This window comes from Kogia breviceps, chromosome 8 (genome assembly GCF_026419965.1).
Source record: "Kogia breviceps isolate mKogBre1 chromosome 8, mKogBre1 haplotype 1, whole genome shotgun sequence".
Classification (NCBI taxonomy): domain Eukaryota; kingdom Metazoa; phylum Chordata; class Mammalia; order Artiodactyla; family Physeteridae; genus Kogia; species Kogia breviceps.
In genome coordinates this window covers 13,218,147-13,467,495 of record NC_081317.1, presented here as the reverse complement: position 1 = coordinate 13,467,495, position 249,349 = coordinate 13,218,147, and the positions used below count along the sequence as shown (strand labels likewise).

General features: G+C 42.9%; 3 protein-coding genes and 1 long non-coding RNA gene across 30 annotated transcripts; 3 read left to right on the top strand and 1 right to left on the bottom strand.

Moving 5' to 3' along the window:
• The first annotated feature begins 17,210 nt into the window (after positions 1 to 17,210).
• Positions 17,211 to 105,861, top strand: CNTRL (centriolin). 24 transcript variants are annotated; one of them, XM_059072977.2, is made up of 45 exons: positions 17,433 to 17,558; positions 24,489 to 24,736; positions 27,303 to 27,433; positions 31,081 to 31,211; positions 32,571 to 32,712; positions 35,143 to 35,329; positions 41,603 to 41,796; positions 45,951 to 46,007; positions 48,132 to 48,251; positions 49,221 to 49,449; positions 50,800 to 50,909; positions 52,911 to 53,105; positions 57,677 to 57,830; positions 59,037 to 59,257; positions 63,093 to 63,269; positions 66,368 to 66,502; positions 69,904 to 70,049; positions 70,651 to 70,858; positions 71,546 to 71,725; positions 73,340 to 73,519; positions 74,288 to 74,404; positions 74,691 to 74,835; positions 75,302 to 75,450; positions 77,149 to 77,329; positions 78,736 to 79,049; positions 80,515 to 80,720; positions 82,838 to 83,030; positions 85,671 to 85,801; positions 85,941 to 86,081; positions 86,185 to 86,311; positions 87,085 to 87,249; positions 88,030 to 88,189; positions 89,596 to 89,711; positions 89,790 to 90,007; positions 92,424 to 92,581; positions 93,755 to 93,828; positions 95,688 to 95,876; positions 96,316 to 96,541; positions 97,861 to 98,066; positions 99,052 to 99,192; positions 101,745 to 102,014; positions 102,189 to 102,251; positions 103,209 to 103,415; positions 105,095 to 105,178; positions 105,447 to 105,861. In XM_059072977.2, exons 2-44 carry the CDS (start codon positions 24,499 to 24,501, stop codon positions 105,149 to 105,151), a joined length of 7,089 nt encoding a protein of 2,362 aa, XP_058928960.1. In that variant the 5' UTR covers positions 17,433 to 17,558; positions 24,489 to 24,498; the 3' UTR covers positions 105,152 to 105,178; positions 105,447 to 105,861. The 24 variants fall into 24 exon arrangements, 20 of the variants coding, with proteins under 20 accessions (XP_058928963.1, XP_066896938.1, XP_058928960.1 ...); XM_059072978.2 differs by having other exon boundaries at positions 17,452 to 17,610; XR_010841875.1 differs by having other exon boundaries at positions 17,475 to 17,558; positions 41,600 to 41,796; positions 96,316 to 96,503.
• A 1,359-nt stretch (positions 105,862 to 107,220) lies between these two features.
• RAB14 (RAB14, member RAS oncogene family) lies at positions 107,221 to 132,607 on the bottom strand. The gene is made up of 8 exons (XM_059073164.2): positions 132,185 to 132,607; positions 123,052 to 123,110; positions 121,882 to 121,935; positions 120,218 to 120,395; positions 114,992 to 115,058; positions 111,484 to 111,571; positions 111,111 to 111,141; positions 107,221 to 110,112 (listed from the first exon to the last, which is right to left on the bottom strand). Exons 2-8 carry the CDS (start codon positions 123,101 to 123,103, stop codon positions 109,935 to 109,937), a joined length of 648 nt encoding a protein of 215 aa, XP_058929147.1. The 5' UTR covers positions 123,104 to 123,110; positions 132,185 to 132,607; the 3' UTR covers positions 107,221 to 109,934.
• A 22-nt stretch (positions 132,608 to 132,629) lies between these two features.
• On the top strand, positions 132,630 to 188,193 carry LOC136794724 (uncharacterized). The gene is made up of 7 exons (XR_010841871.1): positions 132,630 to 132,702; positions 150,225 to 150,430; positions 171,090 to 171,303; positions 172,619 to 173,012; positions 174,506 to 174,706; positions 184,469 to 184,553; positions 187,895 to 188,193. It is a non-coding gene; the product is annotated as an uncharacterized lncRNA (long non-coding RNA).
• A 606-nt stretch (positions 188,194 to 188,799) lies between these two features.
• On the top strand, positions 188,800 to 246,366 carry GSN (gelsolin). Of its 4 annotated transcripts, XM_067040829.1 has the most exons (19): positions 188,975 to 189,115; positions 200,976 to 201,065; positions 218,275 to 218,345; positions 219,693 to 219,897; positions 220,587 to 220,741; positions 226,163 to 226,324; positions 228,148 to 228,297; positions 229,463 to 229,552; positions 232,282 to 232,414; positions 232,904 to 232,992; positions 233,162 to 233,377; positions 235,197 to 235,330; positions 239,143 to 239,233; positions 241,077 to 241,247; positions 241,862 to 242,036; positions 243,315 to 243,439; positions 243,688 to 243,765; positions 245,261 to 245,321; positions 245,912 to 246,366. In XM_067040829.1, exons 3-19 carry the CDS (start codon positions 218,322 to 218,324, stop codon positions 246,079 to 246,081), a joined length of 2,229 nt encoding a protein of 742 aa, XP_066896930.1. In that variant the 5' UTR covers positions 188,975 to 189,115; positions 200,976 to 201,065; positions 218,275 to 218,321; the 3' UTR covers positions 246,082 to 246,366. The 4 variants fall into 4 exon arrangements, with proteins under 4 accessions (XP_066896931.1, XP_058929041.1, XP_066896930.1 ...); XM_059073058.2 differs by lacking the exon at positions 218,275 to 218,345 and having other exon boundaries at positions 188,912 to 189,115; XM_067040830.1 differs by lacking the exons at positions 200,976 to 201,065; positions 218,275 to 218,345 and having other exon boundaries at positions 188,800 to 189,115.
• Positions 246,367 to 249,349: the final 2,983 nt, after the last annotated feature.

The following is a 249,349-nucleotide window of genomic DNA, read 5'->3' as shown; positions in this document are numbered from 1 at the left end:
AAAGCTTCCTATGACAAGTGAGTCTAGTAATTAATTTAGAATGAAATAAAAATTTTATCTTTAAGATTTTTATGATACTTTATGCTTACTAGGAAGTTTTTATTTACTACCTTCCTTTTACTAGCACTTATTTCTAGCCTAGTATATAATAAGTACTCTATTTTAAAATAGTAAAACAGATTTCTGTAAACATTTTACTATAATTCAGATGTCTTATGGTCACATTGGCAATCTTTCTGAATTAATAAGGTTCTATTTTACCAACACTTTCGTATTGAGTTTATTGGGAAAAAAGGCACACAAAGGAAAATTTGATATACAAGTTTCACTAACGGTGTCTCTACATATGTTATTGAAATGGCAAAAATCTGCCACTATTGTCTGACCTAGTTGTTTCAGAAGGAAATTTGTAAAATAATTAAACTGGGTTACGAAAGATGGGTCAAGTTAAAACAAACAAAGTACTTTTGCCATCATTTTCGGGAAAAGATACTTAGGAGAAAGCGAGAACACTGATAATACCTGAAGTGAAGGACACTTATTTGCTTGTATTATGGAGTCAATACTGATAAGTGATATCAATCACTAACCATCGGCATGTTTCTCTGATAGAAAACATTTAAAAAACGATGGATCTCAAAGGTTCTCAATAGAACTGAAGTTCAACAACTTACAGGTTCTCAATTGTCTTTAACTAAACTTTTAAAATCTGCCTTCTAAACATAGCTCAAAGATGGATTCTTCTTTACATTTTAAAATGTTGACCTTTGGAGGCGTCTGGTTTTTATACAGATACTCCATCTCTAAAAGAGGAGAATCCAGGTCTGGCAGCAACTTTGGTGGTCATCCGACTTTCCTCCTAATGCTACCTCAATTCAACCCTCAGGATCGAGCCTACATGACTTCACTTAGTTCACAAGGCCCCTCCTGATCTGGGTCCTGCTTGATTCTCCAGCCTCAAATGCTTCTCTTCTTCACTGCAGCCAATTAGCTGAATTACTTATTATTCTCTGAAGTCACCATGACATGAAAGTGCTCCTAGCAGGGTAACAAACAGTCAGCCCAATACTATTACTATTATTCTTAACCTATTTATACCTTCAATTCTGTGTGTCTTTGGAAACATGGGTTATATATGGTTACTGCTACTGGCACTGCAGAATGCAACTCACTCAGAATCTACTTAAGTGCTCGCCCATAGCACCAGTGAGAAAGGGAATCTTGGGGTATAAACTACATCCAGCTGTGGAACCCAACGCAGCCAAAAAAAAAAACATATACAGCAATGTCATTATCTATAGACATTTATACCAGTAGTAATGATGTAAACATATGATTGTGAAAGGTAAATACTAAATCAGAATAGTAGTTATGTCTGCAAAGGGAAGGAGAAATTTGGGATAGGAAAGAGGTATATGCTTCTACTGTATCTATTACCTTTTGTTTTAAAGGAACATCTGAAGCCAGTATAGCAATATCTTACAAATAATTCAGTAAAGTTTAGTGGTAATTATATGGGTGTTTGATAGGTTAGTCGCTGTAGCTTCCTAAAAGTTTGAAATATTTCATTGAAAAGAAAGTATGGTCTGCCGGTGAGGCAGGCTTGAATTCAAATCCTGTCTCTGTCTAAATAGCTATGTGATTTGGGGCAACTTAAAACTCAAAACCTGAGCATCAGTTTTGTCATCTATAAAATCAAAACAATAATACCTCATGGCACTGATGGGCGGATGAAATGACATATGTATAAAGCTCTTGGCACATAGCATGAACCTGGAAATTGTCGCTATTATTTACTACTGGTTTAAGACATAGTCATGATCTTCTACTTTAAAAATACATGTATATGTGCATAGGATCATACCAATCTGTATTTGATATAGTTCTACCCTCCTGGCAGCAGCCAGGCAGAACACAACACTAACAGTCTCAGGACTCTCAGGATGAAAGAATCTCTTTATCATTGAGCCCAGCAGAATTTTGCCCCTACTTCCTTTCTGGTTTGTTTGTTTGTTTGCTGTCAATTAAGGGTCAGAGATTAGATCACTGACCTGTTAAGAGGCTAATTGCTACCTCCTGAGAGTATGACATTCTAACTTAGAGAGTGAAAGAGCACAAAAAGGCTCCCATGGGCCGGAATCCTTTCTAGAAGGCACTCAATTTTTTTTCCCTCGTCTATGGCATTGATTGCCATTAGCAGATTATGTGTACCCTCCTACTTTTATCTCACAAGCTATAAAAAGGTCTACACTCAAAAAGATCCTCCTCTCTCTGTAACAAAGATATTGCTTGAAGCATTTTTCTTACTTCCAGGAATAAGGCTAGTGATTAAGAAGAAAGGCCATAAATGTTAATTCACCATCTCAACAAGACCTACAAACTCCATGGCATTTGCCAGGTGCCATATGAGATTCAGACGTGAAGAACATGTTCTGAAACTTTAAAGAGCTCATCCAAATAATGACAACACAATAGCTACCAATTATTAGCTCCATGTCATAGGTATTGCAATGATTAACTTACATAAACTGTCCCTAATCTTCACAACCACTCTAAAAGTTGTTATGGCCTCAGGTGACCAATGAATAAACTGAGGTTCAGAGAAATATAGTGATTTGCCTCAGGAAACACATCTAGTAACTTGCAGAGATGGGGATTTGATTGTGTTGGGATCAGTAGGAAAAAGAAGAGAGAGATACCAAGCCCTGCTGAAGTCTTACTTTCTCTTTGACACATCTCCAGCTCTTTTGTCTGTGATTGATTCTCTGTTTTGTAAACTCTTTAAGAATTTATAGCCTGGTCCACACATTTTGATTCTTATTTAGATACCACTGTACATTCTAGGTGAAGGTTCAAAGGTACAAGTTGGGAATAGGTGTGACATAAGTGAAGCACTACTCTGACTTATATCTGGGTCTCCCTTCCTCAAAGGGTGTAGGGTTGAGAATGACTGGAGAGGCAAGCAGGCAGATGGCAGATTGAGGAGACTACCTGAAAAGGGCTAGAGGAGGGAAGAGCCAAGAAAAACTGGATAAGCCATGTCATGGGGAACACAGTAGTTCAGATCCAAGGGCGGATGATTTTATGTTTAAGTTCCAAATGATAACTGAAGAAAGATAAAGAAGAAAGTTGTTGCTCAAACTATTCTTGGAAGTCACCAGAGTAGTGGGTTGGAATAGCACGTCCTAAAAGGCCACTGCAGGTTCCTAACTCAGTAATGGAATAGGGGAGGATTTCTGAGGAGAGAATGTGGAGGAAGTGGAAAATAATAAGGTCCAAAGAGAAAATCAAGTGTTTGATGGAATGCACTTAGGCACATTTCTTCAGAAGAAACAAAAAGAGACAAAATAAAAGAAGGTGCCCACTGTCCCATTAACCCCCTCTTTGGCTTCACTGTCCCACACTTTTTCAGACAATCTTACTTGTTGTTCAGCACAAACTCTCTGATTTAATTCTAATACCTCTAACGCATCCATGTTCATCCACTCATCCAATGGCTGGATGTGGCAGCTAGCCTCCATGGTGGCCCCCAATGTCCCGATATTCATGGCCTTGTGTGGTCCCCTCCCACACTGTATCAGTGTTGGCCCATTTGACCAATAGAATACAACAAATGCAGAGGTGTGTGACCTCAGAGGGTAGGTCATACAAGGCATTGCCCTTCCTACCTTTCTCTCTCTTGGACTTCCTGCTCTGGGGGAGGTCAGCCACCATGCTGTAAGGACACACAAGTAGCCTATGGAGAGGCCCATGTGGAAGGGAACTGAGGTCTCCTTCTCAGAGCCATGTGAGTGGGCCACCGTAGAGGTAAATCCCCTAGCCCCAGTCATGCCTTTCGGTGACTACAGCCCCAGCTAACGACTTGATTGCAAACTCTTGAGAGAACCCGAACCCAAGCCAAAATTACCCAGCTAAGCCATTCCTAATGGGCAATTGCCCATTAGTGGTGGCAGTGACTGCAGGAGCTTTCATGAGAGCTGCATTTTTATTTTTATTTTTTATTTTTTATTTTTATTTTTTTTTTATTTTATTTATTTTTTTTTTTTGCGGTACGCGGGCCTCTCACTGTTGTGGCCTTTCCCGTTGCGGAGCACAGGCTCCGGACGCGCAGGCTCAGTGGCCATGGCTCACGGGCCCAGCCACTCCGCGGCATGTGGGATCTTCCCGGACCGGGGCACGAACCCGTGTCCCCTGCATCGGCAGGCGGATTCTCAACCACTGCGCCACCAGGGAAGCCCGAGAGCTGCATTTTTAGAAAAACAGCTATTCTACTGTACAAGTTAACTATTGCTATGTAATCAATTACCCCAAAACCTAAGGACTTAAAATAAACAATTATCTTCACAGTTTTATTGAAATGACAAGAATTCAGAAATGGCTTAGCTGGGTAATTTTTTTTTTAACATCTTTATTGGAGTATAATTGCTTTACAATGGTGTGTTAGTTTCTGCTTTACAACAAAGTGAATTAGTTATACATATAAGCTGGGTAATTTTGATTTAGCTTATCTCATGAGTTTGCAACCAAGTTGTTAGCTGAGGCGGCACAGTCACCTAAAGGCTTGACTGGGGATGGAGGATTTACCTCTGTGGTGGCTCGCTCACATGGCTCTAAGCAGGAAGCCTCAGTTCCTTTCCATATGGGGCCTAAACTACTACATATAAAATAAATAAGCAACAAGGATATACTGTATAACGCAAGGAATTATATCCTTTATCCTGTAATACCTTTAATGGAGTATAATCTGCAAAAATACTGAATCACTATGCTGTATACCTGAAACTAACACACTATTGTAAATCAACTATACTTCAATAAAAACAAACAAACTTTAATTTGCAAGTGCACTTTAAGTTCTTAAAGAACCGTGGGCTCAGAGGCCTGCTTGAAGCGCCACCTGCTGGTAGTAACTTAATAGCATCCCAAGAAGGCTGGAATAATTGGTGCTGATGGCCTGTGCTAACCTGTAACAAATTTCCAAGGTAAACCCCCGCTTCCCATCTTATGTCTCTTCTGAGAACTAGGCTTCTTCAATTCCTGGGGATAGCAACACCTGCCTTGGATTCTTCATGGGAATGCTTAAATGTGATATACCCTGAGCACTGAAAATCATATAAACATATAAGGAGTTCATATGATCATCCTTTCTAGCATCTTATCTCTCCTGCTTTACCAACTCCTTTCTTTCTGCCTGCAAACATGCAAAAGTCTCCATTAATAGAAAAAAAGGCAAATACCAAAAAACCGTTCAATGGATTTCCCCCCCAAATAACTGCCAAAGGCTTAGCCTGCCCCCCAACTTTATATAATTTTCTTTTCCCCCATTTATCCCTAGACCCCTCCAGAATGCTTTCTGGATCTCTCCATGGAAGTTAGATACGAAATGAATAAAATGATTGCCCATCAGCAGAGGCCACTTGATAATGGTTGGCATGATTTGGCATTACCTCCATTTTACAGACAAACTGATGATCAGAGAGCATTAAAAGGATGGAAGGAAGGAAGGAAATAAGGAAGGGAGGGAGGGAGGAAGGAAGTGCTGCCCAGAATCACACAGAAAGAAGTAGCCAGGGCCATCTATAAAATTTGAGGGTCCCAGTGCAAGATGAAAATGTAGAACTACTTACTCATAAAGCAAGAAAAAAGTGCTGTTAAAGGTATTAAAATATAAAGCCTTTTCTTTTCTTCTGCGTCTCTCACTTAACTTGCCATGGTGTTTTTTAATTTGCTATTTAATATCATTCTAAGTAAAGAAAAATTAAAATTTTAAATTAATGGCATGAATTTTGCCATTCATCTTTATATCGTGCAATGCAAGTTTTAAATGCAAATATGAGCATTTAATTCATATGTAGAATCAGCAGAATTACATAGTTCGTATTTCATAGCTCATGCATACATCTAATATTTTGTTCTCACCGGAATGGTGGAAATGCTGCACAAAGCTAACTCAACTGTTTTTATTTTACTTCTTGATACGTGTGTATTCTAATAATACTCTCTACCTTTGCTTACTGATAAATAGGAAAAGCCCGAAAGGAAAAAGAACTATGGGTTACCCTATCTTTCCCTTTCCTTCTATATCCTCATATTTAGTGTACGTGGTTGGCTAGTACAGGGTAGCAACAGGAGCAAGGAAAAATATGATGAGGTTCCTCGGTCATCTGTTTTACTTTGAATGCCATTGTCATCTTTCTGCATTCAAAACAAGTTCTGGTTCCAGTGGAAAATATGGCCTCTAGGGGCTGTCAGGACCCGTGCTTGCTCAGTCATAGACATGACACACTCACTTTGTACTTACTTTGAGTTTCATTAAACTTCTGCACGTTGTGGGTCCACTGGAATCCTGTGTTCATGGAGTGTTGTGAATGCTCTGTGGGAAGGGGGCGGCAAGGGACGGTGGGCACATGAATCACACACATCTCCTCTAATTCACATGCATGCTCCATTGTCCGGTCAGACTTTGCTTACAAAATACAAGTTCAAATATAAAATTATTAATAATTTTAAGACAGCAACAACAGAGCACCTAACTAAGCGGGGGGCCCTTCAGAGCGCCAGGCACTGTGCCTCTGCATCGGCTGCATGCCCACAAAGCTGGTTAGAGAAGTTCCTGATGATACCGAAGGACTGAGGACTAGGATAATGGGAAGGGGTAAAGGGATTAAACTCTGGAGAAGGATGAGGAGTTAGAAGTGTTCGGAAGGAGATGGTTATCAGAAGGATAGAACAGCCTAGTTACTTTCAGCAGACGTACAGATTGTCAGGGGGTAGGACCTAAATGTAGGTCAGTTCCCAAGGGTGGGACAGACAATGTCCTAATCTCTAGTTGCTTACAAAGCATTCACTTTGGCAGCCGGTATCTATAGGGTACTTTCAAAAAGGGACAAGACCAGAGAGGCAGCCAGTTATCAGGAGTCCAATAAGACAATGCTACAAGAGTTAGGGCAATCCTGGGATGTACTCCTCAGAAGGTCAGGCAGGAGGTCAAATCAAGGAGGCATATTTGCAAACAGGTGGGATCTAGCTACAAGGCTGAGGCCAGGGGACAGCCAAGTGGAGACAGGGTCCCTGATCAAGAAACAGACCAGGAGTGAGAGACATTGCCTATGGGTACAGGGTTTTTGTTGTGGATGATGAGCAAGTTTTGGGTGTAAATCGTGGTGATGGTTACACAACACAGTGAATATATTGTGAATGTTAATGCCACTGAGTTGTACACTTGTGAATAATTAAAATGATAAATATTATGTTATGTGTATTATCTAAATTGAATAAACAGACTAGCATGGTGCTCACAGCTGGCAGAATTATATCAGTTCCCCCATCTCAATGCAGAAGAGCCCCAGCAGGTGCCATCTTCCTTTAGGCAGGCAGGACACTCACTGGGCATGAGAAGATTAGCCAGAACCGAACTTTCTTTACATCAGCACCTTTCGGTCAGATGTTGATGACTCCATCAGATTGTTCAATAACCCCAGTTACCTCCAGTGCTTTTAAGTGAAACAACTGTACCAACAAATCATTTAAAATACTTAGGATTAGATGGAACCTTAAAGTCAGGAAAACTGATAATTCTGGGAAAATTTTTTTCCTATCATGGCAACTTCTGATCCTTCTGGATCCTTTAAGTGAAAAGAAAAGCAAGTTTCATTTTTAAAAATAATCTATAAGTACAGAAGTCATACCTAAGCATAATATGTAATTGATAGTTCTTACAGAAATATTCACTAAGCTCTGAGAAACTTTATTGAAACTAAGCACATGGGATGATGTAGATTTGAGGCAATGACTGTCAACTGGTCAGGCTTGTTAACAAATACTTATTTCTAAGGCACAAAGGCACATTTTCAACAGGCATAAGTAGTATGGTAAATATTTAGAATATGTTAAATAAACTCCCAACAGGCTCTTCTCCACCTGGCTTCTTCCTGAACAGGACCTCCAGGATAATCTTCTTCAAACACTGTTTACATGACGTCATGCCATGCCCAAAAGACGTCCTTGGCTCCCTATATCTTCAAGATCAAACCTGAACACCTTGGGACATGCCACAGCAATGGCCTCTGATATGTTCAATGTTTACTGTCCATGGGGAACGCTAACAAGGGAACAATGGGGCCCGTGGAGCCATTCACCGCTATGACAGGTTCACCTGAACATGCCGTCCCCCCAGGAACTCCCCCAATGTAAAATAATCCACCAAAGCTGGTACTTATCCTCCCGGAAGTGTTTCCAGGCCAGCTGCTGCAGCGGGTCACTGTCATGGTCATCTCCACACCTTGCTTCTTCCTGGCTCCAGACCTCTGCTGCATGTCACCCAAGACATGGTCCAGCTTCTCTCTGTCAAACCACGTCCATGGTTTCCTTTAAGACCAAGTTCAAGGGACTTCCCTGGTGGCGCAGTGGTTAAGAATCTGCCTGCCAAGGTAGGGGACACAGGTTCAAGCTCTAGTCCGGGAAGATCCCACATGCCGCGGAGCAACTAAGCCTGGGCGCCACAACTACTGAGCCTGCACTCTAAAGCCTGCAAGCCACAACTACTGAGCCCGCGTGCCACAGCTACTGAAGCCCATGTGCCTAGAGCCCATGCTCTGCAGCAAGAGAAGCCACCGAAATGAGAAGCCCGCACACGGCAGTGAAGTGTAGCACCAACTCGCCACAACTAGAGAAAGTCTGTGAGCAGCGACAAAGACCCAACACAGTAAAAAATAAATAAATAAATAACAAAATAAATAAATAAATAGATAGGGAGATAAATAAAGACCAAGTTCAGGACCTGCCCTCATCCTTTCATGATTTCCTCCAGATTAACTTAATAATCATCTCCAGTGCTGCCTTCCCTTCAAGCTGGTCTGCTATTGGTCCTACTTCATCCCCTACTTGGCTTACTGTATTATGTGTGCTTGTTTGCTTTTCTGAACTCAAATGCTTATGAAGGACACACACCATAATCCCTCAAACAAATCAGGGGAGGCTAAGTGAGGAAGCTCTGGAGAAAGACAGACCTGGGTTTGAAACCTGATTCAGCTAATAATTATCAGTATGAGCTCAGTGGTTACTTAGTTTCTCTAACCTTCTGTATTTTCATCTATAAAAAGGAGATAATAATTATATTGATCCTATAAGGTTGTCATGATGATATAATGCATGCCATGCACTTCTCACTGGTACCACAATTATACTTCTACAACCTTCACCACATCTGTCCACACTTCACAAAGAGCAAGAGGATATGAATTAATATGACCCACTTTAGAGATGGACCCACCAAAAGATGTTCTTTAATGGGGCCATTGAAATGTATTTCAACTAACATTAAATTTACACACAAAAAATGTCAGTCAGAATAACAGAAGTATAAAATTACCAGGTTGTACCCACAATAGATGCTAAATAAATACTTGTGGCTATTTAGTAATGAATAATGTAATGCCACATTTGACTAGTGTTATAATAATGAAAACTCTTTATTCATATAATGAAAATGCCATGGTCCATGGTTAAATTTTGATTTAAATTAGTTGCATACTCACTATAAAAGTTAAGGTAACTTCTCTTTGCAATGGCTTTAGGTTTTCATCCAATGAATAAACTCTAACTTTTACTGTAAGGAAAAAATTGTCATTATTAGAAACTCTGTTGAACTCTAAATGATCTGACAATATTATTAATAACCCTATAATATGAGGGCCGTGAAATTAAACATAAAGTTAAGAAAGCCCAAAACATTAAATCTAAGTTTAAAGGGAAAGATGAGCTAGGATGTTGGAATGTGAACTTGATATTAAAGTAGAAAAAAATATTCTTTTCACTAAAGATTTCCTGAATGGGATTCTTTTAAATGTTTCTCTTTATGCGTTTAAAATATAATTCAACTTATTAAGAAGTATTTTTACACAGCCTTTTGTATTTTTAAACCACTAATAGATAAAAAAGACTGGTATCTGAATTTATTATGGAGTCGAGGAGGAAGAACATAAGCAGTAAGTTATGTCAACAGAACCCAGTGAAGCATTCTCTAATAGAAGGAAGATGCAGGCAAAAATCTGCATGTCTCAGGGTATAATTAAGTACTGGAGTGCATAGAAGGGTGGACGCCTCACAGGCACCACAGCTCTCCTTCGACACACAGTCATCTTCTGATCAGGTGCCCAAGAAACAGTTCTGTCTACGGCCAGGTTAATGTGTACTGGTGGGGACCTTGACCTGTTGCTAAAATTATGGCAGTGATTCCATCTTATTTTATTAGATGATGCTTACCTAATTAGCATCACCACCATCACCATCATCTTCAGTGATGATTCGCAAAGTGCAGCTGTATTCAGTACACCCCCATTAGCTCAACCTTCCTTCCCACTCGAGGTAACTTGTAAGATGGAAATTCCTGAAAGAAGACTGAAACCATTTCCAACTGGAAACATAAGGAGGCAGATGTAGGTAGGTGAACTTTGCAATTCAGTTCACAATTTTCAATGTTAATATGAAATTGAAATATTTTTTATAAAAGGAGATGATACTGAGAATTAAAAGTTAGATTTTTTAAAGTTAAAATTCAGCCTCTACGTTAAGTTCTATAATACATCACTTCAAGGGTTTTTTTTTTAAAACCATTTTGAAAGGAGCCTTGGCATCATTCTACGATAGGTCTTTCTATCTCCAAATTACACTTGTATTTTTCTGATTCTTTGTGTTTATAATTTACAATTTAACCTTTAGTTTGTCAGCTCTTTACTTTTGTGTATGGTGTAAAGTTAGGAATTAAGTTCATTTTCCTCCCAAAATAAACCACTTGTCCCAATACCATTAATCAGGCCATCCCACTTTTCCCCCAGAAATTACAATTCCCTCTTTATTATACCTGGCTGATCTGAATTGTAAATAGATTTGTCTGTCTGAATGAAGAGAAATCCATTGTCATAGCATAGTGGAATTTTTGTTGCTTTTGAAAAATGAGCAGATACCACTTCTAAATACGCATGTGAAACTGCATTTGGCCCTCCAGATAAATCTTTTCATTGTATCTGTTTAAAAAAATTAATGGATGAATATTGTATAATTAAGATATTCAAATAATATAATTTTATTATATTAATTATGATATATGATTATATTGATTAATTATATATTATTAACTAATTATATCTTAATATAAATACATTAATATAATGAAAGCATTTGTCTTTTAGGTATCTATGAAAATGATTTGAATAATTGTTTACATGCAACAAATATAAAAATTCTGGGGCTTCCCTGGTGGCACAGTGGTTAAGAATCTGCCTGCTAATGCTGGGGACACGCGTTTGCGCCCTGGTCCGGGAAGATCCCACATGCCATGGAGCAACTGAGCCTGTGTACCACAACTACTGAGCCTGCGCTCTAGAGCCCACGAGCCACAACTTCTGAGCCCGCGCTCCGCAAAAGAGAAGTCACCGCGATGAGAAGCCCACGCACCACAACGAAGAGTAGCCCCCACTCGCCGCAGCTAGAGATAGCCCACACGCAGCAACAAAGACCCAACACAGCCAAAAAGAAAAAAGAAAAAATTTGTAAAATAAAATAGTAAATATGTTTTTTCCAGGAACACCTCTGTACAATTACTTTTAAAAAGTTGATCTAGAGTATATGTCTATTAAAAATGACAATCAGGGGCTTCCCTGGTGGTGCAGTGGTTGAGAGTCCACCTGCCCATGCAGGGGACACGGGTTCGTGCCTCGGTCCGGGAAGATCCTACATGCCGCGGAGTGGCTGGGCCCGTGATTCATGGCCACTGAGCCTGCACGTCCGGAGCCTGTGCTCTGCCACGGGAGAGACCACAACTGTGGGAGGCCCGCGTACCGGAAAAACAAAACAAAAACAAACAAACAAAACAAACAAAAAACAACAACAAAAAATGACAATCATTGAAAAAATTCAATTTTTAGTAAACAAAATAACCAAAAGTCATTAAGAAAGATAAAAAGCTCAAAAGCTTATCAGTAATAGAGGGATGGGAGAATGGGGGGGATTCAGATGTCAGGTGGAGAAGGGACTAAATGACTTATCACATGGTAGTATAAAATATCTCTTATATTTATTTATATTTAGACTTACACTGAAAGTTAAAACTTTTATTTTGCTAATGTTTTTCATGTCTATTGGTCATTATATAATTAGTATGTAGCCATCTTCAAATATATTGCATATGGTCAGTATATTTTATAGTAATAGAATTTGTGGATACATCTCTAATTTACCTTGACATTTTTCACAAATTTGTTTGAAAGAAAATTTGTTTGATTCAAGTCCAAACAGAAAGTACCAAAAGCCTATGATAGATACACACTTTAGGGAAAAAATTAATTTTTCTAGAAAACCATGGGATTAGAATGTTGAATATAGTCTAGGAAAACAAATGTTCAAAATGTTCTCCATTCACTTCTCTGAATTTTTTAAATCAACAGAGTCAAACCTATTTTTATGTCTCTCTATATTATTTCTGTTCCTCCTAATAAATAAAATTTAAGTATCAAAATTGTCTCTTTCTAGTATTCATCATGTTAATTCTTAAACACGTGCATGTGTTGGTTAATTTAGTTTTCAACTCATGTCACCAAGTCTTTTCACCTTAAAAACCTTTATCTGCTTCATTCAAAAGTTTACATTTCCTGACATTGTCCCCAAATCAGGAACAGATTCTCTACTAAACATTTCCCACTTACTTACATGTATAAATATATGCCAGTTATCTCTCACCACCAGTACACATTAACTCACTTAATAGTGTGATGTATCACGTTTTATCCACGTATGTAAAAAGGATCAATGTACCATCTACAGGTATGTTTTACAAAGACACATTGGCATACAAAAGAAACTGTAAGATGAATACGTACAGTTAAGTTTGAAAAGCTTTGGAATTTATTTTCTGGAGATAAATTAATCTGATCAGAAGAATATGTAAAACTTTTGTCAGGATAACTTTTTTTTTTTTTTTTTTTGCGGTACACGGGCCTCTCACTGTTGTGGCCTCTCCAGTTGTGGAGCACAGGCTCCGGACGCGCAGGCCCAGCGGCCATGAATCGCGGTCCCAGCCGCTCCGCGGCATGTGGGATCTTCCCGGACCGGGGCACGAACCCGTGTCTCCTGCATCGGCAGGCGGACTCTCAACCACTGCGCCACCAGGGAAGCCCCAGGATAACTTTTAATAGCAATGGTCACTGGAAGTGATTCTGTGTATCCATGAACTCGGATGACTACATTTTCAGAGGCTCCAACATAGAATACTTCAGGTGCTGAGACAACATATCTGTTGAAATAGTGAAATTATAGAATGATTCTCTAATACAACATAATTTTTAATGTTTTTCACTTAGTTCAAATTAGCAATTTTTCTTACATTTAGCAATACATGTCTTATTTCTCAAAAATTTATTATCTATGATAAAGCCAGGATAGTGTCCTGAACAGCATCCTAAGGATGAAATTTCAGAGACAGATCGAAATGATTTTGATCAGTTGTAGCCAGGGCAATGTTTAATAGAGTCCTCTATAAGAAGTGCAAATAGGGATCATGCTGCAGTCTTTTGAATTTATAATCAACATTCCAGTCAGTAAATTACTCTTCCCCATGGCAGGGAAAACAGCCTGGGAAAATACGGAGTATTTGAATATAAGTCATGATAGCTCACAAAGTACTCATATCAAAAAATGGAAATGGCATTAGACGAGAGAGAAAAGAGGAAATTCACTTGGAGTTTTCAGAACTAGAAAGTTAATTTCATGTGGCATTGATTGAATTCTGCTTTCTATAAAACTACAACCAAAATACATTGCAAATGAAAATGGGATCCTTCACTTACATTTGCTCCTGTCCCCAACTTCTTCCCAAGTAGAAAAAAATACACACTATGCTTAAAATGTCCATGGCTGGGTTCGGATTAAACTATTGATACAACCTTTCTTGAAACTGCCCTTCTTTTTTGTGAACTCAGCTTGAATAATTTGGTTAAATAAGTCTTCAGGTTAATTATTAATGTCAGATAGTGGGATCACTGAGAAGGAAACCTAAAAATTTAAATGATAACCTTTTAACGTCCAAAGATAATTTTGGGATTCAAAGCAGAGAAACTTGATTTTGATGACGAAAGCAGAAAACACACCCAAATGGGAGTCTCCAGGAAAATGGTTCAAAGCTGGACACAGATACAAAATATTTGGAGGCTGCTCTGGTCTTGAACATTTTCCGGGTGTAGTAGATGCGGCTGATGCCCAGACCAGATCCTCTTTTCTGGGCCCGCTATGCCCATCCTACAGATGCTGTGAGTGTTGGCTGCTAAAGTTTCCTAATTGCTCCCTTCTCCAGGTAACTCACCTCAGCCACAGGAGAGAGCTTGCCCAGAAATGCCTGGGAAGTTATATCCTCTCCTTGGGATTGGTCCACAGTCAATAATTGACTGATTCTGGGGGTACAACAGACTAGCTCCCTTGCCTCAAGGTGGGACAACCTTCTGGTACCATCCATGCTACAGAGCACCCCACCCCCCGGGATCAGGTTGAGGCTAGACCTTGGTTGAAACCAACATCTTTGCTTATCTTCTCTCCTGCCCTGTCCTGCTTCCCTCGCTGCTTATAAAATTCTCTTAAGAAAAGTCTCACAACAAACCACTTGCATGAGAGTCTCCCAGTCTCAGGCTCTGCTTCTAGGAAGCCATTCTAAATTTAAGGAGCATGAGAGGGGACTATCATCCTGGACTCTCTGTAGAATGTCTCAGATATGGAAATGGTTCTGAGGTTTCCCTGGAATGAGTCTGGTTTGAATTGTGCCCATGAGGCCTATACTGATCCACTTTGGAGCAGATCTGAAATCCCAAGGCATACTCCCAAATGGTGAATTATTCCCAGGAACTCTGGGATTAAAAATGACCCATCAATGACCGGGACATGGGCAAGGAAACTATAAAACTATTGTTGTCATAGTTTCCTCAAGTCTGCATTCAATTGTATGCACAGACCCATCCTGAACTACAAGTCTCTAGGTATAGTCAGGATTGCTGGTGGTTGGGATGATGGGTTGTTTAATTGCCTCTTCACTTGTCTGTTTTCCCCTCTTGACTACAGTTCCATGAGGATGGGTACTGGGTCTAACGTATACAATGGGGATACACACGGAACTTATCACCTAAAAGGCACTTAGACAGTTAACAAACTGTTGCTAAATGAATGAATAAATGAATGCATCATCAGGTGGACCAAGGAAGATGTTGTTGAAAGGTAGGTTGAGGGCCAGATTATATATGGCCTTGAATGCCATGCTAAGGAGTCTAGGAGGGAAATTAAGGACAGTTTGACCTTGCTGCTCTGACCCTGAGGATGTTACCATCTATTTATGACACACTAGTATTCTTCATTCCATGAAAAGAATAGACAGGTAGTACATGCTATCCAAAGAATTAAGAAAATTGTTCTCTAAGGCAAAATTCAAGCAGAAATTGTTGAAAGTCTGAGATGTCAAACATTCATTCACAACGGCAACTTTAAAAAATGATCTACCATAAAAGCATTAGATTTTGATAGTGTTTGTTAAGCAGGAGTCTCATAATTGCAAATCTAGATTTCATCATTTTGTTGGGACTAATGGAATTGTCCCACATGCTACCTACAGTAAATACAGTTTTGGTTCAAAGATAAAAACAGGTTGAAAGTAAAAGGATGGGAAAAGATATATCATGCAAACAGCAACTACAAGAAAACTGGAGTGGCTATACTATGTTAAACAAAACAGACTTTGAAATTAAAAATGTTACTAGAGATAAAGAGGGATTTTTACAATAACAGATGGGTCAACCCATCAGGAAGATATAACAATTATAAACACACATATACCTACCACCAGAGCCCCAAAATATGTGAAGCAAAAACGGACAGTTGAAGGGAGAAACAGAAAATTCATCAATAATAGTTTCAATTATGGATAGAACAACTCTGCAGAAGATCAACAAGGAAACTGAAGACTAGAACAACAACATAAAACAACTAGACCTAGTAGACTTCTGTAGAACATTCTACCCAACAAGAGCAGAATACACATTTTTCTCAAGTGCACATGAAACATTCTCTAGGATAGATCATATGCTAGGCTATAAAACAAGCCTCAGTTAGTTTAAAAGGATTGAAATCACATATTTCTCTGATCACAATGGAGCAAAATTAAACATTAATGACAAAAGAAATTTGGGATCTGGGAATTTCCAGATCTGTGGAAATTAAACCACACATTCCTAAATATCCAATGGGTCAAAGAAGAAATCACAGGACTTAGGATGAGGCATCACTTCTTCTGGGAAACCTTTGCCTAATGCTAAAATAACTACAACACATTGAGAACACATTATAGGGCATGTGAGAGAACTTGGAACTGTTCTAAGTTCTTTCACATACATTAACATTTATAATTATCAGGATAACTGTGGGAAGTAGGTAGGATTATCCCATTTCACAGATGAGGAAACTGAGGCACAGAGGAAATTCCTAAAATAGTGTTACACAGATGGGCCATGAACTGTGAGAAAACGGTAAGAACAAGGGATTGGAGGTCACAGTGAAGTGAACTGTGCTAGGACGGGGGTCTTCCGAGCAAGCAAGCTGTTACGATTGGAGAACTACGATAAGGGAGAGGTGTTGCCTGCATCGGTGATTTCTGGAGATGGTGCAACCTCTGATGGTGACACTGTCCAGGGTACCAACTTGGAAATGGGAGGCTGGAGTGGAGGAATGGTGTCCTCGGCGACAACGTTTTTTAAAAGAATTCACTGTTATTTCCCTGGCATCCAGCACAGTATGTTCTAAATTCTCTTAAACTATCTGCTGAATGAATATACATGGTGAAATGCAGCCCTTTCAGGCAAGCCCCAACCCAAGTTTCTTCAACCGCTTCTGGCTTTGGCTTCCCTCTCACAACCAGAGCACTAGTCTCTGCCAGAACTCCCAGGCTGCTCTCACTGCCTTAACCTCGGATGCAGCTGGAGCCCAAGTTGCGTTCCCTCAGCGGTTTATCCACGTCTGGCCCCTGAAGAAGAGAATTCGCCTCAGAAATGGGCCTCGAGAAGGAGCGTGGGGCGAGGCACACTAGTTCAAGCCCAGACGGCCGGCACTGGAAGTGCGGGAGCTTGAGGGCAGAGCCACATCAGTCCCTTAGGCCGTCCTCAGGCCCAGCCCCCCCTCAGGCCCAGCCCCCACACAGCGAGTCGAGGCCTGGCCGTGGGGAGGCCGCTTCGACTCAGAGAAAAGCGCTAGGCCTCTAGCCAGCTGCCACAGGGAACCTCCCCTCCCGCCGACTCCCGCGCGCCTTTGCGCGCCCGCGGTCCTGGCGTCCTAGGCGGCGGGAAGCCCGGCCCCGTCCCCATGCCCCGGGGAGGGGCGCGACCGCAGCAGGCCCCGCCCACGCCGCACGCACTGCCCCTCGGCAACCGGCACAACACAACAAAATGGCCGCCGCGCCGCTGAGCGCCTGAAGGGAGCGACCAGCGCCTCTCCGCCCGGCGTCGGCCCGCGAGCTCGCCCGGCCCGGCTCCTCCGTGGTGAGTGGCCCTGGTTGACGCCGTTCTCCGGCATGCAGATGGAGCGGTGCGGGTGAGCGGCGAAGGCGGGAAGGCCTGAACCGAGCGTGGGATGGATTCGGGGCGGGGGCGTGTGCCTGGGAATTGGGATTGGATGGGAAGGAGGGGAGGGCCCGGAACGGGCGTGGGGAGGAGGAGGATGGAGGGAGGTTTGGATGGGAAATGAGGAGGTCATGGGTGGGGTGCGGCGTGGAGAAAGATGGGGTCCCGCCACCGAGCGGAGGAGAGAGGAGGTGTGCCAAGTGTATGCGGGGAATGACAGGGGTACAGGATGGTTTGGGTATCCTGACGGGCGTCCTGGGATCGGGCGGAATACAGTACATGGAGAAAAATGAGAGTATATTGGGAAGAAATATTTGAAGGAGGGGAAGAGCAAATACTTTGTTGTATAACGGTTAAGGGACAGGTACGTTTTGAAGTCAAAACTTGGCTTCACGTCTTGATTCGGCCACCTGTGTTACCGGCTCTGAGATTTGGGCGTGGTCCTTAACCTTCCCGAGCAAATGTTTTCTTGTTTGTAAAAAATAATCGCTAATTACTTTCGAGTGTACACTGTGTGCCAGATTCAGTTCTGAGTCCTTTAGTCCTTTGCGTTAACTGATTTAGAATTTAAAATAACTTGTATGAGGTTTTCATCCCCATTTCAAAAGCGATGAAACTGTGGATCAGAGAGGTTAAATAATTTGCCTTATGCCCCACAGAAAGTGGAAAATTAACATTTGAACTCAGGTTGCTTAGTTCCAGAATCCAAGCTCTTAATTCTTAATGATAACCCTGTCGCTTATCAATGAGGTTAATAATTTTGACCTTACACACCATCTGTGAGAACTTAAATTTGGTAATGTCTTTAGAGTGCTTCACTCATTCAACAAATATTTGTTGTGCACCAAACAGTAAACAGAGTCCCTACTGTCTTGTAGCATAAACTCTAGAAGGAGAAACAAGCAATAATCACGTCGTTTCGCAAATAATCATTTAATTCTAATTATAAGGTGTTGTAAAGGATGCTCTTTGGTGCAGAGACCTAATCCTGTTGTGCGTCTTGAGTGTAGAAACCCTGCCTTCTCAGCGCTGTATTCTTAGAGCCTAACAGTTCTTGGTGCATAAAAGTTGCCGAATAAAATTGGATGACTGAATAAATAAAATACTGGAAAGGGATGGGGAGCTTGGTTTTTTGGGTACCCGAGTAGAATGGAGAGAGCATGTGAGAGGAGAGTTCGGGATGTTAATAGGATGCAGAGGGACACAGATGTCAGGGTGTTGGAAGGGAAAGGCAAGTAGATAGGCAGTTGAAATGAAGAGGAATGGGTGGAGGTTTGATTATTTTGTTTGAAGAGGGGTTAATTAGAGTATTGGAATGGATTAGGATGTTAGAATATTTGCTGTGACGAGCAGTTTTGGAAATCAAGATGGATATAGAAGTGTTGAGTCAGGGTACGGGAAAGAACTATAGAGAAATGGAGGAGACTAATACAGTGTTAGGGAATTGGAACAGAATTCGTGGGAGAACTTGGCAATCAGAATAGGATGAAGGACGGGAGGTAGAGGTTGATGAGCACAGGATGGAGAGTTGCCATTGGAGAGGAAGAGGAGTCAAGATATTTGAAAGGACTAGTTAGTAATAGTGTTTAAAGGGGTGAGGGTATGGGATGAAGTCGAATTGTAGGGAAAGTACTGAGATGTGATTAAAGGGCTAAGGGATGCAGTGGAGAGGATATGGAGGTCAAGAAATGGGGATGGATATTTGCACATTGGAGTGGCTGGGAAGTGAGAAGGAAGGTTTGAGGATTATTGAGGTCTGCCTCATTGGAAAAGATCAGAAAAGAAGGTGGAAAGTTAGGAATGTTAGGAAAGGCTGGATAGAGGTGGAGGTGTGGTCTCTACTAAGCTGTGATGGAGGGGGTTGTTAGATCAAGGCAAGTATCTGAGTCTGAGAATGACGGGATGCCCGGTCCTATGATTCTGATGATCACATCATCCAACAGCTTTCCTTTCTCTGCCGACTACCTTCTCGGCCTTCAAAATGTGTCTCCAGCTCTGGACTTGTTTTGCTTGTTTTGTTTCCTCTTTATCCTGCCCTTCACACACTCTAGCCCTACGTCTCAGCTCTATCTTCTCTTTTCTATTGCTTAGTCTTTGTTTATATTATTGCAAACTACAGCCTAGGTCAAACAACATCCATATCTGTCTCTTTAAATTGTGGTTCAAGGTGTTACTACCCCCAGGTGATAGTCTCTGAGATAATGCCGGCCTTTCTCAAGCACAGTAAATCCCTAACCTCATTTCACTGAGTTAGCTGTTCTATGGGATTCTACGTCCAGGCTTTCCAGGAGCTATGGCGACCAAGGGAGGGGGTCTGGCAATGCACTGTGACTTTGGAACCATCATTTAATCTTTCAGGTTACAATTCATTAAAGGAAAGAGTTTGATTTCAATTTCTGGAATCCATTCTAATATATTTCTTTAACTCTATAAATGAGTAAGGCAGACTTTTTCTAATTAGGTGAGGTAACAAAGGACTGCATGATATTCTAGTGAGGCCCAGAGTCTTGGTCATTAGGATGTTCTGAGAGGAATTCAGGATGGTTCAATATTTTAAGAATTTAGAGATAAGACTAAGGTGCAGGATACAAAATAATTGCATTGCATAAAAATATAGGATGTGCATTTTTTAAACCAAGAAACTAAAAAAAATATATAAGCCATATCTCTGTAACATGTAGCATACTATCATCTAATTTTATAATTTTCTATCATGCTATGGGATAGAGAAAGACATATACAAGTGGGAACTGGGCCCTGTGCCTCTCCTCTTTTATCTTTTAAATCTCTTGCCTTTATGAAAACTATATTTAATTCAGGAATGAATAAAATTATACTATTAAAGCACATGCCTCTTAGCTCTTCTCAAGCTTGAGTATATTAGTATTTAGAAAGAGAGCACCAGTGCAGCTTAACACAGAATGAGGCGTATCACTAAGAGACTTTGGGCCTTGGCAGAATGGTGAGACAAAAATTGTTTACCACGCTTGTGAAATTAAGACCCCAAACCTTGTGGCTATGGCATAAATGGCAGTTACGTGAATTGGGGGAAAGCTTTTCGAACCTATGTGGTTGATATGACATGAAAAAAGGAAAGAGAAAGTAAAGACACAGATGTGCAGTTTAAAATGACCTAGACTATTGGAACAAGGTAGTTGGCCATGTTGTACTGTATACCTGTGAAATAATAATCACTTTTTTAAAATTTCGCAGGTTTTTGTTACCTTCAAACTAGTCACCTTAAGAAGCTAGATCATGAGTTCAGTGATGCTATTCTTGTATTAAATTTTCTGTTTTTCCTTCAGGAATAGTTTTTATAGTGTATGTCGTCCATTAATCAAGGTTGTTTAGTGGCACTTGTTTATGATCTGTTTCGTCTAAGGCACTATCCTAGGCCCTACAGAGTGAATCAAACATGATCTGGCCTCCAAAAAACTCAGTCAGCAGTATGACATGGTAATGAAGTCATGGGCTTTGGAATCAGACCAAGATTCAAGTCTTGGCTTAACCAGTTAGTTATGGGACTTTGAACAAATTATTTAACCTCTTAATCTTTAAAATGGGAGATAATAACACCTATTTCATAGAGTTGTTGTGTTTAATCCTTCTAATGTGATGATACATACAAGAGCTTATCACAGTATTTGGCACATGGTAAAGTTAATAATCAAACTGGGAAAATAAAAACAAAATGTAGTTGAAGTGATGGATCTAGTTTTCTTGTGAGACTTATAAATTAATTCTGAAAGCAGGACCCAAAGAGGAATTCCAGAAATGTTTTGGGCAAGATCAGCATTCCTAGAATGACTGTATAGTCATTGAAAGGTATTAACATCTGTTAAATGTTGGTTAATTGATTTGATATATTAATGGCAGCTCTCCTTTACATATATTGTATGTGTTCTAACCATTTAAAAAATAAGTTTCTTTAAAATCCCAGCCTGTGTAATAATACCCATGTACATACCTGTGAAGGTGTATTTATTATATGTGAAGATGTTCACACATCAAACCACTATAATATCTCTTTCTAATACCAATTTATATGGCATTAAGATTTTTTTTTAGACTTTCGTGGAGGTCCAGTGGTTAAGACTCCACGCTTCCAATGCAGCGGGTGCGGGTTCGATCCCTGGTTGGGGAACTAAGATCCACACGCTGCCACGCCGCGCGGCACAGCCAAAACAAACAAAAAAAATTAGGGCTTCCCTGGTTGCGCAGTGGTTGAGAATCTGCCTGCCGATGCAGGGGACGTGGGTTCGTGCCCCGGTCCGGGAAGATCCCACATGCTGCGGAGCAGCTGGGCTTGTGAGCCATGGCCGCTGAGCCTGTGCGTCCGGAGCCTGTGCTCCGCAATGGGAGAGGCCGCAACAGTGAGAGGCTCGCGTACCACAAAAAAAACAAAACAAATATTAAAATAAGATTTTTTTTTAAAGGTACAATTTATTATTATTATTTCTTTTTTTTTTTTTTGCCATGCTGTACACAACATGTGGGATCTTAGTTCCCCAATCAGGGATCAAACCCGCGGCCCCTGCAGTGGAAGCATGGAGTCTTAATCACTGGACCACCACGGAAGTCCCTGGCATTAAGATTGGAGCTCTCCAAAAACTTTGGGCTGCAAACTACTTTTCTAAAACAGAATTTGTTTTATCTTCACATTTTAAGTAGTGAGAGTAGGGGAGATTGTGGATATTGAGCAAAAATAGAATCATTGTTAATGCAGCCTTGTTCAAGACCTATGCTTCTTATAAGATTTTTTGGTCTAAAAGTTTGTCAAATTTATAATTTATGCAGTGTACTTATAAGAGCAATTGTATAACATGAAAATCTTGTTTTGCATAAACCTAACTTGTAAGTTAGGGCTCTTGGTATTGAGAACTAATACTACTCATGAAGATATCCTATGGCTGAAGTACTAAATAGCATTTTATTGGTTCCAGGTTCTTTATGAATAATTCATTCCATAAGTAGTAATTATCTACTATCTTTTAGGCTCTGTCCTAGGCCTGGAATACATCAGTGAACAATATCCCTACTTTCATGGAACTTATATTCTACTAGATTAATTATGTGATTTGACTTACAAATTAATTTGAGAGGAGAACTGATTCTTATCATTACTCCAGCTAGCATTGTGTCTGACCAAGTCATTTACCATTCTGGGCCTTAATTTTCTTACATAAAAAGTAAAGGAATTTGGTCAAATGATTTTTGACGAGGGTACCAAGATCATTCAATGGGGAAAGGGAAGTCTTCAAAAATCGTGCTGGGAAAACTGGATATCCACATGCAAAAGAATGAATTTGGACCTTTACCTAATACCATATATAAAAATTAACTCAAAATGGATCAAAGACCTAAATGTAAGAGCTAAAATTATAAATCTCTTAGAAGAAAACATAGGGCAACAGCGTCATGGCATTGGATTTGGCAGTGATTTCTTAGATATGACACCAAAGGCACAGGCAACAAAAGAAAACATAGACAAATTGGACTTCTTAAAAAATTTTAAATGAGCATCCAAAGATAATATCACAGAGTAAAAAGGAAACCACAGAATGGGAGAAAATTTTTGCAAGTCATATGTCTGATTAGGGTTAATATCCAAATTATATGGAGAGAATTTCTGAAAAGTTTTTAAAAAAGAAAAGACAAGACTGAGGACAAGCATTTACAGCAGAGGAAATCAGATGTAGAGGTCCGTGTGGCTGGAGCCACAGAGTTGAGGGAACCAGTGACAGATGTGAGGCTAGAGACAAGGCTGTATCATGGGGGACCTCATAGGTCATGGTAAATATTTCATTTATTACAGACAGATTAACTTTTAAAATAGATCAGTCTGGCTGCAATGTAGTGATGGAGGAGGAAGGCAAGAGAGCTTGTAGACAGATCAGTTAGAAGCTATTATAGTAGTTTGATGAGGGTGTGGATTAGAGTAGACGACAGTGGAGATGGAAAGAATGGACTATTTTGAGAGATATTTAGGAGGTAGAATTGACAAAACTTGGTGATTGTTTGGTTATGGGAAAAAGGGAAAAGGAAGCATCAAGAATGACTCCCAGGTTTCTGTCTTATTCCCAAGAGCATTGTTCATAGTTAGGGAACACTGGAAGAGGAACAGGAAGGGAGGAAAATGAGGGAGGAATGAGAGAAATGATAAACTCAATTTGGACATGTTGATTCAGGATGCCAATGAGATATCAGGTAGCAGTTGGGAATAGGTGTCTGGAACTCAGAGAAAGGTTGGATTGAAAATATAAATATTAGTATACAGGTGGCATTGGGAACCACGGGTGTGCATTAGATTGTCTAAATTAAGATTAGAAAGACCAGAAGAGACTTGAGGAGCTCTGACATTTAAAGATTGAATAGGAGAGCCTTGGCCAGCAAAGGAGGCCAAGGAGTGGCCAGGGCGACGGGAGGATACCAGGAGAGTATGGTGACCCAGAAGCCAAAGGAAGAAACTGTTTCAGGAAGGAGAGACCGCTTATCAGTATGAAATACTGCTGGTTGCCAAATATTTCCACCTTCCTGCAATCTAAGACCCCTTATGGGTAGAAGAGACATTGTGACCAGTTTGGTCCAATAAATTGAGAACCGTAATGACAGGTAAGGCTTCTGGCTGGAGTACGTGTCAGTACAGGACCCTCTAGAGGTCTCTTTTCCCTCCGGTAAAGTAATCAGCAATGTCTGAAATAGTGTCTGCACCCATCAGCTTGGAGTAGTTTGGGTTCTAGCATCTATAACTTCTGAGTTTATAACTTTGTAGTCTTGAAAATTCTAGAAATAAATAGTTTTGATAGCTCTAAAAATTAACCTTGTTAAATATACTGGAAACTCTTACAGGTTTTGATGGATGCCTGGCTTTATTCTTGCAATGAAGAAAGGTCCTCAGCAAAAAATTTCCAAAGCAAAGATGCCACCATCATCTCACTTTCCTAGTCCATCATCTCTTACGTCCAATATGAGATCTAGGTCACTTTCACCTTTAAGTGGATCCGAGACTCTACCTTTTCATTCTGGAAGACAGTGGTATGAGCAAGTTGAGATTATAGGTGAAAACACTATGCTTTTGGACTACCAAGACCATCAAGGTATTGCTTTTAATCTAAGAATTTCGCCAAATACGCTTAAGTACAGATGGAAAATATTCAACTTACATTTTTGGTCCAATTGTAACATATACCCAACTACTAACTTGAACCATTGTTTTTATTGACAGAAATTGTGTAGGGACAGTGGAGGATGGAGGCTTCTGGGTGAGGGTGAAGGTGTCTGAAAGGGTTAGGATAAGGAAGTTTCCTGAAAAGAGGAAGCTTTATTTCCTGTGGTGGGAGAGTGCCTTAAAGCTCATATGCCAAATTTATCATAATCCTTGGCTGGGGGGAGGGCATATCTGTTCACTTTAGGATGGAGTGCCTTAATTCAATATAAAAATGCTATCCACCCTGGGCTATTCCAGTCTGCTTATTAGCATCTTGCTTATTAGCAATCTGTGAATGGACTGATTTCCACATAAGGGACATATAAATGTTCCACCAAGGTTTTTATTTTTTCTTAAAAGCATTCTTTTAGTCTGGGAATCTATAATGTGATTAAGTGTGAAAGAAAACTTTGTGATTTCTTTGCTAAGTCATGAAATCACAGTCATCAAACTCTGTTGACCTGAATATTGATCAGTGTTTATTAATAAACATTATCAGCCTTGAGTTGACTGTACCCTTGCTGCCCATTGGTACATTGTTATTTCTAATTTGATTAATATTTTAGAATATGTTCTTTCCTAGAATGGCCCAAATTTTAAAAATTATTTTATTTTGAACCAAAATAAATGTAATATTAACTTATTATGAGTAATCATAGGGAAACTTTGGCCCACAGCCTGGATCTGAACCCAGGATTAATTATCTTTGATTCATAAAGAAAGAACCAAGAGGTAATTTTCTTTTTTCGGGTGCTTTTGCAGAATTTAACATAGCTTTTTTAAAAATAATTTTTTAAATTGGAGTATAGTTGATTTACAATGTTGTGTTAGTTTCACGTGTACAGCAAAATGAATCAGTTATTCATATACATATGTCCACTCTTTTTTAGACTCTTTTCCCAGATAGGCCATTACAGAGTACTGAGTAGAGTTCCCTGTGCTATATACTAACATGGCTTTAACAAGCTGTGGTTGCAATATCCAGGAAAGTCTTAAGAAAGGGTGTGCTATCCATCAAGTTAGTACTTTATCTCTATAAAATATATTATGATCCTCTATATTTAAAAGAGCAACAAATTTGAGTTTCCAACCATAAAAAAGAAATAGGAAAAGAGGTGTCGTGGTCTGAACATGGGTTGGAAAAGAATTTCCAGACTCAAGGCAGATGTAAAGAAGATAGAATTTATTAGAGGGAAGGGTTGCTGCCAGAACAGCGGCCGACTTCCTAGTAGTCTGGGAGAGTGAGCCCAAACATGTGCTATTGATCAGCTTTCATAGCCAGAAAACAAAGGAATGGTCCGAGGTGAAAATTTCATTTACTTATTGGTCGAGGCACATATACCTTCCTTCTATAGGGTGGAAGTGGGAAAGGGCAGATGCCTTTCCTTATTTGGGACAGGCCGGGAAGCCCAGGTGGGCGTCGTCGCCCAGGTGGGCTCAGGAATTTCGTAACCATGGCAGCATGGTGGGGAAGGCAATTAAGAGTGGGTAGGGGGTATAATGCTGAAACTTTTTGAAGGAGGGTCATTCTTTGTCCTTGAGCACCATTGTCCTTGGAGCACCACAAGAGGATTTTTAAGAATTCCAGTGTTTTTGAACTTTAGATTAGAATTTTAAAAAACAAACAACTAAATAATGCCTATATATATATATATATTTAAATAGCTAACATTAAAATACTGCTATAAACTTCAGTGCTGCATATAATTAAAAGTATAAGTTTTAGATTCATCTGCTTAGGTTCAAGTCCTAGATTTGCACTTTTCTAGCTACAATAAATTATTATAATTTATTTTATAAAGGGGAACAGTAATTTCTATCCCAAAAGTTTGTTGTACAAATTAAATTTTTTAAATTAATTAATTTTATTTTTGGCTGCATTGGGTCTTCATTGCTGCGTGCGGGCTTTCTCTAGTTGTGGCGAGCCGGGGCTACTCTTCGTTGCGGTACGTGGGCTTCTCATTGTGGTGGCTTCTCTTGTTGCAGAGCACGGGCTCTAGGCACGCGGGCCTCAGTAGTTGCAGCACGCGGGCTCAGTAGCTGTGGCGTGTGCGCTCTAGAGCGCAGGCTCAGTTGTTGTGGCGCATGGGCTTAGTTGCTCCCCAGCATGTGGGATCTTCCCGGACCAGGGCTCAAACCCGTGTTCCCTACATTGGCAGGCGGATTCTTAACCAGTGCGCCACCAGGGAAGTCCCCAGATTAAATTTTTAAATATAAAGTATTTAGCACAATGCTTGCACACAATTAATATTTATAGAGTATAACTGTTATTGTCATTATTATGAAATGCTACATAAAGTAAAATACTATTATTAAAACATTGCAGTTAGAACTAGCCAGCTATTTTTACATTTGCAGGCTTAAAAATTTTTTTTGTTATATAACATCAAGACAGTTTGTTTTTCAAAGTATTTGTGTCTTCCTCTACTGATAATGATCTGTTTGTGTAATTTCAGAAGCTGATTCACATGAAGGAGTTCGATATATTACAGAGGCCCTGGTTAAAAAACTTACTAAACAGGACAATTTGGCCTTGGTAAAATCTCTGAACCTTTCACTTTCTAAAGATGGTGGCAAGAAATTTAGGGTAGGTTACCAACATTTCTGAATACAAACATTGCTTTTAATTTTTATGTGCTTTAAAATTTTTTTGAAAAGAGTATATTAGATTTACAGCACCCTCATGTCACCGAATTTGTTGCAGATCTTTTATTGTTTCTAGTGAAAGTTCTCCATCAGAAGTGTGACATCTTCAAATTCATAAGCTCCTATTATTCTACACATTATTGATTCTCTATAGAATGAGTCAGCAAACTACAGCCTGTAGGCCACATTGGGCCTACTGCCTATTTTTGTTAATAAAGTTTTATTGGAGCAGAGCTACACTCATTTGTTTACATATTGTCTGTGGCTATTTTTGCACTACAATGGCAGAGGTAAGTGGTTGTCAAAGAGACTGTTTCACAAAGCCAAAAATATTTACTATTTGGCCTTTTACAGAAGTTTGCTGATCCCTGCTCTAGACTGTTTACTACTTTATTCATAAACTATACAACATGAGCACATTGTAATAGACAACTTAATTTTTTAATTGGAAATAATATAAACTTAGATGCCTACTACATTAGTCACAAAAATTAATTCCAGAAGATTGAAAATCTTAATGAAAATGGAACAAAAATCAACCAACCAAAGTGCTATAAAATTATTAGGAAAGAATATAGGAGAATATATATATATATATTTGTGTGTGTGTGTGTGTGTGTGGTACGCGGGCCTCTCACTGTTGTGCTGTTGTGGCCTCTCCGGTTGCGGAGCACAGGCTCTAGACGCACTGGCTCAGTGGCCATGGCTCACGGTCCCAGCCGCTCCGCGCCACGTGGGATCTTCCCGGACCGGGGCACGAATCCGCGTCCCCCGCATCGGCAGGCGGATTCTCAACCACTGCGCCACCAGGGAAGCCCAGGAGAATGTATTTTTAAATCTTAGAGTTGGGAAGGCCTTTCTAAGCAAACACCAACCCTAATACCACAAAGAAAAATATTGGCAGATTTAGCTTACTTTAAAAACTTAGAAAGTTGTGTTTAATGAATGATATCTTTTAAAAAGTTAAAGCAAAACAACAAGCTGGCAGGTAGTGTTTCCAGCATATGTAACAATATCCACATAATATATAGAGCACCTACAGTTCAGTAGAAAGAGACAGCTAAATGGAAAATGTGCAAAGGATATGAACAGTTTGTTCACAAAAATATTATAAATGGCTAATGTTAACAGGAAAATATGTTCAATTTCATTAATGTCAAAGAGATGTGAAATAGAACAATAGTTTGATGCCATTTTCCATCTTGTATGTCTGATGGACAAGAATTAAAAACATTATTTCAGTGTTCAGAAACGTGTGAGAAATGGTATGGTCTTAGTGGATGTATAGATTGGTACAACATTTTAGGAAAACACTTTGATAGTATTTATCAAAATTTCAAATGAATTTGTTTGATCCAGCAATTGAGTTTATATTTACTGAGTTTATACTCACCAACACAGCAGTTCTACTCCTTGATATCTATTAATATTTGTGCACGTATCCAAAAGTGTCTGAATAGTCATGTTTATTAAGCATTATTTAAGATGGAAAAATTGGAAATAACCAAGTGTCTGTCAATAGGGTATTGCTTAAAAGAATTATGGTGCAATATACTATGAAATACTATCAAGTTTCTTAAAAGACAAGAACAAAACCCCCAAAACCCCAGAACTCTATGTATTAATGTGGGGAAATGTTCCAGTATATTTAAATGCAACAAACAAATTCTAAAATATTTTGTATAGTAAGGTCTCGAAATATATTTTTTTAAATTCTGTTTTTCTATATATGTATATATAGATGTAAATGAATAGAAAAGCCTATATGTATATACACCAGCCTCTTAACAATGGTTACTTGTGAGCAGTGAGATTTTTTATGGGGGCCTGGAGACCTGATGAAGAGAGCTTTTTATGTTTTGTTTGAAATTTTTATTAGAATATATTTATGTCTTGTGTAATTAAAAAGGAAAAAAAGGAGACATCTTGGAGTTTAAAGGGTGTGAAAATGAAATATCAAGTTAGTAAATCTTTACTGTGTGGTTATTATATGCCAGGCATTATGTTAGGCTGTAGGAATAGATACAGAAGTCAATAAGCTTAGTTTCTGATCTCCGGGAATTTAGAGCTTAATGTGAAGAATGCCTAGGATTAAGAGGAGAAATACTGAGAGGGAATCAGAGAAAGAGAGTGAGCACGTAGGAGAGACAGACCCAGTGAAGAAGTCCGAAGGGGCTGTTGGAATAGAAGATCCAAGAGTATGATGAACAGGGGCCAAAGTTGAGAGAACGTCAGGCAGAAAGGATATGCTATAAAATGTCACCGAATCAGCAAATAGGATGAAAACTTGGAAGAAGTTATTTGATTTGGCAGTTAAAAAAGCCCTTCCTTCTATTTTTCAAACCAACCAGGTTCATTCTTTTAGGGTCTTTGCATTTTTTTCTCTGCCTGGTATTCTCTGTCCCCAGATGTTCACACAACTGGCTTATTATTAGGGTCTCAACTCCATGCACTTCCTCTCTCTGTGAAGCCTTCTCTTACCAACCCAGTTGCAGTTAGCCACCTTCTCCTCAGTCACTCCCTCTCATTCTTTCACTCAATAGATATTTATTTAGCACCTACCGTGTGCCAGGCACTAGTACTATAGTAGTGAACGCAGCAGACAAAATCTGCCCTCTTGGTGCCTTGCACTCTGTCACATCACGTTACCTTTATTTTCTTGTTAGTATGCTTCAGTGCCTGAAAATTTTGTTTCTGTATTTGTTTCTTGGCTTTCCCTGTGAATGAAATCAAGAACCTTGTTTTCCTTATTCACCACTGTTTTTCCATATTTCTAGTACCTAGAACAGCTCCTGACACATAATCAATCCATGTTTGATAAGTATTTGTTGCAATGGATGAATGGATGGTGATCTTGGAGAGAACGTTTTGAATACATAGTAAGGGTGGAAGATATATTGCCTTGCCAATAGAATAATAGTGAATGGAAAGCCTCAGAGTGAGCAAATATTCACAACTTTTATGAGAACATGGTGGCAAATAAGGGTGATAAAATGAAAGCTTGGTAGGAAACAAGTTGGGTGTGAGGTGATTTGTACTATATAGAGGAGACTGAGCATGGTGAACATAGGCTCCTGCAGCAGGGAAATTGTCTGGTTCACCGGTATATCACTGTTGCCCGATGCCACATCTGACATGTAGTGAGTGGGAAATGAATATCTGTTGAAAAGTGACTGTTTTTAAACTTGAGGGGAAGATCCAGGAGAGAGAAAGAGATTGGAGATACGGGAACACAAGGAGAAGAGATGGGTAAGGTTATGCAAGAGCGTAAGTACCTAGTTGAACTTTGAAGAGGGGAGAAAGGGAGAGGCATAGAAAAGTCGAGGTGGAGAAAAGGATTGATGGGGAAATTCTCATTGGATAGTCTTCAGTTTCTTAGTGCATAGGAAGTGTTGTCCACTGACGGGCAAGGAGAGTTTGGCGACCCGGGGAGAGTGGCCACTCCTGGCCGAGGAGAGCCACACCAGGGGATTTTCCAGGGAAGCAGTAAAGGCTTAGTCTCCGGTGACTGATCAGCACATGCTTATATGTCGTGCTTATGTCGAGGCATCTGTTATATAAAGTATTTATTCATTTGTTTCCAATTAGTATATCGAAAATTTGGAAAAATGTGTTAAACTTGAAATACTGAATCTCAGCCATAATCTAATAGGGAAGATTGAGAAGGTAGACAAGCTGTTGAAATTACGTGAGCTCAACTTATCATATAACAAAATCTGGTAAGTAAATACTTCTTTGGGTGGCACTGCAGGGTCGTCATCTTTGTTAAAGAGGTAGATTAATGCTGCCGTGTTACTGAAAGAATCCTTTGAAAGAGCAGCCACTTTGATCCTTATTCATTTGTAGTCTAGCCCTTCACATATGATAGCTGTCATATTTTGGCATTACTAAAGTACAGAATAATGTCTGTCATTATCAAAGAAGGAGATACATTTTTTGAGTACCAAATTTTATCTTAATTCCATTTTCGACGGGAAGTTTTCCCAGATATAGTCTGACTGCCTTATTACATTAAAAAAGGTGGCATGAAGCAGAATGCTTTAACCCTGTCATTTTGATCCTAAAGATATTTCAACCTGTTTTGAGACTGTGTATTTATCCTAATGTTCTTTGCTCATTGCTGTAATACATACACACTATCTTGTTTCCACTTCATAATATATATTACTCTGAGAAGTAAACATAATAAAACTGACAGTTGCTAAAAATGCATATAGAAAACTTGTTATAGGCAAAATGATACAATTATCAAATCTTGAAAATCTTTATATCTATGTATTTTTCCTCCACATAAGACTTGGTATATATAATGGCCAGAGAACAAAACAACTAACAGTAGCAGAACCTCTAATATGGCAAAAATGAAATGGGAAAAACAGTGATTAATGAATCAAATCCTTGATGTAAAGTATGTATAAAAAATTGATCCTGATGAAAATAATTTCAACAAAATAAAACTGGAAATAAAGAAGCTTGGAAATATTTGCCCAGTATAGAGAATTGACCAAGGAATTAAATTGGAATCAACTTGGGAGAATATTTTATCAATGAAAATTCAATATGGGTGATAATGTTTATTTAAATATTCTGATTAAAATATTTTGTTCATAAATACAGTATCATTCTGGGGGTACACCAGCTCAAAATGGCAGCCATATCCTGCTGGCATAGCTAATCTTTTGGTGATGATTTAAGGTAATAATTAAGGACATCTTGTTCTTATGCAGGGCTGTAGCACATAGCACAGTGTGTGCTGTTGAACTTTCTAGCTCTCCCCTTGTGTCCACTAGTAGTCTTCACAGTGGTTAGCGAGAATGCCATGGACAGACTCTTCTGTGTTGTGGGATCGTAAAGTCTGATAGTAAGATAGGTAGGATTCCTGGGCACAGACTGTAATGAAGAGTTTACCAGAGCTGTTCTGGTAAATTTGTTTTTAGCCACTCTTTTTAAATTCTCATTTATAAATTATAATTATGGAAAGTAACTCCACATAAAACCAAGCCTGTTTATTTTTAAAATACAATGGAGGGGCACTATCATTGTACTTACTAAGTTTGATTTTACCCTTTGGTTTCCAGCAAAATTGAAGGTATAGAAAATATGCATAATCTGCAAAAGCTGAACCTTGCGGGAAATGAAATTGAACATATTCCAGTATGGTTAGGGAAGAAGTTAAAATGTTTGCGAGCCCTCAATCTGAAAGGCAACAAGATATCATCGGTAAGTTATTCAAAGTAGAAGAATATTTTTAAAATTTTTGGACTTGTTGAAGCAAAAAGATTAAAATCTAAGTTTTTTTTAAAAATGGGACTTCTTCTTCTAATGTCCTTGGTCCTTTGACCAAACATCAAATTCAGACATAACCTAGTATTCTCTATGGTAATTAAATATAGGCAGTCCTGGTTTTGCATGGTTGCATGGTAACTAAAAGTTGACCTCTTAGCATTTTCCCATCTTTCATTTCATTTGAGCCTCAAAATACTCTTGTTAAGGAGACAGTGCAGGGATTATTATTTTTTTTTTTTGGTGGTACGTGGGCCTCTCACTGCTGTGGCCTCTCCCTTTGCGGAGCACAGGCTCCGGACGCTCAGGCTCAGCGGCCATGGCTCACGGGCCCAGCCGCTCCGTGGCATGTGGGATCTTCCCGGACCGGGGCATGAACCCATGTCCCCTGCATCCGCAGGTGGATTCTCAACCAGGGAAGCCCAGGGATTATTTTTATAATTCTGTGAGTTAGGTACCATTGTCTTATTCCCATTTTCAAGTAAAGTCTCAGAGAGGTTAACTCTCTTACCCAAAGTCATTCAACTTGTGCCAGAAGCCATGTCACTGAATGGCTAGAACAGAGTTCTTTTTTTTCAAACTTGTGAATTAATATGAATTAATCTTGATTATAGTGTTAGGTGTTACAAGAAGTGTTAATCACTAGCTTTTTATAGTAAGGCAACTTTGTTTTCATGGTTCACATAAGCTAATAATGATGTGTATTTTCCTTTGGAGTATATTTTATGATTTCCTTGTGATACAGTTAGATATTCAATAAGCATTGAAAAGTAAAAACATTAATTTACTTAAATCTGTATTAAAATTGGTACAATCCTGCTATAATTTAAAGAACTTAAGTCTTTAAAGTCTTTAAGTCTTTAAGTCTTTAAGAAAATAAAAGATGTGACTTCCAATATGGGTCTAGACTTTGTTTCTGTGACCTTTGGAGAATCTTTTATCTCTCTAAAACTCTAAGTTAGAGAACTCTTTCTCTAAATTAGAGAAAACAGTCCCTGCCCTGCCTTCTTTACAGAAGTGGTATGGGGCTCAGATGAAATGATAGATGTGAAAATACTTTAAAAACTGTAAAGAATACAACATTAGAGTTATTTAGTATTTTAAACTTTCACCAGTAGAAGCCAATAATAATAAATAACATTTGTTTAATGCTGCGCAATGTTTATGCTTTCTCATTTCATCTTTATAAAGATCTGGTAAGGTGACTCTACCATTTCACTGTGACAGCCCAAGAGCCTCAGAGCCCAAGCCCCACGCCGTGTTACACAGCATCACCTTGGAGCTCTTGGAGCTTATGGGGTGATGGGAGGAGGTAGCCATGAATTTATTTAAAATTTGCCACACATGTTCCAAAAGTAGTTGATCCCTAGATAGGACTGTTAACAGGAAAATCATTTAATAAATATTTATTATTATTTCTAATTTTGTAAGACGTTCTCATCCCAGTTCATATTTGACATTGGCTTCAGTAAGAGTGCACATCCACTTGGGAGAGATTTATTATACTAGCTATTGGTAGTGTAGTGTTTCTCAACCTTTAAAAACCCCTCTTTGGGTAAATGTAAAAATCTTACTTCAGAACCGTGAGTGTCTCTACATATCCTTATTTCTTTTAACTATCAAGTATAACTTTTATCTGAAGATTTACCAAACTCCTTTTTTTTTTTTTTTTTTTTTTTCATTACGTGGGCCTCTCACTGCCGTGGCCTCTCCCGTTGCGGAGCACAGGCTCCAGATGCACAGGCCCAGCGGCCATGGCCCATGGGCCCAGCTGCTCCGCGGCATGTGGGATCCTCCCAGACCGGGGCACGAACCCGTGTCCCCTGCATCGGCAGGCGGACTCTCAACCACTGCACCACCAGGGAAGCAAGCACCCAAACTCCTTTTTTATAGCCATTTATATTTTTGATTTGTTCAATCAGCATACTGAAAAGATAATAAGATTAGAGTTTCACAGTCTTGAATTCAAATCCTATTTCTTTCACATATAACCTCTGAGCTTTGAGCAAGTCACCTAAATTCTTCAAACCTCGGTTTCATCATCTAGAAAATTAAGATGGTTCTTATATCATAGGTTTTTGTGAAGAGTCACAGATAAAATGGTATATGGAAAATGCCTAATATTGCCCTTGATACATTTTAGATTCTCAGTACTCCTTTATTTTCTGCCCTTCAAACAACTACTTTTGGATAATAGGTTTCATGAATAGGTTCTTTGCCATGTTATAGCAATTTCCTTGATTTATTACTTCCCTTAGGTATGTTTATGATTTTTATTTTATTTATTTATTTTTATTTTTTTAACATCTTGATGTTTATTATTTTTAAATTCATTTATACCAATTATAATGTTACCTATTATTTCAGCTCCAAGATGTAAGCAAATTGAAACCACTTCAAGATTTGACTTCTGTGATCCTAGCTGAAAATCCAGTTGTGACCCTTCCTCATTACCTCCAGTTCACAATTTTTCACCTCCGTTCACTGGAAAGTTTGGAAGGTCAGCCAGTAACCACTCAGGACAGACAGGAAGCTTTTGAGAGATTCAGTTTAGGTGAGGTGATATATTTTTAAAAAACTAAATTTGGGTGGGAGAGGAATTTATTTTCAGAAATTATCCAGAAAAAATATATTTATTATGAACTTTATAATGCTATTAAAATTTGCGTAGACAATGGCACCATAAATCAATGAACTCAGCAAATATTCATTAGGCATGTACTGTGAACTAGGCTCTGTATCTGGCACTAAAGATATAATGGTGATCAAGACATAAGGTACTGGCCTTCATGCAGCTTGTGTTTTAGTGGAGAAGATAGACAAAAAAACAAGTAAACCCAGATACAGTAACAGAGGAGAACCCCCTTTTTGGAAAGTGGTATAAAGGAATGGCTCTCTGAGGAAGTGACATATAAGCTGAAGGCAAAGGCAGGAGAGGATTAGTCATGTGAAGAAAGGCCTGAGGGAGAGGGAGCAACTTGTACTTTGAGATTGGAAAAACCCTGGTGAGTTAAGAGACAGAAAGAAGATCAGTATGGCTGGAGGATAGCTCAGGTAAAAGTTTGGAGAGATGGGGAGGGGAGAGATGGCACAGGGCCTTGGGGTTTGGATTTTATTCCAGGTGCAGTGGAAAGCCACTGACAACTTTTAAGCGGGGGTTTATATATTAAGATTATTTTTGATGCTGGATGGAGAATGATTTGAAGCAGGGCAAAATAGAGATAAAGGGACATGTTAGAAGGCTATTGCCTTAGAAATGTTGGTGGCCTGTATTTAGGTAGTAGATGTGGAATAGATGGATCAGCTTTGGGAGTAGAATCAGCAGCACTTTCTAATGGATTGGATAGTCCCCAAGCTTCTGGCTTGAGTAAGTGGTTGGATGGTAGTATTGTTTTGGAAAATGGGAGAACTCAGAATGCTGAGTTTGAATGTCTGTGAGACAACCAAGAAGAGAATCAGAAATATGAGTCTGGAGTTCAAGAGATCTGTCCTAGAGATATAAATTTGGGATTCATCAACATAAAAATAATATTTAATTCTACCGGAATCAACTAGCTCACTCAGGCAGGGGTTTGAAAGAGCATGAAGAGGAGCCAGTTAAGAAAACTAAGAAAGAGAGGTTAGCAAGGTAGGTGAAAACCAGGAAATAGTGGGTTGCAGAAGCCCAGAGAAGATTTCAAAAGAGAAAGTGGTCAGCTATGCTGAATGTTGCTGAGACATGAAGAAGAAAGATGAGCACAGAGAAGTGCTTTAGATTGACAACATGATGATGAGCTTGACAAGAGCAGTTAAGGAGTGGCTGGGACAAATGCTAGATTACAGATTGAAGACTGAATGGGAGGGAGACATTTGGGTAAAGATTTGAAATTGCCTCCCACAGTTTCCTCCCCTAGTACCTAATAAATGAATTTTTTAAAAGTTAAAAAAAAAATTTCACCAGTAGCTTCCAGGAAATGGAGAAGCAAGTACAATAAACCTCAAAGTTAGTAATCAAGGCAACAGAAAATATTCAGGAGCAGAGTGGAGAGACAAATCATGGCTTAGTTCTTTTGGTCCTTGAGAAGACAAGGAGATGAGATTAGAAAAAAAGAGGAAAGATTGTCTGTTAATAAGAGGGATGGGACACTTTCTCTGTTAGAATGGAGAGAAGATGCATGTAGGTTTGGGTAGTTTTATTGCCTTGGTGGTAGAAAGATGAGGAAGTTCCCACTGGTGGAGTCTGTTTTTTCAATAAAATAAGAGGTCATCAGCTGAGAAAGAAAATAGAAGGAGTACAACATTGCAAAGCAACTATACTCCAATAAAAATTAATTTTTAAAAAAGATCGGGGGCTTCCCTGGTGGTGCAGTGGTTAAGGGGACACAGGTTCGAGCCCTGGTCTGGGAAGATCCCACATGCTGCAGAGCACCTAGGCCCGTGAACCACACCTACTGAGCCTGCGCGTCTGGAGTCTGTGTTCCGCAACAAGAGAGGCCGCAATAGTGAGAGGTCTGCGCACCATGATGAAGAGTGGCCCCTGCTCACCGCAACTAGAGAAGCCCTTGCACAGAAACGAAGACCCAACACAGCCAAAAATAAATAAATTAATTAATTGATTTTAAAAAAACGATTGGAAAAAAAAGAAAATAGAAGGAGTATGGGAGGTTTGAAGGGAAGAGGAAGGTATGAAATAGCCTAACATGATAATGTTAGGGCATGAGCCTGTATGTTCAACCATTTGAAATTGATGTTAGTCCATTTTGACTTATAAAAACAGCAGTTTCATACGGTTTGATCCAATACTTGAGAAATGTGGTAGATTTTTATTTGTTTCAGATCCTCCTAACTCAACGTTTGTTACCCAGAAGTTTGGAATCATTAAAAAATATAAATAATGCAAAGGGAAGTCATTATATAAATATACTGTTGGGGGAAATGTTTAAAGTACTTATAATCCATTCACAACTTTGAATGTTAATTAAGAGCTTTTAATGATGCTGAGCTCTTGGGATCCAGTGGTAATACAGATAGATGCAGTTTCTTCTTTCACAGAACTTTAGTGGGGAAGGCAGGCAGCCAAGCTATTTGACCACATTTTCCAACTCCCTCTGTGATGAGGACTGCGGCAGAGGTGCAGGGTGGCATCGTAGCATCCCTGAGAAGTGTCCAACCTGGGGAGGGTAGAGTCAGGGCAGGCTTCTCAGAATGATTTTTAAAACTAAGACCTGGAGGATGCAAAATAGGCCAGTAGGAGATAGAGGAAGACAGTTCCAGGGAGAAGGTGTGAATAAAAGCCTGCAGGTGGAAGAAGTTTTCGACAAAATTCAACACCCATTTATGATAAAAACCCTCTAGAAAGTAGGCATAGAGGGAGCTTACCTCAACATAATAAAGGCCATATATGACAAACCCACAGCCAACATCATTCTCAATGGTGAAAAACTGAAACCATTTCCTCTAAGATCAGGAACAAGACAAGGTTGTCCACTCTCACCACTGTTATTCAACATAGTTTGGGAAGTTTAGCCACAGCAATCAGAGAAGAAAAAGAAATAAAAGGAATCCAAATTGGAAAAGTTGAAGTAAAGCTGTCACTGTTTGCAGATGACATGATACTACTATACATAGAGAATCCTTAAGATGCTACCAGAAAACTATTAGAGCTAATCAATGAATTTAATAAAGTAGCAGGATACAAAACTAATGCACAGAAATCTCTTGCATTACTATACACTAATGATGAAAAATCTGAAAGAGAAATTAAGGAAACACTCCCATTTACCACTGCAACAAAAAGAATAAAATGCCTAGGAATAAACCTACCTAAGGAGGCAAAAGACCTGTATGCAGAAAACTATAAGACACTGATGAAAGAAATTAAAGATGATACAAACAGATGGAGAGATATACCATGTTCTTGGATTGGAAGAATCAACATTGTGAAAATGACTATACTACCCAAAACAATCTACAGGTTCAATGCAATCCCTATCAAACTACCAATGGCATTTTTCACAGAACTAGAACAAAAAATTTCACAATTGTATGGAAACACAAAAGACCCCAATTAGCCAAACCAATCTTTTTTTAAATTTTAAATGTATTTTTTATTATTTATTTATGGCTGCATTGGGTCCTTGTTGCTGTGCGCGGCCTTTCTCTAGTTGCAGCGAGCGGGGGCTACCCTTCTTTGTGGTGCACAGGCTTCTCATTGCAGTGGCTTCTATTGTTGCGGAGCATGGGCTCTAGGTGTGCAGGCTTCAGTAGTTGTGGCACGCAGACTCAGTAGTTGTGGCTCATGGGCTCTAGAGTGCAGGCTCAGTAGTTGTGGTACACAGGCTTAGTTGGTCCATGGCATATGGCATCTTCCCGGGCCAGGGCTCAAACTTGTGTCACCTCCATTGGCAGGTGGATTCTTAACCACTGTGCCACCGGGGAAGCGCCAAAGCAATCTTGAGAAAGAAAAATGGAGCTGGAGGAATCAGGCTCCTGGACTTCAGACTATACTACAAAGCTACAGTAATCAAGACAGTATGGTACTGGCACAAAAACAGAAATATAGATCAACAGAACAGGATAGAAAGCCCAGAGATAAACCCACACACCTATAGTCACCTTTTTTTTTTTTTTTTTTTTTTTTTTTTTTTGCTGTCCGCGGGCCTCTCATTGCTGTGGCCTTTCCCGTTGCGGAGCACAGGCTCTGGACGTGCAGACCCAGCAGCCATGGCTCACGGGCCCAGCCGCTCCGCGGCACATGAGATCCTCCCGGACCGGGGCACGAACCCACGTCTCCTGCATCGGCAGGCAGACTCTCAACCACTGCGCCACCAGGGAAGCCTAGTCACCTTATTTTTGATAAAGGAGGCAAGAATATACAATGGAGAAAAGACAGTCTCTTCAATAAGTGGTGCTGGGAAAACTGGACAGCTACATGTAAAAGAATGAAAGTAGAACACTTCCTGACACCATATACAAAAATAAACTCAAAATAGATTAAAGACCTAAAGGTAAGACCAGACACGATCAAACTCTTAGAGGAAAACATAGGCAGAACACTCTATGACATAAATCACAGCAAGATCCTTTTTGACCCACCTCCTAGAGAAATGGAAATAAAACCAAAAATAAACAAATGGGACCTAATGAAACTTAAAAGCTTTTGCACAGCAAAGGAAACCATAAATAAGACGAAAAGGCAACCCTCAGAATGGGAGAAAATATTTGCAAATAAAGCAACTGATAAAGGATTAATCTCCAAAATATACAAGCAGCTCATGCAGGTCAATATCAAAAAAACACAACCCAATCCAAATTGGACAGAAGACCTACATGAACATTTCTCCAAAGAAGATACACAGATTGCCAACAAACACATGAAAGGATGCTCAACATCACTAATCATTAGAGAAATGCAAATCAAAACTACAATGAGGTATCACCTTACACCAGTCAGAATGGCCATCATCAAAAAATCTACAAACAATAAATGCTGGAGAGGGTGTGGAGAAAAAGGAACCCTCTTGCACTGTTGGTGGGAATGTAAATTGATACAGCCACTATGGAGAGCAGTATGGAGCTTCCTTAAAAAACTAAAAATAGAGCTATCATACGACCCAGCAATCCCACTACTGGGCATATACCCTGAGAAAACCATAATTCAAAAAGAGTCATGTACCACAATGTTCATTGCAGGTCTGTTTACAATAGGCAGCACATGGAAGCAACCTAAGTGTCTGTCCATTGACAGATGAATGGTTAAAGAAGATGTGGCACATATATACAATGGAATATTACTCAGCCATAAAAAGAAACTTAATTGAATTATTTGTAGTGAGATGGATGGATCTAGAGTCTGTCATACAGAGTGAAGTAAGTCAGAAAGAGAAAAATACCATATGCTAACATATATATATATGGAATCTTAAAAAAATTGTTTTGAAGAACCTAGGGGCAGGGCAGGAATAAAGAAGTAGAGAATGGGCTTGAGGACATGGGGAGAGGGAAGGGTAAGCTAGGACGAAGTGGGAGTGGCATGGACACATATACACTACCAAATGTAAAAGAAATAGCTAGTGGTTAGCAGCCACATAGCACAGGGAAATCAGCTTGGTGCTTTCTGACCATCTAGAGGGGTGGGATAGGGAGGGTGGGAAAGAGACGCAAGAGGGAGGAGATATGGGGCTATATGTATATGTATAGCTAATTCACTTTGTTATAATACAGCAGAAACTAACACAACATTGTAAAGCAATTATACTCCAATAAAGATGTTAAAATAATTTTTTAAAAAGCCTGCAGGTGAGAATAGGCATCACAGATCTGAAGAAATGGAATCGTTTCAGAAATGTATGCTTGAAAATGAGACTGGAGAGGGAGTTTGGAACCAAACGATGAAAAGTCTTGTCAGTTCTTTATGTAAGGTTTTTGGATTCTATCCTAAGCGTCATAGGAAGCCTTTGAAGGATTTTTAAGATAACATAGTATTTTATTTGCAAACATGCTTGCAGCATCCTTTAAAGTGTAATTACTAATATCACATAAAATATTGCATGTTTTTTGTAGGAGACCTGGAAAAAACATCATTTATCAACACAATAATTGAATTAAATACTTGGAATTAAAGTGTTGTCTTTTAAAATTGTTATCCACATGGTAATACCTTCTTACCTCTTAACAGAAATCACTTTCTAGCTCAAAATAATCTTTTTTTCCAAAACCATAGTGAATAATTTTAAAAGTATAATTGTATATATTCTAAGACTTCTTTTGATATAATTCGAGAAATAGTCTTATGTTTCTTCAAATAGAAAATATAATGATCAATAAACTATTAAATTTGTACTAGCAGAAGAGGTAGAAAGACTGGAAAGAGACCTGGAGAAGAAGGTGATGGAAACTGAAGAGCTTAAAAGCAAACAAACAAGGTTCCTCGAGGAAATTAAAAATCAAGATAAGTTGAACAGATCATTAAAAGAGGAGGCCATGTTACAAAAACAGAGCTGTGAGGAGCTGGAGAGTAACCTAAACACGAAAAATGAACTGGTAAGTCCGTATTTTACATTGCCTTGACTATATTCTCTTGAAATAGAAAATTCTTTGTTCTTAGGTCTGAAAACACAACTTCCTGACTATAAAATGGGGAAGATGTGGTTTAACAGAAATATGTGCAACAGGTTTGACAGGTTGTAGTTGACTGCACACTGTATGGTACGGCTGCCCAAAAGATGCATACTGTCTTGAGCCGTGTTATGTGAAAGTATGATGTCCAGAGCAAACGAGGAAGATGAAGCCCCACGCTGTGGGGAGTTGGTCAGACTGCCCTTAGGTGTCTGTGTTTTTTTAAACGACAAAACTGTTGGTGAGACTGCACGTTGGCAAAAACTTTTAGAAAGCAATTTGGCAAAATTATCCAAATTTAAATGGATGTACCCTGTGTCCTGTATATTGCAAATATTGTATATAATATTTATATTATTTATTGGTTATTATGTAATAGTTATAATATATATTTCTAATAATATAGTCTGTAGAAATGGTAGCAAGAATGTATAAAGATATTATATATGTAGATACATGCGTATATGTATATAAATATACATATACACATATATATACAAGGACATTGACTACATTATTGTCTATATTAGCAAAATATTGAGAATAACTAAAATGTCCCTCAGTGGATATCCATGTGGTAGAATAATAATGTTCTTATCAAAGGAAGGTAGAGCTGTATATCCTCATATGGAAAGATGTCTAACATATATTGCTATATGAAAAAAAGCAAGCTGTATATCAAGTATGGTCCTATATATAAAGGAAGTATATAATAGTATAAGTATGTGTAAGTCAAATGGTAGAATGTATACCAAATTCTTGACAGCAGTTATTTTAGGGGAGTAGAATTATAGAGCACTTTCAAATTGCTATATATGCATATCTTTAATGTTTAAGTTTTAAATAATTTGGCTTTACGGTTGAAATAGGTGGAAAAGATATCTTAAAAGAGAAAGGGCTTCCCTGGTGGTGCAGTGGTTGAGAGTCCGCCTGCCGATGCAGGGGACACGGGTTCTTGCCCCAGTCCGGGAAGATCCCACAGGCCGCGGAGAGGCTGGGCCCGTGAGCCATGGCCGCTGAGCCTGCGCATCCGGAGCCTGTCCTCCGCAAAGGGAGAGGCCACAACGGTGAGAGGGCCAGGTACCGCAAAAAAAAAAAAAAAAAAAGGAGAGAGAAAATTTAGACAGACTAGATAGCATATCTTCAGAAGGTACCTGACCCAGAGGCTTCAAAGGTCTTGAGACCATGTCTGAGGAGTGGCTAAAGCAACAGGGGTGTCCAGGCTGGAGAAGAGGAGACCTAGCAAGCTGTGACGATTGCCTTCAGATAGTCAAAGGACTGTTTCATGGAAGAGGGACTGGAGTTATTGATGAAGGTACCAAGAGATAAAATTAAGAAATGGCAAATAGAATTATAGGAAAACAGTTTTTCATTTAGTAATGAAGAAGAAATCTATATAATAGCTGTCTTGAGATAAAATGTGATAACTCTGGAATGTGTTTGCTATCACTGAAACAGGCCATGTGCTCAGGGTTTAGGGAAAAGATGAAAAAAAAACATTGGTCAGGGAGATGGACTAAATCACCTTAACAGCCCTTTTCAACCTAGATAATTTGATTCTGTAAAATTATTAGTCTACTTTCCTTGAAGAAAAAAATAGCTATTGGTACTCTCTTCTTTTTCTTTTGACAGTTCTTTTTCTGATCTGTGCATAACTTAGAGAATTGTATTTCTCATATAATTAATAGAATCCTTGATACAGTTATCTTTTTTTTTTTTGTATCCCCCTTTCAAGATTGGCATTCTGGCTTAATTACTTGATTTGTTAACAAGAATTCTGCCTAAGCACTTACATTTTTAAGCAAGAAAAAAAAGTGTTCCCTCCTCTGTATAGAGAGGGAAATTGTTACTTGAAATCCAAATACTACTTAATCACCTCTTTCTTGAGCTCTTCTTGGTCAGGGGGACATGCTAAAAGACAGGGCAGCTTTCCCAGCTCTGTTAGTCAAACATTCGGAGCATTTGTGGCTTCCTTCATATGCCTCTTATTTGAAGGTAGTTTTCAAATATGTCTGCTGTATTCTGAAGGCATATTATATTTGATGTTAATAATCCAGTGATTATCAATGGTCTTATAATATGCATAGATCTGTTGCACTCCATTCCATAATAGAGTAGATTGATGAGTAATTAAATCACTGAAGACATATTACATTCAGTTTTATTTTAGCAGTGAACTCTTTGTGCCATCACTTAACAGTTGTATTTAAAATACAAAAATAAAACAGCACTTAAAATAAACACAGTACTTACTTTGGTATCACTTGATATTTGTGAACATTTAATAAATTTTCCTGAGTTATTGATCTTTTTTGTAGTGTAGAAATCATCTTGTATTATTAAGACAAAAAAAATTATGATTTCCATATGCTGACTCCCTGGTGCACGTTAAGTCAAACCATTGAAAATCATGGCAAAATATTTTATTTTATATTTGTGTGTGCTATCCCCAAATTATGGATTATTATAGTTGCCTAGTTTTTTCTTTTGTTCATTTATTATGTTGATATGTTTATGCTATAAATAAATGTTTTGTAAATTTTCAACAGTTTTTGTTCATTTTTTTTCCTGTAACTGTTTACAGTTAGAAGACAGACTGTGCTTTTTGAGTCATTATATTACTTTTATCATTAACTATTTAAAAACACTTTATATACAAAGTTACTATATGTTTATTATAACAAATTCAGACAACACAAATGTATACAGTAGAAAATGAAGGTTTCACTCTTCCCCTGCCCCATTCCTTGGAGGTTAATATGTATCCTTTTTGTTTTCTATGCTTATACAATATATATGTAATTACATAGTGTATATGTAATTAAATATATATATATTTGAATGTTTTGTGATTAAAAAAAAATTCACTATATATTTTTTAAAATTCTGCCATCTTATTTTTTACAAAACAGTATATCATTGGACAGCTGTCCAAGTTAAAAAAATAACATACACGTGTATATGTGTGCACACATATATACACACATATAAATTCTTTTCAAAGTCTATATTGTGTTCCACTATACGGATTTTCCATGATTTATTTAACCTTCTCTTATTGATGAATATTTAAATTGCTTCCACTTTTTTGTTATTAGAAACAATACTGTAGAGAAAATCTTTATATATATATACCTTATGCATTCATACTAGTAATTCCTTAGCATAAGCACTATAAGTTTTAAATTTTTAAATTTTGATAGCTATAGCTATTAATGTTACCCCTCAAAAAGCTTATAACTGCTTCACACTTCTATAGCAGTGGGTGAAAGAGCCCAACCCCCACTTGATAGTATTATTTTGAACTTGTAAATAGGAAAGAAAAAAATGGAATCTCATTGCTTTAATTTCGCATTTCTTTAGGTATTGGAGAGCTGAGTACTGCATATGTATTTCTTAGCTATTTTGTATTTCTTCTTCAAATTCATATTGTTTTGCCAGTTCTTTTATTATTCCAAAGGACTATTCTGTGTTAAAAAAAAAAAAAAAGAATTCTGTGTCTTATTCTAAGAGCCTACATTTGAAAAACATTTTCCATTATCTTATCGAATATCTGGTGATAATATCACCTATAGTTGTATAATGTTTTTTAGTTTCATATAATAATTCCTCATGTAGTAAGTCAATTAACTTATAAATGAAGTATAGTAACATTGAAGGAAAACTTCTGGTGGCCATTTAACCTGTAGTAGTCCCCCTCTCCTGCCACCAACAAATGGTAATTTTAATATTAATGTTACTCATTGTCTTTTTGCAAGTTATTTAAGCTCCTGTTCTTGTTTCCTCATTTTAAAAATGAGGATGATTTACCTGTCCTGCCAGCCCCACAGACTTGTGAGGACCAAGTGAGGTTATGAATGTGAAAATGATTTGAAATGAATCAAGCTAAGTAATGGAAGGTGGTAAATATGAAACTCCTTTAGAATGATGATAAAATGTGTCCATGTAAGAATAATGCAGGTATTAATAACCATATCTTCCTAAGGTAAGTTGTCAGTAAAGAGCAGCTTATGTTGTTATAGCCTCACTCTCTAGAATTCTCCAGGTGATGGTATCTGTTTGCTTCTTTCTCCTTTTAGCCCTTGTTTTGGTTTCTTGCAGACCCTTTTCTGCTGACTCTTTATTCTTCCTTAAAGGTAGTTTGTTCAGGACTGAATTGTATACTATGTTTTTCATGGTTTGCATGAAAACTTGTATTACTATGCTTATGTACATTTTAAGTTTTGAAACTAGCTTGCCTTTTGAGAAATGTGCTTGTGTGTATGTATAATTTTTTTATTGATTGTTTACATAGGAGAGTGAATTTGAATGTGGGGGAAAGAATTTGTATTATTTTTCCTATTGGTAAATATGTTAACTGCAGTCAGCTCTTGATTATCCACAGCTAATACTGTAACTAGCCTACTTTCCCGGGCTTTGACTCCCAATTTGCTCCCATTTATGCATTTCTTCAAAGGACATTTATTGAATGCTTATATTTATTGAATACTATATGCTAAGCCTACTGCTGTAAAAGACACAAAGGTACTTTAAGATGCACAGAGTATTCATCATTAAAGTTGAGCCTTGAACAACACAGGGGTTAGTCCACGTATAACTTATAGTTGGTCCTCAATATCCTTAGTTCCTCGGCATCCACAGATTCAAACAACCACCGACTGTCTAGTACTATAGTATTTGCTATTGAAAAGTATGTGTAAGTGGACCTGCTCAGTTCGAACCCACATTGTTCAAGGGTCAACTGTATTTGCCTGCAGAGACCAGTCCCTATAGCCTCCACGGTTCAGTCACATTTGCCTTTGTTTGTCCCCACTGCCACTGATCTTTAGGGAGAGAAGCGCAAGATTAGTTGACACTGTTGGTTGTGAGTTGCCTTCTAGAGACTCAGGGACTTGTGAGCATTCAGTGAAAGCACTAATGCAGATAATGTGCTTGACACCCTGCAGCAGGACATCGAAGGCAGGGTAGTATAATATAGTGTCGGATTTGAAATCGGGAAACTTGGGACTGAACTCTGCCTCTTCCACTACCAGCTGTGCAATTGGACAAGTTATTTAACCTCTCTGTACAGCTTTTATCATCTCATAGGGTAGTTGTGAAGATTCAGTGAGATAGCATATGTCAAATGCTTAGCATGGTGTCTGGCATACAGTGAGCACTCAGTCAGAATTACCTGTTATCCAGGTTAGCCTTACTTCCACTCGGATGGATAATCAGGAGGTGACTGAAAGCTAAATCATGCACGAATTTGATTTCACGGGCCTTGTAAAATGTTCATGTTTGTTTATGTTTTATTTTCTTCAGCTTGCATTTTTATATTAAAGAATTTTTCTGCATGCCTTTTTTTGTCTGGTATCTACTGTCAGACGCTGGGGGGAATGAAAAAGCAGAAATCACTTAGTGGACCTTTGAAATGAACTCAAGGATTCTTTAGTAGAAAGGGAACTGTACTGGTAGTTAATAAAATATTTAACTTCTGTCACTAATCTAATTATGTAACTTTTGACAAGTCAGTTCACCAATCTGGGACTCAGTTTCTTTATTTATAAATTTAGAGGGTTAGATTCGATGATTTTTCTTCTAGCTCCTAAAATTTCGAAGAGTAACTAAAAAGTTGTAATTACAGTAGGATTACTTTATCAAAAATTTAATATCCCATATTTGGATCTGATTGAGCTTATTCACATCCCTTATCCTCCATTACAAAGAATAATGTTCTGAACACTTAAAACTGAGATGCCATTAGCCAAAATACTACAGCAACATCAGTACAACAATTAAAACCAATTTCCTATTTTCATGCTTCTCACTCCTTCTAATTTCTTAGTAATAAATGTCAAATATCATTTCTATCCATGACTTGAAACTATCATGAGTCAGTTAAATAAATTAGTACCAGTTATTGGGAAATCAGGAAGCAGGTACTTAGTAGACTAGTTACTTAAAAATAATTGATACAGAGTTATTTTCATGTTTGGATAAAGCAAATTTAAATGATTTTTAAAACTTTTATTCATTGTGTCCTGAAATAACATATAAACTTCAAAGGTCTTTTATGTGATCTCTTATGAAATGATAATTTTGTATTTCATTCTTTGTAATACTTTAGAATTAAGATTAAATGCTCTTAATGTTATTCTATTTGCTGTGGGATTTTTAAAAATCTAATTATCAGTTATGATTAGAGCTTGCCACACCACTGTACCTTTATACTAACTTACTGAATCTATGTGTTGTTTCATATCAAATTGGGCCGATAGCTAAGACAGAAGACCATGGAACTAACTCGAGCATGTCAGAAACAGTATGAACTGGAACAGGAATTGGCTTTTTATAAAATTGATGCTAAATTTGAACCACTGAATTATTATCCATCAGAGGTGAGTTATTTTGATTTTGTAGTAATCCACAGTTAAAGCCAGCATAGAATGAGGGCAGGGTGGTGGAGATGTTCAAATGACTCTATCAATAACCACTCCATGTTTTTCTTATGAAGATACCAGCAGAGTATTTTGGTTGAATCTGTGAATCATCTGGCTCAGTGAGGTAGAGCAGCGTCCACAAGAGGTTAAAAGGCCCAAGAGGATACTTGTCCACATCCATATTCGTAACCATAAGCAGCCCTTCTAATCCTCAGTTACTTCACTCAAGAGTGTGGTCGATTAGCTTCCTTAAATCCAAACCTCCAGGAAAAGTGCACTGCCTGCTTCAATGACCATGGAATAGACATCTCCCTACATTGTTTTTTCAATAATCAGTGGGTTCACTATTAGTCAACCATTATTTGTACAAATACCATAAATGCCACTGCAACAGGGAACTGTTTAACTTCCAAGCTCCAGTCAATATCATATAAAATAATATATGATAATAAAATATATCAAATATGATTTATTAAAACTTTAGTATTTAGTAAATACTAAACACTAAAATTTTACAAAAAATTATTTTAGTAAAAATTCAACATTTAAAATTTATTAGACTGAGATTTTACTTATATATCAGCCAAGAAACCAAAATAAAACATGTAGATTTCTGATCTGAGAGATACAGCAGTGCTAAAAACAACAGCAACAAAAAACACATAACTGTAGGCACTTCCTTAGTCAATCCAGCTCGCTGTTCCGGGATAGGAGGAGTAATCCTTTTGAGACCATTTTTTGTTCTAGTTCCATTTTAGTATATTAAGAATAAGATAAAAGAATTATATATATTTTTTAACTTCTATGTATGTAGGATTACTATTTAGGCAATTCTGTGATATATTCTTCATTAATAAAATGAATAATGTCACTCGACTGCATAGCAGTTACTTATTAAGTCATAAGATTTATTTATTTTGTTTTTAGTATGTTGACATTGATAAAGCCCCAGACGAAAGCCCTTACATTGGCAAATCCAGATACAAGAGAAATATGTTTGCCACAGAGAGTTATATTACCGATAATGCCCAGCTAGTAGAGATCAAGAGGATGGATCCTGATGAAGGGGAACAACTTAGAAATGAACATGTGAACTTGAGAGCCCATACGCCACTGGACACACAACTGGAAGACAAAGAAAACAAAATAAGTGCAGGTTAAAAAAAGTTACTTTAAATTCTTTAAAAATACAAAAGAATTGAATATATAAGCAAATTTTGTTTTTTAATTCTTCTAAACATGCTGAAGTTATTTATTATATTGTTGTTTACATGAGACGTCTAAAACAAAAGCAGTGATTCATTGAGCAGATTATTTTTTAATGATTCCTGTTATGAAGAATGGGGTTTTTGACTTTTATTTGATAGCAGCATGTCCAGGGGCTCCAAGAATGCTTAAATTTCATCCTGCCAACAGGTGCTTCTCACCATTGGACTTACACATTCAAAGGCATAATTAGTAATAATTGAAGCAAGTAAAGTTATTGATTCCTATACATGTTGCCAAAACCTAAAGCAGTGCTTTGGATAAACTGGATCAGTGCACTCTCCTTAGGCTTAGGCCTGAGGCTGGCCTCTGACTCTTCTTGACCTGTCCCACACTCCACCTTGTCAACCGTACCCCGCCCCCAGTCATCTAATTCAAGGAATCTTACCACTTCCTGGCAAGTCACAAAGAGGAAGAAATCAATCCAAGGGGACACTTATAGAGACCTTCCAAATGGCAAACTTTGGACACACTTCCCCACTTAGCTGTATGCATATGGTGGAAGGAGAAAGCAGACCTGAGTTCATTCATCTCACTAGTAATCATGGCCCATTGTGGGGATCTCAGGCAATGAGATTAGTAGCCCATCTTCCCTTGGTTGGCAGCTAAATGGAATACACGGAAGGCCAATAGAGGTTGACTTGGAGAGCGGAGAAAAGAGGCCGAGTTGTCTGTGCCTGCGTATACTATGTGCAAGGCTCTGGAAGGGGAAAGGGAAACTAAATCACACCAGCCTCAGGGGGCTCATGATTTTATAGAAGGCAGGGAGGGAGAGAGAAATCAGGAATTTGAGGTGGAAAGTCACTGATTTGGGATTACCAAATCAGTAGTGAATTTCTTGATATTGAATCCCATCATAAAGCATTTGCCTCTAACACAGGTTTTTGTTTAATACTCTAAACCTAATTATAACTTAGTGACATGTAAGCACATATTTACAAATAAAATCCTTATTCTTTCAGAAGAGTTCTTTAATGTTGGGAGTATCAAGTAGAGCCCCTTTTATGTTAGGAATCTTACAAATAAATGGATCAAGTATAGCTCTATGGTATATCATGAAACTATTCTAGAGATTAACTAATAGAGAGGAAAACAATCATAAGAAATTACTTTTTTTTATTCCTGTGTTGTATAATTGCAGAATTTAATTGGAGGAAGTTATTGCTAAGAAAAAGGTAGAAATTTGAGAATTCAGGATTTTTCTTGTGTGTGTCTATGTGCATGGTTTTTAAATTTGCAGCACAAGCTCGACTATCAGAACTGCATGATGAAATTGAAAAGGCAGAACAACAAATTTTAAGAGCTACTGAAGAATTTAAACAACTGGAAGAAGCTATACAACTTAAAAAAGTAAGTAAAAGTAAAGCTGCATTGCTAAGAGAAAATGCCAAAAATGAAATGTGTTTCTCTCTTCATAACCGTGTAAAACAATCTTTAAATCAGTGCTGCCTAATTAATTATGGAATAACAAATTTCAGAGTCAGATATGGTTCTAGCATTTTCCAATTTCATTTCCTTCCATTCAGGATGACATCCTATTAGCATTTAATAGAGTGTATAGATACATGTTACTTAACCATTTATGTAAAAAGATATATTAGGTCTATTCTATTATGAAAGTGTCCAATTTACCCAGGGAAGCTGCTTCCTAATATATCTCTCCTAATTTAATTAAGCACTCACCACCTTTAAGATCCTGGAACCTAGATTAAGAGACAGAAAACACCTCTACAATGAACATTATTAAACATGAGCAGCAAAAATATAAATGATATAAAATATGGTATACAAAAAGATGATGTCATGAAGAAGCAAGCAACTCAAACCCATGATGTAGTTGCATAGGGAGAAAGTTCAAAAAAGGATGTATTTTGACATTTTAGTTTTTAAGTAAGTAAAAGGTTTTAGTTATTTGCAACTTTTAAAAATCAGTATTTCAAACTTGTGATGGTAATGTATTCATACCATAGTAGGAAGAAAAGAAGGTGAAGTCCAAATTATATATTCTTTTAAAAAGGTAAGACTGTGTCATTAGTTTCAAATTATTTAGTAACTAGAAATTGATTCACGTTTATGTGGCAGTTGCTGACTGAGCTGGGCCCTGAGTAATGAAAAAAACAGATGTGTTCCTCTCTCGTGGGCAGGAAACAGACAAAAAATAAGTAAAAATAAGTTTAAAAGAAATGTATAGTTAAACAACATAAGTTCTGGGGGGTGGGGAAGAGAAAATTAGGAGAGACAGTAAAGAGGATGTAGATTGCCACAACCCACAAAGGCCTCACTAAGGAAGTGACATTTAGGCTGAGACCCAAAAGATGAAAAGGAGCCAGTGAGGCAGAATTAAGGGCAAGTATATTCCAGGCAGAGGTGAGACAGTGTGTGCAAAGACTTCAGACGAAAGATTCCTCTGCAGGGTGAGGGAGAGTATAGTGGAAGAAGAAGTACAGTGGAAGATGAGGTTAAAGCTCATGCCAGGCATCATAGGCCATTTTAAGGGGTTTGAATTTTATTCTGAATGTAATGGGAAACCTTTGAAGGACTTTAGGTGGTAGCATGGCTGATCCTACTTGTATTTTTATAAGGTCACTCTGGCTACTTGATGAGAGTGAAATGGGTTGAGAGAGATGGAAAAAATGGAGGTGTGTACATCGGTTAGGAGGCTGTTGTTTAGTACAGGCAAGACAGATAATGGCTCGGACTACAAAGGTGATGGTGGGCATGGGGAGAAAGAAGACTAGGTAAAATCTGGCAGTAGAATTGACAGGACTTAAAGATGGATTGGAAATGGGAGATGGGGTGGATGGAGCTATTAAGAATGATTTTAATAATTAAATAAGAATGTTTTATAACAGTACTGGCAAAAGCTTTATACAGATAAATTGGTAGAAGTAAATAATGTACATAATTTTAAAGTAAATGGATGCTTACAAAATGTGCTTGGAAAAAATAGTTATTTTAAATGAGTAAGTATAATATAGCCTAAATTTTTCATTACATTATCAGTTGGCTTGATATTCTAATACAAGGGTAAGTGCTATATAAAGTCAGCTACCATTAATATTATGGCTATTATTATTAATAATTTATAAATTATTTATACTAATATGACTTCATTTCTACCTGCTATTATTTTCATAAGCTTTTAGAAAATAAAATTTTCTTCATATAATAAGAATAAAAGTATAAGATATGAATGGAGTGCCTAAGTATCTCCTGCATTTTACTTTTATTATTAAAAAAACTGATAGAACATGGAATACCTTTTTAAATTGTACTAGTTGTTTTCTGTAAATTTGTAAATCAGTGTTGCTGTCCTCTGTTAATTGTGTGTTGGGGTGTGGGGGGAATTAGATTTCAGAAGCGGAGAAAGACTTTCTTTTCAAGCAGTTGAGTAGTAGGATACAACTTCTAAATAAATTACGCCAAGAAGCTCTGGATCTAGAAATGCAGATGGAAAAGCAAAGAGGAGAAATTGCTGAAAAGCAGAAGGAGATCAAGGACCTGCAAATAGGTATTGATGGTCTGGATTCCAAAGACCCAAAACATGTAAGTAAATGAAGAGATCTTTGGCTTGTTCTATGGGGATGAGCATATCATTCTTTCTAGGTATTATGTCTCATCGTTTTTAGCCTCAGAGTCCTTTCTCAAAATCTCTTTTAGTTTGATGCACAAATTTGAGCGATACATATGTTTATATGTGTGTGTATATATATAATATGAGTGTATGTATGTGTATTATATATATACATATGTGTGTATATACATACACACACACACACATATATATAAAGTGTGTGTGTGTTTAAAACAAAACAACCTAGGGCTTGATGGAGGTAGCTTTCAGTAGAACAATTGATGAATGATATACTTATTTTTTTTAAGTAATTGAATTTCATTATATTTCAAATCAAGAGAAGCCTGCTCTAAGGTGCTCTCCAAACCTCTTACTCTTTCTCTCTCCTTGTTTTATTTTCTTCTTTCTTAACAGCAAGGTGGCAAGATGGGAGAGCTGAGGGGGTTCAGAGTCCTTTTTCTACCTCTTCTTTAATCCTTTATGCAAATATTCCACTAAAGCTATTTGTTGTTTCATATTGTTTTGTTTTGTCCTTAAAAAGAAAACATTTCTCTAGAGTATGTCTTCCTAAAATGTGGCCAGAGGTGGTCAGGTGGCTGGATGATGGAGTTAGGTTCTTGTCTCTTTCTGTCTCTACTCTGAAAAGTCTTACTAATGGTTTAAATTTTAGCCAATATTTGTAAAATAGAAGTAAGAATATTTTCTGCATATTTTAATGGTATACTTTGAATAATAAGGTTACTTAAAAAAAACTTTAAAATCTCTGGATTATGAGAAACCATAGAATTTAACATGGTAAAGACAATGCACTATAATTGCTTTACATACTTGACAAGTTATTTAGTTATCCCTTTAAACATTTTAGTAAAATATCGTAGATATTTTTTGGAGGCCAGCTAATTTTGACAAAGCGTGACCGTATCATCACAGACATAAGGTCTTTTCTAACAAAAGCCTAATAAGACTTAGTATTAAAATTGAAACCAAAAGTTGTCTTGATTATCTTGAAGAATTTTCATTACATGAAAAATTAGAGATTTTAAATAATATATAATATGGTCTATGATATCTTCCCATATCATATTTATTTGTTCAGAAGTCTACCACCCCATGTAAGGCCTCTGAGGACAGGAACTGAATCCCCAGGGGCCAGTGCTATGTTTATGAATGCTTGCGTTAAGGAAAGTAGGGCAGAACTGGCCTATAGGCACTACACAAAGCTCCTTTACTCCCTCTTGTAGTTCTGTGATCTATGAGTGTAGTCGGAACCTAGATTGTCTGTTTGCTTTCAACTTAGTACTGTGATAGTCTTGGCATACAGGGAGTCTAATACACACTGGATTTCTGTAAAGAATTACATATAGAAAGGAGTTAAATGAGAAGTAGGAAAGGCATCCAAGTTGTAAAGGTAGTCAAAATCAATCTGTAATAGTGGAGATGAAACATACAAGCCAGATTTTGAAGTTCCTTTTTGGTATTGTTAAAACTCTGAAGGTTACTTCTTAGGGTTACAGTTTTAGTCTGAGCACCAGAGGATGTCTCTTTTTAATTTGTTCACCTGGAAGGAGCATCTTTTTCTAATTTGAACAAAGTCACCTTAATGCCTGGTGTTAGGCACCCCATTTTAGGCTGCAAAATGTGAACATTTTAGCAAGAGGGAAAGAATCAAGAACGGTATTCTGCATATTTTTCTGCAGATACAGGCTTTTACTTAACTTTTATTATCTAATCAGATGAAGTATCTTTCTGAATAGCAAATAGAATTTAAAAGTAAAAGCTTGAGAGATTAGGAAACAGTAAATGACTGAGATATGATGGAAAACAAGTATGTTAAGTACCAGTGATGTGTCTTGCATTGCACTTGGTTTTAGGCACATATGGTGAGGAACTTTATTTTATTACAGCATCCAAATGAGATTGGTGACTTTTAAAATTTGCATAAAATGAAAATACGATTTAGAAAGATTAAATGATTTCCCAAAGTACCCCTTTTAGGAAGAGGCAGAGCCTCACAAAGGAGTTACAGGTCTAAAGAGATTAATTATTTTTAAAATTAGCTCAGAGCCAAGCCTACTCAAGTTTTCAACAGACATAAGCATTTAACTAGTTTTCAAAAGGAAAAGGTACTATATAAAAATCAAATCCCATTTTAGTTCTAGAAAACATTCACAGTTAGAAGCAGAAATACCACAGGAGCAAACATAATAAAGGAAGATTTGTATCCCTGTTCCCTATCTAGCAATGCTCTATGGGAGCAAACTGTATGCTAAAGGCAATTAATCTGTAGTAATCTGTTGCAAAGATTGTGCGTGATTGGCCTGTGGGAGCTTCCTGTGTTGTGATTTAAAGAGCGGAGGGTGTGGCCTGCCTGCAGAGGCTGCTTGTGACTGGACGGGCTGGGCTGCCGCTCAATCTCTGCCAGGAATGTGGTTTGAAGCGCTGGGAGGTTAGAGGCTCAGAGGCGTTTACAAAAATGTGGCTGTCAGAGAGGGAAGTGCACATGAATTTCAAGACAGCATTAGAAAGCGTTCCACCCACAGTTCCTCTGTTCTCAACGGCTCAGTTTTAACAGGACAAATTCTAAATTAAGGTATGATCATTTTCTCTCTCTGTGTACAAAGGATTTAAAAAGGAGGAGGAGTGAGAGATGTAAGTTCCTGTTTTTACAATACCTCTATTGTGAGCTCCATGGTAGTGAAAATCGCTGAATCTACTTTTGCTCCCATGTGTTTAATGCAGATCATTGGTGTATTGAACTAATTTTTTGTCCTTCATGTATAGATTTCAGTGGAAGTTTTAATGGTGAATTTTTAGATTTATTGATACAGATATGAGTGTAGAACTTTTTGAAAATTCTTTCTTGAGCCATAAAAATCCTAAATTTACTTAGAATTTAAGGTTTTATCTGCAGTTACCTTTTCAGAAAGACTTCAGATGGGTATTTTGGGAGAGTAGGAGAAGAGTTTTGAACATCCATCACGTTTTACCAGTAGTAAAATAAAAACCTTCCAATCAAGCTGCCTCTCATTTATTCTTCAGAAATGAAGAGACTTTCTTTCTTGTCTTTGGAGGCAACAGACTTGTAAAATTGAGAAATGTTCTTTTATAATCAAATTATAGTCTTAGACTTGAGACACGTGAAGTTCGTTGTTCAGACTAATATAGTTCTTTCTCCTGGTAACTTTCTCTTGATTTATTATTGTTCTGTTCCTCTGATCCTGTGGAGGCAAACTAGAGCTGCGAGGGTGTGATGTGAGTGGGAGGGCACAGGTTCTCTGGGGAATTATTTTGTCTCTATATGAACAGTTGCTTAAGGAGACCTGGGCAAGTCATTTGATGGATCTGAGATTCAGTTTTCTCACGTGTAAAAGGAAGAGTTAGACTAGGTCATCAGTTTTCAGTTTTTTCCCCCAGCACACCTGAGAAATACAATCCAGTCCTTTCAGTTAACAGTAGCTCCCTAAAGCGATGACTGTCAGAATGTGTGTGGGTGTGTGAGAGCTCTTTTCCACCGGGGGCATATGTAGTGGTTGCAGGTGTATGTAGTGGTTGCAAGGGTGTGCCTCCATAGGGCCCTCCATCTTGAGAATCACTGGGCTAAATGGTCTTCGAGGTCCCTCTCAGCTCCCAGTTTATGAAACTTAAAAGCAAAATGTTTCTTTGCATAAGGAATTGAAAATAAACTCGTTGAGGACACGGGGGAAGGGTAAGCTGGGACAAAGTGAGAGAGTGGCATGGACACATATACACTACCAAATGTAAAATAGATAGCTAGTGGGAAGCAGCCGCATAGCACAAGGAGATCAGCTCGGTGTTTTGTGACCACCTACAGGGGTAGTATAGGGAGGGTGGGAGGGAGGGAGATGCAAGAGGGTGGAGATATGGGGATATATGTATGTGTATAGCTGATTCACTTTGTTATAAAGCAGAAACTAACACACCATTGTAAAGCAATTATACTCCAATAATAAAGATGTTAAGAAAAACTTGAATTATAAGGAAGTATTTATTTCATGTCTCTATTTCCACCATAAAACCTTTTTAAAAATTATACTTAATGTTTTTTAATAAAAAGTTATTACTTGTCTATTATAAAATTTTTTAGCTAAAAACCTTATTAAAAATCTCCTGTAATCTTTCCACCCAGATATAACCTTTGTTAACATTTTGGAATATAGCCTTTTCCTATGGATATATGTATATATAATCAATTAACTTTTTGGAAACCTTTTTGGAAAGATACATTTTAGTGCAGTGCAAAGAAAACTGAAATTGGCTACATTACCTAGTGGCTGTTACCTGGGAAAAATCATTTAACCTTCCTGAGCCTCAGTTTGCTCATCTGTAAAATGGAGATGATTTCCACATCAAGTTATCATGAGGTTTAAATGAAAACTACTCATGTGAAAACAGCAGTGTCTGACACAAAACAGATACAAATTGTTACATTTTCTTTTCCATTCTTCCCTAGAAATGCTATTAAGGATTATTATTTTTATAAGAGTTTAAAGAATTTGGGATTTTAATTTTTTTTTCAATTCAGTGCCATATGAAGGCTCAGAAAAGGGGTAAAGAACAACAGCTTGACATTATGAACAAGCAGTACAAACAACTTGAAAGCCGTTTGGATGAGATACTTTCTAGAATTGCTAAAGAAACTGAAGAGATTAAGGACCTTGAACAACAGCTTACTGAAGGTGAGAATTTAAGTATGATTTAAGGTAAATCAGATTCAGTGTTAATAAAAGACAAATAACAGGCATTAATCCAGATATTAGCTGAATATGCTTCAGCTGTTAGTACTAGTATTTGATAGGGAAATATTTGCAGAGTACTCAAAAATGTTTAATAAAATTTAAAATTTTTATTATAGTTTTCTTGGGTTGATGTCCTAGTGAGTCCGGTCACTATGGCAAGAAGACCATACATGATCATGATAAACTCTGGCATGTGATTGTCTTCTTCTAAGGCCTAAAATCTTTTCAGGAGCGAAGAGTCCATTGATATCAGGCATTTGGTGTCTGGTTATAAGGAGATTGTAGAAAGAATTTTAGGATCTATTTTTGCAGTGCAAATTTAAATTGTGACATTGCTGGGAATTCCCTGGCGGTCCAGTGGTTAGGACTCTTTTGCTTTTACTGCCGTGGGCCCAGGTTCAATCCCTGGTTGGAGAACTAAGATCCCACAAGCTGCACAGTGTGGCCAAAAAAGAAAAATTTTTAAATAAACAATAAAAATAGATCTTCCACCCATTTAAAAAAATAACTTTAAAAAATGTGACATTGCCATAATAGTAGAAGAGGAAGATAATAGACTGTAGTGATGAGAGCCTTGGCTTGTGGTAAAAAAGACCCCAGTCCTTGTTTTGCTATTATGAGCTGTGTTACCTGGGACAAATTATTTCTGTCATGATCATTAGTTTGGGGGAAGATTAAATGAAATAGTGTTCATAAAGTGCCTGGACATAGTAAGTACCCAATATATGGTTTGTTTGTTTTTTTAAGTCTTCAGGTTACAGGTTAATGCTGCTAGCCTAGGATTTGACTTGGTTTTGTTTTGTGTGTCTAGCAGCAAGAACTGTTTTGTTGCACATTTTTCGTTATTTTATTTGGAAATCACTGCTTTAAACTTTTTATAGCATGTATTAAGCATTTCATAAGCAATGCCAATGAATATACTATTTTTATTGTGTACCTGCTTAATACTCCTGTACCATGGATAATAGGGGGGAAAGCTATTACTATATCTTGAAAATGAAAACTAAGATAGTAGGAAATAATTGGAAGCTTAGAATTTCATTCTTAGCTAGTAACAATAGCTAAGGAGGCTAAATGCAGTAATTATGTATCTTGAAAGCATTTTCATATATATATTATCGCCTTCCCTTTCTTCATCTTGCTTAGGCCAGATAGCAGCAAATGAAGCCCTGAAGAAGGACTTAGAAGGTGTCATCAGTGGGCTGCAAGAATACCTGGGGACCGTCAAAGGCCAGGCTACTCAGGCCCAGAATGAGTGCAGAAGGCTACAGGATGAGAAAGAGACATTGCTGCAGAGATTGACTGAGGTCAAGCAGGAAAGGGACCAACTGGAAATAGTTGCCTTAGATGCAGAAAATATGAGGAAGGTATGATTTGCTTCTTCTTGTCTATTTTCCTTACCTTCAGAAGTAGATGATGTCCAAATTAAGTTAGTTAAGGAAGTTAGCAACAGTGCAATTGTAAGTGGCAAAAGTGTTGGGGCGGGCTTCCCTGGTGGCGCAGTGGTTGAGAGTTCGCCTGCCGACACAGGGGACGCGGGTTCGTGCCCCGGTCCGGGAGGATCCCACATGCCGCTGAGCGGCTGGGCCCGTGAGCCGTGGCCGCTGAGCCTGTGCGTCCGGAGCCGGTGCTCCGCAACGGGTGAGGCCACAACAGTGAGCGGCCCGCGGACCGCCAAAATAAAAAAAAAAAAAGTTAAACCTTAACATCACAGTATTATTTGAGACATCTGATATTAATCAATAAATCTAAGAATCTTGTAAAAAAAAAAAGTGTTAGGGGTTCTTTAGTGTTTGGGGGTTTTTTTCCCTTTAGTTGTGATACACTTGGAAGTGTTATTTTTTCCCTTACTAAGAAAAGGAGGATTATTTTAGCTGAATTTCTATCCCTGAAAAGTATTGTGATCAAATAACTCTAAAGAATAAGAAATTATAGCTATTACAAATACTGTATTAGATGTTCATATTTTGTTATTTGTGTAGCAAAATTAAGCATAACAATTTTTCTTATTCTTGTTGCTGTTACTTCATAATTGTAGTATTATTTTACAGATAATAAGACAGACACAGCATTGTAAATTATACCCTTCCATGCTTGATTTGTCGACATTCATTTGGAGATTTCACTTGCTCTGTTTTAGTTGTTTGGTAAAACTTTACATTGCAGGAGAACCTAGATTCCCAAACCTCATCCTCAGTAGGGCTGGCTTTGGAAATTTGAATTAATTTGTTTTAATGTTATGAAATTTATCAGACATATAAGAATATCAAAAATATTTAATACCATATACTCACAGCTTAAAAACTAAAACATACAGATATTTGAAACCCTCTGTGTACCCCCTCCCAGAGGTAGCAAAATCCTGAATATGGTTATTATTTCCCTCCATCTCTCTTCTTTTATTTTTTATTTTTTATTTTATTTATTTTTTTTTTTTTGCGGTACGCGGGCCTTTCACTGTGTGGCCTCTCCTGTTGCGGAGCACAGGCTCCGGACGCGCAGGCCCAGCGGCCATGGCTCACGGGCCTAGCCGCTCCGCGGCACGTGGGATCCTCCCGGACCAGGGCACGAACCCGTGTCTCCTGCATCGGCAGGCGGACTCTCAACCACTGCGCCACCAGGGAAGCCCTCTCTTCTTTTATTATATGTGTATATCCATCTATAAACAATATGTATTATAGTTTTGCATAATTTTACAATTTATATAAAAAGTATATAGTGTATTCTTTGGCTCCTTCCTTTCTTCCTTCATGTTTATGTTTTTGAGAATTATGCAAGTTGATACATGTAGCTCTATTTTTATTGATGTATATAACATCCCATTGTATGTGCCTACCACAAATTTATTGCTTATTCATTCTCCTCTTGGGGGATATTGAGGTGGTTTCCATTCTTTTGCTATTACAATATTGAGAGTGACATTCTTACACACATCCTGAGCATGGGGACTGTGTTCACAGTGGAACTGTGAGTCAGAGGGTACGTGCCTTCTCAGCTTCACTAGATATTGTCAAATTACTGTCCATAGTGATTTTGTGAATTTCTGTTCCCCCCCAGCAGTGTGAAGGGCTACCATTACACCACATCCTTGACATCACCTTAATGTTATCTAACTTTTATTTTGTAATTCTTAATTTCAAGCTTACAGGAGAGCTGCAAGAATAGCTCACTATACCCTCTATTCAGAGTCACCAATTAATATTTTGCCACATTTGCTTTATCTCTCTCAAATAATTTTACATGATTTTATATACATTTTTATATAAAATTTTTTCCTAATCATTTTAGAATTAGTGGTAGACATCATGCTGTTTAGCTTCTAAGTATTTCAGTATGTGTTTCCTAAGAACAAGGACATTTTCTAAGATAAACACAGAATAAAGATCAAATTCAGGAAATTTAACATTTTGTCAGACTTAGTGTTTGCCAATGTGCTGAGTTTGAAATGATGTCTTTTTATTATGAAAATTTTTACATTTACAGGAAAGTTGAAAGAATAATTCATTGAGCATCTATGTGCTCTCTTAGATTCAACAAATATTTTTCTATATATGTTTTTTTTGCTGGGTCATTTAAAAATTGCAGATGTTATGGCATCATCCCTTCAGTACATATCTCTAAAAATGAGGACATTTTCCCACATCAGTGCAATACCATTATTATACCTAGGAAAATTAACAGCAGTTCCCTAATATCATCTAATATCTAAGCCATATTCACATTTTTCCAGTTGTGCCAAGAATGTCTTTTATGGCGTGTGTGTGTGTGTGTGTGTGTGTGTGTGTGTGTGTGTGTGTGTGTGTAGAATCCAGCTGGTAGTTCTGTAGAGTGTCCCACGTTCTGGATTTATCTGATTGTTTGTTTAACTTATTTCTCTATGCTCTGTGCAAAATTGTGTCTTGTTTTAACTGCATTTTCACTTGATTACTGGAGAGGTTAAGTACTTTTCATCTGTTTATTTGCCATTCAGTTTTTCTCTTCAGTGAAATCCCTATTCACATTCTTTGCGCATTTTTTCTATTGGATTGTCTGTCTTTTTCTTAATGATTTGTAGGAACTTTTTTATATATTCTGGATGTTAATCCTCTGTTGGTTATATGTAGCGTCTGCATTTTGGACAAGCAACCCATATGATTCAGATGCCAGGTGGTCTTTTGATCACTTACGGAGAAACTCTTCTATAGAAGTTCTTATCACAGGATTCTCCTCTTTAATCAGAATAGTTTAATCGAATTCTTCAAGATCCCAAATAAACAGATGAAAGCTATAATGTTTAATCATTAAAAAAAAAGACAGGCTAAAATAAATCAGAACTGTGTTATGATAATCAATAGGTACTTATATTCTTGTTAACACTCGTTTAAGTTTCTCTATCATCCTTAATATTAGAGAGTGCTAGTCCCATTTTGTTCTTCTGATAAGTGAACATACTATGGTTTAATAGGAAGAGTGTGGGCTTTGGAGTCAGAAATCTCAGTTCATATTCTGACTCTGTCCTTTTTTTAGCTGTACAGCTCTGTGCTGTTTACTTAGATCTTCATTCTCCATTTCCTCATCTATAAAACGGGGATAATACCTTGCCTTACACAGTTACTGTGAGGATGTAATTAAATAATGAATATGGGGCTTCCCTGGTGGCGCAGTGGTTGAGAATCCGCCTGACGATGCAGGGGACACGGGTTCGTGCCCCGGTCCGGGAAGATCCCACATGCCGTGGAGCAGCTGGGCCCATGAGCCATGGCCGCTGAGCCTGTGCATCCAGAGCCTGTGCTCCGCAACGGGAGAGGCCACAACAGTGAGAGGCCTGCGTACCACACACACACACACACACAAATAATAATAATAATGAATGTGAAAACATTTATTCCAGTGTCTGAAGGAAAATAGGCCTCAAATTTTATCCTCCTCTCTTTTTTTCTTCTTATGAATACATAAGACTCGTTTAAAGTATCACACAACTGGTTACTTTGGAAAACATGTTGTAGCTTACTGATTTTTCTGATTACATTTAGTCAGTGTTTTGTTTTCCAGCCTGGATTCACACAGCCTGCAGCTTCATCGTATTGCCATTCAATACTCTCTGTGCCTGGCCAGCACTGGCTGGCCAGCATTTGCTTTAAGTGCTCAAGTTACTTATAATGACTTGCAGATGCTTAAGCAGCACAGTGAGGGTTCTGTACTTAAAACACTGAATCCTTGTAGGAGCTGGCAGAGCTAGAAAGCGCCCTTCAGGAGCAGCATGAGGTGAATGCATCCCTGCAGCAGACCCAAGGAGACCTCAGTGCCTACGAGGCTGAGCTAGAGGCTCAGTTAAAAATAAAGGATGCCGAAGCCACCCAGCTCAAAGAAGAGTTGGAAAAACTAACAAGGCTCAGCCAGGTAAGTAAGAGCACAAAGCCATCTAGAAACCAAGTAGACTGGGCCTTAACATAACAGCTTTCTTTTAATTTAATTAAACACTTTTTAATATTAAACACTTTTTAATATAATGTGTGTGAAGTGATGGGAAGAGCACATTTTTGGAGTCAGACATTCTGAGCTTAAATATGACCCCTGTGCGAACATGGGCAAGTCACTTCATGGCTCTGAGCCTCTGACAAATGCCTCATCATCTGTAAAGCGGGTGATGGTGAGGTTAAGTGAGACAATGGGCCTGAAAGCACCTAGCAGTTGGTAATCAATAAATTCTAGTTGTTCTTTCTCAAAACAGCTTTAAGAGACCTCTTTTAAGTTGACATTAAATTTTACTTTGCTACTTCCTGTTCTGGTTGGATGAAATACCCACTAGTTTAATTATACTTGCAAATTAGTGAAATAGTTATTCATCCAATAAATACTTATCGATTGGCCATTAAGGGCCAGGTGCCATGGATGCTGTAGGGAATAGCACAGACATTGTTGTGTCCTTGTGAAGCTGACAATCTGGTAGGTGAAACAGGTGTCAGACAAAGAAAACAATAGGGTTCTGTGCTAGGGGAGTGGTAGTCAGGGAAGACTGCTCTGTGGAAATGGTATGTCAGCCGAGACTTCAAGGGGAACTAGGATTTAGCTGTGCAGAGGGAGCAGAGGTGAAAGGGTAGAGGTAAGGGATGTGTTCTAGGCAGAGAGGCAAGGAGAGAGAGCTTAATGCATTTGAAGTGCTGAAAGTATGCCTCCAATATGCCAGGAGGGAGAAGAGGAGTAGGGAATGAGAGTGAGAGATAAGGGCAGAGAGGAAGACAGAGGCCAGTTATAATATATTCTTGATCACATTAAAATAGAGTCTTGTTTAGCTATTAGCCAAATGGGTTGCATCTTCCTCCAGGAAGCCCTCCCTCACCATCTGTTATGCCTACTGAAAGTCTGGATTCAGGACTCTACTTTGATTTTCCTTTAACCTGTGATCAGTCAAAGCATTTTAGCCTGTGTATGAAATCATCTGTTTAGATTGTTTGTCTCTCCTGCTAGACTCAGAGCACAGTGAATGCCCAGATTGTAGGTGCCTGTTTCAGTGCCTGGCACATGAGGAGTGTCATTAGGTTCTAACTGGATGAAAGTTAAATAAAATAAGATAGTTTGAAACAGGCTCATGAAAAGATGCTCAACATCCCTAATTATTAGAGAAATGCAAATCAAAACTACAATGAGGTACCACTTCACACTGGTCAGAATGGCCATCATCTACAAATAATAAATGCTGGAGAGGGTGTGGAGAAAAGGAAACCCTCCTACGCTGTTGGAGGGAATGTAAATTGGTGCAGCCACTATGGAGAAGGGGAGGTTCCTTAAGAAACTGAAAGTAGAGTTACCATATCATCCAGCAATCCCACTCCTGGGCATATATCTGGAAAAGATGAAAACTAATTCGAAAAGATACATGGACCCCAATGTTCATAGCAGCACTATTTACAATAGCCAAGACAGGGGAGCAACCTAAATGTCCATCAACACATGTATGGATAAAGAAGATGTGGTATTTATACACAATGGAATATTACTCAGCTGTAAAAAAAAAATGAAATAATGCCATTTGCAGCAACATAGATGGGCCCAGAGATTATCATACTAAGTGAAGTAAATCAGACAGAGAAAGACAAATATTATATGATATCACTTATATGTGGAATCTAAAATGAACTTATTTACAAAAAAGAAATAGACTCACAGACATAGAAAACAAACTTATGGTTACCAGAGGGGAAAGGGGGGAGGAGGGATAAATTGGGAATTGGGGATTAACATATACACACTACTGTATGTAAAATCGGGAAACACAGGGAACTATATGCAATATCTTGTATTGATAATAACCTATAATGGAAAAGAATCTGAAAAAGAATAGATATATATTTGTATAACTGAATCACTTTGCTGTATACTGAAACATTGTAAATCAACTATAATTTAAATTTAATTATTTTTTAAAAATAAGATAGTTTGAATCCCAGGAATTCATGTAAAATGGCATTCATATGATTAGAAAAGGATATAAAAATAGGCTTTTTATAGTAATTGTATTACTTTGTGTTCCTTTATTTATTAGATATCAAATGACCATTTGACAGTTGTCAGTGTTATATTTCTTAAGAGTACCAAGTTTTATAAAACTATAGTTGACCTGATGAGAGTGTGGAAAACAAGAGGTTGGGAAGGAAACAATTAAAATAACAATAAATACATACTTTTAAATAATAGTAAATTCAATTTCTGGATAGCATCTTCTTTGAAATAAATTTTCTTCTTTCAAAAGTTTTTAAGCCAGCCCTTACTGGCTTAAAATCCATTGTCTTTTGTACTTCCATTATCCTTTATTTTTTTTTCTCATAAGTCTTGACAAAAATATTACAGCAGTCTGACCTTTTCACAAATTCATATGGTAATGAAGGGACATTCCTTTCCTTGAATCAGGATTACCAGGATTGGTCTTCAAAGCACACATCGAGATTGTGAAGCATAACAGATCTTCTCTCTCTGATTTACAGATCTATGATTGGTACCCTTTAGTTATATGAAATCACTTGTGATGCTTGTTAAATGCAGATTCCTGGGCCTTGCCCTAGAAATTCTGGCCCATCAAGTCTGAGAGGGAGTCCAGGCATCTGTATTTTTAACAGGTGCAGCAAGTGATTTTGATGCAGGTATTTGAGGACCATAGTGTGAGAAATATTGGTATACGGGAGAAGAGAGCAGTAACTGTTGAATCACTCACAGAGCTTTTAAAAGTAGGTATTTAGGCTCAGTCCTGGAGATTCTGAATTGATGTATCTGGGCTGAGCTGATTCTGATGCTTCCTCTTCCTTATGTATTAATAGTTTAAGGAGGCATGTGAAAAACTTACCTTGGGCTTTTAAACTTGGGGGTACAAATGTAAAACTGAGTTGTTATAAAAACCAAAGCTCCCAAGGGATTGCATGTGTATGTAAATTTATTTGTGCCTTATTAGATCATAAATTATTGCTATTTTACATTTTTTATATCATTGCTTCCTGTGGCAATAGTTAGAACAATCAGCTGTTCAAACAGAACTTGAGAAAGAAAAGCAAGCCCTCAAGAATGCACTCGGAAAAGCCCAGCTCTCAGAAGAAAAGGAACAAGAAAATAGTGAGCTCCGCACGCAACTTAAACAGCTGCAGGTAGAGACTTATTGGCTCCCAATACATTCTTATATGGGACACCCAAAGATGTTGCCATCTTTATGTCAGACACTTCACAACCTGCTCTTACATGTAGTAAGCTACTTGAGTTATTAGAAAAATTGAATTCTGGATGGGATAGTACCGTAGCCTCTGTTGCGATCATTTTAAGATTATTAATATGCATATCCTTTATGTTGTTGTTATGGTACTAAGAGATAGAGGCAGTGTCGATAGTAAACAGAGAACACTAGGTAAACTCACGGGGGACAGCAGTACCTTGCATTTCCGCTAGAAACGACTTTGTTACCAGACTGAGCTTAAATTATCAGATTGATGCGTTCTTCTTCCACTGAAATATCTTTGTAATTATCCAGGAATTTAACTAGAATGAGTTGCAGTAGAACTTCTCAACTGTAAAGTTTTCAGTCTCCTTCTCAGAAGGAATGTCATTAAAAATGCAGTCATCTTAACATTTATGAGAGTTTTCTTTGGCAGACGATTTTTATAGCTATTGTCACAGTAATCTGCCCAAAAAACTGCCCGAGAAGCAGGTGGACAGGATTTTCCAGGTAATTAAACGCTCTCAAAGAGGACACATGTCTGAACAAACAAGTACCTGGATCAACACGCAGATTTCCAGATCTGTGAGGTCAGGGGTGACTTAGCTGACCGAGGTGGCAGCTGTTACACTTCACCAGAAATCCAGGGGCAGAGTTATGTGGTTTGGGGGAAGGCTCCAAAAATTCATCTAGGGGGGTTTGTGACAAATAAGACTAAACTCACCCAAATTATCTCTCTCTCTTCTTCCAATGCCTTGAATATTTTTTTCTCAAAGTTTAAGAAAATCTAGTTACCTAGAATTTAATTTTTACTGCTATCATTTCAGCTTCTGAAGTAAATATCATAAAAGATATACATGTTTTCCATTCTTGTGTGTGTTGTGTGTATGTATTGGGTGTTCACTGGATTATTATTTTTTATTTTTACCTTGGAAATTTTCAAATAATCACAAAATCAGAGAGAAGATAGCCTTATGCCCTTTCGTTTACTCAGCTTAAACAGTTGTCAATATTCTGCTGTTATTTCAGTTAATCCACATTTCTGGGGGGGGCTGGAATATTTTAAAGAAAATCTCATACATCTTTATTTCAACCATAAATACTTCAGTACACATCTATTAAAGAAAAGGACTTCAGGGGTCTCTCTCCAAGGTAGAAATTGAGGTCAGCTTTCCGGAATGCTGGTCCATGCTGTAAGACTCTCTTAGTTGGAACTAGGTCCTTTGGTTACTTGACCTACTGACCTCCTGATGCGGAGTACAAGTTAAACTCACTCTACATTTATCTTTGTCAGAAATCATTTAGTTGCAGTGAACCAAAACCTACTAACACTAGCTCAAGGAAGGAGATAGGCAGCTTGCTGGTGACCAAGAGCTGCTCTGTGAACCTTCCAGGGCCTCTGCGGCTCTCATTTCTCCTTCTCTGTCTCCCTGGGCATTGCATTTGGCCCAGCATCAACCGCAGCCCCGAGCTGACATAACTTTACAGGTCTATCTCTCATGCAGACTTGCTGGACTGGATCTTGGTTCACATTTGGAGAGGGAGAGAACTTGTTTTCTGGCTACTCAGTGGATTGGCTGTCCTTGCGTCAGATCACCTGTGGCCAGGATTAGAAAGTAGTGCAAATATGTGTGCCTCAGGGCAAAGGGCAAGGACGGTTTATGGATAAGAGACTGCAGGTGGACAGGCACGTTCATTGCAATGCTAATTCTCCGATTTAGTTAACAGTGTTAAAAAAAAATGAAAAACCTAATGTCATACCGAGTTTGAAGAAAATCACTTAAGTAGAATATAGGTATTCAGGGGAATATAGTCAATAGCTTAGGACATAGAACTATTTTTCTGTACAATTTAGGGAAATTTTAGCAGTTTCTTTTTACTTGAAAGAGGTACTGTCTGGATTTAATTCTGAGGTCTAGTTATGTTCATTAGTTTCTTAGTGAAAATATCCTAGCATATAACAAATACTCCCACAGAGAATTGTAAGCTATTAGAGAACTTCAGTATTAGATGTTCCATTTTTCAGTTGATTGGCAGATAAGGCTGAGTATTATGGGAAGGTGTTTTTTGTTTTTGTTTTTTCTAAGTTTGAATTATGTATATTCTCAAGCATATACAAAATAGAATACTAAATGAATCCTTATGTATATATCACTCATCTTCAACAGTTTCAACACACGGACTCTTTTTTTTTTTTTTTTTGCGGTACATGGGCCTCTCACTGCTGTGGCCTCTCCCGTTGCGGAGCACAGGCTCTGGACGCGCAGGCCCAGCGGCCACGGCTCACAGGCCCAGCCGCTCCGCGACACGCGGGATCCTCCCGGACCAGGGCACGAACCTGTGTCCCCCGCATCGGCAGGTGGACTCTCAACCACTGCGCCACCAGGGAAGCCCAACACATGGACTCTCTTACTTCATTATAACACATGGCCAGTCTTATTTCATCTATAGTACCCTCCACACATCACCCCTCACACTTGTTCACACACTGAATTATTTTGAAGTAAATCCAAAACATCTGATTTTATCTGTAAATACTGTACTATTGTATGTATCTCTAAAAAATAAGGCTTTACAAAAGAAGCGTAGGGTAGTTCCCTGATGGCCTAGTGGTTATTAGGATTCCGAGCTTTCACTGCTATGGCTCGGCTTCAATCTCTGGTCAGGGAACTGTGATCCCGCAAGCCACTCAGCATGGCCAGAAAAAAAAAAAAAGGCATAAACAAGGATACTGTCGTTACACCTTAAAATTACAATAACTCCCTAATATCGTCAAATACCTTAATTATACAAAATGTTCAAATTATAAATTTTTTAGAAGTGTTATGTTGGAATCAGCATCCAAATAAGGTGCACACATTGCATTTGGATGACTTGACTCTTGTCTCCTGTAATCTATAGTTTTGCTCTTTTTTTTCTCTTTGTTACATACGAAAGAAAACCAGGTCTTTGTCCTGTAGAGTTTCCCATAGTCTAGATTTTGGTGGTTGCATCCCCATGGCCTTGATTAACATGTTCTTATGCACATATGGAGGCTTATTTAGATTCACGTTATTTACTCTTTGGCAAGAAGACAGTCTTAGGTAGTGTTCATACGTACTTCTTTTTTGCATCACATCAGGACACATCGTAATGCCTGTTTGTGTCTTTTGTGACTTTGGATTAACCAATAGATTCAGATATTGTCTGCCATAGTGAAAAGGGTTTTTAAAAAATTGGTAAAGGGAGTTGACTGGAACTGTTATATGGTAAATAATATGGGCTGTGTGTGTGTATTGGGGTGTATTTTTTATTTTGTTTTGGTAATTTTTACCCCTCTCCATTTCACCCCCTCCACAGGATGACAATAATCTGTTAAAACAGCAACTTAAAGATTTCCAGAATCACCTTAACCATGTAGTTGATGGTTTGATTCGTCCAGAAGAAGTGGCAGCTCGTGTAGATGAGCTGAGGAGAAAACTGAAATCAGGAGCTGGGGAGATGAGGTAATGGAAAATCAAGACCTCCAGGTAGAGAGTGGGCTGAGTTGTGAATGTGGGGTTCAAGGATGAAATCACCTTTCCAACTACTGTCAATGGCTGAGTTCTTTCGTAAGGTTTCCCTTTTCCTGTATCATATTACCATGAGTGAGACACAGATTGCTTAATTCAAGTTGTCTGTCACTGATTTTTATAATCTTTTATACTTTTCGGTATTATTTAATTTAAAAAACACAAAGATTTTATGAGTAACTCATTCTTGAAAGCTTACTGCAGATGGTCAGGAAGTAGAGTCACATTATGTATTTTAAATAGAAAATGAATATCAAAAGAAAACTGAGGCTAATGTGAATCTATGAAACGGACATTTATTCTCTGGATGCACATTGTTAGCCTGACAGGAGCCTGTGCTTTCAGAGTGGCAACAGTCACTTAATAAAACAATGGTTTGCGCTCAGGAGGTGCACAGTAATTTGCTACGGATTGACACCAGTCCCATTCCTCACAACTCTTTTTACTTCTGCACTAATGTTACTGGCATGTTTGCACCAGCATCAAAACTAAAATGTCACACTTATACCTTCTTTTTTTCTCCCCCCCTTACCAGAATCCATAGCCCTTCAGATGTCTTAGGGAAAAGTCTCGCTGATTTGCAGAAACAGTTCAGTGAAATCCTTACACGTTCCCAGTGGGAAAAAGAGGAAGCTCAAGTGAGAGAGAGAAAACTCCAAGAAGAAGTGGCTCTGCATCAGGAGAAGCTGGCCAGCGGACAAGAAGAGTTCAGACAGGCCTGTGAGAGAGCCCTTGAAGCAAGAGTAAGAGAAGGGCAAGAGGCAGCTAGAGGGAAGTGTTTAGAAAACATTCATATTTTTCAGCAAATTACAGTGCTTCCTTTCTCATGTAAATACAGTGTAGGGAATTCCCGGGTGATCCATTGTTTACGATTCCTTGCTTTCACTGCCCAGGGCCAGGGTTCGATCCCCGGTTGGGGAACTAAGATCCCACAAGCCGCCGGCACAGCCAAAAAAAAGAAGAAAGAAAATAGTGTCTGTTATGTAGATTATACCTTAATAAAGGTATACTTTTTAAAAATACAGTGTAATTGTTGTTAGTTTCACTCCTAATAAGTCAAACTAGGTGTGACTAAAATTCAACTAAATGTGATTACTGATGTCAAAGTCAGGCTTCTTTGTGACGCTGTGTTTTCCTTGTTTTGGAAGCAAGTGAGAGATGTTTCTTAACATGCAAGTAGTTAATATAACATCGCTAGAGTGTAGTAAAGTGCCAGAATCTGAGTTTTTGATGTAATTATTTTAATGATGAGGCAAACATTAAAATGGATCCTAGAGAACAGTGGTGATAAAGCCATCCCCCAGTAACTCATTAGCACAGCATTTCATTTTACTCTTTAGTAAAATGAAATATAATTTTCTAGAAGGTTTTTATTTTGCTCAAAACATATTTTGCTAAAAAATCATCTTTGAAACTTGATTTCCTCACAGATTGATTTTGACAAGAGGCAACACAAAGCAAGAATTCAGCAGTTAGAGAATGAAATTCACTATTTACAAGAAAATCTAAAAAGTATGGAGGAAATCCAAGGCCTTACAGATCTCCAACTTCAGGAAGCTGATGAAGAGAAGGAGAGAATTCTGGCCCAACTCCAAGAGTTAGAGAAGAAGGTGGGCAAGACTAGGAAAGAGACATATGAGTCCCCACTGCCAGGGTCCTGCTCCCAGCAATGGGGCAGCTGAGAGGGGTGTGATCCATGGTCACCTCTGGCTGCCTTGCTGGCCCAGAGGTGGACCTGACCTAGAGAGACCTACATGCATGTCATCAAATCAAGAGCCTGAGACAAGGGTGCCATGCTAGATGGAAGTAAGGGAATTGGGATGTAAGGAGTGACTTGAGAGTCAGTTAGGTGGGGCTTAAATGCTATTGGGATGAGTCATGCTGACAGGTTTTCAACCTTCTTGATAATCCCAGTGCATTACCCCCACCTTTTCTGTGTGTTAGGCTTTCCTGTCTTTACTTTCTTCCTTGTCCAACTTAAATTCCATGGCCTCCCACTATCGCTATTTTTTGCAAATATCCTCAAATCCCTTGCTCTTTTCTCCTATCTTCTATGACAAAACTGCAACTATCTGCTTTCTTTAGCCCTGTACCCATGGCTAAGCATTCCTGAAGAAAAAAGTCACCCATCCAGGCATAGCAGTAACACTATAAATGTTTGCCAGCCTCAAATGGGCAGCATTACCCTTTTCTGTGGTAAGCTCCCTCCCTTGCTGCACTGTTTCGTACCTTCTCACGTCTCGCATCTACCCTCTCCCTTCTCCCAGCCCCAGTGAATGACTTGCTTCATGCTTCACTGAGAACCCAGCAGTTCCCAAGTATTCTTGAGTCTGCCTCCAAAATCTCTCTGGAATATTTGCACTTTGTCCTTCTCCAGTGCCACCACCCTCATCCAGCCATCATCTCACTTCTGGACAACTGCTGTGGCCGCCTGACAGTCCTCCACTTCCACTCATGACCTGCTCCACAGAGCAGCTAACACGCTCTTCCAAAAACATGAATAGGCTCTTGTCAGCCCCTCCCCATCTCCCCTTCTCTCCAGCAGCTTCTGTTGTCTTTAGGATAAAGACAAAAATTCTTCAGCCTCTGAGCCCTTGTATGATTCGCCTCTGTTGAGCTCTCTCCTTTTCTTACCATGCTGCTTCTTTCAGTTCCTGAGACTTACCAAGTTCTGTCTTCCCTCCTGGCCATTCCTTCTCCTGGACCATGTCCCTCCACCGTTCTTCTTCCTGAAAGCCCTCCCCCCACCAATCTGGGTCTCCCCTGCTGGCCTCTCACATAGTACCTTGTTCTGTCCTTCGAGAGCAGTGATCACAGTGTTAGTTACACATTCATCTGAGTGTTTGTTTAATACATGTCTCTTATAAGCTCCTTGAGGGCAGCAGCCAAGTCTGTTTTGTTTACCACCATATGCCCAGTGCCTGACTCCATGATCACAAGGGGCGGGCCCATCGCTTGGTGATGGTGCCAAGAAATGTTTCTATAACAAATGAATGGATTTATGATCACGAAGATTCTTGACTAAGTATACTGATTTCATTCTAAGTTATCATACAGCTTTGAGGTGTTGTTATTTATTTATTCACTCAGGAGCACCTGCTGAGTACCAGGTATGATTCTAGGCATGGGGTGTGTGAACAGAGTCCCTGCCCTCGTGGGGCTTATGTCTTAATTCATTGCTACCAAATGATTCATCTCTTTAATTAGTGTTTCTTTTATTTTAGAAGAAACTTGAAGATGCCAAATCTCAGGCACAGTTTCTTGGTTTAGATAAAGAACTGAAGAAACTAAAGAAAGCTGTGGCCGCCTCTGATAAGCTGGCCACAGCTGAGCTCACCACTGCCAAAGACCAGCTCAAGTCCCTTCATGGAACCGTTATGAAAATTAACCAGGAGCGCACAGAGGTGAGTCCCCACGTACAGAACAAGTTTCCACCAGGGCTGCCCCTGTCAAAAAACATAGCAACTTGGATTATTGATCTCTTGTTATAGACTTTGGCTCTCTTATAAACCACCATAAAGTTGTCTGTTCCTCTTCAGACCTGAAGATTGTATTTCCCCCGTCACAACCCTGCCATGGGTCCTGTCCTCTATTGAGTCCCAAAGGAGCCATCAAATGAAACATACTGTCCTTATCTCAAAGTGTAGGGGTCTGCTTAGGGAGGTACCTATCAATACACATCCGAACAGAGGTCTTCAAGGCTTGCTGTATAATCCTTCTGAACCTCAACTTTTTGTCTTCGTCATCTTGTGCAGTCTGACGATAATATGTCACTTCACAGGGTAATTGTGACTCCTGACTGAGATAAGTCTGTTACAGTCTTTATCAGATGCAAATGCTTATGAGATTAAGACAGTAAATCATACGAGGGAAAATCTAACCATGGGGGTCCACAGAGACACCAGTCATGGAAGACTGTAGAACAGAGAAGAAAAAATTAGTCCTTGCTCTTTCTGATGGCAGAGCCCTGCCCACTTGGCCCCCAGAGAGTGCCAGGGTGAGCTGCCCAATCATAGGAACAGCACAGATAAGGTGGGACTTGGCACCACGTGTGCATGGGGTAGCCAGGCGGGCGATCTGATGAAAGCAGAGGACTCGTTCAGAGGAAGAAAGAAAGAAAGAGGGAAGCCTGCAATAGCAGTGGTGCCTTTCTCACACCTCCGTCCCAGTAGGAGCTGCAGGAAACAGAGAGGTTCAGCAGAAAGGCAGCACAAGCCGCCAGGGATCTGACACGAGCAGAAGCGGAGATCGAACTCCTGCAGAATCTCCTCAGGGATAAAGAGGAGCAGGTCAGTGCTGGTACCCCCATGAGACCGCCTCCTTGTTGGGTACTTATCAGTTCCTAAAAGATTGAATTACTGTAGGCGACATCTCAAAGAATTTTGAGGTATAGTCAATCAGTACTTGATTCTCTGCTGTGTGCCAGGCATTGCATGGTTTAAATGTAAGGAGTAATGCAGTTCCTCATTAGTAAAGTATAAGTAAAAAATTATAGAATTATAATCTTACTGCAAGGAGACATGCATCTGGGAAAGAATATTCATTGGCAACTTTCTATATGTGATTTTTTAATAGTTTCGAATTGAGATGGAGAAAGTAGAGGTAGGCACCAGAGGAGCAAACTCACAGGTGCTAGAAGTCGAAAAACTGAATGAGACCATGGAGAGACAAAGGAAAGAGATTGCAAGACTGCGGAATTTACTAGACCTCACTGGGGCTGGTAAGGTATTGGGCTTTGATTTTGGTAGTGGTTTTGTAGTTCTAAAATTAAATCATCGTGTTTGTTTTTTACCTTTAGCAAATTTATTTAACTGTTACAGATCAATTCCATGCTCGATTTATAGAGCTGTGACAATTAGCTTAATAAATTAAAGCACTTTTTAAAATGTAAGTAAGTGCAGTATCAAGGGACTTGATTAAAGAGAGAGATTTATTTTTGTATTTTCAAAAGAAATAATGTTTACAAATCTGTTCTTTCTCTGGCTCACTTTATAAGTGAACAGCAGTAAGATATGTCTATCCTCTTAAAGTGTCAATAAAAATTTATTACCAAAGGACAGGCTGAACGGCACCTTTGAGGAACTGATAAAAGTCATTGGCTCTCGTGGAATCACTTTTGTATTTTGAGAGAGAGAGGAAGTAGATGATTTCATACCCAACTTCACAGAATGGCTTTCCTTTTACAGATAACAGAGGAGGCTTTGAAAATGTTTTGGAAGAAATTTCTGAGCTCCGACGTGAAGTTTCTTATCAGAATGATTACATCAGCAGCATGGCAGATCCTTTCAAAAGACGAGGCTATTGGTACTTTATGCCACCACCATCGTCATCAAAAGTAGGAAGTCTGTGGTGCTGGGAATATATACTAAATTTTCTTTAAGAAAGTGTGATGGTGTTGCCTTCCCTAAATCTGTGATCAGGTCTCAAGAACAACATATCTAGGCTAAGCCATGCATTGAGGTTCTTAAATACTTTGTGCTGTGTGAGATGGAAATAGGGCATTCCCAAGGAATGTGGCAATTGCCCACTCATGCTCAGGTGATATGTGTGGGGTCCCTGAACAAGGATCCTATAAGGGTAGATAAAGTGACTTGAGCCCAGAGAGCCTTTAGAAAATGGCAGTAGAATTAGAGTCTCAGACAGAAAAATAGGCACCTGGATTGCATTTCCTTTTAACACATTCATTCAGTACTTACTGAGGTCTAGGTCAAGTACAAGGCTTTGGTTGGGAACCATGATGAATCATATAGCCCCTGCTCTCAAAGAGCTCATGGGCTGGTGAGGAAGACAAGCACACCAATGTAATTACAAAACAGTGACACGCATGTGACAACAGACTGGACTTCCGTGCCCTAGTTGCAGAGAAATGTTAAAGATTTATCTCATAGGGATGTTTAGGGAAGAAGGCTTCACAAACAGGGGCTTGAAGTCAGCACTTAGCAACCCTCAAAGGATGAGCTTTCAGGAGGGAGGGAACAGCTTGTGAGGAAGAGGAGAGTTGGCTTAGCCCCTTGTGGGGCTGGAGGACTGGATGGGAACAGTGAAAGGTGAAACAGGAAATGTAGATTGGGGTCAAGCTTTTTTTTTTTTTTTTTTTTTTTTTTAAGAAAAAGGGCCTCAAAATCCCTTGCACTTAATTATGTAGGCCTTGGGAAACTGCAGTTGAGTGTGCTGTGATCAGAGCTGTAGTTTAGGAAGAATACTCAGGCGGAGTGTGGAAGCTAGACTTGTAGTGGGTGAACTCTGTGTGGGGCTGTTTGAACTTGTTCGGGTGAGGGATGGAAGAAGCCAGAGCCAGAGCAGTGGAGCTAGAGCAGAGATGGATTGAGGGGTGTTCAGGGAGCAGAATGTCAGGGCTTGCAGCCTGAATGTGGGAAGGAAGGAGAGGAATGTAAGTGGCTCTTATCCAAAGCAAGGGGCTGGGCAACATCCTGCTAGAATCAGCTGACAACAGCAGTCAGGAGAAGCAGCTCTCACACGCTAGGATCCCCGGGCTGTTCAGACTTAATCAGAACCCCGAAAAGCAGAATCTGAAATCCTCCTCCCAGAAATCTAAAGGAAGCCAGACATCCGTGTCACAGCCAGGGCTGCAGGTGGAAGCAGTATAGGTTAGAGCAAAACATTGTAAGCCTGAGTGGGATGAGGGTTTGGAGGGTCGACTTACAACTGAAAGGAGAGGGAGAGTAACAGAGCAGAGCTCTAAAGCCACTCCAAGCTCCTGGCACAACAGGAGACTAATATCCCAGCTTGCCTTGAAAGCTCCTGTTTTCCTTGATCTTAGTTGCTGGGCCATCAAGGACTAGGCAAAAGAAGAGAAACCACCAGGAAAGATGAGTACGGGAGACGGGAGGCTGGCACCCATGCAGGTTACATGACCACATAATCACGTCTCGTTTCTGCCTGTGAAAAATGAGAATTACGATACATGAAAAGAAACCAGTTCTTTCTCAACTTTGCTCTAGACTTTGACATTTCTCCACATCGGCCTTTTTATTTGTTAAGAGATAGTATGCTCTGCTGTCATTTATTTTAGGTTTCCAGCCACAGTTCCCAGGCCACCAAGGACTCTGGTGTTGGCCTAAAGTATGCAGCCTCAACTCCTGTCAGAAAACCATGGCAGGATGGGAAGGAAGGCAGTGTACCTCCACCTGCTTCAGGATACTGGGTTTATTCTCCCATCAGGAGTGGGTTACATAAATCATGTTCAAATAGAGGTAAGTTACATCAGGGAAGTTGCATTTCTCTTGCCTGTTTAATGACCTTTTATTGGTTCCCTAAAATCCATAAGACACAGTCCAGACTCCTTAGCTTGCTCTGCAAGGCCCTCTGTGACCTGGTCTTGGCCAACGACCTCTTGTCTCACCTTCTGTCACTCTCCCACATGTCAGCCATACCCACTGCATGCTACGTTTCTCACACCTCCATGTTTTGAACCCTCTGTTCAGAATGTCCTGCTTCCTCCTTTCTCTCCCAAACCTGTTCCTACTCATCCTTCAGCAAGACCCAGGTCCTCAAACAACACTCCTTTTCTGGACCCTTCCTCCTCCCTTCCTTTCCCAGCAGACTGAGCGGTATCTTCACCTTCAGTCCTGGAATATGGCAGTTTACATCCTCGTGTGATGGCACTAATTAGCTCGACTGAAATGAAGTGTTACAGGTCCGTCTTCCAGAGCTCCAGGGGGAAGAGTCAGACCTGGGGTAAATGCTGGCACTTTCACTAAGTAACTGTTATCCTAGGGGAATTATTTAGCTGGTCTGAGACTGTTAATCTGTAAAATGGGAATATTACCTTCTGAGAATTTGTTCATTCAGGAACTATTTATTGAGTGCCTGCTGTGTGCTAGGCTTTCTTCATCAGTGGAAAAAAAAAACTTAGTTCCTGCTTATAGGGGAGATAAGTAAGAGAACCAACACCTGAGAGAGGCTGTGTGTCCTGATAGTGGTAAAGCTGGGAGCTGTGGGATCTCACAGCACTTCTCTGTTGATCTTTTACATAGCACAAAGCAGGCACCCAAATGTTGCTGAATGAATGAATGAATGAATGAAGATGGAAAAAACCCAACAGTTAGGTATAAGAAAAACTCAAGGGACTTCCCTGGTGGCACAGTGGTTAGGAATCCACCTTCCAATGCAGGGGACACGGGTTCGATCCCTGGTCCGGGAAGACCTACATGCCACGGAGCAGCTACGCCCGTGTGCCACAACTACTGAAGCCTGCGGGCCCTAGGGCCCGAGTGCCGCAACTACTGAGCCCGCATTCTGCAACTACTGAAGGCCGTGCACCTAGAGCCTGTGCTCTGCAGCAAGAGAAGCCACCTCAACGAGAAGCCCGCGCACCACAACGCAGAGTAGCCCCCGCTCACCGATGCAACCAAAAATAAATTTTTAATTAAAAAAATAAAGTTCATTCGTTTAAAAAAAAAAGAAAAACTCAAGTTCACCTGGTGAAGATAATTTGCATCCCTGTTTGATTCACTTTTCAAAACTGCTTTTGACCTTTTTTACAGAATTTTATTTTCACATCTCTGGTATCTTGGCCTAAATGCTGCTGTTCTCTACTGAACATGTTTACCTAGTGAGCCATGGGAATAAAATGCTCTTCTGGTTTTTTTGTTTCAAGATGCAGACAGTGGAGGAGATAGCCAGGAAGAGAGCGAGCTGGATGACCAAGAGGACCGCCCATTTGTGCCTCCTCCTGGATACATGATGTATACCGTGTTTCCCGATGGTTCTCCTGTACCCCAGGGCATGGCTCTGTATGCACCACCTCCTCCTTTGCCCAACAACAGCCGACCTCTCACTCCTGGCACTGTTGTTTATGGCCCACCTCCCGCTGGGGCCCCCATCGTATATGGGCCTCCACCCCCCAACTTCTCCATCCCCCTCATCCCAGTGGGCGTGCTGCACTGCAATGTCCCGGAGCACCATAACTTAGTAAGTGGAAAGACACAAGACCCCTGTCCACACTGCTTCCGTGGGAGACTGAGTAAGGTTGTATACTTAATGAGTCGACCTCCTTATGCGTGGATTATATCCCAGAAGTGTGTTTGTAAGGTTGATGTTTAGAACTGAGCAAGCATCCTCTTAGTGAAACACTGTTCTGGACAGGAGTTAGGGTACCAGGCCATTCTACGAACCTGGTTTAACCATTTTATAACAAAAATGCTTTCAGTCCAGAAAATAGCCATTTTTAGAAAGCTTTTTATATATTTTTCTATTGACAAGTACTATATTAATGTGTATGTATAGGTATATTCACATACTAGTGCCTGTACCTGTACACGCACATATTGTGTGTGCTTGTGTAGGAACACATGTAAGAGCAGCATACGGTAAGGTTTTGGTGGGGGTTATCTCTGGGTGGTGAAAGTGATTATTCTTTTCATAGTTCTTAACTTACTGTGTGCATAATTTTGTGTCCTGTTTTTCCCACTTAATGTTACAAGCATTTTCCCCATGGTTTTAGAAGCGTTTTTAAGCAGTATTTTAATGACTGCATAACATTTCTTTATTTGTAGGCTGTGTAGTTCATTTAACTGTGTATAAATTTTTACTGTATTTCATATTTTCCTCTAGGCTAAATTCTAAGAAATGATTACTTCCTAATCACTAGCTTCCTTTATAACTTTTTTGTTTTAAAGAAATAAAATGCATTACTAGGGCCTCCTTCAAACTTAAGGCACCTGGAGCTCTTTGTTTTTTCCTTTTCCTCTCAGCAGATTGAGAGGAAGATAAAGGACTAGGATACCTGGGTGCCAAGCCACCAGCCCCTTTTTAGTAGGTCAGACTAGTGTCAGCGGGACTGTGGATATTTACATGGTTAAAAATGGTAGTTACTCGTGTTATCCTGCAGTTTTTCAGTGCACACTGTTTTTATAGCAATTCTGTTGGTTCTTTTAGCCTCCACCAGTACCCGGCTATTCCTGTAGTTTCCCAGATGTGCCTTCATACCTCCCTACATTTGCACATTATTTCTTCAGCGTCGTCGTTTCCTATTTCATTTATCCTTCAAAACCAGGCAGAACACCACTTCCTCTAGGCATCCTTCTCAGCCAACTCCTCTCCCATGTGTGCAGAGGAGGGAGAGACCTCTGTCTGTGTCTTCTGCTAGATGCTGAACTCTGGAGCCAGACATTATCCACAGGAGGTGCTTGGTGACTATTTATCAGCCATAGCTGGACTGATGGAAGAGTCATAAGACCCATTGGTCCATCAATTTCATCTATGGCACGTGAAGAAATTGGCTTGATTTAATTTTTCTTTTCATACTGAAGTCTTAGAAGCTACCACTATTATCAGGTCAAAGATACCACTTTAATCACTGTTAATTTCAGTTTTGGGCAGGAAGAAGGGGAGACATCATGTGATATTTCAGTATTGCATTTCTTTCTTTGTTCAGGAGAATGAAGTTTCTAGATTGGAAGACATAATACAGCATTTAAAATCAAAGAAACAGGAACAGTGGATGAGAGTATCCAAGCAGCAGTGTGAGAAAGAAATAGAAGAACTGCATCATAACACTGCTGATCTTTTGCAAGAGAAGAGAGACTTAGAGCACGAAGTAGAAGAATTGCATAGAACCATTCAGAAACATCAACAGCGAAAGTAATTATTAGCCATTTTATCTTTATAATTCAGATGAATATGATATTAGTTCATTAAGGTAACCTAAATCAGTGTTGTCCAATAGAACTTTCTGTGATCTTGGGAATGTTCTGGATCAGTACGATCCAAAACAGTAGCCTTAGCCACGTGTGGCTATTGAGTACTTGAAATGTAGCTAATAGAACTGAGGAACATAATTAATTTAATTTAATAGCCACGTGGTGATTATCATATGGGACAGGACAAGTCTTAGTTCTTTTGGCCAATAATCCATATCAGCTCCTCTTGTAGTCCCTCTTGGAGAATGGCGCAACCGCCAGCCCTCCCCAGTTACCCTGGCTGAAAACACCTCACTCCCCCAGGCATCCAGCTGCTCTCCAAGTCCTACTGATCTATACACAACGAGCTCTCAAACTGGTCCCCTTCTTTCGTCTCCACTGCCCTGGCCTTTAGTCAACCTCATCCTAGGTCAGGCCTTCCAGGTCTAGTGTCTTTCTCTCCATCCCACCCTCGACATGGCTGCAGACCTCACTGTGCACGCTGCCCTGTGTCTCTTATTCCCACCAGCATACATACTGCCCTCCAAGACCTGAACCCTACCTCTCTTTCTTATCCTTCTCTCCCACACTGTGCTTATTCTGGCCCTACACTTTGTTGTGGTTTCCCCAAGCACCACATTTTCTCCTGCCTCCCCACCTTTGCACAAGCTGTCCTTTGCCCGAAATGGCTTCCCGACCTGCCCCCCACCTAACTCCAGTGTGTCTTTCCAGATGAAGGTTAGGGATCCCCTCTGACAGAAAAGCTTTCTCGTCTCAGGCTCCCACAGTTTGGGGTTGGCAACCTTGGGCGTAGTGTTCAGACCATGTTGTAAGATACCCAGAAGGGCAGTAGCGGGGCCTCCCTCTCTGTGCCCCAGCATCTGGCATAGGGTCCGGTAGCTAATTCTTGTATCTGCTGCGTGGGTCAGTTATGTAGAAGCCCATCTTCTGCACTAGACCATGAATTATGACAGTTCCCCAGTTTTTGTCCCTTAAGCCAGACTGGCCCAGGTACCAGGGTTGGGGGGAGACCTGTGGAGTACATAGAGGTGAGTGAGATATGGTCTCTGCCTTCTAGGAGCAAACGCAAGAGTGACTGACTGATAGACCCAGCAGGCAAAACCAAGGGTCATACCGAGAGAAGGTTGGGACTAGATGTTTGAAGGCTTGGGGGATGGTTATTTCATTTTTGTAGGTGTATATGGGGGAGGTAAAGTTGGGTGGTTTTTTTTTTTTTTTTTGGCGGTACGCGGGCCTCTCACTGCTGTGGCCTCTCCCGTTGCGGAGCACAGGCTCCGGACGTGCAGGCTCAGCGGCTATGGCCCATGGGCCTAGCCGCTCTGCGGCATGGGGGATCTTCCTGGACCAGGGCACGAACCCGTGTCCCCTGCATTGGCAGGCGGCCTCTCAACCACTGCACAACCAGGGAAGCCCAAGGTGAAGTTTTTTGAGGGGGGTGTAGTGCAGTGGGAGAACCACTTCTTTTCCTAGTTATAAACGTATAATAAATGATCATTTTAGGGAATTTGGATAACACAGAAATGTTCAAAGAAGAATTAATCTGTTAATATGTTGATGAATTTATTTTCATGTTTTTCTGTCAATGATAGTCCCGTTTTCAAATAATTTTGACTTTAGCCTTGAGTTACCAAGTCCTGTGTTACGCTTTCTGATTTGTCAAATATCGCCACCATAATTTTACTCTAGTAGAAACTTAGGATAGTTTTGAGGGAATGGATGATTATTGAGGCAGTGGTTTGTTTTATTTTCATACCACAGAAGAATTGAAGTATCAGCATTGTCTTGACCAAGTGCTGATGAAAAAATAATCTTTATATTTAAAAGGACAAAACAACTGCCTCATACATTATACATATTATCCACTTATTGTCAACAGTATGCCATGTTGAATAAAAAGGTAAGCATAGACATTGAACTTAAATCAGATGTAGCTGTCTGTCCAGTCCCTTCTCATATAAAACTAGAAAATCATTGTGCATCTTTTTATCATTAGGCTACAAGTATCTATATTGTCCCATTTAAAATCTCTTGATGAGTGTGTATATATGATTTTTTTAGAGACTTCATTGATGGAAATGTTGAGAGTCTTATGAATGAACTAGAAATAGAAAAATCACTCAGGCACCATGCAGATATTGTAGATGAAATTGAGTGCATCGAGAAGACCCTCCTGAAACGTCGAGCAGAGCTCAGGGAGGCTGACCGACTGCTGGCGGAGGCTGAGAGTGAACTTTCACACACAACCGAGAAAGTATGTGCTGCTGTGCTTGGGCTGAGACGGCTTGCTGGCTTGCTGTCAGTGGCGGCGGCAGGAAGGGTTAGAAAGAAAACGTGAGGAGCACAGTGGTCCAAGTCAGGCTGTGCTCTCTAGTTAAGGAGCTGTGAGGATTTGGGCAAGTTGCTTAAGTCCCCGAGCTCTGCTTTTCTCCTCTGTAACTTCAAGCTAAGAAAACCTAGGCTGTTCAGTATGAATTAATGAAGTATAATTAACCTAGATTATACTACTTAACTTGGATTATACTAATTATACTAGAATTAACCTAGTATAATTCAGTATGAATTAAATGCAGTAGCATATTTAAAGCTCCTGAAAGTCATTTAGTTCCTAACACACCCCACCTCCTTATCCTGTGTGTGTCTTTTAAAAGTTATTCGGGTGTGATACCTGTTTATTAAGTGGGTCAATCTTATATTCTTATAACAATGTACCTCACAAGACTCTTATTCTTACTTTGTTCTCCAAGTTGATAGTAATATAAAATCAAATATTTTTTGGCCTGAGGTGGTATTCTTAAGACTGAAACACAGAGGAAGTTGGGGAGGAAAAGGAACTGCCTTTTATGAGCCCCTGCTATGGCCACACATTGGCTGTTGTATAAATACCACTTCATTTAACCTTCCTGGCAGCACTGTAAGATGGTCATTAGCCCAGTTCGCACATGTAGCTCAGAGGCTGGTCTAGCTCAGGGTCACACAGTTAAAGTTCTGACTCACCAAGAGAGCTTTAGATGGGAATTTGAGGATAAAAAACAAAAGTCCCGAATCCATATGGGGCACATCAGGAACTACTATTTTTATATTGTTATTTCAACATGGATCAATTTAAATGAATAGAAATCTATTACCCAGGAACTGAAATGAAGGATTTATTAAAGAAATTCTGTGAATGATGGCTTTAATAAGAATGGAAAAGATTCCTCATCTCTTTTCAGGTGATCACTTCCCTCTTCTGTCACATATTAGATTACTGTGAGAGAAAATAGGTTTGAGTAGGACCAGAGAAAAATGTATCACTGGTGTATAAAAGAAAATTGCTGAGACCGGTAGTTGGCAGAGATAGTAAGTGAACCGAGACTAATAAGCTCTTCCTCCTTCATCCTCCCAAAATGACTCAGGGAAGCAGATTGCTAAAAAGGAAGAGGAAAGGAGAAAGTGCTGCATTTTGTAAGGAATGTGCCAGACTTGTTAAAACCTGACATAGAAGGGGATAAAAAACTGCTTAGAGACGTGGCTGGCTTTCTGTAGTGTATAGTGAGTTCTCTCCAATGCTTTGCTGATGAATCTGGTAGAAACCAGCTATCCGAAGTGGAAAGAAGTGTGGTGTGAAATATCTAGCTCTCTGGGAGCTGGCCAAACCCTCTTGCATCCACACGGGGTACTTACTAGATGAGCTTCACATACAGATGCCTCTGACGTGAGTGCAACTGCAACGCGGAGTGTTTTGGCAGAAAAGTGAGTCACTGCTCAACCAAGTACAAACCATACTCTGTTTTTGGACCTCTCTTGACATTTTTGTAAGCGTCTTATTTTAGACAGAAAAAGAAACCAGGGTGACAAAAAAAAAAAAAAAGATGTTCTTGCCAAATCATAAATAGGAAGATTTTGAAATACTTCAAAACTATTAAATATTTGTGTTTCTCAGCCATAATTAAATCATCCTTAGATTAATGGGGTTTTACTTAACAAGATAATATCTAGAGTAAAGGAAGAATCTTTATGTGGAGGGAATATTGGTAGAATCACTTCCTTGCCACTTAATTGGGTAGATATTTGTTTTTTCACTTTTTTCTTCTCTTTTTATTTATTTATTTATTTATTTATTTTTTTGTGGTACGCGGGCCTCTCACTGCTGTGGCCTCTCCCGCTGCGGAGCACAGGCTCCGGACGCGCAGGCCCAGCGGCCGTGGCCCACGGGCCCAGCCGCTCCACGGCATGCGGGATCCTCCCGGACTGGGGCACGAACCCGTATCCCCCGCATCGGCAGGCGGACTCTCAACCACTGCGCCACCAGGGAAGCCCTTTTATTCTCTTTTTAAAATTTCTTGTTTTCCTTTTTTTAAAATTTCTTGTTTTCTTTTTTTTTTGGTTGTTGTTTTGGGGTAGATATTTTTAAGTGAAAAAAAAACATATAATAATATTACAGATTATTTTTAAGTAAAACATCATCCACCATCTCACCACCCTCAGATGACTATTTTTGTTTTTGCATAGCCTTTCTGTCTTTGTTGACAAAATAGTTTTCTATAGTTGCTCTTACAGTGCTTAAACCATTTAAAATTTTATTTTCATCCAACATTTTATCATTAACATTCTTCTATGTTACTACATTGTCATTATTTTAAAGACTGCACAGTATTCCATTGTGTTGATGCATTATCACTTACTGAATCGATTGTTTGTCAAGTCTTATATTATTTCAGTATACAATGAGCATTTTTGTGTAATAGTTCTTCTGAATTCTTTTTTGAGAATTGGAGAGTCAAAGTGAATGAACATTTTTATCAGTCTTTCTGTATTGTCTTGTTTTCCAAGAGCTATGCCAATTTACGACACCAATAGCCGTGAGAGAGTATTGTAACTGAATTGCTTTTAAGGACAGTTTCTTTTCTAGACAAAAGATGCTGTTGAAAAGCTCACTGATGCCAAAAGAAATTTATTGCAAACTGAGAAAGATGCTGAGGAGTTAGAAAGGAGAGCTCAGGAAACTGCTGTTAACCTTGTCAAAGCCGATCAGCAGCTCAGGTAGGTGGACTCCCTCAGCCATTGATGTACTCGGTGAGATGAATGAGAAGTTTGATTCTAAGAGGACGATAATTGCTCTGTGATAAACAATGCACGTCAAGTCTAAGGAGTCTGGGGGAAATAAAGAGATGTGTTTTAGATTGCTCCAGGCTGACGCAAAGGATTTGGAGCAGCACAAAATTGAGCAGGAAGAAATCTTGAAAGAGATAAACAAAGTTGTTGCAGCAAAAGACTCAGACTTCCAGTGTCTAACCAAGAAGACGGAAAAACTGACAGAAGAGTAAGTACGGCCTCTGCAGGCCTTCAAGGGGCTTGTGCTGGAAGGCGGCTTTGGGGGCTCTGTCTCCCTTCCGATTTGCTGTAGTACTGCTGGTGCTTTGTAGGCTGCAGAAGCTGCAAAAAGACATCGAGACCGCAGAACGCACTGAGGATCATCACCTGCAGGTGCTTAAGGAGTCGGAGACCCTCCTGCAGGCCAAGAGAGCAGAGCTGGAAAAGCTGAAAAGCCAGGTATGGCAGTAGACACCTTGAAAACCAGTTCATGCTGCTTTGAGACCTACATTTGTGTTATGATTATAAAAAGTAATACATGTTTGATTGTAGAAAAGACTGGAAAATACATAATAAAGTATAAAGCATAAATGAGGCTATATATCCTAGTGGTTAAGAATAGAGTCCAACCCAAATTTGAATCTCAACTCAGTACGATATATTATTGAATAGGTGAGTCTCAAAACACAATATGCTCTGAGATCATTTATGTTAAATGTGTTTATGTATACTTGTGTTTGAATTTTTAGTCTATACCAAAGTACAAACATGGTCATCTGATAAGGGGGGATTGTGAATATTTTCTATTCCTTTTTCATGTCTGCATTTTCTGCTTTTCTGTAACTACACATGTATTGCCCTTAAAATTGTAAGTTTTAAATTTACAAAATGAATAAATTTTTTAAATCCTTGCCTAGCTTTCATTGCCAAGGTGGTTGTCAACTGGAATAAAATATAGATATGAAAGTTCTTTGAAAACCATAACCTGAAGGATAATCATTATTATATTGTTGTTTTTGCTGTGATTTAAGTGTTTTTACCTGTGTGAGCTCAAGGCCTTTATTAGGCATTTTATGCCTGCAGCCCCCCAGCCTGGCCTTCCTGACTCTTGCAGCTAGGATTGTGAGAATTAGACTACCTCCTTATTTCCCCATACAACCTTTAGCTGGACTAAATATTCTCCATCTCAGCACTTCGTCAGGCTTTGCATTCTTTACTTTTCTTTAATGCAGGTAACAGGTCAGCAGCAGGAGATGGCTGTCTTGGACAGACAGTTGGGGCATAAAAAGGAGGAGCTGCATCTACTCCAGGGAAGCACGGTCCAGGCCAGAGCTGACCTCCAGGAAGCACTGAGACTGGGAGAAACTGAAGTAGCTGAGAAGTGCAGTCACATCAGGGTACATTTTTCAATAGTTTTTCTTAGGAGTCCTAGTATAGTCCTATAGATTTATTTTGAGATATTTTCATTGGTTTCCCCCTAAAATGCAAATATAAATTCCTGAATCTTGATGCCTCTGTAACGAGCTTGGTGTTGTGCTATCTATCCATGCTGTGGCTGCCGTGCATGGCTCTCCCCCTGTGTTGTTTTCTGGACATGCCCAAGGTTTTATGCCTCTGTGCCTTTCTCATACTGTTTCTTCTCTAGGAATTCCCTTTCTGGGAATGTCCAGATCCGACCCAGCTTTCATGGTCCAGCTTCATGCCACTAAGAAGACTTCCCCAACTTTTCCTTTACCCTGCAAGGAGCTTCTCTCGATTCTGAGTTTGGTAGCACTCTGCACATTTCCTAGGGCACCTGAGCCTTTCGCGATCATGTTTCTGTTCCCTGCCTTATTTCCCGACCAGGTGCTAAGCCCCTTGAGGGCAGGAGATGTGTCCGAGTCAGCCTTTTTTCTCTGCAACACATTGCTTTGCTCATAGTAAATATTGCATATAAATTTTAAATGAAGATAACGTGTTACTTTTTTACTTCTATTATACTGAAATATGTTAGTGTAAAATATAGTGCTGTTCTTGACGTAAAACACAAACATGAGCTTGTTTCCAAATGAGAATTTCTATGAAATGAGACAGTTAGTAACAGAACTGATTTTAAAGTAATTTCTATCCATAACTTGGTGAAGGTGGGTTGACTATTTTTTCTTTTCTTTTCTCTTCTTTTCTTTTTCTTTGCACAGGAACTAAAATCTCTTCTGGAAGAACTGAGTTTTCAGAAAGGAGAACTGAATGTCCAGATTAGTGAGAAAAAAAATCAACTTTCACTTACAAAGCAGGAAATTGAAAAAGAGGAAGAAAATCTCCAGGTAGTTTTAGGGCAAATGTCTAAACATAAAACTGGTAAGTTTAAAGTTTAACCTTATTTCTAACCAAAGAAAAGCAGATTATAAAAGGTATATGATATTTTCTGCCACTCAAATTGACTAAAAGCAAAATAATCATCTTCATTGCTGACCAGGGTGTGATGAAAGAAGAGCACTTACAGGCTGTTGATTGAAGTATAAAATGGAACAACCTCCCAGTGTCTTAAGACTATTAAACTCACACCTGTTAAACTGGGTAGCCCATTTCCAGTTATCTAGAGAGGGCAAGCATTTATATACATCACAGCAATATTTATTTTATTTCTCTCTCTCTTTTTTTTTTTTTTTTAAGAAGTAAGCCTTTATTTCCTTGTTTTACAAATTAAGCTGACTGAGTCAGTTACTTGCAACAGAAATTATAATGACAAAATTTGGAAACAAATGAATAATTTAAAAACCATATTTTGGGCTTCCCTGGTGGCACAATAGTTAAGAATCCGCCTGCCAATGCAGGGGACACGGGTTCGAGCCCTGGTCCAGGAAGATCCCACATGCCGTGGAGCAACTAAGCCCGTGCGCCACAACTACTGAGCCTACACTCCAGAGCCCGCGAGCCACAACTCCTGAAGCCCAGGTGCCTAGAGCCCGGGTTCTGCAACAAGAGAAGCCACCGCAATGAGAAGCCCACACACCGCAACCAAGAGTAGCCCCCGCTTACTGCAACTAGAGAAAGCCTGCGCACAGCAACAAAGACCCAACGCAGCCAAAAATAAATACATAAAATAAATAAATTTAAAAAAAAAAACATTTTAACATTTAATGACATGTAAAAATGCTGATGAAAGAAGAGTGAAAAAAATAGATAAAAACTGAATATTGAGTGTAGTCGCAGTTTATTTTTAAAATATATATATGTGTGTGTGTCTGTTTGTGTGTGTGCGCTCCTGAGGGAATACATCACAATGCTATTGCAGTAGTGATTGTCTTTGGATGGTAGGATAATGATGGGTTTTCATTTGTTTCTTTTATACTTTTTTCCAATTTTCTATAATGAACAAATATTTTTATAATCAGATAAAAGTAGCATTTAAAAATCTGTATTTCAAAGGACAAAAGAATTGTTATATAAATCTCAGCTGATATATTTTAAAGTTTTTCCTCTTTATTTTGATTTAAATTCTTTTAGGTAGGGTAAGTACTTTTTAGAACTAGATCTCTGTTGAATGTTTTTGTTTAAATGTTTATAACAAATTAATGTTTAGCAATACTTTTAAAGGCTTTTTACATTCGGAATACAATGAATTAGCTACATTAATTCAGCACAACAAATATATTTCTATTATCTTTTGTTTCTTATATCAGCCAGTAGCATTATTTTCTGTTTCATTTTGTAAATGTTTCCACATTCATTTAATAGCCTGGATCATGCTTTGTTTCTGTTAGAACTAAAGAATATTCTGGACATGTTGCAACTTGAAAACAATGAGCTGCAAGGTTTGAAGCTACAACGTGACCAAAAGGTGTCTGAGTTAGAGAAGGCTCAGGTTGACGTGCTAGAGGTAATAAAGCTGTTTTACCCGTAGTGAACCGTGGTCTTTCTCAGTTTGCATGGTTGACTCCTCTTTTATCTGCTTTAGGAGAAACTGCAGTTGGACAGGTTGCAGCAGACAGCCCTGCGACAGAAAGGGGAAATGGAGTGGCAGAAGCAGCTCTTGGAGAGGGACAAGCAAGAAATTGAGCGAATAACTGCTGAGACCCGAGCGCTGCAGTTGTGTGTTGAGTCTTTGTGCAAACAAAAGGAAGATCTCGAAGAGAAATGTGATGGCTGGGAGAAGAAGTTGGCACAAACCAAACGGTGAGAGCAGGAACAAGTAAGCTTGTAAGATCCCATCTGGAAGGCTAAAGCATTATTAACACACTATTCAAAAAATTGGAAAATTGAGAAAAGGCAAAAAAATACAAAATACACCACAAACTCAGTATCACGATACAATTCACCAATAGCATTTTTGGGTGAATTTTCCTTTTAGGTTTTTTTTTTCCCAAAAGCATTTTTAAAATAACTTGTTGTGATTTTTTTTTTAAGTAAAATAATATATGCTTGTTTCGTGTGTAGGAGGACCCAATCACCCATTGTTAAGATTCAGTTCTCCTCATATTGATCTATAGATTCAAAACAATCACAGTCAAAATCCCAACGGGTTTTTAAAATAGAAATTGGCCATCTGATTCTAAAATTCGTATTGAAATGCAGAGGACCTAGAATAGAGTGCAAAACTTTTTAGATATGACACCAAAACAACTTTGAAAAAGAAGAACAAAAGATTAGGGCTAATGCTATGTGATTTCAAGACAGTATACAGCTATGGTAATCAAAACACTGTGGTATTGGTATAAAGGTAGACAAATAGGTCAATGGAACAGAACAGAAGTTTGAAAGTAAACTCACAAATATATGCACAGCCTATTTTGACAAAGATGCAAAGTAGAGAAAAGATGTTGTTTTCAAAAACTGTTGCTAAAAGCACTATGTATCCAAAACCAAAAAAATGAACCTTGATCTATACCTCACACTACATATAAAAATTAACTCAAAATGGATCATAAATGTAAACCAAAATGTAAAACTTGTAGGAGAAAATATAGGGGGAAAAAAATCTTTGTGGCCTTGGGTTAGGCAAAAATTCCTTAGATAAGATGCTGAAAGCATGATCCATAAAAGAGTAAATTGATAAAATTGGACCTCATCAAAATTTAAAACTGTTTCTCAAAAGACACTGTTGAGATAATGAACAGACATGTCACAGACTGCGAGAGAAATCCTGGCAACCATGTATCCAATAAAGGACGTGTACCCAGGATATAATGAACTATTAAAACTCAGTAATTAGAAAATATAAAGAACCCAATTTTTCAAATGGGCAAGAGATTTGAAATTTTATTTAAGAAAATATATGGATGGCAGATAAGCACATGAAAAGATGCATGGTATCATTAACCATTAGGGAAATGCAAATTAAAACCACAATTAGATATCATTACACACCTAATAGAATAGCTAAGATTAAACACTGACCATATCAAATGCTAGCGAGGAACTTTCATACACAATTGGTGGGAGTATAAAATGTTAGTAAGACCACTTTGGAAAATAGTTTGGCAGTTACTTAAAAATGCAAGCATACACCTAGCAGAAGATCTAGCTCTCCCGCACCTAGAGGTGAAAGCATGTGTCCATACAAAAACTGTACACTGACGTTCATAGCAGCTTTATTTGCAGTAGCCAAAAACTGGAAACAACCTAAATGCCCTGCCCATCAGCTGGTGAATGGATTAGTAAATTATAGTATAGCCATTCCATAGAATACTACTCAGCAATAAAAAGCAATGGAGGATTGATACAGACAAATTCATGGATGAATCTCAAAGTAACTCTGCTTACGGAAAGAAGCCAGACAAAAACCAGTCCATAGTGTATGATTCCATTTGTGTAAAGGAATGCATGCTCATACATATCTGTTTTTTGGGCAAATCCTATTATACATACAGTGTGTTTCCTGCTTTTTCACTTATCAGAAGTTAGTGATCCATTTTAATCACGTTTTTAAAAATTAATTAATTTATTTATTTTTTGGCTGCATTGGGTCTTCATTGCTGCACGCAGGCTTTCTCTAGTTGTGGCAAGTGGGGGCTACTCTTCATTGCGGTGCACAGGCTTCTCATTGCGGTTGCTCCTTTTGTTGCAGAGCACGGGCTTTAGGCACGTGGGCTCAGTAGCTGTGGCTCAAGGGCTCTAGAGCACAGGCTCAGTAGTTGTGGCGCACGGGCTTAGCTGCTCCGCAGCATGTGGGATCTTCCCGGACCAGGGCTCGGACCCATGTCACCTGCATTGGCAGGTGGATTCTTAACCACTGCGCCACCAGGGAAGTCCTTAATCACATTTTTGGAATTATAAGTGCTATCCATGTTATCCCTGATTTTTATAAAACTTCGGTTTAGCAAGTCACTTTTTGAAATGATAAACATTTCCAAATGTTCTATTTGGAAAGCTGAAAATAAGATTTCTTTTGAAAATGAGTTGAAGAGCCTTGTATTTTGTTAATATTTAATAACATTTAATAATTTGGTAAATTATTAATATTTATTTATTTATATCATCCAGACTCCACAACTACATTGTGAAACATAACACTATTCCTTAGTTGTCGCGTGTGTGTGCGCTTAGACATTTTGTATTTGACAATCTAACTTATTCTCCATTTGTATTGTAGGGTTTTAGCAGCTACAGAAGAGAATAGCAGAACAAAGCAATCAGACTTAGAAAAGTTGGAAGTGGATGTCAGAAAACTGCAGCAGGAGCTAGACCAACTAAACAGAAACAAACTCTCACTGCATAAAGACATCACAGCCATGCAGCAGCAGCTCCAGGGTATGAGGCAGCACAACAGGAGAGATGTGACTTTCTTCCTTTTGCTAGATTCTTTTTTTAATTGTTTGCTCTCTTATTACAGAAATAATTCATGCTACAGGGCATGGGGTTTCTTTTAGAAGTGAGAAAAATGTTCTAAAATTAGGTATGGTGGTGGTTGTACAACTCTGTGAACTTACTGAAAGCTATGAAATTGTATACTTTAAATGGGTGGAAAATGCATGGTATGAGAATTACATCTCAGTAAAGCTATTTAAAAAAAAAATGAATTCATATTCTTTAGAGAACAATTTTAAAACATAGCAAAATGACAAAATAAAAATTACTATTCACCTCACTCCTCAGAGATAATTTCTATTATCAATTTAGTAAATATCCTTCCAGATTTTTCCTTGGAGAGAGAGAGAGAGAGAGAGTGTGTGTGTGTGTGTGTGTGTGTGTGTGTGTGTGTGTGTGTGTGTGTGTGTGTAGATTTTAAAACAAAAACAAAGATGCAAATAACATCTTAATTACCAACTCTTTATAAAACCTCATGATTATTTATAAGTTACTAAGTAATTCTAGCGAACAGTATACTGTTGAGCACTTACTGTGTCCCGGACATGATGCAGGTGTTTCATATGCATTTTATCACTTAATCCTTGTAACATTTTTATGAGGTAGAAACTATTATTTCACCCATTTACAGATAAAGCAACTTAATTAAGCCTAGTTTCCTTGTGACTCGCCTAAGCGAGAAGTGACTTGCTCAAGCTTACACAGCTAGTAAGTGACAAAACCAGTACAGATATAAAATTTATTCCCAAATTGTCTTCCTGAAAGGTTGTACCAAATTATATTGTTATCAGCATTGTGGAGGGTACCTGTTTTTAAACCATGCACCTCATCACCATTAGGTATTATGTGTAAATTTTCATCGTGAGGTTTTGAACGTGTAACATGTCTTTTTTTTTTTTTGAACGTGCAAGTCTTTAAAAATGTGGGCTCCAAGTCCAGATCTGGATTGTGCATGTACCTCTCTTTTGGCCTTTAATAAGATAGGGAGGCATAGTCATACATTTAACAGAAGGAAGTATAAATTCACTTCTGCTCTACTTCTCTGAGGGGACTGACAGGAATCTGAAACATGTATACATATGTATTTCTTATTTTATGTAAATGTTATTTCTGTAGAAAAACGAGAAGCTGTAAACTCATTACAGGAGGAACTAGCTGATGTCCAAGACCACTTGAACCTAGCAAAACAGGTAAGCCTCACAAAGGTAATCTTCTAGTAGTGTCCTGAAGGCATGCAGATAATTGGTTGAAATAACAAATCAAGTAGGCTGGTTCCTTTTCACATGAGCAGGTCCCTTAGAACCATTTATAAAACACAAATATAATATATACAAAAATTTTGATGCAGAGCAGTGATTTTCCAGTTTATTTTAGCCCTAGAATTCTTTATTCAAATAATGTTTTACTCGAAGCTAATAAGTAAGGTCGTGGCTAAAAGAGCCCAACGGTCCCTCAGCAGCCACTCTGGGGGTTTCAGGGACCAGATGGACCATCTCTTACCCATGGCACAGATGAGGCCTGCAAAGGCTGGGCTTAGATTTGATCACTCGTTGAGCTGCAGAGTAATGGCCAAATCTGGGCCTTCATCTTGTCAGGTGTTGAATAGAGCAGATTCTTTTTTTTTTTTTTTTTTTAATTTATTTATTTATTTGGCTGCGTTGGATCTTCGTTGCTGAGTGCGGGCTTTCTCTAATTGCGGTGAGCGGGGGCTGCTCTTCATTGCGGTGCACGGGCTTCTCATTGTGGTGGCTCCCCTTGTTGCGGAGCATGGGCTCTAGGCACACGGGCTCAGTAGTTGTGTCTCGTGGGCTCTAGAGCGCAGGCTCAGTAGTTGCAGCGCACAGGCTTAGTTGCTCCGCGGCGTGTGGGATCTTCCCGGAGCAGTGCTCGAACCCATGTCCCCTGCATCGGCAGGCGGACTCTCAACCACTGTGCCACCAGGGAAGCCCCTAGAGAAGATTCTTTACCCTTGTACTTTTGATCATCTTCTTAAGGTAATTCAGTGTTGTCCTGTGAGATTATTGCCAAAATTTGAGTTTCAGAGAAACTCAAATAAGTTTTGGGCCTCAGTGTCCACTCTGTAAATTACAGGTTAGATAAGACATCTAAATTCTCTTCCTTCTACCTTTAAGATTCTGTGTTTCTGAGATATATAAAACTTAAATTATTCTGTCTTTTAAGAAGTCTTATACAGGTTTGTATGAATGTTTTCTGTGTTGTTAGAAATATGGTAACTTTTCCTAACGTGCTTAATTTGGGTTCCTTGAAGAAGTATTTATTGTTGTCTGAGGTTTTTTTGGTTTTTGGTTGTTTTTTTTTTTGGCTGTGTTGGGTCTTTGTCGCTGCGCGTGGGCTTTCTCTAGTTGTGGCAAGTGGGGGCCACTCTTTGTTGCGGTGCGTGGGCTTCTCATTGTGTTGGCTTCTCTTGTTGCAGAACACGGGCTCTAGGCATGCTCGGGCTTCAGTAGTTGTGGTGTGCGGGCTCAGTAGTTGTGGCTTGCAGGCTCTAGAGCACCGGCTCAGTAGTTGTGGCGCAGGGGCTTAGTTGCTCCACGGCATGTGGGATCTTCCTGGACCAGGGCTCGAACCCGTGTCCCCTGCATTGGCAGGTGGATTCTTAACCACTGCACCACCAGGGAAGTCCTGTTGTCTGAGTTTTTTAACCTGTATAAATATTTCAAATAGTAACAAAACCATGACTTTAGGTTCATTTTCAGAGTTAAGCCTTATTCACAGCTTTTCTTAATCTTAGCAATCCTGTGAGGTGGGTGTTGTTTATTCCCATCTCAGTGACAAGGCAGCTAAAGCTAGGAGGAACTGAGTCTCTTGGTGAGGTTCCGACATCTCTGTCATCCTAGATACTAAAAAGAGGGAAGCCAGTGATTAAATTGAATTCCAGGTACCTTTGTATGTTTGTTGAAATAATAAAGGATATGGAACTTTTACGCTTTAATTTTGTCAGACTTAGTAGATATATGTAGCTGTGGCACTAGCCACCTGTAGTGAAGGTGGCTTTGTCCATAGTTTCAATTTGTTCTTTCACCTGAAGGACCTGCTCCACACCACCAAGCGTCAGGATGTACTGCTCAGTGAGCAGACCAGGCTCCAGGAGGACATCAGAGAACAAGTAAAGAAGTTGGAAGTCTGCCGAAAAGAAGAGGAAACAAAACAACAACAACTGCAGGTGTTTCAGAATGAGGTTGAAGAAAACAAGGCCACACTAGCCCAACAGGAAATGGTACTGCACATCTATGACGTTATATAAGAGGAAACATTTTATCACTTGTGTGAGCTTTTTTCCCCTGGCAGAAAGCTGCTGAGAAGTATCCCCCTTGGGACTAGCTTCCCTTACCTGCCCTCTGTGAGCAGAGGGGATTTTACACCAACTCTCTGACTCCCTTGGTATTAATACTATGGGCCATTAAGACCGTAGAACAGGCCTGGTAAGGAATCTTGAAGGCCACGTGCCAGTTCCTGCTTGAATCCCCTCCTCACATGCTGGCCAAACAGTTTTCCAGTCCCTACTTGATCACCTTTGTAAAGAAAACTCACTCTCTGTCCCCATGGGCTGTTTTCTACTTTCTATTGAACTGGAATCTATCTAGTGTCCATGAAGATTCCCTCAGGACACTGGGTATTTGTTATTTTATGACTAACTAAGGTTGTTCTCTATTAAGATGTTGCAGAGACTCCAGAAAGAGAGAGAAAGTGAAGAAGAAAAACTGGAAGCCAGTAGAGTGACACTGAAGGAGCAGCAGCTGCAGCTGGAGAAGGAGACAGCAGGCCAGAGAAGCAGACTGGGGCGGGTGCTGGCCGAGGTGCTGGCGGCCGAAGAACGCATCAGGACCCTGCAGGAAGAGGAAAGGTGGGGTGAGACCCTGGAGAAGGCGCTCTCCCAGACCCGTAGGTATTCTGGAACATTGCACTGAGGGCGGGGAGATCTGCTGATTGTCGTGTGAAATGTGCAGAGGGGTACCAGGCCCCAGCTACAGCCCAGACAGGAGGCAGGACAAGCACAGTGGGAAGAATGGTCCCTCATTTGATCCTCCCAGCACCGTGAGAGATGAGGGAACAGGCTCAGAGGTGCAGAGGGAACTTGTCCTTATGCAGATAGGATTTGATTCCAAGACTGTCAGGTCTTTTTACTTTTACTGTATTGCTTTCTTCGAGAGTGCTGTCTCAAGGAAGTGGAACATTAAGGCATAGAAGTGCCAAAAGGTGCTCTAAAGGCTTTCTATAAAGTACATTAATTCTGAGCTTTGGAACAATGATCCATGTCATCTCAACCTATTAAAAAAAAACCCACAATATTAACAATTCTACTTCTGTCTAAATTTGACATAATGAATGGTACCAAGATACAGATGTTGGCCTTTGGGTTTGTTTACTCTCTTGAGCCGTACATAAAGGAAGTTGACATGGGAATCCAGGCTAAATGATTGTTCTCACATCAATAAATGAGTTTTCTTTTTCTTAGGCCTTAGGTTTTAGTAATGCTCAGAAAATGTTGTTCTACCTTGAGTGAACTCAGTGGACTTGGGACCTGAAGGGTTATTATTCCTTTTTCCCTGGGAACTCTTGATGCATCCAGACCCAGCCATTTCATTATGAAACTGAAACTTAACGAATATGCTGAGTCTGACCATGCCAGAGGTGTGAGAAGTAAAATCTGGGCAGGGTGTTGCTTTACAAAGGGTGGTTAGAAAAATCTGTTTTAAATATCACTGTTGTGCATAAGCATTATTTATTGAGTACTCACTATGTACTAGGTGTTTGCATACACGATTCCCACTAAACGCCAGGAAATACGTTTCTTCTGTAGAAAACAAGACGTGTGCCATTCCAAATCCTGTGTCCTTTCCTCTGTGCTGCCTCCCATGAAGGAAGAAATGCTGTGTGCCCCCCTTTATTAAAATTAGGTTTATAAAAAACACCTCAGCAGTCTGTTCCATGTTCCCTGCACCTCAGGGTTGGTGCCCTCTGGTCTCAAAGACTCAAAAGGGAAGACAGTAGCTGTCTGTCACTTTAGGATCAGGCCTCTGGGAACAAATTACATCAAGAGGCACCCTTCTCAGGGCCTTTTTCTGGGCCTCTGGTGTGGGTCAGGGGAGATCTGGACGACTGAGTGATGGAGGAAAGTGCCTGAGTGGGTGGCGTGTCGTGGGGTGTGCCCACTGCCAGCCCAGAGCCTCGGGCTAAACTAGCTAAACTGCTCATTTCAGAACAACAGCTTTCAGAACGGGAGCAGCAGTTACTGGAGAAGTCAGGCGAGCTTCTGGCCCTGCAGAAGGAGACGGACTCTGTGAGGGCGGACTTCAGCCTCTTGCGGAACCAGTTCCTGACAGAGAGAAAGCAAGCCGAGAAGCAGGTCGCCGGCCTCAAGGAAGCACTTAAGATCCAGCGGAGTCAGCTGGAGAAGAACCTTCTCGTGAGTATCCACTGCCCTGGCAGTTTATGAGGAGATAATGCCTTTAAATTTTTAACTAAAATACTTCTTCAATGTAGAGAAAATAAATTACCTGTCAACCAAGTCCCTAACCCAACCGTGGTTTGTGGTGCATTTACGCGTGGTTTGTTCCTGAAGCCGATGGTAGATTTTGCCAGAGTCTGGGCTCAGCCCTAGAGGAGCTAGCTGTCTAGCTGGCTGGAACGATGGTCACGTGCACAGACAGTGTCAGCACTGAGCAGACAGCGCCCTCAGCGGTCCAGCCTCTGCTCACATCTCCCCAGCAGGGTCAAGGAGGGGGTTGGGGAACGAAAGCCTCTCAAGACATTCTTACCCAGCTGCAGTCTGTGCTCACAGGTTTTTCTCATCACGCCCTTTTAGGTCAACTTTAGTTTTAATTAATCATTATCCTAAAACGGGGAAGCTCAAGCTACCATGGTTTTATCCCTGGAGATAAATTGTGGGAGGTGACACTCAGATGAGTTCAAAACAGTGTATGGTGGGTGGAGGCCAGTGGGCAGCACCGGGGGCTGTCAAAGGAGTGGATTTTTCTAACACCCTTTGGAGGAATTAATGTAGCCCTGTTGAATGGTACTTTCCAACCAGGTGTGTTTCCCTAAGGGTGATACGCTTACAACCAGTGATGAGCAACATGATTGTAAAGATAGTGTGTAGATGTCTCGATTTTAATCCTCCCAGGAGCCTATGACGGTGGCTATAGTTAACATCTTACAGACAAGGGAGAGTAACCTAGTATCGATGGTAACGTGGCAGATCTAGGATTCAGACTCTGGGCTGACAGACTGACCACGTGTTTACTCCCAGCTCTACCACAGCTGCTAACGAAGGCAGGTAGATTATCCCCATTTTATAGCTGAAGCCTAGACGAGAAATGAAGTCACAGAGCTAGTGAGTGCGTAAGCCAGCAACGCACGCCCCCAGAGTCATTCTCCTCCTCTGGTGCCAGGAGCAAAAGCAGGAGAACAGCTGCATGCAGAAGGAAATGGCAACCATCGAACAGGTGGCCCAGGACAACCATGAGCGGGCCAGGCGCCTGATGAAGGAGCTCAGCCAGATGCAGCAGGAGTACGCGGAGCTCAAGAGCCAGGTGCGCCCGCACCCCACGGGACTCGGGCAGAGCTTTAGTTCTTCAATAGCTCTTTGAAAAGGAGTATTTCTCTGGGAAAATCGTGAAAAGCTGATTAATCAAATCTCTTTTTCTAGTTTTGAAATGTAGAAATGTACCTCCACAACAAAAAAAGTATTTGTTCAAAATATACTTTTTTAAAAATTAATTTTTATTGGAGTAGAGTTGCTTTACAATGTTGTGTTAGTTTCTACTGTACAGCAAAGTGAATCAGCTATACGTATACATGTATCCCCCCTTTTTTGGATTTCCTTCCCATTTAGGTCACCACAGAGCACTGAGTAGAGTTCCCAGTGCTACACAGTAGGTCCTCATTAGTTATCTATTTTATACATAGTATCAATAGTGTCAAAATATACTTTTAAAATATATACAATGGAATATTACTCAGACATAAAAAGAAATGAAACTGAGTTATTTGTAATGAGGTGGATAGACCTGGAGTCTGTCATACAGAGTGAAGTAAGTCAGAAGGAGAAAAACAAATACCGTAGGCTAACACATATATATGGACTCTAAGAAAAAAAAAACGTCGTGGAGAGATTAGTGATAGGACGGGAATAAAACACAGACCTACTAGAGCATGGACTTGAGGACATGGGGAGGGGGAAAGGGTAAGCTGGGACAAAGTGAGAGAGTGGCATGGACATATACACACTACCAAACGTAAAATAGATAGCTAGTGGGAAGCAGCCTCATAGCACAGGGAGATCAGCTCGGTGCTTTGTGACCACCTAGAGGGGTGGGATAGGGAGGGTGGGAGGGAGGGAGACGCAAGAGGGAAGACATATGGGAACATATGTATATGTATAACTGATTCACTTTGTTATAAAGCAGAAACTAACACACTATTGTAAAACAGTTATACTCCAATAAAGATGTTAAAAAAAAATAAAAAATAAAATGCTCTTAAGTTCAACAAGGGTTTTGTTTTTGTTTTTGTTTTTTTTTTTTTTTCCGGTATGCGGGCCTCTCACTGCTGTGGCCTCTCCCGTTGCGGAGCACAGGCTCCGGACGCGCAGGCCCAGCGGCCATGGCTCACGGGCTTAGTTGCTCCGCGGCATGTGGGATCTTCCCGGATCAGGGCACGAACCCGTGTCTCCTGCATCGGCAGGCGGACTCTCAACCACTGCGCCACCAGGGAAGCCCCAACAAGGTTTTATTGTTAGTTTTTGAAAGAAAAATGGCAGCTCTTCAGCATAAAATTTTATCATGTCCCAAAGCACTGTATTGAAATGTTAGATTTTATGTCAGAAACAAGTCTGTAAGAGCCAAACCCCTGGGGAAGGAAAACAGGACCCCCGGGGAAACCTTTGATAACCTGTAATGTTGCCAAGCTGAGGGTGGGAAAGCAGTTTACGCTAGATAGAGAGTCTAACCCTAGACCCCCCCTGGTGTCCCTTAGCCATTGGCAGCAGCTGAGCCACCCCAGAGCTCCAGTCTAGTCAGGCTGCTGGGGCCACTCGGTTGACCCTGCTATACCTTGTCCTTTGGATAACCCTACGTGGCCATTCAGTTTCATCTGTGCCTACAGCCACCCACCCCCAGCCCTGCCGCCCACCCACCCACACACACACACACATCCAGCCCTGCCGCACCCCCACCCCCAGCCCTGCCGCACACCCACCCACCCCCACACCCACCTACCCACACACCCACCCCCAGCCCTGCCGCACACCCACCCCCCCACACACACACCCACCTACCCACACACCCACCCCCTCTTTGGCTCAAGAAAAAACAACTGTTTTAATTAAAGGCCCCCCAGCCTCTGCAAACTTGGAAGGGCAGTTAGAAGTGGGTATGACTGTAATGTCTTCACTAAGCTCTTTATTATGGAGAGAGCCACATAGGTAGTCTCAGGTCTTAAACACAAACTGTAAAACCTGAGGAAACCTCCAGACTGCCAGAACCACCAGATTCTTCACCCATAAAATGAAAACATTGGACCAGATCTTTTCTAAGGCCCCTTCCAGCATTAACATTTATAATCAAGATCACTTACGGCTTGTTTAGGTAAATGGCCCTTTTCTCATTTGGGTACCACTAAGGTGCTTTGTATAAATTCTCACCTAGTTCTTGCATTTCGGGATGCAAGGTATTATCTTCGTGTTAAGTGAGGTAAGAGAGGTTCAGAAGTTAGCTAACTTGCCCTAAGTCATACTGGTAATGTTTACTGGAAACGAGATTGGTATCCAGCTCTGTCTAGCTCCAGAGACTGACTTCTGTAGAGTTATGCACCTTCGAGGAACATGGCACCCATGCTTTTCTAAATGGAAGTTGCTTCAGTCAAATGTCAGTAAAATCGTTTTCTTGGTAGCTTATAGATACTTGAATAGCTGAAAAATCACAAGTTTTTACCATTCTAATCATAGTAATTAACATTTGTAGGTCTGTAAATACATGACACATGTATTTAAAACATTAAATTTAAATCATTAACAACAACAGTTCAATTCCAGGTAAGTCCCGACCTTTACCTAGTAGTTATTTGACTCTCACTCACTCCTTAGATGGAAAACCAAAAAGATTTGGAAAGAAGACAGATGGAAATCGGTGAAGCAATGAGGACACTTAAGTCTGAAGTGAAAGATGAAATCCGAACCAGCCTGAAGAATCTTAACCAGTTTCTTCCAAAAGTACCAGCAGATCTGGAAGCTGTCTTGGAAAGGAACGAAAACCTAGGAGGGCTGGAAAGCTTGAAAGAGAACTTTCCATTCCCCGTGAGTGAGAGACCATCACCTTTTGAAGAAAAACTGAATTTTTCTCACGTTCACATAATGGTAAGGGTTTATCCTGCTATTCTGTGGGCTTCATAAAAGGATAATTTGGTTCCCACCTACCCTAGATAAGCTCCGACACAGACTTGAGGATGGAAGAGGGTTAGAGGAGGGAAAGGTGGGTTGGTTACTGATGGTGGTGCTTAGACACTCTGTTTCCCTTTCCCTCTGAAAAAGGATGAACACTGGCGTGGAGAAGCACTCCGAGAGAAACTGCGTCACCGTGAAGATCGACTCAAGGTCGCCCTTTTAAAAGAAAAATACAGTATAAGATACTTGGCATATTGAGGAGAGTGGGGGAAATTACTCTGTCGCAGCTCTCACAGCAGTTTTATAGATTACACGTTTGAAGCTCAGAGAAGGATCTCTTTCTATAGGCAGCTGAAAACAGGTGTCTAGAATAGGTCATTGCTGACCTAAAAATTTGGGGGTTAAGAGTTTAGGTGGGAGTTGGAAAATGAGAGTGAGTTAGATAGAACAAGAGAGGACAGAATGCATCTTTGGAGAACGGCCACTTACAGGACGCCTGAGCAGGAGCCATGGGCAGTACCAAGTGGGTGGAGGCCCTTGACATCAAATAGCCTCCAGCCACATGTGACTGTTTAAGTGTAAATTCACTTTAATTAAATCAGGTTAAAAATTCACTTCTTCGGTTACCACATTTCAAGTGCTCAAAGGCCACACATGACCAGTGGCTACTACAGTGGGCAGCACAGATACAGAACATTCCCGTCATCACAGAAAGTTCTGTGGGACAGCGCTTGCTGTTGACTTTAATAAGGGAATCATTTCAAAGGTACGGTGGAGAGGCCCGAATGTAGTATGGGGGTGAGGATTGCATACATTGTGAGAGACTCTGAAGATACCAAGTATAAACCAATCTTCTAAGTCTGGGCAGTAAAGAGAGAGAGATGAGGCAGTCATTTAATGGGGAGGCCAGGGATGCTGAAATCCTAAGTGTTGAGACAGCAGAGAGAACAGGCTGAGTTAAAGGCCCAGGTAATGACAACACAGAGAGTAGCCATCTGGCACCTCCTACCTTTTTTTTTTTTTTTTTTTTTTTTTTTTTTTAAGGACAAGAAGAGGATTTTCAGCAGCCATTCCTATTTTATGATAGTCAGATTTGCCTATCAAATGTTAAACGTGAGGAGAGGTAGCCAGTGCTAGTTCTAATATATTCTACCGTAACACTTTCAGGCCCAGCTTCGACACTGTATGTCCAAGCAGGCAGAAGTGTTAAGCAAAGGGAAGCGGCAGACGGAGGGCACTTTACACAGCTTGAGGAGACAAGTGGATGCCTTAGGGGAATTGGTCACCAGCACATCTGTAGATTCCACGTCATCACCCAGTCTGTCTCAGCTAGAGTCTTCCCTTGCAGAGGACTCCCATCTTGGACCAAGCCAGGTAGGAGGAAGCTCTTCACAAGGGGTCTGACTTACACATGGAAAGTACCTGAAAGCTTTGGGGTCCATAATCTTGAGGAGACTCAGAAGGATATGAATGCCACCTTCAAATCTCTGAAAAACTTGTCTTAGGAAAGACTTGCTTTTTCATGGTCCCTGGGGAAACTGGAATCAATTGGTTGGTAGATGTATAAAGAGGATAAGCTGATGATTTAGGGAATAGCCTAGGAAACGGGGTGACCTGTCAGGGATATGGTTAATTCTTCTATAAATGCCTTCCACTTCTGGATATCCTTATCATCTACTTGGTCAATATAAAGAATTTAGGGAATTCCCTGGTAGTCCAGTGGTTAGGACTCTGTACTCTCACTGCTACGGGCCTGGTTCGATCCCTGATTGGGGAACTAAAATCCCATAAGCTGGGACTTCCCTGGTGGTGCAGTGGTTAAGAATCTGCCTGCCAATGCAGGGGACACAGGTTCGAGCTCTGGTTCGGGAAGATCCCACATGCCGCAAAGCAGCTAAGCCCGTGTACCACAACTACTGAGCCTGTGCTCTAGAGCCAGCGGGCCACAACTACTGAGCCCACGTGCCACAACTACTGAAGCCTGCACGCCTAGAGCCCACGCTCCGCAGCGAGAAGCCCGCGTACCGCAACGAAGACCCAATGCAGCCAAAAATAAACAACAAAAAAGTTATAAAATCCCATAAGCTGTGCAGCACGGCCAAAAAAAAAGTTTAGGCCCCTGAAACCAACTTGAGTCCCAGTTTAGTCTGCCCATTTGGGAAGATGACTGTGCCAACGGCTGATCCTCAGCAAAGTTTGAACAGAGAGTTTGAACTCTTAACTGAGAGTCTATTAGGAAAAAAACCCTGGATTTCACAAGTTTTCTGTGTGAGACTTACAAAAGGTTAATAATTAGGAGGAACATAAAATATACTCATGGAATCAGTAAATAACACAGTACTACTGTCAGAGATGGATAATAGCTACCATCTTGTGTGCCTACTGTGTGTGTGTGTGTACTACTAAACACTTAACATATATTATCTCATTTACATCTTGGGAAATAGGATTTATCCCTCTATATAGATAAGGAAATTGTATAAAATGAAAAATGATGTCAAGGTCACAGCAAGACAAAGCCAGGACTTCGAGGGTAATCTTTCTGTACCACAGAGTGCTATATTGTATGGTTGAGCCACGAGGACGTTCAAGGCCAGCTGCATCTTTAATAGACACACAGCTCGCTCATTAGCAGCAGAGCCCAGATTTGAATGATTACCTTAAAACCTTCCATGGTAGGATCCAAGTCAGATACAGGCCAAAACCATCATGGGCCTCAGGGCAGGCCTTGAGGAACAGTGTGTCAGAGGCACAGAGCATTGAAGAGTAGATGACTCTGGAGGTAAGAGATCCCAGAATAGCGGGAGATGAGTAGACAGGGGTTTGGGGGCCAGGTTAAATTCTTAGCTCATGGTGGCAGCCAGAAGAATCCAGGGGCTCTAAATCCAACAGTAACAGAGGAATGTTTGAGGCACAATGAGTAGAGGTGAGTTTGTTAGAATTATTTTGGACTCTGGAGTCGTAATCTAGGTCTACGTGGGATAAAAGTCTGAACTAGGCTGGAATTGAGAGACTGGCTTCTGAGCCTAATGTTTTATCTTCCTTCGTTTCAGAGCTCCTTCCAAGTTCTACAAGGTCCGTCACAACCACTAGACAGTTACCGACACTGATGCCATTCCCAGCCTCCTGCTCACAGGGTACATGTTACAAAGAGTTCTTTTAACCTGCACTTTCAATTGGAAGATCTTGAATTCTAGTTTATCATACAGTCTTAAGAAAAGTAACCTTCTGACTTTTCTCTTGGATAATTTCGTACGGTGGTTCATCTTAAAACATTTTTCCGAAGAGGTACTCAGTATATATTTTAACTGTTAGCCATGATGCTATCATTTAATTCTGTTAATCTAGTTAAAACCTGTTTTTACTGTTGCAAGGGTTCATCGTGACTTTCTCACCTTGTTGTAGGAAAAGAGCGGCTCAGCCAGATGGAGGAAAACTGTCTTGCGTAAATATGAGGAAATAACTTTTCCACCTTTCCCACTACCTCACCAACTTCATAATTAGAATGCCACTTGCTTTTTATCACGAACCAGTGAATTCAAATGCTGAAACTCCACTTGTACAATTACCGTCAGGGTTTTTATAAGTCACTTGTACATATGGGAACAACTGTATACAACTTAAACCGGGGTCCTAGATGGCTGAGGTTTTTTTTTACTTTGAAATGATTATAAAACCAATACTGATTTGAATCTATAAACTGGTAAAATCTATACTTAGAAAGGTTTAAAAAAATGTACTTAAGCCCCTCTTCATTGATATTTTTGGATTTTGTTTAAAATCTGTATTCATACAAAAGATAAAGTAAATTTGGGTCTGACATCTGACTTTACACTTCACATATCTACAGTTAAGCCATAAAATTTTTACCTAAATGTCAGTCTTTCAAGTGATTTTCCATCTCTGCCTGCAGGTTGAAATATGTTGTACCTATCAATGAATATATTTTATCACTTGAAAACATGTTATAAAACTATTATATATATACCTCAGGTGCTTTTCCTTAACCAAAAATATTCTGTGGTAGAAAATTAGGAGAGCTTTGGACTTTGGAGAATCTGACCCAGTGGTAAATTCAAATTGTCTTCAGACTTTGTTTTAAAATATCCCCAAGGACTCTTCTAGGCCCCTATACAGCTTTTGAACCGTAACAGGTATTATATACCATGTTACTATACACAGTATAGCACAGTGAGTAATCTCTCACCACCTACTGAGGTTTATATTCCTAAAAAGTTGTTTGGCTAGAGCTGGACCATTAAGATATGGAGATATGGGATAGGGACTTTCCTGGTGGTCCAGTGGTTAAGACTCCACGCTTCCACTGCAGGGGGTTCACACAGGTTTGATCCCTGGTGGGGGAACGAAGATCCCTCATGCCACGTGGCACAGCCAAAAGAAAAAAAAAAAAAGATATGGGATAAATACAATTAAAGACAATGAAAATGGCATAAAATTTATTAACGCACATTAAGTTCTAGAAAACATCTACTTCCAAAATAAAACTGATTTGGTAGTTATAGTCTTTGTTTCATTTTCACAAGTCTTAGTAATATGCTTAAAATCCTGGCCTATCCACAATTACTGAAATCCTTCAAGGACACAGTTTCCTGGTCTGTCCATGTGTTGAATGAGGGTAAAATATTTTCTTCCTAAACTGCCACATGAACCCTCTCTATATTCCCACATGAACAGGAATCATTTGGTCTTCTGTTAAGGGGAGTGAATTGAGCCACACATTTATAAGAAAAGAGAACACTTAAAACGTGTGGGGGCTTCCCTGGTGGCGCAGTCGTTGGGAGTCCGCCTGCCGATGCAGGGGACGCGGGTTCGTGCCCCGGTCCGGGAAGATCCCACATGCCGTGGAGCGGTTGGGCCCGTGAGCCATGGCCGCTGAGCCTGCGCGTCCGGAGCCTGTGCTCCGCGACGGGAGAGGCCACAACAGTGAGAGGCCCGCGTACCACCAAAAAAAAAAAAAAAAACGTGTGGGCAAAAAAGTTCTCAAAACTAGTCTTCTGGAATTAGAGGTGAGGTAATTAACGTGTAAAGCCAAACAAACAGCCGGTTCCAAAAGACATCTTTCCAAAGAAACTTTACCTCTACCTAGTGTTATGAAAACACCACCAACGCCCCCCACGGCCGACAAAAAAAAAAAAAAAAAAAAAAAAAAAAATCAAAGTTCCTGCATCAAACACTTTATTGTCCATGAAAAATACTTGAACATCATACTGGAACGTCTAACGCAGAGAGTACTGAGCACCAATTACTAATCAGGAGGGCCGCCTCAAAGGCGCAAGGGCAACGAGTAACCCAGAAAAGCAGGTGACCACACAAGTAGTCAGCTCTCCGTGGATTAAAACTTAAAAGAATTTCACATTCTCTCCAAAGTGTACTTGCCCAGCATCTGGCACACAGATATTACAATATGACAATTTGCTTCTCTATTTTTGAGCACCCGTTTATTATAGGGGATTACACATGCAAATCACAGAATTTGGCCCCAAGTACAGTCAAGGGAGAACACTATCAGCCACCAAATGTGACCTCACACTGAAAAAGGTTGAAAAACACTGCAAGTATGATCTGAACACAAGGATAAGACTATAGCTCAATTACTGGGTGATGTGGATTTATACACTACTTATGCAGACTTTTCTTTTTAAACAAAAAGGACAATTCTGAAATAAAAACTGGCAACTTATGCCAGATAACTGTTTGCCTGAAGAAAATATGAAATCCTGTTATAATTCAGAAAATAATGCAAACAATTTTAATCTAGATACAGGTACTTTATTTACAAATATTTAGATTAATAGCATTTTGTTACATCAAAGGAAGAGTACAGCAGTCTGAATAACTCCTGTCACAAAAACAATTAAGACCCACTGTAACTAACTTTGGGAAATCAGGGTACTGCACCGAAACAAGCCGCAGTCTTTAGTTTGTGATTGCTACCTTATATCCCAATGGGTGGTTTGTTTGTTTTGTTTTTGTAAATATATACACACACCAGCAGGTCATGGTCCCTGGGCAAGTCCCTTGTGATGCAACAGTGTAAGCAAAATGGATCACTGTTAAGTCTTTAACAGAATACACTGATCTACTCCAGGTACCTTGTTTTTTAAAAAGTTAATAAACAAAGAAAGGTGAGTCCACAAATTAACCAAATCCTATTTTCTGCACATTCCAGTTTTGGCTTTTATTTAACACTGACTATACAATACTCCGGTACTACCACATGTTTACAACCCAGAAAGCTGTATTTTTTTACCTTAGTGTCTATAAATAGGGATTTTAAAATGTGTATTTTTAAACACAACAGTTGAGCTGAGAGTGCACTGTATATAATACACTGAGGTTCACCTATCCTACCTACTTCAAGTAACTTCTCAGTTCCCAGACTGAACCATAAACTCAATTAGAAATCAATCAACAGAAGTAAAGAACTTGGTAAAACATGTTTGTTTTCTAAAGAAATAAAAGATTGTTTCCCTTGCAATACAGTATTCTGTCAGTGGCCAAACCATCTAGTGCAAAGTAATAACTTACTTTGTATCAGCACAAATACTGGAACACCGTTAGAAACACTTTCCCCTTTACAAAACAATTTATGCCAACATGACATAAAACAGCCCCTCATACTAAGAACACAGGGGATATCTTAGATTATTTCACTGTAGTGTTAAAAATGCACAATTTAAAATCCCTTAACAGCAGACCTGCAGTTCTGGCTGTCTGGTTCAGAATCTCACCATTCCAGGAAGATACAGGTATAAAAGCTTAAAATGTGCAATAATAAACCCAGCCTTTTTTCTTTTTCTATATAGTAAGGCAAGAAATGCAGCCTGTAATGCAAAACGTTTACAAAAAGAAAAAAGCAGGTTAGCAGATTATTGATTGCACAAGAACAGTTAAGGAAATCAGCAGGTAAGCCACGGTGCAAAGATGAAACAGAATCTACTAGTGTTAATCCTCTCACGCCAGGAGCTCCTTCCAGCATAATGTCCCCAAACGCCGCCAGCACCAAAGAGTGGAGCCAGTATATCCTGTGAACTGCAGTTGTGTCTATTTCCTTATGTGAAATGGAAGGGAGTAACATAGTCACATATAGGTCATACTGTACAAACTGGTATTTTATACTGTTCCAATGCCAGTAATCAATTTATTTTCTTCATTAAAATAATATACACAGAATGTATTGTTAGTTCGGTTCCTTCAAATTTTATACATATTTACTTTCTGCTAAAGAGAAAAAGATAAAATGGTGTAAAAAAAAAGGATAAAGCTATTAATTAATAAGCACAAGAGAAAAGATAAATGGATATTTTCCCTGTGCAAGGCTAAGACAGAAGCAAACCGCCTCAAGAAAAATGCCACCCACACAACAGGGAATTTATCCAACAAAAACAAAAGGCTTTAAAGGACCCCTTCTCTATCATCAGAAGTCATTTCACAGCAATAAACTTATGGTTTATAACAGACATACCTGAACAGGTAAAAATGGGAAGAAAGGCTTACGATATCATCAAATTAAACCGTACAATGAGACAAAGCCTTGCCAAAAAGAGGGAGGGGTAAAACTCAAGTCCAGCATCAGTGCTCAGTTTAAATCATGTATTGGTGACATACCTATCACGAGGACAATCAATGGGGGAAAAAAGTCTAGATTTACCATGCAGAAGAGATTGATTACTCTACTTGCCTTTGATAACCTGATTACATCTAGTTGTTTAGCAGTTTAGTATTGTGTTAAACTGTTTTTACAACAGAGTGGTTTTTTCTTTTTAATTAAACCCAGTAAGATGTACAGAAGACAATGAGGCAGTAAGTAAAAAGTACTGCTTCCAACAGACAGAGGTGAAAGGTCAAATGAGAGCCACGGCAAAGAGGTCACTAGCAGCCACAGCCTTCTCTCTGGGGTTGGGGTTCACTGGTTAGCCGGCCTCCCTGTGGGGCTGAAGGTTTGTGTTGTACGCCAGACTCGGCAGCATTCAGATCCAAGCTTCCATCCTGAATGTTCTGATAGATTTTCTTGGCAGCCTCAAGGAAAGCATCTTCTACGTTCTCTCCCCTAAGAGGCAATCGACAACTTTACTGGCGAGCCACAGCTTTCTACGACAGACAGAACATTATACACTGACCTTCTGCTAACCTTTAGTCAACTGGTATGATGTCTTCAACTCAGCCACTATCATCTAATAAGGGACTGACTACCAGAAGGCTGAGCTGAGAGAACAACATGGGAAAGCATTTTCTGTGCAAAGCATATAAACAATACTAACAGCTCTTTCTAGAAACCCTATTTGAAACTATGTGCTCTAATCATTAAAATGCTATATATTAATATATAACAATAATTAAGACAGGCTATTATAATGGGTATTCCAAACAGAAATGAAGAGGTCTCCAAACATATGCAGAACAGTATTCCAGGATTTGTATGGTCTGATTAGCCAAGCATGAACTGTACTGTTCTTATCATGCTTAGCCATGTTCACACTTGAGTTCATCTCCCTTAGGACTAGCAGTACAGATGAGGCTAAACAAAAAGGGGCTAGCTTCTCACCACTGCAGGGAATTTTTGGCTTAATAAATGAAGAACTATGACAGCAGTCCTGGGGTTCAATAATGAACATGGAATAACAATTAGAAAATGTTAATTATGCTTCTGATTATTCTTAGACATTGAATATTTCCTTAAGTCATGCTTTTTACTATAAGAAGAAGCATTAAATCAACAGGTTGACCAACCTTGAGTCCAAGATGCCAAATTCAACCTTGGTTGTAAAAGTCAAACACTTCTGAAATGTTAACACAATTTCATTTATTAACCTGGCTTACCAACGGGTATAAGCAAGGTATAATATTTTAGGGAAAGTAACAAAAAACATTATTTTGAAATGTGAAACAGGAAGCAAAGGGATGTTTGCTGTTTTCCCTGCCATAAGCATTACACATTTATATATTATACATTACATGTATATACATTATACATTTTTAAATATATGGTTCTACTTTGAGAAATTTGAATGTAATTAAAAATGATCTACTAATTTTAGCCATACTTACGTTTTTGCACTTGCTTCAAGGAACAATAAGCCTAAAAATAAAATTTAGACTATGAAGGATATTTCGAATTAACTTTCACAAGGACACTCTCTTCAGTAACATCTGAATAAAAGTTTCCCCACAGCTTTCAGTACTCCTATAGTATTTTATGAAAGACTGAGTTTGAGATGGAGGGAATCTTTACATTTGTCATTAAATAACTCTACTGCCCTCAAATAGAAACACATTTTGTTATTTCCTCATTCTTAGATTTGAACAGTTTGCATTTTTAAAAAATTGTCAAATAATCTGCATTGTCAAAATCCCACCTATCCCTAGAAATTCTCCCATGTGTGACCCCAAAAAGCCATTAAAAGTCTTAAAAGAAACCCACCATTTTCTTCAGCAAACTGTTTGGCTTCTTCATATGTAACATCTCTCTGTGCCTCCAAATCTGCTTTATTTCCTATGAGAATTATTACCTAGTTTGTGACCAAAAGAAAGACATCTTAAAACAAAAGAAACCATTTAAATCAAACATGAAAATTCTGAAATCTAAAAATCTTGAAGAAAAAACAAGTGGGTCTAAAAAGGAAATGAAATACTAGCAATTAATTATCCATCAGACAGAACTACAGAATCATGAAGTAGTATTACTATGAAGAGGGATGTCAGCAATTACCTAGGCCAGGGGTTGACAAACTTTCTGTGAAGGGCAAAAAGTATATATTTCAGGTTTGTGGTTGCTTTGCCTATACTTCTGACTTTTTTTTTTTTTTTTAAACAACACTATAAGCACGTAAAAACCAGCCTCAGCTCTCAAGCCATTTAAAAACAAAACAGTGGTGTTTTTGTGTGCCTGAAACACATCTGGTCTAGGCCAAAGATAATGATTTATCTGAGTAAGACTACTAAGGGTCCATGGACAAGCTCCAGGGTATCTGTGAATATACTGAAATTAAGCACAAAATGCTGTAAACAAGGACATTCCCTGGAAGAGAAGGTCTGTGGCTTTCATCAGATTTTCAAAAGTTCCTGGGACCCTCAAAAAACTTTACAACTACTAGTTCAACTTCTCAGGCTGCAAGTAAGGAAATTAATACTCAAATAAGGACTTGTCAAAGGTCACTCAGTGAGTCAGTGGTAAGTAGAAGTCAGGTAGAAAACCCAAACTGTGACCATCAAATACTGTCCTCCCCTACACTATCCATAGGCTGGACTAAGTTTGTAGCAACTGATAACAAATAACTGTGTATCCATGATAGAGAACAATGGGGGTGGGAGGACGTATATGCAGTGGGTTCAAATTCAAGGCAAAATATTATACACCTATATCCACTGTGGAATCATTTATACCAGTGAAGTTAGGCTGAGGTTAAAGGCTGCTCTGAAAAGCTCTAAGAAAAACGCGTGCAGCCTTGGAAAACAGGGCTTCGGCCTTTACTGGAATGAGCCAGGGGATAAACTGTCTCTACCGATGTATTTTTTGACACCACTGGCAACTCCCCCCATCCCCACTTTTCCCCTTCAGAACAGATGTGGTAATCCAGATACAGATACTTTAGAAATGGACGGTTTCAACTAAAAGGGACTTCCACCATTAACTTTTTTTCATGTGAAATTTCAGGCCCCGCTGTCCTACTTTTAAAAAATGCTGTTCGTGAAGTATAACCATTTTGACCTAATGTAAACCTTCAGCAAGTGAGCAGTCTTCAATCAGTGTGGACAAGTGCCCACTGAGGAGAGAAAGAAGTTTTCATATATAGTCCGCTAGTCTTCTAAAGAATAAGGCAATAACACTTAAAAAAGGAAATCAATTTTTCAAACAAATATCAAAGTTGGTCAAGTCACGATGGCTTAGTACTACAGGGCCATTACAACACAGGTGCTCAAAGCAAGAAATGCCTGCTTAATGGAAACACTCCTGCTCTCCATTCCTTAAGAATTTCCAAAATGCTTCCCATCATCATGAAAGGGGAGGCATAAAGTGGCAGGCTACCAAGACAGAGGTACAAAATATACCACCAACAAAATGAGAAAGTATTTAACTTCCACAAAGAAATCAAAGGCAATGTTACAGAAAATGTAACGTTTGCACTGGACCTTAAGAGATTTTCTTTTTTCTAAAAATCCAGTAAGATTTTAAGACCCATAAATGAGGCAGGAAGGACACGGCTAATATTTTTATTACACTCCTCTAAGGACCCTGTACAATAAGTTGTTTTCTTGCTGTTTTTAATATTTTACCAATACCTGAACATAACTATAGAACCACAAAAGCTTACAGAAGAGGGGTCCTATACACCCTTCACCAAGCTTCCCCAATAGTAGCATCTTACATACTTACTGTACACTCTCAAAACGAGGAAAACTGACATTGGTACAATCTAGAGTCCTTACTCAGATTTCACCAGTTTTACAGGTTCTGGAGTGTGTATAGTTCTATGCAATTTTATTGCAGGTATAGATTTGTGTCATCACCATCAGGATACAGAACTGTTCCATCACTTCAAAGAAACTGCTTTGTGCTGCCCTCTTTATAGTCAACTCACACTAACACTTTTCACCCCCATGCTAACCCCTGACAACCACAAATCTATTCTCCATCTCAATAATTTTGTCTTTTTAGAATGTTTTATATAAATGGAATCATACAGTATGTCATCTTTTGAGACTGACTTTTTTTCATTCAGCACAATGCCCAAGATCTATCTAATGCGCTGCATTTATCTACAGTTCATTCCTTTGTATGGCTGGGGAGTATTCCATAGTATGGACGTACCAGATTGTTTCACCATTTACCTGTTAATGGCCATCTACGTTGTTTCCAGTTTTTGGTTATTGCAAATAAAGCTGCTGATGAACATTCATCTATAGATTTGTATGTATACCTACAGAGGGTTTAATGTGATAATGGAAAGTTCCAGACACAGTCCCTGGCATAACAGGCAAACCATGTTAACTCACTATCAATATAATTAAATTGCTGTTCCCTGATGAAAGCCAATCTTACCGCTGATTACATATTTACTAAACCAGGCCACTGCCAGGTGCTGGGGTACAAAGCTAAGTGAGACACAGGCCTTACTCTCAAAAAGCTCAGAGTCAGTCACAGATCTGCGCTTTTCCTCACTTGTTCCTGGAATACCCTCAACAGAATCTACTGAAACCTTTTTACCCCTCAAGTCCCAGCTCAAACAACGCCTCCTCTGTAAAGCTAGTTTCTCCAGATGGCACTGCTCATACTGGGTCCTTACCACCACCACCAAGTACTACACCAGTAACTCTTATTTCTAACCCATATTCCACTCTGCTTTTCAGTATAGTTATCTGTATACCCACAGGTAATCTCCCTGCTAGACTATAACCTTTTATGGGCTAAGGACCCACATTCATTTTTGTACATTGCAGAGTCTATAGCATGGTGGCTATGAAAACCTCAATAAATAAATATCTTCTCAGATTGGCTAATTTTTTAACGCATGCAGAACTCTTTTTATTTTTAATAGAAATTTTATTGAGACTTACATGCATTTGTAAGAAATACAGAGATTCCCTAGTACATTTTGCCTAGTTTCCTCTAATGGTAACATTTTATGAAACTAATGCAGATTAAAGTGATAGTTTCAGATTTCAGAGTCTCCACTTGACATGAGATCACCACCCCACTCATAACTTTCATTTTTTTTTAAGCCACAAACATGAACAAAAACCAAGTATAAGATGCAAAACCTGGCATAATCCATATTTGAAATGAATGTTTTTTCTTCAATTAATTTCAGAATAAAGATTCTCTCACTCTTAGTACCCAAATACAAAAAAAGCCCACTTAGCAAATGGCTTTCCTTTCTGGGTCAACTTAGATCTTAAGTTTTCTGTATAATAGATGTCATTTAACTTACAGTATTTGGATTGGTGAGATTCCTTGCATCTGTCAACCAGCTGCTTAAGTGATTATATGTACTTCTTCTGCAAAAATTAAAGTTTACATTTGTGACTGCCACAGATGCCATTTCAACAGAAAAAAAGAAACTTCAACAAATATTTTAAATATACACTTTAATCAACAGATCCCAAAGAAGTATTTTTGATTTGACTAGATTGTTACACTAAAGTACGACTGTGGAATGCAAACATACACTTTTCAAAAATCTAGGAAAACCTATTATTTTTAAATAAATAACTCAATAGCCAGCAGCTTCGCTAATTACTTACAGGTCAGAAGTAAATTTTTTACATTTAAGAGAACATCCATAAACAGACCAATAAGCAAACAAGGAACTTTAAAAAACTGATGGAAAACAATTCTAAACTCAGAGTTTTAAAAATTGGCTTTAAAAAGACATTTAATACATTTGACTGGAAACTGAAGTCCCCAGGTATATCAGACAGTGAGTTTATCCTAACTCTGTACTCTTATTTACCAGCAGCTAAATCATTTGGGGATTCAGACTGCCTTATTTCTCCATTTTCTCTAACCCAAGAGTTTAAAAACTCATAGGCTCCTTTGCACTAGCCAAGTAAGATCTAAGATAACAAACAAATCGAAATAATTTACAATAATATACAGAGTATACACTATTTCTATTAATTAGACTTTACCAAAAAGGTCAAAATTTTTTAAAATTTTGTAGGTTAAGAATATTTCTGACTTCTAAGACTCACAGAACATTAATCTATCTTACTCATTTATCAGGTGAGGAAACAGAAGCCCATAAAGATTTTAATGATTTCAGAGCCGGGTGTAGAGCCCTGTACACACACTGTGTCCTTGAAGTGTTTCGAGTTCAGCCTTGTGAATATATTCCATGATCTCCAGCTGCCAGGGCTCACATAAAATCTGATATTCCAAACATTTAACCCTTTCCCAGTGAGAACTGAAAAGAATTCCTTACTCAGACTCTTTTCTGTGCTGTATTACATTATACACAAATCACCACCTAAATGTCAAATAAAAAGTCACATTAAAACTTTTTTCCCAATGCTTTAAAATTTTCTAAGCAAACAATGGTCAAATATAATTTTTAAAAAGCACAAGCCTTGGGACTTCCCTGGTGGCGGAGTGGTTTTAATAATCTGCCTGCCAATGCAGGGGACACGTGTTCGAGCCCTGGTCCGGGAAGATCCCACATGCTGCAGAGCAACTAAGCCTGTGCGCCACAACTACTGGGCCCACATGCCACAACTACTGAAGCCCACGTGCCTAGAGCCTGTGCTCCACAACAAGAGAAGCCACCGCAATGAGAAGCCTGTGTGCTGCAACTAAGAGTAGCCCCTGCTTGCCGCAACTAGAGAAAGCCCGTGCGCAGCAACAAACACCCAACGCAGCCAAAAATAAATAAATAAATTTTTTTAAAAACAAGCACAAGCCTTATCACTCTTTAATACTTGTAATACCAGCATACCTTGCTTTTACCCAACACATCTATCTTGCTTTGTGCACAAAACCTTACACAAGTCCAAAAATATTTATACTGATTTAGATCAATTTTAAAATGTCAAAGCTGGCAGCAAGAGTGAATTATAAACTGCCCACACTTTGGTAAACAGAAAAATCTAAACATCCTTTGTAAGTAGTATCAAGATCACGTAAACTGAATTATTTACATGTACATAACTTCTGCTAATGCTTTTGGTAACTGTCTCATTACTAATTTAAAATTCACCAACATACTTTCAAATCTATAGATATAATATCTCTATATATATTGACCCAAATATGCATTAACTGGTTACTACTGCTTAAAAAAAAAAAAAAAGGTGCTAAAAGATCCCTAAATTTGGTGTGATGTTAGATATATCAAACAATTGATATAGCCAAACAAACTACCATGATAAACTATGATGTCAATTTAGGCAAGTACCCTGTGACAATCAAGAGTTAATGATAATGGACTTGCCTGGTGGCGCAGTGGTTAAGAATGTGCCTGCCAACTAAGGGAACACGGGTTCAAGCCCTGGTCTGGGAAGATCCCACATGCCACAGAGCAACTAAGCTCGTGTGCCGCAACTACTGGGCCTGTGCTCTAGAGCCCGTGAGCCACAACTACTGAGCCCATGTGCTACAACTACTGAGCCCATGTGCTGCAACTACTGAAGCCCACGCGCCTAGAGCCCGTGCTCTACCACGAGAAGCCACGGCAATGAGCACACCTGCACACTGCAATGAAGAGTAGCCCCCGCTCACCGCAACTAGAGAAAGCCCGCCTGCAGCAACGAACACCCAATGCAGCCAAAAATAAATAAATAAATTTTTAAAAAAGTGTTAATGCTAAGAATAAAAAGTATTACTAAAGCAGACTTCGTGTGTGTGTGTGTGTGTGTGTGTGTGGTACACAGGCCTCTCACTGTTGTGGCCTCTCTTGCTGCGGAGCACTGGCTCCAGACGCACAAGCTCAGCAGCCATGGTTCACGGGCCCAGCCGCTCCACGGCATGTGGGATCTTCCCGGACCAGGGCACGAACCCACGTCCCCTGCATCAACAGGCGGATTCTCAACCACTGCGCCACCAGGGAAGCCTGCAGAGACTTTTAAGTTTGCAAAATGTCAGTGATTAATAATTGAAAAAAAAAGGGAAGAAAAATCAGTGTCATAGCTGCCACATCAATGTTGCTATGAAGTATCACTTTACCAAGAAAAAGTACCCGTCTAAAACTTGAAGTACTATTTTTTTTTCAGTAACGGTTTTATTGGGATATAACAAACATCACAAAGCTCATCCTGTTAAAGTATACAATGTAGTGGTTTTTAATATATTCATAAATTTGTGGCATGATCATCACTCTAATTCTGTAACATTTCATCACTCCTAAAAAGAAACTCTGTACCCACTAGCACTTACTCCTCATCTCCTGGCAATCTACTTTCTGTCTTTATGAATTGGCCTATTCCAGGTATTTCATATAAATGGAATCATACAACATGTGACTGTATGTGTCTGGCTTTTTTCACTTAAAATGTTTTCTAGGTTCATCCACTTTATAGTATGTATCAATGTTTCTTTCCTTTTAATGGCTGAATTATATTCCACTATATGGATATACCACATTTGTTTATCCATTTGTCAGATGATGGGCATTTGGGCTGTTTCCAGCAAAGTACTTTTGATGACTTGAATAGACACAAATTTTCTCAAAAGTAGTTACTATGCTTAAAAGGTATGTTTAAAAGCAAAATATAGACACATATCAAATGATCTTAAACTTATACAATCTTCTACCGTTGACTGTATCTCAATAGGCTGGAATTTAAAAAAGAACACATACAAAAAGCAAAACAAACTACAACACTATTGATAGATTCACTTAAGCACACATCACCATATTTAAATTTTATTAATAATGAATGCAGGGCTTCCCTGGTGGCACAGTGGTTAAGAATCCTCTTGCCAACACAGAGGACACAGGTTCAAGCCCTGGTCTGGGAAGATACCCTGTGCACCACAACTACTGAAGCCCATGCGCCTAGAGCCCATGCTCTGCAAAAACAGAAGCCACCACGAAGAGAAGCCTGCACACTGCAATGAAAAGTAGCCCCAGCTCGCCACAACTAGAGAAAGTCCACGAGCAGCAATGAAGACCCAACACAGCCAAAAATAAATAAATACATTTTTTAAAATAATAATAATGAATGCAGTTTTCAATTATGCAAAGTCTTCAGGAAGGCATCCCTCATAAAAGGATGTCTGTACAGATGGCCAGGTTCTTTAACAGTCTTCCCATAAAACTATTTACCAATTGTCTGGCTCTAGTGAAGAGCATTAAGGCTGTTTCACTCTGTTTTGCCCTGAGACCACCCAATTCTAGAATTTAGTAAAAGTTCAAGCAGTATAATTATAATCATCCACTATTTTTATTCTAAGGCAGCATTTTCCAAAGGGTGTTCCTCATTAAAATAACCTTAGAAAACACCAAATTAAACAAACTTAAAGAGTTCCTTTACTACAGAACTTCTCAAGGTCCTATAATATGCTATGTGACTCTTCAAGAGGAAACAGTGTAAAGCATTTCCCAAAAGGAAATAACTTGAAAGTCTATCACTTGGTCCCAATCACCAATTCCTACCCCCCCAAAAAAGTGAGGCAAGAGTCACACTGATTTAGACTGGCACTTTGCATTAACAGGAAAGGTGATCCAGTTCATTTTCTAGCTTACAGTAGATAAACAGCACAGAGTTTAATGAAGTGGCACAGTATTCCAAAGTCAAACATTTAGGATCCAGTCTTGTTAGTCTGTATCAATTGCTTTGAGTTTCCAGAAACAGAGTTGAAATAAATTTAATCTTGCTACATGAAGTATCATGAGCTACTTCAATCCATTTTAGGACAAAAAAGAATTTAAGTAAACAAATAATAAAATACTTCAGATGCAAGTATGAGAACTTTTTATAATCTACCATGGTGGGTTAGCAAAACTACTTAATTCCTTGCTTGACCTTATTTTGAAAAGGTGTGGGGACTTCCCTGGTGGTGCAGTGGTTAAGAATCCACCTGCCAATGCAGGGGACACGGATTCGATCCCTGGTCCGGGAAGACCCACATGCCGCAGAGCAACTAAGCCCGTGCGCCACAACTACTGAGCCTGCACTCTAGAGCCTGCAAGCCACAAGTACTGAAGCCCGCACGCCTAGAGCCCGTGCTCCCCAAGAAGATAAGCCTCTGCAATGAGAAGCCCGCACACCGCAACGAAGAGTAGCCCCTGCTCGCCGCAATTAGAGAAAGCCCGTGCACAGCAACGAAGACCCAATGCAGCCAGAAATAAATAACTAGAGGCTGAATAGAGTAACTCCTCAAGATCTGCTTGCTTTTTCTACTGAAGTGAAAATATGTGGTGTAAAATATTATTTCACCTCAAATAATTCAACTGATACTGCTTTTCAGAACAGTATTCTTTCACTCACTCCACCAGCATCTCCTGAAGGTTTTCTTCAGTAATACTCACTTTCAGAAAGGGAAATCAACATGTATTACACACAGCAATTTAGAGAAAAATCCATAAAACCCTAATAAGCTCATTTACAGACACACAATTACAAACTATAGAATGCCTAAATCAATAAAAAAGAAACCGCACTGCCTAAAATAGATTTCTTTTTTCAAGTATAAATGTTGAAAATTATTAATCTCTTACCTAGTGATATCATACACCATAAGTGCTCCCGCAGCTCCTCTGTAGTAGCTTCGTGTGACAGCCCTAAACCTCTCCTGTCCTGCTGTATCCCAAATCTGCAGTTTGATTTTTTGGCCACTAACTTCAATTATTCTTGTACCAAATTCAACACCAATTGTATGAGGACAGTCAGCCATAACTGTTAGGGAGGAAAAGAAATATAAGATTCCAACTTGCAGAAATCTTCAAATTAAGACCAGTGGGAAAATAATCCACTAGTAAATCAAATGACTTATTAATGCTTGTCGGCTATAAACAGACTAAAGCTTGCACTAAAAAAAAAAAAAAAAAAAAAAAATTAGCAAAAACCTAAAAGTAAGGAGTCACAGAGATGTGATTGGAACAAGGGTCAGCAAACTTCTGTAAAGAACCAAATAATAAGACTTCCCTGGAAGTCCACTGGTTAAGACTCTGTGCTTCCACTGCAGGGGGTGAGGGTTCGATCCCTGGTCGGAGAAGATCCTACGTGCCAGGGAAAATCCCTCATGCCGCGCTGTGCGGCCAGAAAAAAAAAAGAACCAAATAATAAATATTTTTAAGTTCTGTAGGCCAAAAAAATCTGTCACAAGGACTGCATTCTGCTGAAGCACAAGAGCAGCCACAGACAATACATAAAAAAATGGGCATGGTTGCATTCCAATAAAACTTTATTTCTAAAAACAGCCAGTGACTGGATTTGGCCCACAGGTTACTGTTTGCTGACCTTTGGACTAAAAGAATCTGCTAATGAAAAATAAAGATTTTAATAAACTTCATAATACCAACATTACACTATTTAGCCTTCTGACAATTCTTACATATAACAAATCAATCAATGGTTTTAGGACTCTAGTTTTTGGTCAAACAAGTATCTTGTAAAATGTTATCAATATCTCAAAGAAAGTCCCCATGTTTAATATATATTTATAATTATATATGGTCAAGTTATATATGTCTAATCCAATAGAACAATTTTATTAGTCCTTTCCTTATAATTAGTCCACTGAAAACCTGAACCCACTATTATTCTCTTCTATAGTAAACACAGACTGCTGGACATTTCATAAAATGTTACATACATTAAGCCAAAAAATGCCATAGAAATGATTTCAACTACTGGAAACAATTTCAACTATATTTAGCCTATCGGTTACATAAAATAAAATGCCCCCTTCCCCTACCACCCAAGATAGAGTAGCACACTTTGAATCTTAATCAACCAGTCATGAATGTAGAAAGAATTCCACCTTAAATATTTCCAATCTATTATTATTTAGTTATGAGCAAATTTCCCCCAATAAGATAATTTCTATAATAGAAAGTCAGAGAATAAAAAAAGATTACTTAAATTTGACACTGTAATTTTTTTTTATAGTATACATTTTAAAAATATAAGTTTATATCATCAAAAAAATCTAAACAAGTCAATCAAGTTATTTATGGCATAAAAAGTCAACACTCTATACATACAGGTATATTTCATTTTGTCTGCACCTATTAAAAAAATCACTTCCTAAAGACAAAAGTGCATATATAGGGAAAGTTATATTTAATTGCATAGAGTACACTGAAAATGACACTTTTTAAAAGGTAGGAAAGTGACAATAAAGAATTTACTAATGTTTTATCTTACATATTGAACTTACACTTTTTTTCTGTAAATTGATGAAGTAAGCAAGATTTTCCTACTCCCATGTCCCCTGTTTGAAAAAGAAAGTTTCAAGTGGTAATTATATTTCTCAATTTTATACTCTTATAATTTTATACTCTTCAATGATTGCTATCCCCCTTTTACCATATCACATCACAAACTTCTGGGGCACTTAAAAAAGTTTTATTTCCATAATTTATAATGAGTTCAAAAGATCCTAAAGGTCAGTTTTCACTGTGATATATAAATTGACTATTCCCAACCTTCACCAGTGACAGAATTTGGTTATGAATTATGTTAATAAATAGACACCAGCTAGCAAAAGCTTTTTAACAGAGAAACATAGTATTTTTTACTTGGAACTATTTCAACTTTTTTTTTTTTTTCCCTTAACCCATGCAAAATAGCCAAAAACTCCTAGGAGTGACCAAAAGGGCAGCATATAACAAATAGAAATAGTAAGTTTTGGAAGCTTGATTCACTAGATCCCATCTTATCTCGTATTTCATGTAGAATTCCACAAAAGAATGTACACCACATGAAAATCATAACAGAAGAGATATCATCTCTAACTGTACTAACAGTAATTTAACCTTTGATGAAGGAAGCATTACAATACAGTCACATAAGCTCAACATTAAACCAAACTGTTCTAATATGAATTAACAGAATAATTTGTATAATTTCAACTGTGCTCTTAAAACTGTATCTGGATAAACAGCATTGTCTTAATTTGAGCTAAATCTCAAAACTTATTAAGAGAAAAACCACCATTATATTTTTTACGTATCTTACACAATTACTCTAAATCTTTATCAACTGTTGGAATCCACAAGGCTCTGAGAGCTTTCATGATATTTCTGGAATGTATCAGCACTCCTATGAAGTTAATATCATTCCCAGTATTAACAAACTTCCAGGTAGCCCTCAAGAAAAACCAACATCACTTCAAAGGTACCCAGCTTTGTACTACAGAAGTATCCAGGGTCACAAAGCAAAAGGTACATCATTGGTACAAAAATAAACCTTATCAAAGGAGCTTTAATTTTGCAGTGAGAAAGAAAATCCTTCACTTCTTCTGGAGTACTACTTTAAGTATTAGCATATAAATATTTCGCATTTTAACCTTCTCTGGAGAACAAGAGTATAAGTTAAATAAACTTACCAATAATAATATATTTAAAGATGTAAGAGTAGTTGTATGGTGCAGTTGCCATTGTGGCACTAAAAACAAAGAAAACCGTGTTACTTCAGAAAAAAAGTATACACAAGTCACCCAAGCTGTGTATCCTTTAAAGATATATAAAATAAAGCACAGTGATTATAAACAAAATGTTGGTTACAATATCAGAGCAAAACTGCATTTCCCAAAATGATCAAATGCACAAATTCACTTAGATGAACATGCTTTAACATTCTCATGTATTATGCCCAGAAATATAAGTATATAAAAACAATTCCAATATTTCACTTTAGGAAATACCCAATAAGAAATGCTACTCTGAAAAATTTCAAGCAAGAAAATCTTTATAAGTTTAAGTTAAATAGTATCATCATTATAAATAGTCCTCCTCCCCTATTAAGGTCCCCATCCCTGTTAACTGATCAAGTGAATACTGATGACATATTTGTTTGGAACTCTTTTATTTTACAATAGAATGTTATAAAAAGTAACCACCAACTTATAAACACAAAATAACCTTTTTACTCTACCTGAAATTATCAATTAGCATAGCATCCAAAGAAAGAGTAATCATATTATTTCTAAACCAAATAAATGTCAGAATTAGAACCACATGAAACTGCCGTTCTTATAGATTTTTTTAAAAGTCCATTATTGACAATTTCATATAGCTCAACCTAATATAGGATTTGAAGATTAACAATGTACCAAATGCCTGCTATATATTATTCTAGGAGCTAAGAGAAACAATGGCATATTGTGGTTGTAAAATTTGGAACTTTGTTTATTAGAAGATATTCTTAAAGATCACAGCCCATTTCTTACCCTCAGAGAAGACTTAACCTGAAAAATTCTAATTTCTCTTCTACTTTTAATAACTTAAAAAAACCTATCCAATTTATTCAAACAAATGCCTTGAATGTGTCAGACACTATGCTAGGTGCTAGAGAAATAAGAGGTGAATTCTAATACTGGTAATAACTTAACTATCAATTTTATTCCCCAATAAAACTGAAAGAAAAAATTTATTCTCAAAGCAATTTTCAGGGAATTCCCTGGTGGTCCAGTGGTTAGGACTGCACACTTTCACTGCCAAGGGTCAGGATTCAATCCCTGGTTGGGGAACTAAGATCCCACAAGCCACACGGTGTAGCCAAAAAGCAATTTTCAGCTTAAGATAAAAATTCTTTATAAATATGAAGGTTTATTTTAAAAAAAATTTATTTCTAGTATTTTTTTAATCTGGATTTTACTGTTTTGGCCAACTGTTGCATACACAAGACAGACATTTAATATGATTGGGGAAACTCATTTACTGAAATTAACACCTTACTGTATGTCATATTTCAAATAAAATTTCTAAGTAACGAATAAAATTTAACCTGTAGAAAAAGTACATTTTTAGAATAAGTGAATTATTGTTACCAGGGAAGAGGAAGTTGTCAATTACAGTAAATTATTAGATAATCATTTCACACATTGTTGTCTTCCCACTTAGCAGTATGAACTACATTCAACAAAAGTGGGACATGATGTAACACATTTATAATCATTCACATCACAGAAAACTCCCTTAACCAGTTCTTTCAGGAAAAACTTTCTAGTTAAAGTAACTCTGATTCTGAACATCATACTAATTTGATTCCCTTTTTCCAGAAACAAGAATGAACTTGGTCCTGAGGCTCAAACTGGTCTGTATTATTTACTACATCTCTGAACCAGATCCTAAGGACAAGGAAAAAAATAATCTCTCACAATAAAAATGATATTTAAAGGTTATTAATTTCTTCTTGGGCTGAATTTCTCTCAGGTTCTTCTCATCTAATTCATTTTTAACTCCTCTTTTTTTTTTTTTTGGTGGTACGCGGGCCTCTCACTGTTGTGGCCTCTCCCGTTGCGGAGCGCAGGCTCCGGACGCGCAGGCTCAGTGACCATGGCTCACGGGCCCAGCCGCTCTGCGGCATGTGGGATCTTCCCGGACCAGGGCACGAACCCGCGTCCCCTGCATCGGCAGGCGGATTCTCAACCACTGCGCCACCAGGGAAGCCCTTAACTCTTCTTTTGACTTCTTTTTCCCTATTCAAACTTGGGGGAAGGTAATTAGTCACCTTTAAGTTACTGTTGCTCTCAAGCTCTCCCTCTTCTGATTTTCCTATTTCTTTTCTCTCTTCTAACTGAACATTGTAGCTGTACATACTTTGCTTCCCTTCATTTTATGTTAAAACTATGGCCTCTAACAATCCCAGTTTCTACTTGAAATGCTCTAAAGGCTAATTATGAAATTATAAACCAATTCTAGTTGTACTAATTTGTGTACGTGCTAATTATCACACAAGCATTAATTAATTAAATATCTACTGAGATGACTAATTCTGAATTTTTTTTACTTTCCAAGCATTAATTAGTATAAATTATTTCCAAATAGAAGAGAATGATCCCTATTTCAGACTGAATACTAGCACCCTGTCTCCACCTCACTACACAATTTTCTGGTCAAGTTTCTTAAAAATTACAATAAAAATCCTAAAAGCAGAGTTAAAGGAGAACTACTCAAACTTATTAATTTCAGTGGATAGGAAAGCAAAAAATATCTAGCACTGTCGCCACTAACACAAGTCCTCTTTTTATTATTCTAAGGTAAGATACTAGTTAGGTTTAAATAGACTCCTATAGTTTATTGTTAGCGTTCACTCAAAACCACGTATTTGCAGTAGAACCATGTTCAAGTGGCACCTCTTAACTATTAATTATGCTTAATACTGCTTTAACTAAGGATTTCTCAACCTCATTTCTTGAACATGAAACATACCAATGTAAGGTGAGGGATATATTTTTAACTAGCTTTGGAAGGGAGAAAAAAGATTTTCCCCTATTACTTAAGTGTGCTGCTTTACTTTGAGAACTCAAAAAGTGAAAAGAAAAAAAAAAAGTGGTATTGGGAGAGTAAGAAATGTTGGTCAAGTTCAAACACGGAAAACATGAGTCCACTCAACACTACAATTGCCACTAATTTTAAAATCTTGGTAACATCCTGTAATTTGTGCACAGCAGATGTGTGACTGGTGTGATTAAAACGCACCTTCTTACATGTTTTACAAAAATCATTTGAATAAAATTCACATAAATAAGATCTCCTTTAACACCTTTTTCTTAAAGACAAGAAGCAGACAAGTCATTAAATATGTGATGAACAATTTGTAAACTAATAACAAACACAACTGTTATAGTTACCATTTATTGGGCACTTAACATATGCCAAGGCAATGTGCTGAATACTTTACATGCCATTTCATTTAATCCTCACTACTACCTTTATATAAAATGGTGACTATTATCCTCATTTCAGAGGTAAGACTCAACAGGTAAGTAATACGCTCACGTCACAGAGCTAAGTGGTCAAGTCTATACTGAACCTACAACTGCTCTGACTGCAGAAAACCCTCTCTTAATCACTATATTATTTGGCCTCCTCCACAGCTGAGATGCACCATAAAACCCTACAGCGGTACTTTGGGACACAAATCTTTCTCAGTTCACTCACTTGGTTCTAACTTAATATTCTGAATAGGCGTTATTAAATAACTACATTCAGAGGATGCACTATGATCAGGATTTGTAGCTATAGATAAGTGATAATACTAGTAACAACGATTCATATTATATCTACTTACAAAAAAGTTTCTGAAGGGAACTAACATTTGTTGAGAGTAAACCATGTGAGGATGTGCACTACTTTTCCCTATATTGTCTTGTGTAATTCTTACTCAAGTCTTATAACTCTGCAGAGTCATTACCATTATGTCCACATAAAAACTGAAGGAATTGAGGTTTGGGGAAATTCACTGATTTGGTTGGTTTACAAAGTTAGCAAATAGCAGAGTTGGAACCTGAACCCAAATCTGACTCCAAAGAACATGATTTTCTCTATCTAAAGTAGCTCATTAAAAACATATATGTAGGTTGATAAAATAAAAGCAAAAAATCAAAATCAGAGCAAGATGGAGGTTAAATTAATACTCAAAGTTAAGGTAATAGTTTTACTATCAGTCCATGTAAAATTTAGTCCTAAACTTCCTGGTTGTCAAGAAGAATGTTTACTAAATGCATATTAAACACTAATAATTATTCTGTGGCCCCATTTAAATATTAACTTTGCCTAATGATGCTGTAACAAAGGATTTCTCAACCTCATCTCGTGAACATGAAACATATACCACTGTTAAGGTGAGAAATATATTTTAAATGGGGTATGCTATTCAATGAAACTGTGCAGTGTGCTTTTTTTCACTTAACAGTATCATGGATATATTTCCAGGCCAATACATATAGATCTAAATGGTTACTAAATGCACATTAAACACTAATCATTGTTGGGCCAAAATAGTATCACAGTCTCCATAAACTGAATCAGACCCCTTTCCAAATAAAACTATACATATAAATGACTAGTTCTGAAATGTGCAGATACAGATGTGAAGGTAGGCACTTTCATATACTCTGCTTGTGGGAATCTGAAGTGTCACAATATTTGGGGGAAGTAATCAGTATATTTTAATACCTTAAAAACAACCTAAATCACCCTTTGGCCAAGAAACCCACTTAGAAGTAGTCTACAGGGCTTCCCTGTTGGTGCAGTGGTTAAGAATCTGCCTGCCAATGCAAGGGACACAGGTTCGAGCCCTGGCCCGGGAAGATCCCACATGCCATGGAGCAACTAAGCCCATGCACCACAACTACTGAGCCTGAGCTCTAGAACCCGCAAGCCACAGCTACTGAGCCCACATGCCACAACTACTGAAGCTTGCTTGTCTAGAGTCCGTGCTCCACAAGAGAAGCCACGACTATGAGAAGCCTGTACACTGCAACTAGAGAAAGCCCACGCACAGCAAAGAAGACCCAACACAGCCAAAAATAAAATTAAATAAATAAATTTATTTTTAAAAAAGAAGTCGTCTACAGAAACAAAAGCATCAGTCCATAATTTACAGGTGCAAGTGAATTTAATGCACCATTTTTATAGCAAAAAACTGGAAACAATCTACACACTCATCAACAGAGAAATGACTAAAGTACATCTGTACTATGAAATAATATAAAGCTGGTTTAAAAACCATTTAGATATAAGTATTAACCTGGAAATACATCCATGATTTTAAGTGAAAAAGAGCATGCTACAGAGTTTTATGATAGCATATCCCATTGTTAAACACATACACACTCAATCCTGTATGCATACACTATGGAAGGATACACACCAAGCTGTGAAAAATTAATACACAGATTGAGAGAGAAAAAAGGGGAAAATTATTAACTTTCTTTATATATCCCTGTGAGGACACTATAAGTATGTACTATATTCATTAGCAATATTCTAAAATATTAAAAGTAGAGGAAAAAAAAGACAAATATTTTTAAGCATTTTATATATAATTCTAATACAAAACAAGAACAAACAAAAAATCCCAGTCATAATACTTTCCAACATTACTTCCACATTTACCAATAATATGGGGAACATCATATGAAATGACTCGTGATTAGACTCAAAAAACAAACAGGAGAATTCCCTGGCAGTCTAGTTAATGGTTAGGACTCTGTGCCTTCACAGTCGAGAGCCCAGGTTCAATCCCTAGTTGGGGTACTAAGATCCCACAAGCCCCGGGGCGCAGACAAAAAAACAAAACCAAACACACAAACAGAAAACACCCCAATAATGGAGGGTATTTTTTCATTTTCTTATGGTTTGACTCCTTGCTGTGTTAACTTATGCACTTGTCTGACTAATCCTTTCACAACTGTTACACAGCTATTTTATTCCACTCTTAGAACATAAGATGTTACTGTGTAATTTTTACGTAACTGATTCAAGACAACACAGGAAAAAAGCAACCCTCTGAATAAAAATATTCCAGGTGATTTAAATTCTTATCCTTATTGTTAAAATTAAGTGGCTTTTTTTTACATGAAAAACATTGTTAAAAACACCTGAGCCAGGATAAACTGCGTTTGTGATTCCAATATAAAAAAATTTTTAAATTATCTACTAGGCACAAAGCCTTATGCTAGGCTTTGACAATAATTATATATATATATATATATATACACACACACACACACACACACACACACATATATATATATATATATATATATATGGTCCCTCGCTTCACGGAACTCAAGAAGAGAAGCATTTTGGTGTGCTTATAAGCCCACTAAAGTGGAATGCTACTTGATTTGTCAGTTAAGTGGACACAAAACTTTGGGAGTTAATCTACTAAACTAATCTAATCAAAATGTATGTTCAATTTCCTTTCCTCAACACTAATGCAACCTCTGAAAATAACCCGCTCATTTCTGAGACGCACTTTAAAAATCACCTCACTTTTGACAACATATTTAAAGTCACTTTTATATAAATTAATAATGCGATAAGAAAAAAACAGATTTCTCTTGTATCAGGAGAAAGACAAAATTTTCCACCTAACTATGATAGCATGCTATGAATAGGAAATAAAGTACTTTACTATTGTACCTCTGTGTCCACAGAAGGAAAGTACTTGGGAGGAAAAACTAAAACCCTGCACTTACCGTTAAGAGTTAAAAGGATTAGCAATAAGTGAAAAATTTACTGATGAAATGATGTCTCAGATTTCCTTCAAAATAATTTGGTAGATGGAAAAGAATCTAAAAAAGAGTGGATATATGTATATATGATTCACTTCGCTGTACAGAGGAAACTAACACAACACTGTAAATCAACTATACCCCAATAAAAATCAAAACAACAACAACAAAAAACAACAACAAAAATAATTTGGTGGAGAGGTACAGGTGTATATAGATGAAAGGAGACTGATCACTGATGACACTGGCTGATGGGTATATGAAGGCTCAATATACTACTCTACTTCGTATATGTTTAAAATTGTCTAGAAAAAATAGTTTCTTAAAATAATAGTATCTTTGATACCTCTATATGTGCATTGCTGACTCCCGGCATGCCCAGCATTTTTAATCACATTAAAATGTTTCAAGCTTTTTTAAGAAAATGAAACATCTCTCAATAGCCCTAGTTTTAAAATATCCTATTTGCCTTAACCCAAAGTTTCCTCTAATTGTACAATCTCTTACTGAGATTATGCAAAGATATTTAACACTGATAATAATCAGTTGTAAAAACACTCCACATTCTGTTGCACAGCTGAAGTACGCAACAACTATAAAGTGTAACATGAAATATAAAAAACAAAATCTTTTTAAAATGTACCTTTAATTCCAAGAAATTTTTTAGGTTATTAATATCTAAAGGTTTTATTTCTTTACAATAAGTGCCATTGACTGAGTGCCTATTATATGCCAGCTACTTTATAAGCAATCTCTAATTCTAAAAACTAATTCATTTTACAGATAAGGAAACCAGCTCAGAGAGGAGATATACCCATGGTCATATACTACTAAAGGGAGAGCTAAGATTAAGGCCCAGGTCTAACTCTACAGCTCTCTAAAGCCATGCTCCTCTCAGTCAACAAATATTAAACACCCACTATATGCCTGGCACTGTTAGAGACAACGGGGCACTAACCATATTCCAAGCAATGTGCTACGGGTTTTAAACCCCATTTAATCTTCGCAACAACTCTAAATTGTAGGTACAGTTATCCCGTGAACAGATAAGGACACTTAGTCTGAGAAGTTAAGTAACTTGCTTAAGGTCATTTAACTAGGAAGTAGCAGTAAGGGCGTGGGAACCCTCCAAACTCCTAACCACTGCATGTCTCAAAAGCATGACCAAGTAAATGGGTGTTAAGCAGAAATCTGAAGAAACGTTTGGGGAAGTCTTGCGGGGTGGGCGAGTGGGAGTTGGGTTATTGCAAGGTCAAATTTGTCCTCGATAACCACCCTTAAATAAAAGGCAGTTGTGACAGTAATGGAACCGAGCGGTAAACTTTCCAAGAGTCCAAATCTGGACTCTGACACTTGCTGTGGGACCACCAGGAAAGCATCTGCTCTCTGCGAACCCCAGCTTCTCCTTCACATATAAAATGGAAATCTTGCCATCTCTCCTCTGGGGTGGTGAGAATGAGGACTAGCAGTGTAGTGGCGACACGACGGACTCTGGGCTCTAAAGCAGTAATCAGCTGTTACCCAAATGCAAACATAGCAAAAAAAGAATTAAGCTGTAGCTACATTTTAAATGGTCCTGTCTGTAACCCTGGCCTAACCCGAGTTTGCCTGTACCATCGTTAACCAGCCACCTCACAGCTTCAAGCCTCAGTTTCCTCACTTGGGAGATGGAGACACTCTACTTACCCCTCAGGGCCCCGTGAAGCAAGAGAAACCTGTGGGAAGACACCTAAATCCGTGTCTGGCACACGGTAAAGTGCAAACCACCGAAACACGCTTCTTCCGCCTTCTTTCCTTAAATTCTAGAAAGGCCAAAACTTTTTGCCTTCGTTATTTCTAGATGCTACCTAGCATCGGGGTCTTAGAGAATGTCACATAACCTTACAGGGCTTCACCCAAACCAGAACCTCGGACGCCCAGACCCCTGCCCAGCCCGAGTCCAAGAAAGCCTACCCACGTCGACAAGGACGCCGGAGACGGTCCAAGAGGCCCGCGGGGCTGCGGGCTGCTGCCTTTTGTGGTCGGGGCCGGATGCGGCCTATGGGCCGGGGAACGCCACGTCCGGGGCTCGTGAGCTGCAGAGCGGCGCGGCCCGCGTGGACAAACCCGGCGGGGGAGGTCGGCGGCCGCCGAGAGCGGCGGCAAGGAGACGGGGCCCGCGGGAGGTGCGAGTCGGCCCAGGCCGGCTGAGGAGGCGGGGAAGGCGAGGCCGAACACACCCTTGCCCACGCCGCGCCCCGGAGCCCTCGACTGGGCGAGGAGGACCGGAGCTTCAGCGGGCGCCGCGTGGCGACACCCTCGCCCTCTCATGGGACTCCTGTCAGGCCGCCGCGGCGCCCACCGCCGACCCCGGGCTCGCTGCGGCCTGACACGGCCCGCCCTGCAACGCCCCTCGCCCGCGCCCCGGGCCCGCCGTCGTCCCCACCCCGGCCCGGAGAGAGCCCGGCGAGGAGGGCCCGGCCCCCCGGACACTGCGGAAGGCCTGGCTTACCTGGGGGGGTGCTGGTGGCTGGGCAGCTTTCCGGGAGTGAAGGGGGCGTCAGGACGAGGAAGAGGAGGGCGGGAGCAGCAGGAGAGGGGCGGGGGCGGTCGGCCGAGGCGCCGGCAAGCAGCAGGCAGGCCGAGAACGTGCAGACGCACTCGCAGTAGTGCCGGTGGCAGCGGCGACGCTCCTGCGGATCCCTCAGGGTCTTCCTCGGGCACGTCCAAGATGGCGGCGCTCCCTGCACAGGGTTTCCTGTCACCCTCGCAATGGGCCGGACCACAAAAGAAGGGGGGAGGAGGATGCGCACGCAGCTGGAGAAGCCCGGAAGAGTGTGGCCGTGGCCCGGCCCGCTGGCCACGCCCCTTCCTCAGTCCTCCCCTCTGGACTCGTCGCGACGCCGCCGAACCCGCCCCTCTGGTCCTCGCGCCCGAAGGGGCGGAGGAAAGGGCTTATGCGCAAGCGCAGTCGCGCGTCCTCGCCTCCTGTGGGAAGTTACTGCGCAGGTTTTCGTAGAACCTCCTGAGGTACGTCTGGGTCCTGCGGCGCTAGGGTTGTAACTATGGGGACTTTTTACTATTTTTAATGCTAGCAGCTACCACTTACTGAAGGCTTACCTTACACCGACCACTGTGCTAAGCACACATTTACTGAATTCATTCAACATGTATGTATTAAGCGATTCGTACCTAACGGTGAACACGGCACCTAGGTCCCTGTCCAACAACCTCAGGAGGTACATATCTCCATTTTATTGATGGTGAAACTGAGGCTCAGATTGATCAAGTCACTTGTCCAAAATCATGCAGCTAAGAAGTGGCACTTTCTGCCCTATGTTTCACCTCTGTCACTTAACAACCTCCCTTTGGGGGGTGACTTTGATGAGAGGAGAGAAATTGTGACATTTTTCAGAATTTGGCCACCACCTACCACCCTCTTCCAACTTAGTCTGCTATATCACCTCCCCAGAAAGTTTAGCACACCCCGGTACAAGGCCGCATTCTGACTTTCATGGGCCCCGGGCACTTTTGCTTTGGGCTTGTGGATATATAATATATATATTTATGTAGTAGATAATATTTATTTAATATATATTTCATATTTTACAAATGCATTAATATACAGATAAATATATTAATGTTATATAACAAGTCATTTTCTTCAACCTAAAAGTCCATTTTTCTCTTCTGATTTTGAACTTAAAACATTTTTATAGACCCCTAAAAGTATTGTGGACCCTAGGCACTGTGCCTGCTGTACCTAATGGATAAGACAGCCCTGCCTCAATCCACCAAAATGAAGTTCAAGCCTGCTTTTGACATTAAAGACCTTTCATAAGCTGGTTCTGCCATGCGCAAGTGAGATTTCATTGGGAAAATGTATGAGAATTTACAAATATCTTTTTTTCAGAAAGATCTGAGAATGAATCCCTGCTCTACAACTTACTAATGATATCTTTGGGCATGTCACTTGATTTGTCAGATCTTCAGTCTCTTCAGAATAAGAATAATAATATCTATCTCACATGAGTCCTTGTGAAAATTAAATGAGATAATATATGCAAAATGCTTGGCATATGAGAATTTAATACATGGGATGGTTATTACATGATAATCTAATATAAAGTAATAGTAATCTATAAGGTAATCTAATATAAGGTAATCCATTCCAGCCCTATAGGTCTGTGCTTCTATTTCTATATTCTTTAACTCCAATAAGTATAGTTTGTTTGTTGTCACAATTTAACATCTCTGAAATCAGGAAATTTGCCTGTACCAAATAAAGGAGAAAGCTATGAACCAACTGACACTACTTGTCCAGCTATGAACTTACGTCTGGCTAGAAAGTTTGTATATATACAATTGTCACCTGAACTGAAACCTTTATGTATAGCTAATGCTTACTGAACACTTACTGTGTTCCAGGAAATGTCCTAAGAATCATGCATATTTTCTTATTTAATCCCTACAACATCCCCATGAAGTCACTACTCTATTCACCCTATTTTATGAATGAGAAAACTGAGTGTCATACAGGTCTAAAGTCATATAGAAAAACTGGTACTGGGATTTGAATTCAAGCACATATGACTTCAGATCTCCCATCCTAAGCATTACTTTGTAGTTCACTCTTTATTTGTATTTAGCAGCTTAATTGTTCTCTAAATTGGCTTAAATCTGTGTCAAAGTCATTACACTTTGAAGCTGCATTGAAGAGAAACGTTGTGAATGCAGAATGCCTATCACATGCTAAGCAGTGCAATTAAAGAGTAGAAATTGTCAATTCTTGTAATTCACAGAATTTTCAAAGTAGGAAGAGGTTGTGTGACACTAATTGCAGCATAATTAAAATGGACTGTCCTTTGGATGACAAACATCTGTCAGGGTTTCTAGTTAAGTTTTTTTTTTTAAAGCTGTTTATATGAAAAGAGTATATGCACAATATTCATTGTAGCACTGTTTGTAATAGCAAAAGACTAGAGACTAACTCACTAGAGAGCTGTTGTAATAAATTTTAGTACATACATATTGTGGAATATATGAAGCAATAAAAAAGAATGAGGCACATGTACATATCCTAATATGGAACAATCTCTAGGAAATACTTCAAGTGAAAAAAACAAGATATGGAAAAGTAAATAGTATGCCAACATTTATTAAATTATAAAAGGAGAGGATAATAGACATATATTCTTATGTAATTGGACATTAAGAGAGCTTTTTCCTATTGTCCTGAAACTGCTGCTGAAACCCAAATCTGAACCAAAAAGTCCATAAGGAGCCCACATTCTATATTTAAAGAACTGCCGGTGGTTGGAACCAGCTGTCTTCCAGCAGGGCATTTGAAGAGCCATTATTGTTCTTCTACCAGCCCTGCCATCAATTCCTACTCCACTACTCCACCTATTCCACATTCCCACCCTTCTCCCACAGACAAACCATCACAACTAATCTGTGGAAAGAAAGAATGGAGAGAAGGGAGGGAAGCCAGCCTTGAGGGCAAATGCAGTTTTCTGAGAAGAGACCCATCCCTTCCTCTCCCTCCATGGGGGGTTGTAGTCCCTTTTAGAGGCAAGGGAGAAGGGCTCCCAGAGAATCACTAGTGAAGACTGGGCAGGCCTGCAGGAAGAGGACATTGGCAACCCCCGGATACCTCTTACTGACTAATCTGCTCTGCCCATTGCTTCTTCAGCAAAGGAAAACCACAAATGGAGAAAGACCACATGGAAGGGGACTTTGGATGGCATGGTGGAGGGCTTTAGATGGAAGGGGACTGAAACTGCCCCCATCATGCTCACACACAGCTTAACTTTGCAGTCCTAGATTGAATAACACAAGCTGGCACTCAGCTGGAAGGTACAGCAAATGTATGAGAGGTCACCCATTCCTAGAGGAGATTCATGAGATCAATGACTCCAGTACTGATTCTTTCTCACATCTACTTCTTTTTCTTTCTTTTTTTTTTTTTTTTTGCCATACGCGGGCCTCTCACTGTTGTGGCCTCCCCCTTTGCGGAGCACAGGCTGCGTACGCGCTGGCTCAGCGGCCATGGCTCACGGGCCCAGCCGCTCCGCGGAATGTGGGATCTTCCCGGACCGGGGCACGAACCCGTGTCCCCTGCATCGGCAGGCGGACTCTCAACCACTGCGCCACCAGGGAAGGCCTCTACTTTTTCTTGTTTCATTTACACCTGTTTATATTTTTATCATTTCTTTTGTAAAAATAGATGTTATTCTAGTCTTTATCTTTTTCCAGAGCCCAAACATTTAAATTCATTTTCAGGTCTCTCTATTGTGTTTATTTAAACCAAAATGATTCATCTCCTTATTGGTTTTTTTGTGTGTGTGCGTGTGGTACGCGGGCCTCTCAGTGCTGTGGCCTCTCCCGTTGCAGAGCACAGGCTCCGGATGCGCAGGCCCAGTGGCCACGGCTCACGGGCCCAGCCGCTCCGTGGCACGCGGGATCCTCCCGGACCAGTGCACGAACCCGTGTCCCCTGCATCGGCAGGCAGACTCTCAACCACTGCGCCACCAGGGAGGCCCTCCTTCTGGTTTTATATGCTTAAATTTGTTAAGTTTCCTCATATGTTTTAGAGTTTTGGTTCATAGACTTATCTTGGGCTGTACGTTCTTTTTCCTCTATCTCTCTCTATGCTCACCCTTTTTTTATGTAGTGGTTTTCGAGTTGCCATCAATCCAGAACCAGATACTAAAATATTGATGTCCCAATCCCTGAGGTAATACTGAAGATATAGCAGAACTAATACAATTTGTACTCTGGTATTTATTACCATGCACTACTACCTAATTTAAAAAACTAATATATGTTCAAATGTAGTTGATTAACTTCCAGTGATACATAATTCAATTGAGGAAAAACAAACAGTAATAAAAAATACTAGTTTAGAGATTGGTTCAGCCGAGCAAAAATTGAGACACAGAAGTAGAGAAAAAACATATGGACAGGGGCTTCTCTGGTGGTGCAGTGGTTGAGAATCCGCCTGCTGATGCAGGGGACACGGGTTAGTGCCCCGGTCCGGGAAGATCCCACATGCCGTGGAGCGGCTGGGCCTGTGAGCCATGGCCACTGAGCCTGTGTGTCCGGAGCCTGTGCTCCGCAACGGGAGAGGCCACAACAGTGAGAGGCCCATGTACCACCAAAAAAAACAAAACAAACAAACAAAAAAACATATGGACACCAAGGGGGGAAAGCGGCGGGGGTTGAGGGTGGTGGTGTAATGAATTGGGAGATTGGGATTGACATATATACACTGATGTGTATAAAATTGATGACTAATAAGAAAAAAAAATAAACATAAATAAATAAATAATACTAGTTTAATCAAAAAAGAAATGGCAATTGATATACTGTACTTCAAAATTTAGCAGACTAAGAAGTCAAAATTAAGTCCGTAGTCTCTGGATATGAAAAAGGATTAGATTCACATTTATGGTACTAAAGAAGAAAGTGATATATAAATGTAAGGATAAGTACATGCTGTATTCAATTGTAAAAGAAATTTTGTGACCATTAACATATCCCCCCTCCACCTTATATAATCGTCTGGAGTCATAGCTTATGAGGGTGGAACATTCTAAAGTTGGTCCATAAGAACAACAAAAATCACATGAGGTGAAAGATGTACTTGAGGGAATTCCCTGGCGGTCCAGTGGTTAGGACTCTGTGATTTCATTGCTAAGGGCCTGGATTCTATCCCTGGTTGGGGAACTAAGATCCCACAAGCCACATGGTGCAGCCAAAACAAACAAACAAACAAAGATGTACTTGAAAATTTCTTAGGAGAGCTTCGAACTGGAGACTGATTTATCATCTCTGAATTTTCCTGCAGCATTTGATCTGATAGCCTTCTCTTTGGCTGACCGTCCAAAGTGGGCAGTTTAGATTTAGAGGCCATGCTACGTGAAAAAATGTGCATCTTTGAATCACGCTCAGTATGGCAAAATGATCATGCCATGAAAGCCACATGAAAACTAAGATCTACTAAGAAAATAGCAGATTTAACTCTTGCATCACATGCTTCCTCCATGGCATGCACTTACTTAGAAAAAGGGAAGGCAGAGTGGTATTTAAATTTTCTTTATTGCTTTGTTGACCTTATACATTTAGTTGAAATAAGTAAGTGAAGAGCATGGGTGATGTGACCCAACTGGATTAAACATGGTAACTCTTTCCATGGCACAAATATGGCAGGTGCTGTCAGGAACTAAGATCTCACCCTAGTTGTAAGCCAACAACTTAGCGTAACGTGGTTTCATGGATGTGAGCGGAGGACATGAGACTTCCAGGTCAGAGACAAAGAACTTTATTATCCACAGCACCACATGCAGCATGAGCATTGGCATGTTTACATCAGTTCCTGGATGTCAGGAACCCTGAGCTTAGGGAAACCAAATCTTTTATAGTGGGGAGCAAGCATTTCTGTCCTTTGCTCTGGAGGGAAATACTCTATCTTCGAAGGCCGTTTGCTCTACAAACATCCTTGTGAAGATGGTCTGAGACAAATGATAGTCAGTGCCTCTGCTCACAAGATGTGCAGAAACACAAGAGGACAAGATTTTATTATGTTGTATTACATTTGGTGGAAGGGCACAGTGAGTGAATGGTTTGCTATGGAGGAAAGAATATGGTTTTCACAGTCACACTGACCCTAGCTCCATTTCTAGCATAAGTTTTTATAAGCTAAATGACTGTAGTCAAAGCGGTTAACTTCTCTGAGCCTCAGTGACATAATGGGATAATAGATCTTCCCCCATAGAATGGTGGTTTAAATCAACTAGGAAAGTGTAACAGAAAGGATCATTCACGGTATCTGGAATATTCTAAGCATTCAACAGATGCCCAATCCTTCTATCCTTCCCTCATTCACTGATTTCCTCATTTGTGTGAATCGGATGCACAATTAGGCCTCTGCCAGAACCCTAAATCCCTCCCCCCAATTGAGAAGCAGCTGGCCATTTCTGCCACACCACCCTCCTTTACTTAGGAGGGGGCAAGCATTAGAGCTCAAAGGCCTGGGGAAGCTGGGTTTACACTCTGAAGCCACAAAGACTGGAACAACTTTGTGCCACAACTACTGAGCCTGCGCTCTAGAGCCCGCGTGCCATAACTACTGAAGTCCACGTTCCTCGAGCCCGTGCTCCGCAGCAAGAGAAGCCACCGCAATGAGAAGCCCGTGCACTGCAACGAAGAGTAATCCCCACTTGCCAGAACTAGAGAAGAGCCCTCGCGTAGTAATGAAGACCCAACGCAGCCAAAAAAAAAAAAAAAAGTTTCCTAACGTCTCTAAGGCTTCATTTTCTTGCCTCTAACATGAGGAAATAGTAGGATCTAATTCCTCAGGTAGTTGTGAAGAGAAAATGAGGTAAAGCATGAAAAGCTCTTAATGAGTGCCTGATAGTCAGCAAATCCTCAGGAAACAGTAGCTACAATTATTATTTCTGAGAGCCAATCAATAGCTCCTGAAGCAGTTTCTCCATATAATTTGGGAAAGAATAAAAACCTTTATCTACTGTCATGGAATTCAACAGAGATCCGAAGTTCTGTGCCAAATAATAAAAATAGGGAGAGAGAGAGGAGAGGAGAAGGATGGGAAGCAGGCCCCTGTATGCGTAGCTGGTTTGAAAGACTGGAATAGGATACAGGGCAAACTCCGCTAAGCCTTCCCTTCCCTGTACCCACTTTGCCACCCCAGACACACACACACACACACACACACACACACACACACACAAAAAAAAAAAAAAAAAAAAAAAAAAATCATAGACCAGCTGATACTTATCCAGGGTCTGACATCACTATTCCCAGGAGAGGATACTGTCTTTATAGATATATTAGCTAGGTTTTGCTCTGTAACAAATAACCCCCAAATCTCAGTGGTGTACACCCCCAAAGGTTTATTTTTTGCTCACCCTTATGTCCATGATGGGTCAACTACTTCCCTGTTCCATGTTATCTCTACTCCAGGGCCCAAGCTGAGGGAGCTCCTCTCTCTCTCTGGAACATTGCCAGATTCCATGGCAGAAGGAAAAGACGCATGGTGAACAGCATGCTGGGTCTTCAGCCTTCTGTTCCAAAGTGACATACATCACTTCTTCTCACAGTTCATTGGCCAGAGCAAGTCTTATGGCTTCACGATGACAGAGTTGGGGCACATAATTTCTGCTCCAGGGAGGTTATATAGGGGAAGAGTAATCCACTCTTCCACAGTGGACTACCTCCCCATCCAAACATACTCAAGTGTCAGAGGGACGGACAGCCACTGACAGCTGTTTATTAGCTGACTCTGGGCCTTCTCTGAGCCTCAGTTTTATCCTCTCTGAAATGGAGATAGCAATACTTGTCCTGTCAACCTCACAGAAAAGGGATAAGAATTCAAGTGAGACCACAGATATGAATGTGATTTGTCCTGCACTCCCATGAGAGGGTTTTATTACTAGTATGAGTCTAACAGGAGAGATAATAAAGCTTTTTAAAAATCAGCTGGATAAGGGAATCTCTGAGGTTTCTGATAGTTAGTGTTCTCTTACTGAGAAAGCTGTGGGATCCACTCAGGAGAGGCTGCCAGGCGATCACACATCACAGGTAACCTGGCATTCACACATCAGTGATTCACTCATCAGTAACTGATGTTTTTGCTTGGACTTGGGCTCCTGTCTCCTTCTGACCACTGGAGCTCCTCAGTGCCCCCTTCCTATTTTTCTGCTTAGGCAGAAAAATGGATGCCTTTCTAACCAAGCCCCTATTATGCAGAAGAGAAAATAGAGATCCAAGATGTTAGCTGACTTGCCCAACTCAGCAAGTGTGTTCAGAGCTGGGACTAGAAATCAGACTTTGGATTCCTAATCTATTGCTTTTCTAAAACTTAGATTCCAACACTACAGCCATTAGTGCTGAGATTTGGGCAAGCTTATTAAGCTCTCTGAACCTCAGTTTCCTCATCTGTAAAATAGGTATGGTGGCCCTGACTTTATTGGATTGTTGTGAAGGTTAGACATTCATATAAAATCCTTCTCCACCAAAACCCCCAACACCACCCCTTATTTACACCCCGCTGCTCTCCCCGCCAGGTGTCAGCTCCCTCCTGGAAGAGGGCCCTGCAGCCTTCAAGGTTGGTTCTGGGTACTGCTCCTGGGCTTCACTGGGGGTAGGGGGGGTATTCCCTTCCCAGTGATGCCTCAGTGTGGATGAGGATTTAGTTATTTTAGAATTCCCAGAGCACAGTATCTGTGAAACAAATGAAAGTTTCGAGAGCAGATAGACATTTTAATGAATCATTATTCTTTTAAAAAAAGTCTTTCTCTCTCTTCTTTGGTCTTGCCAAAGATCCTTTTCCCCTCCAGATTCTGGAGAGAAAGCTAAGGAGGAAAGGGAGCATGAAGGAAGAAGAATTCTTTCCTGCCTATATATTTATTCTGGGTTTTACAGGTTTAATGTCTGACCTCCCCCACTCTGAGCACAAAGGAGGAAAGGGGCCATTTTTGCGGGGTTCACTGCTTTATACCTGGTACAAGCATGTATAAGACGTGAATACAGAAACAAAAAGTAACTTGTTTCATCAGTAAATGAACACAGGGCAGCTGGGCTTCTCTAAGTGACCCATGCCTTCAAGCAGTCTCCATTTTAGGACAGTAGCTGGGGTCACTGGTTTTCAAAAACTAATGGGAAAACCACATCCTGCTTTCAAAATGAAAAAGCTGGCAAAGCAGAGCATTTCGGATGCGGTCCACAAGAGGGTGTCACAGGCCCATGCCAGGCCAGCTCCATGGCTGGAACTCCTAGCCTTTGGTCCCACTTGTGTAGCTCACACAAATCTGGTTCGGCAGTACTTCCTCAGTCTCTTTTTTTGATTCTTCTCTTTTCCTGGCCCAGGAGGAAGTGGAGAAGCTTTTGGAGTCAGGTGGACCTGAATTAAAATCCTGACTCTGTCATTTGATGAGACATTGGCAAGTGAGTTAATATTCTGAACTGTTGTATTATTAATAATTGCTAAATTCCCAAGGCCAGGGGAATCACTGATTTGTAGAGCAAGAAGGGACCTTCAAGATTGGCCAGCAGACCCACCACGTTTCACGGATGGGGACACTGAGGCCCAGGCTACACCAAAGCCCAGCTGCCTCCTTCAAAAATACATAAGACAGGGACTTTCCTGGTAGTCCAGTGGTTAAGAGTCTGCCTTCCAACGCGGGGGACGCAGGTTTGATCCCTGGTAGGGGAACTAAGATCCCACATGCCACAGGGTAACTAAGCCTGTGCAGCACAACTACTGAAGCCCTTGTGCTCTGAAGCCCGTGTACTACAACTACTGAGCCCGCGCACTCTAGATCCTGAGCGCCACAACTAGAGAGAAGCCTGAGTGCTGCAATGAAGAGCCCTTGTGCCACAATGAAAGATCCTGCGCGCCACAATGAAAGATCCCGCACGCCTCAGCTAAGACCCAGTGCAGCCAAATAAATAAATAAATATTTTTAAAAACGCATAAGACATAAGAGCATTCAATGAACAAATGAATGAAAAGATAAGCCAGCAAGGACTTTGGATCCAGACAAAAGCACAAACTCTTGTATTCATCATCTAGCTTTGCTGGTGTCTAACTTGATCAAGTTGCTTGACCTCTTGTGCCTCGTTTTCCTCGTCTCAGTGGGGGAGGGGCAATATACTCAGGGATAATAATGGTACCTACTTCATAGGGTGTTGTGAGAATTTAATGAGCTCAGACATAAAGTGCTCAGTTAGGTGCTAGGCACCTAGTAGATATTGTATCTTATTTATAATCTAGGTCTAGGTCATGTAACCTTTCCGAGCCTCAGTGTTCTCATCTATAGAGTGGGGATTTTACATAGCGTTGTAAGGAGGATTAAATGGAACAACACAAAATAACTCTCAACATAGGACCTGGCTCATGGTAGTGATATAAAATACAGTTTATAATAAGTATTACTTTATCCCTGTCCGTGAAGTAAAGAATGATTGTTTCTAAGAACAAAGCTTTACACACACACACACACACACACACACACACACACACCCTTGTTACTGCCTTAGTTGAGACTTCTTTTCTCCCCTGGACTATTGCTACAGAGCCTGCACCTTGGGAGGAATGAGTGATGCCACCTGGCTGGTAGCTCACCTCTAGGGGGCTCCCTTCCTTACCTCCAGCCAAATGTTGCTGGGAGGATATATAGGTTCCTTGTATTAGTTTCCTACAGCTGCTGTAACAAAGTACCACCTGCTGGTAATTAAAACCATAGTATTCTCCCACAGTGTTGGAAGTTAGAAATCTGAGATCAAGGGGCTGAGGTTGGGTCAAATCCTTCCCTGCCTCTCTGGCTTCTGGCAGTCAATCCTTGTTGTTCCTTTGGCTGACAGCTGCATCACCCCAATCTCTGCCTCCATTACCAGCCACATGGCATTCTCCCTCTTGTGTATCTGCATCCCTTCTTGTAGAAGGACACCAGTCGTATTTGACTAAGGGCCCATCCTATTCCACTAAGACCTCATCTTAATTTACATCTTAATTGCATCCACAAAGACCCTATTTCCAAGTAAGTAGAAGTTACAGGCACCAAGGGTTAGGACTTCAACATATCTTGCAGGGGGATGCAATTCAACCCACAACACTTGTTAAAAGATTTTTCAAAAAATTTGAGATTTTATGAGCTCTTCTGACATATTACAGATTCAGTGCAGTCCCTATCCAACTACCAATGGCATTTTTCACAGAACTAGAACAAAAAATTTCACGATTTGTATGGAAACACAAAAGACACTGAATAGCCAAAGCAATCTTGAGAAAGAAAAACGGAGCTGGAGGAATCAGGCTCCCGGACTTCAGACTATACTACAAAGCTACAGTAATCAATACAGTATGGTACTGGCACAAAAACAGAAATATAGATCAATGGAACAGGATAGAAAGCCCAGAGATAAACCCACGCAATTTGGTCACCTTATCCTTGATAAAGGAGGCAAGAATATACAATGGAGAAAAGACAGCCTATTCAATAAGTGGTGCTGGGAAAACTGGACAGCTACATGTAAAAGAATGAAATTAGAACACTCCCTAACACCATACACAAAAATAAACTCAAAATGGATTAAAGACCTAAATGTAAGGCCAGACACTATAAAACTCTTAGAGGAAAACATAGGCAGAACACTCTATGACATAAATCACAGGAAGATCCTTTTTGACCCACCTCCTAGAGAAATGGCAATAAAAATAAACAAATGGGACCTAATGAAACTTAAAAGCTTTTGCACAGCAAAGGAAAACATAAACAAGACAAAAGACAACCCTCAGAATGGGAGAAAATATTTGCAAAGGAAGTAATTGATAAAGGATTAACCTCCAAAATTTACAAGCAGCTCATGCAGCTCAATATCAAAAAAATAAAAAACCCAATCCAAAAATGGGCAAAAGACCTAAAGAGACATTTCTACAAAGAAGATATACAGATTGCCAACAAACACATGAAAGGATGCTCAACATCACTAATCATTAGAGAAATGCAAATCAAAGCTATAATGAGGTATCACCTTACGCCAGTCAGAATGGCCATCATCAAAAAATCTACAAACAATAAATGCTGGAGAGGGTGTGGAGAAAAGGGAACCCTCTTGCACTGTTGGTGGGAATGTAAATTGATAGAACCACTATGGAGAACAATATGGAGGTTCCTTAAAAAACGAATAATAGAACTACCATACGACCCAGCAATCCCACTACTGGGCATATACCCTGAGAAAACCATAATTCAAAGAGAGTCATGTACCACAATGTTCATTGCAGCTCTGTTTACAATAGGCAGCACATGGAAGCAACCTAAGTGTACATGAATGGATAAAGAAGATGTGGCACATATATACAATGAAATATTACTCAGCCATAAAAAGAAACGAAATTGAGTTATTTGTAGTGAGGTGGATTGACCTACAGTCTGTCATACAGAGTGAAGTAAATCAGAAAGAAAAACAAATACTGTATGCTAACACATATATATGGAATCTAAAAAAAAAAAAAAAAAAAGGTTATGAAGAACATAGGGGCAGGACAGGAATAAAGATGCAGACGTAGAGAATGGACATGAAGACACAGGGAAGGGGAAGGGGAAGCTGGGACGAAGTGAGAGAGTGACATGGACGTATATACACTACCAAATGTAAAATAGATAGCTAGTGGGAAGCAGCGGCATAGCACAGGGAGATCAGCTTGGTGTTTTGTGACCACCTAGAGGGGTGGGATAGGGAGAGTGGGAGGGAGGTGCAAGAAGGAGGAGATATGGGGATATATGTATATGTATAGCCGATTCACTTTGTTATAGAGCAGAAACTAACACACCATTGTAAAGCAATTATACTCCAATAAAGATGTTATAAAGAAAGAAAAAAAAAGTGATCAAGGAAAAAAAAATTTTATTTATATATAAAGTACATCAACATAATTATAATATATTGGTTTTATTTTATTAATTTATGTAAAATTAATGTAAATAATATATTATAAACAATCTTACCTAGATTCAAATTATATCAGTAAATTTTTAATTAAATAAATTATGTATCTAAATTATAATTTATGAACCGATAGGACAGTTAATTTTTTAAAGTAGCTAGATGATGGCTTCCCTGGTGGCACAGTGGTTGAGAGTCTGCCTGCCGATGCAGGGGACACGGGTTCGTGCCCTGGTCCGGGAAGATTCCCACATGCCACGGAGCAGCTGGGCCCGTGAGCCATGGCTGCTGAGCCTGCACGTCCAGAGCCTGTGCTCCGCAACGGGAGAGGCCCGCGTACCGCAAAAAAAAAAAAAAAAAAAAAGCTAGATGAGTCAAAATATTTCTGTGGACATGAAAGTCCCTTGGGCCATCACTCTTTAATCCTGGCCTCATGGACTTCAGGGTGGTCTTTCTACTAAGCAAATACGATGATGTTAACTCTTTCCATGATGGCCAATAGCTGTCAGCAATAGCTGACAAGTGGATACTTCAACGTACACTTCTAGGTACATCTCCCCCGCATCCCCTGGTGAAGGCTGTGCTCAAGTGTAGCTCCCTGGTCTGACCCAAAACAGACCTTCACTGCCAGCTTCTGTGTTTCCTCCAGGAACAGTCCCCGTCTCCTCCCCTCCCCACCCCCCACGCACCCACTACCCCCCATTTCCCCCCCCCATTTTCTCTGCTACTTATCATTCAAGGCCCAGCTCAAAGGCCACTTCCTCCATGAAAGCTGCCAGGCATAACAGTGTCTCCCACCCCCAGTTCCATAGTATCTTGCTTCTGCATTTTGCAGCGCTTCTCCCACTTTTCCTGGTATCATAGTGAGGTTGTACTACTAACTGCTTCTCCCACTACGTTAAGAGCTCCCAGAAGTCAGAAACATCACCTTGGTTGTTGTATTAGTTTAGCAGGGCTGTGTCAGAGATTCTTTGCTTGAGCACACTGTAGTCAGCCTGATGAACCTTCTCGTAGGCACATCTCTGCACTTCCTTGTAAGGTTTTAGCAAGAACCCTGCTAAGTCAGTTTAACCCAAACCCCTGACCCTTGATATCTGATCAGGTTCCTTATCCGATACTACCATCTCTCAAATTATGTCTGATTATCCTGACCTGCCTTCAGCAAAAATCCTATTAGGTTGATTTATCGAGAATTCTTCTTAGCCCTGAAGTTTCCTCCCAGTAATTTTCCATCCACTGACCCCACCCTGCTCCCTGGCTACGAATTCCCACTTGCCCATGCTGTAGTGGGAGTTCAGCCCCATCTCTCTCCCACATTGTAAAATCCCTTTGTAGCCCCTATACCTATCAGTATGGTGCTGAATAAAGTCTGCCTTTCTATCTTCAACAAGTATCATTGAATTTTTTTTTCTTTAACATCTTTCATAACAAATATCACAGACTTGGTAGCTTAAACAACAGAAATTAATTTTCTCAAAATTCTAGAGGCTAGAAGTTTGAAATCAAGGGTTGATTTCTTCTGAGGACTCTCTCCTTGGCTTGTAGATGTATGTCTTCACATGGTCTTCTCTCAGTGTCTGTCTGTGTCCTCAGTTTCCTCTTCCTATAATACCAGTCATGTTGGATTAAGGCCCACCCTCATGACCTCATTTTAACTTAATTACCTCTTTCAAGACTCTGTTTCCAAATATAGTGACTCTCTGAGATACTGGGGGTTAGGACTTCAACATATGAATTTGTGGGAGATACAATTCAGCCTGTAACAATCATTTATTTAAAATTTTAAAAACCTAAAGAATAAAAAAAAACCTAAAGAATATAGAAATTTATTATTATTATTATTCTCTCAAACAATACAGGTAAAGCTAAAGTCCTCCCCTCCCTACCCACTCCATGCAACTGTGAACACTGCTACCATATTGACCACATTGTTTTGCAAAGCTTCATCTTATTTTTTTAAATGTACATCTAGCTACCCCGCACCCGCCCAGACCCAGAGCTTAGCTACGGTTTAGCATGTTCGGAACATTTGTTGAAATACTGGAAAGAATGAAGGCATGGAGAATAGGTCTGCTCTGAGTGTTCTGGCAGGCATCTGATATTCTAGTCTCATTTTCCTTGCATATAAAATGGAAAACAGTAATTATAGTACTCATTTCCTCAGGCCCACAATACCACATATAACCATCCAGATACCTCGGTTAGAGTTTATAGGACTAGAATGACAGGTTCAGATCACTCAATTACACTTTTTAAAGTTTTCTGAAAAACTTTTCCAATAAAAAAAATTCCCCACGAATAAGATTGAAACGATTTTTTAAAATAACTTTGGTTATCTGCCCATGAAGCAAAGTATATTCCACAAAATTCTTTAGGCACAGTCTGGTAAGATGGCTGCCAGAAATAACAAAAAGAGTTGTCATTTATCTCTTGTGAGCACAATTTCTGAAAGTTGTGTGAGGGCATCTCTTTGTGGGGATGGTGGAAGTTTATGGATCTCTCTATTGCTTCATGGCAGGACTGCTGGATGAGGTAGGTTGTTTATTGCACACCAGGTCTGTCATTTACAGGTCACCTTTCACTTTAATGCTCAACCAGTCCTATCTGAGCATGCATCCTGCATGACCGTGGAAGTCCAATATCTTTATTCAGTTTTACTTCCTTCCAGGGAATGATTCCGTTTTCCACAAATCCACCCTGGTGGACACTAACTTCTGTTGACTATGCAGCCTTCTGCTGTCTCTCTCCCCCTCTTAACTCAAGTAAAGACCCAGACTCTTCATTCAGTTCCCCACAGTACACTTAATACCTGAAGGTTCAGCTTAAAGACTTTGACCAAAGCCTTCCTAATAGCACCACTATCATCCTCATCTTTATCACCATTATTACCTCTCAGAGGAGCCTAAGAGTAGGTTCTGTCAGTAGATCCCCTTTTGTAAGTGAGGACTCCGAGGTTCAGAGAGGTTGAGGAACTTTCCCAAGGTTATTCAGCTAATGGGTTTGGGAGCAGGGCCCAAAGCATTCTCCAAAGTTTGGCAGGGATCACTGGTAGAACCATAGCACATTTACACCGTTTTGCACAAAGGCATTGAGTAATTGAACCACGTAGTAAGGTAGTTATTCTATTTTCACTTACCTTTCATTCCTCCTGATTAAATCGAGGAAAGCCTCGGGTTGCTTCTAATATCATTCTAAAAGTTCTGTAACACGTGCCAATCTCCCTTTATAACAGAGCTTGGGCAACAGTATCTAGCTGGAACTTTATGACACTGTTTCGCTTTCCTTGTATTTATTTTTAGGAAAATAATATTGATTTCTCACTGAGGTAGGGATATAAATGCTCGTTAAATGTATATTTAAATTATTAAAAGTGAGTAGATTTACAGAAAAATATTAAGTTAACCATAGTGTGGTTAGTTCATGGAAACGGCAAAAATCGTGAGATTTGCGGCCTCAAGGTTGGGGAACAGCACGCTTAATAAGGAGGAACTTGACCGGCCTCGCCTTTTCAGTCCCCAGGGGCCGTCTTTCTCTTCCGTTTCTGGCAGGGACCCCGAGAAGAGGACCCTCTACCCAGCCCAGCTCCAGCCCCAAGAAAAGCCAGTTAACATCATAATATTCCAGACACACCTGGAGTGCAGCCTTCCCTTTATGCTGCCTTAGTGTCTGCTCCATTTTGAGGAGGATTTTCAGCTCTGTTTGCATAACAAAAGTCCCCTGACACTTTTTCCTCAAACAAAAAAGAGCAGCCAGTTTTCCCCTCCAGTGCAATTAAATGGCAATGGCAGTCTGTTAAAGGCCTGGTAGAGCCTTAGGTCCTGAAATAGACCCCTTTCCCGGCCCAGTTCCCAGACCCAGGATGGTTTTGCTCTTCTCTGCTCTGAGTGAAAATTCTTCCTAAACACAGCTCTGACCTTGGCCCTGGCGTGTTCTGTTCAAACATGCCTTTTTCTCTCGGGCCAATCTTTTTGACTTGCCGCTTGAGTCCCTTCACACAGCCCAACATTACTGGGGAGGTAAAGGTGCTTCGGGCCAGACTCTGGATTTCTGGGTTCTAGTGCTACGGTGACCCCTAATTTGCTGGGTGACCTCTGTGGGTTCCCTCCCATCTCCAGGCCTCAGTTTTCCCATGGATAGAAAGAAGGGATCGGATTAGGTGAGTCTTTTCCTGAGCTGACCTTCTATGGGTGATGGCCTGAGGCTGAATTCATTGACCAGCTCAAGATCAAAGAGGCTGAAAGAGCCAGAGCTCAGGTCCAACTCTCAGCTTTAAAAAAAAAAAAATTTTATATTTATGGCTGCACTGGGTCTTCGTTGCTGTGAGTGGGCTTCTCATTGTGGTGGCTTCTCTTGTTGCAGAGCACGGGCTCTAGGCGCGCGGGCCTCAGTAGTTGTGGCATGTGGTCTCAGTAGTTGTGGCTCGTGGGCTCTAGAGCGCAAGGTCAGTAGTTGCGGCGCATGGGCTTAGCTGCTCCGCGACATGTGGGATCTTCCCGGACCAGGGCTCGAACCCGTGTCCCCTGCATTGGCAGGAGGATTCTTAACCACTGTGCCACCAGGGAAGCCCCCAACTCTCAGCTTTGACCACCCCCAGATCAGCCACTTGACCACTTTGGATCACTTTATACCTTAGTGCCCTATGTCAGGAAGAATAGGTCTTCTGGGAATTAAGCTGGCCTCCCCGCTTCCCAGGGTCTCCTTACCTAAACAGCCAACCTCAAAGCCCTGTAGAGTAAGGAAGCTGTTTACACTTGACCCCTCATAAGCACTCTCTCCTCCCATCCCAAATGACTGGTTCCAGCAGGAGAGTTTTCAGGTTGTGGTTGTTTTTTGTTTTTTTAACTTTCCATAAAACAGATGTTCAGCATAAAAATGTTTGAACAATATAGTAATGTATAAAGAAGAGAGTAACAGTCAACTAAAATGTTCTCTACCTAACCCTTGCCTGAAACATCCTTCATAAACATTTTTGTGTTCGTCCTTCTAGGCTTTCTCTAATATATATATATATACCTTTATATCTTTATAATGAAAATAAGATCGTACTAGAAATACTGTTTTTTTTTTTTTTTTTTCAGTACGTGGGCCTCTCACTGTTGTGGCCTCTCCCGTTGCGGAACACAGGCTCCGGATGCGCAGGCTCAGCGGCCATGGCTCACGGGCCCAGCCGCTCCGCAGCATGTGGGATCTTCCCAGACCGGGGCACAAACCCGTGTCCCCTGCATCGGCAGGCATATTCTCAACCACTGCGCCACCAGGGAAGCCCTGTTATAATTTTTTAAAGGTAAAATTGTGACTCATGTAAATATAAAATGAACACTTGTCAAAGATTTTTATTTAACTCAGTAATTAATGAAGGAACATACATATCTATACACACACACATATATGCTAATCAGATTCTCCTTTGAAGTGGTTTTAATATATAGATTAAATATATATTAATTAGTCTATGCATTAACATATAGTATATATACCATATATTATATAGTGCAGTGTTATATATAGGATATAGCTAATGTGTATATAGGCAATCAGTAATGTAGAAATAAATCTGCTAATGATGCAAAGTTGGTTATATTATTTTTAGGGCAATAGCATGATGTTTTTTTTTTTTTTTTTTTTTTTTTTTTTTTTCGGTATGCGGGCCTCTCACTGTTGTGGCCTCTCCCGTTGCGGAGCACAGGCTCCGGACGCGCAGGCCCAGCGGCCATGGCTCACGGGCTTAGTTGCTCCGCAGCATGTGGGATCTTCCCGGACCAGGGCACGAACCCGTGTCCCCTGCATCGGCAGGCGGACTCTCAACCACTGCGCCACCAGGGAAGCCCTAGCATGATGTTTTGAATTATCTCTTAAGTTATACATTTACAGGGCAAAATCAATTTGCATTTCTATGAGCAAGACTAATTTGCATTATTATCATTTTTCTATAATCTACAGGGTTGTGAAATAGCCTAGTCCAAGACAGTGAAAGACTCAGGCCCCTATAGAATCAGGGAACTCCCAGCAATAACACCCAACACTGCATTGAAAGGACAGTCCATAAACTTTCACAGTTTTTCATCTGAACATGTACTGTGGTTATAACAGCTCATATTATGAGGGTGGCTACTGTGTGCCAGGAACTGTTGTAGGTACAATACTTTATGAGTATTATCTTATTTAATCCTCACAGCAAGCCTGTGAGGTAGACCCTGTTATCATTCCATTTTTACCGATGAGAACACTCAGATACAAAGCAGTTAAGTAACTTGCCCGATACCACATAGGAGGTGGGAAGCTAGGAATTCAACCCCCTGACTAGTACATTGTATATCCAACTTTTGATTGTTGGACATTTGGGTTGTTTCCAGTTTTTTCTATGATAAACGTTACAGTCAGTATTATTTTATCATTATATCAAAGATATTATATCATTCTTCACATCTCAGAATTCCTCAAAGTGGAATGGCTGGGTCCAAAAATGTGTGGATTTTACATTTGATGGTTGTGACCAAATTGCCCTTCAAAAAGCAGAATCAATTTATATTCCCATCAGCAGCCAGCTTAAGAGAATTTATTTCCCTACATCTTTGCCAACAATACGTATCATCAACCTTTTCAATATTTGCCAGCCTGATAGGTGAAAAAAGTTTCTTGGTGTCATTTATTTATTTATTTATTTTTATTTTTTGGCTGCATCGGGTCTCAGTTGTGGCACACAGGATCTCCGCTGAGGCATGTGGGATCTTTCTTTGTGGCGCACGGGCTTCTCTCTAGCTGTGGCGTGCGCATTTTCTCTCTCTAGTTGTGGCACGTGGGATCCAGGGTGCATGGGCTCTGTAATTTGCGGCACGCGGGCTCTCTCGTTGAGGCTCGTGAGCTCAGCAGTTGTGGCACACGTGCTTAGTTGCCCCGCGATATGTGGGATCTTAGTTCCCCGATCACGGATGGAACCCACGTCCCCTGCATTGGAAGTTGGATTCTTAACCACTGGACCACCAGGGAAGTCCCTATTGGTGTTTTTGTTTTGTTGTTTTTCCGGGTAAGGCTTTATTGGGGCCCCTGCTGAAGTAGGGGGGGAGCGAGAACAAACAACAGGTTCCCTCTTGGTATTATTTAAATTTACATTTCTTTTTATTTCAAGAATTATTCAGAACGCTTTTAGAAGGACAATTATCAGTGCCAGAGATCACCTTGCCCCACTTCCCTGCTGCCGTCCCCCACCCCGCATGGTAGAGCTGTAAACTTAGAAGAAGGAGCCTAGAGGGAAAGGGACCTGTCTAAGGCCATCCTGTGAGCTAAGGGTAGACCTGGGACTCTCCTCAAAGTTCTGACTTCTTTCCGGAATAAATAGAGTCTTTCCAATGAGCCTCCCTGCCACTAGTGTTGCTTTTAGTCTGAATACCAGTGGGGTGATGGGGACCCATCAGAAGTAAGCTTTCCTTTGGATTAGTCAATCAATGGAGATGAACAGATGATTAGCTAGGCCACTAAAAATAAAGATTGAATTCCCACCTCATCACCAACGTACCAAACACTTCAATGTAAAGAAATTGATGTTAAAAAATAGAATATAAGAAAAATATGAGTAAATTAGTTCTGCAATTTATAAGACAAATCATAAAGATGAGTTTAACAAGTTTGACAAATTCGACTAAACCGTCTACTGGCAACAACAACAAACTACTACAAATGAGTTTGAAAGACAAAAGGAGGATTTACAGAAGCTCCAACCCTTTTAAACAAACAAACAAAAACACATATCAGAAATTACTTAGGAAAAAAAAAAAAGAAATTACTTAGGCATTCACCAATTGTTAGATCAATTACTGGATTAAAACAGATAATGCCTGTGAATGTGGCTTTTACTCAAAAGCATTTTTCATCAATGTAGGCATGGTGGTTGGTTGTCATGGCTGCCATCATGATCTTTCTGATTTCCAGCGATGCAGGTGCAGGTATGAAGGGGGCCGCGGAGGCAGCAGTCAGTCACTTTTCCTCAGTGCCCAGCCTTTGAAACTAACCACACCGGATTTGAATCCTGGATCTGCTGGCATTTGCCAGTCCGTTGACAAGCTGTGTAACAGCTCAAATCCTTATCTCCTCATTTATAAAGTGGGGCTAATGATACCCACAGCTTAGAATGTCTCTGAGGAATTAACAAGATGATGAATGTGGTCTGCCTGACACTTATTAGGCAATTTTATTAGCCAATTTTTTTTTTTGACCATGCCGATCGGCATGAGGGATCTTAAGTTTCCTGACCAGAGATTGAACCACGGGTCCCCTGCACTGAGAGCACAGAGTCTTAACCACTGGATCACCAGGGAAGTCCCATTAGCCAATTTTTTAAATGTGTGTTTTCTTTCCATTATTTTCCTCTGAGAACTCACAGATTTCTTGGACTCTCCAATTAATTCATCCAACAATGTTTATTTTGCATTTATGCATGCTGGGCACCAGTGCAGTTCTGAGGAAACCAGTATGAATATGAGAGAGGCAGGTAATTTTCTGGGTGTTAGGAATGTTTTGTTCTAACAAGGCAACTCTGGGTGGGCTCCTGGGTGGCTCCTGGATGAGGGTTGGTCAATACAAGACCAAGCCATGATTAGAAGATTGGAATTTTCAGCCCTGCCTCTCATTCTCTTGAGTAGGGAGAAGGGCTAAAAGTGGAGTTAATGATCAATCATGCCTACAGGATGAAGCCTCCATAAAAATCCCCAGAGTTTGGGAAACTTCTGGATAGGTGAACACATCTACTAGAAAGGTGGTGTACCCCAACTCCACGTGGACAGAAGTTCCTGGGCTCAGGACCCTCCCAGACCTCACCCTATGTATCTCTTCATCTGGCTGTTCAGTGGTATTCTTTATCTATCCTTTAATAGAGTGGTAAATGTGTTTCCCTGAGTACTGTGAGCCCCTCTAGCAAATTACTCAAACCCTAGGAGGGGTTCATGGGAACCTCTGATTTGTAGCCAAGTCGGACAGGACTGTGGGAAACCTGGAGACCTAGTAATTGTGACTGGCATCTGAAGTAGGGTGAAAGCAGTCTTGTGGGACTGAGCCCTTAACCTGTGGTATCTGACATTATCTCCAGGTAGATAGTGTCAGAATTGAGTTAAATTGTAGAACACTCAGCTGGTGTTGCAGAGAATTACTTGGAAAACAGATTAAAAGCCAGTAATGGGAACTCCCCGGTTGTCCTGTGGTTAGGACTCCTTGCTTTCACTTCCCTGACCCACGTTCTGTCCCTGGTCAGGGAACTAAGATACTGCAAGCCAGTGTGGCACAGCCAAAAAAAAAAGAAAAGAAAAGCCAATAATATTTCAGACAAAAACCATAAAAAGTATAACCATATTCACTAGTTCACCACTCAGTCCTATGTCACCAATCCTTGATTTTAATCCTCTGTTAATAGTTTTATGAAGCCATCAGGGTTTCCATTAGAATTCTTTAATTTATTACCCAATTTAGCAGTATTATCTGAAAGGTATCAGACATCTGTACTTGTCAAAAAGTCCTTTTTGTGAATCTTCTTGAAGATGAAGCATTTTTTGCAAAAGCATCAAACAATAACTGTTTATAGATGACAAAAGACTTAAAATCATGGTCAAAGATCTGATTACAATGCAGTTGACAAAGAAATGTGGTTACTGCTGTTACATACAACATTTTAAGATAATAACTAGAATTATGATTGGTAACATTTTATCAGGACATATTCAACTTTTAGAAATTTTAAATTATTTCTAGACATTAATATTAATGACATTTACTCGTACAATATAACCTAAGAAGGTTTATTACCACTCATTTGAGAATGCTTTCCATGTAATTTAACATACCAAATAAACCTAATTAGTCTAATATTTCTTTCTCTGAGATGCTTCCAGGGCCCTCTCTGAAGCATCCCACAGTTAGCTAGAGATCAAAAGAGCTTCAATTAGAATTTGATATTTGGTTAAGTTTGTCAAAAAAGTTTTAAACACTTGGGGTCAGATAGAATCATACGGCACTTGGAAATAATACTTACTCATTTAACGAAAGTGGCGATAAAAAGATTTCAAAAGCAAATACAGAAAGTTACAACAGATTACTTAAAAGGTAAAGAAACTTTATAATCTGTTATCAAAAGCAGTAATATTCTAAGAAAACTTTGTTCTCTTAACAGAGAGAAAACCAAATTCAGGTTTTGCACCATTTGGCCTTTAATATTAAAATTCATTTAAAAAAATTCATTTACTCAGTTAAATTTATTCTACTCTTAGTCCTGACCACACATAGAATTCCTTTCTAAAGATTCTTTTTTTCCCCTCACAAACCTGCTATAACATCCTATATCCATATTAATTCGTCTTTTATTTTCTTTCCCATTTAGAAATAACCAGCTTTTGGACAAAATTACTTCCTTTTCCCTTAACAAAACACATTTCCATCCTTTATATCTTCTTTTTCCTTGCATACCAAGATGTTTTCCTTATTAATATTTAGTACATATTTTTATATATTTTAATTACATATTTAATCTGAATCCATAACCTTAAAACCTCAGTTTTAAGACATGAACAATATACCCAAACATCTTTAGTTTTTCTCTAGTAAAAAGGCAAAAGTAGGTAAGCTTAGACTTTAATTAATTGTTTAGCAATTAATCTTCCAGTATCTTATTTGGAAATGATCTGGATATTCAGTCAATTCCTGTCATTTAACTTAATTTAGCAGTTTCAAGTTACCAAAATATGGAGAAACTATTTTAAAGTAAACAGTCCTAAAACATAATTATTTCTAAAGAGTTCACCTAAAATTTCTTATCTCATTTACATTTAATTTAATTAAAAGTTTGACCATATCACTGAATCACTTTGCTGTACACCTGAAATGAACACAACATTGTAAATCAACTAGACTCCAATATAAAATAATTTTTTTTTTTTTTTGCGGTACGCGGACCTCTCACTGTTGCGGCCTCTCCCGTTGCGGAGCACAGGCTCCGGAGGCGCAGGCTCAGCGGCCATGGCTCACGGGCCCAGCCGCTCCGCTGCATGTGGGATCCTCCTGGACCGGGGCACGAACCCATGTCCCCTGCATTGGCAGGCGGATTCTCAACCACTGCGCCACCAGGGAAGCCCTAAAATAAAATTTTTTTTTAAAGTTTGACCATATCAAGTATTTTATTTTTCATGCTGACAAATTTTATAACAGGAATAATAAGATTGTATTTGACTTCTAGTAAACCTAGGTACAATAAAAATATATTTAATGTTGATGACCCAAAAGATATGACTGTATTCATTAAACCAATAAACTTAAACTTGTTTTAATTCATTAAAAATTAATCCTATATCGTGATCCTGAAATTCATTCATGTTTCTTTTATATTTCTAAATATTTATATAAGTGCTTAATTTCCTTTAAGTCAATTAAATAGAGTTCTTTTACAATTGAGTTCAGCAATACAATTCTAGAACACATGTATATGGATACATACAAACATGCAAACAGATACAGAGACTCCATAGTTCCCATTCTCAAATTTTAGCCGTGAATCAGGTACAATAATACAAACGCCATCTGTTACAAGAGATGTTGGATTCAAATTGTGTTTCTGGCAGATGGAACAAATCGAGGTCACTGTTTACATGACTAAACTCTTTATTATTATTTATGGAGAAGACACTTAAGATTTGTATTTGACCTTGACAAGTCAAGTTCCAAATTACCCACCCCCTTTTGTTTTTTCTTTAGATAAATGTTACCTTCCTGAAATTTGCATTTTAGAAAGATGGCCTAGGGATTTCCCTGGTGGCACAGTGGTTAAGAATCCACCTGCCGGGCTTCCCTGGTGGCGCAGTGGTTGAGAATCCGCCTGCCGATGCAGGGGACACGGGTTCGTGCCCTGGTCCGGGAAGATCCCACATGCCGCGGAGCAACTAAGCCCGTGCGCCACAACTACTGAGCCCGCGCTCTACAGCCCACGAGCCACAATGACTGAGCCCACGTGCCTAGAGCCCGTGCTCCACAACAAGAGTAGCCACCGCAATAAGAAGCCCGCACACCGCAATGAAGAGTAGCCCCCACTTGCCACAACTAGAGAAAGCCCGCGCACAGCAACGAAGACCCAACACAGCCAAAAATAAATAAATTAAAAAAAAAAAAAAATAGAAAGATGGCCTAGATGAGAGTTTCCGGAGACCAGGTAGAACATTTATATCTCAAAGGCGTAAGAGGAGAAATGCCAGTTTCTCCTAGGAGGACTTTGTTCCCTTAAGGCCAGAATTTTTTACTTACAAGTCTTTTAAGATGAATAGGGGAGGTTTGGAGAGTGTAAAATTTATTGGTGGGCTTTGAATTGTTTTTGGAGCCACACCTCTGGTCTTGTGAAGACTAGATCTGTAAAACAAGGACAACTATTTTTAATTCCTCAAACAATTGGATGGCCACCTCAATGATATCAAAGGAGTGACAGACCCATACACCTATGTTGGAAAGTTTTCCTTTCCCTCATTTAGCTTAAAGAAGAAGGAAAAAAAAAAAATTCCTATCAGGCTCTGAATATCAGTTATGGTCAGTTTAGTCAGACGGGTGGCCTGCCATCTTGATTATTCATTTACAAAAACTTTTAAGGATCCCCCTTGGGCTTAAGAAATTCTTTAACTGTGGCCCTCAGTTCAGCCTTTGATCGGAAGAGGCTCGCTTAGAGCCTCACGCAGTCCCATTTCTAAAAGTAACCACTTATAGTCTCTTCAGAGTGGAAAGGCAATTCAGACAGAGGATTACTACAGTGAGTACTCAAATAAAGGAAGATGGAGGGGAGCAGTAATTACATCAGTCTTAAGGGGGTTTTGTTGTTGTTTATTTGTCTGTTTGTTTGTTTTAGGTACCTTTTGTATCATTAATCTTTCATTAGCCTTCTACAACCAATCCTTCAATGAGGCTGTTTTGGAATTTTGAAGCCTTCTGGGGCTCCTACATACCAATGAAAATAGGTCAATATTTTAAGATGAGAGCTCTCTTTAGAACTCTTTCCAAGTCTAAGGATCCAAGGAGCTAGCCCTACAAATATTTTCTCCTGCTAATATAATTTTAGAAAAGAGAAAAACTCTTGCCACTCTTATTTCCAATAGACCCTGCAGGCTGGGCTCCAGGAGAATGACTGATATGGTTAGAACTGAACTTCTGACGGCTTTACTTGCACACACAAACATCGGTTTTGCAATGTCAGAAAAGAGTCCCATCATCCTTGCCATTTCAGGGCAGGATTTCCTTTAATTTCCAATTAAGTAAGCACTTGCAAGCATACATAAACCCTGCTGGTATTCCCATAGGTGACTCTCCACTGCGGAGCTGTTTGGCCTCTGAGGCACAATTTCCCATGATTAATTTGGTAGTCTAAGTCAGATATGAGACACGATCTGAACAATTTATTTATTTATTTATTTATTTAGCCCCACCGTACAGCCTGTGGGATCTTAGTTCCCCAACCAGGGATTGAACCCATGAACAACTTTCTGAGGACAGTGTGGTGGATCAAATATGTGCTGCTTCTGGCTCTAGCTCCCCAAGGTGTTACCCTTGAGTACATTCAACCCTTTTACATATCTCGATTTTTCCCTCTCACAGTGTAAAACCACCATAGGTATTCAGAGCCCTGGATGATCAGTCCTTATCTCGTGCATCTCCAGAAGAGCACTATTTACTTAATGGCTGTAGTGGGGTTTCCCTGTAGAACCCCTACACGTCTCAAGCATTAATCCTCAGATACTTCCACTAGGTCCTCAGTTGCCTGAGGACACCTTGTGGCCAGAAGGAGCAAATGTCCCTTGCTTTGGGGAGTTGAATAATTCAATCTGTCATTCACTAGCAAAAGTTTTATTCAGACCATATATCAACTTGTTTCATTCCATTTAAACCAAATTCAACAAAAACCCAGCCACCCATGTTTCCCTGGGCCTCCTGCCCATATCCCCCCGGGTCCCTGCCTAGGAAATGCACTGGTGCCCTTTAAGACTCTGAGTCTTAGGTAAAAACAGCTCAGATAAAATTTTTAGGATCATCAGGGACTTCCCTGGTGGTCCAATGGGTAAGACTCCGCGATCCCAATGCAGAGGGCCCAGGTTTGATCCCTGATCGGGGAACTAGATCCTGCATGCATGCTGTAACTAAGGAGTCTCCATGCCACAACTAAAAATCCCACAAGCTGCAACAAAGATCCCGGGTGCGGGCTTCCCTGGTGGCGCAGTGGTTGAGAATCCGCCTGCCGCTGCAGGGGACACGGGTTCGTGCCCCGGTCCGGGAAGATCCCACATGCCGCGGAGCAGCTGGGCCCGTGAGCCGTGGCCGCTGCGCCTGCGCGTCCGGAGCCTGTGCCCCGCAACGGGAGAGGCCACAACAGTGACAGGCCCGTGTACCACACACACACACACATAAAAAAGATCCCAGGTGCTACAATTAAGACCTGGTGCAGCCAAAATAAATACATAAATAAATATTTTTTAAAAAATAAAATGTTTAGGATCATCACTTGAAAGCAATGAAATCCAGATATCAGGAGAACTCACTGGAATACCTGAGGAGTACCGAGAAGCTGGTAGGGCTCAGTGGGCCTCTGCTGGTACCAAGTGCTGGTTCAGGGTAGACTCCAGGTGTCCTCTGGTGGGTATCTCTGATATCCTGCTGACTACACCATTCGTATGTTGATGAAAAAAATTAATCAATAGTTTATCTAAGAAAGAAATGGAAAGTTGTATTCGAGCCAACCTGAGGATTATAACCTGGGAGACAGTCTTTCAGAAAGTGCTGAGGACTGTTCCACATGTTAGAGGTCAAAGCACAATTTAAGATTTTGATACAAAGGGTCATACATCAAATGATGTATTAACAGTTTACACAATCCAGATCTGCATGTACAAAATGAGTAGTGGGTCATCACAACCCCTTACAAAATTAAGAAAAAAGATGATTTCCTAAGGAGGTCTGGTTAATACAGATGCACAATACACTCTCAAGGGGAGGGACGAGGCTCAAACAAGCAGAGAAAAATGTTATGTTTAATTTTTTCTTGTCTTGCCATAAAATACAAATTTTCTTTCATCACTGGCTACAAGTTCACTCGTAGGCAAAATAGGGGAGAGGGGTTTTGTTGAACATCTAGCAATCTCTTCCATACATCATTCCAATGGCCCACATTTCCTGGAGGTCTGTTAGCTTCCTAGGGCTGCCATAACAAAGTACCACAAAGTGGGTGGCTTAACACAGCAGAAATTTATTGTCTCACATTCTGGAAGCAAGAACTCTGAAATTAAGGTGTCAGCAGGGCCATGGTCTCTCTGAACTCTCTAGGGAATGAACTGTTTTCCATGTTTCTTTTCTAGCTTCTGGTTGCTTCCAGACATTTCTTGCATTCCAGGCTTGTGGATGTGTGATTCCAATTCTCCATCTTAATATGGCCTTCTCCCCGTGTGTCTCCACATTGTCCTCCCTTTGTATATATCTGTCTCTGTGTCCAAATTTCTTCTTTTTGAGGACACTAATCATATTGGGTTAGGGTTCACCCTAATGACCTCCTTTTTACTTGATTATCTTTGTCAAGGTCCTATTTAGAAATAAGGTCACATTCAGAAGTATTAGGGGTTAGGACTTCAACATACCTTTTTGGGGGGCAAGACACAGTGCAATCCATAACAAGATGCATTGTCTGCAATCAACTCTTGGGCACTGATATCTGTATCATTTGCAACAAAAACAAACCTAAATAAACAAAGAGAATGTATTGGAAGGACATTGGGTAGCTCCTGGCATCAAAGGAGCACTTAACCAGGCTTTGGTGGAGAAAGTCTGGGCAGAATCAGAAATCAGGGCATCCCTAGGCAAAAACTCATGGACATCTCCTTAGGGTCTGCCTTCTGCAGGACTCAGCTTCAACATCCTTCTGGCCAAGTGTTTCTTCTCTCAAGACACAAATTCTTGGAAGAGTCAGTTGGGTCAGCCTGTGGTGGAACCAAGGCCTCTTTAGGGGTTTGTGAATGGAACATATTGTCTTGCTGGGACCTCATGGGAGTGGGGAAGGGGCAGCTCCTCAAAAGAAACAGGGGGCTGCTACCAAAAGATGGGGGAGGAATGTGTTTTGCAGGCAAACCCACAGCTGTTTGCTACCCATTGTAATTCATCTGAGAAAGATTTTCAGCTCAGGCAGTTATATTTCTAAATATTTTGGCACTTAAAGGAGCCATTTAGTCATCTGGAAAATGCAGAGCTGTGGAAAAATGGAGTGTCATGTGGTAAAAGGAGCACTCATGGTGGAATCAGGAGAGCAGGTTTTATTTTTGTTTAATATTTGCAGATGGTATAATTTTATCCTGGAAACTGAAGAGCTCTTGGAAAAAAACAGGAATGTTCAACCAAGTATCAAGTTACTAACTGGAAGTAAAAATAATGCATTATAAAGCAATTAGAAGAAAAGCATAACAGAACCAAAGATGTTATTCACATTAGCTATCAAGGCAATTTGTAAACGAATAAACTCAGCAAAAACTGCAAAGCACCTTTATTAAGCAAAAACATCAGATTCGCCTTGGAGGCATAAAAGGTGAAGGACAGGCGGACTTGAGGTTAAAAAGATGTCACCTCTCACTAAATTGATTCATTCAGTGAAAAAAATCTCAGCCAAAAAAACCCCACAAAAAAACCTCAGCCAATCAAAATCTTAAGTTGTTTAAACTTGAAAATATGAGTCTAAAATTCAAGAGAAAAGTCACTGTGCTTAGACATCAGGCCCTCATAGCCAGCAAGTTTCCTTGCAAGGGACAGGGTCCAGGTTTTTTTCTTTTTTTTTTTGGCTGCATTGTGTCTTCCTTGCTGCACGCAGGCTTTCTCCAGTTGCAGTGAGCAGGGGCTACCGTTCGTTGCGGTGCACAGGCTTCTAATTGCGGTGGCTTCTCTTGTTGAGGAGCACGGGCTCTAGGTACACGGGCTTCAGTAGTTGTGGCGCAAGGGCTTAGTTGCTCCATGGCATGTGGGATCTTCCCCGACCAGGGCTCGAACCCATGTCTCCTGCATTAGCAGGTGGATTCTTAACCACTGCGCCACCAGGGAAGCCCCTAGGGTCCAGTTTTTGATTCTGGCTCTGCCAATTACTGATCTATGAGACCTTGGGCAAGTAATGTACCCTTTTGGGACCTTACTTTCTCCATCTGTGAAGTGGGATAATCATATCTCCCTGCTTCAAGAGCTGTTGCAAGGATCATGTAAGAGAAAGTATCTGAAAGTGTTTTATAAACTGTAAGGCACTCTTCATGCTGTAACTAAGATTTTTTTAACCCCCCAATGATGCCAGACAAATGTGACAAATCACAATGAGAAAAGTCTCCATTTTGCTCTCATTTTGCAAAAAGATACACACTTTTTCTTATTAAACTCAGGTTACAAGATGATTTGTCAATATTTGATTCCTGTGGAAGACAGAAAAGCTCTGTGAGCTGCTTGCTGCACTAGAGGGGTAGTCATTCACTTGACTGCTCACTGGGCACGTGACCTGAACAGGATGCTTATACCTCCCAGTGCTCCTCTCTACTCTACCCCCATCCCGCCCTGCCCAAGCTATCATTTCCCATCTGTAGAATGGAAGGTTTTGGACTTCATGGGGTTTGAGAGCAAAACTCTGGAGTCTTCACAGATCTCAGTTTGAACCCTGTTGCCGTCACTTACCTTGGCTAATTCTTTCTTTTTCCTTCATTTCAAAATCTATTAGATGGGGATGATAATAATATCTACCTTATCAGGGAGACTTTAGGATTAAATGTGATAATAAATACAAAGTGCCTGAAGGATAATAAATGCTCAATAAATGGTAGCTGTTATAATTACCATAATAATAATAAACACTATTATTATCATATGCTAGTATTATTATTATCACCTCTAAGGGCCTTTGCAGCTCTGACATTCTAGGATAATATATCAGAGAAAAGCTAAAACAGAGAGAAAATGGAAAAAATTCCCTTAATAGGACTTGAGTCAGTATTGCAAGTGGGACATTTTTCTGGAAGGCAGGCCCATGTGTTCACAGGGGCTTATTTAACCTTGGTGACTCACAAATAGAGCTCAGCTAGGCCCTACCTCCTGTGGAAAAAGGGAGAGAGAAGAGGGCAAAGCCAGATGGATCAGATGGATATGGGAAAGCCCTGGCTTGGGAAGCTGCAACTGAGGGCCCCTTAGAGAGTTTAGTCCAATGGTTTTTAACTTGTATAAAATATATTTTGATCTGAGGGTTTTTCTTTTTCTGCAAATAATTTTTGAGGTAGGCACCATTGGTAGCCCACTCAAAGCTATGCCCTTCTCCTTCCTTAAGGGCAGAACCCTGATGTGGTCAGGATCAGGCAGCTGTGTGGGTCATTAGAGAATGAAGCAGTCTTGGGCAAGCGTAAGAGGAAACCTGATTATTCTTGCCAGTGATTGGCTTAGGAAAGACCATGTGACATAATTCTGGCCAATGAGATATGAAAAGATGTCTGCTCAGGGGCTTCTGGGAAAATTTTCCTCTTCCTTAAAAAAGGACGTTCAGTATACTTTTGATGGGACGGCAAAAACAGTACAGCTCCTATGGAGGGCACATTAGTCTCCAATTGCTTCTTTAACAAATTACCACCAACTTGGTGACTTAAAATATCACAAATTATTCTCTTAAAGTTCTGGAGGTCAGAAGTCTTACAGGGCTGTAACCAAGGTGGTTGGCAGGGCTGTGCTTCCTCCGGAGACTCCAGGGGAGACCTATTTCCTTGCCTTTTCTGTGTTCTAGAGCTTCATTCCTTCTGTTCCTTGGCACATAGCTCCTTTCTCCATCTTCAAGGCCAGCAATGCAGTGTCTTCAAAAGTCTCTCTGCTCAGTTTTCACATGGCCTTCTCCTCCATAGTAAAATCTCCTTCTGCCTCCCTTTTATAAGGACACTTATGATTGTATTAGGTTTTACCTGGATAATCCAGGATACTCTCCCTATCTCAAGATTCCTAATTTAATCTCATCTGCAAAATCCCTTTTGCCATAAAAGGTAATATCCACAGGTTCCAGGAATTGGGACCTGGATATCTGTGGGAGCCATTAATCATCCTACCACAGAGGGGATTTGATACTAATTAACAAAATTACCTGTGCATTTATCTTTTTTTTTTTTGGTCGGGTTTATTGAGGTATAATTTACATATAGCAAAACTCACTCTTTTTAGTGTACAGTTCTATGAGTTTCAACAAGCATGTATAGTTGCATAATTACCACAATTCCATCACCCCCCAAAATTCCAACATGCAGCCCCTTAGGCATCAAACTATCCCTTTACCTCAGCCCTTGGCAACCACTGATGTGTTCTCTGTCCCTACAGTATTGCCTTTTGGACAATGTTATATAAATGGAATCATAGAGTATGTAGCATTTTAAATCATTTTTTCTTAGAAGAATGCATTTGAAATACATCTATATTGTAATGCACCAGTAGCTTGTTCCTTTTTATTGCTGGGTAGCATTTGATTGTAGAAATGTGTCACAATTTATCCATCAGTTGAAGGACACTTGAGCTGTTTCCAATTTTTGGCAATTATGAATGCAGCCTCCTTAAATGTTCAGGTACACACAATTCTTCTGTGAATATAAGTTTTCATTTCTCTTGAGTAAATATAGGAAAGGGATTGCTAGGTCATATTGTAAATGTGTGTCAAACTTTATAAGGGACTGCCAAATGGTTTTCCAAAGTGCTGTACCATTTTGTTTTCTCACTAGTAATGTATGAGAGTTCCAGTTGCTCTACATCCTCATCACCATTTGGTATTATTTTTTTCCCTCTCTTAATTTTAGCCATTCTGATAGGTGTGTGGTGATGCAGCAATCCCAATTCTAGAGATCTGTCACAGGGGTGCAGTGGCAAAAAGGTGAAAAGATGCACGTACAAGGCTATCCAATAAAGCTTTGTAATCACAAGAGACTGGAAACAACCCAAATGCCCATCAATAGAAAACTAATTGAATAGACTATAGTACATCCCCCAAATGGAGTATAGCAAGGAATAAGAAAATTCTTTATTACTATGGTATGATCTCCAGGATACATTTTTAAAGTAAAAAAAATAAATGTAAGAGAAAAGTGTGTAGAGTATGTAATCATTTATCTACAAATAAAAGAAGCTATAAAAATTTAATAAATATTACTATAGCAGAGGGAGGGACTAGAGAAGAAGAAAGGAATAGGGTAGAATCTATAATCTATATTAAAAAAATATAATGCGTTTTGTAGATTTAACTTTGGAGCCAGGTAAGTATTTTATATAATTGCCAAAAAAAATGATATAATTACCAAAAAAAAAAAAAATTGAAAAGCAAACCTTAGAAATTGAAAATAAAATAAAATACAAATGTTCCTAACTGTGGATTCAGTGGATGACATAACCATACAAAGAAGGATTTGAGTGACTTTAAATCATCATCATTTGACTCTATATCCCTAGAGTGATATATCCAAAGACAAGAGAACTGTGTATTATGGGATAAAAATATATAATCATGTTGGTGCCCTTAAGGCCTGAGATATTTGGCATAGAGATACAGATTAGGACTGATGAGCTTAACTGGAAACTGTAATTCTCCATTTCAGTTGGAATTATTCATGTGAACATGTTATACCTTATATCTTTAGAAAATAATATATATTTCCTAGCTATGACCACTAAAAAGAATTCAAATTCAAGTAAACAGTAAAAAGGAAAACACATTTTTAAGACAAGTAGGGAAAAGTGAATCATTTTGCAGATTTGATGACACTAGGAAATGGTTGGCAATGTTTTAGCTGTGATCATGATATTGCAGAGATTTTTTTTAAAAAAAATTTGTATCTTTTATGAAAGATATATTATGAAAGATTTACAAAAGAAATAAATGTTTAGGATTTGCCTCAAAATAACCTGACAGGAGGGGAAAGATGTGTGAAAGTGTAGATGATACAGGATGATTGTGTAGTGATAGTTGTAAAAGCTGGGTGATGAGTATATTGGGGCCATTATCCTATTCTATTTTTAAATGATTTAAAAATCCTTCAAAAGAAAAACCAGTGTTTTTCTGAAAAAAAATTTATTTGAAAAACTTTGTAGCTATTGTGTGAGGTTGTGATGCTTGGAACTGCTGCAGCCACCTTGTTATCATGAGCATGCAAGCCTGAAGTCAAAAGCATCCAAATTGATAGCTATTTAATTGTATAAATTCAAATTAATTAAACTGACTAATTATGAAACTACTTAATGAGAAAATGAGATAATTTTGGTGGATAAAAATGTTGAAATTGGAGATTCTCAATGTACATTCATGAAAATTCTTTGGTTGTAATTAATAGCAATCTTAGTTTAGCTTAGGCAAAATTTGGAGATGTATTATGGGCCTTCAGGGCAATCTCATGGAATTCTAGCACAGAAATGCCACTGTGACTCATGAAGAACATAGTTCAAGATGTAAAGTCTGTCATTATTCTTTCTTCAGTTCTCATCTCCACTGCTCAGCTTAATTATGACTATCACTGCTCTATCTTTTGTAGACCAACTTTCTTCATTTTCCAGTCCACATCACAGAAAACATGCACATCCATAGTCTCTGGTTTTTTATGCTCAAGTTCAGTTATTCAGATAGTGACTGATTTTCTCCCCCCTATACCCAGTTCCAAAAATTCTGGAAGAATGGATTGATTGGTTCAGGAACTGGCATTGTCCTATCCAAAGGGAAGGGCTCACTTAGGTCAGTCATGGCCAAGGTTCAAGGCATGTGCAAAATGGCTGATCCTGTGGTTCCGGTGGTGTTCATGTGAATGGAGGGGGTGACAAGAACAATTCTCAGAGATGAGGCGGGGGAAGTAGCTGGGCAGACAGACAATAGAGGTCTAGTTGGGTCAGGCCAGATCACGATGTTTAGACTGGGTACAAAGACTGGTGAGAATGATGACTTGGATGAGTTTTACTTTGCTTGACTCAGGAAAGCAAACAAGCAGCGCATAATATATGCATGGGACAAGGATACGACTGAGGAGGCTCGGCTCCCAGCTGCTCCTGGGTCCTCACCCAAGAAAGTTCAGTGGGTAGTGCAGCAACCCAGGGGTCAGAAACTAACCAGGCCAGAAGTGCTCAGGCCATGGCACTGGGGGAAGCTTGTGCCAGCGATCAAGGGTCCATTTACTCCCATATAAGGGACCCCTTGCCACACTGCTGCCCCACATTAGTCCCATGTTGTTCTCTTTCTTACCATGCCATCAGGTCTAAACAGGGCCCACCTGGTCCACCAGACAAGTGCGACATGACAACTGTAACCTTCCATCTGTGCAGCTTCTAATTTCCTTCTGCCTTCTATTTTGGTTACATAGTATTGAGAAAATCCTGATTCACACGGATAAGTCGTTACAAACTGAAGCAGTTTTTCATGTCTCCCATTGCAATGTCAGGCCTGAGCTACTATCCAATTAAACTGATCCAGAGCAAAGAGTGTAAAACATGTTCAATTTGAGTTTAAATCATTAGTAATAGCCAATTGTTGTGGGTATTCCTTATCATTCATTTAACTGAGGAGAAAAAGAGCATCCAGGATTTAAAGTAAGTACAAAAAGTATCCAAAATAGAACAATGTCAGGGACTCCCCTGGTGGTCCACCATTTAAGACTGCGCTCCCAATGCATGGAGCCTAGGTTTGTTTGTTTTTTTTTTTTTAATAAATTAATTTTATTATTTATTTATTTATTTATGGCTGCGTTGGGTCTTTGTTGCTGCACACGGGCTTTCTCTAGTTGCGGCGAGTGGGGGCTGCTCTTCGTTGTGGTGCGCTGGCTTCTCTCGTTGCAGTGGTTTCACTTGTTGCAGAGCACGGGCTCTAGGCGCATGGGCTTCAGTAGTTGTGGCACGTGGGCTCATTAGTTGTGGCTCGCAAGCTCTAGAGCACAGGCTCAGTAGTTGTGGCTCACGGGCTTTGTTGCTCAGCCTCACGTGGGACCTTCCCGGACCAGGGCTCGAACCCGTGTCCCCTGCATTGGCAGGTGGATTCTTAACCGCTGCGCCACCAGGGAAGTCCAGGGAGCCTGGGTTTGATCCCTGGTCAGGGAACTAGATCCCGCATGCCTCAACTAAAGACCTGGTGCAGCCAAATAAATAAATATTTAAAAAACAAACAAAAAACCCCCCAAATAGAACAACGTCATCAAATTTACACACTGTTATACTGTGATCCTAATGGTCCCCAATGTCAAACCCACCTGACTCACAAGGTTCTGGTAATGAGTCACTGATAAGACATAACTAACGCTACCTCACCCACCTTGACTCTGACCCCCTGCAAGGGAGTCCTGCCCAACAACGGTGGTCCACTGAGACTGCAGTCTTCAGTTAATTAGGGGAATAAATGCTACACAATGGCTAATTAATAATAACTAGTGTTTTCATGGAAATGAATAAAGTGCTTCCATATTCCTTTCTTTATTTGATCTCCAATAAGCCTGTGAGTTAATTGGACAGGTTATTTTATAAAGGAGGAGACTGAGTCTCAGAGGAGTGCCAGAACCTTCCAAGTTAGTGACAAATGGAGAAAACAAGTGAGGCTTGAACTTCAAGCTCTTGGTTTTTCCCTTTTTCCTTCCTCCCTTCTCTTCCCTTCCTTCTCTTCCCTTCTCCTTCATTCCTTCTTTGTTTTTCTCTCCCTCCGCGCTTTTCACTCTCCTTCCCTTCTTACATCCTTCCATAGCATTTCTTGATTTCTACTGCGGGTCAGGCCCTAGGCTTGGACTGGGCATTTAAAGATAAATGAGACATGGTTACTGCTCTGAAAAAACACAGCAGGAGAGACAGATGTAGCCGGAGCTAAAAATGAACACAATGTGGAGGCACCACAGAGGAGGGAGGACATTTAGCTAGACCTTGAAGGGTCAGTAGCATCCCCAGAGAGAGATCATGGAAACGGGAAAGGCATCCCGGGCAGAGGAAACAGAGCAAATACTTGATAAGACATGAAACATGGTAGGGAGGCTGTGGGGGAAAGTCCTGGTTTTTAGCAAAGAAGGAGAACACGTGAAACTGTCTCTTAGATCAGAAAGGAACTTGAAGGCTGTGCTAAGAAGCTTGGGAGGTCATGGGGGCCATCGAAGAGTTTTCAGCAGGGAAATGGTAGGATTATACGTTTGTAAGAAAGATCATTTGGAGGCCAGCTTGCGGTGGATGATTAGAATGAGGTTAGACAAGAGGCACTGAGACTGGTGAGAGACTGTTGCAACACTCCAGACCAAAGATGATAAGATCTGAGTCATTGGAGGTGGTGAGGAAGGAGATATTTCACAAGAGATTTAGGAGATAGAATTGATAGGACTTGGCAATGGAGGTCCATGAAGGATGATGTATCGGGAGCTGCAAGAGAGTACCTATGAAGTGGCTCCTGCCATCTTAATTCCGTCTCAAATATTGTGTCCTTATCCTCCATTCTTTTCAGAGGATATTTATGTTTATATATTCTCTCTCTCGGAAGCTAGTTTCTCAAGAATGGTTCTCCCTTCTCCTGATTTTAGTAGGCAGCAATTGCTTTTCCTTTCCAGACCCAGTTTTCTAGTGCCTGGTTCCTCCATAAAGAAGGTCATGGTGAGAAATAGCCATGTGTACACCTGGGGACTTTCCTCCCTGGTCAGTACCTGTGATTGGACCAGGTGGGCATGTGAACAAGCCTGGCCTATCAGGGGTATTCTCCGAGGTCTTGAAATTGGGTCAAAGAATATGGCTGCTGCTCTCTGGAAAGGAGATGGAAACTGGGTCACTGTTGGCTGATGGTTCGAGTAGCTGTTTTCTCAGAAGCAGAAAAAGCTGGCTTTTAATGAGTGAGAATAATGAAGTATGTGCTCAGAGAGAAACTGAGATGAAAGAAGTTAAGAGGGCTGTGTGTGTTCCTCAGGGCACTCTGGTCCTGATCCCACCTGATCCCGAGGCAGAATGTTTGTACTCTTGGCCTCCCTTTTGCTTTAGCTAGCTTGGTGGATGTCACCGCACCCCAAAAAACCTTTAAGACTTTGTCTACAGATGCTATTACAGAACTCACACACCAATGATTGCATCATCTAGAAATGCATTTGTGTTCGTGACATTTACTCTCTAAATACTTCCCTTTTAGAGGAAATACTTCCTTTTCCCTTCCCTTATTATTTTTGTTCGGTTTTTAGAGTAAACTTTTTAATTGAAGTGTAACATACACACAGCTGATGTTCATTTTTAAAAAACACGCCCCAAATAAAAGACCCATTCACAATTATTTAAAAATCATTATTCAAAATTAAACATAAGGCAAGTTAATCAATTCTCCCCCAAACATTTACGGAATATTTTTTCAGTGCTCGTGGGTACTGGGGAAATCCAGAGTTCATAGCCTATTGGAGGTGGGTGGATGGGTGTGGGGAAAGACATACAAACAAAGCATTATTTGCAAAATTCTAAAGTAGAAGCATTTACTTGACAAATATTTATCTAGTGCCCACTATGTGCCAGGCACTGTGAAAGATGCCAGGAAGTCAGTCCCATGGACTCTTGAGTGCTAAAGGAAGTATATAAGAAGAGATGTGGCAGAACTGAAAAGGGTCAATTAGTTTTACCCCAAGGGCTCAGGAGCGGAGAAGGTGGTATTTGAGTTGGGCTTAAAAAAGTAGAATTGGCAGATGGTGACGGTAGAGGAAGGGCATTTTATTGTTCAAGAACCAGCATGGGCCAAGGTCTGGGGGAAGGATGGTTCAAGGACATGTCTGGGGAGCTGGGAGAAATGCCTGTGGCCAGAGGCGGATTCTGAGTTGGGAAGGGGGGCAGTGGCAGGAAATGAAGCTGGAGGGAATCCTGCGGGGAGATCACAAAGGGTCTCGAATGCTATGTATGAAGAGATATTTACCGCTTACCAAATATCCTTCTCCTCCCCACATTTCCCTGTCTCCTCGCAGTTAAAGAGAACCACCTGTCTAGTTTCGCCAACGGCTCTCAGTGGAAGTTAGGCGTGTCAGTTCTGGACTGGAGTATAAAAAAGCACGTTCTTCCTTAGCTTTCCTGCCTTGCCCAGTAGCCAAGGAGCCCTCATGTTCCAAGTGATACAGCTCCCCCATGGTGGCCCCTCCATCCGTCTGGGTCCATGAGTGATTAGTGGAGCACGTGCGTGCGGTATGTACCATGAATAATTAATAATACATTTATCTTGTGTTAAGCCATTCGGATTGGGAGATTAATTCATTACTGCAGCATAATTTAGGCTACTCTGACTGATACACCAGGCTAAGAAATTTGGAATTTGCCCTGGAGGTGGAGTATAGCCATTGAAAGTGCGAAGCATTGTCGGATTTGCCAGACACTGCTCTCCAGATTATCCCTGTTCATGTGTAACAGTGGTGTCGTTAAGCACTGTCCCACCTCAGGTGGATTTGAGCTTGTTCAGTTCAAATCCCACTTTTCTCATTCCCCTTCCCGCACATAGTACAGATGCCCAGAGCTTTCTTGTCACCATTCCACTGGGTCCAGGTGCCCATTCCCTTGCTTTGGGCTCATGGGTTTTGTCCTGGGGCATGATGTCACCTGGAGTAATGGGGCAGGTTCATGTTGAAGTTGTGTGGTATGGCTGGCCATCTGTCCAGCTGGGCAGGCATCCAGTGAGTTAGAGCTGCTAATGCATCTAACAGCTCCAATGCTGTTAGAGTGACCTGTTCACCAGCTGCCCACAGAGGAACAACGTGTGTGGGTGAGTTTGGGGCAGGCAACAGGAGGTTCTCTGGTCATGGCTGAGTGACCTGTGACAATGACTCAGCTCTTGCCTTGCTCCTCGTTGCTCAAACAATGTCCCTTGAAGCCTCGTTTGCTAATTCAATTCACCTGGCTCAACTATGCTTTGGGTCATGTTCCTTTGTGATAAACTGCCCCAGATCAGCTCCCAGGCCAGGAGTGTCTTTGTGTCAACCCCTGCCTGTCACTTCCCTCTCCTCCTCATGTCCTCTGACCTGCTTCTACTTTAGAGAAAATCCCTCTTGCTCCTTTTGGGCACCTCCACGGTACTTCTTTCTCTCTTCTAGTTCCTCTACTCTTCTCCAGCTCGCTAACAGAGGACCTGATGATCTATTAAATCCAGGGCCTGGATCATCAGCAGTTAATACAAACGAACCAAAAAAGAAAAAGAAAAAGAGTTCCCTTTTTTTAAGGGTAGGGACCACTCACCTTTCAAACTGCACAATAAATAAGGGAGAATAATTGTGGTAAGTAGGCAAAAAAAAAAAAAAGGGAAACAACTGCAGACTGTTTTGGTATTGAAACGGTTTGAGCCCTCACATCCTGCCACATTCCTAATGGCAAGATCTGGCTCCCCCCCAAAACCATAGTCACTTGTTCTAAAGGCCTCCAGCCTTACACCGTTATGGAGAGCCATCTCAGCCCCCGAGGTCTGTTCCTATTTCTTATTTAGTTCCTTCTCTTTATTCTTCTCTTTCCCCAGGTCCCAGTGCCCCAGACTCCTGGCTCTTGGGTCCACCTCAGAGGAGGTAAAGAATTACTTAAAATCAGAACTGCCTCTCACCCAGAGAGGTCACCCGTTACTTTCTGATGGTTTTAGCTGGGCTTTGGCTTTGCACACCCAAAAGACCCTTAGAAGGTTTTCTCCCCAACAGGAGAGCAATTTTCTCCAGAATATGAATTCTTCTGCCATCTCTTTAGCAACAAGTACATACTGCAGTATTTTTGTGTCTCTGCAACCTGTGTTTTCTGTCTATTATTGTTATTATTTTGAATAGAGGATACATTCAGATGATTTAAAATTCAAAGGCAACAAAAGGTATACACAGAAAAATCCCGTCTGCCCCTGTCCAGCTACCCCAGGATTCTCCCCAGAGGTGAGCAATGTTACTAGTTTCTTATGTATCCTTCTAAAGTACTTTATACAAGTACAAACGCATGTATGTATCTATTCTTTCTCTCTCTCTCTTTTTTTTTTCAGTCTTCTCACATATGCTAGCATTGTATACATGCTGCTTTGCACCTTGCTTTTTTCACTGACAAATATGCATATAGTTTGGGAATGCCCCCATTTTACTACATAGAGCGTTTCCAATCTATGGTATTCTAGTGTATGCACGTTACATAGCTTATTTAAATCATCCCCTATTGATGGACATATAAGTGATTTCCAATTTTTTGCTACTATAAGCACTGCTGCCCTGATCACCTTGTAGATGTGCCCTTTTGCACATTTTTTTTTTTTTTTTTTTTTTTTTTTTTTTTTTTTTTTTTGCGGGCCTCTCACTGTTGTGGCCTCTCCCGTTGCGGAGCACAGGCTCCGGACGCGCAGGCGCAGCGGCCATGGCTCACGGGCCCAGCCGCTCAGCGGCATGTGGGATCCTCCCGGACCGGGGCACGAACCCGCGTCCCCTGCATCGGCAGGCGGACTCTCAACCACTGCGCCACCAGGGAAGCCCCCTTTTGCACATTTTTGAGTACATCTGTAGAAACGAATTCCTGGGGGTGGAATTCTTGGATCAAATGATAAGTATTTCAATTGCCCATCTTTGGGCTTTTACCAATTTACACTCTCACCAACCATTAAGAGATTCTGTTCTCCCACAGAGTGCTTTACATGCATTTCTAGAAGAATCCTTCTGGGGCCATGTGGAAATAGGATTGGAAGGAGAAGACCTAACAGTACCCATGAGAGAGATGGTGTGCTCTAGGTAAAGTGGGGCAGGGAAGATTTGCTCTTTGGAGGTCAGAGAAGGCTTTCTGAAAATGAGGCTCTTGAAGAATCAGGCGCTCGCCAGACACAGAGAGAAAAAGCCTGTGTGGCCATGCTGGCTTTTCCTGGTAGTTTAATCTGAAGCGATAATTTGGGGGAGATAAAAACATTGTATGCCTGAGGATGTACCTTGCAGAATCACCTATAAGAATAAGGAATAAGAAATCATTTGGTCAGGGTTAAATAATGATGATACATGAACGTTATGGAAAAGCAAAGTATAATAATAATAACAATAATAGCAATAGTAAGAGCAGCTTTTTTTAATATTTGCTAAGAAATTTCTTATTTTCTGATATAAAGCTTAGCAATTAAATGATAAAATTGTATCTGAAAAATATACACATGCATATAAGCTTTAAGTTAGGACCATATCTTGGTAAAACTAGCATAAAATATGAAAAAAAGACAAAGAAAAAGAGAATTATCTTGGGCTAGGCAATTCAAGATATTTGATTTTGCATTAATAGCAGCTATTGTTTATTAAGGGCTACTATGTGTCAGGCACTGGATTACATATTACACATGCATTTCTTAAAACCCATTGAATCCTTACTCCATCTTTCTGCATAAGGCACAACTATTTCCAATTTACAGATAAGAAAACCGAGGATCAAAGATGACAAGTAACTTGCCAAAGGTAACATAACAAGAAAGTGGCAAAACCAGGATTCCACAAAGCTGTGTGACCACAAAGCCTGCCCTCTCACCCACTAGAACAGCCTCCTTCCTCTCTGTTAGCTTGCTCAACTCTCCAGAGCTCTGGTGAAGGTGTCAGCGGAGATGAAGCGATTCCAGGTGAGAAAACGGAGACATAATGGAAGTTATGACTTTTTCAGAGGAAATATAAAGAATATATTGCAGCAGGGGAAAATGTTTGCTAAATAATATAGCGAGGGAAAAAAAGCTATGTGCATAATTGTTTAAATGAGAAGATCACAGCTATGTAAAAATAGAAATACCTGTGGGTTTGCTGATTACCCAGCCAGAATAGTCTAGGGCAGTCCTGGGTTTAAGTTCCTGATTGTTGGCAGCCCTGTATCAGGAGCTATGCTCTGACTTCAGGAAAGTTGGGGAAATTTGGCTATTGTACTTAAAACTAAAGACTATATTGAAGACATTTAAGTATTTTTGATACCACTGAGCATTTAAATATGTAAGTACTATGGAACAAACAGAGCTCCTAAAACCTTTGTAATTTCCTAAGTGATAAGGCTGCCAGGAGCATCTTTTGTACTGATGTTTGGTTTATTGATCCTGGTTCCTGACACAGAGCTCCTAAATCCCTTGGAATGTCCTGGGTGATAGGAATGTCTGTGGTTCTAATGAGGAGAATTTTGGTGAGCTGGTGGATGGCTTCAGCATGGGGGTTGGTCATCATAAAAAACTAAGCTGTGGTTAGAAGTCTGGATCTTTCAGCCCCACTCCTCCATCCTCTGAGAAGGGGAGAAGAGCTGGAGATTGAGTTAATACTTGATCATGCCTATATGATGAAGCCTCCATAAAAATTCCTGAACTATGGGGTTCAGAGAACTTCCAGGTTGCTGAACACATACAGCTGCTGGGAGAGTTGTGACCCCGGAGAGGGCATGGAGCCCAGCTCAACACCTTTCCTCGACACCTTGCCCTGTGTATCTCTTCCATCTGGCTGCTCCTGACTTGTATCTCTTATTGTAAACTGGTCACCTAGTAAGTAAATTGTCTTCCTGAGTTCTGTGAGCCATTCTAGCAAATTACCAAACCTGAGGAGAGGGTCATGAGAACCCCTGACTTATAGCTGGTTGGTCAGAGGTACTGGAGGCTTGGGCTTGCATTTGGCATCTGAAGTGGAGGGAGAGGACATTCTTGTGGGACTGAGCCCTTAACCTGTGGGATCTGATGCTAACTCCAAGTAGATAACGGCAGAATTGAATTGGATTGTAGGACACCCAGCTGGTGTCACAGAATTGGTCAGTGTGGGGAAAACACCTACACATTTGGTGCCAAAGTGCAGTTCTGTGTGAGTAGTAGAAAAGAAACAGTAGTTTCCCCTTTATGCAAACATACACACACACACACACACACACACACACACATTTCAGGGTTGTTATAGTGACTCAAACTTCTTTAAAATATGAAACTTGGAAACAACCAAGGGGTGATATTTGATACAAATCTAGAAGGTTAAGGAAGCAGACATTTTGAGAGGGTATCTTAGCCTTACTAATTAATGTAAATTGATAGCAAGGTCTTGCCTATTCATTACTCCAGTCATTGGATTTCTGTGGTGATTGTTTTTGCTTTTTTTTTTTTTTTTGCGGTACCCGGGCCTCTCACTGCTGTGGCCTCTCCCGTTGCGGAGCACAGGCTCCGGACGCGCAGGCTCAGCGGCCACGACTCACAGGCCCAGCCTCTCCGCGGCACGTGGGATCCTCCCGGACAGGGGCACGAACCCGCGTCCCCTGCACCGGCAGGCGGGCTCTCAACCACTGTGCCACCAGGGAAGCCCTGTGGTGATTGTTTTTTAAAGGTTAGACTTGACCAACTCCGTTGTAATTTTTTTTCCAGTAGTACAAAAGCAGACAGAATCCAGAGAGGAAGTTTATGTTTATTTCAAATAGTGAAAGTAACAGCTATCAATTGGTTGTATCAGAAAGGTTATTGGAATTCCTTTATTTGATCATTTGTTCATCCTGCCTTCGTGTCGGTTCTGCTCTTTATTCATTAAAAAAAAATTTTTTTTTAATTTATTTTTGGCTGTGCCATGTGGCATGCGGGATCTTAGTTCCCCAGCCAGGGATCGAAGCCGTGCCCCCTGTGGTGGAAGCATAGAGTCTTAAGCACTGGACCACCAGAGAAGTCCCTATTCATTTAATTCATTCATTCATTTATTCATTCCACATTTACTAGTGTCCCATTATATGCCAAGTTCTGTGCTGAGCGCTGGGAGCAGAATAGTGAATGAGACTTTGTCCCTGCCCGTGAGGGGTTCACTGGTAGAGCTGGAAACAGAAACAGATAATTATAACACAGTGTGATCAGTGCCATTTCCATTCAATTTAATAAGTGTGTTCTGAGGGTCTGCTCTGTCCAGGATGCTGTGCCGGCCACTTTCATAGGTGGTAGAGGATGAGATATCTGGCCTTGTCCTCCGGGAGCTCATAGTCTAGTGAGGGAGACAGTATACAAACCAGTAACTAAATCGTTACAAATGACCGTCATCTGTAAGGGAATTAAGCAGGGTTCTGGGATGAAGAATAACAGGACAGGGGAATCTGTTTTGTCCGAATGGTCCAGGAAGTGCCATGACAGAGGCATCTCAGGGGACCGATGGAGCACGGAGGGGCAGCTGGTATAATATACCATGTAGGAGTCAGAGAAGGCTTTGCCAAGGAGGTTCCCCCCGAAGCTAAATCTGAAAAGATAAGAAAGGGTTAAACGGGAGGAAAATGTCAAGATGGGCAATCCGAAGAGAGAGAGAACTGGGGTACAAAGCTTTGGAGGTGTTGAGGTGACAGAAAGCAGGATCTGCCGGAAGATCAGCAGGTGATTCAGTGACAGAGGGGTACAGGGTTCAGGCAGGAGGGGATGAGATGGAGCTGCAAAGATAAAGCAAGGCCGGATCATGTGTGGCCACCAATACCAGGCTATAAAAGCTTGGAATTTGTCTGGATGGTGATAAAATGTAGAGCTTGCCAACCCATGGCCCTCAGCACCTAAGGTTCACACAGCTTTCCATGGGTCCCCTAAAACCAGACTGTACTGATTGCATTTTATGCCCTGATTAAGTTGTATACTTTAAAAGAGTGTGACAGGTTGCCCTCTGAAGAGTTATATGTTTTTCTTTTTCGTCTCTAGGGAAAGATGAGCTTAAAGATCCTCTTTGGGTAATTCACCTTTAACTGCTTAAAGGTTTCTCCCTCATCCCTGAAGGGGGGCATGTAGGGCACCTGGAGACACAAAAAAAAAGAAAAGAAAGGGGGGAGGTCAGGAGTCCCAAAGGGCAGAAATGCACACAAATTTTGATTTGGACCTTTCAGATATATGGGTATGGTATGAGCTATAATATCAATCGGGTTCTTAGGGTTTATCGTATGAGCCCACCGCATATTCACAGTAGGTATAGACGTTGACACACGAGCGTATTTTACATCAGTCACTATAATTATCGCTATTCCCACCGGGGTAAAAGTGTTCAGCTGACTGGCAACGCTCCACGGACGTAATATTAAATGGTCCCTGGCCATGATGTTTCATCTTCCTTTTCGCGGTCGGTGGGCTAACAGGCATTGTCCTAGCTAATTCATCATTAGATATTGTCCTTCATGATAGCTACTATGCAGTCACACACTTTCACTAAGTGCTCTCAATGGGAGCTGTTTTCACTATCGTAGGAGGATTTGTACACCGATTCCCACTATTCTCAGGATATACACTCAACTCAACATGAGCAAAAGTTCACTTTGTAGTCATATCTGTGGGTGTCACCATTACCTGTTTCCCACAGCATTTTGTAGGCTTATCTGGCATATGCCTCGACGATCCTCCGACTACCCGGTTGCCTATACATCATGAAATACTAGTTCATCAACAGGCTCTTTCATCTCATTAACAGCAGTCATGCTGATGATCTTCATTATCTGAGAAGCATTTGCATCCAAACGAGAAGTACTAACGGTAGAACTCACTACTACAAATTTAGAGTGATTCAATGGATGTCCTCCACTGTACCACACATTTGAAGAGCCAACCTACGTCAACCTAAAGTAGTCAAGAAAGGAAGGGGTCGAACCCTTTTTTATCAGTTTCAAGCCAACATCACAGCCACTATGTCTTCCTCCATGAATGAGATATCAGTAAAATTTTATATAACTTAGTTGAAGTTAAGTCACAGGTGGAAATCTTGTATATCTCTATGGCATATCCCTTCCAACTAGGTTTTCAAGATGCAACATTGCCCATCATAGAAGAGCTACGACACTTTCATGACCACACACTAATAATTGTTTTCTTTATCAGCTCCCTGGTTCTTTATATTCATTTCACTAATAATAACAACTAAGCTAACACATACTAGCACTGTAGATGCACAGGAAGTAGAAACTATCTGGACTATCTTGCTGGCCATTATCTTGATCTTAATCGCCCTGCCATCACTACAAAGCCTTTACGTAATAGATGAAATTAACAATCCATCTGTTACTGTAAAACCTATAGGTCACCAATGATACTGAAGCTATGAATGTACTGACTACGAAGACCTAAATTTTGATTCCTATATAATCCCAACATCAGACCTAAAACCAGGAGAACTACGACTGCTAGAAGTAGATAACTGAGTAGTTTTGCCTATAGAAATAACAATCCGAATACTACTCTCCTCCGAAGACGTATTGCACTCATGAGCCGTACCTTCCTCGGGTCTAAAAACAGATGCAATCTGAGGACGCCTAAACCAAACAACCCTAATGTCAACACGACCAGGCTTGTATTACGGACAGTGTTCAGAGATCTGTGGGTCAAACCATAGCTTCATGCCAATTGTCTTTGAGTTAGTGCCTCTAAAATAGTTTGAAAAATAATCCGCATCTATGCTATAAGCTCATTAAGAAGCTAGGTTAGTGTAAACCTTTTAAGTTAAAGACTGAGAGCTAAGATTCTCCTTAATGACATACCACAACTAGATATATCAATGTGATTTATTACCATTTCATCTATAGTTCTAACACTATTTATTATATTTCAACTAAAAATCTCAAAACTTACCTACTACCCCAACCCAAAGTCAACACTCACTAGAGCGCAAAAACAATCTACCCCTTGAGAGACAGTATGAACGAAAATTTACTTGCCCCTTTCATGACCCCAACAATAATAGGCCTCCCCACAGTCATTCTAATTATTATATTCCCAAGTATTTTATTTCCAACATCAAAACAACTAATTAACAATCGCATAATTTCCCTTCCACAATGGCTAATCCAATTCACATCAAAACAAATAATAAGGGATTCCCTGGTGGCACAGTGGTTAAGAATCCGCCTGCCAATGCAGGGGACACGGGTTCGAGTCCTGGTCCGGGAAGATCCCACATGCCTCGGAGCAACTAAGCCCGTGCGCCACAACTACTGAGCCTGCGCTCTAGGGCCCGCGAGCCACAACTACTGAGCCCGCCCGCCTAGAGCCTGTGTTCTGCATGCAACAAGAGAAGCCACTGCAATGAGAAGCCCGTGCACCGCAACGAAGAATAGCCCCCGCTCCCCGCAACTAGAGAAAGCCCCACATGCAGCAACAAAGACCCAATGCAGCCAAAATAAATTAATTAATTTAAAACAATAATAATAAGCATCCATAATCATAAGGACAGACTTGATCACTGTTACTAATGTTGCTCATCCTATTTATTGGGTCAACCAACCTTCTCAGGCCACTGCCCCGCTCATTTACACCTACCATGCAGCTCTCAGCGAATGTGGGGGTAGCCATCCCCCTATGAGCCGGTGCCGTGGTTATAGGTCTCTGCAACAAAACAAAAGCATCTCTAGCTCACTTCCTACCACAAGGCACGTCCACCCCCCTCATCCCCATCTAGTCATTATCGAAACTATCAGCCTATTCATCCAACCAGTAGCACTAGCTGTGCGACTAACGGCCAATATTACAGCAGGTCATTTATTAATACATCTAATCGGAGAAACAACCGTAGCGCTAATAAGCATCAGCACGTTCACTGCTCTCATTACATTCATTATTCTCACCCTACTCACTGTCCTCGAATTCGCCGTTGCTATAATTCAAGCCTGTGTATCTACCCTCTTGGTAAGCTTATATCTGCACGACAACACATAATGACCCACCAAACCCACACGTACCACACAGCATAGTAAACCCTAGTCCTTGGCCCCTTACAGGAGCCCTTTCAGCCCTTCTCGTGACATCAGGCCTAATCATATGATTTCACACATCAGGCCTAATCATATGATTTCAATTCAACTCAATAATTCTACTAATACTAGGCCTACTAACTAATACTCTAACAATATATCAGTGATGATGAGATGTTATTCAAGAAAGCACTTTCCAAGGCCACCACCACACACCAACTGTCCAAAAGGGACCTCAGTACGGAATAATCTTATTTATCGTCTCAGAAGTCCTCTTTTTTTACCAGCTTCTTTTGAGCCTTCTAGCACTCACGCCTCACCCCTACCCCTGAATCAGGCGGGTGCTGGCCACCAACAGGCGTTCACCCTCCAAACCCCTTAGAGGTACTGCTTCTCAACACTTCTGTGCTATTGGCCTCTGGCATGTCCATTACTTGGGCCCATCACAGCATTATGGAAGGAAATCGTAAACACATACTTCAAGCCCTCTTTATTACAATTACTCTTGGTAGCTATTTTACAATCCTACAAGCATCAGAGTATTACGGTCTCAGATGGGGTCTACGGATCGACTTTCTTCATAGCCACAGGGTTCCACGGACTACATGTAACTATTGGGTCTACCTTCCTTGTTGTTTGTTTCCTGTGCCAATTAAAATTCCACTTCACATCCAACCACCACTTCGGCTTTGAAGCTGCTGCTTGATACTGACATCCTGTAGGTGTTGTATGACTATCCCTTTACTATCTATCTACTGATGAGGCTCACGGTTCTTTTAGTATTAATTAGTACAACTGACTTCCAATCAGTTAGTTTCAGTACACTCCGAAAAAGAATAATAAACTTAATACTGACCCGATTAACAAATACAACACTGGCCTCATTACTTGTACTCACCGCCTTCTGACTCCCTCAACTAAACACTTGTGCAGAAAAAACAAGCCCTTAGGAACGTGGATTTGACCCTATAGGATCCGCCCGCTTATGTTTTTCCATAAAATTTTTCCTAGTAGCAATCACGTTCCTCCTTTTCGACCTAGAAATTGCTCTCCTACTGCCCCTCCCCTGAGCAACCCAAACAAACAACCTAAAAACAATACTCACCATGGCTCTACTTTTTTTTTTTTGCGGTACGCCGGCCTCTCAAGATTGTGACCTCTCCCGCTGCGGAGCACAGGCTCCGGACGCGTAGGCTCAGCGGCCATGGCTCACGGGCCCAGCCGCTCTGCGGCATGTGGGATCTTCCCGGACCGGGGCACGAATCCGTGTCCCCTGCATCGGCAGGTGGACTCTCAACCACTGCGCCACCAGGGAAGCCCCATGGCTCTACTTTTAATCTCAGTATTGGCAATTAGCCTGGCCTGTGCGTGAACTCAAAAGGGACTGGAGTGAGCTGAATATGGTATTTAGTTTGAAACAAAACAAGTGATTTCGACTCATTAGATTATGATTAGGTTCATAATTACCAAGTGTCTTTAGTACATATAAATATTATCATAGCTTTCACTATATCCCTCATAGGGTTACTCATATATCCATCCCGCCTAATATCCTCGCTACTGGAAGGCTGGGACCTTGGAGAATGGCTGGGTGAGAAACTGAGCATGGGGTCTAGGCTAAGCAGCATGGGAGCTGGACAGCTGCTCAGGGACCTGAATCTGCAGGGTCATCTGTCTGAGGTCAGGGTCAGTACAGCACCACTGTGTGCCAGGGAGAAAGTAAAACTCCAGATTGCCTGCTTGGTGTGGACATGGGCAGACCCTCTCCCTGCTGGGGCTGCTTCAGCCTCGGGGTTTCTTGCTGAAACCTGAAAACAGGTTTCTCAAGTTGGTGGTTTTGATTTGAGAAGAAAAAACCTGAAGTGATTGCACTGTGAGTTTTTGAAGACATTCTTTTTTTTTGCGGTATGCGGGCCTCTCACTGTTGTGGCCTCTCCCATTGCGGAGCACAGGCTCCGGACGCACAGGCCCAGCGGCCATGGCTCACGGGCTCAGTCGCTCCGCGGCATGTGGGATCTTCCCGGACCAGGGCACGAACCCGTGTCTCCTGCATCGGCAGGCGGATTCTCAACCACTGCGCCACCGGGGAAGCCCTTGAAGACATTCTTACAAATCACAGCTGTAAAATAAGACAACCTAGAGTCACTTGACCTGAAGTCTAACATTTTGAAGGACAGTTTACTAGATCTTAAGAGACAGAGGCCCTCTGGCTCTCCTTGGGGCCGGTGCAGCAGAAGCCCGGGCTGGAAAAGCTCCTGGGTTTATGAGCCAGGTATAACCTTTCTCAGAGGCGGTTACGTCTATCGTCCCGATTTGCCGATGAGACAGTGGAGGACCAGAGGAGTGAGTGACTTGCCCAGAATCATCCTGCAAGAAAGAGGCAGGTGAATTAGAACACGCGGGTGTTCTAATTCCCCAGGCAAGGCTATTTGGAAACTCCAGCGAAGCACTGCTCCTGCTGAAACAGCAGTGAGAAAGGAGAAAGCGGAGGAAGAGGGAAACAAAGAAAGAGAGAAGCACAAAAGAATACGGGCAAGGGAAAGGAGGAGGAGAAAGTAGAGGAGCAGGAAAGTAGAGGAACGAGTTCAACTTTTGTTGAAAACCTTAACCCAATCAGCTGTTATGGACGACTTTTTGTTTGTTTTTGCAGTTCCTCAAATCCCAAAGAAGGTAATGCATTGCTGGTCTGATTGTGTTTCTACCACAACTTGCAGCCCAAGATGCAGCACAACCTCTGAAAAGCCCATTGTTCCTTGGAGCGATAACTATAACTCTCTGTAAATGGTGCGGTCCAGTGCACACAGCTCTGCCTGCCCCCACCCCACTGGTGACCTGCTGGGACAGCTGAATGCCTTCTGGTCCGCTGAGCCCAGAAGAGTGGGGCTGGGCTTTCAGAAACAGCTGGGCTGATTCATCTAGAACAAAAGCCAGCTCTTCCTGCTAAATCCTTGGCAGGCAAGGGTTGAGAGGCCAGCAGGCCCCTGTGCCCCTCCGCAGAAACTTCTTGATCCGGCTACAACAGCGTCGGTCTGCTGCATGAGACCCAGCTGCCCCATCCCTTCAGCCTGGCCTGCTCTCGGCCCCTCCTGGGAGACCGTGGCTTTGGAGTGAAATCCGGATTCTCGTCCCAGTCCTGCCATTTCCCAGCTGTGCCATGTGAACGAGGGACTTCACTTCTCTGAGCCTCAGTTTCTCCATCTGTGAACTGGGAGGGAGAGTAGTTCCCATCTGAGGAACTGCTGTCAGATTTGAAGGAGATAATGCCCGGAGCAGGCACCTATGACTAGTTGTCCTCTTGCTGTCTTGTCATCTTGCTGTGTGGCCTCATCTTTCGTAACTCAGTCTGGTACCTTGCATTGCAGACACGGTGGCACAAGCTCACGCTTCTTAAACTCCTCCGTGTCTTTACCTGTAGGCTTCCTGTAAATGATACCAGCTTCTGTTTACAGAGGCCCTGCTATGCCCCAGGGCTTGCAGCAAGCAGTTGATAATTTCACTTCATTTTCCCACAGCTTTTGGAGGCAGACACAGATATCAGATGAAGAAACTGAAGCACAGGGAGGCCTCCTCCAAGGCCCAGCTCATCTCCTTTGCAGTCTTCTTGGAGGCTGCTCCCCAGCTTCTCCTCCCATCCCCACCCTGAGCTTCCTCTTTCTTAGTTCCTATAACACCCTATTGTAATTGTCTGTTTCCTTAGCCACAGGCCCTGCAAAGATTGAGTCTATGACTGATTCACCTCGACGCCCTTCACACCAGGCACAGGGCTTGTAGTCAGAAAAGCGGTAAGTAAATAATCAATAAGGAAAAAACAAAAAACATGAACTTTCTATGTGGATACAGAATCAAAGGATGCAAAAATAGCAGTGTGTCAAAGGTTTTTTTGGTGTGTGTTTAAGGGGTTTTATGAATTACCTTTTATTTGTAAAGCACAGCAGTGTACAACCTTTCTTAAAACAGGATTACATTTCTTAAACAACTCCAGATACTTTCCACATAAAGAAACACTGAGTTTTCATAAAACATTGTATGAAATGTACAGGGAAGGGCCCAACTTCAGGCCCTAACATTGTCAAGATGAAGAGAAATAATACCCGATCGTGAATGGAAGGTATGGAAAGGCTTTATCTTCCCCTTGGCTTTCACTTTGGCTGTAGAAAGAGCCTGGACTTTGGAGACAGACCTGGGTTCAAATCCCAGGCTACCACTCACCCAGCTGTGACACCTTAATCAGGTTACTTACCTTTTCTGAGACTGTTTATTTATTTGTGACATTGAAGATTATACCTAACTTGGAGGTAGTTGCAAGACTCAACTGAAATAATAAAGTGGCCAGTAAGCACCCCCAAAGTGGTAGCTATAATTACAATTTTAGTTTTTATTATTTAAAGTGCCACTGTCATAGGGCCAGCTCTGTGTAGCTGTGGACAGCAGTGACAGGCGTGGCAGAAGGAAGAAGGGTATCTGGGTGCTTTTGCAATTTCCTTGAAAATCTAACCTGGGAGGCTGGACGGAGGGGAAATCAGAATCAGGACCCTTTCCAAAGCTCACCCTGCTAGGCATTTGATTGGCATGTATGGGGCACAATTATCGAATCAGGCCTTCTAGGAATTCAAACGATGTGGAAACATATAAACTGTGGGTTAGGACTGAGCTGACAGTGATTGTATGGCACCCATACTTTTAAGTTCTCATTAAAACAGTGGGACACACACGTTCCTGCCCGGGGCGTTCAGAAGACGCTAGGATCGGCAGCTCTTGAAATTCAAAGTGCAGCCCTCTCCTGAATCCTTCTGAGGCATCCCAACTCACTCTGTCTGGCCAAACTTATCTCTTGCTTCCCTCACTTACCGATTAATTAATTCAGTAAAAATTTGCTAAGCACTGGCTCTGTGCCAGGCACTATTTGACACTGGGGATAAACCAAGCAAACACACTTCCTCCTTCTACTGAGTACCCAGTCAAACAGGCGATCTCGATGCACGGACCTGAATGGGGGAAACCCACCTCCACTCCGGCTAGAGTCAGTTGGATAAAGAAAGGGTAGGCATCTGCCTAAGTTAACATGAGGGCCACAGACAATGAGTCCAGGTCACTGCTGGTAAAAGGCATTTTGTGGAAAGCAGAGATGCTTTTCTCACGTGAGTCAGGGCAATGAAGCAGATGGGCAGAGATGAGAGTACTTCCTGGGTTTCCTTAGTACTCAGGCCCTGCTTCTAGTCTGACTCTGAGGCCTAGCTGCATCCCTGCCCTGGGGCTCCTTGAGATAATTCCAGGATCTCTCCTGAGAGCGCTTCTTCAATTACTCCTTTGCATAACATCTCCACTTGGGCTCTGCTTCTATAAGGCATTCACTGCTCAAAAAATACCTGCCCTTATAACTTATTTTTCTGAAGCTAGCTCCAGGAGAGGTCTGCATCCAAAAGAACCCCACAGATCCAGAAGTCTTCCCTGGTCAGCCCGGCCTTTTCCTCCCAGAGTTTCTTCACACCCATCTAGTCATTTAATGAGAGTCTCATTGGCTTTCTCTGTGGAAGACAGCTGCCTCACCATGGTGGCACTGGCCTTCAGAGATGCCCAGTTAATCAATCACAACTGTTATGTCCCAAATTCTAATTCCAGATTCTGATAGTCCAGTTTGGTTGTGGTGTGTCCACTCCAGATGGTGTCAACTGTGTTTGTGGTGGGGTGAGAGTTATAGTACCAACTTGGGTACCAAGTGAGGGCCACCACTGTGGATGGGGAAATGCATTCCCAGAGGAGGGAGCGGGTACCCCCAAACTGTCTACTGCATGGCCTGGGTGTGGCCTTTGTTTCCCCCATCCTCACTCCTGGGAAAGAGGTGGTCTCCTGGCAAAAGATGTCAAAGTTCTTCCATGAGAGGAGCTCCATATCAGCAAGAACAAGAAGACATTCACTCTGAAGGTGAGCTACAGGGCAAGTAGTCCTTACTGATCCCTAGACCAATGGGGAGAGGAGTACAAAAAGGAGTCTAAAAAGAAATGAGAATAAGACACCAAGGCAGAGGAGACCTCTATGCATCCACGCAAGGCAGACTTGACCCTGACTGAAGGGTCAGGCCAAGATATATCCTGATTAGCTGTGAGACGCACATTGTCCTGTTGATGGATGTAGAGCAAAGCGCTAGGAATTTGCTTGGCCCTCCGATGTCTTATTGGATGTCACTATTGTTGTCATAGTCATTTAAAAAAATTATTTCTCATGACAGCCTAGACTTATGGGCTTCTCCAGGACCAAAAGGAGCTGTCAGAGTGTTCTGTGGGCAAGCCTCTCTGCTCTCTTGGCCTCAGTTTCCCCATTTCTAAAATGAGGGGTTGGACTAGATGTTCTCCAATGTTTCCTCCATGCCAATATCATATCCTCCAGTTCTCTGGAGACAGAGAACAGATTCAGAGGTTTCCCTCTCTTTGCCTGAGAGAAGTTGCTGGGGTTGGAGATGATATGGTAGATAATTCGAGGTCATGTGTATACCAGGGACTGTAATCAAAGAGCTTAGAACCAAATAGTCTGTGTTTATGCCTTCCTCCCCACCTGTCCCGCGGTGGGCCACAGGCAGCCTCTGGGAAAAAGCAGGGAGTGGCAGGGAGAGAGGGTGGGAGCCTCCTGGGGGTGAGGCATCCTGCTTCAGTTCTCAGAGAAAGTGGAACTGGACAGAGTTTGCCAAGCCAGGAAGAGTGGCAGGGTATGACAGAGGACACTGAGCCAAGGAGAGGGGGCCAAGGACTCAGACATGTACAGTGTCACCCGTGTGAACTCAGGAGAGCTACTTAACCCTCTCTGTGCCTGGGTCTCCTCATCTGAAAACTGCACATGGTAACGCTTACCTTGGGGGAGCAGGGAACGGGTGAGGTGAGGATGAACGTCCAGTAGCACGTGGGAAGCCCAGAGCACGGCACAAGGTGTTCAGGAAATGGTTCTTGTAATTACTAGAGTTGTGGAAAGGGAATGGGGGCCGGAGGAAGAGCCGGGCTAGGATTTCACCAGGCCCTGTGGCTTCCCTGACTGCTACTCAGTGGAAAAAACTGGGAAAAACCAGGAAGTGAGTGTGTGCTCTTAACTTCTCTGCTACTTTGACAACACCAGCTTTTCTGTCTCTGATTCCCAGCTCTCGGCAGTTATTGACTTGGTGCGTTTTACCTTCTGTTGGAGGGAGCTTTACCAAGCTGAACATGGGGCTGCTGCCAGCACCTAAGCTGGGAATGGACATCTCAGTCATCTGGTCTGGTCTCCTGGAGTGTGAATCCTCCCAACTTGGAGTCACAGAGCAGCTGCAAGAGGCCAGGATATCACATTTGCACAGGACTGTTGGGAGGCTGTCCCATGCCCTCCTCCATCGTAAATGGCTCTCTGTCACATGCATGTGAGATGCTATTGCTATAAATAAAATATTACATTTGTTTAAAAGTGACGTGGCATTCATCTTTTTGACAATGTGGATTTGCTCTATCATCTAAAATAATATCTGCCATCACACTAATAAGAACGTCCATTTATAGAGAACCCACAGTACCAGCCATTGTGTTAAGAGTCTTTCTCTCACTGAGGCTTCCCAACGGCCCCGTGAAGAGGAAACTATGATGCCCATTTTACAGATGAAGAAGTTGAGACTTCGATACGTTAAGTCACTTGCCCAAAGTTACAGGACTAGTAAGGGTCAGGGGGCTCCACCCCAGGAGGTCTGACTCCAAAGCCGCCGCTTAACATTTTAAAGACAAGGATGCGCTTTGGAATTTCTTATATTTCTTGTTTCTGAATGCAGTTGGGAATCATTCTGCTCCTTTGTTCCCTTCAGTGGGTCTAGCCGCTGCTTATACGCCTCCTCGGTTTTGTGGGTTGCCCAGGTTTCAGTGGTTTTGCCTCCTGAAGCCTGACCTCCCCCGGAGCTGAATCTGCCTCCGCAGGCTGCCCACTCCAACTGAGCTCTCTGGCCCCAGCCCAGCTCAAGCGCTCCCCGGGTCTCCTCCCCTGCCCCCCAGGTTCCTGCAGATCTCCCCTCCGCCTCTGGGCCTCAGTTTCCTCCCTTGTAAAGCAGGGAGCTTGATGCTTTCCTTGGGAAAGTAGCGAGGGGTTTGGGGCAAAGTCACAGGCAGTGCACTCCACGAAGGCCGGCCCGCAGCCAGAGTCGCCATCCTCCCCGCCGCCTACGGGAGGACCCGTCGCTCCTCCCCTCTCCCCCCCGACCGCCCGGCGGCCCCGCCCTGAGGGCGGCTCCCGCCCGCGCCCTGCCCATCCCAGCCGGGGGACCGCGGCGCCCCTGCCCCGCCGCCAGGAACCAGCTGAGCACAGCTGGACCCAGCAGCCGCCGTCGCCAGCGCCGCAGCAGCAGGTAGGGGAGGGGAGCGACCACGACCCTGGGGCATCTGGGGATCCTGGGCCTCTGGGTCCTTCTCCCTCCTCTCGCCGTCCGGTCTGAGGTAGCCCGCGCCTGGAGCTCGGCCCGGCAGCCGGGGCATGGCTGGAGAAGAGCTTCCTCCCTCACCTTGCTGGTCTAACAGGGGACCAAGGAGAGTTGGATTGGGGGCTTAGGGCAGGGGAGGAGGAGGTTCAGGCCTCCACCCACAGGCCCCGTTTGCTGCAAGCACCTGAACTAACTGTGACCCAGTTCGCGCGGTTGGGGTTACGTGGGCCCGGGGTCACCCCTGCACTCGCTTGCCGGCGGTCTCCAGCCCGCGGGCTGGGCGGTGGCTCCGCTGGGGCCTCTGCTCCGCGGATCCTGGACTCCAGGGTTAACGCCTTTGCCTGCGCTCCCCCGACGATGAGGAGCCCTCCACCTCCTTCCTCTTTCAGGGCCCAGCGCTGTTAGAAAGCTCTTCCTCCTACTCCGGAATCCGCTTGCGTTTGCTACCTGTCGGTACTGTCTCTTCCCCCCGCCGTGCAGAGTACGTTCTCTTCCCTGACTCGCACGGAAACTTCTTTCAGAGTTGAAGACAGTGATGGGAATCTCCCTTTCCCTCTAGGCCCCCATCTCTCGAAACGCCCCAGCTCGTGATTACAGCAGTGTTTCCTGGCCCAGTGCAGGCCGGCTGCTCTGGACAGTGGCCAGAAGGAAGCCTGGGTCCTTGGAGACTGTTGGGGATGCTGGGGGGACATTGGCTTCTTCTGCGGCCCCTCATCTGCCCAGACATCCACTCCTTATCCTGCTCTCACATCTTCCTCAGAGCAGAGAGGACATCTTTACAACACCCAGAACTCTGTAGAGCCAAGGACGTTCAGGGCTGCCCCGGGGGTAACTGCTTTTTGTGGAAGGCAGGGCCTCTGGGGGCTTTTCTGAGGCTTAATCCTGCAGGTCCTGTTCTCCCAGGACCATGTTTCTGACCAGGGCACTGTGAACTCTTGCTGCACTTCACTTTACAGTGACTACAGCTCGTTGGAGTCTTCTCCCAGCCCTGTTCGTTCCACAGTTGAGAAAACCGAAGGGCCCTGAGAGTTTGTGACTGGCTGATAGTCACACAGTGAGGAAGGGGGCAGGGCTGGGGCCCAGTTCCAGGCCTCACTTAGCTGACCCCTTCTAGCTGGTGGGGCTTTTAGACTCTTTCTTGAGTCTCGAGTTCCCTTCACGAAGAAACTGAGCGCTGTGGCTACACCCCTGCCCCAACACACACCCACACGTTGGGGTGCTGGCTGGTGTTTCATGGGGATGTTAATTAAGGGGTAGAGGCGATGGAACAAAGGAGGCGGGCTGGGAGTGGGGACAGTTGGCATCCAGCCCCCTTGAAACTCCATTTTCCTCTTTGGGGCCTCACTATTTATAAATGCCAGGGAAATTGTAAACAGCCGGGGAGCTTGGATTGGCACCCGGGTGAGTTTCCCAGCAGCAAATGTTTCCGTGTGAATCAGGGAAAGGAACTTTACTCCAGAATTTTCCAGTCTTTTTTATTATAGACTAACATGAATCTGGAAAAGCAGGTGGCTCCCAGGAGGAGGCTGTAGGGGTTGCCTCTCATGGCATTTCCTTCCTTCCCTCCTTCTTTGATTTAGCGCTCTTCTGGGCCCGTGTTCTGTGTCTTACCCTGTGAGGGGCCCCAGAGCCTTCAGGAGGACAAAGCTATTTGTCCTCAAGATGTTTCTCATCTATAGTGGTTGGAGCAAACATGCAATACTGAGAGCTACTTCAGCCTAAAGGGATGATTAAGTCTGTCTGGCCAACCCAGGCCTTGGAGATGAGTAATAGTTTTCCAGGGGATAAAACGATTGGGGAAAAGGCATTCTAAGAAGCTGGAACAGCTCATGCAAAGGCACTGAGGTTTTCTGAACAATCAACATGGCCAGAATGGCAGATGAGCGAAAGGTGCAGTGGTGGGCGTTGAGACTGTAAATCAAAATGGAACTAGATTGTAAACTAAGGGCTTGGACTTACTTTATCTTGAAGGCAGTGATCAAAACTCTCATTAATCTTGTGGCTGATGTAGCAGATGCATTGGAAGGGGCTAACTGGAGGCAGGGAGATCCCAAGGAGGCTGTCGGATGGTCAAGAGAGTGCAGGTCTGAACCAAAGCAGTGACCACAGAATGGACTACAGTGACAGATTCTGGAAGCCCAGCTGAAGAACCTGTCAGAACCTGCAGTCAATTTCATCTAAAAGCAGACAATAGGCTTATAGCTATTGGATAAGGTTGCTAAGTTATTCTGAGTTGTTCAGTGTTGGGTTTTACTTTTAAAGCAAAAAATATTGTTAAAGGGGCTTCCCTGGTGGCGCAGCGGTTGAGAGTCCGCCTGCCGATGCAGGGGACACGGGTTCGTGCCCGGGTCCGGGAGGATCCCACATGCCGCGGAGCGGCTGGGTCCGTGAGCCATGGCCGCTGAGCCTGCGCGTCCAGAGCCTGTGCTCCACAACGGGAGAGCCCACAACAATGAGAGGCCCGCGTACCGCAAAAAAAAAAAAAAAAAAAAAAAAAAAAAAAAAAATATATATATATATATATATATATATATATATATATATATATATATTTAAAGATTCAAACGTGAAGAAGAGTATAGAGTGGGCTTCATCCCTCTAACCCCCTTCTTTCCGAAGAGGTGGCCCCCGTTGACAGCCTTGTGTGCACTTCTGCCAAGCTGGCACAAACAAGAGCTGTAGACTGGATGCCTTCACACTTCTTAGCCATCCAGTGCCAGAGGGTCACTTCTCCCCACTCCATGTGGGCAGTTTGGGTGTCTCATGAGAAGCTGCCAGGTCATGGAGATGATTTCTGCATGGTCTGTCATCCTTTGCTGAGGCATTGGTCTCTGATTTTCTTCAAGAAAACTTTACAGCCTGTATCTAGTCTCTGAGCATGTATATTTGGTTATTAGAGATCATAGGACTAAGAGAAGTTAGACACACTGACCTAGGAGTGGAACTGTATGTAGCCTGAGTTCTTCTGAGTGACCTTGGACCAGTCCCAGTTTGTTGGGCCTCAGTGACCTCATCTGTAAAATGGAGATGTTGGTCTCCGTGGTCATAATAAAAAGCTACCTTTTAGTAAAACAAGCGCTGGAACATTAATTACTTTGTTGGTTCCTCACAACCATTCCTCTAAGGTAGCTACTATTGTCCGCTTTTACAGAGGAGGTAACTGAGGCTCAGAGAGGCTGAATAACGTGCCTCGGGTTGTGAGGCTGTTAGGTGTCGGTGCCAGGCTTCTGGAGGTCTGACTGTAGAGCTGTAGCTCTTAATCACTGCACTAAACGTTCTCCCGGAGGTTCTGTTTAGTCCTGACGTGATGAGAACTGAGGGGGAGTTTTGCCGTGGCTGTGTCGACGGATGCAAATCAGTGTGCGTGGCTTGGGGAGCTCAGCTCTGCAGCACGCAGGCCTGCAGGGGCCTCTTGGGACTGTGAGTAAACTCATGCTTTTCTGTACTGTCCACAGGACTCCAGAGTGTTGGTCCATCTCCCCTCCATTTTAGGGAATTCAGGTTCTGAGAGGACACAGACTTGCCCAGGGCCACTCAGAGAGTTAGCAGGGGGCCCAGCCAGGCTCAGTCTCCCTCCTTTCACCATTTGAGCCCATGCTCTGGAAAGCTTTCTGGGGAAGCCAGGAAGGGTGGACATCCCTCTTGCCCCACGGTTATTTCCTGAGCAAATGCTGGCAGAAGCAGGGAAAACCAGGTCCCAGGAGCTATGCATTTTTGGGGGGAGGGAAAGAAAGAGACCAGTGTTCAGGCAGCTGGGGGATGTTAAGTAAAAATATCTCCTCCCTTTCAACTGAGTGAGCCTGTGTCATATTTCAGCCTGGTGTGGTTTGAGAGTTTGGAGACCACAGGCAGGCTGGGCCCCTGCTACTCTCTGGCTTTTCTTCCCCACCCTCCACCCCCGGCTGTAGACTGACTGCTCTCCCCTGCCCTGCCTGGGACCACATCAACAATTTAAGGGCAGGGCAGAGGACAGCGGTAGGCGTGGTGGGCAAGGCTGGACAGCAGAAGGCCTGGGCTTGGGTCCTGGTTTGGCCACTGACAAAATACTGGGTGACTTGAGCTAATCCTTGCCTTCCTCTGGGCCCCAGTGTCCTCCTGGCACTAGGGGGATGGATAGAATAACGTCAGGCTTTCCCAGCTCTGGTGGCCCCTGAGTCAGAGGGTTTTGTGCTCAGTGCAGGAACATGGGACCTGCACGTCTGTGAGCATAAAGTGAGCCCACAGCAGTCATTTTTGTTTAAGTGACTTGCACCAGTGCCGGCTGGAGATTCAGCTACTGTTCATAAATGTGGTCTTTGTGTGTTGAATTGGTTGCCCATTTGACAGATAAGGAAGTTGAGGCGTAGGTTTCATTCATGTATCCTAGTCCTTGTTCTATAAGCAATAAGGATGAGGGCCCCTGTCTGTAGTATTCTTACTGTCTGTGTTCACTTTTTGTCTTCACCGCCTTGTTTAATCTTTTAACAGCTCTACTAGGGAGGAGATATTGACTCAGTTTTACAGATAAGGAAACTGAGGTTCAGCCTAGAGAGCTGAAATGCCTTACTTTCTCTTTTTTGAACCTCACAGTAGCCCTGAGGTTGTTATGGGTCCCATTTCACAGATGAGGAAACCGAGGCCTGGAGATGTGAGCTCTCATGCCCAGGGGTCCCCAGGGGCCACATGGACCGTTAGGCTCCTTCCCAGGTCCCCCATCCTACTCCTTCCAGTACCTTGCTGGTTCTGCCTCAGAACCTCTTACATCCAATGCTTGGATTCAGGGATAACAGTTTTCTTCCTGGGCTGTAATGTATCCCTGAAACACGCTCTTCCCAAGGGGGCTCCAGCAGCAGTTAGAGCCGCAGAGCTTCAGGGAACTCGGATGAAGGCGCCACCACAGCAGTGGGAGTGGATTTATTTATTCTGCTGAACTGGTTAAGCAAACAACCTTATTTCTTTCCAGCTTCAAGGATATCATCTGGGCTCCGCTTATTTGCCGGACAAAGAATATATACACGGTGTATGTGAGCTTTCAGGGTGGGGCTTGGCCCACAATCTTCCTTTTATAGTGGCTGTGGCTGTGCTGGGCCCTTGGTGGGTACTCAGTGAATACTAGTTAATTTGGGGGCAGTGGCAAAGTGGTATGGGTGGGATACCCATGGGATATGGGTACTTTTCCCCGCCTCCTCCAATGACTTTTTTTCTTTTTCTAAATATGATAGCTCTATGATAGAAAATGTAGAAAATAAAAATAGCATAAAAAAAAAAGAACTGTCCATAATTCTGCCAACATGAGATAATCACTGCTAACATTTGGGTGCATTTCCTTCCTGATATTTTCAGCACACTTTTTTTCTTACTCCCATATAATTGTGGTCATACCACGTTTGTAATCTTCTATTCTTTTCAGTTTTTTTCCAACGTTATAACAAATATTTTTTCATGTTATTTAGTACTCTAAATTTAATTTTTAAAAGAGTTTTAAAAGTATACTTACTCAGCCATAAAAAGAAGACGGAATTGAGTTATTTGTAGTGAGGTGGATGGACCTAGAGACTGTCATACAGAGTGACGTAAGTCAGGAAGAGAAAAACAAATACCGTATGCTAACACATATATATGGAAGCTAAAAAAAAAAAAAATGGTCATGAAGAACCTAGGGGCAGGACGGGAATAAAGATGCAGACTTACTAGAGAATGGACTTGAGGACACAGGTAGGGGGAAGGGTAAGCTGGGATGAAGTGAGAGAGTGGTGTAGACGTATATACGCACTATCAAATGTAAAATAGATAGCTAGTGGGAAGCAGCGGCATAGCACAGGGAGATCAGCTCGGTGCTTTGTGACCACCTAGAGGGGTGGGAGGGAGACGCAAGAGGGAGGAGATATGGGGATGTATGTATTATGTATAGCTGATTCACTTTGTTATAAAGCAGAAACTAATACACCATTTTAAAGCAATTATACTCCAATAAAGATGTTAAAAAAATAAAAATAAAAAATAAATGATTAGAAAACAAAAGTATACTCTACCTAAGTAGATAAATGCATGTTTATTTAAAATCTTTCATTCCAGTAGTCTGTGGGAATTAAAGAAATGAAATAATGCATTTTATTTGTAAAAAAACAAGTTTTACGTTTTTATTATTAAAATTATAAATGCTGACCTGATTTTTTTTTTGGGGGGGGGGGCCTCTCACTGTTGTGGCCTTTCCCTTTGCGGAGCACAGGCTCCGGACGCGCAGGCTCAGAGGCCATGGCTCAAGGGCCCAGCCGCTCAGCGGCATGTGGGATCTTCCCGGACCGGAGCACGAACCCGTGTCCCCTGCATCGGCAGGCGGACTCTCAACCACTGCGCCACCAGGGAAGCCCGCTGAGCTGATCTTTTATTATTCTCTATTATTGTATCTATGGTGTGAATCGTTCACTTAACTGATCCTCTATTATTAGGCATCCAGGCTGTTTATAAACAATCCTGCAATGAACATTCTAGTGCATAAATTATTCCTCTTTCATTATTTTCTACAAGAGAGCCCAAGAAATGAAGTTGTTGGGTCAAAATTGATGTATTTACAGCTTTTGCTACATTTTGCCAAATTGCCACCCTTGAAAGGTTGTAGCAGTTCTTTATTTCCACCAGCCATTCACAAGGGCGGCAGCATTCTTTAAGGAGCATTGGAAGCTGGTTATCAAAAGGCAAGCTGTCCTGTTAGAAGGCTCAGGGACCATTTTCCTGAAGCATCTACTTCATTTCTTCATTTAGCAAATACAGGCATAACTTGGAGATATCGTGGGTTCGATTCCAGATCACTACCATTAAAGTGGATATCGCAATAAAGCGTGTCACACAAGGTTTTTGGTTTCCTAGCTCATGTGAAAGTTATGTTTACACTATACTGTAGTGTATTAAGTGTGCAATAGCATTATGTCTAAAAAAAGTGTACATACCTTAATTCAAAAATGCTTTATTGCTACAAAATGCTACCCATCATCTGAGACTTCAGCGAGTCATAGTAGTAACAGCAAAGATCATTGATGACAGATCCCCATAACACATATAGTAATCATGAAAAAGTCTGAAATATGGCGAGAATTACCAAAATGTGACACAGAGACACAAAGGGAGCAAATGCTGTTGGAAGAATGATGCCACAAGGCCATTTGCTCGAAGCGTGCCACACACCTTCAATTTGTGAAAAACACAGTATCTATGAAGCACGGTTAACAGAAGTGCAATATAATGAGGTATGCCTGTAGATCTGCACGGTTCAGCATCGGTAAGGGATAACGATTAAGATCCCAGGCTGAAGAGGCAGAGAGAATCTGGTTCTCACTCCAGTTTCTGCTTGGCACTTGCCATAAGACCTTGAGCTTACGCCCGGTCACCGCTCTGCGTCCATGCTTAGGACAGATGGACTTGCCTTTGTGTTTCCAGTGCAGAGACTTTTGTTGTGATTGTGGTCACCCTGTACTGAAGGCTTCTCTCCTGACTGCCTCCTCACCTTGAAAGCGTTTCCAGATTCCGACCATAACAGCTGGGCCTCGGAGTTGCTTGTGGACCCTTTCTCTCCTCAGGGGAAGGGTTTGGTTAACAATGTTGCAGTTGGATGTAAGGGATGTTCTAGAGCATCTCGAGCTTATCCTGCACACAGATCACCTGGGGGTTTTGTGAAAATGCAGATTCTGGTTCCATAGGTCTGGAATGGGGCCTGACACTGTGCATTTCTAACAGGCTCCCAGGTAATGCAGATGTTGCTGGGTCAGGGACCACACTTTGCACAGTAAGATTCTAAATCCTTTGGTAAGGGCCCAGACTAGAGCCCACATCTCTCGATGTCTTCTCTTTGAGGTGCTTTCTACCCATCGTATTTGCCTCCCTTCTCTCTTCACAACACTGAGTTGAACTGTATTTGGTCCACAGTTTTGAGTTTCTAGAATCTGAAGAGCCCTTGAAATATTTTGCTACCTAATTGCAGAGCGAGGTAGGGCTCTTCTTCAGGAGAGAGTGACTCAGTAGGAAGCCATCTGAAGGGGGAGAAATACAGCTGAAGGACCTAGCATTTGGCATAAACATTTCCACCAGAAGTTTTTATACTCAAGATTATAAATATTATTCTTTTGTAGCTGTAGGCTGCAAACTGCAGCCCCGGGGAAGCCCCAGACTGTTTTTGTATGTCTCTAAGCTAAGAATGGTTTTTACATTTTTTTAAATGTAAAACTGTAAAGAAGAAAATCCAAAACCAAACGGAAGAATATGCAACAGAGAGGGTATGTGCCTGCAAAGCCTAAAATATTCACTATCTGGCTCTTTACTGTAAAAGTTTGCTAACCCCGGTCTAGAGTAAGTGGAGCTTTATCTTTTTCTCTAGTGAGCAAGAGGCCCAGCCTTATAGCCTGAAATTTAGTGAGACCAAGGTATCGGGGAGGCAGCCTGACTGGATGGGCTGGCCCGACATCTTAGCTGTGTGACCCTGAGCATAATGCTTCACCTCTCTGAACTTCTGCTCTTCCTTCACAAAATCGGGACTGTGACATCTGCTGGCTGAGTTATTGTGAGAATGAGACATGGTGTATGTAAGGAATTTAACACTTGGTAGGTGCTCAAAAAATGACAGCTGTTGTCATTGGGGCGGCCATTTGAACCCTTCTGGCGTTACTGGACAGATAACATATTGCCCCCACCAAATATGAGGGTCCTCCCAGCGAGCTGGGAGCAGTCTTTTAGGATAGAACACCTCTGTTCCAGCCTCCCCCAACCACCGCCTCCCTCCAGGGCAGAAAACTCCTCTTCAGCCACCCAAACAGATGGGGTTCCGGTGCTTGTACACTTTCACTAACGGCAAGCTCTCTGCCCACTCTTTCCACTGTGGGCAGCTCTGACTATTAGAAAGTGCTTCTCTCCCTCTCTAAGATATAATTCAGCAAACAGGCACCGCGCAAGCCCCAGACTGGGATGGTGAGTACTGGAAGGAGACCTCTTTATGGCTCCATCCAACATGTGGGTGGTAGACTAGAGCTAGTGGTTTATGGACCTTGTTTCTAAGTTATGGCAGCCTTAAGGTCCAAAATGGAAAGCAGACCAACTTGGAGTTAGTTGGAGCTAATTTTAAACCCAGTTGAATTTGAAACTCTGGGGCTCCCGGTGTCCAAAGCCTGGAAAAGAGTGTAATGCTCCTTTTGCCCATAGATGGCAGCACCTGTACCCTTTGCCATCTCTGTGAACGCGTGTGCGCATGAGTGTTTATGCACGTGTCCGCACACGTGTACACACACGTGTGCATGCATGTGATTTACCAGTTTTTTCCTTCGATGAATCTTGAGCTGTGGTGGCCCTAGACTAGGCGCTGGGGTAGCCAGGAGCAGGTCTTGGTCTGATGGGGGAGGCTGACTTGGAAACAGACCATAACAGTGTGACAGGGGAGGTGGGTGGTGGCTCAGAGGAGCTCAGCCTCACGCGGGAAGGGGAGGTTAGAGAAGAGTTCTCGGAAGAAAGCTGGGCTTGATCATGAGTGGGAGAAAAGAAGAACAGGGATGGAAGAGAGTTCGGGAACAGAGGAAGCAGTCTGTGCAAAGATTACAAGAAGATTCAAGGAACAGAGTGCAGCTGCGTCTGGCTGGAGCTTGGAGAGGTGTGGGTGGAAGAGAGGAACTGATGAGAGCTGAGGCTCAAGGCGCTGATGGGGGCAGATCGTAAAAGGCGTTGAAAGGTTCCCTGAGGATCTTGTGTTTTATCTGGGGGCTGTCGGGGATCCGTGGTCGAGTCTGAGCAGAGGAGTCACGTGGTCTGGGCTTGCTCTGTAGGGGAGGAGAGAGGAAGTAGGAGGACCAGGTAGGAAGCACACGGCAGTATCCCAGGTGAGAGGCAATGGTGCCTGGACCAAAATATTGGCAGTGGGGGTGGGGAGAAGTGGATGCATTAGGGTCGAGCCAGCAGGCAGTTTTGCAGCTGAGAGTGACAGAGCAGGGAAGGCTGAAGAGGTTGGTGCCCCGGTGTCTGGCCTGGCCCAGTGTGTGCATGGTGGGTGATGGTGCTGATGCTGAGATGGAGAGCATTGAGGGTGAAACAGGTGGCACTTGGGAACAAATGCAGCACTGCCAGTGAGGATGAGCTTGAGATTTGGAGGTGTGTCAAAGAGAAGGGAGCTGGATTTGAAAGGTTTGTCCTCGGGGAATTAACAGAAAGTGGGAAGTCATTAGTCATTTGCAGGAACGCAGCTCTACTTTGACCTATCCTGCGAAACTGGGAAGTTCCTGTGGAACTCTTTGAAGAGGGCCCATGGACGTGGCATTTAACTCTAGGGCCTGGGGCCCAGATAAGCGCCCAACCTCTTTCCAGATCCCTTGCTATGCCCTGGTGCTACTCACAATGCAGAAATCCACAGGAATGTCTGGGCCACTTACTGTCAGCTAAGAATAGGGTTCATTTGTGTCTTAATCCCAGGAGCCTGCAGGGCTCCACTGAATTTGGAATCTTGGACTCTCTCCCCTTGGCTTGGAGAAGCAGGTTTGGGCAGAGAAATTTACCAGTTCGGGCAGGAGCTAGTGTGCTCAGCTGTTCCCTGAACGTGGATGAGCTGTGAATGAGTCTGGGAGTGAGGTAGGGTGACGATCCAGGTTGTTCCTGAAAGTGTAGGAGCTGAAAGACTGGGCTGCACGATCTACTCTGGGGCCGGCGGAGGCTGGCCCTTCGTTTAGTCATGCAGCATATACCCACTGGTCTTGCTGTTTGCTAGGTCACGTGCCAGCGCTGGAGCCTCAAAGGCAAAACAGTCTAATGGAGCTCAACAGTCTGATGGGAGAGAGAGACCCGTCACCAGATAATGATAATACAGTCTTGCAATAATAGGGCAATGCTAAGCATAGAGGTGGGGACATGGCATGTAAACAGCTTGGGTCCCCAATCTGTGTCAGTACAGGATGAGAAAGATATAATTTTTAGAAAAAGGCTTAGAGATTAATAATCAGAGTAAGCACATACACTGTTCAAAACCCTAGACCTATTTTATCTCATTTAATCCTCATAACGAGCCAATGGGGTAGGTTCTAACATAATCCCTCTCTTACAGAGAAGAAAACTGAGACTCAGAAGGGTGGAGGAACTTGGTTAAGTTACATATTAGTCAAATGAGGGGCCATTTTTGTCTAACTCCAGGATCTTGAACCACAGCTCTGAAGTTGACCATAAGCTAAATTCAGTCATGCAATGAGGTTCCCTTCAATGCTCGTGGGACTTTAGGCTGGATTAATAGAGGCATGATATCTAGGATGATGGAGGTGAGACTTCTGCTTGCCCTGCCCTGGATAGAGCTCGGCTAAATGTTTAATTCTGAGCCTTGTGCTGTCAGTAGGGACAGGATTCATTTGAAGTAGATCAGGGAAGCAGGGGGAGGGAACCAGACACCTTGATCTCAGGAAGAGCTGGAGGAAGGGTGGTGTGCAACTTGCAGAGGACTTGAGGGGCCCAGGGTCCCTGTCTTCAAGTCTCTATGGAGATATTGGGAAGCAGGGTGGCAGACCTCTTCTGGGTGACCCCAGAGGGTAGAGTTAGGACTAGTGTGTATGAGGCATAGGAAGGGAGGTTTTTAGCACATCCTTGTGACGAGCCTTTTAACCAGCCAGACTCTCCAACAGAAGGTCTTGCAGCCTTGGCAGGAGGTGAGTGCCCCGTTGCTGGAGGTGTGCGAGTAGGGGCTCTGTGACCTTGGTGTGGGGGAGGGGTGGGGACTGGGGGCGAGCGGAGGCATCAGATGGGGCTTTGACCGGATGACCTTGAGCCCCTGACCCTGGGAGTCTTGGCCCTTTCTTTACAGGTGTTGCTGATAACCCCTTGTACCGCGCTTCCGCCTTGGTCCCGACACCTCCCGACAGGAGCAATCCTCTCCACCCAGCAGCCCTGCAAGGTAGGTAGAGCGGTGCAGACACCCTGGCGTCCGTCTAAACCTAGCCCCAGGGGAGTCTGGAGGGGACTGTGGGAGCAGCTGCTGGTCGCCACAAGTGGATTCGAAGGCAGTCCCTGAGGTTTTTCTAGTAAGGCTCAGCGAATGTTTCTGCTCATTACTTCATTTGCTTCTCAGGGTCCCTTGAGAGGGAGGCCAGGCAAGGGTGATCCCGTGGGGAAGAGGCAAGAACTGGGCTGGGTGCCAGGGCTCCTGGGCCCCGACCCTGGCCGTGCTGCTTGCGCCCTGGGTGACGGTAGGAAAGCGCTTGCCCTCTCAAGGCCTCTGTTAGCGCTTCTGTAAGAGGGTGTACTCCGGTGAGGAGGAGGTGTAGGAATTCTTTGGAGAGGTGAGAAAAGCTGGGGTACGGCGGCTGCCAAGGAGGCTCCAGGCTTGTTGACCGTAGGAGGAGTGAGAAGTGTGAGTCGTGGAGAAAGCGGATGAGTCATACCCACCTGGGATGACCGACAGGGCAGGGCCCGCCTGACTATCAGATTCACGGGTGACCCGCTGAAGGAGGCTGATAGGCAGGGGGTGGAGTGCAGCGTCCTCGGCTGGGAGCAGGAGACCTGGTTCAGGTGCCAGCTCGGGTCTCAGTTTCTCCGCCTATAAAATGGGTGCATTGGTCTCCCCCACTCACCGAACAAGGTTGTTGTGAGTACTGCACAAGCTCATAGAGGCTGAAGGGCTTTGTGAGCTGTGGAAAGGGGAAGAAGGGCCATAGCACCCGTGTGGGGAGCCTGGAAAACACCCCTCCAGGTCATGACATCACCCTTAGCTGCCAAAAGGAGAAGGGGCCGAGTGCCTCAGGGCTTACTCATCCTTGCAGCCCAGCTGGCTTCCAGGGGGTGACACGACAAGCCAACTGCAGTTGGAGCTGTTCCTCTTTCCCCAAGCTTAGATGAAAGGGTCTTCCGATGGTCTTCAGAATGTCGTGTCCTCAAAGCTGGGGATTCCTACAAGGCCTTCTGGGTCGGGAGAGGGAGACTTGTCCGATCGTAGCCGAGGCTACCCAAGGCTTCTAGATAAAGGGGCATCCCTGATGCTGCCCAGATAGGAGGGATGGGGGCCGTCTTGGTTCTGACGCTCCTGATTTTGAGACTGAGCCCTGACAACTCCCAGAGCCGAAGCGCCTCAAAGTGATCTGTCACCAAAAAGAGAGTGATGCTGTGTTAATGCTTTTGGCCACAGTGACACAGGGACCATCTTCTGCTTTCCCACTTCCGCAGAAGCGAGCACCCACAGAGTGAGTACCTGTCAGCTGAGGGCTTTGCGTGTTCACCCCTCCCCTCCTCCATCCCTGTGCTGTACCCTACCTCACGCCCACCTCTGAGGGCCCCCCCACGCCGGTGACCTCCTCCTTGTCAAAATCCAGTGGTGTTTCCTCCGCTCTCCATGTCCTACCTCTCTGGAGCCTCGGATACCTCCTCCTTCTAGAAGCTCTCTCTTCTTTTTGCTTCTGGTGGGCTGCACCATTCACTTTATCTCCGACTTCTCTGACCTTCCTAATCAGGGCCCTGGTTTTTTTCCTCAAACATTCAGCAGGATTCTGACTACTTCTTTCTTGAGTTACACGTATAATAACATAGTTACTGTATATACTATGCTATAGTCACATAGTTCATTCACTCGTTCATTCATTCATGCCTGCATTCACCTGACAGATATTTAGGCCCTGGACTGGATGATGGAGAATCAGCAACAAGCGAGATTTTTCCAACTCTCACAGTCTTACAGTCTTGGGTCTTACATATATTGTTATGCACATAACAAATTCATTCTTTCCTCAGCTATGAAGGAAAGGGCCAGTGTTATGGGAGCATATGGGATTGGGTGGGTGTGGTGGGATCTTGTCTGGACAGATGAGGGAGGCCTTCCTGAAAACCGTCAGACCTGAAGAAGAAGTAGAAGGTGGCTGAGTGGGAGGGACAGAGCCCCAGGCAAAGGGAACAGCGTGAGTGAGGCCTTGAGGAACTGAAACAAGGGAGCAGGACGGGAGAAGGGCCTGGAGACCAGGCAGCACCTTGCTCGTGTGGGCCCTTGGGGACCTTGGTTAGGGTTTGGACTTTTTCCTAGACCCCTGGGGAACCACTGGAAATTTTAAAGTAGGGGAGAGGTTTGCCCCGATTTCATTATTAGAACCCTTGAAAGAGAGAGTCACAAGCCCCACTCTGATGAGCCCCGAGGCTGTAATTTTTGGCCCTTCCACACTGTGGCATCCTGACGCTGTTGCTCAGTACAAGGCTTGGTGTTGGGCAGCCCTGAAATGTGTACTTTGCAGCATTCTCTGGGCTCCGTGCATTTTTTTCATTGCTGAACTTCTGCACTGGGGGGAGGAGGTGAATCAGACCCTGTCCTGCCCTGGGAGATCCAGACTTGCTGTGGCTGATGCCTGGGGCCCTGGGAGCCACAGAGGGCTTCCCCCCGAGTCAGGCGCTAGGCTGAGAGGATGGGCATTCCAGGCAAGGGCCCGTGCAAAGGCTTGGTCCCCTGGCGGAACCTCTGTGCTTGGGGACTAGAGAGCAGAGTGGCTAAAGCAGGAGGCTGGGGTTGAGGTGGGGAGACTGGGAGAGCGTGCATGGGAGAGGCTTTGAATGCAGGGTCCCAATCCTCTGCGTATCAGGGAGCCGTGGCAGGTCTTGAGCTGAGGAGGGGCTTGTGCAATGGGATTTGAGAACGATCAGTTGTTGTTGGGAGGCAGAGGGGAGGGCGGATCGAAGAGGCAACGCTGTGAACTGGTTGGAGAGAATGAGTATCACTGGGTGAAGCCTTGTCAGTCCCACCCACCTACACACACACAGTAAAGTGCTCTGTGCCTCTTTCTGTTCTGTGCCCTGTTGGGTCATTCCCCCATTGGCTGGCCCTCCTGAGCTGTTTGGCTGGGGTTTGGTTACACCCTGGGCTCCAGAGGCAAGCAGGTCTGAGCATCACTCTGGCTCTGACTTGCTATGTGCCCCTTGACATGTCCTTTAACCCCTTTCAGCCTCAGTTTCCTCATCTGTGAAATGGGGGTGATATTAGGGTTGTTGAGGATTAATGATGGGGAAGTAAAGTCCTAAGCATATGCCTGGTACCTAGTGATGGCTTGGTTATCTTTATTTCCCTGTTGGTTGGTAATGGCCCAGTCCTTGTCATGATCTGCCCCTTTGGGAGGCCTCCTCTGTGGCCATAAATCTGTAATGTGAACTGGAAACAAGGTGTCCCCAGAAGCCCTGAAGGGAGCCTACAGTGGGATGCCGAGTGGTTTGGAAATGCCTTTACACTTCCCCCACTGGGGTGTGGCACAGGGCTGGGCTCTGAGAGCTGGACCAGGTCTTAGCTGTCTTTTAGCACCAGCACTCAGCACAAGACTGGCCTATCATGGTTCTCATAAATACTAAACAAACAAAAAAATTTTTAATTAAAAAAAATTCATAAACCTCAGGCAATAATCTACCAGCACCTTCATCTTATGACTGAGGAATCTGGGGCCCAGAGAGGGATAGTGACTCTTCCAAGGTCACCCAGCCCTTCAGTGTCAAGTATTTATTGCAATTCTAATTTTTAAAATACTGACAATTTCAAAGTTCCCAAGTAGACTGGGAAAGGGGTAACAAGGTCCCCTAGACAATTCTGGGGAGCATCCTGGCTAGAAAGGCCCCAGGGATATCAAGTGCAACCTCCCAGTTTACATTTGGGCCCAGAGAGAGGTAGTGACTTGCTCAGGGTCCCCAGAGAGCAGAAAGCAGAAAAGCAGTCACAAGGCCCATCTCCAATAGCCTGCAGTAGATGGGTGGGCTCTTCCCCCCAGCCCACTGCCTCGTGTTTAAGAAAGTGAATTAGAGCATGGACAGTAGTGTCCTGAGGAAGTTTGGGGTTTTAACTGTGTCAGGGCGAAGGAGCATTTCTGGAACTGTGTGCCTGTGGAGTTGGGCCTGGCACAGCTATTTCAGACTAAGCCACAGAGCCCTATTTATAGGCCGATGTGATGAGGTTGATGTGGTCAGGAGAGGCCTGCCTGTCCTCTGCCCAGCCCAGCTATGGTGGAGGAAGAGGCCCTCAGGGGCGACTCTGACCCATGGGTGAGTAGCAAGGGATCTAGGATCGTCCCCAAGGCTTGCTTGGAAGAGGAGCTCCAGGGAGGCCTCAGGGGAAGTCCCAGTCCTGACTGAGTTCATCTGCCAGCCAGGCCCTCTGCAGAGGTGAAACCAGCTCCGAGCCGATCCTCTCCGGGCTTAAAGAATCCTCCACTGCCTCAGATCAGGCCAGGACGCCTAGCAGTCAGGCCGCTCCAGCGTTTACCCACCAGGTCTTAACCCCAGGCGTGCCTCTCCAGTGTTTGCATTTTCCAGTCGAGGCACACCTCCGAGCTTTTGCTTTTGCTGTTCCATCCGCCTGGCGTGCTGGTGGCCTCTTCCCCAAAGGCAAACCTCCATTCATCCTTCAAGGCCCTGCTCAAATGCTCCTTTGTGGTTCATCAGGCCCTGGGTGCTTCCTGCCTTGTGTTCCTGCTGCCTAGAGCCATTTGGGTGAATACCCAAGTTCATGTGTGTGCCCCACTGGGCCGGGGAGTCCTGAGGCAGGGCCTGACACAGGGAAGAAAGGAGAAGAGCATGTGTGGTTGAGCCCCTACTGGGCCACTGACCTTACACGGTTTATGAGACAAGATCAGCATGCCACACTATGCAGTAAGGTTTTGTTTGTTTGTTTTGCGGTATGCGGGCCTCTCACCAGTGCGGCCTCTCCCGTTACGGAGCACAGGCTCCGGACGCGCAGGCCCAGCGGCCATGGCTCACGGGCCCAGCCGCTCCGCGGCATGTGGGATCCTCCTGGACCGGGGCACGAACCCGCGTCTCCTGCATCGGCAGGCGGACTCCCAACCACTGCGCCACCAGGGAAGCCGGTAGTAAGTTGTTTTTTTTTTTTTTTTTTTTTTTTTTTTTGCGGTATGCGGGCCTCTCACCGCCGTGGCCCCTCCCGCTGCGGAGCACAGGCTCCGGACGCGCAGGCCCAGCGGCCATGGCTCACGGGCCCAGCCGCTCCGCGGCACGCGGGATCCTCCCGGACCAGGGCACAAACCCGCGTCTCCTGCATCGGCAGGCGGACTCCCAACCACTGCGCCACCAGGGAAGCCCGTAGTAAGTATTTTTAAAAGGAGTGAGAGTAGCACTTTGGAGTCAGGTAGCCCTTGGTTTGGACTCTGCTGTGCACTTCCTAACAGTGTAACTTTGGGCTGAACCTTTCTGGGTCTCAGTTTCCCCAGCTGTAAAATGGGCATTATGCTAGCCATGAGTTTTGGGGAAGCATTGTCAGCAAGACAAAGCTGAGAAGGACTTCTCATGTTGCCTGGCCCACAGTGAGCTTCTATGTGCAGTAGTAGGTGTTATTTACTCAGGGGAAACTGAGGTCGGAGCAGGGAAGCGCCTTCTCTAGGGCTCAGTGGTAGAGAGGGAAGACCAAGTCTTGCGGTCTCAGCTTCCAACTCTATACCCTGTATTCTCCTCCCCTTCCTATTTTTTTTTTTTTTTTTTGTGGCACGCGGGCCTCTCACTGTTGTGGCCTCTCCCGTTGTGGGGCACAGGCTCCGGACGCGCAGGCTCAGCGGCCATGGCTCACGGGCCCAGCCGCTCTGCGGCATGTGGGATCTTCCCGGACCGGGGCATGAACCCGTGTCCCCTGCATCGGCAGGTGGACTCTCAACCACTGCACCACCAGGGAAGCCCTCCCCTTCCTCTTTTAACCCCCTGGGCCTATTCTGTTCCCCAGATCAGGGGAAGCTTTGTTTGGGGATTGTTTTTCCTAAGAAGTTTCCTCTCTGGTGCCACTGGATGACTCAGAGCCCTGAGTCACCAGGAGACTGAGGGCCAGGGAGCGGGGGCGAAAGGAGGAGCGAAGGAGAGAAGGAACCAGGAAGCAGCCCCAATTCCAGCCCAGGCCCTCCCACAGCTTGACGGACTAGATCTGGCAAGTCCCCAGTGCTGCCTGGCCTCAGTTTCCCCAAGTGCAAGAGGAGATGTTGGGCTATTTTTTTTTTTTCTTGCAGTACCCAGGCCTCTCACTGCCATGGCCTCTCCCGTTGCGGAGCACAGGCTCCGGACACGCAGGCTCAGCGGCCATGGCTCTCGGGCCCAGCCGCTCCGCGGCATGCGGGATCCTCCTGGACCGGGGCACGAACCCGCATCCCCTGCATCGGCAGGCGGATTCTCAACCACTGCGCCACCAGGGAAGCCCGAGATGTTGGGCTTTGATGAGCGTTTCCCAGTCCAGGTTGAGCCTCATAACCCCAGGTTCCCAGGCCCCACCCCGAGCTATAGACAGATGCTGGGCGTGGGGTTTTCAGGAGCTCCCCAGGTAATTCTGCTGCACACCTGGTCTGCAGAGGTGTTTGGGAACCATGCGGCTCATGGCTGCTTTTCCCTGGGCCTCAGAGGGGCTGCTCAGCCTCTGCCTGACCTGTGTGCAACTCCCAGCTTCACCCTTTCTGGCTGTGTGACCTCTTGCAGATTATCGCCCCTCCGTGAGCCTTGGATTTCTCCCCCATAGGAGAGGAGGCATAGCCTCCTTGTAGCTCGTTGGTTGAATTGGACTAACGTGATGGAGTGTCTGATGCACAGTAGGAGCTTGGGTCGAGGCAGCCTGGAAGGCAGCACACAGGATGTGGTACAGATACGCGGGCACAGTTGTAACAATACAGCAAACATCTGATAGACTCACTGTGTGTCAGGCACTGGGCTAAGCCCTGTAATTGCTATATTTCCTTCAGTCCCCACGACAAGACTTATTAGGTAAATGTCAATATCATTTCCATTTTATAGCCAAAGAAACTGAGGCACTGAGAAGGGGAGTAACTTTTGCAAGGTCGTGTAGGTTAACGGTTGATAGTACTAGGAGTCTGTCCCCGAGCCTGTCCTCCTTGACCTTCACACAACAGATGGGAATCATGGAGCAAGGGACACAGGGTGTGAACCCAGGACAAGGTTTACGGCACACGCTTCCAAGGGACAGGGCCTGCGACAGTGGACGTGGGATTCAAAAGATGATAGACAGTACAGATCTTCCTTAACTTAAAATGGGGTTACGTCCCAATAAGTTGAAAACATCTGAAGTCAAAATGCATTTAATACACCTAACCTACCTTGCCTTCACATGTCATAGCTTAGCCCAGCCTACCTGAAATGTGCTCAGAACACTTAACATTAGCCTACAGTTGGGCAAAATCTAACACAAAGCCTACTTTATAATAAAGTGTGGATTATCTCATGTAATTTGTTGAATACTGTACTGACGGTGAAAAAACAGAATGGTTGTCTGAGTGCAGAATCGTTATGAGTGTACCGGTTGTTTGCCCTGGTGATTGCGTGGCTGTCTGGAAGTGGCTGCAGTCCAGCATCACGACAGAGAATAGTACGGCGTATCGCTAGCCCAGGAAAGATCAAAATTCAAAGCACTTTTTTTTTTTTAAGTCTTTATTGAATTTGTTACAATATTGATTCTGTTTTATGTTTTGGTTTTTTGGCCACGAGGCATGTGGGATCTTAGCTCCCTTACCAGGTTTCTAGGGAATGTGTATTGCTTTTGCACGGTAGTAAAGTCCGAAAATCCTAAGTTGGACCATCACGAGTCGGGGACCGTCTACACAGAGTACATCACACGGCAGAAGGGAGTGACGTGGTGCGTGGTGCGTGACCCAAGGTGTAAGTGACATGGGACGCAGCGCGCGGACTATGCACCAGGGTACACAGGCAGGACAAGGTCTGAGGAACACAGGGTCTGGTACGGGACACAGAGAACTCGATGTGTGTGACGCTGGGCGTGGTTCAAAGTATGTGACGCAAGGACAAGGTCCCCAGGGTGTAGGGTTTGATGTATGGCAACGGGGCACAGAGGGTCCTTTTTTCATGTCAGTGCCTGGGGCCCCAGCATGCGGCAGCAGGAGCCAGTTTTCTCCTCTCACAAAGGCCTGTCTGGTTTTTCTCCTCCTCCTCTTTGCCTCTTTGGATGCCAAAGAGTGGGAGTGTCCCAGAGGACTGGAGCCCAGAGTACCCCCCCACCAGCTCAGACAGGGGTCAAGGCTTGGGGCCAAGTTCATGGCTCAGGAAGAGCCTGCCAGGCCCCCAAGTCCCCTCTGTCAGAGGCAGCTGGGAGCCCCTGTTGGCTGGGCCGGAGCCTGGTAATTTTCCTCTAAGCCGTCCTCCCTCCTGCTCCCCTCCCTGGCTGCCACCGCCGGCTGTGAGCGCGTCTTAGTTCCGGGGCTTAAGGGAGAGAGAGCCCTTACGGCTGCTGGGGCAGAGGAGCCCATCCCTACCAGCTGCTGTCAGAGTGGGGGAATCAGAGGTGCAGGTGCAGGCGCAGGGGGGAGGCCCTGGCTCCCGCGCTAGCATTTCCCAAGCCCTCCTGGCACGTGATGCTCACTCCCTTACCTTGTCTCACCTGCACAAGGCCTCCAATAGCCTGACGAGGAGACTGAAGCTCAGAGAGGCAAAGAGCTTGTCTGAGGTCATGCAGTTAGAGGCACAGCTGAGGCTAGACCCCCGCTCTCCTCTCCGGGAGGCAGGAAATTGAGCATGTATAGAGGCAAGAGGTGTCGCAGAGGGTGTCGGGGGGAAGGTGGAGGGGGGCTGTCAGTGGGTGGTGAGGCTGCAAGAGCGTGTAGGTACCAGCTCCCAGAGGGCCTTAAAAGCCAAGCTTAGGAGTCGCGACTTCTTTCAGTTGGCACTGGGGTCCGTGGAAGGGTCTTGAGCAGGGAATGATCCACTCTCCCTGTGGATAAAGGGAGAGCGGAAGGCACTGAGGAAGCTGGTGCAGTGGTTCCAGAGAAAAGATGGGAACCCTGCACTAGGACAGTGTCTGGGATGCGGAGGAGGGAAGTGAGTGTAAATGGGGAGTGTGTGGGGTTGAGTGTCTCTGCTGTGGCCTCAGCCCTTGTGTATGGCCTGGTGGGATGCCTCTGGAGCGCCCCAGAGGGTTCTGGAAGCCCTCAGAGCGCTTGATGATGCGGGTCATTGGGCAGGTGCCTGGATGGAGGTGAGGCTGGGAGCACACCTGGGGAAAGGAGACGGCACCCGTTCTGGAGCCCTGTCACGTGCCAGGCACTGTGCTCTGCGGACTGGATCTCATGTATTTCTCCAGCTGGTTACGATTATTCACTGGGCTGGGAAAGGAACAAAAGGGTTCCAGTACTATACCTCTGTTTATGTTTAAGAGGGGAAAGTATGTTTTAAAAAGCCTTATTAAAATTAAAGGGATTAGTAAGGATAAAAAATATCTTTGAATCTCTGGTAGTTCTATTGTAGTTAAAAGTTTGAGATAAATTGCAGAGAATTTCTAATCACGCTATAGCATTTGGAGTTTTTCCATAACTGATTGTTACTCGTGTCAAGTTCCAGCAAGCCTGTGACATAGTCTGGCTTTCCTATACCAGGGACACAGGTTCAGAGAGGTTGAGTCACTTGCAGAGTCACCCAGGTAGTAAGAGACAGGGCTGGGATCAGGCAGTGACTCCAGAACCCTTGTTCCTTGGGGTGGGAGCAGACCAGAGGAGAGGGGAGGGCATCATAAAGAGGTTTGTGGATGGGCTGGGAGGCAAGATGGGCTGGGAGGCAAGGTGGGCTCTTGAAGTGCTAGCTTGAGGTCCCTCCTGAGATACCTTCCTATCCTTGGCACCAGCCCATCCCTCCAGGTCTCTGGGCCTTGGCTGGGACCCTCCAGTCCTACCCTGCTTTGGATGCAAGGATGCAGAGATAGAAGTCAAGGGTGGGCGTGGGGGCCAGCGGGCTGTTGGTTTCCGGGGCCTGGACACATGCCAGGGGATTGTCTTTGGGTGTTGCGGTTGTTGAGCACTTGCTGTGTGCTAATAAGCACAGTGCTGGGAGCTCCTTCAGTCCTCCTCCCAGATGACCCACAGGGTAGGACTCATCACCACATTTTATAGAGGAGGAAATTGAAACGCTGCAGAAGGGCCATTGGCCCAAGTTCCCACCTGAGGGAGGCATTTGGGCCCTGTCCAAACTCAGCCTGGACATTATCTTGTCTTCCCTTGGATGGAAGGTTGTGCACCCCTCACCCTACTGGTCATTCTTGGTATCCCAAGCTCACCTAAGCTCTGCCCCTGCTCCTGGATTCTGGACTCTCTCCTCTGTCCTGAACCTGCCCCCTTTGTGTTTCTTGGAAGTTCTGCCTGCAAGGTACAAACTGACACCCAGAAGATGGGCTCCTTCTTACAGGAGGTCTTGGCTGTCACTGGCTGTGCAAGGCTTGGGGACAAAGAAAAGCTTCACTCGGAGCCTGCAGCAGGAGGGATATGTCACCGTCTTCTGAGGTCCTGTCATTATTGCTCCCATATGGTGATTATTGGCCTAGGGAGCTGGGTCCTGCTGAAGGATGAACTTGATCCCCAGACAGATAGGGGGGGACCTTGACCAGATGCTCAAACATTGTTTGCCTTTGGCTGTTTCTTTCAGAATCTTAAAAAAGTCCCAGGGCCTGGAGTGTCCTTAGAAATGGGCTGGTTTGCTCATCATCTGAGTCCCCTTGGCTGGCTCACCACTGGGCCACTCATTACCTCTCTGGAAGAGGGGGAAGGAAACTGGCATTTTTGAACCGTCTTATGCCAGGCATGGTCCTAGGACCTTCCACATTTATGGTCTCATTCAGTGCTCTCCACTCACCTTTGAGAAAAACATTTTAACCCCGATTTTATACATAAGGAACTTGAGTGTCAGAGAGAGAGACGGGGGGTGGGGGAGACGCTTCCTAGCACCCAGCAATCAACCACCACAGCTTCCTCAATATGTGCATACGCTAGACCAAGCACTGTGCTAAGCCCCAAATGTATTTTTACCTTACAACATTCTCACAGCAACTCTGGGAAGAAGCAATTCTAATCCCCATTTTACAGATGAGGAAACTGAGGCTCAGAGAGCAGAAGCCACAGAGCTAAAACTGGTAGGTCGGGATTTATACGCAGATTTTCCTGTTGAGAGCTCTTTCCACAATCATGCACATTGTTTTTCTCTCTGTTGGAAAGCCTTTCCTCTGTGGAGCAGGGAGCTGCCTCCTGTGGCTTTTGCTGCTTCTGGCTCTGGTTCGGGCCCCGTAGGCCCTGCCGCCCCAGGAGGTTGGCAGGCGGAGACTGTGTTCCCATCTTCTACTGGTCCTGCACCGCAGTGCCTGTAGTTGGACCTCATTGTCCTGCTGCTGATTTGTGTTTGTGCCTGGACTCCCCTATTGGTGGCCTGTGGGGTGCTAGAGGGGCTAGGATACAGCTGTTTGCAGCCCCAGCTGCTGGCCTACCGAGCCTCCCAGGGCCACTGCCTCCCCAGAGAAGGGGACACCGACTTCAAAGTGGGCCCTGGCAGAAGGGCACTGACTCACACCCATGGCCAGAGCTGGCTGCTTCCAGGGCACAGGCTCAGGAAGCGGCGGGGTTAGTCCCTCTCTGAACGTCCTGCCCTGGCTCTCAGCACTAGGTGGGGTTGCCTCCGAAGCTGGGAAAGAGCCAGTGGCTTTGGTCCCTGGGATAGTCAGCCTCTTGGAGTCCCACTGGACATCTCCCCAACAGCTGTCCACACCCAGGGTAGACTGGGCCAGGGCAGAGGTCCAGCTGGCCCTTACAGGGCGCCTTGTCATGTCATGGGCTCAGGCCTTGCCTCTGGCCCGGGAATGGAGACCTGGCTTCTAGGTCTGCTCTGCCAGGTACTTGCTATGTGAGTCTCAGAAGTTACACGCTTGTTCTTGGTGTCGTAGTCTACAAAGAGAGGGTGGACTAGTGAGCGTTGCTACAGATAAGTCCTACTCTGTGCAATGCACTCCAACGGTCTCGCTCCTGAGCTCCCAGCTGTCCTGCAACTGGGCAGTACTATCCCTTTTTACGGATGAGTGACCCAATGCTCAGAGAGGGAAAGCAACTTGCTCCAGGTTCCGTAGCCCAGACCTGAACTCAAGAATCTCCTGTGAAGTCTGTAACCTTTCTCCAGCACCACCACACTGCTCTCACGTGGCACATGCTGAACAGAGGCCTCTGTGCAAAGAAACCAGTTCAAAAAATGGGCACTACCTTTTGGGAAGCTTCAACTGTGTGTTGGGCCCTGGGCCTCCTCACTGCTCTGTGAGCTGGGTATCATTCTCCCCATTTTATAGATAAGGAAACTGAGGCCCTGATCACAGGAGCTGAGTCTCCCAGATTCTAAAACGTGTTCTTTCAAGTCCCCAGGGCTCTCCAGACCTCCCAGAGGCCCTGTCCGCTTTCACTGGGTTTCGTAACTGCCTTCTCTGTTTACTGCATGTTCCCATTTAGCAAAACCAGAGGGGTGGGTATTCCCAGGAGAACCCAGAGCCCAGCAGTGAGCCAGAAAGAAAACAAGCTCTGAGAGAGGGCTTTCCATGAGTAGCCGGCTGCCTGGGAATCAAGAACAACAGTGTTCGGGGTGAAGAAGAAAGAACAGGGTGGTGTCTTCCAGGGCCAGCCAAGGCCTTTTGTACATCGAGGCCGGGGGCGGAGGGTGAGGCTGCCTGCTCCCATCTCTGGTAGCTGCCTTGGGAGGTCCAGGGAGACACGGAGGCGAGCCTAAGGTCAGAGAGGAGCAGGGCCAGAGCTGGTGCGGGGGGGGGGGGGTCCTGGATCTAACTACAGGGGAGAGATGTGGGCTGATGCTGAAAGCTACCTACCGTGTGTAGCACTAGGCGGGAGCCTGGAACACCCAAGATCAGAGGTCAAGGGGATCTCTGAGGTCCAGAGAAGGGCAGGGACTAGGTGTACTCACATAGCGAGTGGTGGCAGAGCCGGGCCGCCTCCCAAGTACAGGAGACCGTGCCTGACCTGTGTGCCCATGAGTGGAACACAGTATGGGTACCACAGTCCATCCTCCACACAGCGGCTGCAGCCTGGGGACTTTGCTAGGACAAGCCTCTGTCCTGGGTGCTCACAGGTGCAGGTGCAGGGCTGGAGGGCTGCGACCTCTTCAGCCTGGGAGGCGTGGTAGGGACGGCCACCCCATGGAGTTCGGGCTGCCAGGCTTGGCTTGGGCTTGACTGAGTCAGCGCCTGCAACCCTTTACCTGTAAAGGGTACCGTTGCTCCCTTCCTGCCCAGGTGGGATGGTGCTGGGAGGCCCTGCTTGATCCCCAGGTAGAGCTTGGGCACTGGAGCCAGCCAGTCTTGTGTTTGAATCTCAGCAGTGCCTCTTTCTAGCTGAATGACCCCAAGCAAGTGACTGAAACTCCCTGAATCTCTGTTTCCTGGTCTATAAACTGGGAACTTTAATACCTATTTCCCCTGGTTGCTGTGAGGAGATTCAGTATCAGACAACCCCCCCCCCATCCCTTCCTCCCTCTCTTCTCCCAGAGATGTCTGGATCCAGAGGTGAGGTGGCATGCTGCCATCGGTGACCGCCGTGCCCCCTTGTGTAGTTCCGGGGTCCTGCACTCTCTCATTCGGAAGGACCTGTAGAGGCAACCTAGACCAGTGCTCCCATTTTACAGATGGAAACCCTGAGGCTTAGAGACGTGTTGGTTCTGGATATGGTTGTAGAGCCAGTATCTGGGAATGCTGGGCTAGGAATGAGGCTTAGCGTCAGGGCATCAGGGCCTACCCCATCTTTTGGGGTATCTGGACCTTGAGGCCCAGATAGGGACAGTGATTTGCCCAAAGTCACCCAGGAAGTCAGTGGCAGAGGGAAGCCTAGCACGGGGTGGGGACTCTTCCTTTCTACCTAGAAGTTTTTCTTTTACATTTAAGTCCCCCCACTGGCCCCTGCCCCCACCCTCACCCTGAACTCATACACCCTCTTCCCGGCAGGAGCCAGGGTTCACCAGGTCTCCAGCACTGAGGACCCAGGCTCCAGAGCTATGTGACAGGCAAAGCTGCAGGGCCTTTGTGATCATTAACCAGGGGCCAGTGACCCTGACCTCTGTTAATCACCAACTGAGCAGAAAGGACTGCTCAGCTGGGCCAGATGCCGACTCAGGTTCATTGGGGGGACAGGGATGACAAGGAAATTTCTTCTTCCTGCTTGTTTGGATTTTCCAAATTGTTTAATGAGCAGGTATCATTGTCTATTTTAAAGGTATTATTTCTAGATCAGTCTTTTTTTTTTTCTCGGCCATGCCACGTGGCATACAGGATCTTAGTTCCCCGACCAGGGATGGAATCCGTGCCCCCTGCAGTGGAAGCACAGAGTCTTAACCACTGGACTGCCGAGGAAGTCCCCCTAGATCAGTGTTTTATTAAAAAAAAAAAAAAAAAAAAAAACTTCATTGGATAAATACTTGTAAATAGTTTCAATTCCTATAGCACATTAAAAAAAATTTTCACACAAGTATATTGAGGTATAATTTAGATACCATAACAATTCGCCCATTGTAAGCAGACGGGACCATGATTTTTAGTACATTTTTCAGTTGTGTAATCATCACTATAATCCAGAGTTAGAATGTTTTCATCACCCTAAACTGTTCCCTTGTGCCAATTGCAGTGATGTGGGTGTTTAACCCCAACCTCTTCATCTCTTTCAAACAAACTGGCTTGACAGTTTGGTGTTTACCCTCCTTGATTTTTTTAAGGATGTATAAAAGAACAGACACCCTTATAAAACAGAAGAGAGGAGTCACATTATAGTTATTGTACAATTTGCATTTTGCACTTGGAGATCTCTCTGTGATCTCTCCGTAATTATTGAGCGCCTACTATGAGCCAGGCACGGTCTGCACTAGCTTATTCTTTTTTCACATCAGCAGAGTGGTCCATTGTATGGCGGCTCCATAATTTGTTTAACTGGGACATTTGGGTCCTTTCCAGTTTTCTTCAAACAATGCTTCAGTGAACATCCTTGCACGTGTATTTCCGTGTTCCTCTGTAAGTGATACTGAAGGAAATGGCACTGTTGTTGCATTACACGTTTCGAATTTGTGGTCATAAATTGCTCTCTAGAGAGGAGAAACTGGTTTATACCTCCATCAAGAGCATATGAGAACTGTGGGGGTTTTTTAATCCTTGAAATGCCTAAGGAGAGGGAAGAGCTCTCTGAATTTAGGCCAGAGATGATCTACTGCAGGCTCTGCAGTTCCAGGACTAGACATAGAGCTTCAAGAACTCGGGCATCTCTCTGTGGTTCCCCACAGACACTGGGATAACATTCAGACTCTTCAGTGTGACACACAGGCCCCTGCGACCCCCGCCACCCTCTCCAGCCTCATCTCTTCTTGCTCTTGTGTTTCAGACAGGACCCCTCCTTAGTCACTGCGTGTGGCCTGCATTTGCCCTTTGCTCATGCTGTTCCCTCCCCAGAATCCTCTTCTTCTCAATCTCCCTCCTCCCTGTCCTTCAAGGCCCAGGTCACAAGTCGCTTTGTCCATGAAGCTTTCTTATAATCCCTGCAGTCTGATTTGTCTTCTCCATGTGTGTGTTCATTTAGCCCTTTATCTGACCCACAGTCCACCTTAAACGGGAGGAAGTGGTGTGTGATGAAAGGTAAACTTCAGCCTGATTAGATAGAAACCGGGCTCCAGGAGGAGCTGGGGTGGATGACTAGAGCTTGTGGGGAAGGGGGATGGGAACCCCCATTTACTAATTGTCAGACCAGGCCATTTTCACACAGAGAGACTTGGTTTAATTCTCAGCAGCCACTTTATACCCATTTACTAGATGAGGAGACTGAGGCAGAGAAGAAGAAAGTAACTTACACACAGTGGAGGTGGGAATCAAACCCAGGTCTCCAGCTTCTCCATTCTCTTCCCTGTCAGTGCATTCCCTGTTATTGGGAAAGGAGGAGATCTGGGATGCAAAGGGAACTTGAAAATAGAGAAGCTGGGTCCAGCAGAGTAGCGAGAGGGAGAAGAGAGGGGCTGGCGAAGGTGGGAAGCAGGCCTGGGTGAATCCGAATAGCACTTCTAACCCAGTGACTGACTGTAAGCCTCCAGTGGGAGAGTGAGAGATGGGAAGGGAGCCTGGGAGAAGGGCAAGAGGCTTGAATCCTTGACTTCCCCAGGGAGAGCCAATAGGACCTAAAACCGAAAAAAACAAGAACAAAACCCAAACAAACCCCCCCCGCCCCCCAAAAAAGAAAAACCCCCAAACAACAAGGGCTTGTTATTTAAGACATGAAGGCAAACACTGAAATCAGCTGAAGGAGGAAGATAGAAGTGGTTGGTTGCCCCAAGGTAGAAGTAAGTGGGGTTGAGAGGCAAAACTTTGCATAAATAACGTGACTTTAAGTTTTTATCAAAACAACCTTTTACAAAATAAAAACTTTTTTAAAAGGAAGGAAAGAAGGGCGGTCTTGAGTAAAATAGAACCTGCAATCCGGGAAGTTGAGAGATCTGCCTGTCCCTCTCGGTCTGGCTCGTTCAAGGGTCCAGTGAAGGTCAGCCCCCTGGACTGTGTCCTCAGCTGGTGACAGACACATGCTGCCTAAGTGGGTGGTCCACTCAGAGCACCTGGGGTGAAATCTTGGCTTTCATTTCCTAGTTGTGTGCAAATTGCTTGACCTTTCTGCACTCCGTTTTCCCCTCGTTAAAATGGGGCTGTCCATAGTGCCCAGTCTGTAAAGGATGTTAGGATGTGTCTGTTTTCGTATGAAGTGGAAAACCTTCAGTAAATGTTAGTTCATGGTATTTTTTGCTGGAGACGTTAGGGGTGGAGAGGGGAGGGGACTTTGCATGGATCGTACAGGAGGCTAAGATGGGTGAGCTCCCTGCCATTCTTACGTGTGCCCATTTAGTGTGCACTGAGTTAGCGCCTGCTGTATGCCAGGTCCTGTGCTTGGTCTCCACCCCTGAGCTGGGGTGAAGGGGTGGCCACGCCCAGTTGGATCTGTCCCGGTGGGAACCCAGAGGTCTCTAAAATCCAGGCCAGATCCCCGCCCTTCCCAGGCCCGCGGGGGCCCAGCCCTACCCCACGCCCTCCCTACGGGGCGGTCCCCAGCTTGGGCGGGTTGGGCGGACGGCTACTTAAGGTCTGCGACTGGGGAGGCCCAGGCTGCCGCCCAGGTCTTCTGCCGCCGTCGCTACCATGGCTCCGCACCGCTCCGCGCTGCTAGGCGCGCTGGTCCTGGCGCTGTGCGCGCTGTCGCCGCCGGCCCGCGCTGCCACCGCGTCGCTGGGGGCGACCCAAGAACGGGCGCCCCAGGGGCGGGTGACCCAGGCGCGGGTGAGTGCCCGGGGGGCCCCGGGGGGCTCCCGGAGTAACTCTCTATTGTAAGTTCTTGCAGATACAGCGCTAGGAAAAGGGGAGTAATTCAGGTCTAGAATGGAAAAACTGTTTTGTTGCTTTGTAAGTATCTCTTGCTGCTTCCGGGGCTCCGGTGGATGGGGGTGGGAGCCTCAGGGCCCTGGCTGTTTCCCTTCCTAGAGGCTAACCTCACCTTGGCCGGATTTCTTTTTCCCTCGGTGCTACTTTCTGATTTCTTACCCATCTCTGCCCCCTGATTTCTCCTCTTCCTTGCCTGATTTCTCCTTCCCTCTTCAGATTTCTTCTTCCATTTCAGATTCCTCTTTCTCATCTAATTCCTCTCTGCCTCTTCAACATTTCCCCCCTCTTCCCTGTATGATCTCATCTCCACCGGCTTACCATCCTTCCTGTTATTTATTCTCCCCTCTCTGGTACCTCCTCTGCCCTGTCTGGGTTCTCCTCACTCCTGCTCTTTTGTGTTCTCCGTCCCTCTGCCTGAGTTCTCCCATCTGTTTTTTTGACTTCTTCCACCAGATCCGGCCCGAGGTGACCTGCGCCTGCTGATTTCCACCCTCTGACTCCAAGCTAACCATCCCACTCTGCTCCATTACTAGCCCAAGTGCATGTCTGACGGCCTTCCCCCATCCTTGACCACCTCACATCCAACAGGCTCCTGCAGACCCCGGCTGCGTCCTCTCGCCTTTTCCAAGAAATGGAATTTGGGGGGGTGGGGTTTTGGGGGCAGGAGGGAGGAGGCAGACAGCGCAGGAGGCCACTTGGGCTCAGTCATCTAGGCCCTTCTTGGAGGTGTGGACATGGACATGGATGGGGCATGGGAAATCTTCCCACTTCCAGAGAGCAAAAGCAGACGGGCTGTGTGACCTTAGGCTAGTCCCCTTCCCCTCTTGGGGCCTCAATTTTCCTGTCTGCAGGGTGCAGTTGGATAATGAACTCTCTGAGGACCCTTCTAGTTCTAAGGACCACTGAGGATGCTGGAAGGGAACAAGCTGAGCCCCTGGCGACTTCCAGATTTACCATTGCCATCTGGGGGGTCTCCCCACGGTCCCAAAACGCGTGCTCTTAGAGCATGGGCCGATTCCTGCTCTGTCATTTCCTAGCTGGGGGTCCCCATCTTCACCTCTCTGCGCCTCGGCTGTTGCATCTAATTGGCACTAAGAAGGGAAGAGAGAAGGAAGGGAGAGCCTTCTGTCCCCCCATCACCAGGGAGCTGAGGAGGGGAGACATGCTGGCCACGGACAGGGTTTAGAGCCTAAACTCTGACCTGTTTGCTCACTCGGTGAGCAGGGGTCATAGAGCTGGGTGGGGAGAGGCAGCGGCTCAAGTGAGATGCTCTTGGTGCTGGAAACCACCCTCCCTCGTGCCCCGGGGTGGGGTCTCTCCCCGCCAAGGCCCCTGCCCTCACTCAGACTCCTTCCCCGTCTCTTGCAGCCCAGCAGCATGGTGGTGGAACACCCCGAGTTCCTCAAGGCGGGGAAGGAGCCCGGCCTGCAGATCTGGCGTGTGGAGAAGTTCGACCTGGTTCCCGTGCCCCGCAACCTTTACGGAGACTTCTTCACAGGCGACGCCTATGTCATCCTGAAGACGGTGCAGCTGAGGAGTGGGAACCTACAGTACGACCTCCACTACTGGCTGGGTGAGGCTGGTCCCACCCAAGCCCCCATCCCAGCCCCTCTGCTGTAAAGCACAGACCTTTGAGGTGTGGTCACCTGGAAGTGCCCACGGGAATTAAGTGACTATTGAGCATCCAGTGTGTGCCAGACCCTTGGTTACATGTTCCCAAGACTCTAGAGCCCACCTGCCCAAGTTCAGACCCCGGCTCTGCCCTTTGGCAAGATAATTAGTGTCTCTGTAAAGCGGACCTGATGATTGCGCTAGACTACCTCATAGGACTGTTGTGAGGGTTAAACAGGCCGCTGTGGCACACGGACTGGGGGTGACTCGGGGACCCTGGACCCCCCCTGCACAGCTCCAGCCACACTCCAGTTTGCCCTTCAGAGTCAGAGCCTGGAGTCCTGCCACGGCTCTGCTGTGTGACTCTGTGAGTCCTGCCCCCTCACGGTGCCTTGGTTTTCCGATGCTTCCTGGCCTGACTTCATGCTCGGGAATGTTGAGAGTGAGTGCAGGGGGAGGACTCTTAGAGACCTTGGACTCAGCCTCTCACCTCCCCCATTAGACGGAGAGATTAACCGAAGCTCATAGGCAGGGGCTTGCCCAGCTTCTACAGCAAGGCCAGGGCACTGCTGGGGGCTCCAGACTCCTCCTCCATGGGAGGCTGGGGCCACTTTACAGAAGCCCGGCTCATGCTGCTCCGATGTCCCCCAGGCAATGCATGCAGCCAGGATGAGAGCGGGGCAGCCGCCATCTTCACGGTGCAGCTGGACGACTACCTCAACGGTCGGGCTGTGCAGCACCGTGAAGTCCAGGGCTTCGAGTCGGCCACCTTCCTTGGTTACTTCAAGTACGGCCTCAAGTACAAGGTGGGTGCCGGGCAGCAGGGACAGATGCACCAATGGCAGGTCCATCCATCTTTCAGTCTTGTTTGGTGATGTGGGCAGACCGGTCAGAGCTCAGCCTTTGGAGTTGGTCAGCTCTGGGCCCTTCCTCGCTGTGTGACCTTGGACAAATCACACTCTCTCTCTGAGCCTCTGGTTTCTTATTAAATTGAGAGAAGAACATCCTCCAGCACTTCACAGGGTGGTGTTCCTAGCCCCAGCAGTAAGGGGTGGGCCACGGGTGGGAACCTTGCTTTCCCGGGGCTTGAGCCTGTACCCTTTAGTTCTTAGGCCCTGCCAACAGAGGGGCCTATGTCAGGTATTTGAAACACATTTGATCACATTTCTCTTTCTGCTGCTTGTTAGAATACCCCTTGAACTTGAACTCTGAAGAGTCTGAGCCCCAGCCCCAAGCCAGGTAGGGCTGAGCAAATCCAAGCTGGAAGCCCCAAGAGGCTGTGCCATATATGCTGTATGACTTCTGGGAAACCACTTGGCCTCCCTGAACCTCCCTTTCCTCTTCTGTTACATGAGAACCAGTTGTACCTACCCTTTGGGCCTGGGGAGAGGATTAGCTGGGAAATGCCTTGCACAGGGCTTGTCACCTTGGAAGGACTCCTGGAAAGCTGTAATTTTTGCAAAGCTGGGGTTCTCTTTGGTCAGGATAAGGAGGGGATCATAAGCTTTGATGGTCTTAATGTCAGAGTTCAAATCTCTTATTTTAAGAGAGGGAGGGGCAACTGAGGCATAGAGAGGTTAAGCAACTGGTCACACAGCAAGTCAGTCCCAGAGCCAGGACCAGAACCCGGATCTCCTGACTCCCAGCTTTTTCCCACTACACCAACCTGCTTCTCAGGAGCAGGGTTCTAGGATAGATATTAAGCCCCATCTATGCTGCCGATGTGCTGTGTGACCTTAGAGAAGTCATTGTCCATCTCTGGGCCTCCGGGTTGTCTGTGTTAACAGGGTGGCCACGCTGTCTGCTCAGCTGATACATCAGGGATTAGGCAATGGAAAAGCTGTCATGAGACTGAGATAGCAGAGGGCAGGGTGTGTTGTGGGAAGAGGGCCTCAGCCCTGCGCTGGGTGGAGCAGGGTTGGATTACCTGGAGCCTACCAGCACCCCTGTCAGCCACACCCACGCCCACAGTGTCTCCTGCTGAGCTGTCCAGCTCTACCTTCTTTCTACACCTCTTCTGGGGCCTTGGTACCGACAGAGGGAGGGGTGAGAAGCTTGGGACCCAGTCCCTGGACTTGGAGAAGGACCAGGGCTTTTTGCAGCTCCTGGAGCAGAAAGCGGAAAGGGCGCTCGATCAGGAGTCAGAGAGATTGGTTCAGGTCCCAAGGCCACCCCTCTCCCTGCTTCTGCCTCCACGTGGGCGCTCTCACATATTTGTCATTCATTCAGCAAATAGTTATCAAGCCCCTTGAGCAACAGCGCCTGCTTATTGCTGTTGCTGTCTGGACAGGAGCGACTTAACTTGTGGACAAGTTAAGCAGCTTACAGAGCTGGTAAGTGACAGAGCTGGGCTTTAAACCCAGGTGTGAAGGGCCTCGCACAGAACGAGTTCAGAGTGGACATTTGAAGACTCCCTGGTCTCTGATCTTAGCTCAGATGGAGCCTAGGGATCTGCATGTTTAGCAAGCCTCCTCCACCCTCCGGTGATTTTTCCAAGATGTTCTCGGACCATACTCTGAGGAATGCTCCAGGGGATGGGTTCCCAGCCGAAGCCTGGATTTGGGACTTCAGTCCTGAGAGGCCCTGGCTTTCGGTGGAAAGGTGAGGTCCAAAGCCAGTCCTGTTTTCCACCTTCTGCAAGTCCTCTTGCTGCCCCTGCACTTGGCAGGCCCAGTTCAAGGTTCTCGGCCTGGCGCCCTCATCAATTATAGATCTCCAAGGAGCAGAGCTTGTTACGCAAGACTTGTTTCTGTGAAAGCCTGCTCCTCGGAGCCAGTCCCGTCCTCGGGCATGAGAAGGGGTCAGGGAGGGGAGAGATCCGCTAGAAAGGGCTATCACGGGGCCTGTGCTGTCCTGTTCTGTGACCTCCACATCCTTAAAGTCCATGCATTTGATCCCTCCTTCTCCTCCTCCTCTTTTTCTTCTTCCTCCTCCTCCTGACTCAGACAGAACCCTAAAGACCCCATGGGGCTGCGTTATTTGAAAACCTTTGTTCGGGCAGAGTCTGGGGTGGCCTGAGTCCCAGAAGCTCCTAGAACACGATGGGAACTCTCAGAATCACTTGAACCCTTCCTGTCCTCCCTCCTGTTTCTTAGATGAGGAACCCTGAGTTTAGCGGGTGGAGGGGACCAGCCCCAATCAGTAGGTTTTTCTGTGTTTTATAACATATTTTAGAATGTAGCTCTTTATAGCTTTTATCCTTCTTTGGACTACAAGTGTGATACAAGCTTATTGTAAAATGTCAAACGTAGAAATATGGCTTCTAGGAAGTAAAAGTCCCCCATGATTCTACTCTTGGAGATATATACCAAATGGTACATAATTTTTCTCTCTATATATATGAACATATATGTTATTTATTTATTTTTTTAGCCGCACCGCGCGGCATGCGGGATCTTCCCCGTGACCAGGGATCGAACCCATGCCCCCTGCAGTGGAAGTGCAGAGTCTTAACCACCGGATTCCCAGGGAAGTCCCTATATGAACGTATAGATGTGTGTATTATATATAGGTAGAGAATCTATACATATATATGATATATGTATATATGTATATATATATCATTAATTTGGAAAGTGGCTTTTAAAACAATATCCTATTAAATTTTGTTCAAATAATTCGATGCCAATCTCTGCCCACCTAATGATTAGACCATAGAAAGCAACAATCAATCCTAAAGATTAAAGTAAAAATAGTGAAAAATAGTAAAACTTTCCAAAAAGTCCTCCCCCTTATACTTGGAGATCCACTAATGTCTCCTAAGAGCTTACTTTTATTTTTTTGTTAACTAGTCTTTCTATGTCTAATTTCCTAGATCAGTAAGATTAGAGGAGTTAATTAATCAGGAAATTCCTGTCCTACTCATTAGAAATCAAGTATTCTTTTAATTTATAAATTCATATACAGAGAATTTATTGGAACCAAGATTTATGACATTGAACAACACTTCCTTTTTTGAAATAAAGTTTCTATTTTTTTGATAAAAAATAAAAGGCACACTTGTACAAGTAAAATATTTTAGAGATGTATTTCTGAAAGTTAAGGGTGTTTCTTTTCCCTCATTGCCCCATTTCTTCCTCTCTGAGGAATCCATGAAAATGGTCCATGTGTCCGTTCAGCACCTTTTGGAAAAGCTTTTCAGATCCACGGTCTCTTTACCTCCAGATGAATGGGGTCCTGGGGTCAGTGGTGCCCACAGACACTCAGGAGTTCCTGGGCTGCCAGACTTGGGCAAGGCTGGTCCCTAGAAGGGCAAACTTGGGGGTAAAACTTCCACCAATTGTCTGGGATCCTGGGCACGGGGCTGAACCTCTTTTCACCTCAGTTTCCGTGCCTGTGAAGTTGGGTAATGAGAGTTGCTACCTCGGGGGCTTGTGGGGACCACATTGCATGGCCATAAAGCAGGTGCCTCAGCCTCTGTCACAGGCCTAGTAAGTGGCAGCCTCTGCGGTTATTACCAGGTGAGCACAGGGCATTGCATCTTCTTCCCCAGCTGCCTTTCCTTACCTGCTCGCCAGCTGGAGGGTCCCTGAAGCCAGGTGGAAAGAAAGGCTCTGCGAATACCTTGGCCGCCCTGCTAGGCCCAAGGGGATGCTCTCGAAGGGCCTCATGCTAGTACTAAGAAAGGACACCAGGGGGCGCTCCACTCACAACAGGGAAAACATTGCAACTTGAAGAACCTTGCTCTGAACAGTGATTTGTTCCTGCCTCCCATCCTGGTTGACCCTAGTGACCTTTGCTCTAAGAAAACCTGATGTTGGGGGAAAATGCGGTCCTTACAAATTTAGTTACACCTGGGTTTGCATCCTAGCTCCACCATTTACTGGCTTTGAGATCTTAGGCAAGTCTCTTCACTTCTGGCATCTGCATTTCTCATCTGTAAGATGGGGATGATGACACCTCCCTCATAGATGACACATACAAAATGCCCAGCAGAGCGGGCATGATCATTTCACAACCGCTTCCATATTGCTTACTGTGTGTAGACGGAATAGGAACCCAATTATACTCACTCCCTTCGTCGCTTGCCCTCACGAACTCTGTGTCGCAAGTCAGACTTGGCTTTGCTCTGCAAACTGAGGTGTCAACAAGGGGCCTGGAGGGGGTGGCCACATTTCTGGCCTTAGTGGCCCTTGACGTGTGGAGCAGGGAGGTGAGTGCCAGATTGGGAACAGGAGGCAAGGTTTTACTCCTTAGCTTTGCTGCGTGCTTGTTGAGTGCCCTTGAGCAAGTCACTTCACTTCTCTGGGCTTCAGTTTCCTCATGCGTAAAACGGGAAGCTCATAAGGACCTTCACAGCTCTGACTTGACATCCCTGGGGCTTGGGGTCGGTGAGCGCCTGGGGCTGGGAACTGTTAATGAGGACACCCAGCCCCCTTTATTTGGCTCTCTACTGAGCCGAGGGCAGTTTTGACCGCTGCCAGGAATCCTTCCTGAAGTTCCCTGGAACTTGGTGATGACTGCAGAAGGTGACACACAGGTGTCACCATTTCAAAAGGGAGAGGCCTGAGGCTCAGAGAGGGAAAGAGACTTACCCAAAGTCACCCAGCACTGTAGTGGCAGGGCAGGGACTTAAACCTGAGGTCGGTGCTCTGTCATTTACCCACAGCTGCCTCTGAAGGCACAGCTGGGTGGGACTTGCTGCAGCGCATCAGAGGAGGGAGGGGGATGGTCTCGGCTGGAGACCGAGAGAGCCTTGAAGGATGGGAAAGCTTTGGGTGAGTGCTTCTCAAAGTGGGTTTTGCAGAACACTCGAGCTGCAGGCAGGATGAGGAGGAGAAAAGCAGTTCTTGATTCAATAAGGTAGGGAAATGTTCTCTAAAACAAAAGGGCAAGCAGGTTTATTTACCATAGGACTTCCCAGAGCCTTTATTATGTGGATGTACATTATGTAACAGTCAGGGAGCAAGTAAGGAGCATTCCTTGTGCTTATTTGATCATGGAATCCTTTCCTTGCAGACTATCCTGGGGGATTAGAGTTCCTTAGAACATCCCTTGGAAAATGCAGGTTTTGAGAAAGGAATGTTTGAAGCTTTTTGATCCGGGAAAGTGGGCCCAGGGGTCCTTGTTAGTGGAGTATGGGACTCAAAAGAGGTGGCAGCAATGTGCAGTGGGTAGGGAATCTGCTAGAAGTCCAGTGGCGCATAGGCCAGAATTTCCTTCAACTCATCCCTATCCCTTCCCCAGACGCCCTCCCGTGGACTAACGCTGTCTCCTTGACCCAACAGAAAGGAGGCGTGGCATCAGGATTCAAGCACGTGGTACCCAATGAGGTGGTGGTGCAGAGACTCTTCCAGGTCAAAGGGCGGCGTGCGGTCCGTGCCACCGAGGTGCCTGTGTCCTGGGAGAGCTTCAACAATGGTGACTGCTTCATCCTGGACCTGGGCAATGTAAGTCCTGCCCTCCCCTTTCCCAGGGGCCACTGAGGTGCTCCAGGCCTGACTCTGGGGAGGTGGACACATCCATGTGAACAGGTAGGGCAAGCCACAGAGACAGCAGCCCCCATGCACACACATGCTCAGTGTAGCAGTCAGACGTACCTGCAGAGATTTGGGTACAGATGTGCTTGGCGTGTAGACTGACTCATCATATGCCTGCACACAGACCTCACGTACAGCATACTCTGGCTTCAGCTGACGTACAGACTTCCTGGCATGTTCCTGTGCACGTCTTGTGTACCTTTCTACACATAGTCACTCGCTTATAAATACATGGCGGGCATGTGCAGAAACTATAGGCTCTTGGAATATAACCAATGTTTTATAACAACTACAAATGGTGTATAGTCTTTAAAAATTGTGAATCACTATGTCGTATACCTGAAACTTATATAGTATTGTAAGTCAGCTATACCTCAGTTAAAAAAAAACTGTAAGCTCTTGCCCAGCAGGCGTGGACATGGCACCACGATGAATGCCTACACGTGGAGACTTGGGCACGTTGTTCAGGGACCCACAATGTTCATGTCATACGTGTAGTTGCACATGCCCACTTGTATGTGGCAACGTGTGTGGGATGCACTTACCCAGGCCCACCTTACTGATGTGTGATGCTTTGTACACATTCTTCCCAAATCCGCATATACTCATACCTGCAGAAGGACATGGCCAGATGTTCTACACCCAACCTCATATATACACGTGGTGTAATGTCCATGCAAACGGAGGCACACGTTGAGTGTAAGCTTGTTATTAAAGTGTAGCAGGTACACAGAAGAGTGTGTGAATCCTGAGTGTGCATCTCTGTAGATTTCACAGAGTGAACACACCCGTGTAATTAACACCCAGATCAAGAAACAGAACGTCACCGGCCCCCAGAAGGCCCCATCTGTCCTCTTCTTAGATTTTTTTTTTTTTTTTTTTTTTTTTTTGGCCTCGTGGCTTGCAGGATCTTAGTTCCCTGATCAGGGATGGAACCCGTGCCCCCTGCAGTGGGCCCCACAGAGTCCCAACCACTGGACGCCAGGGAATTCCCCGTGTGTCCTCTTCTCGTCCTTTCACCCCCAAGGATAACCGTCATCCCAGACTCTCTCAACCAACAGCATAGACTGGTTCTACCTGTTTCTGAGCTTCATGGACGTGGAATCTTTGCTTTTGATCTCTGATTTTTTTTGCCCAACACTTTCTTTCTGAGATCCATCCATATTGTTGCCTTTAGTTGTAAATTGTTCTTTCTCCTTGTTATATAAGAATTGATTGGGCAGATATGCCACAGCTTATTGATCTGTTCTGTTGTTGATGGACACTTGGGATAGTTTGGGGCTATTCCAGGTGGTGCTTCTCTGAACATTCTTGCACGGGTCTTTTGGTGGATGTATGCATGCACTTCTGTTGGGTGTGTTCCCAGGAGAGGGATTGCTGAGTCATAGGATACCGGTATACAGAGCTTTAGAAGGTACAGCCAAATGGTTTTCCAAAGTGGTTGTACTAATTTCTGCTCCCACCAGCAAGCAAACATTTCTGTACACATTCTATGTGTAGGGGTACCTGTGAAAAAACACATATCCCAAATCATGCACTCACATGCCCTGGTGCACACAGATCACACCTGTTGGGCTTGGATGTGGGCATGTGTGCGCTCCACCAGCCGTCACCTGGGCAAGCAGAGAACAAGGTGAGCTCACCGCCCCCCCTCCCCAATAGTTCCCTCCTTGCCATGTCACTGGGCAGGGCTTATATGGGGCACTGCCTTATGTGGGGTCCCTGTCTTACAGGACATCTATCAGTGGTGCGGCAGCAAGAGCAACCGTTTTGAGAGGCTGAAGGCCACACAGGTGTCCAAGGGCATCCGAGACAACGAGCGGAGTGGCCGAGCCCATGTGCACGTGTCCGAGGAGGGCTCCGAGCCGGAGGCGATGCTCCAGGTACCCACGGCCACATCCCAGGAGGGGAGGGTGGGGCTGAGAATAGGGACAGGAGGCTCATTTCTTTCCTCCATCCAACAGGCAGTTTTGAGGTGAATTGGTTTTTCCACGAAGCTGGAAGAGCAGCTTCCCTGACAACTCCCAGACTCCCCTGAGAAGTGGGGCTGGAATCCCAGGACCTGGTACATCCAGGCTTGTGAGCCACACCCGCCCACTGGGAGGGCCAGGTCCTCCAAAGGAGCTGAGAAAGGAGGGTCTTGGCATCCTCCGAGGGTGAGCCTGGTGCCGGAGCCAGGTCAGAAAGACACCATGGAGACCCAATCCCCTCTTTCCTCTTCTGACCATTCCTAGTAGTTTATAGCCCATTTCATCAGATTGCACGATGGCATTGCCACCCGTTGTGCTTTGAGGACATATCAACAGAGGCAGAGGTCACCAGGAAAAGGAGGAGACCAGGGGCTCTGCTCCGTGCCACTTGTCTCCTGCTTGTCTGGGGCTGTTGAGTTCTGGTTTTTAGAAAGAGCAGAAGGTGATTATTATGGGGAGGAGCCTGGACACCAAACATGGCTTGAGAGGGGCAGTAGCTGTGGGGCCATTGAGGCTGGAGGTAGCTCAGAATGGAGGTGTGAAAATAGGCTCTAAAATCACAGGGATCCGGGTTCAAGTTCAGACTTAGCCACCTTATAGCTGTGTGGACAAGGTACTTCTCTCTAGACTTCAGTTTCCTCTCCTGCGAAGTGAGAGTGATAATCTGTGCCTCTCAGCATGGGTGCGAAGATGAGATGACGTCTGCTAAAGGCATGTGGTGGAAGGTGTTCATGGCTCTATTTATTATTCTGAGAAGGCTAGGAGGAAATGGTAGAATAAAAACCCGAAGGACTGTCCAGGAGGCAGAGGAGCACGGAGCTCCTGGAGACAAGGAACAAGGAGGGAAGGACTCGACAGGCAGCCCTGGTTGAGCTCTGCACACAGGAGACACGTCAAGAGATGCAGGATGTCTCTGGAGGGGACCTTACCCTAAGTGGAAGGTCACTGTGGATGGACGCCCGTGTGGTCCTTACCTGCCTGGGGAGGGAGCTGTCTCGGGAATTCAGTCCCCTCCCTGGGGGAGGAGGCTGCCAGGAGCTCACCGCCACCCTTTCTTCCATCTCTCCCTCCCCTGCAGGTGCTGGGTCCCAAGCCGGCTCTGCCCGAGGGTGCCGAGGACTCAGCCAGGGACGACGCAGCCAACCGCAAGCTGGCCAAGCTCTACAAGGTGAGCCTCAGCTGCTCTGTCCCCTGGGTCTGGGGTCAGGAGACCTGGTCTTCCTGAGCTCCGCTGCCATAGGGCCTTGAGCAAAGCATGTGTGGAGGTGGGCTGGGAGTGACTCAGCTTCCACACGCCTCCAGTAGACGCCCGTCTGCTGCCTTTGCCTTCCTGCACTGGGAGTGAGAGTGTGCGAGTGACTGCAGACACATCTGGGTCACATTCCTCTGTGGGGTCTTGGGCAGCACATGTTCTCTGCTGGGTCTCAGTTTCCTCGTCTGTAAAGTGGGGAGAAGGGCAGTAGAGTCAACTTTTCAGGATTTCCAGGGGTCCACAGAGGAAACGGATGGGGATGTTGTAGGAAAATACAGGGAAGTAGTACAAAAGTGTGTGGGGTGTGTGTGTGTGTGTGTGTGTGTTGAGGGGCAGGTTATGGTTAATGACTTTATTTATAATTTCTTCTTGTGATTTTATTATTTATTTATTTATTTATTTATTTTGGTTGCGCTGTGCGGCTTGTGGGATCTTTGTTCCCTTTAACCCATGCCCTCGGCAGTGAAAGCGCAGGGTCCTAACCACTGGACCGCCAGGGAATTTGCCTTCTTCTGATTTTAAAAAGTGAATTGAGGCTGATCCTGAGCCAAGGAACTCTGGCCCCTGGGCCTGTGACACCCATGTTGTGCCCTAGGCTTGTTTGTGGTAAAATAACAACAAAATGAGGTGAAGATTCTCATCACCACCACAGAAAAACCACATTATTGATATTTACTCTGATACTAAAGTAATACATATGCATTGTAAATAACACTATTGAGCAGTTCTCAAGAAAATACAAGTCAATGAAATGTCACTAGTTGTTGTTGTTTTTTTTTTTTTTTTTGTGGTACACCGGCCTCTCACTGCCGTGGCCTCTCCCGTTGAGGAGCACAGGCTCCGGACACGCAGGCTCAGCGGCCATGGCTCATGGGCCCAGCCCTCCGCGGCACGTGGGATCTTCCCGGACCGGGGCACGAACCCATGTCTCCTGCATCGGCAGGCGGACTCTCAACCACTGCGCCACCAGGGAAGCCCAATTTCACTAGTTTAAGATAACCAGTACTATTTTTAAAATGGGTTTTAATTACAAAAGTAACAATACTCCAAAAAAAAAAAATCAACCTCCCCTCCTCTCCTCTCCATGGGTTACCATGGTTACATGGTTACCTTTTGGTAAAAGAACCTCCAGATACAGCTTTCTGTGTCTAGTTACATATATTTTTCTATCTCTGTTTGATATTCATGGATCCAAACTATTCATGCTTTTCTGTGGCCTTCTCTTTTCTACTTGACGTGGTCAGGAATATCTGTCTGTAATAGAGATCCACATGGTCCTTTATAACGACTGTGTAGTATTCTATTTTAGGAATGTAGGAATCTCAGCAGATCTCCAATTGATGGACATTAGAATGTTTCCACCTTTTCTTATTGCAAACAGTCCCTCTTTGTGCACTTGGGCTAAGTGTGGCATTAGGGGAGTTTCCCAGACATGGATTGCTGGGTCATAGGTTGAATAAAGAGTCAGTGATTGAAAATACTGGTTCTTGGGAGTCCTCTGGCGGCCTAGTTGTTAGGATTCTGGGCTCTCACTGCTGTGGTTCAATCCTGGGTCCAGGAACTGAGATCCTGCAAGCCTCGGGACGTGGCCAAAAAAAAAAAAAAAAAAAAAAAAAATTGGTTCTGGAGTCAGACTACCTGGGTTTGAATCCCAGGTCTGGTACTTTCTAGCTGTGCAGGTTACTTAATCTCTCTGTGTCTTGGTTTCCTTGTGAATAAAATGGGGATACTACTAGGACTACCACAGGGTTGTTTTAAGGATTAAAGGAGTTGTATAATTGTAGAAGTGATTAAATTATATAAATTACATAAATTGCTTAGAACAGTGCCTGGCACATAGTAAGTTTTCAACAAATGTGGAGCCCTTATTATTCAGAGTTCTGATACGTATTACTAAAATGCATTCTAGAAGGGCTTCCTAGTTACCTTCACCACGGGTTTGAAAGCACCTGTTCACCCAGAGTCTTTTCAACGCTGGGTATTGTCAATCTTTTGAATTTTGACGAGTATGGTACGCTTAAAAAAAAGTTCAATGAACTTTTATTTTAGAATAATTTTTAGGTTTACGGAAATATTGCAAAGATAGTACAGAGGGTTCCCATAATACCCTTCACCCAGCTTCCCCTGAACATCTTAACATAACCAGGTACATTTGTCAAAACTAAGAAACATCAGTTCAATACTACTAACTAAACTGCAGACTTTATTCAGTTTCCCCCAATTTTTCATTCCAGGTTCCAATCTGGAATCCTACATTGCATTTAGATATTTTTCTTTTTCTTCTTTATTTCCTTTTTTTTTTTTTTAACTGATGAGGTTGAGATCTTTTCACCAACTATACAGTTCTTTTCCTATGCCACCTGCATTCCTTCATTGGATCCTCCCCCTTTCCCTTCCCTGTGCAGTTTCCAGGCTACACCTGTGTGTGGGTCACAGATGTGGTTGTGACATAGTGGAAAAAGACAAAGAAATCCTGAATGGGCCTCAGGGCTTGAGGGCACAAGTCCTCATGTTTCCCTGCAGTGTCGTTTGGGGGTGGGGGTGACACGTGGGTCTCCCTACGTATGGTCTTGGGGGCGCCCATGGTTAGGCTGAAGTGGTGGAGGTCACTGATGGGCTGGGCTGCCTTTCCCTTGTCCCCCCAGGTCTCCAATGGCGCGGGCACCATGACGGTCTCCCTCGTGGCTGACGAGAACCCCTTCACCCAGGGGGCCTTGAAGTCAGAGGACTGCTTCATCCTGGACCATGGCAAAGATGGGAAAATCTTTGTCTGGAAAGGTATTGGGGACAGGGGAAGGGCTCGAACAGGACCTCAAGTGGGAGCTCCAGCAGCCTTGCAGGAATTTGGCTCATGAGTCTAGGGAAGAGGAGGGGGGCCTGAGGGTCTGAGTTGCAGCTTTCCTGCTGGCTGAGCGGCCTTGGTCAAGTCACTTAACCTCTCTAAGACCGTGGCTTCCTTATATGTAAATGAGGACAAGATAATGATCTTTATCGCATAAGGTTGTTGTGTGGATTAAATGCCATCATTTTTGGATAGTTCTGAGCTCAGTAAATGGACCACAGTGGTCGGTGTGTTTGACGTCATCAGGCAGGACCCCCGGCTGGCCCCCCGAGAGCTCATGGTGTGATCAGCTGTGAGTCCTCTGGCCTTGGCTGTCCACAGTCTAGGAAGAAGAGGGAGGGAGGTTGGCCTTCTGCTTTCCCTGGACCATTGGATGCTGGGGTGCAGCACTGACCCCCGGCCCCTTACCTTCCCTCTGCTGACAGGCAGGCAGGCCAACATGGAGGAGAGGAAGGCTGCCCTCAAAACGGCCTCCGACTTCATCTCCAAGATGGACTACCCCAGGCAGACCCAGGTGAGTCTTGGAGCCAGGTAGGACAGTGAGAATGGGTCCATTTGGGGTGGCTGTCCCACCTCAGTGTGGACTGGGTGTCTGAGGCTCCCTTGAGGACCCCTGCTGGGTGGCCCCTGTCCTCAGGGGGACCCCAAGCCAGCATGTCCTGCTCTCCCCCCTCCCCTTCCAGGTCTCCGTCCTTCCTGAGGGTGGCGAGACCCCACTGTTCAAACAGTTCTTCAAGAACTGGCGCGACCTAGACCAGACGGATGGCCTGGGCCTGACCTATCTCTCCAGCCACATCGCCAACATGGAGCGCGTGCCCTTTGACGCCGCCACCCTGCACACCTCCACTGCAATGGCCGCCCAGCACGGCATGGATGACGATGGCACAGGCCAGAAACAGGTACCTGGGGGGCTGGGGTGGGTGTGTCCAGGCCCCTTTCTTGCTCCCTCCCTGGCACCTCTGGCCCACCCCCTGCCTCCCGCTTCTCTGAAGATGTTTCTCTAAGAGATTTTGACCACAGTTTTTGGTGGATGGAATTCTTTTGTCTTGCTAGATTATTGCAACCAACATACCCTAGGCACCTACTGTCTTCCAGGCTCCGTGCCAAGTGTCTGAGACCCCACTCTGCCCATGAAGAGTGCCTGGTCTGGGAGGGGAGGTGACCACAGCCGCAGCTGGTTGCTCAGACCTGTGTGGTCAGTGGAAGATGGGAGGTGCACAGGGATTATGGGAACAGAGGAAGGACAGTGAAGGTGGGTGGTTGGGGCAGTCTTCACAGAGATGGGGACCTTTTGGTTGGGCCTCAGAGTATGAGTAGGAGTTTGCTACCAGAGAAGAAGAGTAGGTATTCCAGGCAGGGAGCTGTCCTGGGAGCCTGGTGCTGATGGCATCCTCAAGGAGGGGCCTTGAATTCCGTGTCCAGGGGTGTGGACTTGATCCTGTAACCATTAGGTGCTAGTGAGGGTTTTTTTTTTCTTTTTCTTTTTTTTAAAGGCAGAAGTGTGACAGGCTTAGTTCTGTGCTTCCGAAACTCACAGTGAAAATGAATTTAGAGACAGGATAATGACGGTAGAGACCTCATGAGGAGGTTATAATAGTCTAGGGAAGAGATAATGACCTTGAGACCAGGAAGGTCACAGTGAAGATGGAGAAGTGGGGGGTGGTGGAATTCAGAGATGTTCATGAAGTAGAATCTGCTTCAGGCAAACACTGATTCCATCCTACATAATAGAAATAGCAAAAGTGTTAATTTTTATTTATTATTGTTTTTGTCATTGGTGTTATTATTTTTCATTCATCACTCATTCATTACTTCAGTGGGAGGGGAGGATGCGATGAAAATGATCAGGATAGGGCAGTGTGGAAAGAGCCCTGGCAGCTCAGCTGTGTGACCTCGGGCAAGTTACTTAACCTCTTTGAACCTCACTTTCCTCACCAGTAAAATGAGGCTTAGCCCACTCCATCACCTTCGAGAATTTTCGAAGTCCAGAGATTGTTTTCCGGGACTTACAGCACCACCAGGTGGCGCTGCAGGGCTTTGTGACCACTTTGAAAACCGTGTTACCGGAGCTCCGCAAAGAGATCTGCCAGCAGGAGTCATTCTGAGGTCACTTAGTGATGGCCCTGCCTCTGCAGGTGATCTGTAAAATCCAGACAACTTAATAATGATACAGATAATGGCAACATTAATAATAAAATAATAACAGTTCTAATAATTAAGAGTAGCTGCCACCTGTAGAGCCATTACCCTGTGCCAGCCACTGTGCTGGACTTTCATGAATAGACCAACATCCTTTATTAGTCCCATACTGAGGCTCATAGACAGTAAGCAAGTTGTCCAAGGCTGCACAACCTCTAAGGGGGTGGATCCTCATTTGGATCCAGGTCATTCGTTGATTTGTACCCTTAGCCTGTGTTATACTCTGTAACGCCCACGAAACCCATTTTGCAAATACTCTCCTGCAGGTCCAATCCCTGTGCTGACCTCTACAAGGAGGAAGTACAGGGTAGGGCAGGGGTGAAGTATAAGGATCTGGAGCAGGAAACCTGGGTTTCAATCCTAGTGGCTCTGTGATTTGGGCAAATTATTTAACTGTAGTCTGAGTCCGAGTGCAGTCGTGTTTTGTAACCACTACCCACCACTGTGTGGTTTCTCAGCTGGTCTGAGTTGGGGACTGGGGGTGCTGCACTGTGTCTGAGCCCAGCTTTGCTCTGGTAGATCTGGAGAATTGAAGGCTCCAACAAAGTGCCCGTGGACCCCGCCACGTATGGACAGTTCTACGGTGGTGACAGCTACATCATTCTGTACAACTACCATCATGGCGGCCGTCAGGGACAGATCATCTACAACTGGTGAGGGTCTGGGGCCCTGTGCTGTGGGGCGAGCATGGCGGCAAGGAGGGATGTGAACAGGGCTGAGGGAAGTCTGTGAGTGTGTGGACCTGAGCCGGGGCAGCCACCATCCACTGGGAATGGCTCTCGTCCACAGGGCAACACTGCTTGTCTTTTTTCTCTAAACACATTTTAAACTATGCTCATAAAAGCATTACATGTCCATTGTAGGAGACATGGGGACTAGGGAGAAACAAACAAACAGAAAATCTCTCCCACAATCCCACTATAAGTACTGTTCATCCTCCCACGTTTTCTAATTGAAAATTATTTTTAATTCTTTAAAAATAGATAATACATTCACGAGTCAAGGATCAAAACAACAAAAACGCATGTATTGAGAAAGCTTGTCAGTATTCTGTCCCTCCCCACCTTGCTCTATGACCCACACCCCTCCATGGATGCCCACTTCCATTAGTTTCTTGTATACTCTTCCAGTAATTCTTGATGCAAATATAAGAAAATCTCACCCTATATTCCTAGTTCTTTTCCTTCCTTACAAAAGATAGCAAACTATGTATTTTGTCCTGCGCTTTGCTTTTTTTCACTTAATACTTCCTGGAGCTTAGTCTCTGTCAGTACATAAAGAACTTCCTCGCTCCTTTTTACAGCTGCATAATATTCCATCACGTGGCTATCCTGTGGTTTATTTAACAAATACCCTGCTGTTGCGTACTTGGGTTGATTCCAGACTTTTGCTATTACAAGCATTGCTGTGATTAGTAACCTTAAACAAACATCAGTTTGAATGTGTAGAGAAATTGCTTTGCAGTAAGTTCCCAGAATGGGATTGCTGGGTCAAACAGTAAATAGACTTGTCATTTTGATAGATAGCACCCAGTTCCGTAGATGGAGTTTGTAGTATTTGCATTCTCACCCGCAACACATGAGAGTGTCTGTTTCCCCACGGCCTCACCAGTGGACTGTGTTATCAAACTTTTGCTGTTGATCAACCTTATAGTTTATGAAATGGTATCTCAGTATAGTATTTTTCTTTTTTCATTTCGTTTCTCTTATATGCAGTCTCAAACTTTTTGAAGATTGATGGTTGGGTTTCTTTCTTTTAAAACTTTTTATTTTGAAATGACTTGCTGAAAAGTTGCATAAATACTACGGACAGTTCCCACATACCCATTACACAGCTCCCTCTATGATCATATCTTACTTAACCATGGTTCAAGTTTCAAAACCAGGAAATTAACATTGTTACAATACTATTTACTAATCTATAGACCTTACTTGAATCTCACCAGTTCTCCCACTAATATCCTTTTTCTGGTCTAAGACCTAACCCAGAATCTCACATGCCTTTTAGTCATCACGTCTCCTTAGTGGCATTTAATCATGTCTTTCATCTGTGACAGTTCCTCAGTCTTTACTCTTTTTTTAAAAAAAATAAATTTATTTATTTTATTTATTTATTCTTGGCTGCGTTGGGTCTTTGTTGCTGCACGCAGGCTTTCTCTAGTTGCGACAAGCGGGGACTACTCTTCGTTGCGGTACACGGGCTTCTCATTGCGGTGGCTTCTCTTGTTGCGGAGCAGAGGCTATAGGCGTGTGGGCTTCAGTAGTTGTGGCACGTGGGCTTCAGTAGTTGTGGCGCACGGGCTTAGTTGCTCCGCGGCATGTGGGATCTTCCTGGACCAGGGCTCGAACCTGTGTCCCCTGCATTAGCAGGCGGATTCTTAACCACTGTGCCACCAGGGAAGCCCTCAGTCTTACTCTTCTTTCACAACCTTGATACTTTGGAAGAGCACTAGACTTATTCTGTAGAATGCCTCTCAATTTGACAACCTCAGACTTTTTTTTTTTAACATCTTTATTGGAGTATAATTGCTTTAAAATGGTGTATTAGTTTCTGCTTTATAACAAAGTGAATCAGTTATACATATACATATGTCCCCATACCTCTTCCCTCTTGCGTCTCCCTCCCCCCCACCCTCCCTATCCCACCCCTCTAGGTGGTCACAAAGCACCAAGCTGATCTCCCTGTGCTATGAGGCTGCTTCCCACTAGCTATCTATTTTACGTTTGGTAGTATATATATGTCCATGCCACTCTCTCACTTTGTCCCAGCTTACCCTTCCCCCTCCCCATATCCTCAAGTCCATTCTCTAGTAGGTCTGTGTCTTTATTCCCTTCTTGCCCCTAGGTACTTCATGACAATTTTTTTTTTTTTAGATTCCATATATATGTGGTGGCATACAGTATGTGTTTTTCACTTTCTGACTTCACTCTGTATGACAGACTCTAGGTCCATCCACCTCACTACAAATAACTCAATTTCGTTTCTTTTTATGGCTGAGTAATATTCCATTGTATATATGTGCCACATCTTCTTTATCCATTCATCTGTTTTTTAAAAAATTTTTTATTTATTTATTTATTTATTTATTTATTTAACATCTTTATTGGAGTATAATTGCTTTACAATGGTGTGTTAGTTTCTGCTTTATAACAAAGTGAATCAGCTATACATATACATATGTTCCCATATCCCCTCCCTCTTGCGTCTCCCTCCCTCCCACACTCCCTATCCCACTCCTCTAGGTGGTCACAAAGCACCAAGCTGATCTCCCTGCGCTACGCAGCTGCTTCCCACTAGCTATCTGTTTTACGTTTGATAGTGTATATGTGTCCATGCCACTCTCTCACTTTGTCACAGCTTACCCTTCCCCCTCCCCATATCCTCAAGTCCATGCTCTAGTAGGTCTGTGTCTTTATTCCCTTCTTACCCTTAGGCTCTTCATGACATTTTTTTTCTTAGATTCCATATACATGTGTTAGCATACGGTATTTGTTTTTCTCTTTCTGACTTACTTCACTCTGTATGACAAACTCCAGATCCATCCACCTCACTACAAATAACTAAATTTCGTTTCTTTTTATGGCTGAGTAATATTCCATTGTATATATGTGCCACATCTTCTTTATCTATTCATCCAATGATGGACACTTAGGTTGCTTCCATGTCCTGGCTATCGTAAATAGAGCTGCAATGAACATTTTGGTACATGACTCTTTTTGAATTATGGTTTTCTCAGGGTATATGCCCAGTAGTGGGATTGCTGGGTCGTATGGTAGTTCTATTTTTAGTTTTTTGAGGAATCTCCATACTGTTCTCCATAGTGGCTGTATCAATTTACATTCCCACCAACAGTGCAAGAGGGTTCCCTTTCCTCCACACCCTCTCCAGCATTGATTGTTTGTAGATTTTTTTGATGATGGCCATTCTGACCGGTGTGAGATGATATCTCATTGTAGTTTTGATTTGCATTTCTCTAATGATTAATGATGACAACCTCAGGCTTTTAAAAGCAGCTTGAAAGAAATTTTTTTGGACAAGGTAATACACACACGGTACAAAATTCACGAGAAGCCTTTTTTAAATTTTAATAGCTGCATCAGCACGTTGATTTGTCAGATTGTTTGCTTATACAGATAACACAGTTTGGTTATGAGAAATTTAGACAGTAATAGGAAGAGGTGGGGCAGAAAGCCACCCACTATAAATATCCCTGCAGGGCAGACTTAGGATGAGGAAGTCTATTGGTTGTGGTCAGATCTCTACAAGAGGTGAGATGCTGAGCTGGGGAATGTGGCATGTTGGTCTGGTTCGTGGCACTGGTTGCTTTTGAGAGAACCCCTTTTCCTCTCTGTGTCTCAGTTTCATTACCTGTAATCTGGGGATTTGTGGGTTTCTCAGGCCCAGGGTGAAGGAGAGACTCGGGGCTCTTCGCAAACCTCAGTGCTGAGTATCACTTCCCTTCCAGGCAGGGTGCCCAGTCCACCCAGGATGAGGTCGCCGCATCTGCCATCCTGACTGCCCAGCTGGATGAGGAGCTGGGAGGTACCCCTGTCCAGGTGAGCCCATTGTCCCTCGGGGCCGCACCCTGGGCCCTGTCGATCTGTTCACGCATCTATCTGACTGTGTCCCTCATTCCAGTCATCCATCCATCCTTTCAGCGAGCATTTATGCAGGGCTCTGACACTGCGTCTGCAGCCATGAACACACAGATCCGACCCCTGTCCTGCCCTGAACTGCCGTGACGTGGTTTACAGTCTAGGCGGGAGAAAGATGTTCAGCAGACATGTAGGCAAAGGATGTACGATCACACATAACGACGTGTGCAGGGAGTGAAAATGATAAGACCCCCAGAGGAGCAGGAGAGGCAGCGTGGTGGTAGAGTTCAGAAGATGGACGTGAAGCTAGCCTGCTTGGGTTTAAACCTAGTCTTCACCTCTGGGCAGCCTTGGACAGGTCACTTAGCCTCTCTATGCCTCTGTGTTCTCAAACTGGGGTTGATAACAGTACCTATTTCACAGGATTGCTGTGAGGATGAAGAGTTAACATTTGTAAAGCATTTAGAGCCATGCTTGGCCCATAATAGATCCCTTATACAGATGTGTTAAGGACACATAGATCCCAAGTAGGAGCTAATTGGATTAGACAAGGCCCCCATCCAGGGAGGGATTTTTCAGCTGGGACCTAATGGATGAGTAGGAGTTAGCCAAGCCTATTCCAGGTAGAGGGAAGGGTACATGCAAAGGCCCTGAGGTGGGAGGGGGCATTGGTTATTAAAGCGAGGGGAGAGTGCCATGATAGGAGTCTGGGGAGATGATTAGAGGGACCAGACCACCCAGAAGCCACAGTGCGGATGTTGACCTTGACCCTGAGAACAGGGGGGACGTTGCTAAAATGGTAAATGTAATGTGAAGGGATTCATGGGTTTAAAAGGTTGCTCTGACTACAGTGTTGTGCCCTGGAGGGTAGCAGGTGGGGGAGACGTGGGAGAAGGAGACAGAATCCTCCTTTCTCTCTCCTACCCTTGGAGTGAGCAGGGCTCTGTATTCAGATTCGGGGTTGGTGCCCTGAACTTTGACCATGACAGTGGGATCCTCTGGGTCCTGGAGGCTGGGTGCCGGGTGCTGAGTGGGACAATTACTGCCTTAGCTCATCCCAGCATCCGCCTTAGGAGTAGCATTCTTGGCCCCATTTCACAGAGGAAGAAACCGAGAGGTTGAGGCCCGTGCCTGAATTCTCGCTGTCAGGGCGAGGCTCGGATCTGAGCTCTGACCCAGCAGTGGTGGCCCATGTTGGGAAGTGACTACAATACCCCCAACCCACACGTGGGATCCGAAATGAAATGGGCACACAGGGCAGAAGGAGACGTGATATATCTTAGACCTCCTTGCCCCCTCCCTCCCACCACCAAGCCCTTGACTGCAGTCTGCTTGTGGGGTGCACTGGCTGTGCAGGAGGGGTCTCTCCAGGTCTGGAAGGCTCTATTCTCACCACTCTGCCAGCTTTCATGCCTGAGGCTGACATCACCATCCTGGAAGAATGTGCACGAACAGTGCCTGTGCTTCCATTTAAGGGAATATTTGCAAATGTGGGCTCTCTTGGTTCTTGGACTAGCCTCAGGCTCAGCAAGGCAGGGCCTCGTGGGAGGGGAGCGGCTGAGGCAGTGCCTGGGGGGCCTCAGGCAATAGTGCTGTGTCCGGCCTTCCTGGAACTCCTGTTCCCCTGCCAGCCCCTGTGTGCCGTAGGGTCATGCGCCACCCGCGCACAGACCCAAGTGTGACAGCGCTATTTGAGGGGTGAGCCCAGGCTGTGCTGGCTGCAGGGGGTGGCGGTGAGCCTGGTGTCATACAGGACTGATGTTCCCACCCCCTCTCCCGACCTGCTCTCCTGTCTCCCTCCCAGAGCCGTGTGGTCCAAGGCAGGGAGCCTGCTCATCTCATGAGCCTGTTTGGCGGGAAACCCATGATCATCAACAGGGGTGGCACCTCTCGTGAGGGTGGACAGACAGCTCCTGCCAGTACCCGCCTCTTCCAGGTCCGGGCCAGCAGTTCTGGAGCCACCCGAGCTGTTGAGGTAATACCATTCCCTGGACCCCAGGCGGGATTGGCCTTTCTGAAACCTCCCAGGCTTGATGGGGAGATCTCCGGGCACGGGATCGGGTGGGTTTGGCTGAGGGGTTAAGAGGCAGCTTTTGGTACCTTCCTGCCCTGGCAGCAGGATTGTATGTCTTAGATTTCCCCTTGTTTCAAGAAATGCCCATTGCCCCTTGCATACCTCCCATAACAGGCAGCTCACTACCTTACAGGTAGTCCATTCTTCACAATCTGGACATCGTTCTTCATTACATTCCAGTTGGCTGCTCTCCCTTTCATGGTGGAAGGTGCAGATCTGAACATAATCCTACTGAGCAGCCTAGAGGAGAATGGGACTATCACCTTCTTCGTTCTGGGCGCCCAACTTCTGTTAATGCAGCCCAGATTTCTAAAATCTCCTTGGCTAGCCACAGTGCACTGATGACTCATGGGAGTCAACTAAGGCCCAAAGTCTGTGTCCTCAGCTCTGATGGGGTGCGTGCTCCTCAAGTCCTCACCTAAGAGCTGGTGCTGCTGCAGCGTCTCCTGGGCTACGAGGAGGGGGATGAGGACATTTTGTCTGGTTCCTGATTAACCGAGGACCTGCCCTTCCAGGTGATCCCCAAGGCTGGTGTGCTGAACTCCAACGATGCCTTCGTCCTGAAAACCCCCTCAGCCGCCTACCTGTGGCTGGGCACAGGAGCCAGCGAGGCAGAGAAGACCGGGGCCCAGGAGCTGCTCCAGGTGCTTCGGGCCCAACCTGTGCAGGTGGCAGAAGGCAGTGAGCCAGGTAGGAGCAAGGGGCGGAGGGGTCTGCTGCTCTCTGGGGATGCAGCTGTTATGTTTCCCTCCCTTCTGTCTGCTTGGGGGTTTCTATATCCTCCCCCCTCTCCTGAGCACCTGTCCCCTAATGTGTGTTAATAAAAGTGAGTTAGGGAATTCCCTGGCGGTCCAGTGGTTAGGACTCTGCGCTTTCACCACAGGGGGCATGGGTTCAATTCCTGGTCGGGGAACTAAGATCCCGCATGCCACAGTGCTGCCAAAAAAAAAAAAAGTGAGTTAGATGAAAATGAGGAGTATGGTTAGAGAGTTAGAGAAAGGAGAGCTCAGTGTGGGCTGGGGCAGGTGGGGAAGTCAGCTGGAAGAGGGGTCACAATGCCACAAGCCTGCTTTGTTTCCAGAGCCTGGGTCAGGAACACCTTTGTTATGCCAACCCTAGATCTTTCCATTCTTACTTTTTTTTTTTTTTTTTTCCTGCGGTACGCAGGCCTCTTACTGTTGCGGCCTCTCCCGTTGCGGAGCACAGGCTCCGGACGCGCAGGCTCAGCAGCCATGGCTCACGGGCCCAGCCGCTCCGCGGCACGTGGGATCTTCCCGGACCGGGGCACGAACCCACGTCCCCTGCATCGGCAGGCGGACTCTCAACCACTGCGCCACCAGGGAAGCCCCTCCATTCTTACTTTTAAGCCCAATCCCTCCTGCTTGATGCTTAGCAGAAATGGGGAAGAGTAGTTCTGTCTAGAGCAGCACAGTCCACTGGAACCTTCTGAGAGAATGGACATGTTCTAGGTCCAATTTGATGGCCACTAGCCACATGTTTAGGCTAATGAATATTTAAATGTGACTGGTTGGAAAATGCAATTAAATTTAAATAGCACATGTGGACAGAGCAGGTATAGTGGAAATGATACGTGGCATCAGGTAAGGTGGCTTTACAGCATACTAGCTGTGTGATGTTGGGTGAGTTGCTTAACCTCTCTGAGCCTCAACCGCCTCATATGTTGAGCGGAGATAATTATCCCCATCCCGCGGTGCTGTCGTCAATCTCAAACCAGAAGTAGTTCTGGCTGTGTGTCCACTGCCAAGTCTTCCCTCTCTGGGCCTCCGTTTCATCACCGTCGAATCCCTCAGGCCCCTTCCTTCTTTGGCGCCCTGGGATTTTAAGATGCAGGCTGTGGATTGAGAGCGGTTGGTTGTGCTAGGGCAGGGTTTGTCCCAGGGTCTAAGGAGAAGTGCTGGAGGGGGGAGGGTGGTGTCAGTTGGTAACTGGTGTGGCCTCCCCTCACAGACAGCTTCTGGGAGGCCCTGGGTGGGAAGGCCACCTACCGCACGTCCCCACGGCTGAAGGACAGGAAGATGGACGCCCATCCTCCTCGCCTCTTCGCCTGCTCCAACAAGATTGGACGTTTTGTGGTGAGTCCCAGCAGAGGGCAGAGGGCGCTCCCTGGGCTCGCCCCTTGGGAGGTGTGTTCCAGGGAGCGGAGCTGTTGCAGCCACAGCAGGGGCAGGGAGAGACCCTTCTGACAGACCAGCATAGACCCATGCAGGTTGGAACCAGCTCTGCATCTCACTCAAGGGGGCAGATAGGGCAGGCCTACCCGGGGTGGGGGGGAAAGCGGCTTGCTGGTGCGCTGTTATTAACCTCTTCCATTCCTTCCCAGATCGAAGAGGTCCCTGGCGAGCTCATGCAGGAAGACCTGGCCACCGATGACGTCATGCTTCTGGACACCTGGGACCAGGTGGGTGAATCACGGTGCTGCAAGTCACTTTCCCTTTCTGAGCCTCCATTTCCTCATTTGCAGAATGGGCATGGTGGTACCTACCTTGCATAATCCAAACAGATGAGAGGTAGATAAAATCTCCTTGCCAACTGCAAAGCACCATATAAATGCAAATCAGACAACCAACGTTATTTCCCAGGCCTTGGGGGAGCGTGAACTCTTCCTTTAAATCTGTTGGTAAAGAAAGTTGAGCTTTGCAGCATGTCACGTGCAGGCATAAACTGTCCGGTGTCACCTAGAAGTCGACATTTCCCTGTCCCCACGGGGCTTGCATTCTCGTGGGGGGTGGCAGTCCATAACCCTTCCTATCAAGCTGACTTCTCCCAGAGTTTTCAGGGTTAGAGATAGCAGCCATGCAGGTGTAAGACTCCTCTCGACCCCCAGGGCTCTTTCTTGGGCGTCCCAGGGCTGTTTCTTGGGCGCCCCAGTTGGAAGATCAGTACCAAAAAGTTTGCAGTTTAGCCATTCAGCTGCTGGCAACTTTGTTCCATTTACTACTTCATCTGTGCGTTCATCTGTTTATTCACTCACTCAGCCAACATTTCTGAAGCACCACTGTCTTCCAGGCAAAATGCTGTGACGCTGGGGGTCCTGTGAGGAGCAGTACAGTCACAATACCTGGTGTTGAGGGGCCGATGTATTGCAGTAGGGAACACATTTGTAAATAAGTAAGCGCGAGAAAGTCTGGCATTTTATTGTCTAATACCATCTTATCTATGACATGCTCTTTAAGATATTTTAGATCCACATCAAAATAAATGATACATAAAAATCAGCTGGATAGATTTTTTGCTGTAACAAGCTTGTCATAAGATTCCAGATGGTGGTAGTGGTGGTGAGTTGTTTCTATTCCAAGCCGTAGACCATCTTGACTCAGACACGCGGAGACTGGCGCATAGCAGACTCTTAATGCATATTCGTTGGGTGAAGAAACCAGTGAGCATACGTTAGGCTGCTCATTTGTTGAACAAGTAAATGCCCGGAAAGGGATCATTCCTGAACTTCTAGAGAGGGGTGTCAACCTCAGTGGCTGACGGCGCCTGTTAGTGAGCGAAGCAGGCTGAGCTGGGGAGACATGACGGCATGGTGGAGTCTGCGGCAAACCGGAACTTCCCATGGAGAGGAGCGGCTGCTGCTCAGCTTCGTGGTCCACGTGCGGATGAAGCTGCCAGATCCTCCCCGTTTGCAAGGGAAGTTGGAAGTCTGGATTGAATGTAATCCACTAGTCACTCAATTTGTCTAAAAGCAGACCACCCCCCAGAGGGTGGTGGGCCTACAGAGCAGGTCGTAGGTCACCAGTTTGCCGTCTGTGTACCAAATCCTTGGAGTCACGGTCCGTGGGCTCTGTCAGCGGAGGGGGTGTCTGGTCCGCACCTGGAACCTCCCGCTCTTCCTCCAGGAGCGCGTGGAGTCAGCACGCCTCACGCCATTTCATCTCGCGCCTCTCTTCCAGGTCTTCGTCTGGGTTGGAAAGGATTCTCAAGAAGAGGAAAAGACAGAAGCCTTGACCTCTGGTGAGGACCCAAGGGTGCCTGTGGGTCTGTGTCATGCGGTGGGGTGGAAGCAGCTTCCTGTGCGGGTCTGGGGCTTTGTGACAGTGGGGGTGGGGACTTTCACATCCGTGGTCAGCCCCCGGTGAGCCCTCCCTGGGGTGGTGAAAGAACAGCTCACTTCCTGCAGAAGCCTTAGGTGCCACCAAAAGGAAGCAGCAGCTAGGAGCTGCTTCAGATTCCCAGAATGCCCAAGGACCAAACTTGTCAGGATTTAGATGTGGGAAGGCAGATGCCTGGTAGCTGAGTAGATCTGATGTGGGAGCTGGAAACCCACAAGCTGGTTCCTTGATATCTCCCAGTAGGGGACGGCTAGAGAAAAATGACCTAAGCTTCGTGAAGCTGGAGGTTAAACTGTGACCCCCGTTCCTCACCGTGTTCCCAGTCAGGGCGGTGGAGGAGTCCTGTGGGTGTCATTGCCTTTAAGGGACGGTGGTGTCCAGGGCAGGGTTGGGCCTTGGGGACAGTGGGACCAAAAACCGTCCGAGGCACGGAACCATCTCTTCTTGGTGAGGGAGATGCTAAGGATTCTTCTCCTGCCTATGTGTCTGCAGCTAAGCGGTACATCGAGACAGACCCAGCTAATCGTGATAGGCGGACCCCTATCACCATGGTGAAGCAAGGCTTTGAGCCTCCCTCCTTCGTGGGCTGGTTCCTTGACTGGGATGAGTACTATTGGTCTGTGGACCCCCTGGAGAGGGCCCTGGCTGAGCTGGCTGCCTGAGGAAGGCCCCCCCCTCTTACTGGTCAGTGCCTTTCAGAACTGTCCATCCCGCAAGGAGACCTTACAGCGAGCAGGGCCACTCTGGTGTGTGTGTGTGTGTGTGTGTGTGTGTGTGTGTGGTTGTTGTTTTGTTTTTTTTTTGTTTTGTTTTGTTTTTTTGTTTGCTTTTTTACAGTAGCCAAAAACAGCCCTGCAAAAAAATTCAGGGTCCTTGCAAAATTGTCTCAAGTATTTGTGCTTTGGGAAATAATTGAATTCAATAAAAAGCTTTTTTGAAGTGTGTTACCCTGCTGTGGCTCATCTGTCCTGGTCATTGTTCTGAGAAGGGCCCCCGGGGGTGGGGAAGGGGAAGGGGGGAGGCATGGCTTGTGTCTGTGAACCAGTGAGTGAGTTTCATTCACCTCACGTGTGAATCATGGTCCGCTGAGAAAGCAGTGAGGTGAAACGGGTATGGATTGTACTAGGGGTAAAATGCTTATGTGGAAGGAAAGTGGGAGGGAACCAGGAGGCTGGAGAGCCATCAGACTGAGATGCAAGTTTGACCCCAGGTGAAGGAGGGAGGAAGAGGGGTTGGGTGGATGCATCTTAGATGGCCGTGTAGTCCAGCAAGCTTCAGCAAAGCTTTTGGGGAGTCCTTGAGCCAAAGTAAAAAAAAAAAAAAAAAAAAATTAATGACAGAGTCCCATTTTTGTCATTATTTTTTATTGTAGTAAACTAAACTTAATATTTTATCACTTTGACCATTTGTAAATGTACAATTCAGTGGCACTAAATACATTTACAATGTTATGTAGCCGTCCTCACTATCTATACCCAAACCTTTTTCATAATCTCCAACATAAACTCTGTGCCCATTAAACAATAACTCCTATTCCCCCCTCCCCTCTGCCCCCGGCAACCTTTATTCCACTTTCTGTCTTCATGAATTTGCCTGTTCTAGGTCCCTCATATAAGTGGAATCATGCATTTGTCCTCTGTCTGCCTTATTTCACTCAGCATAATGTTTTCAAAATTCATACATTTGACAGCACATGTAAAAATTACACTCCTTTTGTGGCTGAATAATATTCCATTGTGTGGATATGCCACATTTTATTTCTCCATTCATCCACTGATGGACACTCAGGTCATTTCCACCTTTTGGCTATTGTGAATAATGCTGCTGTGAACCTTGGTGTACAAATATTTGTTTGATTTAAAATGTTCTGGAGCCCAAGTCAAATCAGCCAACAAAGGATTTGAAGGTCTCCCGGGGTGGGGTGTGTCTTATCTCCCCACTACACTCAGTCATTGGGAGGCCTGGCCTTGGAGCACTGTCGGCAGGAGTTCAAAGCCAGCAGCTGGACCCCTGAGTCACTTCCATTGCCTGTAGTAGAAAGTGGGCAAGGTACCACACCCTGTAATATCTGCCTGGATCTTCCTCGCTTCCTCTGGTTCCCACGAGTGTTTCTGCTGACATGAGGTGCCCCCGGATGCTCCCCAAATTTGCAGCCTTTGGGGTGTGGAAGAGGGACTTCCTCTGTGCCCGACTCGGTCCCCCCCGACCCTGACTCTTGGCTGATGCTCCGTTTGTCACGAAGTCCCTCTTAGACGTCTCCATGAACTTATGTCTCGAAACCTTTTCTCCATGGAGATCCCAAACCCGTCCAAGGAACTGCTGGGAGACAGATCCCCTTCCCTTCCCTCTATCCTTCTGGTCTTTTCTCTCCACGTTTTCCCCTTTTTTGTTCTATGCCACCTCCCCCACCCATCCCCATCAAGTTACAGAGGGAAAACAGGACGGCGGAAGATCAGAAACCATTGAGGGTTTATGTGGTGGGACGGGTGTGTGTGTGTTTACACTGTTGTTTCCAAAGCTGGCTGATCACCCTAGCTGCCCAGGGAGCTTTTAGAACCGTAAATTCCCTAGGGGCCCTACCTCAGTAGAGTCTGATTCACCGCAGAGTAGAGGGGAAGGGATTGTCCTGGTGAAACGTGGAGCGGGCAGGAGTCAGGTCATCTCAGGCAGGGCATGGAGCTATACAAAGATGGAGCTCTGAGGGAGAATGTTGTACTCAGGGACAGACAGCAGCCCAGGGGGCTGGAGCAGAGGTGGGGAAGCAGAGAGTTCACAGAGGGCCTCAAATGCCACGCTGAGGGGGTTGAACTTGACCTTGTAAGGCCTACCTCTACTCCAAAGGGCCACTTTCACGGTCAAAGCTATCAACTTGACACATGCAAAGTTCTGGAACAAAGGCAGCCTTTACCACCTAGAGCTTGTATGTAGGGCCTTCATTAGAGGAAGGTGGAGGCTTGTCTAGACAGAGCCAGCTCGCTGTGGAAGGTCAAAGGCAGATGAACCTGCCACGCATTCTTCATTTCCATTTTTTGGCATTCAAGGCAGTTATTGGCCAATTTCCGTTTAATAGTGCCTGTGTCTTCAGAGAGAGAGGTCTGCCTACTCTGAGAAAGGAAGTTGCCTGAGGCAATGGAGTTGATTGGACTCCATGTTTTTTTCTCTTGGAAAGAGGTCGGTCTGGACTTGGATCCTGCATCCTATCTTGGACAATTCAGTTCAACGGATATATATTTATGCCAGGCCGTGTGCAAGGCACTAGGGATAGGACAGAAAATTTCTGTGAGCCTCAGCTTCCCCACCTGCAAAATGGTAATATTGTATTCATATAATAGTACCTAGCTGGAGCTGGTACAATATAGGGGTTGAAAGTGGGGCTTTGAAGACAGACCTGGGTTCAAATTCTAGCTACACCACTAATCAGCAGTGTAATCTTACTTCAATTCTTTGTAGCTTCCTTAGCTGCAAAATGGGAATAAGAACAGAACCTACCCAACTAAGACTTTTATGAGATTATGCTTAATACAATACCTGGCACATAGTAAATGCTCAAAAATGGTAAAAATGTTATTATTATTATTTGGTAAAACCAAAGAGCCTAGTCCACAGCAGGACTTAGTACATAACCATGGAGGTAAAGGCCCACTACACTGTGGATCAGATAGGATATTTTTGGCTGTAAGCAATGGAAAACCAACTCAAATCAAATTAAACCATAAGCACACTTATATGCTCTCTTAAATGGTAGTGCAGAGTTTAGGGGGCCATCTTGGTTGATTAAACCCATTGGGTCTGTCTGGGTTTCTTGTTGATTCTCTTGGCTCTGCCTCTCCCGATCTGACAGTGAAACACCTGTAGGTATTCCTGTCTGTCACACCCATGCATGGCAACGCCCAAAGGAAAAGATAAAGGATTGTTTCGAGAAGTTATCCC

Bases quoted from the DNA above. Each gene is read 5' to 3' on its own strand.
- GSN (XM_059073055.2), top strand. From the start codon at position 218,085: ATGGCTCCGCACCGCTCCGCGCTGCTAGGCGCGCTGGTCCTGGCGCTG. The intron at 241,248-241,861 runs GTAATACCATTC...CTGCCCTTCCAG, and splicing joins GAGCCACCCGAGCTGTTGAG to GTGATCCCCAAGGCTGGTGT. The intron at 243,440-243,687 runs GTGAGTCCCAGC...ATTCCTTCCCAG, and splicing joins ACAAGATTGGACGTTTTGTG to ATCGAAGAGGTCCCTGGCGA.
- CNTRL (XM_067040831.1), top strand. From the start codon at position 24,499: ATGCCTGGCTTTATTCTTGCAATGAAGAAAGGTCCTCAGCAAAAAATT. The intron at 57,831-59,036 runs GTGAGAATTTAA...CATCTTGCTTAG, and splicing joins TGAACAACAGCTTACTGAAG to GCCAGATAGCAGCAAATGAA. The intron at 70,050-70,650 runs GTAATGGAAAAT...CCCCCTTACCAG, and splicing joins TCAGGAGCTGGGGAGATGAG to AATCCATAGCCCTTCAGATG.
- RAB14 (XM_059073164.2), bottom strand. From the start codon at position 123,103: ATGGCAACTGCACCATACAACTACTCTTACATCTTTAAATATATTATT. The intron at 115,059-120,217 runs GTAAGAGATTAA...TAATTTTTGCAG, and splicing joins ATGGTGTATGATATCACTAG to AAGAAGTACATATAATCACT. The intron at 111,572-114,991 runs GTAAGTTAAATG...GTCACAAACTAG, and splicing joins ATCTCACCAATCCAAATACT to GTAATAATTCTCATAGGAAA.